The 288,358-nt window shown below is 43.6% G+C and overlaps 2 protein-coding genes across 4 annotated transcripts in view; both read right to left on the bottom strand.

Annotated features, from left to right (window-relative positions):
• Window positions 1–80,320, bottom strand: part of GRB14 (growth factor receptor bound protein 14) — a 93,392-nt gene extending 13,072 nt beyond the window's left edge. Inside the window, exons 1-11 of the mRNA XM_066577417.1 lie at window positions 80,258–80,320; window positions 61,170–61,326; window positions 57,715–57,836; window positions 42,750–42,824; window positions 40,984–41,121; window positions 35,685–35,795; window positions 33,478–33,573; window positions 19,630–19,707; window positions 15,016–15,132; window positions 14,573–14,642; window positions 10,966–11,053 (exon numbers count right to left, since the gene is read on the bottom strand). Coding sequence (XP_066433514.1) covers window positions 10,966–11,053; window positions 14,573–14,642; window positions 15,016–15,132; window positions 19,630–19,707; window positions 33,478–33,573; window positions 35,685–35,795; window positions 40,984–41,121; window positions 42,750–42,824; window positions 57,715–57,836; window positions 61,170–61,326; window positions 80,258–80,320 — 1,115 coding nt within the window. The remainder of the gene's footprint in view (window positions 1–10,965; window positions 11,054–14,572; window positions 14,643–15,015; window positions 15,133–19,629; window positions 19,708–33,477; window positions 33,574–35,684; window positions 35,796–40,983; window positions 41,122–42,749; window positions 42,825–57,714; window positions 57,837–61,169; window positions 61,327–80,257) is intronic.
• A 44,489-nt stretch (window positions 80,321–124,809) lies between these two features.
• COBLL1 (cordon-bleu WH2 repeat protein like 1) lies at window positions 124,810–250,447 on the bottom strand. Of its 3 annotated transcripts, none has more exons than XM_066575927.1 (15): window positions 250,269–250,447; window positions 247,334–247,446; window positions 159,128–159,313; window positions 157,902–158,109; window positions 155,239–155,467; window positions 153,669–153,707; window positions 153,409–153,497; window positions 150,190–150,429; window positions 147,457–147,622; window positions 145,061–145,123; window positions 137,451–137,721; window positions 133,887–133,948; window positions 130,801–132,482; window positions 128,962–129,117; window positions 124,810–126,650 (listed from the first exon to the last, which is right to left on the bottom strand). In XM_066575927.1, the coding sequence occupies exons 2-15, from the start codon at window positions 247,393–247,395 to the stop codon at window positions 126,564–126,566; spliced, it is 3,540 nt and encodes a 1,179-aa protein (XP_066432024.1). In that variant the 5' UTR covers window positions 247,396–247,446; window positions 250,269–250,447; the 3' UTR covers window positions 124,810–126,563. The 3 variants fall into 3 exon arrangements, with proteins under 3 accessions (XP_066432024.1, XP_066432023.1, XP_066432025.1); XM_066575926.1 differs by lacking the exon at window positions 250,269–250,447 and adding an exon at window positions 250,084–250,257; XM_066575928.1 differs by lacking the exon at window positions 250,269–250,447 and adding an exon at window positions 250,084–250,257 and having other exon boundaries at window positions 137,451–137,700.
• Window positions 250,448–288,358: the final 37,911 nt, after the last annotated feature.

Genomic DNA, 288,358 nt, shown 5'->3' with positions numbered 1-288,358 from the left:
GGTGCAAACCAGAGGCGGTGAACGGCCTTCGGCCCTCCTTGTGGGGTGCTTAGCCATCATATGTCTGCGCATGCTGGTGGTGGTGGCTCCCCGGCTGATCTTGGCGCGACAAAGGTTGCACACCACTGTTCGTCGGTCGTCTGCACTCTCAGTGAAAAACTGCCAGACCTTTGAGCACCTCGGCCTCTGCAGGGTGGCATGGCGCGAGGGGGTGCTTTGGGAAACAGTTGGTGGATTATTCGGTCTGGCCCTGCCTCTACCCCTGGCCACCGCACTGGCTCTTGCAACCTGCCCTGCTGCTGCACTTGCCTCCCCCTCTGAAGACCTGTCCTCAGTAGGCATAGCAAACCAGGTGGGGTCAGTCACCTCATCGTCGTGCTGCTCTTCCTCCGAATCCTCTGTGCACTCCTCCCTCGGACTTACTCCAATTACTACTACCTGAGTGATAGACAACTGTGTCTCATCGTCATCGTCCTCCTCACCCACTGAAAGCTCTTGAGACAGTTGCCGGAAGTCCCCAGCCTCATCCCCCGGACCCCGGGAACTTTCCAAAGGTTGGGCATCGTTCACGAAAACTCCTCCGGTGGGAGAGGAACCATTGCTGCCCATTCTGGGCAGGGGCACGAGAACAGTTCCTGGGAGTCTGCCTGCTCCTCAGAATGTGTCATTGTAATGGAGTGAGGAGGCTGGGAGGAAGGAGGAGCAGCAGCCAGAGGATTCAGAGTTGCAGCAGTGGACAGCGTAGAAGTCTGGGTGGTCGATAGATTGCTGGATGCACTTTCTGCCATCCATGACAGGACCTGCTCACACTGCTCATTTTCTAATAAAGGTCTACCGTGTGGACCCATTAATTGTGAGATGAATGTGGGGACGCCAAAAACGTGCCTCTCTCCTAATCCCGCAGCAGTCGGCTGCGATACACCTGGATCAGGAGCTCGGCCTGTGCCCACACCCTGACTTGGGCCTCCGCGTCCTCGCTCGCGTCCACGTCCTCTAGGCCTACCCCTACCCCTCAGAATGCTGTATTACCAGTAGTGCAGAAACAGAACGCTGTAATTAAATATGCCGCTTGTTGGCCTGTGGTTGGAGGCTGACTTCGCTTACGGAACGCACAGCAGAGCCAGGAAAGAATTTTGCGCAAGCCTGCTGTAACACTTAGCTGGCTGCGTATTAATTAGGACTACTACGCCCAGCAGAGACGCAGTACACTGAGGACGGTCACAGGCAGCCCAAATAGATTTTTTTTCCCCAAATTTTTTGGAAAAAGCCCACTGCCTATATAGACAGTATATCTCTTTCACCTTTTTCACTGTCCCTGCCTCAGCACTACTGGCCCTATACTATGTAAAATTACTGCAGACTGTTTCCCTCTGGACAGGATGACAGCGGAGATGTAACGGGCAACGCAGAGCCAGGAAAGAATTTTGCGCAAGCCTGCTGTAACACTTTGCTGGGGGTAGTTGTCCTAATTAATATGCAGCCAGCTGAGACGCAGTACACTGAGGACGGTCACAAGCAGCCCAAATAGATTTTTTTTTCCAAACTTTTTTTGGAAAAAGCCCACTGCCTATATAGACAGTATATCTCTTTCACCTTTTTCACTGTCCCTGCCTCACCACTACTGGCCCTATACTATGTAAAATTACTGCAGACTGAGGACGCAATGCTCTGCATGGCCGATATACAAAAAAAAAATGTGCAACACTGCTTAAAGCAGCCTCAACAGTACTGCACACGGTCAGATGTGGCCCTAAGAAGGACCGTTGGGGTTCTTGAAGCCTAAAATCAATCCTAACACTCTCCCTATAGCAGCTCTGGCATCAGCAGCACTTTCCCTGATCTCTGTCAGAATGCATCTGTGGCGAGCCGCGGGAGGGGCCGATTTATATACTCGGGTGACACCTGATCTCGCCAGCCACTCACTGCAGGGGGGTGGTATAGGGCTTTAACGTCGCAGGGGGAAGTTGTAATGCCTTCCCTGTCTTTCTATTGGCCAGAAAAGCGCGCTAACGTCTCAGAGATGGAAGTGAAAGTAACTCGAACATCGCGTGGTGCTCGTCTCTAGTAACGAGCATCTCGAACACGCTAATACTCGGACGAGTACGTTCGCTCATCTCTAATCATCACTTATCTAAGATCGGTGTGTAGAATACTCCTCTTTGATGAATGTGCCCCAAAATATGTAAAAGGGGTTAATTACACAATCAACTTTTACTACCCATCAACTGCTGGGACCCCACTGATCATGCGAAACAGGGTTCTGTGTTCCCCTATCCTTCTCAGTATACCCCTCGCAGTGAGAAGGAGATAGTCTAGCGCTTGTACTTAGTCATCACCAGCAGTCCCATTGAAATGAATGGAGTGGCAATAGTTCTTTAAAGTTTCTCATCAGAGTAAGAGGTAGAGTGAGTAAGGGAAAATAACACAAATAATACATTTGTCATGATTTGGTGGTCCAAACTTTCAATGCTTATCCTGCGTATTAATTATAAGAGTCAATTGTGAAATAACCAGCTTGAATCAGAAGCTGATCATCTGGTTTGTGATCCTGATCCTTTAAGCACTTCTTTCTTGGTGGGTAAGTTGATTATCCATTGTGCCAACTGGTGTCCATCAAAAATACCATATTAGTCAAAACTAATTGAAAAGTAAAATAGCCATACTAGCTTGTCAAAAGGGAAAAAGGACTACTCAAACCCTACAACACTTATGTACAAGAACATTGTTGGGAGCGAATGGCAACCCTGCTATATAGTCCCATCCTGAAGTACTATTGTAGTGACATTTTTCCTAGTTTAGAGATTTATGATAGGTTAGTGCTATCCTGAATGAGAAATCAGAGTACTTATTTCCATCTGTCTCAACGGTGATGCAATGTACATGTACAGTCACTTATAATTTTGGTATTAGCTATCCATGGAGATTATTCTCAGTATCATGGGGGTCTAGGTGATAGAACATGCCATTCTGCCATAAAAAACTAAATTTAAATTTTTGGAAGCGATTACTGGCCTATGTGGAGAGAACTATAGGCCCATACATGTGAATTCATTAGAAAAATAACTGCGACATGCTCCCCTGAATAGTGTTTAAAGGTTTGTTCTCCATTAGAAGCATAACTTCTACTTGAAGAATATGACACATGGAATTTGTCTTTTCCATGTAGGTAAAGCCTTAGAGAGGTTTTGCAACCTACATGCTTATTTAATTCAAAGATGGACACTTCCTATTGCTGCATTACTTCTGCGCTTGTCTAACACAGTTGGCGCAATCCTTAGCACGTCTTCTGGTCCGATCTGCAAATCTGATCAATACTCCAGCCAGGAATTACAAGCCATAGACAGGACTGATAGATTGCTAAGGCCTCCCTCACACAGGGCGTTTCATACAGCGTTTAGCGCTGCCTTTTTAGCCCAGCGCTAAACGCTGTACAAGGCTCCCATTCATTTCAATGGGGCTGCTCACACAGGGCTGAAAACGCAGCGCCTTCCATCGCTGCGCTTTGACAGCGATGCATGTTCTATTTTGGGGCGTTTTCAGCCCTGCATCGCCTATTGAAATGAATGAGCAGCGGGGGCGGAGCTTGCCGATGAGAGAGTGAGTCGCACGAGTGGCGGGCTCCGGCGGCAAATAAAGATAAAAAGCGTACCGACAGCATATTTCAGCAAGCAGAGAGCCCATGGGATGCAGGAGAGCCCACAGCACCTCGGGCCGCCTGCCTGAGCCAGAAAGAGGAAGACTGGAGCACTTTTTGCGGCCACAGACAGACGTGGCTGGAAGCCGTGGAAGATCAAAGATGGCGCCGGCGGAAAGAAGAGAGCGGGAGAATGGCAGCACGCGCTGCGAGGAGACGCCGGGAGTGCCGATCCCCGAGGAGAAGAGACAAGGGCACAGTCTGTCCCTGCAGATGGCCGCAGTCGGCGGCAGCAGAGAGGCAAGGAGAAAGCCGTTCGGAAGTAAAGAGCAGCGGAGTGGCGGTCCACACAGCACAAAAATGCAGGACGACATGAGCTGCAGCAGGGGCTCAGCGGAGGAAGTGTCCCAGGAGCCTGCAGCAGCAGAGGCAGAGAGGCAGTCTCAGGCAACATACAGAGGCGGCCAGTCGCACACTAGATCCCCAGCCTGGTCAGATAATGGAGAAGAATGGGACTGGAGAGCACATCTACACTCCCTACCCACCAAGAGAGATCTAGACAGCTCTCTACACAAGCTAGAACTGTCACACAAAAAAGATATGACAGCGTTACAAAAAGATATCGCTAATGTGGGCCAGCGCCTAACAGAGGTGGAAGACGTTCAGGAAAAGCTATTAGACACAGTGGAAGCTCACAGAAAAGTGATTGAAACGCAGTCATCACAAATATCAGAACTGTTTCTCCACCTGGACGATCTGGAGAATCGCCACAGGAGGAATAATCTCCGCATAAGAGGCCTAGAGGAGAGCGTAGAACATAACCAGTTGGGAGCAATGGCCCAGAAATTTTACAATAACCTACTACAAAGAGCTTTAGACGAACCAATTGAAATTGACAGAATCCACCGTACGCTGGGCCCAAGGCCTGCAGACCCTGCGAGGCCACGTGACGTGGTCTGCAGAGTTCACTTCTTTCAAGAAAAAGAACTGATCATGCGCAGAGCTAGAGAGGCGGGAAAGCTGTCATACAAGGGATCCCCTATTCTCATCTTCCAAGATTTATCACGTCGCACGTTACAGCTCAGACGAGCCCTAAAACCACTACTGGAGGCGCTAAAATAAAAAGAAATTCAGTACCAATGGGGGTATCCCTTTCAACTCCAGGCGCGAAAAGGAAATAGAAGAACTTCTTTCAGGACCCTAGGGGACTTGCTGGGATTCCTGGGTGCCTTTGAACTCCCAATGATAGCGCTCCCAGACTGGCCACAACGAGAGGGGGTGTTCGCACCAGCCATAGGATCCGCATGGAAGAGGGTCGAGAGACGAGCCAAGCGTTGACCCCAAGTCTAACACCTTGTGTTTATATAACGCTGTTGCACGCACGTAATGCATATATGCCTGTTGTGTTCTTCACTTATTTCTTTTCCCAGGTTTAACCGAGTGATGTGTTCTCTGCAGACAAAAGACAAAGTTGGTAAAGTTTAGCTTAGTTGATAACTACTGTAGTTCCGCCGGAGCCGCCAGGAGATGTAATCTCGCCTCCAGATCTACTTACCCCCCAGTAGGGTACGCAGCCAGTACGCTGCATCGAAAATCTTTTCAAAGTAGAATCGTATAATGGTAGGAGGCTTTAAGCCTCACGTTTTTCTTTTAGTCTCTTTCTCTCTTCTTTCTCTTTCTTCCCCCCCCCACCTCCTTACCTGCTCCTCCGTTTCCCTGCCCCATTGGGGCTCAAGAGTTGGGACCCCTTACGCGCACCTGTACTCAAGAGACCATGGTTAAGGTTACTACATGTACCTACAATGTCAAGGGGATGAACGCCCCTGAAAAAAGAAACCAGGTCCTTTACCACCTTCACAAGAAGGGGATCATGGTGGCCATGCTGCAAGAGACCCACTTCAAAGCAGATAACATCCCGCGCCTCTCATCTAGATTCTATACTACATGGGTTCACAGCCCACACCCCACAAAGAAAGCAGGAGGGGTCTCGGTAGCATTGCACAGGTCTTTACAGCATGTAATCATGGATCGTTTGGTGGATCCTCTCGGTAGATATATCTTTTTAAAGCTGGAAGTTATGGGCTCAGTACTGTCATTCGCTAACATCTATTTCCCCAATCAAAACCAGGTCGCCTTCGGGGTGAAGATTCTACGTAAGCTGGCTGACTTTGCTGACGGCACAAGTGTGATCCTGGGAGGCGATCTCAATATGGTGATGGACCCGGAGGTGGATTCGTCGGCGGGTAAGTCCCCTATCTCACACACTGCACGCCGCACATTGAAGAGGGAGCTGGAGAGACTGCAGCTAGTGGACATGTGGAGAATCTTGCATCGGGGTGTCAGGGACTATAGCTTTCATTCAGCGGTACACAACAGTTACAGCCATATAGACCACCTATTTATTTCACATAGGCTATTAGATTACAACCCTGCCTGCTCTATAGGCCCATTTTTGTGGTCTGACCACGCCCCAATATACAGAGAACTCACTGACATGGGCAGGCCCCCCAAAATAAATCAGTGGAGACTAAATGAGAACCTCCTTAATGATACCCTATGCACTAGCGACATCAAAAAAGCTATCGCGACATTTGAAGAAACACACAGGGAGGACCCAACTAGCCCTCCCCCCCATTAAATGGGAGGCTCTCAAGTGCATATTGAGAGGGATCTGTATCTCCCATGGGGCTCGTCTCAAAAAAGACAGGTCAGCAAAACTGAATAGACTCCTAGCTGAGCTACATTCCAAAGAGCAAACAAACAAGGGTCACCCGACAGAAACGACAAAAGCAGAAATCTCTACAATACGCCACCAAATATTGACAATCCTAGACCAGAGGTCATTGGGATATAGAGACAGAATTCGAAAATGTGCATTCGAATACGGTGATAAATGTGGGAGGTGGCTGTTCAGGGCCCTTCACGCCAGAACTCCTTTGACTCATATCCCTAAAATCCAGAAACAAAGCGGGGGCATAGCCCACTCGACCTCCGAGATATTGGAGGTGTTCCACAGTTATTACAAAAAGCTATATGACATTGAGCCTAGCACCACTTCAGCACGAGAGGGAGAGGGGGGGGGGATAGAGGAGTACCTCGACAGCAATGCCCCAGGCCCAGTGGACCCAGAGGAGTCAGCCAATATGGAGGAGGATTTCTCAAGCCAGGAACTAACGGAGCTGATCAAGGAACTCAAAGCAGGCAAAAGCCCGGGACCTGATGGGTTTACCTCCAAGTTTTATAAACTCTCTAGTGAGGAATTGGCGCCCGTACTTCTTAAGGCCTTTAATGCAATAAACAGAGGCTGCCCCTTCCCACCCCAGGCACTTCAAGCACACCTGGTAGTACTGCCCAAGCCGGGGAGGGATCCTACAACTTGTGGAAATTATAGACCCATTTCGCTCTTAAACGTAGATATTAAACTATACACAAAATTAATTGCGACCCGGCTACAGCCCCATATACCAAAATTAATACATAAAGACCAGGTGGGGTTTGTGCCGGGGAGAGAGGGAAGGGACAACATAATAAAATCTATGTCGCTGATGTCCTCTGCGCAGAATGCGGGTTCCCCGCTCTGCCTCACGGCAGTAGACGCGGAGAAGGCTTTTGATAGAGTGGGGTGGGGGTTCCTGGAAGCCACGCTGCGGAGGGTGGGGCTGGGGCCCCGCATGAGGAACAGGATCATGGCGCTCTACAACAACCCCACGGCCAGGGTGAGGGTAAATGGGACACTATCTGACAATATACCCATAAAAAACCGAATGAGACAGGGCTGCCCACTGTCGCCCTTTTGGTACATCCTAACAATGGAATCCCTGGCAAACGCCATAAGGAGAAACGACTCGATTAGGGGCATAAGGGTGGGACAAACAGACTACAAACTCTCCCTGTTCGCAGATGACCTCCTTATTTATCTGTCCTGCCCAAGCGTCGGCATCCCAGTTTGGCTACGGGAGTTCGGTAAATTCAGCGTAGCAAGCAACTTTAAAATTAATCTACAGAAAACAGAAATATTGAATGTATCCCTCCCACAGCATGAGATGCGGACCCTAAAGGGACAGTTTCCATTCAAATGGCAGGATAAATCCATTAAATACCTAGGGGTTCAGCTACCGGCGGACCCAGTGGACACATTTGAACTAAATTTCAAACCCTTCCTAGCCAACCTAGAAAGAGACCTAAACAATTGGAACCCACTTTTCTTGTCCTGGGTGGGAAGAATCAACTCAGTTAAAATGGACTCCCTCCCAAGGTTTTTATATGTATGCCAGGCCTTCCCCGTTAAGCTACCTAGGCCCTACCTGAGGCACATCCGCTCCCTAATAACAAAATTCGTCTGGCGAGGCCGCAGACCAGACCAAAATATAACATGCTTGCCAGAACTAAGGAGAAGGGAGGCTTGGGCTTACCGGACTTCTCCTTGTATTACAAGGCTAACATTGCCAGCTGTGTGCTGAATCTCCTCAAGCACCGGGAGTCTAAGCTTTGGGTCAAGATTGAACATGATCTTGACCTGGGGTTGACTCAGGGCGTGTTCTGGATCCCAGGGGGCCTGGTCAGAGACTCCCCTAGATTGTCCCCTCTGCAGAGGCAGCTGGTGGAGGCGTGGTCGGGCATCCTGAGGGGATGCCCGCTGGTCATGGTCCCGGGACCTCTCACCCCACTAATAGCAAATCCCCAATTTAAAGCCTTCGAGCAGCGGAGATCCCTGCTGATTGCCCCCGCGAATAAAACACCGCGTCTGAGAGATGTGATGGGACGGTCGGGACTGAAGCCCCTGACGGAACTTTTTATAGAGAGTCATGTACCCCCAGGGGCCTGGATGGAATACCTCCAGCTGAGGGGGTTCGCTGGATTCCCTGACACCCGGATCAAACCTGGCTGGAGATCTTAGCCCCTTCGAAAAAATAAGCATGTCTGCTGGCTCTCCTGGCCACTTGATCTCACTGCTTTACAAGATGCTGCTGGAGTGGGAGATGGGGGACACGCCGCCGGGATATATCGCGGCTTGGGAAAAAGAACTGGGTAAAGGCTTCCCCCCGGAGGCTTGGGAGAAGTCGTTTGCTCTAACTCACAAGGGGTCGGTCTCCTCCAGACTACAGGAACTAAACTTCAAGATTGTGTCACACTGGTACAGGACCCCAGAGAGATTGCATAGAATGTCCCTCCAGGCTTCACCCACATGCTGGAGATGCCCGGATGTAAGAGGCAGCATGTCGCACATTTGGTGGGAATGCCCGCCAATAGCAGCATTGTGGGAAGACGTATCAGGGTTGCACAATAATCTATGCAGGAGGGAGGAGCGCCTCACACTTGAGATAGCAGTACTATCCATGTATCCGAGATCCGTCTCAACCACCAAAAAGGGACTGCTTCGCTTTTTCGTGCAGGCAGTAAAGCAAGTCATCCAAAGGTTCTGGTGGTCTCCTGCCCACCCCTCCAGGAGTCAATGGGTCGAGGCGGTCAACGAGCTGGCAAGGTTTGAGGAAATGAGGGCTGACGAAGACATGACCACCGAAAAGTTTTATGAAATTTGGAGGCCATGGCTAGATTTCAGGGCATCCCCCAGGGCTGCGGAATGGATAGCACACAGTCTGGTATCGCCTTAGTTATGCAACCAACCCCGCAAAACATGCTAAGAGAGATACCAGAGACCAACACACCTGAAACGACCCAATACTGGCTCCTGGATAGGTCAGCGCATTACAGGTAAATTTCAACCTACGGAAACGATACCACGCTCGACGAGGCATACTGGCGACCCAGCTCTCACCCTTGTCCTTCTCCCCTCTCCCCACACCTTCCCCCTCTTCCTATTCTCTGCTGTAGTTAAACTCTAACTTTTGTATCTCTTCTCTTTTCCTTCTCCTAAGTTTTAGTGTTAATTATCTGGTTAGACTAACAGGTTTAGTTTAGGTATACTTTAGGGTAACAAAATATTGACAGCAGGACTCCAGAGATAAAAAAAGATGGATGAGAGAAGTAGATATGGCATGTCATGTTGTGAATAATCTGATGTCCGCTGTAAAGCAATCAGATACATTATTTGTATGTAACAAGTATTGCCCCAATAAAAACTTTTTGAACGAAATGAATGGGCAGCGGTTTTGGCACTGCTGAAAACGCGGCAACACTTGGTGCTGCGTTTTTGGCAGCGTTAACCGCTCGCCGATTTTTGGGGTGAGGGCTTGTAATAGAAGCCCTACCCTGAAAAATCTGCCCCAGCTGGCTAGAGAAAAAAAGGAAAATAATACTCACCTAGCTGCTGCAGTCCGGGTCGCGGCCGCTGGTCTCTGCCGCTCATCCGGGCTTCCCCTGCACTCACAAGTCTATTGCTGGAGGCCAGGTTTGAGAACCCCGCCTCCGGCCATAGAGTGCTGTGATTGGTTGTCGGTACGCTCGATGCCCAAATCACAGCCCTTCATTGACTGTCTCAGCCAATCAGCACCGGCAAGCTCTGATGGACTTGACATCAGCAGGTAGGTACAAAAAAGCCTATTGCTAAAAGTTTTATCCCTCCTTGTCATGTTTAAACAGACAGGGTTTTAAAAAAAAGGTCCTAGAATACCCCCTTAAAGGGGTTGCTAGCTCTGGACAATCAATTTTTAGGGTGGTTGTACATGGGCAGATAGTCGCCTAAGAACTTGCTCCAAAGAGCAATTATAGGAGACTGTTGTCCCATGTAGACATTGAACCCAACTGAACAAGTGAGCAAGAATCTCTCACGGGTCAGAGTCACTTGGCTTTTAGCCCAAAATATTTTTTAACCTAAAAATGAAGATTTTACAAGTCAGCCCTTATAAAAAGGTTGTTGTTCATCTATGAACAATGGCTTGTTTACTCTGAATGAAGGCAGTTGAATGGCTGGAAGAGATCTATCTCTGGCACTCTCCTCCTCCACCTTCATTGAAAACACATGAGTGATAATCATTGAGCTGGCTGTTGGGTGCTTAAGCGCCCAATAGTTGTCTTATGTAGAAGGGTTTTTTTTTTACAATAAGCTGATCATAAAGTGCTCCTCTGCTGGGACCTTCAGTGATCACACGTAATTTGTGGGAAACCTTAAAGCAATTCAATTTGCCCACAGTGCCACTACAGGTGAAATTAAGTATTGCACAATGCTCATTTTATACAATAGATTGTCTGTGTTTTGCAGGACATGACAGGTTCTCAGGAGCGAGAGATGGTTTTATTACCTGCTCTTCACTCTGAAAAGATGAAGATCCTGAACTGGGGACACCTCTCCCTCTCTATTAACTCTTACATAATAGGGTATATGAGACGGGGCACCTCCCATTATCTCATCATCTATGTATAAAGTAACTTACCCATTTACAAGTCCTTGCTGATGTATCAGTTTCTGTGCTTCATCTCTTGATATTTTATGGTGGAACCAGGGTTGTGACATATGGACCGCTGGATATCATAATGAGTGATGCAATAAAAAAATATATCGTAGTAAGCAACAAGCAGATAATCAGGCAATAAAGTAACTTCCCAGATTGGTAGCCAAACATTATATGGCATGCAGCAATCACACAGTAGTCTAATCTAATTAATGAAAGGAAGTATATAAATCAGATGTTGGTATATTGTTTGAATCATGATGAGCAATGAGATTTGCATCTTTTTCCTAAAGTTCATTAATCAGATGAAATAAATCCAATCTCCTCTCTTTCTAAGAACCCGTATTAATTTCTATTTAAAGGGAACTTGTCACCAGGTTCATGCTGTCCGAACCATGAGCAACAGGAACCCAGGACAGGCATGTACATCTGAGACGGACACCTCTTTGATGTCTATTTTACAAGATCTCCATTTCTTCCCGCTTTATTTGAAGTATGGAATAACGTAGTTGACTGCAGTATTCTGTCCAAATAAAGGGGAAACAAATGGAAACCTTGTAAAACAAACACTACTCACGCCAGCGTATCACACACACATGGTTCAGAGCGGGGATATGTATGAAAACGCTGTCCATACATAATATATTGCATATGGACAGCGTATCAGGGCTCATGCTGTGTGGTACGTAGAGAAAAAGAGTATGTTGCGATTCGCAGTGTCTACACGCCATTGTGCATGGATCAATGAAATTCCATAGACTTTCATTGACTTATTCACCATGTATCATGCATTCGTGCAACACACACGTAATATGTCGTGGACATGAGCCCTTATATATACATGGGTACACTGTACATACCTATCGTGTGCCCGTGGTTCGAGCAGCAAGAACTTGGTAAGCGATTCTCTTTAATCATTTACTGTGATCGAAAATATTATATAACTACTTGTATTCATTGCAAAAGTGATATGTGAGCTCTTAAAATTTACACTGTGGTATGCATATAGTATAGTTTCACATTTAAAAATTTAAAAATATATATATTTTCATCTTAACCCATTAATAACCAGCCACTTTTCAGTTTTCACTGTCCAATGGAGCTAGCTAGGTATTGCTGTAAGGGAACAAGGGAAGAAGTGATGTGCCGACTCCACTCCCATTGAAATCAATGGGTGAACAGCTGGCTCTTCCCCTTCCTTCTCTCCTGGTCAGGACTGGATGTGACATTCTCATCAGTAGAGGAACAGGAAGTCTCAGATTTTGATGGGAGTGCAGCTGGCACATGTACTTCCTGTGCTGGCAGCTAATGACAATGTTTGGCCTGCTGCATGGACAGTGGGCTGGATGATCAGCTGATGGACAGTGGAACCCGAGTGGTGGACCGCCGTCCATTAACTACTGATAGCTATCCACAGAACAGGTCATCAGTAAAAACAAACAAAAAAAAAGGGGCAGACAACCCATTTAACCTGTTAGTGACCAAGCCTGTTTGCACCTTAATGACCAGGCCGACTTTTGGAAATCTGACATGTGTCACTTTAACATAGAATAACTCCGTAAAGGTTTTGCATAGCCAAGTGAGTCAGATGTTTTTTTTGACACATATTGCACTTCATTTAGGTGGTAAAAATAGACCAATGGAATTTGTGCATATTTATTAAAAGCGCCAAACTTGGAAAACTTTTGAAAAACATTTGTCATTTTTTTCACATTTTCAACTGCAATATCTGAAATACTGTACAAATTTTGAGGAGAGAAATATTTCCATCCGTTTACTTTATTCTGGAAAATTTCAGGTTTTTTTTAACCATGTAGGAGACATACAAATGTAATATTGATTATTATTAGCATTTTGAGGAACATTTTGTTTTCCTACACCAAGCCAAGATTGCAAAGGCTTGAATAGGTGTCAGAATAATAGATACCCCAGTAATGACCCCATTTTAAAAAATACACATATTACTGTATTCACTGAGGAGGGTCAGGAGTATTTTGACCTTACACTTTCAGGAATTAATGCAATATAGGAGAAAAAATATAAATTTTTTATTTTTGCAAATATGTCATTTTAAAGACAGTATTTTTTTTAATCGCTCACATGAAAATTAGGATTTGCACCCCAAAATGGATACCGCTGTTTGTCCTGTGTGCCCACTTGTAGAGCCCTTGAGCGGCCAAAACGAGAGACCCCCAGAAATGACCCCATTTTGAAAACTAGACCCTTAATGAGTTCATCTAGGTGTGTAATGTATATTCTGACCCCACAGTTTTTGAATAAATGTAAGCAAAGCAGAAGGAAAAAAATTACGATTTTCTATTTTTGACAATTGTGTCATCTTAAAAACACTTTTTTTGTACAGCACACATATGAATCAAGACTTTTACCCCAAAATGGATCCCCCTGTTTGTCCCGTGTTCAGAAACATATTTATTGTAGCCCTAATCTTATGTCTGTCTGCACAACGGGCCCACACTGAAAGGAGCATTATATTTCAACTATTTTTTTACTTTTACGTTTCACCATTATCCATTGGATACTGGCGATCACGTGATCCTCGGTCACTGCTCCAGGCTCTCGGCTGCCTTTAGTAGCCAGGAGATTTTAAATTTCCCGGGTCTTCCCCTGCTCCTGCGCTTGGGTCCGCAATGTTTGGAATGGGCGCATGTGCCAAAGCTGGGGAAAGGTCTGCGGATAAGGATCCCATCAGGGGACATCACCACAGGCCTTAGGTACACAATTTCACCTCCCCTCACAGTTTGTATCCATGACGGGAGGTGAAACTTTAGCTTATTTTTACTTTTACGTGATCGCCGTAATCCAATGGATAACAGCGATCACGTGACCAAGAACAACGTACTGCGGCCCCCAGTGAGATCTACAGGCTCTCAGCTACGTTTAGGAACCAAAAGCAGGGAGATTTTAAATTGCCCCAGCAATCTGTTAATTTTTTGATCGTGCGTCCACCATTTTGGCGTCGTAAATGTCCGCGAATAAATCTGGGGGCCTTAGGTACGTAATTTAATCTCCCTTCATGGATATGATCTGTAAGGGGAGATGAAACAAACTTTTTTCTTACTTTACATGATCAGTGATCATGTGACCAGGAATCGCATATTGCGGATCCTGGTGATATCTCTCTGCTCTTGGCTACACATGATAGCCAGAAGCCAGAGAGATTATAAATTTCCCAGGCGGCGATCCCTTCTAGGCACACGCTTGACATATGACGCCTGGTGCGCATGCAAGGTAGCCGGCGTCAGGTCAGAGAGGGACCAGAATGCCGTGGGACATTGCAGAGGATGGAGGCGAGTATTAAAAGCTCCCCTCATGGGTACCGGCAATGACGTGATTGTGGGGGCTTCCCGCGGCCCCCTATGACAACTCCAGGTTGTCGGCTACCTCTGGCAGCTGACAGCATAGAGCTGTCATGTCAATAGCCTGTGTGGCTTTAATACCCAGAGCGATGGTGTTTTTACGGCTCTGGGGATTTAAGTCCACTAAAGCGGGACGTAAAAACTCTATGGGATGGTCACTAAGGAGTTAAATGAATTAATTTAATGAGTAACACAGTGGGGTTTTAGCATACCTATGTTCAGTTTTGAATTTTGAGAGGTTGTAGGGATGCCATGGGCACTGATCCGTCCACAGCTTTTCCTCTGTATAGAGCAGAAAAAACAGAATAATAGGAAATACAAATATAAAAGGATGTCTGGAAGAATATTAAATGTGTTAACAGTGCAATGTGCCACATGCATCATTCATGCCCACTTGTAAATCCATGTTTTTTTTTTCCTAAAACAGTACCACCCTTGTCCATAGGCTGTGCCTGGTACTGCACTCTAGCAATATTAATTTGAATTGAACAGCACCTTAAATAGAGGCATTTGTCCAAGGAGGATAATAGTTTACTAACATATTAGCTTATCATCTGGTAAATACATATAGGCAAAGCAGGAAATTTGCTCATCAGTAGCCTATACGAATATATAGTGGTTGCTGAAAACCCACTAGTAGTATCGATATACATACCCTCCACAACAGCCCTTCTTGTACAGCAATAGACAAGGCTTCCGTGGGATTTTCAATGACTCTGGTTTTATGGCCAGAGAAGTCCATTGCTACGAGAGAGTTCTCTGATATGCTTCTCTATAGATAGAGAAATATAGGTTAGTGGAGACATTCAGTCGTAACAACTTGGTAATCCAATACACCAATGAATAAACTCAATCTATACCTATCTAAAAGCAGAAGGCCCTCACTGACTGACTGACACCACTAATTCTCTAACTTCCCGACGTTGCACAAACCTAAAATTTGGCAGGAACATTCTTTAGGTCCTGAATAGGAAACGTAAAGGGGCACAACTTGATTATTTAATACTAAGTGAAAAAGTATTGGCACCCCTATGTAATGTAACTTCCCGGTGCCACACAAACATGACATTTGGCAAGACCATTCTTTAGGTCCTAAATAAGAAAAGTAAAGAGGTCCCAACCCAAGTTTTGGCACCCCTGTGTAATGTACCTAATCTAATCCTCTAACTTCCCGATGTCGTGCAAACATGAAATTTGGCATGACCATTCTTTAGGTCCTAAATAGGAAAAGTAAAAGGGGTCACACCTTAATTATTCAATGCTAAGTGCAAAAGTATTGGCACCCCTATGTAATGTAACTTCCCGGGGTCGTACAAACATGAAATTTGACCATTCTTTTGGTCCTAAATAGGAAAATAAAAGGGGTCACAACTCAGTTATTCAATGCGAAGTGCAAAAGTATTGGCACCCCTATGTAATGTGCCTAATCTAATTCTCTAACTTCCCGGTGTCATACAAACATGAAATTGGACACAACACTTCTTTAGGTCCTAAATAAGAAAATTAATGGTGTCACAACTTGATTATTCAATGCTAAGTGCAAAAGTTATGGCACCCCTGTGTAATGTACTTAATCTAATTCTCTAACTTCCAGATGTCGTGCAAACATGACATTTGGCACAACCATTGTTTGGGTCCTAAATAGGAAAAGTAAAGGGGTTTCAACTTGATTATTCAATGCCATGTGCAAAAATAAGTGCACCCCTATGTAATGTAACTTCCAGATGTAGTACAAGCATAAAATTTGGCACAAGTCCTCTTTAGGCCCTAAAATAGGAGAGTGGGAGGGGTGGCACATTCTGCAGAGGGACATCAGTACATGCATCCTGAGGAGAATCTAATGCTCCTCTATGTTTATACATATTTTTATCCTTGGTTACTCTAAAGTAACCTTGACTTCATAAAGTTTTCTGTGCAAACACGTAAACACCTGTATCAAATAAACTTGGGCGAGGCCGGGTATATTAGCTAGTAATAGAATATAACTGAAAATGCCAGACACACTTATGATGATAAGGTAGTAAGTACACCATTACGTAAAATAACCCCATCATTTAATCCATCACCACAAAGGAACCCATACTCTAGCTCTATATGCTTACAATTTTACACAGCTGCATCTAGAGGTAGAGAAGTACATAGAGAGGAGAATTGACAGGAAAAACTTTAGTAGCATGCTCCATCAAATGCCATATTATAGAAGTATTCTCCCCCAGAATCTAGGGGCACCATACAATGGTACACAGAGTGCTTATAGAATCGTATAGTATCCATTGTATGGGGCCAGGGTGCAAGTCAGGACCATTTCAAATGAAGACTGCCATTTGACTTTACTAGGTTAAGCTAATTGTATTAGAAGGCTAACAGATATACCCCGCTTCACCAGAGTTAATTTGGTGCAGGTGTTTTCATAAAATTGTCCGTGCCACCAACAGGTAGTCATAGTTACTTCAGGAGAACCAAGATATAAATATGTATACACATAAATGAGCATTAGATTCTCCTCAGACTGCATGTACCGATGTCCCTCTGCAGAATGTGCCACCCCTCCAATTCTCCTCACTTTTTACCCTTAAAAAGGTAATCCCCCCTTTTATTCAAATTAACTTCCAGACTGGAGGTTGCAGCCCCTTCTTAGCTGTAAAACATGCTCCATCCCTGCAGTCCATAGCCGCTCCCTTATATACTTTACAGCCTTTTAGTATATCCACACAGAGGTAAGCTAGATTCTCCTCAATATATACACGCAGAGGTCAGTTATATTCTCCTCAGTATACACACACACACACACACACACACACAGGTCAGTTATATTCTCCTCAGTATATACACACACACACACACACACACACACACACACACACACACACACGTCAGTCATATTCTCCTCAGTATATACACACACACAGGTCAGTCATATTCTCCTCAGTATACACACACACACACACACACACACACACACACACAGGTCAGTTATATTCTCCTCAGTGTACACACACACACACACACACACACACACACAGGTCAGTCATATTCTCCTCAGTATATACACACACACACACACACACACACACACACACACACACACACACACACAGGTCAGTCATATTCTCCTCAGTATATATATATATACACACACACACACACACACACACACACACACACAGGTCAGTCATATTCTCCTCAGTATACACACACACACACAGGTCAGTTATATTCTCCTCAGTGTACACACACACACACACACACACACAGGTCAGTCATATTCTCCTCAGTATATACACACACACACACACACACACACACACACACACACACACACACACACACAGGTCAGTCATATTCTCCTCAGTATATATATATATACACACACACACACACACACACACACACAGGTCAGTCATATTCTCCTCAGTATACACACACACACACACACAGAGGTCAGTTATATTCTCCTCAGTGTACACACACACACACACACACACACACAGGTCAGTTATATTCTCCTCAGTGTACACACACGTCAGTTATATTCTCCTCAGTATGTGTGTATACACACACACACACGTCAGTTATATTCTCCTCAGTATATACACATAGAGGTGAGGTAGATTCTTTTCAGTATATATACATAGAGGAGCATTAGATACTCCTCAGTATATACACGCAGAGTTTTTTGCGCTTAGAATTGAATATTGAAGTTGTGACACCTTTAATTTTCCTATTTAGGACGTAAGGAATGGTCATGGCAAATGTCACGTTTGTGAGGTACAAATGAGTGTTAATAGTTAGATTATAAAGAGGGTCACTTACTTTTGCGCTTCTAATTGAATAATAAAGTTGCGAACTCTTAACTTTTCCTATTTAGGACCTAAAGAATGGTCATGACAAATTCCGAGTTTGTACGACACCAGGAAGTTATAGAATTAGATTAAAGTACATTACATATGAAGTCACTTTTCTTTTGCCCTTAGAATTGAATAATAAAGTTGTGACCCTAAGCTGAGTGAGGGTCCAGGGCAAGAAAATATGACAGCTTGCCTCCAGAAACAGCACCGCATTTGTTCATGAGTTGTGTCTGTTATTGCACCTTGGCTCTCGCAATTCAATGGAGCTGAACTGCAATACCAGATACAACCCATAGTCAGGTGTGGCACTGTTTCTGGAAGACAGCAGCCATTTTTTTCTAATTCTGGACAAATCTTTTAATTTTTTAATCTGAGGCTCCAACACCAAAATATCCTGGTATGTAAATTACACCTAAACAGTCTGATAGGTGGAGCATCTTCTCCAGTGGACGGGCTCTCTCCCCCTTTTTTTCAGTCTGAACACACCGCTCCAAGATGCTGAGTATAATTTTGTCACTCTATTTTAGTTACTCTGTGTCTGCGCCACACCAGGGGATTTTGTGCATGACTCATGGCCATTGATGTCAAAAATAATATCACGAGCTTGTGCCAAACTACTAATACGGCGCAAGGAATGTCAGTCATGACTTGGATGGTCATGTTTAGGATAAAGAATGGGGAGTAAACTGATGGCTAGTGCTAAGTGATCCAAAACAGTAGAACCCTGGATTAGGTTGAACATTGCTAAAAGATCAGTTCAGCGCAAACCCAAACCTTGGTCAGTTGGCCCATCTTGGCCAAACCCACTAAAATTTCTTTTTCATGAACTTTGCCTTGAAAGCAGCTCAACATTACTTAGATAAACTCCAAGGTGACCTAACATTGTTATACAGGGCTTTTATGGCTCATACACCAATTTTAGGGGTATTGGCAAAGTTCTAGTTCAGTTTCAACTAATTTGGATCAAACCAAACTTTTTGTCCAAATTCAGGAAACTGGCCGAATTTAACTTTTGAAAAGTTTGCTCATCACCATTGAGGGCATATCCTAGTGAGGAGTTCATCACTTCTAAAGTAAACCTTAGTATAAACCATCAATGTTGGATCCGTTGGGGTGTAATCAGCAACATGAAGGGAACATGCTATGTACAAGGACAAGATGCTGCTCTTGAGTAAGCAAGGAAGAGACAGGTTTTGTTTTACCCTCTATTGTATATTACCATAGTAGTAAACTAGTTATGTTATTACTCTACATGGAGAACTATATGAGAAGTCACATTAAACACTTCAGCACTTATTTAGCACTCAAAATTATAAGGATTGTGCATTACTCCCATATGTGATCAACAATCAATAACTACATAATAGCGCAAGTAGAAAGTTGCAGACACTTTACATATTGCATTACATCAACACACATACCATCGCTGATAGATTGGGTCCGTTTACATCATTCTTTTGGTGAGGTCTGAGGTAATTTTGGTAAATCTGCTTCCCATGCTGAAAATGAACACAGATACCTTATTAGAAGGAATAAACTCTTCATCCAGTATACTGCAGTGCAAATATCTAGGTCAGTGTTCCCAACTCCAGTCCTAAAGGCACCCCAACGGGTCATGTTTTCAGGATATCCTACAGTGAGGACACTTGTAATTATTGCCAATGCCTCAGACATTGCTACATCACCTGTGTTCACACGAGCACCGTTTTAGCGCTCAAATGGCCGCGCTAAAAAAGAAAAAAACAAAGAAAACGCATCTCGTTCGTTCAAAAATCGCGGGAACGGACGATTTCCAGCTATTAAGTCTCGAGCTTAATTAGCTGTGTAATTGCCATTTCACATGATCGGGTGTGCATTGTATCCAGCTACCATAGGAAACTCCCATGCGTCAAGCACCAAAGTTAGGTCAGGTCCTATCTTTTCTTGCACCATGGACCTTAGATGCGAGCTTTGCAGTTGCATGTTCTATCTTTGATAGGTGCAAGTATTTTGCTAGTCTAAAATTCCTTCATCTGAGCGGTTCTATGGGAAACCATTGGTTCTATCACACGCCATCTTTTCACGCGTCTACTATGTGCTAAAATCACGCATGTGTAAACGAGGCCTAAAACTGAGGAAAGACTGAAAACATGACCTGTTTGGGTGCCTTGAGGACTGGAATTGGGAAACACTGGTCTGGTATATTAGAAGCTACTTAAAGGAACACCAAACATAGAAAATTCACACAAAAAAATTTTAAACATCCCAGAAATTCCTCCATTAATTTCCTGTATTGCACTGATTCTGGGAAATATATAAAAAGAATTGCCTCAGTGTCCCAGACAATTATTCATTTTCCTGTCCCCCCCCCCCCCCCCCCCCCGGCTGCAACAGGAGTCTCCCCCTACTGTCCTGCCTGCAGTAAGGCACAAAGATGGTTAAGTAAAGCCCCTTGACTATTTATTCCACACCCAATCAGCTGTTCAGCAACTCAAAATTGAAAAGATTAAAAGGAAATTGGCCCGTATGTCTCTTGCAGGATTTCTGCAAGACTCTTTATTTTAAGGAACCTGCAGAAGTGGCTGCACATTGAAAAACAGTGGAGGCAAGAAGAGAACATGTTTACTGTTTAGGTTTAATTAACGATCCTTTAAATGTGTCCAATGTCATAGTTGTCCCCGAGACTGATTGTTTAGACCACACACACTTTAGCAAGCTCATTGAAGCATGTATGACACACTGACACCCTCCTGTATAGAGTTTATATACCCACACTTCGTACAGTTGATATTTTGTGTTCTTCAGTTACATATTAAAGGAATGTCATTCAGCTGACTGTGGGGTCTGACAAATGGAATTCCAGAGGAGGCAGTACTGTGCCAAGTACAACTATGTCAAGAGCTGGAAAACTATTTAAATGACCATCAATCCCACAGATCAGGTCAAGATAATAAAGCTTGATCTAAAATTCCAGAGTCGGAGGATGACCGGGTCTAGAATTCTGAAGGAAAGGTTAGTGGAATATTAATTTGTTAATGCAAAGCCAAGTTAATCCCCTATGTGATGTTAAAGACTACAGAGAACCGCATATAATAGCGATTTGATTTTTAAAGAAACTGGGTCCAAACACTACATATGCTCTGAAGCAGACTGAACGATTGGGTAACCTACCAGTTACTGAAGGTCCTTAGGGTTGGAACCAGTGGTGGAGCTGGTTCACAGTTTATGTTTATTGTAATAGTACTGCATTAAAATACCCTGGTAATGGAAAATTAGCTTTTGGGGACCCATATACTTCCTGCAAGAGCCTTGTGTGGCCCAGAGTGTTAAGGCAACAGAAATGCAGTCCTAAGCTCTCGCTTACGACCTGAAGTTTATGGTTTCCATCCCCACATGGTTCAGGTAGCCGTCTCAAGGTTCATTCAGCCTTTCATCCTTCCAAGATCAATAAAAGGAGTACCTATATTGCTGGGGGCTAAAGATTACTAGGGAAGGCAATGGCAAACCACCCCTCAAAAACAGTTGGCCAAGAAAACGTCACGATGTGACATCACCCGAGGAGTCAGTCACAACTTTACCTTTACCCTTCCTGCTAGTGCCCAGGATTCAGGATGTATGCCTTACCACCCGTACTATGGTTTATTTAGTTGTTTCTGCCTTGTGTTTGCCTGTTTCCCCCATTTTTGCTCTCTGTGCATCAGGCCGCTGCAAACGGGGTCGCCCAAAACATATATGTTGTTACTGGTTGCTTGGAAACAGGGTTAGCATAAAAGGATGTCCAATGTCTGTGTGGGCCTAAGGAAAGCCCAACGCAGATAGAGGGGCAGTGTTCCAATGCTGAGTGCTGGACCATTGTGCAACTATGCAGTGTCAGACTGGGGGGCCCACTGTACAGCTACATGCAAATATTACCCCTATTTTCCCAGCAATATTACCCCAAATATGATCCCTGCTTTCAAATTCCTGGACACTGCATTCTCCATTCATATCAATAGAAAGGCGGCTACGTTTGTGTGAGGCCCAGTTTCCATGGAAGTATATGGGGACCACAGCAGGTGAGAATTGGTGGAGCCCCATTCACTCAATTGGTGAGGTTTGGGGAGAACTGTTTTACACTCACCAGGCGCCCCGTTCCTGCACTGTGTCCCCCTGATGTCAGCGTTCGCCAGCAGCATGACTCATTTTGGTCCGCTCTGTTTGCACACTCTCCCATTCATCTCTATGGAAGAGTGCATGCACAGAGCGGACTTAAGAGTCATGATGCTGGGATGCACAAACTTCAGTGGGATGCAGTGCAGGGGATCTGACACACTGCGAGTATAAAACATCGCTCAGACACCCTGTTCTCTGACCTTTCAGCCCCATAACTTAATTTATGGGGCTCAAAGTTCACAACAGGTTCCCTTTAAGAAGGTTCTTTGGGTTTCAGCTATCTATAGTTTCCTATGGAGGGTGAAGGGATGACAGGAACCTGAAAATCAATGTATTTTTAAATTACCTAACAGGAGAGGGGTTGCACATACTTTTTTCAGTAGGAGCTGCTGCCTGACCTTTGCTTCAGACTGTATCTTTCTTGGGGGCCTCTCAGCCTGCAGCCTAATATACGCTCCCTTTGTACCAGGCTCAAGGCAGTAGCAAAAAGCTTTATGAGGTTTGTTGACGGGGAACAACGTCAAGAAGGCAGAAAGGGAGAGTACTGGTTGGTCTGTCAGTGCACCTGAATGTCATCTCAGCCAATGCATCTATAGAAATAGATAAGCTACCCAGTTTATTATATGTATAGATAGGCAGCATACATCATCTCAGCCAATCTGTATGTAGTGCAGGTGGGAGAGGGGGCTGGGGGCCTACTCTTGCTCAGGGCCCTCCAGGGGATTCCTCTGTTCCCTTGTGGGTCAGTCCGAGCTTTCTACTATGGGAACAGCATGAAGAAGGTGATAAAAGAAAAAAGTAACAAGAGTAAAACTAACCCTAAACTGTTCTTCAATTATATAAATAAGTAATAAGATTCCCACTGAAAGTGTTAGCCATTTAATAAATTTTGTAGGAAAAATTACTGGGTGAGGAGAAGAAAGTAAATCTCTAATATAGTTTTTTCTCCAGTGTATTCACAGAGCAAAAGGAAATGTCAGATGAGATGCGAAGTGATAAAGTAAACTCTCTACTAAATGTCACCAGATATAAGCCCCATTTTGACAGGACGAGCTATCGAGCAAACGATGCATGACAATGCGTCCCAGTGATGCTCACATCTGTGCTGTTATACAGGAGTGAGTATTGCTGGCATCACTGAAAGCCCTGCCGGAATGGAGGCGAGGAGGTCGGGGAGAGCTCACCCCTGCCTGCCTCCATTCACTTTAAACAGACAGTCATTCGGAAGTGAATGATTGTTTACACTGAACAGCTCATTGTTCAGTTTTCTGCATGCAGAAAGTATCAGACTAAACAACTCTGGTTTAGTCACTGCATGCATTTACATAGGACGACTTTCATTCAAATTCCCGTGGGAATTTGAATAATTCTGAATGATAATTGTCCCGTGTAAATGACATAACCCAAAAAGAAGCACAGAGCCACCTTAAAAAGATTAAAATATACAAAAATCGCTGATTCCTGATGGCATACACCCATGGGTTCTAAGGGAATTAAGTAATGTGACAGACAGACCATTGTTTCTTATATTTAAGGTCAGAAAGTGAACCTGGAAGCTACAGGCCAGTAAAGGCCCATTTACACAGAGCAATGATCGCTTTAAAAAAAAAAAAAAAAAAAAACACGCTAAAAAGGCGATTGTTTTAGCGATAATCATTGCGTCTAAATGTGCGCCCATCGTGCACTGCTAGCTGATCGTTAAATTCAGGCCAACCCAAAAATCATCTTTCACTCTTATCAGCAGTTCTTAATGGGTAGTGCCAATAGCATTGTTTCCCATTGGAGAACAAAGGAACTAAATGCAGATAATAGCCCTCGGGCTATTAACTGCTTTCAGCTAAGGCTTCATTTGCACACTTAAAGGGGTTGTCCCGCGGCAGCAAGTGGGGTTATACACTTCTGTATGGCCATATTAATTGCATTTATCCATGCCTGTAAGCGCTGCGGAATAAGTTGGCGCTATACAAATAAAGATTATTATTATTATTATTATTACTTTGTAATGTACATCGTGCATTAAATATGAGCCATACAGAAGTTATTCACTTACCTGCTCCGTTGCTGGCGTCCCCGTCTCCATGGCGCCATCTAATTTCTGTGTCTTCTGGCTGCTTTAGATGCGCTTGCCCAGTGCGGTCTTCTGCCTGGTGAATGGGGCCGCTCGCGCCGGAGAGCTGGTCTGCTCGTCGTCATCGTAGCTCCGCCTCCGTCACGTGGTGCCGATCAGCCAATGAGGTGGCTGTATTGGCAGTGGAATGCAAGAGAGGAGAAGAAAATCCACGGTGCACCATGGGAGAAGACCCGGGGTGCACCGTGGGAGAAGACCCGCGGCGCCATCTTTAAAAGAAGAAAAGAAGAAGCTGCAGGATGGGGATGCAGGTAAGCGGAATGTTATTTTTAAAAATTAACAAATGCATATTTTTTAACAGGGCATAATGCAGGGGTCTATTGAAAAAAAAAAAATTCGATTTCGCCACGGGACAACCCCTTTAATTGCTCTTAAGTAGCTGAGTAGCTACTTAAAAGTTTATGCAAAATGATCGCTCAAAGCTGTCACTCAAACTGTCGTTTGAGCGATCTTTGAGCGATTATCGGGCCATGTAAATGGGCCTTAAGTCTTACTTCTATTATGGGTAAAATGTTGGAAGGGTTTCTAAGCGATGCTATCCTGGAGAACCTCAAGGAAAAGAGCTGTAGAATTCCATATCGTCATGGGTTTATGAGGGGGTCACTCCTGTCAAACCAATAGGATCAGCTTCTATGAGGAGGTAAGTTTTAGACTGGACTGTAAAAAGTCATTGGATCTTGTGTATCTGGACTTTTCTAAAGTGTTTGATACTGTGCTGCATAAAAGGTTGGTATATAAAATGAGAATGCTTGGTCTAGGCGAGGATGTGTGTAAGGGGGTAAGTAACTGGTCAGAGATAGAAAGCAGAGGAGGGTTATTAATGGTATATACTCTGATTGGGTCATCGTTATTAGTGTGGCACCACAGGGGTTGGTTTAGGGCACTATTCTTTTTAATATACTTATTAATGACCTGGCAGAAGGATTGCACAGTAAAATAGCACTATATGCAGAAGATACAAAAACTATGTAAAGATATTAACACAAGAGAGGATGCAAGGATATTGAAAGAGAATCTGGATAAGTTGGGGGCTTGGGCAGACTAATGACAAATGGGGTTTAACACTGATAGATGTAAGGTTCTGCACAGGGGCAGAGAAAATACATGTCACCATTACACACTAAATGGGAAAACACTGGGAAACACAGACATGGAAAAGGACTTGGTGTAAACTTAACTGGAGCAACCAGTGTCATGCAGCTGCTGCCAAAGCAAATCGGATCATGGGGTGCATCAAAAGATGTCTAGTTGGCCATCGCTGTCTATTGCATGACAATAGCTACTATTTGTCTTTTATGTTGTCTGTCTTAGTCTTGCCTTCCTTCTAAACCCCTCCAGGGGGTTGGCTGGATTTGTGCCTAAAAGCTTTTCCCTTCTACAGATATTATGGATGATCTGACATGTGTTAGTTACAACGCCAAAAGGTCTGAATGTTCCACAGAACAGGAGCCAGATACTCTAGCACTTCCACAAGAAGAGAGTGATGGTGGCCATGTTCAAGGAAACTCACTTTAGAACAGTGTCCCTTTCTGATCTTCTGGATACTATCCAACCTGGTTTCATGGCCCCCAACCCTCCAAAAAATTGGAGGTGTGTCAATATCCCTAGACAAAGAGTTCAGACACCAGGTCCTAGATTCTAAACTGGATCTAGATGGGCACTATGTTTTCCTGTAAATTGACACAGCTGGGTCTATCATAACATTGGCTAATGTCTATCTGCCTAACCAGGAACAGGTTAGTAATTATAAAGAAAATACCCAAAAATCAGAAATACCAAAACATGTCATTGCCGAAGGCTGAGGCATCACATCTGAACAGCCAGTTCCCCTTCCGTTGGAGACATTCTGCAATAAAATACTTAGGAATACAACTACCCGCAGAGGTCTCTCAGGCATTCAAATTAAACTTTATCCCATTTGCCTCTGACCTAGAGAGATACCTATTTCATAAATGGAAATCCCTACTCCTCTCCTCGAGTGGAAGGATCAATATCTTCAAGATGGATTCTTTACCCAAGTTCCTCTCTCTGTCAGCTGATCCCACTGAAATTGCTGAGTTCCTATTTAAAGAAACTGCGCTCCCTAATCATGCCATTTGTGTGGAGAGGGAGGAAACCTCGATGCGCTTCTCCCTCTCCACACAAGGGAGGAGGGACTGGGTCTACCCGACCTTTCCCTCTACTTTAAAGACAGTATTGCCAATTGTATACTGGATATTCTTAAGAGGGAGAGCTTGAAACTGTGGTGGGAGGCAGAACATACATTAGTGCCGGGGTCCCTGCGGGGTGCGGTCTGAATTCCGCCCAGGTACTTAAGCTCTGTTCCCAACATATCACCTTTTCTTGAACAACTTCTTAGAGCCTGGGCGGAGTTTGCGCCGTCCAACGGCCTTGTGTCAGTACCTGGTCCCATTACCACCCTGGTCTCTAATCTGCAATTTGAGGCCTCCATGCGAGGACCCCGTCTTGGGACTGCCAATCACACCAATCACTAGCCTCTAGGACGTAATGACTCTTTCGGGCCAGAGATCACGGGGAAGGGGAAGCTTCATCCCGGTTTGTGGTTACAATACTTTCAATTGAGGGGTTTTGTTAGGTCCCTGACCCCCCCGGCTATACAAGTTGCTGCTGACTCGGGAGATGGAGACCCAGACGCCTGCATATGTGGCCACTTGGGAGACATAGCTTGGTTGGAGCCTCCCATAGGAGGACTGGGAGAGGGCCTGTGACCTGTGTCACAAGCTTTCATCTGCTTGCAAATTACAGGACCTAAATTTAAAAATTCTATCTCGGTGGTATAGGACCCTACCAATTACACAGAATTTTCCCTCTTACGTCGCCCACATGTTAGAGATGTAATAATGACAGGGGGGACATGTCCCACATTTGGTGGAGCTGTCCTACAGTTGCTACCCTGTGGAGGGAAGTGATAGAGGTCCATAACACTATCTGCTGGACACAGGAGAAATTAGTAGTAGAAATGGCCCTGCTCTCAGGTCTTCCCAGGCTCTCTCAAAAACATTTAAAACAGTATACGGCATTTCTTCATCCTAGCAACCAGAAGAATCATTCCCAGATTGTGGCTGTCCATCTCCCCTCTGTCAAGGGTGTTGTGGGTCGAGGACCTCAATGAACTTATGTGCTTTTACGAAATGAAGGCAGAGGAGAGTGAAGAGTTCTATAAAATATGGCTGATTTGGATCTCTTTCCGCTCCTCAGAGAGATCCAAAACCTGGGTAGATACGAGACAGATATAGAGAGTAAACCCGGTGATTCCGGCCGCTGCTCGGCATAGGTGCCACTCTCCTAGGGGACATATCCTGCAGGTCCAGTCCAGTCCAGTCCCGCCCCGCCCCTCCCCCACCCCTGCACTACCTTCCCTCCACTCCCCCCGACCGGTTGTACTCTTGTATAGTGGTCTTGTCTTTGGTGTCTGTTGTGTCTAACTATCTCACTTTTTACAAGCTGTTCTTTTTTCTTGTTTTATTTGTTGCTGTATTTTGTAATGCCATGATAAGCTTTCATTGAGCTCCAAGAGCTTAAGATTTTTCTTTGTGTAACATATACGAGCTCACACAACATATTTGTAATATTGAAACGTAAATAAAAATCTTTTGAACTAAAAATAAAAGATGTCTAGAGGCACATGACGGGAACATTGTTCTTCCTCTTTATAAGTCACTGATCAGACCACACATGGAATATTGTGTACAATTTTGGGCACCGGAATTTAAGAAGGACATATCCAGAGATTATTTTGATTCCCAGATTGAAGTGAGTAAGGAATTTTTTTAAGTTAAATGAAGAAAATTGTCTTTTACCTCATTGTTTTGTTTTTTTTTGCCTTCCTCCTGATCAACATTAGGGGTATTATAGGCCGAACTATATGGATATGTCTTTTTTTCAGCCTAACATACTGTCATACTATGCTACAAAATGCGTCTGTGACTGTATGCACAGTCAGAGAGACCTGCCATAACTGTTGTAGCAATAACAGGCTTGATTTAGCCTGTGCAAGTGTAAGAAGAAAGCCAGGTTTAGATTTGTGCTGTAATGAACTCCGTTATGATTCCTATAGTTATGTAATCAGGATGATATAAGGGTGACCTCTACTATAAATCATACATTACTGCACTTTGTGTATTTCTCTATGGAATGTTGAATGTGACTTCCCATTGACTGCAGAGGTCAGGTCAGAAATCTGGAGGACTTGAGATCATAGAGAGCTACAAGCTGGAGAGCAATCCAGTGGTCCTGAGCCTTAAAGGAGATGTCCCGAGGCAGCAAGTGGGGTTATACACTTCTGTATGGCCATAATAATGCACTTTGTAATATACATTGTGCATTAATTATGAGCCATACAGAAGTTATAAAAAGTTTTATACTTACCTGCTCCGTTGCTAGCGTCCTCGTCTCCATGGTGCCGACTAATTTTCGGCCTCCGATGGCCAAATTAGCCGCGCTTGCGCAGTCCGGGTCTTCTGTAGTCTTCTATGGAGCCGCTCGTGCCAGAGAGCGGCTCCGTGTAGCTCCGCCCCGTCACGTGCCGATTCCAGCCAATCAGGAGGCTGGAATCGGCAGTGGACCGCACAGAAGAGCTGCGGTCCACGAAGGCAGAGGATCCCGGCGGCCATCTTCAGCAGGTGAGTATGAAGACGCCGGACCGCCGGGATTCAGGTAAGCGCTGTGCGGGTGGTTTTTTTAACCCCTGCATCGGGGTTGTCTCGCGCCGAACGGGGGGGGGGGGTTTAAAAAAAAAAAAACCCGTTTCGGCGCGGGACATCTCCTTTAAGAAAAACTGATTGCAGAGAGAGCTGTCAAAAGGAGTGAGAAGTTGGCTTGGGGAGCCATGAAAGATATGTCTTGGAGAATCTGTGCCTGGTTAGGCAGGGACAGTAGTACAAGGAAGGATGCAGCAGGTGTTTGAGAAGCACAGCTTCATAACGCACCAGAACCGATGACGCAGAGAAAACAAAGGATTCACGTCATAGTGCAGCTCTGTGAATCAGCGTAACCCCAACAGACCTCTAAAGACGTGTGTCCTACATTACAGGACCAAACACACTGGAGATATGCAAGTGAGATAGGCCCTCAAGAGAAGGCCTGACGTGTGCACACAGGTAGTGATTTAAACGCAGATCTGCCAGTTAAAATAAGAGAGCTCGAGCCAAAACCAGAGTAACACATTCATTCTCCAGTTCTGGACAGGTTATTGGATAACATTTGCATTGCTTTTTGACTGTGTGCAGGTACCCACTATTGGTGGGTTAAAACATTGGGTTGTACTACCACAGTTGAAGCGTGTTGCTGATCTTTGTGTTTTATAAAACATTGTTACAATACCCCACTCGAGTTAAAGTAAAGCATACTCTTAGTTACAGTCAGTTAGGCTGTCTAACATTTCCAAATAATCGCATATTGCATACCTCTATTAATGCACCCCAAGGCTTTATTTGCTTTTGCAGCAGCTACCGGACAATTATTGCTCCAGTTAAGTCTACAGTCCACTAGTACCCCCAGGTCTTTTTCCATATCACTTTTCCCTAGCAGTACCCCATTTAGTGTATATTGGAGACATCCGTTTCTCCTGCCCATGTGCATAACCTTACATTTATCAATATTGAACTTGACTTGCCATTTTTCTATCCAAATTCTTATAATATCTAGGTCATTTTGCAGACTACATTGTCCACCGTTGTATTAATTACCTTGTATAATTTCATATCATCCGCGAATATTGACATTTTACTGTGCAGTTCCTCTATCAGGTCATTGATAAATATATTGAACAGAAAGGGGCCTAGTACTGAGCCCTGTCGCCCCCCACAAGCAACAGTGACCCAATCAGAGTACGAACCATTTATTACCATCCTTTGCCTTCGATCTTCAAGCCAGTTCTTTACCCAACTACCCATGTTTTCTTCCAGACCGAGCTGCCTCATTTTATATATTAACCTATTATGTGGCATGGGGTCAAATGCTTTACAAAAATCCAGGTACACAAGATCAATAGACTCTCCCAGGTCTAGCCTAAAACTTACTTCGTTATAGAAGCTGATCAAATTGATCTGACATGATCGCCCCTCATGAACCCATGCTGAAGAGGAGTTATACCATTGTTTTCCTTGAGGTATTCCAGGATGGCATCTCTCAGAAACCCCTCGAATATATTTTTCCAATTATTGAAGTGGGACTTACGGGCCTGTAGTTACCAGGCTCCCTTCTTGACCCCTTTTGTATATTGGTACCACATTGGCAATACGCCAATCCAGTGGTACAACCCCCGTCTAAATAGAGTCCCTAAATATAAAAATAGCGGTCTGTCTATCACGTTACCAAGTTCCCCCAGAACCAATGGGTGTATTCCATCTGGGTCTGGCGATTTGTCAATTTTAATTTTTTTAACCGACTCTGCACTTCCTCCTGAGTTAGGCAGGTGATACTTTGCATGGGGGTTCCTTTTAGCCCCCTGCATCTTGCGTGAGATTTCTTTTTCCTTTGTGAATGCAATTGAGAAAAAACTATTTAATAGATTTGCCTTCCCCCCCTCATCATCTTCTATGATTTCTCCTGCATTATTTGTTAAAAGGCCAATGCTGTCAGTACAAATGCTTTTACTGTTTGTATAATTGAAGAATAGTTTAGGGTTATTTTTGCCCTTTGGCAATTAGTCTCTCTGCCTCCTCCTTGACATATTTAGTTTTTTTTTACATATATGTTTTTAGCGCTTCTTCACTGGCTTCTTGTTTTAATAATTTAAAACACCTTTTTTTCCACTTATAGCCCCCCTTACAGTCTTGTCAAGCCCCATTGGTTTCCTACTTGTAGTTCTTTTATTTTTAAAGGGTATTAACTGCTCACATGAGATAATTAGGATGTTTTTAAACCATTTGTGATCTGTGCTGTTATTTTTGAGGATGTTGCCCCAATTAATGTTACCGATAGCCGTTTTAAGCCGATCAAATTTTGTTTTACTAAAGTTTAGTTTTTTGTCATTTCCTGATCAGGTTTTCTTGTTGAAGAACAGCTGGAAATTAATGCTCACCCTTGCGAGAGTCACAGGTTTCATATTCCCATATTATATCTCACATAATAATTACTTAATTGCGGTTTGACACCTCTTCTATTTGCCTTATTAATAAGTTTTCAGTTTTTTCTTTTATTTTTGGTGGCATATAGAAAACACCTATCAGGATTTTATTAGTTTTCTATCCCTGTACTTCTACCCACAGAGATTGCACACACAGGCACAGCTGCTGGTATAATAAAAAGCTAGCCACTCAGCTCCACGGACCTGCCAAAGGCAGGGCATCCTAACAGTTGCTTCAGACTGCAACCCAGTCCCGGAACCAAGCAGCACAAGCTGGCTGAGCATAGTATCCCAGCATCCACTATGGTCTATCATCATATTAGAAGAGTGTAGATGGAATCAGCACAGGCATCTCTACTAAATACACTGTATCCTACACTCTTTAGTTGAGCAAAGCACTGGACAGAAGGAGGCGGTGTGATGTAGCGGAGCCCAAAAATGGTCAGTTCCCTAGAAACTGCCCCGGTCCCCTTCAAGGTGATTGGTGCATCTTTAGAAGTAGTGTTTTGTCAGAGCAAGCAATTGGCAGAGGGTAGCCTGAGCCTCCCATAGTGGCACAATCATCATAAGCTGAAAGTGCAAAACTGCATACCACTCTGCAAAGTGTCTCACATCAAGTAAGGCCACCACACAAACAACATAACTGGTGTTGTGCAAACTTTTGAGAAGTTCAATTTAGTTGGTTGGCCAAAAAGTGTGGTTCGGTCAAGATTACTTTGAACCAACCCAGAACCTCACCAATTCCCCTAAAAGTGGTGTCATAAATGTGGCTCGACGGTTAGCACTTTTAGGTTTAAAAGTTTCTACTCCTAGACTTAAACCTGACCAATGACAATATCTGCTTGGTCAGATTTAAACCTAGGACACCAGCACTGTAAGGAGGGATCAGTGTTCCCCTCTTGCATTGATGTGTGTTGCTCTGTTATCTTAATGTGTATTGGAAATGTGCCAGTATATTTGCTTATGCATGGTTGTTGCCAACTGGTGGACACCCTCAAATATGACTTTGTTAATTGTTATTTTTACCCTAAGGAAAATGGTGTGGCTAAAACATGGTTCTTCAGCACACAGCCATGTCCACCATTAACTACTGTCCAGGCCAAATTCCTTGAGACAGAGTGCATTATAAAAGGCATCCAGTGGTTGCAGGCACTTATAGTAATACTCCCACATCATTCTCAGCTCCAGAGCCTGCTCCTAGCCTGATGCCAAATCCTGTGCCCTCCTCAAACATCTCATTCTCGAACCAACCTAGGTCTCCTAATGCCCCCGGGGATGATTTACAGCACTGCAAGGCAACGGTTGTAACCCACTGGACTACCATGCTTCTTCTGCAGAGGAAGAGAAGTAGGAGGAGGAAGAGGCCAGAAGAGAAACGGTGGCTCAGTGATTAGCACTGTTGCTTTGCACCGCTGATGTCCTATGATGTCCTAGGTTAAAATCTGACCAAGGACAACATAGAGTTTGTATGTTCTTTTTGTGTTTGTTTCCTCTCCTCAGGGGAAGAAGGAGGAAGAAAGCAGAAGAGGAATGGTATCTCAGTTGCCTTGCAGCACTTGGGTCCTAGGTTCAAATTTGACCAAGCAGCATTGTCCTTGGTCGGATTTGAACCTAGGATGCTGCAAGAACCCCAGTGCTTTAAGAAGGAGGAGGAATTTCAGTGAGTTTAGCCAAGACTAATCACGCAAGGTTCACACTGAACATTTAGCAAAGTTCGACTCGAAACAGGGTTCAACTGTTTCAGTTCGCTCAACACTCAATCATGACATCAATTACCTCAGCGAACCAGTGGCCTGGTTCACTATCAATCAACCCTAAGACATACAACATAGTTCAAATGCCAGCTCAGCCCTATTGCATCTACAAGCCCAGCCCTGCTATAAATTTACAACTAGGTTGCATATTGTAAAAACACGTTACCTTATACAATCGTATTGCTGTCACCCAGCAGCTTTTAGTCTCTTCACTCTCCGCGCACAGCATTTTCATTTCCTTGGCTCCTCCTGTCTTGTTAGGCTAGAAGGCCACAGCACATTTTGATTAATGCATGCCTTGCAGGTAAAACCTGTTGAAATAAAAGTCACTAAAATCCTCCTATTTAAACAGCCAAGAGACAAATACACTTTTTTCTTTTAACAGAACTTTGTATTGTAACCACTTTTTCAATCTCCCTATTTAAATGGTTATTCCCATCTCTGACGTGTATTGTACAGCCACAGGATAGAGCAAATGTCTCATAAGTGGGAGTCCAAGTTCTGTGAGAGACAATCGGAGTCTTCTTACTTGATTGGCACTTTCTAGAACTTCACTTGAGCCAACGTGTGAGGCTACAGTACCTTCCCAATCAGTCTGCAGACAGGAGTAGCCACTGTCTGACGCATCACCTGTAGAGTCGTAGGTAGTTTTTTCCTTCAGCTAAGGCTACCTACACACAGGCAAGTGTAATATCGGGCCATGAAACTCGGCATAATATCATGCTCATGAACGTGCCATGTAGCCATAGTTGCGAGGCATTTTTCAAGCAAAAATGCATTGCATTAGTGAAGTTCTGATCTTCTCACACAAGTTTTACGTGGGATAGTGGATTGCAAGGGTTTTCCATTGATTTCAGTGGGAAATCTCGCATTGAACTAGCATGCACATCACACAGCATGCAAGGCGTTAAAAGCTCCCATTGAAATCAATGGGCAATGCATTCTGAGGAATATGAAAAGTTAGAACATGACACAATTATTTCCCGCACCACATTGCTCATGTATAGGACTCCATTCAAAAGAATGGGGTTCATATTTATGCAGCCTGAGGCAAAGGTTTAGTTAGTTTGCTGCTCTAACTGTGTAACTAAATATTTTAGTCAGGGCAAACGGATTTATTGGCACTTACTGTTGGCAGCCAGTACCGAGGGTACCATCTCCGGTAGTCCTCCCCTCACTATGCACCTTGTTCATCAACAAAAATAAATATGCTTGTTCTCAGGACTCCTAGCATAGCTAGATAAAACCCTAATGCACTGTGTTGCATTTTGTAACTGGGTATTAGTGTATCTTGACGCCACCGGAAGATTGGGTGGTGACAAGATAGAGGGGTTTTGACAGGCCGGCCACGCCCCCTCTCAGGTCCTGCAACTCACTACAAAGTGATAGAGGCGTAACCTGTGCTCCAGTGGTTTACCCCTTGGCACACTGGCTTCTTATTCTCTTTCGGCAGCCTCCCTGCAGTGGACAGCTGGGGTGGAGGAACGGATTCCCCGGCGGCCTCCCGGCACTGGCCAGCGGCGAAGGAAGAGCGGCTTCACCGGTGGCCTCCCTGCACTCGGGTGCGACGCAGGACCTGATTTGCATAACCACATCCCTTTATTTCACGAGTCAGGGAATTAGAGGGACCAGTTATGGGACCCCTCCTATCAGACAATTGTGACATATGCCTTGGATATGGCTGAGATAGGTAAACCCTTTTAAAGCATATGCACATGCTTGCACTATTTATTTTCTGCCTTGTACCTTCCAATGTATCTAAAATAAACAAAAGAACGAAGCAATTTTGTGAATTGTCCTTATTAAAAAGTATCCCGTTATTTAGCATAAATTGCAACTTTGTGCCCGAGGGTGATGCAGCTGATCTGCCATGGTTCAGACTACAAACCTGCCCTGTGTGTAGCCATGCTCTGCAGTAATGAGTTATCGCCCTCCCTCTGTCCCTTACTTCTTCCTGACCTCCCTGAGCATCTGTAATCAGCTGGTTAGTATTATTCACACAAAGCAGATTATATGTCCATAAGACGACTTCTGAACTTTATTTTCTCACAGAAATCACAACTTATAGAAGCATGCCCATGTGAGAGGACAGCATACAAGCTAGCACTATGAGAGAAGGGAAGGGAATCACCCACTGAGCTCTGAACTTGAAGCTGCACATTCAGACATGTCAGAGATACCAGGACTTGAAAATAAAAGTAGAAACAAAAGCTCAACTGGAGCTTTTCTAAGTACATAAAACACATTAAAAAGTATTTATATGCGCACCTTTGGAAAAAATCTCTCATACATAACAGCTAAACAAACAACTGACCAAAACAGATATGTAATGAAGAATATTATTAACGTAATAGTACAAGAATGATAATGTACCTTTAGGCAGAATCCATAGTTTGTCGGCGCTCCATATGTCTTTTTTGCAGGCAGTAACATATATATATTACTTTGGCTTAAGTCACTGAAGAACTGCAGGTGTCTGGGGTCCTAAACAGAAAGAAAGCTCAGCTTAATAGTTTAATATTTTTGTGATATCAAATCTGAGAATTTTTGCTTTTTGTTATTTTGGATAGATTTATTAATTACGTACAAGAACTGAATAGTGCAAGGTACTACAGATTTAGTTAGCACCTGGTATAGGAAGGCAATTTGCAGATCCCCTAAAAATAAACTCATCATAGGCTGTCCCTTTCTAGCACTCACCAGTTAGATGTCCCTCTGGTCTAGAGTAGCCATTCCAGTCCCTGCTGCTTCGGTTGTGGCAGTTCCTGCAGAGGTTACGTGCGGTTCATGATTCAGATGAACACTATAGCCAATCACTGACCTCACTGACCACATGCTATTCACGCACACAGAAGAAACATCCAGGATCGAAGTAATGGTAATCAGAGCAGCTGCACCTGACCAGCAGGACATCTAAACAGTGAGTAACGAATACACTGGGGAAATTGTCAACTCACCCAGCCTTGTTCATCCACCCCACTGAGTGCACGGAAGCAAATAGCTACTGCTAGTGAACATAAAGAAAAATAGAAGTTCTTCAGCATCTCTAGCAGAATAAAACAATTTCTTTATTTCAGTAAAAACATGAATACAAACACACTATGAGAATTTTAAATGCCTACATGTTTCAAGCACTTATCCATGACTGGGAGCTTCTGCTTGAAACATGTAGTCATTCAAAATACTCATGCTGGGTGGTTTTTTTTACATGTTTTTACTGGAATACTGAAATAAATTATTCATACCACCTGAATTGCTGGAAATTGTATATTTTTCTTCGGTGAGTAATGGATAGTTTTTAATTTTTTTCAATTCCTTGCCCTTAGTAACTTTTTTGAAAGACTCAGAAAATGCTTTTAAGAAATTATTCAGCACAGTATTTGGGACACGTTTAGATTTTTTTTAAAATGCGGATATTTGCTAGAAGTGTAAACGTGCATCCAAAATAGAAAAACAGCCTATCGCAATGATGTGAAGCCTCTTGACGTTTCTAAATCTTGCATTACTTTCATCCATCTCCTATGCAGAAAACTGCATGTGGATGAAAACTTGGATGTAACTATAGAGCTTAATGTATGAGATGAGATTCTTTGGTCTCCATTTCACATGTTTTCCATCCCGGTCAGTCTTTTTAGCAAACTATATAGCACAGGGTTTGAATGGTAAAAAAAAAAATTTTTTTTACCTTGTTCATGTACCACTACGCTCCGCAGCGACGAGCATAGTTGCGCATACACCCATGTGAAGAAGCCCTGAAGGGAACCTATTATCACACTTAAGCTCTATAAACTACATTAGACAGAAATACCACTTTGTGTGTATTCATCTTAAGGGTGGCTTAACACGGATGTATTTGCGTGCGCAATACACAGAGAATAGAACCCATTGATTTTGATGGGTTGGTTCTCATTTCCTTGTTCTTTGTGCATGATTCTCGTGCAAGTGGAAAATAAAATAATATTTGTGTGTGCATTTGCACACCAAAAGTCCCCAAAGAAATCTGTGGGAGGTAAGCAAATGCACACTCAATATGCGTGCAAATTCGCAATACTCTGCGCAATTCTGTGAAAAAAAACAACATCTGGATCTCATTAGGCTAAATAGCCTCTTAAGTCAGGGAATGCCAATGTCCCATGCACGAACAACTCTGCCATGTGTGCGCAAAAAGTACAGTAAAATGTGCCGATACGCACTCAAAAAGACTAGTTCACAGCGCAAATGCATTGCGCTGAGGCGTGCGCACACGCTCATGTGAAGGAGCCCCAATAGTGTTCCTTGCTTGCCTAATGAAATACTGTAGAGTGATGGATACCCCTACAATTATGACCGCACTATGCTTAATGTTGCCTCAGGGATGCATTTTACGGATCATCTGGGCACAATCACTAGGACCGACATCAGGCAGCCTAAAAAAAATAGACAAATTCCAAAATTCTTTGATTTTCAGCCCATTCCTTTCTGTACTTTCACACACACAACCCTAGGCAGACATACAGAAGCTGTGTAACCACATACATAATGTATAACTCACTTATGCATATCTGCATGTAAGTAAATAAATGGATTATTAGTTGAAATAACTGAGTTTTCCTGAATGCACAATTGTGAATTTCCATCAGTGCTGGAAGAAACAATGCTGGCTGACTCCTACATAACCCCGACTCCATGGATTATTAAACAGGCAATAAGCATTGTTTTCTGCCAAGTTTGGATGGTAATAGGGCAAAACCTCCCTTGCAGTATTATGTATTCATGTTAAAGTTTTACTAATAAAGTTTGTGGTCGTGTTTTACTCAACTTTTACCCTTTCAGACAAAGATAGCAAACAAAAGATCAATAGGTGTCTTCTATTTTGTGTAGCATATGGAAGCTACCGTGCCTGTATGTACAGGGGAATAAAAATGTACATTTTTTACATAGAGTATTTATGATAGATATTTATGTGACTGCCATATCAAAGCATCATACAGTTGTGACTAGAGGAGATGCTGAGTGGATACTTTACTTAAAAATTTAAGGCTATGGATACCTTTGAGGAGCAATTTGTTTCCCACTAAAATGCATGTATTTTGGTCTAGGGATCATCTTTGCAATTGGGTTATATTTAAAAAATGTGCACCATTTGCTTTCTGCAGCTTCTACATATCACTGTACAAAGAAACTGCAGTCTAAGGCCACTTTCACACGGGCGACAAAAATCGTGTGATTTTCTCATGATGCGACAGGGCTACGAATGGCATGTATGTGAAGCCCATGCTTTCCTACGGGTTCCTTCACATTAGCGATGTTTTGTAGGCTGCTACAGTGCAAGAAAAAAAATCACTGCATGCTGAATACAGACGCGATTTGCGCCGTTTTGTAGCTGATGTTACCCTATGGAGCCTTCCTTTGTGTTGCAATGCATAAAAAGCGAAAGGCGGTTTTCATACACTGCGGTTCAACTTTTACAGTGGTAAGTCCTACTGTTTCCCCTAAAATAAGCCCTTTCTGCATTAAAAAAAAAACCAAAAAAAAACAATGCATTACCTAACAGGCACTGTTCGCTCCACCACACTTCTCCGACAATCGGCGGCACTTATTTGTAGTCTTCAGCCAGCACTTTCTGGTCAGGGGGTTCAAAAATCCTGCCTCCAGGAAGCGATGGCTCTGATTGGTTCTCGAGTGCTGCGGCTCAGCCAATCACTGCAGCGCTCAGTGAACTAATCGAAGCCATCACATTGAATGGCTGTGACTGGTTCATCAAGCACTGCAGTGATTGATTGCTGAGCAATGGCGATCGAGAACCAATCACAGCCAGTGCTTCCTGGAGGCGGGATTTTTGAACCCCCTGACCCCCTGAAGCACTGGCTGAAGACTATAAACAAGTGATGCAGATTGCTGGAGGAGAAGCATGGTGAAGCGGACAACTCCTGTTAGGTAATGTATTGTTTAGTAAAAGGCAGCTAGGCTTATTTTGGGGTTAGGGCTTATATTTCAAACAGTTCAATACTCCATGTATTGCTCACGCAAATATGCTTGTTTGAAGGGGCCTGTTTCCTGGACAACCCTTAGGCTTTGTTTGCACTTTGTGCTTGTAGCACATTTCTACGTGATTTCGCAATGCTTTTGGTGGGTGTGTTAACTGCACATCAAAAACGCTGCTGAAAGCAGCACGTATTTTACCCTGAAATGCCGCAGATTTGTGAAGTGGTTTTCAGTCAGTCAAACAACTTCTATAGGTGAAGCACATGATTACAACATGCTTCACCTATAGAAGCCGAATGGTTGAAAAAGGTAGCACAAGGAGTAAAAACATGGAGGTTTTCAGCAGCATTTTTGATATGCAACTAATAGGTGCATGAAAAGCATTGTGGAAACACGTAGCAATGTACTTAGGGCTTTGACAGATGAACATATGCGCAAATACGCTCACCACAACGCAGCATATTTGTGCATGAACAAGGTTTGGAGAGGGCGATAACCAAGCTGTTATACGCGTGTCAGCGCACAGTACTGTAATTTTGCACTTGCAATGCCAGTTCACACGCGTGCATAATACTCCCTTTTGGTGGAATAGAATGGCCATTTAAAGCCCAATAAGGGCCAGCTGTCTTCTTTTCCGTGGTATCACACTCTTCTTCTTACCTTTTTGAACCTACCATAGACTTCTAAACACACACACACACACACACACAGGCATAAAAACATTTGTCTGTTTAAGCACTTAGGACGGCTTCAGACAAGTATATGCGCACATACGCTTGCCTCAGTGCAACATATTTGCGGTGTGAACTAGGTTGATTTGCGCACGTATTGGTGAATTGTACTTTTTTGTGCACACAGGGTCAGTTCACATCTGTGGGCACCTCCCACGCCCTAATTTAAAAGCCGAATAAGCCTAATGAGGTCCAGATGTGCTCTTTTACATGGAATTGCGCACCGTATTGCGCATGTTCTTGAGTTTTACGCGCAGATTTATGCACCTCCCCCAGACTTCTATTGGGGCCCGTGATGCACAAATATGCAGGAAGATACAGCAGGTCCTATTGTGTGTGCAAGAAATGCGTGCAGAGAAAAAGGAAGTGAGAACAAACCCATTGAAATGAATGGGTTCTATTTTCTGTGTTTTGTGCACGCAATTCTTGCATGTGCAAAAACGCACGCAAATACTACTTCCATCTGAAGCCGCCCTAAAAGTGTAACGTGAAACAGTACAGGTGAAACGCAGCCTCAAACATTCAGTAGGACAAAAGAAAACTTCAATTATCTAATGTTGAAATATTACAAGTTTAGATTTTTATTCTCCAGCTGGCTCAAGCGGGGTGTCTTCCTTCATTAAGGAGAGCACCCAAAAAGTGTGTGGAGACACCTAAGGGGCGAGTGGGTCAGGGATGGAATTGTCTACCCCCCCCAAGGAGAGCACCCAGAAGGGGAATGAAAAGACACCTGAAAAGTGAGTGAGGAGACTTGTGCGGCCATGCTAGCTCCTCTGGGTAATTTATTCAAATAAGGAAGATGGAGTGCCACTTATTGGATGGCAGCATTCCTTCAAATCAATGTCAGACCCTTTATACGGCTCTTTATAACAATGATTGGAAATAGGAAACCAAGCCAGAATACCATACACTGACAGCTGTTTTGGGATTTTTGCACCTCATCAGTGTGCGGTAGGTTCCTGGCTTGGCTGGTTTACCTTAGATGTTCCTTTGGTGGAAAAGTAGAGTCCAGAGCGTCGTAACACAAAAAAATGTTTCTTCCATGACTTCTTCCCTTTCTCTGACATGTACAAGTAGCTGTGCACTTCGGGATATGTGGTTGTACTAAGAAATATCTAGATGAAGAACAAGATGGACAAGCGATAGTACATATCCACAGGGTGGTTGAGAGAAAGAAAGATCAGCTCACATACCAGGCAATATAATGGAAAGAATCACATGAACCAATTGACTGAACTGAGAGGTGAGGTTTCAGGCACTTCACGGTCTAAACTAAATTGTGGTCACATGATAATGATACTATCTGTTACAATGTATTATGAGTCACACAGTACCTTCAGTAGAAAGAACAAAGTTTTTGACAGATTTTTAATGGATTTGAGTATAGAAATTTGAAGCAGTTTCATGACTTCTCAGAACCCAACACCAAATCAGCTTTTACTTCTTTCTCCGTTTGTTAGTCCTATCGGATGGCAATTTACATTGGGGGTCATATAATAACAAGGGCACAACTACCATAGAGTCAGCCAAGTGATAGCTACAGGGACATGGCTACTTTTTGCATAGCATGCACACACCATTACTGCAGAATGTAAAGCTCTATGTATTCACTAGGATGGATTACCAATAATATTATTATATGTGTGGGAAATGAAAAACAGATTATGATATTAAAAGAAGATGTGTACATGTTCTGTATAGAGGGAGAGCAAGAATGGCTTTACATGGGACAACTATTATCCGAATATTCACTCAATAGAGTGAATGTGACAGTTGCCCCATGTACCAACAACCGCCAATCTGGTGACAAACAAGAATTCATTCACTAGTCACTTCATTTCAGCTCACTTAAAAATAGTCACTGGGGGATTGATTGTCTGCTATAAACAGTTAATGGTTGCCTTTTAAGGTCTAGCTAACAACTTTGCAAGGAAGTGCGCATTTGTTCAATTTTCACCTTCCACCATAGACTAATTGGCTCCTGCCTTTTTTTGAACATTTTGCTCTACCACTCATCGATTCCCAAAAACACATAAATACATGGAGTGACCTTCTACTGAGCAGTCCCTGCTGGTCTTTGGAAGAACATTCGCTGCTATGGTCTCTGGATGGTTTTGGTCCTCAAAGATACATTCACTGCCTCACCAACTGTTCAGTCAAACTAGCGAAAGACCACAGCAGTGAGGGTTCACTCCACAACCGCTCACACATATTTTTATGTGTTCAGTGGATTTGGCAACCAATGAGTAACCATTGGGTTGAAATTCCAAATACACAAAGAACCTCCTGCCCCAACTAGTCGCCGAATTATACTTCCAACAATTTGTTCAACGATGGTAAAAATTGAACAAGTCAACACCAATTGCTCTATGTAAAAGCAAACAGTTTTTTGCTTGCTTTAACAACTATTTTGGGTCATTATTCCGTATGATAGTTGTCCCGTGAAAAGTCACCCTAAGTCCCTAGAATCATTTCCCTGGTTAGAGATATTTTTGAAAAGTTTACTGCAGGCAAAATCCTGAGTTGGAGATTTCAAGGAACCAGAAAGTAACCAGTGGTGTTATTAAAAAGGTGCTTCCCTGGCGCCACTCCTTAGTTTATATTTATGACTGTCAAATTATTTTGTTGTAGTCCAATAGTGTAATAACAACTGAAAATGAACAAAAAGAATGGCATTCTGCACGTGCCATAGTCTCACACTAAAGAAAAATATGGTATAGGTTCATCGGAGATCACTACTCACCTTTATTGTATCCAAAGACTTGGCCGTGCCATTAACTTCATTGGAATAAGATAGCATTAAATCTGGAAAATAGTCCTATTAATATGAAATCATTAAATACAAATATGGTCAAGGTTCAACAAGTACACACACACACACACACACACACACACACACACACACACACAATCTGTATTCACAAAAGTTGTAGGATAGCCCTAGCTGAAGTAATGCAATTCCATTGATACTTTGGATGATTGCACAACTAAGGTCATAGTGTAGCCTTATCCTTCATGCTCATCACAGCTACATTCTGGAAAGAGTCATAGAGATGCCATAGAGGTGTAGGAGATCTCTACTGTACGACCCATTTTATACAAAGCATGGTATAATCCATCTGACTCCCAACATTCAAAAGGTATTCTCCACTAAACATCTCTGAAGATACGGCACCCAAAGTAGCCCGTATGTCAGTACACTAGGCCGTACACAGCCATGTCTGTATGAGACTATTCATTTATCAAAGTGAGTGCAAAGAATCACAATGGCCTTACATATACAGTGATAACAAATCAAATGCCATCATCTCGAAAGTCGGAAATTGAATATCGCAGCAAGCATCTCATATTTCAATATTTGTTCCTATGATGGCCACAAGGGATGTTTTTTTGTCAGTGTTAAAATATCTAATCTTTTGCCTCCTCTATCCTCGTCCTTCACTTTGCTTTACCACCTTTCCTTGAATAATAACCTTTCTTCTCCTTGTTCTTGGAGGAACAGGTAATTGGGCATCATGCTATACTTTTTCTACAGAACTACTTTTGTACAAATCAGGTCACCTTTGCAGTAGAAAATTATTAGAAGCAAAATCTGCCAGTGCTTGAAAATATAAAGGTGCAGATGTGACAAACGTAACAAAAAAATATCACGATCTCCGCTAGACTCATATGTGAATGTAATGGGAACAAGCGATACGAAAATAGCAGGAAATACGTATGAACTTATGGCAGAAAATGAAGCTCTTTTGTGGGAAAAACTAAATGTGATGCCGTTCTTTTCCTTGTAGTAAGTAAATCACCGTTCTGGTCCATAAACCCTAACTTATAGAAGATGAGATGGCCAAGAATCAATAGAGCTAGACTATAAAACTGGACAAATAGGGATTTAGAGGTATACTCATAGCTGCAGTGTAGAGAGCGGACCCTTGGGATAAAGAGTGACTAAAGGACCCTGCCACTAAGTCTGAGAGCATGATCAGGAGACCGTGCTATACAGATCTTTGGGGAGAAGGACAGCTCTCCTCTCTTGATAGGGCTTGTAAGCCAAGGGCAGAGTCTGTGCATAAGCTTACCTATGCTAGGAAGTATCCACAGTTGCAACCTTGCATACTACGGCAAAGTTGGTGGAAACCGAGAAACTGATCGGACATGTCTGCTCAACCAACACGGTGAAATTTATTGTGTACAATGGATTCACCCAGAGACCAGAGATGAATTGAGCAGTCCTGTTTGTGTAAATCCCAGAGCCCGGGGCGTTTTAGTGAAGCGATTTCCGCTGCCCTGAGACAATATTCACTTCCTCTCAGACCCAGTGTACCACATGACCTCCCTCACCAATAGCAAACCAGTTCAACCCTTAACATTAATACCGTATTACCAAATTGTTGAATAGCAGATGGCATAATCATGCTACTTAATCTTTTACACATTGAGCACTAGCGACCTAATAAAGAGCATAAAACAAGTCAACAAATAGTGCATGGCTCAAAAAGTAACAAGATGAACACATCAAATGCATCACAAATCACACGTTTACCCAAAAGGCACCCCTCAGGGACGTTATCCCTCTACAGAAGCAAAGATATTGATTGTACTTAACTTTGGAGACAATTGGACCCTTGCCCTATATATGAAATGCCGTTATTCTGAGTTCTGTGTGTGATGCAAAGAGTGACGTAATTAATGGGAAAGGGGTCATCAGAAAATTATATATTTTGAGTTGTCTCGTAAAAAGATTCACTGAGGTTCATGTTTTTTGGGGAGTTCTTTTCGTAGAATGGCTATATTTATGCACCTAGCCATTACTTTTTTGAATTATTTAGGCTTCTAGTTTGCAAACTATGAATAAAAACAAATATACAATGAATGATCACTTCATCAGGTACACCTACTCAATAATGAATTGGTCCAACTTTTTGGGCAGTCGTGGCTTTCAAAACGTCATGGGACAGATTCCACAAGGTGGTAAACATCCTCCATACTTGACTCATACGTGCTAAGGCACCTCCGTCAGTTTTTGCACATTTTGTGGATAAGTGGAAGCCCTATCCAGCAGATCACAAACATGGTCTATGGGGTTACAGTCTGGTGAGCTTGGAGGCCAAGGCAGTGTGGATAATTTATTGTTGCATTCCTCCAACCACTCCCTAGTGATTTGATCTGAGCATTGTCCTGTTGCAAGATGACACAGTGGTCGGGGAAGATTTCCTGAAGATATGGATGCAGATGGTCAGCTAACATCCCAAGAGCATTCACCATTCAAGGAATGTGGTATGTTGACTAACAGTCCTAGGCCATGCAAGGAAAGACTCTCCAAACCATTTTGCAACCATTACTGGCCTGTTCAACCCAATGGTGCACCCATGGGATATGGCCTCAGGCTGTTTACATCAGACGCAGACCCGGCCATCCATATTGTTCAGCAGTAACAGGATTTGTCACTCCAGATGACCTATCATGTGTTCAAGATCCATTCACATCTGTCCTGGGCTCATGCAAGGCACTACTGGTGAGGACACTGAGTCATCAGGGGCACCCTTGTCTGTCTTCGGCTATTGAACGCAATGCAAGGAACACTGCATTGTCATTGTGTACTTTTGTCTAACTTTCCCACTCTTCTACTGCTGGATCAGTTGGTTCATTGAAACCATACCTCCAGGCACCAACAGGTCAAAGTCACTCATGTCACCACATTTACCCATAACTGACAAATATTGCCTTCAGAGAGGTCCACACATTATCCGAGAGCAGATCGTGGTGTGGTCATCAGCACCACATTACTGATCACAAGATGTCACGCACCAGCAGTTCCTAATGCAGTGATTCTTCAATGTATATACAAAACAACATACATAAAAAGTATATTAGGCATAATTGGAGCCAGCAGTACAACAAAGATAGGAGGAAGGAATGGGTTTTAAGGTGTCTGTCAAAAAAGCTCATTACGGAACTTTATTGTTTTATATAAAATTCTTACTAACATTCGAGTTACAGGGGAAATCAGCCTAAGGTGGCCTTACACCTTAGGCTCTATTCAGATCTTAGCTTCCATTCCGTTCAGGAGTCCCATAAGGATGTCCCTTTAAAATCCCGAAAACTGTATCACTGAACAAAACCTATCTTGGCCATTACAGAAGACTGCTCAAATAGAAACCAATAGGTCTCCATTTCGTCAGGTTTCCGTTAATTTACAGCATTTTATGAAGAAACAAAAGCTACTATCCTTTAGGGGACAACATTTTGGAAATGGATACATGCCAAGATGGCAACCTATTGGTCCCTGTTTTAGCAGGGGGTTTTTTTTTGTTTTTTTTTATATATAAATGGCAGAGATAGCTTCCATGCAGGACCTGTCCAGTGGTGCCGTTTTCGGATTTTAAACTGACAAACTAATGGGGCCCTGGGACATAGCCAAAAAAAAGATCTGAACTGAGCCTTAGATAGAGGTCAAGCATTTGGCCAACAGCTATTCCTCCTGACCCCTATACACATGCAAACTTGGCTTGGCTCAGCTTGGCTCAACGTGCATGGGTTCTCAATAGGGAGAAGGAAATTATCTACCTTAAGAGCAAGAATAGGCCATATCCAAATCCAACTTGCAAGATTTTTCTTTTACTCAACAAGTGCCCTCGGGGGGAGAGTTGGGACACCCCCATATACATGAGATAGTCCGTCTGAAATCAGCAGGTTCAACTAAATGTGTTTGACTACCTTTGGGCCTATGATAGATCTAGTAAGACCTAGCAGCAAATTTCAGCCATCAGCATGCCAGCAATGAAGTAATCAGTCCTGCACCAATAGTAGCGATAGAGGCAGCAAGACTGGCATTGCCTCTATTAATTTCAACATTTATAGAGCACTGCATATGAAACCAGAGAAGCCTACGTCTTCTCTCCTGGGTCCTTCAACAGTCTCTGAAGCAGTGCTTCTAACATTCAACTGCCCATAAAAAAAACCAAATATACTCACCTCCTGCTGTACGCTGCTTCCCCACTGTTGCTAACCACCACTCTAGTCCTGTGTTAACCCATGTGATCGCTGTCACCATAAGAAGCCCACATGACAGGCTCATGGGACGTCATCAGGCCTTTTGACATCAGCAGTTGGGTGCCACAGTGCTGAACCGCCGAAATGGTGGTCTGTCGCTGTATTGAGTAAATTTCTTTTATGTAGTTTTGGACACGGGGGCCCAAAGTTATATAAAAGTAAGTGTTGGAAAACTCCTTTAAAACAATAAAAGCAGCAGTACTTACCCATCCTCATCCCCAGCAATCCACTGTAGCCCAATTGTCTCCCAGTCTTTATTTTGGAACAGATACCACTTGACCATTGCAGCCAATCAGGTGCCATTCTCCTGGCATTCTCATGCCAGGAAAACAGTACCTGAGCACTGCAGCCTCTAATTGGCTGCAGCGGACAGGCAGTAGCTGTTCCAAAGCAAGCACCGAGAGGACTAAGGGGTTGCAGCACGGGAGTGCCGAAAGGTGAGGATTGGCAAGTACCGCTGGGTTTTATTATTTTAACAGATTTGGATCAAGTTTTTTAAAAAACAAAAAGCAGAACAAAACACACAGCTCATCAGCTGTACACATTCACCAGGCTCCTCCTCCTGGAGGACACCAGTTATATTTCTTTTCAGTAGGCATTTCTGGTTTTTGTGGTCTTTTTACTTTTCATGCTTGCGTGTACTTACCTGGGAAGTGAATCAGGAGACGACTCTGGTTCTTACATGTTCACTCAGCGCACTTTTAGAAGCGCTTCTATGTATATTATTTATATGGGAAATAGATTTGTTCCTATTGTTAATAACAATTCTTGTTATCTGCACTTTTGCAGGGTTTCAGTTTTGTTTTCTCTTTAATTACACCTTGTTGCATCCTAATGGATGGTTTAACCTCTTATTTTATGTCACCCATTAAACCAAATAATTTTTTTTGATGCAACTTTGTGTATTAAATTTCCCTTTTTTTTTTTTTTTATTTTTTTAGAACTCTGGTGCTTATTTACTTCCAACTCTCTTGGCATAGGATACAATGTAATTTTCTAGACATGTATCATCTATATCTAACTTGATATTTTGCCAGATGTTTGCTGTGTGACGGTGTGTGCGCGCTGGATGGCGAGACCGATTGGATGCTTGCTATCCAGTCTCAATTGCTTGCTCAGTGACCATGTGGGACGCTTTTTGGTCTGCATTAGCTCCAACCGCTAAGTGTCTGCAGTGCCATTTTCTTGTCATATGCTTATTTGGAGGGGTGGGAGTGTTTGTTTGCCCCTCTTTGAGAAAAAAAATGAAACACTCTTCAGGGTGCCTCCTGGTTCCATTGGCGGGTACTATCCTTGCATATGGCTTTGATACTGTTTGATTATACGCTGTTATCTTGCTGTACGGTTAGCTTTAACATATGCATGTGATTAATTAGAGTCTCTGGGAATTGCACTGGGAGTTATGCATATGAATACCGAGACCTGTTATGCATTTTAATCCCTTATCCATTGGTTTTTATATAGTCGCCTTGTGGCGTTTGCGTCATGTTTTATATGTATATCTTTAATAAAGTGATTGTTTGGCTTCAAACTCCTTTTGCTTTTTTTTGTGTTAATACTTAGTGCTGGAGCAGCCTTATACTATGGGGGCATTGGTATATAATGGTGAACATACCCAGCCCCTTTACATCAAAATCCTGCATCCTGCCATGGTCAGATAAAATTGCTTAGTGATTTGTATATTGTCGGGTACTGTATTCCATCTAGTTATTGTATGCTTGTTTCCACCTACATCATATCGCTCTGAAGCTAGCAGAGGAAAACAAATCTTAGAAATGTTTCTAAGACCCAACAGGGAGAGAGCCAGTGATGGCAACAGGGTGATGGCTGCACCAGTGGCTGGGGGGAGTCGCAGGAGGTCAGCCTGGGGGAGCAGAAAGCCTCCTCTGAGTGTCTCCCAGTATTTGGTCAAAACCTGGTCATTGCTACCAATGTGGCCCGGCGGGACTTCCAAGAGGCCAGGGAAAGCCTGCAGCCACCCCCACTGTCATCCCCTGAAGCTTGCATAGTTATTGCATGCTTGTTTCCACCTACATCATATCATTGGTTGCTACATACAGCAAATATCATCCCTGTTTTCCAATTAGGGAGATTCAGGTTTGCTCCACATTCCTGATGTGGGTGGCTCTCATCAGGGCGAGTGCTACACTATTAGGTAGGGTGTCATTGCATTAGTAGATTTGGGTCAGATTTCTCATTCCTCCATGTTTTGATTTTCTTATCCTTATTTTCATTTTCCACATTAATTGTGTGTATATCCATTCTTTTAAGGATAACTAATTGCATGCGATCCGGACCAGGTGTTTCACATCTAATGCGGGCATAACACCCGGTACGGGCTTCCACTGTTAAGATGAAGATCTGCCATTGCACATGACCGACTTTTTATATACACTACTTAACAACGACCATAAGGACCCAAACTGGCACATCAATTTTTCAACAACCCAAAGAGTAAAGTAAATAAATTGATGGCACTAATCTTATGCCTTTATTCTTGCATTATTAAACAAAATTCAGCACCAGCAAGAAGTCTAGTGTTCTCAATGGCCCATATGGCTACATGATGCTTATAGCTGAAAGTTGCTGCTAAGTCTCATCTGTCTGTGGCAACCTTGATTCTTTTTCGACTACACTTTCGCATAAGGAAATATACAGAAAATGTACTGTACAGGCCATTAACTCTTATAATGTGATGTCATGACTCCACTTTAAATAGCTTGTCTTATAAAACATTACTGCTTTCTTATACTGGAGCACTTGACGGGATTATACAGCATCTATGTGAATAATAACTTTTGTGGGTTATACGAGGACACGTCTCCGGCTGTCTATTTATTCTAAGATAACAGATATGAAATGTCATCAATTGTAACAATCTCCATTTCTGACCAACAATTATACTCATACATAGCATTGTTGGTTGTTTGCAATCAGGATAAAGGGGGAAAAAAAAAAACACACACACACTTTTGCGCTCCGTCAAACTATGTCAATACATGTGGGGGTCTTACTTGTTAGGGGGTGCCTGGACTCCTGGCACCCCTCATATCCAAAGAAGCAGAAAATCCAGTAGAGAAAGGCGTATTCCTGCTGCAGGGCTCAGTATATGGTGGACCCCTCCTCTATATGTGCTATACCTGCTGCAGGTATAGCACATATAGAGGAGGGGTCCACCATATACTGAGCCCTGCAGCAGGAATACGCCTTTCTCTACTGGATTTTCTGCTTCTTTGGATATGAGGGGTGCCAGGAGTCCAGGCACCCCCTAACAAGTAAGACCCCCACATGTATTGACATAGTTTGACGGAGCGCAAAAGTGTGTTTTTTCCTTTTTATCCTGATTGCATATTCTTTCCTCCTTAAACGTGTTTGTTTGGAGTCGCCTTCTGCTGCTTTCCCTCAGGGATGTCCTAGGACCGTTAACTTCTATCTCATCAAACTTTGACTTGAGAGGCTCACGTGGACCAACAAACTGACCGGTGCCTAGTACGTAGGACCGGTTCAGTTGCGGTGAGTCCCCCCTTACACCAGTTCCGTTTTCCACTGTATTTCCACATACTATTGGAGCGCCACTTCTGACCCATATTGTTGGTTGTTTACTTGTGTCTTTCTTGTCAATAATTCCAATGTAGCAGAGCTGAATTTGTAATTTAGCTGGTTGCTTAATGCACCTTGAAAGCTTCAGTGTTTTGGATAAAGCCAGATAACACAAGGTAATGTAACAGCATAAAGCCAGAAAGGCTCTCCTACATACTCCTTGTTTCTGGCTCAAACGCATTCCCAGCACTGATCAGCAGGACACTCTCATGAACACACAAAAGCTCAACTTCCCCTTCTGCCTCCTCTTACAGATGCTGTGCAGTATAACCATGCCCCCTTAATACTACACAGCTATCTCTTCATACATATTCTCTGAGTAGCTGTTGTCCATTCCCCCTCACTTCCAATAAGAGCAAAAAGTTCACCCAGCATTAATTACAGCCCTCTGTAATAGTAGCTTTCTATGCTCTTCATCTTCCTGATCTCCTCCACTATCCCCCAGCACTGTCATACAGCCCTCTGTAATAGCTCAGTGGAAAGGCAGTAAATGCACCTTCACTAAAGGGCAGCAGGCTAGGGAAGGAGCTGTCAGTTTACCCAGACTGACAAAATTTGCTAAAATATCAGTCCTCCAGTCTGATTGTTTGCAGTCCCTCGGAAAACAATACAATCAGAATTTTTTAATAAAAACTAATTACAAAAAGTCTTCATTTCCAAAAAACATTGATTAAAGAATAATGCAAAGGTGTATATGGTATTCCAAGAACATAACCCCTATTTATGTGTCCTATTAAGGCATATGAAAATCATACAGCCGATCCCTTGCTGGCCATCCATTTCTATGAACCAGAACATTTGGGTGAACTTCAAGCCATCATTGTATTACAGAAAAACCCATTCATGTGAATGGCCCTCCAGTAATATTACATTTCCAATGCCTGGCGAACCGGCAAAATCAGCTGTTTGCTGAGGTGCCAGAAGTGGTATTGGGATAATTAGCTATTCACTCCAAGTGCTACGTTCTGAATAGTGAACAGGAGTCTGACTCTATGCAGTAAATGCTCCCCAATTCTTCCCATCTGCTCTTGAATAACAATTCTAGCAGCTTTCCAGAAGACCTCTAGAGCCATCACTCAAGAGCAGAGGGAAGGCTGCTGCAGAGAGTCCAGAGACCTCACAATTAGGGAACACCCAGTGGACACTTGGCATGGTGGCGCAAGACAGTTAAAAATAAATGTTAAACACTTATGTAACTACAAGTAGAAAGCACATCCCAAACCGGTGACTGCAATCTATATATAAGACGATGAGTCAAACTGAGGCTTAATTGTGTAGCATGGCTGATATGCTCAGTGAAGGACAAGGGCTGCGCTATGCAATTAGTATAGTGTGCTTTAAGGCACTATGCAGTCTGTGCTGCCAATGTAGCATGCCATGCTCAAGAAAAGTATTCAGTGGAATTAGGAATAATAGTTATGATGTAACAGTCTCTGCGATTTTGAATGCACAAAATACTCAGGGCAAGCCAACGTGGAGGTCCCTTCACTTTCTCTGCTTGAGCTACTCAACACTCCTCTTCACTATTGTATATTCGAGGACATACCGTGATTTCACAAGACTTTAGTTTGAAAGTTGTTAACCCCTTAATGCCACAGGATGTACGTTTATGTCCTGGCAGTTAACACAGCAGGAGATAAACTTATGTCCTGTAGATGGCACAAGTTTAAAAATGTCCTTGACTGACAGCTGGCTTCTTGCTGCAATCTCGGGGATCTGAGAAAACACCAATCCCCACTGTTAACCCCTTACCTGATGCAATCAATGCAGATTGTGGCATGTAAATGGTTCACAGAAGCAGCGCACCCCCTCTGAGACTTCAACAGCCCTACACTATGCAATCGCAGAGGACCATTGGGTTTCCATAGCAAACATATGCCAGACACTACTCTCCAAGCATACCGTGGCTCGTGATGCCTTTTGTGAGCAATAATGCATTGCTGTACAGGGACATTAAAAAAAAAAAAAGCAAAAGAAAATTTAAATAGTCATAAAAAAAGACACAAAAAAAGCCTTTTTGCGCACTTTACCCTTTGTGTATGAACAAAAAAAGTTAAAAAAATAAATAAAATTATTTGGTATCAGCTTACCTATGATAACATGTTCAATTAATTGAATACACTAATTTTTTCTGCATGGCAAAAAAACGTATATTAAAAAAAAAAAAAAAAAAAAATGCTTATTTTGTTCAATTTTACCTGTCCGAAAAACGTAAAACAAGCAATCAAAAAAAAAAAAGCTGTATCTACCCCATAATGGTACCAATGAAAAGCTACAGCTCATCAAGCATAAAACAAGTCCTAACAGAGCTCTGTCTATTGAAAAATAAAAAAGTTATGAGACTTTGAATGCAAGGATTCCAAAATGTAAAAAAGGGGTTTTACTGTGATAAAACCTAAGGAAAATTTAGTTTTGTCGTACCACCCCACAGAAAGAAAATACAACATTTAACACTGTAAAAAAAAAAAAAAATAAATGCAAACAAATGAAAACATTTTTTTCTCCCTGCAGGAAATGAATAAAAAAGTTTTTAGCTATCTATCTATCCTCACTGACTCGCCACTAATTCCTGATGTCGTACAAACATGAAATTTGGCCCGAACATTCTTTAGGTCCTAAATATGACTTAAAGTAAAGGAATAGTATAGGAAAAGTAAAGGGGTCACAACTCAAAAATTCAATGCTAATTGCAAAAGTATTGGCATCCCTATGTAAATGTAACTAATCTAATTCTCTAACAGTCCGGTGTCTTACAAACATGACATTTGGCAGGAGCATTCTTTAGGTCCTAATGAGAAGAGTAATGGGGGTCACAACTCAATCATTTAATGCTAATTGCAAAAGTAAGTTCACCCCTTTGTAATGCAACTTCATGATGTCTTACAAGTGTGAAATTTGGCCTGAACATTCTTTGGATCCTAAATGAGGAGAATGGGAGTGGTGGCACATTCTGCAGAGGGACATTGGTACATGCAGCCTGAAGAGAATCTAATGCTCCCCTATGTGAATACATATTTTATTCCTTGGTTCCTCTAAAGTAACCTTGACTTCATAAAATTTTCCGTACGAACAACACAAAAAACACCTCTATCAAATTAACTGGGGTGAAGCCAGACATATCAGCTAGTATATCTACCATAAAATGGTACCAAAAAAATTGACAGTTTGCCATGCAAAAAACAAGCCCTCATACGGCCATGTTGGTGGAAAAAGAAAAAAGTTATGGCTTTTGAAAAGTGGAGATGAAAATCCCATAAAAATTGGTAAAAAAATAAATTCTGCCATTTGTTTTCTAGGTTTTATTTTTACGGTATTCAGTGTGCAAAATAAATAATGTGATAATATAAGTCTCTGGGTCAGCAAAATTCCGGTGACAAGTTTATATATTCTTGTAGATTAAAAAAAAACTTTAAAGAAATAAAAAAAAAGATTTGCTTTTGTGTTGCCACATTCACAGAGCTATAGCATTTTTATTTTTCCATCGACGGAGCTCTAAAAGGGCTTGTTTTTTGCTCGATGAACTCTAATTTTCATCTATCGAATTTTTGGGAACATACAACATTTTGATTCCATTTTCTTCTAGAGACTAGATTAACAAAATCTGCAATTCAAACATGTTTTTTTTAATTTTAATAGCATCATTTGTTGATCCCTATGACATTTTGATCACTTTCTATTTCATTTTTTTGTAAGGCGAGCTAGGCAAAATTAGCTATTTTCGCCATGTTTTTTGTATGTTTTTTTCATGGTATGCACTGTGCGGGTTAAATAATCTACAAACTTTTTTCTTTGGGTCATGATAAACGTAGCAACATCACATATTTAATTTTTATTTTAACATAGTAAAGGGGGATAGGTGGGATTTTGATGTTTTTATACTTTAATTTTACATTTTTGCCCCACTAGATGACTTAAAGGGGTTGTCCGGCCACACAGGGTAAAAATTTTTATAATGCTGCTGCTTCCCTTTCAGTAAGGATAGTAACACACAGCATACAGGGGCTCAAACCGGCCGGCAGATCAGCTGCAATGTCAGTTTCTTACCTTAGAATCTGATCATCACTGCAGCTTTCAAAGATGGCGCCTCTGTGCTGCCTTCTCACATGCTCTGCACTCTCCCTCTTCTGTGTGCGCGCTCCCGATGGCAGTAAGAGACATGAAAAGGCAGGATTTCATGGCCTCCCTCAGCTCACTTCCTAGCCCCGCCCACAACACGCCCACCTCTATTGAACTGCTCTACAGTCTCTCCCCGCCCAGGCCCCGCCCCCTGCTGCATACTATACTCAGAGGGGTTGTAGCCAGGGGACACTTATACACTCATGGTTCACGATAAAATCCTGGCATGAGTGTATAGTGAATGGAGAGGGGCTGGGGAGAGCCGAGAGAGAACTCTCCTGCAGCCTCCCACTGTAAGGCTACCTACTGCCCCCCCCCTGCTAAAGTGAAACAAAACATTTCCCCACACACATATGCCCTCATAGTGCCCCTCCCCCTTACAATGACCCCCCCCCCCCCCACACACACACACACACACACACACACACACACACACACACACACACACACACTTCTGTCAGCCGGGTCCACACACACACACACACACACACACACACACACACACACACACACACACACACACACACACCACTGCACCCCCCCCCCCCTTGCACACATCCATCCATCGATCTCTCCCTCCCCCCCCCCACCCCCCTTCCCCCGGGACTTCTGACAGCCAGGTCTCCAGACACCACGAACACACACACACACACACACACACACACACACACACACATCACTGCACCCCCCCCCCCTTGCACACATCCATCCATCCATCTACCTCCCTCCTCCTTCCCCCCCCCCCCCCCCCCCCCCGCGATAGCCCGCCCCTCCACTCATTCTTACCTTGGAGATGAAGAGCCAGCAGCCACGCCTCCCCTGCAGGCAGAACTGAGCTTCCCAGCGGCTGAAGTTCTTCTGCACATGCGCAGAGCTGTGCTGGAGAAGCGTGTCCCCATCGTCCCGACAAGAAGAGGACAAGAGACTTGTCGGAACCCATGGCAACCAAGGAGCAACACGGGGGGGGGGGGCATCCCAAAAGGTAAGTGAATAACTTCTGTTTGCCTAATTTACAATGCACAATGTATATTACAAAGTGCATTGTAATGGGCAAACAGAAGTAATGAGACCTAATGCTTATGGCCGGACAACCCCTTTAATTATCACCGTATTTTATCATTCTTCTAATACACTACTATACTTCAATATAGCAATGTACTAGACAGACTACGAAGTTCAGCCAGCCAGAGGCTGAGTCTCATAGGTCACCGTAGCTGGCAGACCTGGAAGCTATATTCAAGCCTCCGGATGCCATAGCAATCCATTGGGACCCTGTGATTTACATCATGGGTGACAGAGGAAGCCCCTTTCCCTTTGTCAGCCTTTTGCATGCCGTGGCTGCACTAACTGTGGAACATAAAGGGTAAAACACCAGGGATCTGAGCTTTCTTCGGTCCCCAGTGTTGAAGCAAGTGCCTTGTTGTCATCCTACAGCTGAGCACCCACTCTCCATAGCACCAGAGACCCACACCAGGCTTCTCATGCAACCGCCATTAAAAGATGGTGCTGCAGAATAAAGCCCCTTAACAACTGCCGTCAAAAGACACATAGGCAGTGGTGAAGAGATTAAAATCAGGATTTTGTCACTTTCTGAAACCTCACTAGATGATTGATGAAAAGAAGTACATTTCATAACATAGACTTGTGTGTTTGATTAAGATAATTATCTTTGCACCACTTGTGTGGATGTGGATGATGTGAGGCATTAGGTTTGTTGTAGATGCTATGGTGATGAGTGAAATATACATTACGTAACTACATACTATACTCATGAGTGCAGAGTTGTTTTGTTAACAAGCTGCACCTCAACAAGCTAAGACAATGTGTATATATACACTGTATATATGATTTGGACTATCAACATAGGTATTTTTTTTTAACTGATTTGGATGTCACTCATATAGCACCGTCAGCAGATTGGAGGATTCACAACTGCTGTCGAACTCCCTTTAAAGGGGTCAACTACAAACATTTTTCTCATGCAGTTCCTAAACAATAGGTTGATTGCTTAGGTCCAGCTACTACCGTATGCTCAAGTGCTTCAAAAAAAAGTCAATGGGCAAGTATGTAAAACATGGTTGTCCAGAGTCTTCCGCAGTCTTGTACAGAAGCTTTCAGGTCTGGTTAGTAGGGGGTAACCCAAATCTAGATAGAGAGACTTCCCTTTTTCACATCCATATTCCCTAAGAGACTACTTGAACAGGTGTTGTCTTGAGTAGTGATTCTTTTAATGCCAGGCTACCATTCTTTAGTAAACTACTATTGAGCAACTAGAGAAGCGGAGATTCTTTTGACCAACCACAGCCATCTTCATAATCTGTCTCTTTTGTCTACGAAACCTTGGAAAACTCAAAAAACAGAGAAATAACTTTTGTTTAAAAAAAAGTGAAAGGAAATCCACGGCTAGTGTTAAGCGAACCATGCGCAGTGGCTCACTAGCAGCCATCTGTGTCAAAAATGCAATCATGAGCATGCACCGATCCACTAGTGTGGCACAGGAGATGTCAAATCGAGATTTGGGGGGGAGGGGGGGTCGTGTTTAGGATAAAAAATGGGGAGGGAACTGATGGCTAATGCTAAGTGAACCAAAACAGCGTTCTACTGGTTCGCTCAACACTAGTCCTGAATGTTGGTGCAAAACACTGTTTAAAGATACAAAAAAGCCGTGTATAACACTCAGAATTCTACAGGATTTTTAGGGCTCTTAGACAGTGTTAGACATACTTTTTAAGGGTTTTTGGTGAACTTTTGGTTCACTTTAAATTAATTTGGACCAAACCAGACTTTTTGCAAAGGTTCAGAGAACCAGCCAAACCAAACTTCTCAAAAGTTCACTCATCCCTATCCATGGCTAATGTGATAAAAGCACTTTAATATGTAGGTATTACATATCATTGAGATATTAGACATGCATATCATCAAGTCACTGCCAGTGAGTCTCCTACCTCTGGATTTTTGAAAAAATCATATTTTGCATAGTATTTCCTGAAGCAAAATTTGCAATCTTCCTCCATGTCCCAGTTTGACTGCACATCAATCACCAGCTCATGATCTTCTATAATTCTTTCTGTAAGTACATAATATTGCATCATGCTATTTGTAATGCTATCTGATTGCATTTATCATTAGATTATGTATGATCTTTTGTGATCAGGAAGGAACTTTTCCCTTTAATTAGGAAAATTGGCTTCTACCTCACTGTTTTTTTTTTGCCTTCCTCTGGATCAAAATTGGGGAGGGAGTAATAGGCTGAAGTGAATGAACATATGTACTTTTTCAGCCTTACATACTATGTTACTAGGATAGAAAAAAAAAAAAAATTACCAAATCAGATTCAGGCATGTTTCAAGAGCCATATAGCTGGGGGTCAGGTAACTGAGACCTCCACCAGTGCTTATTATGTCTTGATTTTTGTTCTAATTATGGCTTTTGTGAATGCCCAAGTTAGTTCAGCTCATTAAAAGATGAATAATTGATACTCATTAATGCATGAACATCCAAGTAGTCTTATTAACAAACAAGTACTGGACACATTGGGTATTCCTGTAGTTAAGGCATGTTCCCATATTACAAATTCATGGCACATCTATAGTGGGAGTCCAATGACCTTCCTTCATCAATTGAACCCAGATGCATTTGAGGGGAATTAAATGATAAAAACGGCTGCACATGTACTCAGCTTCTTCCATTTACAGGGGTTTTCTGGGCAATTTGTACTGATGACCTATCCTCAGGATGGGTCATCAATAGTTCATCTGCTGGAGTCCTCTAATCAGAACCTTGATTGATCAGCATGTTTGGGCACCTGTGGTAACTAGCAAATGACAGGGTACAGAGCAGAAACCGATTACTCGGACCCCTGTGTAGTAGCCAGCGCCGGTCTTACAGTGTGACTTGGCTGGTAGTCTGGAATTTCCATCTGTCCATTTGTTTTGTCTGTTTGGTTATTGCCCAGTCAGTCAATCACCTTTCCATCTGAGAAGCAGGGGTTCTTTTGGATGCAAAAGAGAAGTATTACAGTGTTGCTTCACTGCAGAGGTTCCTGGTGTTGGCTGTTGGGAATAACTCATGTTCCTCCTCTTCTCTGCTGAATCATCCCTTGAAGTGCACATTCTGATTGGTTGTCAGGGAGGTGGTGGCCGTAGTTGGCCAATCACCAATAACGTGATGCTATATAATCTAACCGCGTCCTGTCATGGGCACTGGTCATTTGGTTTATGTCAGCAGTATGCATGCATTCCTTCCAGAGCTGTGTTTCTGGTTCTTGTTCAGTCTGTCTGGATCCAGTTATGTCTGTCATGTTGCTGCTGTATGCATTCTCTGCTGTGCTCAGCCAGTTCGTCTTTTTGCGCGTTTGTGCTTCTATGACGTATCCACCTAGTCGAATGATTGTCAGGTGCCCAGTTCTCGTTCTGTTTGTCCTACCTGTTCATTGGTGGGCAGACGCCCAAGCCTCATTCTTTTTGTTACCCTCTGTCCCTTGGTAGACAGATGTCATCAATCCTTAAGGTGAACACCTAGAAGGTGAGTGAGGAGACTTATAAGGCCATTCATGCTCCTCTGGCAGATATATGCAAATAAGGAAGATGGAACAATACCTCTGCAGCGTCACCTATTGGATGGCAGCATTCCTGCAAATCAATGTCCGACCCTTTATACAGCTCTTTGTAACAATGATTGGGAATTGAAAACCAAGCCAGAATCCATACACAGACAGCTGTTTTGGGGCGTTTGCCCCTCATCAGTGTGCAGTTGGATTCTGGCTTGGTTAGTGAGATCTATAAGCAGGAATGCTGCCATCCAATAGGTGGCCTGAAGAGGTATTGTTCCATCTTCCTTATTTGCATGTATCTCCCAGAGGAGCATGAATAGATTTTGAAAGTCTCCTAACTCCCTCTCTAGGTGCTCTACTTAAGGAGTGATGATACCCCTCCAGAGTCACATCATAGGCCTCTCACTAACCAAGCCAGAATCCTATTTCTCCTTAGGGCTCATTCGCACATGCATTTCCCATGTGCAACACGTGGTGAATGGAGGCAATGAAATCGATGGACTTTCACTTTTCCATTCACAGTTCTGTTGGAACTGCGAGGGGAGATCCGTATAAAACGCAGGAGAAATAAATTGCAGCATGCTCTATTTCTCCATGTTTTATACGAAGCCCTTGAAGTTCTGCGTATTGAAACGCTGCCTCTTCACAATGCCTATGAGTGGACATCATTTAATATGGAGCCCCGCTCTGCACAAAAAAAAAAAAAAAAAGCCACATCATATCCGTGATGTCATAGTCCCAGGCATGCGCAGCGCCTACTGCAGCCCCTATGTGATCTCTGACGGGTCTTCTGCTGGCAGAGCCTAGGGGCTGCGAAGAGAACACTGCAAGACTTAACGATTAATAAGATTTTACTGGTTTTTAGTGTTTTACCTGCATTCCTATGCATAAAAATATCTAACCATGGTCAGGAGCCCAGCCAGAAGAACATTGGGAGGACAAGTGCCCTAGGTTTTAAGTACCAGGAAAAGGAAAAAATCTTTGCATTGGCCAGAGTCCTTAGATTTAGAGCTAGGAGCATCAAATTGAGTATTTGTCCTAAGTGAGAGAAGGCCATGACTCTGAACAGGGCAATGGAACTGACAACAAGTGTTATATTTAGGTTGGATGTGAATGCAGTTGTGTTAAAGGGGTTGTCCAGGTACAAATCAACTTTTTTAAAATTAGAGCCCAATCGATTAAAACAATACTTACCTGTCTTTAGTCACTGCAATGCAGCGTGGCAGCTCCACGATTCTCCCGATCTCCATTGACAGTAGAAGTCATGTGATCACTACCTGCCAATCAGATGCTGCAGCGTCACCGTTCAGAACTCCTGGCATCATGGCACCCAGGATGTGAGTGCTGATGCCAGGAGAATGGGTGGTAACGCTGCAACCTCTGATTTGCAGTCAGCAGTAACCTGACTTCCATTGTCCACAGAGACCAAGAAAATCGCATGGCTGCAAGGCTGGATAGCAGGGGCTAAAAACAGGTAAGTATTGTTTATTTTATTATCTTAGTCGATTTGGCTCCAATTTTAAATTCATCCATTAATTGTAATAGCACAGAGGGGGCTCAACTATTGACGACCCATTCTTAGAATAGGTCATCAATATGAGATTGGTGAGGGAAAAGGAGCAACTCGAGGTACCTCCACTGATCTTCTGTTTGGAGCAGCCACAGCACTGGGGTAAGTCCTACGGCCTTTTAATGGGCATTTGACGTCACTTCCATTGGATTATGTTCAGCTCAATTCTATTCAAGTCCCATCTTTAGGATAGGTTATCAATATCTGAGACCCAGAAATGTTATTTAACACATAATTCTATATTGCATTACCATTGTTATAGGAATAGGACCACTAACCTAGACACAATGTGGGCAGCTGCTCAAACAATGTCCAGTTCTGGTCATCTATATAGTGGTTCTTTTGAATCAGAAGTTGGCACACATTCACAGCTGTGATATCATTTGGCACTTCCAGGGCTCTGCTGGTCCCATCTTCACTGAAGACTTTAATCACCTGCAATTATATCACTGATGTATATCAATGATGCTTTACACATGTGAATACTTTCTGGGTATGCAGTCAAAACAATTCATTCTGATTATCCTACTACAAGTAATAACATCTTAACCATCAGATACATGGAATAAGAATGAGGTCTGTTTTACCAGTTAAGTTCAAACCAAACCCAAAGTTCACCAAACCCCTAAAAAGGTGTACAACACTGTCTAAAAGCCATGAGAGCCCTGTAGAACACTCGTATAGTGTTATATACCAGTGTTCGAGACTAGCGTTGAGTGAACCGAACCAGTAGAAGCCTAGAACTTTGCCACAAAATGGGGTTCTACTCAGGGGCGTAGCTGAAGGCTCATGGGCCCAGGTGCAAAAGGTTATCTTGCCCCCCCCCCCCCCCAACTTCTTTTAACCCCTTAACGCAGAGGCGTAACTTGAAGCTCCTGGGCCCCAATGCAAAACCTGTAACAGGGCCCCCAACTAGAATGCTTTATTCATAGTACTGGGCTCCCCATATGGAGAAGAGAGGCCTTATGGGCCTCCTAAGTCTCCTGGGCCTGGGTGCAACCGCATCCCCTATAGTTACACCAGTGCTTCTACTTGTTTGGTTTGCTCAACACTAGTCAAGATCATAAATCATATTAGTGCCAGACTCACTTTTATTCTGCAGTTGCCTAATTTTGGATGTCTTTGGGCCAACAAGTGTATTAATCTGTCACATTACAGGTTGATACAGTTAATATACTTTAGATTTATGCTGTTAGCAGCATCACCTACCCAGCAACATGTCTGCATAGAATTACTCACCAGTGGCGCTCACCTTCATTGTTTTCACAAGCACAGCTAAGTCGCTATGCCTTGTGTAAACAATGAAAGGGATTCGCGCCATAGTCTTTTCAATGTGCTAATTGCCAAGGTCCCAGGGGTCAGACTCCCACGGATCAAACATTGATGACCTATTCTAAGATGACCTATTTCTGTTTTTATGTAAATAAAGCTTAATCACTATATAAATGAAAAGTTATGCAACTTTCTAATATAGTCATTGTTTGAGTTCATAACCCTATTCAAGATTGTTCTTTGTCAAGACTATGTTTAATGACAGTGAATGAGAACGCCATTGTTTACATTCACAGACTGCAAACCTGGTACATAGATAGTCCTGCTCTGGGCTGAGAAGTGGATACAATTGTATCTCTGTGAGCTAAATACACCCGCAGCAGCTGAACACATCTCTCTGCTACAATGTATCAGAGTCTAGGGTGTTTAGCTCACAGAGCATTGTCTAGTCTGGATTAAATTGGATTGAGTTCTCAGTTGAGAGCAGGACTATGTACAGGGTTTGTAGCCTCTAATGTAAATAGGAATGTTCTTGGGGTGCAATTACACGTAGCGATTAGCGGTCAAACAATTATCGCTGCATCGTTCGAATTTGAATGATAAAATGATAAAACACTGTGCAACAAATTTTTAAAAAAGGTTTGTAACTGAAAGCAGTTCATATGTTTCTGTAAAATTAAAACCTGCTGATTACACTAATAAAACTGTATAATAACAGTAAGTCTCATTTTCAAGTTACTTAACCCCTTAGTGACCACACATTATTTTTGTTTTAAAAAAGCGTAACTCCTTTATTTATCCATCGATGTAGCTGTATGAGGACTCGCTTTTTGCGGGACGAGTTGTATTTTTTAATGGTAGTATTTAATGTACTGAAAAGCTTTTAAAAAGTTGTAAGTGTAGTAGAATAAAAAAAAAAAAATTCTGCCATTTTTCGGTACGTCTTGTCTCTACGGCGCACAAACGGCAACAAAAATGACTTGATACTAGAGATGAGCGAACGTGCTCGGCCACGTCCCTTTTTCGCCTGAATACCGCGATTTTCGAGTACTTCCGTACTCGGGCGAAAAAATTCGGGGGTCGCCATGGCGGCGCGGGGGGGTTGCAGCGGGGAGTGGGGGGGGGGGGGGAGAGGGAGAGAGAGATGGCCCCCCCTGTTCCCCGCTGCTACCCCCCACGCCGCCACGCCTCTCCCCGCCCCCCGGCGCACCCGAGTACTTTTCACCCGAGTAGTGAAGTATTCGGAAATCGCGGTATTCGGGCGAAAAAGGGGCGTGGCCGAGCACGTTCGCTCATCTCTACTTGATACATTATTCTATGGGTCAATACAATTACTACAATATCAAACTTACGTGGTTTTTTTTTTGCTGAACTACTTTTTTTTTCAAAAACATTTAATTTTTTAAAATCAATTTCTGCTGCCATCTTCTTTGCACAATAACTTTTTTATTTTTCCATCCACATAGTTGTGCGTGGGCTTATTTCTTGTGAGACGTCCTGTAGTTTGGGTTATACCATTTGGGAATACATACGACTTTTTGATCACTTTTTATTGCATCTTTTTTGGAGACAGAATGACACCCCCCCCCCCCCCCCCCCAAAAAAAAGGACCTTTCTGGTGTTCTTAATTTTTTTTTTCGGATGACATTCACCATGCAGGGTAAATAATGCTCTACTTTGATAGATTGGACTTTTACAGATGCTACGATACGAAACATGTATTTTTGGTTTAGGACTTTGATTCTTTTATTTAGTCTAGCCAATGACCTGTAAAAAACACATTTCATTACAATGTTGAACACAAAAGAATGAAAATCCTAGAATAAAAATACACGTTTGGTATCGCTTCTGTTGTGTTAAGCATTAATTTAAAGTTTGCTGAAAGTGTGTATTCAATGAGTTAGGCTTCATTCACACGAGCGTATATCGGCCACGCTTTCACACCCGGCCGATATACACTGCCCATCTGATGCATTGGTTTACTATGCATCAGTTCAGATGGGCATATACCCATGGCATAAAAGCGCCCAGCCAGCCAAATAGTGCATATGGTGTACATTCCTGGCTGGTGTAAAAGCGCCTGGCCGAAAAGATAATTCAGGAACTATCTTCCTGGCCGGAATATGGCGACAGCTCCCATAGACTGCCCTTGCTGAGAGTCGGCAATGGGGCAGAAAGGGGAGGCAGTTTAAAACTGTATCCCCCCCCCGACAGCAATCCAGGCTCAGCATATATGCGCTGGACCCCGGCCATCTGAACGGGTACACAAACAGCAGATTTCTTCGGCCGTTTACGCAATTTTCAGTTGCGCTGTGGCTACACGCATGTGAATGAGTCCTTAAGTATTAGGTTACTTTTTTGCAACATCTGTCTGTTTCCAAACTGTCCCATAGAAATATGGTTTTGCTCAGCAAGGATGCATAGCATTTCAGTACAGGAGAGAAATAAATGGCTGTCAAACACATCTGGTATGTATATGTACCAAAGGGTAAAGGATTGCATAGGTTAAAATTAAAAGCAGTTTTCAGGGCATTTACTATGTGGATGGGTCATCAATAGTTGACAATAGGGGATCTGCCACTCAGAATCCCCAATGATCAACTAATGCTTGAGCATTGATTTAAATGGGGGCAAAGACTTCTATTCCCAATGAGGATACTTTCTGTGTACCGGAGCCAGATGTTCGCATGGGGGGGTTGGAGCCGAAAGTGTAATAGTCTTAACTTCCATTGAAATCAATGGGAGTGAAGCCTTTCTATTACACTTCCAGCTCCGACCCCAATGCAGACATCAGGCTCAGCTGCACAGCCAGCAGGCCCAAGGATTAGAGGATTGGTGGGGATCTTGATCAGACCCCCCCCCCCCCCCCCCCGCTGATCAAGTATCAATGCCCTCTCTAGCTGATTGGTCACTAGTAAATGCATAGAAAACATCTTTACAAAGGTTCCTATAAGAGCAAGCAGAAGTTTTGAGAAGTATGAGGAATTGATACAAACAAAAAAAGTTAGAATATATAACTCTTTAGTATACAAAGAATCATTTTCATTTGCCAACGCTAGAATAACCTTTTAATGACATAATTAGGCTGTTTCCAGATATTCTCCATCAATTTTAATGGAGAGTGACCAATGATGTATGTATGCATGCATGCATGTATGCATGTATGGTCTCTTTGTCAAGGAAGGGGGAAGTGACACTCTTGGACTTGAAGCAAGGTGGTGGGCTCCTATCAGTTAGACCCCAAACCAATTCTATTGTATCAATGTGCTATAAATGTTGCAAATTGCCAATCGCCTTAAAGATCCATAGAGGAACTTTTGGTGGCTACATTACTATGTTGCACATGCCCAGTAATCCAGTTCACACTGACCCTGTACATTTGTATTAGTATAATTAATTCCTCAAGGCTTTTATTGAGATCCCATCCTACATATGCAGACCATTTACTACTCAGAAAGTGTGTACAGTTGTCATCAACGTCTTCTATTCTCTGACCTTCACATTCTCATTTCTCAACCCCTGTCATTGCCATGGATTTCCCTGAAAACATCACAATGCAGCCCTTGTTTTGTCCTAGTTCCGGGTGACATGTATCAAGCAGGGAATCGTATAATTAGTCATACTCAACACACAGTACAAGCTTTTTATCACTAAAGGTCTTTTTAACATCTTGTTCTATCTATTTTCTTCTTTTGTTTTGTTTAACTTTGATGATTAGAAATTTCTGTACTAAACTTTTGTGTTTTCTCTTTGTTTGTTTTTCCTCAGTTTAGACTGTTAAGTGAAGTCAACCATATTATTACGCTATTTGAGGAAGATAGTGCACCTAGATATGTAGCACTAAAAGTGAAACACCCACGTATATAAATGGCCATGTATCCGATAATTCTTGTATGGGTAGGCAACTAAAAGGAAAGTAAAATTAACATAGATTTTTTTCATCATGGAAGTAAAATGATCCTATTCTGATCAGACTTCAAGTGCTTTTACAAAAGGACAGCCAACACAATGACTACCACTAAAGTGCTTTCACACAGGAGTGATAGTTGTTCAGTGAATAGAGGAAAAAGGCATTGGGAGATCTCTTCCGGCCGCCCTCCTCCATTCACTATGAACAGGTAGTCCTTTAGAGATGACTGATATTAAGCTTCATACTGCCCAAAGTTTTAAGCAGTACCCAATGTATCCAGCAGCATGGGTATTGGGGTCTCAGTAGTCAGACTTGCTCTATTCCACTGATCCCAGTGACAGCGCCTCTTAGGTGATGTATTTCTTTTTTTTATGCAACTAGGGCTTAGTTTAGGGCTTTCACACTAGGATTTCCTACTGTAAAAGTTGCATTGCACCACATGAAAACTGCGTTTTCTTACGATGCGATGCAACAGAAATGCTCCATAATGAAACATGGGGTACAAAAAAAAAAAAAGTTAACTGCCATTCCCTGCAGGACTTTCCTTTTTCCTCCAATCACTGGCCTCTACTAACCCCACTGTCCCCCAGCCAATCCCACAGCTGCTGTCATCTGACAGGATGGCCAATGATAACAAGGGCAGCTGACAGCCACTGGGGAAACGACAGAACCTATGTAACGTTTCCTTCTCCAATTAACAAAATCCTAATATTCTAGACACAAATTTAAAGATACATACATATATTAAAATGTCATTAAATAAAACCTTTTTTGTAGTGCCCACTCTGGGCCACTACATTAGTGATCGACTAGAGCAGTCTACATAGAATAGAGGGGTCTCCAAAAAAATGGTACCCTTATAAAAGATGTTGGATTTTGCCTCTCAGGACAGAAGGGTCTTGCGTTTGCTTTCCCCTTCACTCTCTCATCATGACCCTTAAGACATTTACCAATCGCCTTGCTTTCAAGCAATTCACTCCTCTGCGGAGGGAAGTCCTGCACTAGTTCCAGCCACCCAGTTGAAAAACGAGGTAGAATTAAACATCACTGGACATCTCTATTCATGGGCCTTATGGTAGCTGCATGATTTGCCTTTATGGCTTGATCATGAAGATAACTGACTGCTCAATTACAGCCACACAGTCCTTTCTATACCTGCCATGCTCATTTCATCTCAATGTTATGGTCAGGCAAGGAAAAGGAAACTGATTTTGTTTAAGGGATAACACAGGACCCTGCAGAGATGTGTAGTCCACTAGACACCAGTTATGCAACATAAACGTCTTCATTGCCATAGACCATCAAGGATATTCAATACCTAAATCCACTAGGAATGTTGGCACTGAGCCTTTCAGTAACCCAGACCAGTGATGAGAAAACTTTTGAAAAGTTTAGTTTGGCTGATCCATCGAATTTCAGCAAAAAGTTTGGTTCAGTCTAAATTAGTTCAAACTGACCTGGAACTTCCCCAATATTTTCTAGCACTGCCAAAACCCAAAAAGCCCTTTATAAGACTCTTATGTCAGCTAGGAGTGCATCTAAGTACTTTTGAGGGTTTTTTTAAGACAAAGCTGAGGAAGAAAAAAAAAAAAAAAGAATACAAAAAGAAAAGAAAGAAGAGAAAAAGTACAAAAAAAGCAGAAAGAAAAAGGAGGCAAAAAAAAAAAATACTGAACAATTTTTTTCTTCTAGTTTTTCTTCTTCTACTCACTTTTCCTCCTCCTCCTTTTTTTCTTCTTAGAATTATTACTTTTAGCATGCCTGGCTGAAACAAACTGCTTCGGATTTAGCAAGCTTCGACCCAAAGCAGAGTTTGGTTCACTCAACACTACCCTAGACCACAAAAAGATTTTTTTTTATTTTGAAGCCCTTTTGTCCTCAGAGCATTCAGAGAGTGGGCATTAACACCTTTTCTATCATAGAAAACCATGGATTTTGGCATTGATCCCTTCACTATTCTAGACTACCAGTATTGTTACCATTATCCCCTTATCTGATAGTTTTCTTGTACCACCGAACAGAACTTGAAGCTCCTTGGCCCCAATAGAAAATCTGTAACAGGGCTCCCCCAACTATAATGCTTTATTCATAGTACTGGGCTCTCTATATGGAGAGGAGATGCTTTATGGGCCCTCTAAGGCTCCTTGGCCCGAGTGCAACCGCATCCCCTATAGTTACGCCCCTGTCACCAAATCTTGAGTGACATATGCTGAGTGTATAGATATATAGTTCTCTATAATTGGATTTTCATGTCAAAAACTGTTTAAGTTTATGCTCAAGTAAAAAATCTACAACAGTGACGTTAATTGTGATGTGGATTTTGGCGCAGATTTTCTGCTATGGAAAATCAACACCACATCCGCACCAAGTCTGCTACATATGAACTCAGCCTAATAGCTGTCATAGAAGTCCTGCAAGTCCTGCCCACACCAAGTGACTGACATCTCTACATGAATCCAACCTCATACAGGAAAAAGTGTTAATCACTGTGTGGGTGGGACAGAACTACATTACTTCTTTATGAGTCTTGCCTGCTTTAAATAGCATTTTGCTTCAAAGTACAGAGTCAAATCATAGAAAACTATATATTCTTCAGCTCAGCATGTCCCCTTCTATCCAATGAGAACCTCAGATAGGATAGCAAAGGAGACCTAATTGAGTTGCTTTAAATTCCCCTTGATCATAGATGTTACCATTGAATCATTCACTTCCATAGCCTATTAGGAAAGTAGGAACTCAAGCTGACCTTTTGCACCAGGGTCTATGAATGAAAAAATTGTATTTCTCAGGCATGAATTAGCCAAATTGGATAGGAAGAGCCCTGTAACTCTTGGAAGCCCATGACGTTTAGGGTCCCTTTAATTTAATTATAGGAATTTGCAGCATACTAGAAGTAGATAATTGATAATGAGTCTAGACTTTGATTGGTTGCAACTGACAAGATACAGTATACCTTGCCAATTCTTTTTTTTGGCAACCCAAGGCTGTATTTATATGGGCAAGAAACTCATGCAAGTTCTGTCCAATGTGATATGGACAGAACTTCCATGGGAAAAGAACTCATTATTTTCAATGGGCGTATACACATGGGTAATTTTTCTTTCGGACAGAGAATCCAAGGTAGAAAAATTACAGCATGTCCTACTTTTGGGTGATTCTTGTTCAAGAATCACCCATTATTTCCTATGGGTCTGTGAAAAAAAATGTTATCTATCGGAACATGCAATTTTTTCACACATCCAAAAAGCGTATCTACAATGATGTGTTGTGGTTTTTACACCAAAACACATTAGTCGCTGAAAAATTGCAGAAAAAGCGAGTGCGCTATAGGTCCGATTTTCTCAGACCTATATCACACTCACTCATGAAAATACATATCTCTTCTCTTGACTTAACCCTTTCCAATTCACTGTCTGACATCTTCCTACATTCTGTTTGAAGCTTGTACAGCTCCAATGTCAGAAGACGTCCAATAGGGTATTCTTACTGTCTATTGCCAGCCACTCCGCTGTCAGAGCCTCCCTGGCGCGCACACACTGGCTTTAGCCAGCAGGTGGCACTGTTGTATAACAGCAAAAAGAGAAAGCCTTGTAGGAAACTCTGAATATAAAATTGGATTGGAAAGGGTTAAGGTAACTCCACACAAGGAGATTATCACCCAAATAATCGCTGGAGACGGCAATTTTCTGCGATAGATGGCCCATGTGCACACAAACGCCAACAGGCCACTGAGTGAGAAAACACTCACTCAAAGTTGTTTGGTTTTTATCTCACCTAAAAACCGAGCGTCTATCGTCAGCTTGTATATACTCCAGTTGTTCATTTTTGTCTGTTCACAGTGAATGGAGTTGGCCGGCCAGAAGAGATCTCTGGTGCACTCCATTCAATGAAAAACTATCGCACCTGTATGAAAGCACAGAAGCGATAGTCGCTAGGACAACAGTCGAGCACTTATGCACCCGACAGTTGTCCCATTTGAAGGTGCCTTTACTGTATTGAAGGTTTGAAAATTAGCTCTTGTTGTAGGAAGAATAAAAACTGTCTTTCCAGTGCCATGTATTGGAGGTAACTATCCCATAAGTTAATGTGTAACCTTGTAATAGCCTTTGCAACATGACTAAGTATGTAAGCCAAACCACAGTCTTCTCCATAAAGAAACAAAGACCCATTTTCAGACACATAGTTCACAGTTCTTGCCTCTCCAATGTAAAGAAGGGTATTGATTGGCTGGGTGAGAGGCCTTTGAAATGGGGGTATAGTTTCTCCTGTGGAGTGCGCCAAGTTGGTATAGGGGAGTCTTATAGGTCTTGCAATGCCTTCTGGGAAAAAGGTATGCAAACAAGTTCTATTAAATAAGAGTCATAAGATTTTTTTTTTGTACATGCGTTTTATACGAAAGGGTATATCCCATGAAGCCAAGTTATACCCTATCCACTGTCCTTGGTGATCAGGATGGGTGCAACTGCAGGGACTCACTCCAGTCTTTAAAATTGAATATCTTGAAGTGTGAGCAACAGTTAGTTACACATGCACACAACTGCCTCATTCATTTTAATAGGACCACCAGAGATAGTCAGGTTTTGAAATCTCCAGCAGTTCCATTGAAGTTAATGCACATTTGTGACCACTGCTGTCCACACTTCAGGACATGCAATAGCCCCCTTTTAGAGATAGTTGGGGTTCCAATTGGTTAGACCCCCACTAATCAGCAAGTTTTCCCCTATGCAGCTTTCCCAAATGAATGGGAAAGCTGCACACTGGACTATATACTTTCATTAAGCTACATATGGGTGAATGGAGTGCAAAACAAATGTGAGAGCAACTAGGTACCTGTTCAGTAAGGTTCTCTTGGATGTTGCGGATGAGCCCGCATGCTTTGATCAAAATATGCACCAAGAACCTTTAATTTTATTTATTGCGTTTTATTCAGATATTAAATGTATATGAGTGCTGAGGAATGTGTTCTTTTACTGCTATACCAACCTGGACCACTGCAGTGGGAATTAAGTTTACTTTCTATCAGCACTGCACTAGTTAACCCTGCTCAATGCTCTAAGCACAGCTGCAGCTTAAATAGCAATCATTTTTCTATTTAAGGGAGCTGCGAATCCTCCCTTTTTGCCTCAGTATCGATGTGTGTTTGTCTCAGACACTTAACATATCTAGGTCTTCTCAGGACTGTTTTGTCTGTTTCACACAGTTCCTGCATCTGTTTATTCTGTATGTGCTTTTGCCTGTGTGCATTTGTCTACTTCCTTCCAGTCTGTGCATCGTTCCCATCCTTATAGTAAGTCAGTCCTGTTCTGTGTTTCCTGTGTTCAGCTTTTCATCCCTGTGTCCTGTCAGGGATAGTTAGCCCCTAGGTTCCAGTGTGGGGCCATTCTTATCAGGATGCCTACCCTGCTTTTAGACAGGGATCTTTCTATGTTCCTGATTTGCTAGTTGCAAGATTCTCCATCTGAGTTTGCCTTGCAATGGGAGTCAGCTGCCAGCCATACCAGGTCTGGTCCAAAAGCCAGGCTGGTTGGTTAGCACAGTGGTTACATGTTTAAGAGTCCCTAACACGCGTGTGCTGTATACCTGTGTGATACGCAGTTCAGGTCACATTGGCATGTAAGATTTGTGTAATACGAGAGTGCAAAAAAAAAAAAACAAAAAACAGCATAGCATGTTCTCTTTTACCGCGTATATACGCGAGGTAGAGGCCATTGTTCTTTATGGTGTGTATATAGGCAAACCCATACGCAAGGGCACAGGAAATTTAAAAAAAAAAAAAAAAAACAGGTGGACTGTACATTACAGCGTGCGTGAGATATGCTGTCATTCGCAGTACAATTTCGCCACCATACACCGGGTCGCTACTGTGTGACCCACGCAGCATTTTATGTTTATGACCATGTGAGCCCAGCCTAAAGCTAGTAGGATTACCTACACAGTATGATCTAATTACTATATTCCACATTTTTGATGTACTGTATATATTCCATTATGTTCCGTGAATTGTCATTCATATACCAAATGTTATTCCCCATGCTATACCTACTGTTCTGTGTATTAATCTGCATGCTATAATGTACAGTATGTGCTGCATATCTTGTACCCTACCTTCTCTACTGCTGCAATGTGGGCATCTTCCAAGTGATCAATGCAGCCATAAAACACTCTTGGGGGTTGGAGGCAGGCTGAACTGGATGGACATTTGTCTTTTTTTTTAGCCTAGCCTACTATGTTTGCATGCGCCAGGAGATCAGGAACCAGTGCATGCGCAGTTCATCTGTCCCAATTTTTTGGGCAGATTCAGTAGTTTTAATTGTGCATGTGCTGGTTCAGAGTATGCATGAGTGTTTGATGGCTGCATTGATGATGTGTAGGAAGTCTCCATGTCCCAGCAGCAGAGAGAGGTGGTACGCACGACTGCAGACACAGTATGGCCAGCCTACTATAGATAGTCCGGCCCACCCACTAGACTCCTTGGCAGTAATTTATTTGCATCACTGAAAGCATTCACATTTTAACCCTTTCCAAGCCATTGTCTGAAGTCTTCCAACATTCTGATTGAAGCCTGTACAGCTCCGATGTGTGAAGATGTCCGGCAGGGTATTCTTACTGTATATTACTAGCTGCTCTGTTCTCGGGAGCCTTTCCGGCTTGTCATATACTGCAGTACTGGCTTTAGACAGCAGTTTGTAAAATGGCAGAAAGAGAAAGCCCCCTAGGAAACCCTGAATCCAAAATTGGATTCCAAAGGGTTAAAAGGTATGTTTTACCCAGGAAGTCTAACTTTTTAAATGTACATTAAATCATTGTTTAATTGGTGTAGGTGGTGCAATATGAATTGGTGTAGGTGGTGCAATATGAATTGGTGTAGGTGGTGCAATATGAATTGGTGTAGGTGGTGCAATATTAATTGGGGTAGGTGGTGCAATATTAATTGGGGTAGGTGGTGCAATATTAATTGGGGTAGGTGGTGCAATATTAATTGGGGTAGGTGGTGCAATATTAATTGGGGTAGGTGGTGCAATATTAATTGGGGTAGGTGGTGCAATATTAATTGGGGTAGGTGGTGCAATATTAATTGGGGTAGGTGGTGCAATATTAATTGGGGTAGGTGGTGCAATATTAATTGGGGTAGGTGGTGCAATATTAATTGGGGTAGGTGGTGCAATATTAATTGGGGTAGGTGGTGCAATATTAATTGGGGTAGGTGGTGCAATATTAATTGGGGTAGGTGGTGCAATATTAATTGGGGTAGGTGGTGCAATATTAATTGGGTAGGTGGTGTAATATTAATTGGGTAGGTGGTGTAATATTAATTGGGTAGGTGGTGTAATATTAATTGGGTAGGTGGTGTAATATTAATTGGGTAGGTGGTGTAATATTAATTGGGTAGGTGGTATAATAGCCGTAGAATGATGACAGGCTCCCTTTAAGAGCCCTGGAGGTTAGTTTCTATTACCATGTAGCAGTCTCGTTGATAGGTTTCATAGTTACAGTACATACTGTAGAGGCTCCTGTGTTTGCTTAGATAAGAATATAATACAATTTATATTTGCTGTTGTCACTTTATTACAGACCAGACTGCAGACTGTTTGCAAGCTACGCAGTCTCATTTTAGCTTCCGTATTGCGAGCAGAACATCTGAACCACTTGTAGTTCTCGTGAACCAAACATACATCAGCTATCTACCTATAGATCCTAGTTCAGTTCAGTAGAACGGTGGCCGGTGTGGGTATCGTGACCATAATATGGACCTTAAATTGTGGCCCTATTACAACGGTCATCCTAACACCATCCCATCACTGCAACCAGAAATACAATTTTCTTAAGGGTTTGAAAATGTAAGACCTAACCTATCTTTGGTGTGTGCTGTGCAGGAGTTTCCATAGACTCCTAAGGAGGCAGGACAAAAATGGAGGGGGAGGGAGTTTAGCTGTGAACCACGCTCGGAAAAGATTTCAGCTCACCTTAGTTAGACATTTACTTGCCAATGCAAGCCATGGGGAAGGGTGTAAGACGCAAGTGTGTGAGTGGTTGTTCTATTCGCCAGAAAGCCGCACAGTGAGAATAGTTTTTGGCATTTTATCCGTCAGGTGTTTTGATGGCTGCCTATGATGCTCCCGTTTGTTTGCATGTGTAAACGTTGCTTTCCCCACGCAAAACGTTCTTTCGCAAGAATGTTTAAAGTATGTTTAACTATGCACGCAGCTTTGCCTGTATGGGCATCCACTATAAACACCTTCATTGTATAGCGGTTTAAGTATGGCAGACCTTTAAAGGAGATGTCCCGCGCCGAAACGGGTTTTTTTTTTTTTAAACCCCCCCCCCGTTCGGCGCGAGACAACCCCGATGCAGGGGTTAAAAAAACCACCCGCACAGCGCTTACCTGAATCCCGGCGGTCCGGTGACTTCAATACTTACCGCTGAAGATGGCCGCCGGGATCTTCTACCTTCGTGGACCGCAGCTCTTCTGTGCGGTCCACTGCCGATTCCAGCCTCCTGATTGGCTGGAATCGGCACGTGACGGGGCGGAGCTACACGGAGCCGCTCTCTGGCACGAGCGGCTCCATAGAAGAAAGCAGAAGACCCGGACTGCGCAAGCGCGGCTAATTTGGCCATCGGAGGGCGAAAATTAGTCGGCACCATGGAGACGAGGACGCCAGCAACGGAGCAGGTAAGTATAAAACTTTTTATAACTTCTGTATGGCTCATAATTAATGCACAATGTACATTACAAAGTGCATTATTATGGCCATACAGAAGTGTATAGACCCACTTGCTGCCTCGGGACATCTCCTTTAAATTTTGTGCTTTTGCACAAGGCCCATTATCCTGAAATTTTTCACCTAAATATACCTTTTTGCAAATATGGAGAAGACTGTGCTGATAGCTGCGCCTCTTTCCTTGTGTGAATGTGCGATTTTTGCATGAATAAAGCTCGGCCCTTCTGCATGACAAATTCCTCCGTTCATGCGATTTCCCCACCCCTCATGCGCCTATTCTGCGCTAAAACCACACTCATGTGAACGAAGCCTTACTGTGAATTGCCACACTTTTGTATTGACGTTTTTGGCCTCTACAAGTAAAACTAGTTGAGCAGTTAACAATATTCCAGCGTAAGGTCCGTTGAACATACCAGTAAATGATTATAAGGTGATGATAAATCCCGGTCGGAATCAGTCGTGTTGTTACAAATAAGTAATGCACACATGCGGCCCACGCAAATAGGAAATGAAAAAAGAAATCTAACAAAACCAAGAAGCCGAGTGCCTATAAGTCCCAAGAACGCGACAGTTTTGGTTCTAATTGGACACGGAGAGGTGATAAGTTTCATACATTGCATTAGTTTCCAGAGAGAATGACCATATATAAGAGGCCTTGACAGAACCAACCCGTTTTCATTGTGAGTGACGGTCCAATTGGAGATATAAGCCAAACTTTTAGGAAATCGGATTAGTCAATGACTTAAATAACCTTTTAGGTGTAGGGAGGGAACAGCAACCTATACGATTGTAATATACTAAAGGCAAAGGATGGCTTCAGAAGAGCGTGTTTGTGCGTGCACATGCGCACACAAAAACACGCGTCTATTACAAGCAATGCATTCCCTATGGTGTGTTCACATGTCCGTGTTTTGCAGCTGTGCGCCTGCAAAGATAGGGCATGCGTACACAATAGGGAATGTACACATAGTCTTCAATGGAGCCGCGGCTGCTACCGGCGGCTCCATTAAAGACAATGGTTTGCCGGCACACCGTAATTGTTTTTCTGGGAAGGGCTTTAAATATAAGCCCTTCCCAGAAAAACAACAATTTTAGTGTATTAAAAAAAAAAGAAAAAAAGAAAAAAAAAATTACCTGCCCGCCGCTGCCGTGTCCCCGTCAGGATGAAGAATTTCCTGCTGCACCTGCCACATCTGTGACAGATGCAGCAAAGGAATTCATCCTCCCTGCAGGGAATAAAGAATTCCCTACCACAGCTGTCACAGATGACAGCTGCGGCAGCAGATTAAGCTGCTGGCATCCAGTAATTGTTTTTCAGGGAAGGGCTTTAAATATAAGCTCTTCCCTGAAAAACAAGAAAAAAATGGTGATAAAAATTAAAAAAAAAAATACTCACCTTTCTTCAGCTGCCAGGGCTCAGCCGCATCCAGCCGGCTCTTCTCCTGTACTGCTCTGAGGAGTATTCAGCAGGCGGGTATTTAAAAATCGCCGTCTGCTGAATGAGCTGCCTCCTGAGCACTGTGACCAATCAGAGGCAGCTCTCCGCTATTAAATGACCGCTGAGAGCTGCCTCTGATTGGTCTTTGCGCTCAGCCAATCAGAGGCAGCACTCACCCATTCATGAAGATGTGGCAGGTGCAGGAGGGAATTCTTTATTTCCCGCGGGGATGAAGGAAACAGCTGCCGCATGCGGCAGATGTGTTCTTCATATCACGGGGATTTAGAATTCCTTTGCTGCATCTGTTACAGATGTAGCAGGTGCAGCAGGGAATTCTTTTTCCACGCAGGGATGAAGGAAACATCTGCCGCATGCGGCAGATGTGTTCTTCAACCTCGCGGGGACACGGCAGCGGCGGAGAGGTAAGTTGTTTTTTTTTTACACTAAAATTGTTATATTTAAAGCCCTTCCCTGAACAATTACGGGGTGCCGGCAGACCATTGCCCTTGAAGGCAATGCACGGACCTTCATAAATGCATGTTTTTGCGTGTACATAGGTGCGCACCTATGTACGCACAAAAACACGCTCGTGTGAAGCCACCCTAAGGGGATGAATATATGGTCAAGACCGGCCACAGAAGTCATCGAATAGGCCTAATGAGAAACAAGAGATAGGAAAGGGCAAATCTGACTCTACACCTTCAAAGTGGGGGAATCCTGCCTAAAAGTGGGGCGATCGTCCCAATGAGGACAGTCCCACACAGGAACCTAGAATAAACCTGAGTTGCCCTGAATAGAAATAGGGAAAGGGGCCAGGAACACCAGACTGGGTCAGAGCAGCTTTAGACATATTTCAGACACAGACGTCCGCACACCTACGGATGGAGAGGGATTCAGACATGAACCAATAAGGACTTAGTTCACATGGGCCAGACATCTACAGACAGAAGAGATTCAGACTAAACTGAACAGAAACGCATGAATGCAGTCGACAAACCAGATGGACAGACCAAGACCGAAAGTCACAAAGATCTTCACAGTATGCATCCTGTCACCCGGGTTCAGTTAACTGAAGGAGATGCAGTGCAGCACCCGAGGGGAGGGACACGGCCTAGGATACAGCTGGGCAGAGTTTGGGGCCTTGTCATGGTGGCTCTACCATCACCCACCCGGAAGGTAACCGTTAATAAACGGGCAATCCAATAATGAATTATGTCACGCGTGATGCCACCGTTTCTTCTGCCGTGGGGGAATTACTGGATGGCGGAGTAAACTCACCCTTGCGCAGCCTCTGTGGGGGAATTCCTGGTTGTAGGTATAGGAAATAGAAGTCGTCAAGGCAGCATCCATTAAAATTGCTTCTTTATTCAAATATAAAGCATCATAGGTGAGGCATGCAGCCACGTATCGACCCTATGTCTGGGTCTTTCTCAAGTTGAGAAAGACCCAGACATAGGGTCGATACGTGGCTGCTTGCCTCACCTGTGATGCTTTATATTTGAATAAAGAAGCAATTTTAATGGATGCTGCCTTGACGACTTCTATTTCCTATACCTACAACTAATGGTGGACCCTTGGAGTTGGGTTCCGGTTCTGAGCTTTGCATAATACCTTGCACCAGTGGTGTTTTCGGATTGGAGTGCTGCTGTTACCCTTCTCTTTTTGGGGAATTCCTGGTTGTGGGAGTAAATACACACACACACACACACACACCATCTGGAAACGGACAGGCGACTGGTTGCTTTACTTGAAGTAGCTGGATTACAACTTTGAAATGCACGCCAGCAGGAAAACAAGAGGAGGGATACCCGGTTTTACTGCCTCATGTGCCCATCCCAACCAGGCCTCTTTAATTACCCCCGTCTTCGGACATACCACACAGTTTATATTATTACTTTTACCTAAGATTTAGGGAATGCCAAAAAGGGCAGGGGTGGGAGAAATATTTTAAGGTAGTTAATTTTTTTTTGCCGCACAAGCAAGCAATGGGGCCTGGAATTCATTCAGTTGTGCCCTGAAATCCAATGGGTGTTCCCTCCATTATAGGCCTAGCCATGTATCCAGTAAGTATATTGGGGCTACAATGGGTATGTTTCTAAACACGGGACAAACAGGGGGATCCACTTTGGGGTGAAAGTCATCATTCATATGTGTGCTGTACAAAAAAAACAACCTGTTTTTAAATTAACACAAAAGCCAAAAAAATGAAAATCGTATTTTTTCCCCCCTTCTGCTTTGCTTAGATTCATTCAAAAACTGTGGAGTCAAAATACACAGTACACCCCTAGATGAATTCGTTAAGGGGTCTAGTTTTCAAAATGAGGTCATTTATGGAGGTTCTCTATCATTTTGGCCGCTCAAGGGCTCTACAAGTGTGCTATGGGACCTAAAACACCTTTAAGCAAAATGTCTGTTCTGAAAGCCACTGGCTGCTCCTTTTGGTTTTGGCTCCGTTGTGCATACAGACATGGGATTGGGGCCACAACGGGTATAATCTGAACACAGAACAAACAGGGGTATCCATTTCGGGGTGTAAATCTTCATTTTTATGCACTATTGAAAAAAAAAAAAAAACCTGTCTTTAAAATGACATATTTGCAAAAATATGAAATTTTACTTTTTTCTCCTCTAAATTGCATTAACTTTTGAAACAAAACTGTGGGGTCAAAATACGCATGCCACCCCTCAGTGAATACATTAAGGGGTGTTGTTTTTAGAATGGGGTCATTTGTGGAAGTATCTATCATTCTGACACCTACGAGCCTTTGCAATCTTGGCTTGGTGTAGGAAAACAAAATATTCCTCAAAATGTTAATAATGTTAAATTTGTACGTCTCCTAAATGGTTAAAAAAAAACTACAGTTTTTCCAATGTGCTTCCAGAATAAAATTTGTATAGTATGTTTGCGCATATTTGAGATATTGCAAATGTGAAAAAAAGGACTTTTTTTTTTTTTAATTTTCCCAATTTTTGCACTTTTAATAAATATACACAAATTCTATCGGTCTATTTTTACTATCTAAATGAAGTACAATATGTGGAGAAAAAACGATGTTAGACTCACTTGGAGATGCAAAACTTTAACGGAGTTATTCTATGTCAAAGTGACTCATGTCAGATTTCCAAAATTTGGCTTGGTCATTAGGGCGCAAACAGGAGTGGTCACTAAGGGGTTAATGTTGTCATTTTTCATTGCAGAGTTTTAGGACAAGTTTTCTGCCTTTGAAAAATCACAGAAGTTCCATTAATGCAGAAGTCTGAGACATAAAGAATGGTAATAGACCACTTTTAGGCAAGCGTATTGTAACTCCATATATAGAGCTAATATATAGCGCCACATGTCCTTATTTTTCACGGTCGTTTAAAAAAAACAAAAAACGCACAATTACTTATCTTTTCTATTGCTATGCTTTTCTCTTGGGCAAATATGGATCAGTCTTTGTCCAGAAGAAAATAAAATATATGGATGCAAATACGTATTACATATAGCTGTAATGTCATCTGTAATACATCCGCTATACAGATCCGTATTACAATACGTCTGAAACTGTCCATAGCATGACGATTTGTAACAAAGCTAAGGTTATTGCTTTGCCCAGCCATGTAATGGTAACCCTAAAGTAATGCAGTCGGATTATTTGAATCCCTGTTGAAGTCTACAGATAACACATTAGATAGGTTTGTACTATACAACAAACTCAACTCTGCTACATCTACAAAGTAGTTTGAATTCTTATTAAACAGCGCAGTAAATGTGCCTGTAATCCCATGTATGACCACAGATAACATTTAGTTATAACAATTGTTCAAAGTGACAAACTCAGCTCTGCTATATCTGTACTGAATCCCGTAACGGTAAAATAGTGCAGAAAGTATATACAGTCTAACAATATAGTTAAATACTTAAAGTACAACTAAACGAGCACAGTAAGCAAAAAAAAAAAAAATGACTTTAGATACTTTTTGTTAAATCATTGACAGAACTTATCATAAAGTTAAAACAGGCTAAATACCGAGCCATCTTACCCTTTTCTGGAGCACCAGGGGGGTGATGGCAGGCAGCGTCACTCTCCTTGCATACAGACTCATGTTTGCGCTTCATAAAGTAGTTTACACTGGCAGTAATAGTCCAGGATGTGCGGTCACGTCAGCTACAGCACTAACACTCCACAACTAAACTTGTCTAATCCTAACTCTACTCAAAGCCAATTAAAAGGAACTGTGGGAGAGCTCCAACGCTCGGCCAATCACAGGCGGCTCCCAGCTCCTCTTTTGTCCTTGGAAGCACATTCTGATACTTTTGTTTATAATACTTAAGCAAAGCAGATGACATTCATTGCAAATCTGTAAAGTCAAAGCCTCCATTGTCAGAAGGAGAAAGTTCTGCTCAAACATCAAGAGTCAATGGCAGGACTGTTAACCCTCCATGTATTAGAAGAGTTAAATGTCACGTATGCATCACACATTGCCGGATAACTTCAAGACGTTAACTGCACATATATGCTGCTTGGTCTCATACAAGACCGGCATCAGCATCTGCCAGAGCTGGGCATGTCCCAGGAACTATTGCCCTTTGGGTACTAACTGCCTCCTGAGTATACTACTCGTCAAGCTATGCAGGTGGTACTAGACTGATTCTGATGCACACAGCAAAACAGATAGCAGTGTAACAGGTGCGGGGTGAGCAGTGTAACAGGTGCTAGGTATGCAGTGTAACAGGTGCTAGGTATGCAGTGTAACAGGTGCGGGGTGAGCAGTGTAAGCCTGGGTTCACACAGTGCGGATTGCCGTTGCATATCCGCACTGAGGCAAAACCGCTGCGTTTGCAGTGCAATGCAGCACAAATGAGATTTGCCAAAAAGCTGTTCTCACAGTGCAGATTTTTTCCGCACAGCCGCAGTGCGCAAAATCAACTGCAGCGCGTTTTTCAAAGATGCAGCATATTCACTCTACGGTCTTTTCCACAGCGCTTTTTTTTCCATAAACCTCTATGGACGTAGCCAAATCCACACCAAATACGTGGCAAATACGTGGAAAAAAGTAAAAAAGCGCTGCAGAAAAAAACGCTTGCGGATTTTTCCGCAGAAAAATCCGCAAGCCCAAATTAACCATTGAAGCGGTTTTGACGCGGAAGCAGTTCTTCTGCGGCAAAATCACAACGGAAAAACCGCGGCAAAACCGCCCTGTGTGAACCCAGCGTAACAGGTGCTAGGTATGCAGTGTAACAGGTGTGGGGGTATGTTGTGTGCAATGTAACAGGTGCAGGGTATGCAGTGTAACAGGTGCAGGGTATGCAGTGTAACAGGTGTGGGGTAAGCAGTGTGCATTGTAACAGGTGCAGGGGTATGTATTGTAACAGGTGCAGTATATACCTCTATTTATGGAAAGGCTTTACACAAGCTCAGTTAAACAAGTGTCTGACAAAGAAAGCTATGCAATAACATACGATAGTATTATTTGTACACAATGGAAAGGTTTACTAACGATCAATTACCGTATATACCGGCGTATAAGACGACTTTTGAACCCCGAAAAATCTGCTCTGCAGTCGGGGGTCGTCTTATGCGCCGGTAATACAAAAAAAAAAGTGTAAAAAAAAAAAATTTTATTACTCACCTCCCACGGCGTCCTGTCACGCTCCGGCAGGATGTCGCTCGCTCCGGCAGGCTGTCGCTCGCTCCTCGTCCCCGCCGCAGCATAGCTTTCTGAATGCGGGGCTTGAAATCCCCGCTTCCAGAAAGCTAATACACACGCCGGCAGCCATAACAGCATTGAATGGCTGTGATTGGCTAAAGCACACGTGGCTTCAGCCAATCACACTATTCAATGACATCATTGAATGGCTGTGATTGGCTGAAGGCGCACGTGTTAGCAATCACACCCATTCAATGATGTCATTGAATAGTGTGATTGGCTGAAGCCACGTGTGCTTTAGCCAATCACAGCCATTCCATGATGTCATGGCTGCCGGCGTGTGTATTAGCTTTCTGGAAGCGGGGATTTCAAGCCCCGCATTCAGAAAGCTATGCTGCGGCGGGGACGAGGAGCGAGCGACAGCCTGCCGGAGCGAGCGACATCCTGCCGGAGCGCGACAGGACGCCGGGGGAGGTGAGTAATAAAATTTTTTTTTTTTTCTCCACTGAATACCGGCGTATAAGGTGACAGTTGGGGGGTCGTCTTATACGCCCCGTCGCCTTATACGCCGGTATATACGGTAATGCTATAACGAGATAAACTTAATGCTATGTGCACACTTGGAATATCACAGTCAATTTATGGTTTTTACTGGCCAGGGGTGAGTATCTCCACAGAAACTATTTGGACATGAGAGCGCCCTCCTACTGTATCTTATGGCCCTTTTACACAAGACGATGTCACTGCTAGTTGTTGGCGCTCATGCAGAATGTTTAGACAGGCAGAGAATCGCTAACTTATTGTTCAGCGCTTCACATTCTATGTGATACACTGAGCGGGGAGCGTCCAGACGAAGCGAGAAGTAAGAGAACCAGCGATGATTTTTTATGCAGGCTGAAACAGAGCGACAAATGAAAAGTAAACAAATAGTGCGCAATGTTTTTGCGTTTAGACGTAACGATTATTGCGCATTTTCGTTCGTTGGAACAAATTTTATGTGACAATCGTTACGTGTAAATGGGCCATTAGTCTTTCTGAATCTAAGGGCTTATTCAGACGACCGTATATCGGCTGGGTATTCACACCGGCCGATATACGGCGTCTCTCTCTGCAGGGGGAGGAGGCTGGAAGAGTTGGGAGCAGTGCTCTGAGCTCCCGCCCCCTCTACCTCCTCTCCACCCCCTCTCCGCCCCTCTGTACTATTTGCAATGAAAGGAGGTGGGACAGGGGCAGGGCTAAGTTCTGGGAATTAGCTCTGCCCCCGTCCTGCCTCCCCTCATTGCAAAAAGTGCAGAGGGGCAGAGAGGGGGTGGAGAGTTGGTGGAGAGGGCAGCTCAGAGCACTGCTCCTGGCTCTTCCAGCTTCCACCCCCTGCAGAGAGGGACGCCGTATATCGGCCGGCGTGAATACGCGGCTGATATACGGTCGTCTGAATAAGCCCTTAAGCAAATAATGAAATCTGACGGCCAGCTGCACTGTGACCTTTGGATTCTCGTCGGGTCCAGGGTGATGTCAGCGCCTCACTCTGGACCACATGATGCATCGGGCGATGCATGTGCTGTACCATTCAGTGCTGGACCCTGAAGGAGTAACATCTCCCTCTGGTGTCAGCGCTGATAGGCTGCCTGGGTTGCCATTTAACGCAGTCAACTTATCAGTGCAAGGCTGGGCTCACATGACTGGGTTGGATTCCGTATGTGGGAGCCCCACAGTGGATTCTGGCTGTAAGCCGGTCGGTGACCCTGCGTCCGGCAATTAATTGTATTGTGCATGACCGCAGAGGATCACAGGCAGTCATGTGCAGTACAGAGGTTCTTTGTTTTTATTTCCCACACTATTGTTTAAAAAGAAAATAAAAAATCTTGCTATTTGTATAGCATCAACTTATTCTGGTAATTTATTTATTACCCCACACCAAGCTGGGTACTAATTTTACTGACCTCAGGATGGAAAGCTAAGTCAACCTTCAGCCTGCTACCTGAACCAATCAGGGATTGAACCTGCAACCTTCAGGTCGTAAGTGAGAGCTTAGGACTGCATACTGCTGACCTAACTCTCTGTGCCACACATGTATGTATTTGTGTATGGTCTGCGAGTATATCCATGGCACAATGGGCTCTATGGTTGCGGATTCTGCAGTAAAATAGAGAGTGCTGTGACTTTTCTTCTGCTCGAGGAATACACAACTCGTATCCACGGGTGTAAAGGAAAATTTGAAACTACATGCCTTATGATGACTGCGTATTTCTGTGGATCTCCAGTGCAGGCGCAATTCAAATCCAGTCATGTAAGACCTGCCTTAGCTGTATAGTATATAGACCCTTAGTTCTAAGGGTGCCATTTACACTGCTAATTAGCCAGCCACAGTGTGTCAGAGGTTCTCTTCTAGTCTCAGTGTGTTTAGTGGTAGTTAGGGTGCATTCACACGAGCGTATATCGGCTCGGTTTTCACGCCGCCGAGCCGATATACGTTGTCCTCGTGTGCAGAGGGGGGAGGATGGAAGAGCCAGAAGCAGGAACTGAGGCTCCCGCCCCCTCTCTGCCTCCTCTCCGCCCCTCAGCACTATTTGCAATGAGAGGAGGCAGGACGGGGGCGGGGCTAAGTTCCGGAAACCGAGCCGATATACGCTCGTGTGAATGCACCCTTAGACAGTCAGTACAATACGCTGATATAGTAATCACTATTGATTGAAGAACTGATTAGAGCAGTACCTTTGGGAAGGCTGTACACTGGTGAGCCCAATTCAATCATTTAGAGATGACATGGGACAGTGGTACACCCGATTGTGCATACTTCAAAACTCAGTTGTTCAAATAGTTGCTGCCAATCTCTGTGTCACTGCTGTCATCTTTCTTCCCATTAAAACCTTAATTTTTGCTGTCAGTGACAGCAGTCAGGCACCTAAAGTCTCCTTTGGCACCAGCTGAATCGTTCCTGGACTTGGAATGTATCTGTTGGCAAACGCTACTTCACTCGCCTGAGTCTCAGGTGCAAAAGTCCAGCTGCAGCTCAGCACTGCTGTAGCTCACACTAGTCTGTCTTTCTACCACCCAGGAACATGGCCTCTCTTTTATACCCAGTGCTTCAGCCAATCAGTGTGCAGCTCAGGTCCTGTCAGTCCATAACACCCAAAAAAAACAGAGTGAACAAAGTCATGTGACCTCTCTGAGGGTCCTCGCAGGAATAAAAATTATGTAAAATAGATTAGATAGATCTATAGATGGATAGTACCGACTCCCTGTCAAAACATGCTATGGGCATTATTTGCTACAAAATCCGAAGGCGGACACCCGCTCCAGATTCCACAATGCAAATCCACTTGTGTGCAGGTGGCCATTAAGGATAAAGATGGTGACTAGAGATGAGCGAACGTACTCGTCCGAGCTTGATGCTCGGGCGAATATTAGGGTGTTCGGGATGCTCGTTACTCTTAACGAGCACCACGCGGTGTTCGGGTTACTTTCACTTTCATCTCTGAGACGTTAGCGCGCTTTTCTGGCCAATTGAAAGACAGGGAAGGCATTACAACTTCCCCCTGTGACGTTCAAGCCCTATACCACCCCCCTGCTGTGAGTGGCTGGGGAGATCAGATCAGAGTTAGCTGAGGGAAAGTGCTGTTGTGTTGGAGCTGCTGTAGGGAGAGTGTTAGGAGTGAGAGTAGGCTTCAAGAACCCCAACGGTCCTTCTTAGGGCCACATCTATCCGTGTGCAGTACTGTGGAGGCTGCTGTTAGCAGTGTTGCACAATTTTTTTTTTCAAAATCGGCTGTGCAGAGCATTGCGCCCTGCAGTAATACTACAGGGACAGAAGTGGTGGTTAGGCAGGGAGAGTGTTAGGAGTGAGTGTAGGCTTCAAGAACCCCAACGGTCCTTCTTAGGGCCACATTTAACCGTGTGCAGTACTGTGCAGGCTGCTGTTAGCTGTGTTGCATATTTTTTTTTTTTTCAAAATCGGCTGTGCAGAGCATGGCGCCCTGCAGTAATACTACAGGGACAGAATTGTGTAGGCAGGGCCAGAAGACATATATTATTGATTGAATATAGTCAGTCGGCCTTTTCTTTAAAAAAAAAGGGAAAAATTCAATTTGGCCTGCCTCTGACAGTCCTCAGCGTTCTGGGTACGTGTGCGGTGGGTGGAGAACGTAAAGAAATCATACGCAGCCAGCTACGTTTAACAGCAGGCTTGCACCAATTTATATCCTGGCTGGGAAAAATCACTGCTCTGCTGCACTTCATATAACACTGCAGTTCTGTGGAACACATTTCTTATCTGATTGAATATAGTCAGTGGGCCTTCCCTTTAAAAAAAAAAGGGAAAAATTCTATTTGGCCTGCCTCTGACAGTCCTCAGCGTTCTGGGTACGTGTGTGGTGGGTGGAGAACGTAAAGAAATCATACGCAGCCAGCTACGTTTAACAGCAGGCTTGCGCCAATTTATTTCCTGGCTGGGAAAAATCACTGCTCTGCTGCACTTCATATAACACTGCAGTTCTGTGGAACACATTTCTTATCTGATTGAATATAGTCAGTCGGCCTTCCCTTTAAAAAAAAAAGGGAAAAATTCTATTTGGCCTGCCTCTGACAGTCCTCAGCGTTCTGGGTACGTGTGTGGTGGGTGGAGAACGTAAAGAAATCATACGCAGCCAGCTACGTTTAACAGCAGGCTTGCGCCAATTTATTTCCTGGCTGGGAAAAATCACTGCTCTGCTGCACTTCATATAACACTGCAGTTCTGTGGAACACATTTCTTATCTGATTGAATATAGTCAGTGGGCCTTCCCTTTAAAAAAAAAGGGAAACATTCTATTTGGCCTGCCTCTGACAGTCCTCAGCGTTCTGGGTACGTGTGCGGTGGGTGGAGAACGTAAAGAAATCATACGCAGCCAGCTACGTTTAACAGCAGGCTTGCGCCAATTTATTTCCTGGCTGGGAAAAATCACTGCTCTGCTGCACTTCATATAACACTGCAGTTCTGTGGAACACATTTCTTATCTGATTGAATATAGTCAGTGGGCCTTCCCTTTAAAAAAAAAAGGGAAACATTCTATTTGGCCTGCCTCTGACAGTCCTCAGCGTTCTGGGTACGTGTGCGGTGGGTGGAGAACGTAAAGAAATCATACGCAGCCAGCTACGTTTAACAGCAGGCTTGCGCCAATTTATTTCCTGCCTGGGAAAAATCACTGCTCTGCTGCACTTCATATAACACTGCAGTTCTGTGGAACACATTTCTTATCTGATTGAATATAGTCAGTGGGCCTTCCCTTTTAAAAAAAAAAGGGAAAAATTCTATTTGGCCTGCCTCTGACAGTCCTCAGCGTTCTGGGTACGTGTGTGGTGGGTGGAGAACGTAAAGAAATCATACGCAGCCAGCTACGTTTAACATCAGGCTTGCGCCAATTTATTTCCTGCCTGGGAAAAATCACCGCTCTGCTGCACTTCATATAACACTGCAGTTCTGTGGAACACATTTCTTATCTGATTGAATATAGTCAGTGGGCCTTCCCTTTAAAAAAAAAAAAGGGAAAAATTCTATTTGGCCTGCCTCTGACAGTCCTCAGCGTTCTGGGTACGTGTGCGGTGGGTGGAGAACGTAAAGAAATCATACGCAGCCAGCTACGTTTAACAGCAGGCTTGCGCCAATTTATTTCCTGCCTGGGAAAAATCACCGCTCTGCTGCACTTCATATAACACTGCAGTTCTGTGGAACACATTTCTTATCTGATTGAATATAGTCAGTGGGCCTTCCCTTTAAAAAAAAAAGGGAAAAATTCTATTTGGCCTGCCTCTGACAGTCCTCAGCGTTCTGGGTACGTGTGGTGGGTGGAGAACGTAAAGAAATCATACGCAGCCAGCTACGTTTAACAGCAGGCTTGCGCCAATTTATTTCCTGGCTGGGAAAAATCACTGCTCTGCTGCACTTCATATAACACTGCAGTTCTGTGGAACACATTTCTAATCTTATCTGATTGAATATAGTCAGTGGGCCTTCCCTTTAAAAAAAAAAGGGAAGCATTCTATTTGGCCTGCAGGCTTGCGCCAATTTATTTCCTGGCTGGGAAATCACTGGTAATACAGCATGCTGAGGGGTAGGGGTAGGCCTACAGGACGTGGACGTGGCCGAGGAAGCGTAGGCCCAAGTGAGGGTGTGGGCACAGGCCGAGCTCCTGATCAAGGTGTATCGCAGCCGACTGCTGCGTGATTAGGAGAGAGGCACGTTTCTGGCGTCCCCACATTCATCGCCCAATTAATGGGTCCACGCGGGAGACCTTTATTAGAAAATGAGCAGTGTGAGCAGGTCCTGTCGTGGATGGCAGAAAGTGCTTCGAGCAAGCTATCATCCACCCACAGTTCGGCGCCGTCCAGTGCTGCAAATCCGAATCCTCTGGCTGCTGCTCCTCCTTCCTCCCAGCCTCCTCACTCCACTACAATGACACATGCTCAGGAGCGGGAAGACTCCCAGGAACTGTTCTCGGGCCCCTGCTCAGATTGGGCAGCAGTGGTTCCTCTCCCACCAGAGGAGTTTATCGTCACTGATGCCCAACCATTGGAAAGTTCCCGGGGTCCGGGGGATGAGGCTGGGGACTTCCGGCAACTGTCTCAAGACCTTTCAGTGGGTGAGGACAATGACGATGAGACACAGTTGTCTTGCAGTGAGGTAGTAGTAAGGGCAGTAAGTCCGAGGGAGGAGCGCACAGAGGATTCGGAGGAAGAGCAGCAGGACGATGAGGTGACTGACCCCACCTGGTGTGCAACGCCTACTGAGGACAGGTCTTCAGAGGGGGAGGCAAGGGCAGCAGCAGGGCAGGTTGCAAGAGGCAGTGCGGTGTCCAGGGGTAGAGGCAGGGCCAGACCGAATAATCCACCAACTGTTTCCCAAAGCGCACCCTCGCGCCATGCCACCCTGCAGAGGCCGAGGTGCTCTAAGGTCTGGCAGTTTTTCACAGAGACACCTGACGACGGACGAACAGTGGTGTGCAACCTTTGTCGCGCCAAGATCAGCCGGGGAGCCACCACCAACAGCCTCACCACCACCAGCATGTGCAGACATATGATGGCCAAGCACCCCACAAGGTGGGACGAAGGCCGTTCACCGCCTCCGGTTTGCACCGCTGCCTCTCCCCCTGTGCCCCAACCTGCCACTGAGATCCAACCCCCCTCTCAGGACACTGGCACTACCGTCTCCTGGCCTGCACCCACACCCTCACCTCCGCTGTCCTCGGCCCCATCCACCAATGTCTCGCACCGCACCGTCCAGCCGTCGCTAGCGCAAGTGTTGGAGAGCAAGCGCAAGTACGGCGCCACGCACCCGCACGCTCAAGCGTTAACCGTCCACATAGCCAAATTTATCAGCCTTGAGATGCTGCCGTATAGGGTTGTGGAGTCCTTCAAAAGTATGATGGCGGCGGCGGCCCCGCGCTACTCAGTTCCCAGTCGCCACTACTTTTCCCGATGTGCCATCCCAGCCCTGCACGACCACGTCTCCCGCAACATTGTACGCGCCCTCACCAATGCGGTTAGTGGCAAGGTCCACTTAACAACGGACACGTGGACAAGCACAGGCGGGCAGGGCCACTACATCTCCCTGACGGCACATTGGGTGAATTTAGTGGAGGCTGGGACAGAGTCAGAGCCTGGGACCACTCACGTCCTACCCACCCCCAGAATTGCGGGCCCCAGCTCGGTGGTGGTATGTTCGGCGGTGTATGCTTCCTCCACTAAAGCACCCTCCTCCTCCTCCTCCTCAACCTCTGTCTCGCAATCTAGATGTGTCAGCAGCAGCAGGACGTCGCCAGCAGTCGGTGTCGCGCGGCGTGGTAGCACAGCGGTGGGCAAGCGTCAGCAGGCCGTGCTGAAACTACTCAGCTTAGGAGATAGGAGGCACATGGCCCACGAACTGCTGCGGGGTCTAACAGAGCAGACCGACCGTTGGCTTGCGCCGCTGAGCCTCCAACCGGGCATGGTCGTGTGTGACAACGGCCGTAACCTGGTGGCGGCTCTGCAGCTCAGCAGCCTCACGCACGTGCCATGCCTGGCCCACGTCTTTAATTTGGTGGTTCAGCGCTTTCTGAAAAGCTACCCACGCTTGTCAGACCTGCTCGTAAAGGTGCGCCGGCTCTGCGCACATTTCCGCAAGTCCCACACGGACGCTGCCACCCTGCGGACACTGCAACATCGGTTTAATCTGCCAGTGCACCGACTGCTGTACGACGTGCCCACACGGTGGAACTCTACGCTCCACATGTTGGCCAGGCTCTATGAGCAGCGTAGAGCTATAGTGGAATACCAACTCCAACATGGGCGGCGCAGTGGGAGTCAGCCTCCTCAATTATTTACAGAAGAGTGGGCCTGGTTGGCAGACATCTGCCAGGTCCTTGGAAAGTTTGAGGAGTCTACCCAGGTGGTGAGCGGCGATGCTGCAATCATTAGCGTCACCATTCCTCTGCTATGCCTCTTGAGAAGTTCCCTGCAAAGCATAAAGGCAAATGCTTTGCGCTCGGAAACGGAGGCGGGGGAAGACAGTATGTCGCTGGATAGTCAGAGCACCCTCCTGTCTATATCTCAGCGCGTTGAGGAGGAGGAGGAGCATGAGGAGGATGAGGAGGAGGGGGAAGAGACAGCTTGGCCCACTGCTGATGGTACCCATGCTGCTTGCCTGTCATCCTTTCAGCGTGTATGGCCTGAGGAGGAGGAGGCGGAGGAGGAGGAGGAGGAGGATCCTGAAAGTGATCTTCCTAGTGAAGACAGCCATGTGTTGCGTACAGGTACCCTGGCACACATGGTTGACTTCATGTTAGGATGCCTTTCTCGTGACCCTCGTGTTGCACGCATTCTGGCCACTACGGATTACTGGGTGTACACACTGCTCGACCCACGGTATAAGGAGAACCTTTCCACTCTCATTCCCGAAGAGGAAAGGGGTTCGAGAGTGTTGCTATACCACAGGACATAAATTTTTTATGAGGTACATTAGTACTGTTGCTACACCAATTTTTTTGGGCCCTCACCTACAGTGTAATCATTGTCATTTCTATGTTCTTCGCCTGCACTCATGGTACAGAAAGGTGTGTGGGGTTGGCCTACACTTTTGCTACATAAATGTAACTGGGGCCTTGTCTATACTGCAGCTACTGAAATGTGAAAGAGACTGTTATCTCCCTAAACTGCTGCAATGGGAATTGTTACTGGGGCTTGTCTTGAGTGCTACTATTACTGAAATGGAACTAAGACTGCGCTCCTCCTATACTGCTGCTTCGGAATTGTTACTGGGGCTTGTCTTGAGTGCTACTATTACTGAAATGGAACTAAGACTGCACTCCTCCTATACTGCTGCTTCGGAATTGTTACTGGGGCTTGTCTTGAGTGCTACTATTACTGAAATGGAACTAAGACTGCGCTCCTCCTATACTGCTACTTCGGAATTGTTACTGGGGCCTGTCTTGAGTGCTACTATTACTGAAATGGAACTAAGACTGCGCTCCTCCTATACTGCTGCTTCGGAAGTGTTACTGGGGCCTGTCTTGAGTGCTACTATTACTGAAATGGAACTAAGACTGCGCTCCTCCTATACTGCTGCTTCGGAAGTGTTACTGGGGCTTGTCTTGAGTGCTACTATTACTGAAATGGAACTAAGACTGCGCTCCCCCTATACTGCTGCTAGTGATATGTTAGTGGGGCCTGTCCCTAATACTACCGCTGAAATGTTAATAATTCTGGGCTCTGCCTATACCGCAGCTAATGGTATGTCACTGGGGTGTGGAAACAGAGGCTTCACAAAGACATGATGGTGGCGAGGCCATTTCCCACCAACGCTGTTACTGTTAAGGTGCATATAACCACGGACATGTGGAGAGGACACATAGTGCCTCCAAAACATCCCCCTCCTCCTCCAACAATGAAAACATTCTTGGCAAATACCTTTGCATTGGTCCGTCTGGTGGCAGTCCAAGAATTTCACCTTTAACGACACTACAAGAGAACACCACCACCATCCCCCCGCCACAGCCCACTTAATCATGGCCACATTCCGAAAACCAACTACATAAAACCGTGCTACTAGGTCTGCAGTCACCACCACATTACCACCAACGAGGTTACTGTTAAGGTACATATTACCAGTCTGACTGGGGCATGCAGTGTGGGCCAAAGCCCACCTGTATTGTATCTGACGTTAGCTCTGCTGAGTAGGGCACTGCAATGGGATATATTTATGTACCACCGGTGGGTTCCAGGGAGCCACCCATGCTGTAGGTGCACACGGAGTTTAACCTACATCTGTCCACTTGTAAAGAACCCCAGTCAGACTGGGGCATGCAGTGTGGGCCGAAGCCCACCTGCATTAACCACGACATTACCTCAGCTGTGATGGGCACTGCAATGGGATATATTTATGTACCGCCGGTGGCTTCCTGGCACCCACCCATGCTGTCGGTCCACAGAGAGTTGTAACTGCATGTGTCCACTTCTAAAGAACCCCAGTCAGACTGGGGCATGCAGTGTGGGCCGAAGCCCACCTGCATTAACCACGACATTACCTCAGCTGTGATGGGCAATGCAATGGGATACATTTATGTACAGCGGGTGGGTTCCAGGGAGCCACCCATGCTGTGGGTGCACACGGAATTCCCATTGCGGAGTTGTACCTGCCTGTGACTATTTATAAAAAAACGCGGTCTGACTGGGGCGTGCAGACACCTTGACAGAATGAATAGTGTGTGGCACATAGGTTCCCCATTGCTATGCCCACGTGTGCAGCTCCAGATGGAGGTGGCACAGGATTGGATTTCTCATTGCTTCTGTACAGCATTGTGGACTATTGGCCCGCCCCTTTTATGGGGGGGTCGCTGCCTAGCCATGCCAACCCTCTGCAGTGTGTGCCTGCTTTTCCTGTGGCAGACGCACTTATAAATAGACATGAGGGTGGCGTGGCATGAGGGCAGCTGAAGGCTGGGCAGGGACAGTTTGGTGTGCGCTGTGGACACTGGGTCGTGGGGGGGGGGGATTTGGCAGCATGTAACCCAGGAGAAGTGGCAGCGGAGTGTCATGCAGGCAGTGATTGTGCTTTGTTGGAGGTAGTGTGGTGCTTAGCTAAGGTATGCCATGCTAATGAGGGCTTTTCAGAAGTAAAAGTTGTTGGGAGGGGGGGGGCACCCACTCTTGCCGCTATTGTGGCTTAATAGTGGGACCTGTGAACTTGAGATGCAGTTCAACATGTAGCCCCTCGCCTGCCCTATCCGTTGCTGTGTCGTTCCCATCAATTTCTTGAATTGCCCAGATTTTCACACATGAAAACCTTAGCGAGCATCGGCGAAATACAAAAATGCTCGGGTCGCCCATTGACTTCAATGGGGTTCGTTACTCGAAACGAACCCTCGAGCATCGCGGAAAGTTCGTCCCGAGTAACGAGCACCCGAGCATTTTGGTGCTCGCTCATCTCTAATGGTGACTGATTCCTTTTAATATGTCATTTGGGAACAATGGTCAGGTAGAATATGTTGTTGCCCAAAAAGTGGTGGAGTTGAATTATGAACAATAACTAGTGGAAAAATAGACTTCTGACACAGGCACAACCCAAAAAGGTAAACTTGCAGCTTTATACACACACTTGTACAAGACTAGAGATGAGCGAGCGTAGTCACCAAGGCAAACTACTCGAGCGAGTATTGCCTTTTGCGATTACCTGCCCACTCGTCTCAAAAGATTCGGGTGCCGGCGGGAGTGAGCAGGGGGGAGGGGGAGATCTCCCCCCGTTCCTCCCTGCTCTCCCCCGCCGGCACCCAAATCTTTTGAGACAAGCGGGCAGGTAATCGCAAAAGGCAATACTCGCTCGAGTATTTGCCTTTAGCGAGTACGCTCGCTCATCTCTATTCAAGACATATTTTATGGTACACATTTATATAATGCTTGTCCCCATTGAGGCACACAGTCTAAGCTCACACATTAGTATGCCTTTGGAGTGTGGGGGGAAACCAGGGTAAATGGAGGAAACACATGCAAACACAGGGAGAACATACAACATTCATACCACTAAGCCACCATGTTGCCCCATACTTAGAGGAATATAAGCCATTGAGGGTTACACTCATTTGGAATATAGAGTATTCATGAATAACATCAGCAATAGTTTTGGTTTTCTTCAAATGTGTGCAGTCAAGAGAAGTGCTGTAACTGTGTGATTTCATAGAAAATATCATTAGGCTCTTTAACCCTTTCCAATCCAATTTGTATCCTGGTTTTCCTAGGGGGCTTACTCTTTTTTTGCCGTTATACAACGGCGCTGTCTGCTGGCTAAAGCCAGTACTGCATGAGGTGGCACATTGGATAGGCTCTAACAGCAGAGAGGCTGGCAATATACAGTAAAAGAACCCCAACAGACGTCTTCCAACATCAGAGCTGTACAGCCTTAAATCATAATGTCTTAAGACGTCAGACAGGGGATTGGAAAAGGTTAATCCCTTAATGCTATGGTGCGTAAGTTTACACCCTAGCAGCCCGGTACTTAAGGCAACAGGATGTAAACTTATGTTCTGTGCATGGCTGAGCCCATGGCATCTGCAGGGAGGGCTGGCTGTGAATGACTGTTATGTTAACCCCTTACATGCCACGATCTATGTTGATCCCAGCATATAAAGGGTTCACAGCAGGAGCATGTTCCCTCTGTGATGTCCTCCGCACACTGTGATGTCATTGCAGAGGGCCAATGGGTTGGTATCAAAACTGGACCCCATTGCCTGCCTTCTGGATCTGCAATTACCATAGTGATCATACAAATTCCCAACACAGATGTGAACCCACTTTCAGTTTACCATACAAGTAATCTTATCTTTTCTAGTTTTCTGACAATTTTATTCTATTCTGACCAGAAGATATACACATGTGAAGATGTATATACTAGAGATGAGCGAGAACACTCGTATAAGGCTGCTACTCGATCGAGTAGTAGTCTTATAGAGTAACTGTGTACTCGCCTGAGCAGCATGCGGAGGGGAGCAGGAGGGAGCGGGGGGGGGGGGGGGGGAGTGAGAGAAATCTCTCTCTCCTTTCCACCCCACCCCACCCTGCTGGCCCCCGTCGCCCCTCCGCATGCTGCTGGGGCGAGTACACAGTTACTCGATAAGACTGCTACTCGTAGCAGCCTTAAACGAGCGTGCTCGCTCATCTCTAGTATATACACATGTGGCTCCTGGTTGAACAAAGATGACCGCACTGATTCTTTGACTACCTGATGTACATTGGGCATTGGTATGTATCATTGGTCTAAGGCACTATACTTTGCTTTGATTGGCTAGTGCTGCTCACATGAGCAGACAGACACCTTAAACTACAAGGAACTAAACACCACATTTTCTGGAAGATGAAGAATATGCCCAATGTTTTTAAAAGATCTTGTCAAAGTTTAGATGATCAGAATATGAATCAATTCCATACAACCTTGTTTTTATCCCTGAAGAAAGGCTTGTGCTCCGAATACTTGGAGTGATGTATTGTACTTCCACTACCCACCTACAAGAAACCTGGAACTTAGTATAGTAGAAGAAAGCATCAATAACATAGCATTGCAACAATAGGAAGCAATCTAGGGTGGAACTCAAGTTGGGCGTTCCTCCTTAGAGATGTGTTGATGGGAAGTGAATCCTTCAGCTATAACAGTTTTATAAAAGGAGCTTTTATCATCAGACGATTGTATCACTGAACAATTGGTGCTTTCTTACAAAGATGTGATATTGACTTTCCTGACTTCTTACAGCAGAACAAATCTGAAAGTCTAAAGTATTTGATGTGGAGATCTTATTTTTACATCTTTCTACTCATATTGAGAGTTGATTGATTTGATAACACATTTAAGGATATTCGCTTTCTTCTTTGACCATTACCTATTTATGGTTGTGGGCCCACTAGGGAATATAACTGAGGTCCACCCTCTATACAAAACATATACCTGCCCACTTTTAATTGCATCATAGTCTTTGTTGTTACTATTGCATACAAAGGACATGTCATCAGGAAGGTTAATTAGGTGGTGATTGGCTTGAAAATGAGCTCCAAAAGGGGTTGTCATCTGGTGGACTTTTGGGTCCCTGCTGTACTATGGGCCCATTGTTGTATAAGAGTCTATGCCCACCAAAGATAGAATCATCTGATATTCCGAAGGGCCAGTCTCATCCAAGTTATAGAGTATTCCTTCTCAAATCAAGAGAAAGTATTGTAGTTAGAGATGAGTGAGTATACTCGCTAAGGCACTTTACTCGAGCGAGTAATGTGCCTTAGCCGAGTATCTCCCCGCTCACCTCTAAAGATTTGGGGGCCGCCGTGGGTGACAGGTGAGTTGCGGCGGGGAGCAGGGGGGAGTGGGGGGGGGAGAGAGAGATCTCCTCTCCGTTCCTCTCCGCTCTCGCCCGCCGCCCCCCGCTGGCCCCCGAATCTTTAGAGGCGAGCGGGGAGATACTCAGCTAAGGCACTACTTGCTCGAGTAAAGTGCCTTAGTGAGTATACTCGCTCATCTCTAATTGTAGTACCTTATTCTGAGGAGGTCAGAGATATACATTCTCCATGAGAACAAGCCAACTATATTTTCCTTCACATTCTGAGAAAATTGACATAATTTGCTCATTGAATTATCTAGAAAGTAAAAATTTGTTAATTCAACAGTAATGACTTAATTTATATCCTGTAATCTCAGATATGCATGCAGAATAAAAGGTGCTGCACTTTAAAATGGTTTACTTTAGGGTAAAAGTCAATGAGTAAGGAGCTACCCTGAAGGGTTTAAACGTCGCTATGGCAATGGACTGAGAGATACGTCAAAAATGACACCAAAAATACCACATACCACATGCCAGAAATTGTGCCAAATTGTGAGATAATGAGACTGACCATGCCTCAAAAAAAGTTTCTAATAAACTGGACTCCTGCTATAACAAGGGGAACTTTTGCTGTGCCACAGGGAGAGTGCAGAGTGTGGGGATAGTCTCCAGAGGTGCTCTAGAGCTCTGCAGATTCACAGTGCCAGAGTTTGCAGCGAGCACATAGGCAGTGAAATGACTGTTTAAAGAGCTCTGGCTGTTCTGGCTGAGACAATGCTGGGATCCAGTGACAGGAGCTACAAGGAGGCAGAGAGAAAGCAGAAAAGCGCTGTAGAGCAAGCGATCAGGACCAAGAAGAACATTGGGGAATTCAATAGTAACAACTTGTAAGTGAGGCTGGCCTCAATAAAATAGCTAGGTGTGAACTTCACTGGGAAGCAAATAGTTGGCAAGAAAGTTTGCTGCACATAGAGACAGATAAATAATGACTGTTACAATATCTGGGCTTGAGAATGCAGATGTAGACTGACATATTTATACTGTAACTTGAGCCTGAAAACCCAGAGGCATGTGAAGGGATTTGGCCAGAGGCATATGAAGGGATTTGCATTGCAGAATCTGCGGTTGGCGTCTGCACCATGGATCAAATACTGTTCGTTACATGCTATGTAAAAGTGCTTTTTCCCACACACTCGTGGAATCAAATCACGATTTCCGCAAGCTGAGAAAAAATCGCAGAATGCTCTATTTTCATGTGGATCCCACACAGACGGCTTCCATTGAAGTCAATGAAAGTCGTTTGACCCGCACCCTTTTCGCAATTGACATTGCAGAAAGCTTGCAGATTCTGCATCATCGCCTAGTGACAAGCGGGAGAAAAACAAATCTGTACTGCGCATGTCCAACAGTGAGCCGTCCGGACCATCCATAATACAGATGATGACAATATGCGCGGACGCTGGCCGCAGACATGGCCGGATTCCGCTGCAGGCTTCTGAGTGTGGAATCCGACCCATTCGTGTGCCGTAAACCTTAAAGGAGTTTTCCCATGACTTAAAATTGTTTCACAACCACTCTATCCTGCCTGATTGCTGCTGACTAGGACATGTGACTGCTGCAGCCAATCACTGACCACAGCAGTGAGCTTTTATAGCCAGTGATTGGTTCCAGCAATCATATGTCCTAGTCAGCAGCAGCCAGGAAGTACAGACCAACTGTGGAGCAATTATAAGCAATAGGAAAGCCCTTTTAATTTCTGCTACAGATTTGCAATATCATGGGAAGCGCAGCGTGGAACCTTTTATAGACAAGCTGCGTATCACGTTCTATCATCTATATTTTCATTCTACAGGACTGATCTTCAAATTGTATTATTGATACTGTTTTGCCTATGTTGTTCCTTATTGCGAACAAAGAAAAATGTTAGTCCTAGAATTCAGTTAGCCGTAGCTAGCGGTAGGAGAATCTACAGTTAGGCCTGATGCCCACGGGGAAAATCAGGCGCGCCGCGGATTCTTCATGCAGAATCCCGCAGCGGGTCCCTCCTTTCCCACGGACATGAGGGTAAAAAGTAAGCAACACTTACCTGTCTGGACGCTGCGGATCTGCCCTCTGTCGCAGACGGATCTTCTTAATTCGGCCCGGTGGATGTGCTCGGCACGCCGGAGAACAGGAATTCAGCTGCGGGTGTGCTGCTGATCCGGATGGCTTCAATAGAAGCCTGCGGGAGCCGTCCCCGCGGGAGACCCGCACTAAAATGGAGCATGCTGTGGGTGTTTTCCCGCACAAGCAATCCGCGCCTCAAGGGAAAATGACATCCGCAGGAATTTAATTACCTGCGGGTGTCCAATGCAATCCTATGGGGCGCGAATCACGCATGCGGGTGACCCGCTGCGGATGTGTCCTCGTGGACATGAGGCCTTAAACTGCTTACTTGTTAGTATAACATTAGCAAACTTTCATTTCTTTGTTTGTAAATAAATATTGGATTGCTTAGTAAGGGTGGTTTCACATCCGCCGCAAGGATTCCGCTTTCCTGTTCCATTCGGGGTGCAGGAAAGGGGAATCCTCATGGCCGACCGGTTGCTTCTATTGACAGAACCAAAAAGCACTGGACAGACGCCATTGACTATAATGGGGTCCACCTAATTTCCACCCAGCTGCCCGGCTTTTGGATGGAAGAAAAAGCGCTGCATGCAGCACTTTTCCTTCTGGTATTTTCAGCTGGATCTATGATGGAACCTCCAGCCAGCCGCAGGTGTGACAACTACCTAACTCCTTCTGCTGCATCGTATCCTGAATCTGCTTCATGATACCACCTACCTGTGACAGATGCTCACATTGTACCACTGTCATATGCATGAAGCCTGTATTGTGACACATAGAGTCTACTGTGTGTGCTGTTATCTAAGGACTCCATAAGGCATCTTATTGTCTCATAGATACAATACTTCTAAGCTGTAATACCTCCGTAATACCACAAGCATAGTTACATAGTATGTTAGGCTGAATGAAGACAATGTCCTTCTAGTTCAGCCTGTTTCAACCCCTAGTTGATCCAGTGGAAGGCAAAAACCCCAAGAGGTAGAAGCCAATTAGCCTATTTGGTGGAAAATTTCTTCCCGACTCCGTAATGGCAATCAGAGTAATCCCTGGATCAACCTTTGATAGTTCCTACCTGACTGTAAGACCCGGAACTACAAACCCGCTGGTCACCTGCGGTGGATCATGCCACTTTTTCAAAATAAACTCTGATGCATACAGAAGTACCAGAGGGTCTATATCATAAAACTTTTTGTCATTTTGCAGCTATAATTACATTTCCCATGAGAAATTCACTTGAGAATTTTCTCTGAAAAGAGCAAACAAAAAGAAAGTCAACACATTCACTACATAGCAGTAGATAAGCTGCAAAAGATGGTACATGTACAGTACTGGTTCTTCCCCTCACCAAGTAGTCAGATATGTATGAACATAATATACCTTGTGAGATGCATCTTCTGCTTTTACATTATGTTGGAAGGGTGTAAACTCTATCTATTTTATTAATGTCCAAGAAGTAGCAGACAGGTCAGACAGAATTTCATAGATCTGCAAGTCATTCCAGATGAACTTCAACTTTAAGCCCTCCAGCTGTGTGCAAGAACTACAATACCTGACAGGATGCAAGATGTAGCTTTGCAATAGCTGGAGGGCCACAGGTTGGAGACCACTGTTTTCATGCACATGTTCACATGTGCATTAGATCTGTCAGAATTTGTGGCCGTGGCCACTAGCTTACCTCCCCTGGCGGTTGCAGCACATGTCCTGCTCCTGCTCCCAGTAGACATCCTGCTCTGGCATTCTCTCTCTCTGCAGGCCAGAGAGTGTGCACACATGGGCGGTGTTATTGTATCTTGATGCCACCGGAAGCTAGGGGTTTGACAGAAGGAACGCCCCTATCAGACCCCCAGCTCCCGATTGGTGGATTTCTGAAGGCTACTAGCAGCAGCGTAGGCATGGATGTTTGCCTAGCCTGGAGGGTTAGGTTGAGGCTTCGTCTTCCTGTAAGGCTTACATTATAGGGAAAATAAACCCTCACCCTAACCCTCCAAGCCAAGTAAAATGAAATGCAAAATGAAATGCAGACTCTGCTGCTAAGACCTCTCCTGCAGCTGCCGCTGCCAGCGGGTCTCGTACTGCCACAGCCACTTCCTCCAGCGTCCGCTGCCACTGGCTCTGGTCCTGCCACCGGCGCTCCCTGTTCTTGTGTCACCGGCACTGTATGTGCTGGTGCTAGGGCCGCAGCCCCTTCTCGGGCCGCGTCTCCTCCTACTGCTGCTCCCTCTGCTCCGGCCCCCACCCCAGCCTCTTGTGATGCCACTGATGCTGCATCTCCACCTCCCCAGCCTCTCTTGATGCCGATGCCTCTCCTAAGGCCACACACGTCCCCAGCCAATCACAAGCTGGGGGCGTAACTGCATGTCAAACTCCTGCATTATGTCACCACCCCTAACTTCCGGTGGCGACATAATACAAGAATACCCACATGGCTATGCTCTTAAAGGACCAACACACACAAGAACACTGGATCTAAGTGCAATGCTTCTGAGAAGATCTAATTAGAGAAGATTTATGGTTTCCCCAGACCTAATAGATTCTCCAAAGGCTTTATATTTAGTGTAGTCACTGGTGTTCAATTTATTGAAAAGTATTATGGTCACAATTCTGGGACACATTTTTAAAAAGTGCTATTTTGATAACAAGGCATTATTTGAAAAACTGGCACAATTTGCTCATAAAATTAGCTAAACTACAAATTGTTGCACTGACATGTGTAGATTTGTCACATGTACATCCGGTCATACTCCAGTGGCCATGCTACAAACTCTTACATACTAGCATGTCTGGAAAACTTTGTGACATTTTTCAATCAGTGACCTCCGCTGACATGGCCGTCTTCAGATAAGGAACAAGATGGATGTAACAGCGAGCTTTAGTAGCTTCTGAGGGATATGTCAAACCAAAAAGGCTGTTGGGGCATCATGAAATTTGGGCTTTGATACTATGTTCAGATTTCAGAGATGAACTGGTGATAGATGGATCCCCGTCTGTCAACTATTGATGTCCTATCCTGGTATTATTGACCATCCATGTCAGGTGATGATATCTATAACACTGATAGGTTTGTTAACTTCCCTGCTGATTCTATATATGAGCAATTTTTCAGTAACCACATAGACATTATTTTAATGTGTAGAGTCAGCTTTAGCATTGTAGATGTTATTTTATTTTTCAATAAAGTTATGTGATAAGTCAATAGGAGTTGTTCTGAACTTCCATTATTTGTGGACACTCTTGGTAGTATTGGATTGAGGTTCCTTTGGCCCATCAGAGGGCCCATCTGCAGTTGCAAGAAAACATAAGTGGTTCCTTTTGAAATTACCTAGATTTATGCATTGATTACTAATAAAATATGATTTAAGTGTTACCTAAGTCACAATTCTAGACAAACACAATCTAAGTAACAACACACAAACAGTGGTACTGTTCATGTGTTTTATTGAGCACATTGAGTGAATATGTACTAGAGATGAGCAAACTTTTCAAAATTTGGGTTTGGCCGATTCCCCGAATTTCATCAAAAGGTTTAGTCCAGATTATTTTGAACTGAAGCAGAAGTTTATAAAAGCTTCTAAAACTAGTATTGGGCAGTGGCGGTGGTTCTTTAATGGATGTAACTCAGTGGTTAGCACTGTTACCTTGCAATGCTGGAGTCCTAGGTTTAGATCTGACCAAGGACAACATCTGCCTGGAGTTTTCCAATTTCTGGTCAGATTTGAATCTAGGACCTCAGCACTGCAAGGCAACAGTGTTAATCCCTGAGCTACATCCATTAAACAACCACCACTATTCTCTTAGACAGTGTTCAATACTGGTTTTAGGGGACTTTATGAACTTCTAGTTCAGCAGAAACAAACCACCTGAGGTTTGCGCTCTTGACAAACTTAAATTTTTAGAAAAATTTGACCCAAATTCGGGTTCTACGGGTTTAGTTTGCTCATCTCTAATATGTACAGTCCATAGAGAAAAAGTAAGCGAACCTCTGTGTTAATAACATCTCCAAGAGATAATTGGCAGAAGGTGTTTCAATGATGGATAATGGAAGCATGGGTTTCACAGATGCTTTGCTCATTAAATAAATGCACACAAAGCCTGGTTCCTGAGAAATTTGTTCTTGTCAAGAAAGATTGCTTATTACGACTGCAAAATGTTCACTTACTTTCTCTTATAACTGCATACAGAGCAAGTACATGTCTACTTTTATAGAACTAATATGTTTGCTCTTGTTGTGCACACAGAAACTATCAACAATAAGGTCTAATAGGTTATCAGTAGACCATTCCATAAGAAACAGACTGTAGATGCAATTGATTGGCTCCGTAGTTTACTCTAAATTGGGTGTTTTCTGGTGGATCTTTGAAGACTATTTCTGTGTTAGTAGCAGAGTCCACAAGGAAATTCTTTGGTATCCTGACTCTTGCCATCTGTAATAGACCATGCAGCCTTCACCGTTGATGGGTTTGTTGATTGCCCTACTAGTTCTACATACGACCAGTTGTTCAGTAGCCACTAGAAGTTAATAGACTTTAGCATGTCTGGCCGGTTTAATGCCTGCCTCAGATGGCCAAGTCTGATACACCACAAACAATCCTGCAAGTATTTGCGTCACTAAGGACTAAATAGCCACTTCTCATTATAAACCATGCAAAGCAATATTTTTTTATGGGCTCTGATTGCTATTTGCTGTGTTTAATATCTACAAGTTTCTGGCGCCTCAGAAATGTAGAGGCCTATTAATTAGATAAACAAGTGCAACGCTGACTGAACTCGCATGAGGATTTACAAATTAATCATCATTTCATGTTCTCAGCTGAAGTTAAAGTCAAACATATCTGAAAGATAAACAGTGTCCAGCAAACATCTATTCATTTGTCAGTAAACTTGGAAATATTCTCTGTCATTTATCTACAATGAACATATCCAGTGCTTAAGATCTGATTTCTTTCCTTCCAGCCCAGCATTTATAAAACACTTTTAAATAATATTTGACGGCCGTTCAAAAACTACAAATGTTACAAAATAAATGCACATTTAGCAAATCGCTAATCTGTTTTCATCCTTGAAATGCTTAAAGTAAACTTGGCAGGAAATGTTCAGCCTCGTGCCAGTTAACAATGCGCGTTAATGATACTCATTTCTTTTCCATGTTCCAGGAACTGAAAAGTTAAAGAAAAGCAAAGATTACAAAAAGTTCTAAGAAGTCCTTGTAGCTGCATATAACTTTATAGACTTGAATGGAGGAAATTAAATTTGCTGTTTCTTCTGAATTTTCATGTGTGAAAATGACAGAAAATGTTATCAAATGAAATATTCATCAAAATTTGGTGCAATTATAGCATAATAGTATTTATCCCTTGGGAAGGTACACAGTTGGGTTTTTGTAACGGTGTTTGCTGTAGCCTGCGGGATTTATAGCCATGAGAAAAACTAAGTATGTCCTCTTTTAATTCTATGGTTTTACATATCAGTACATCATTTTAATAAAACTTAGATGGTCTTAAAATCAAATATTAAAAGAGTGTACAGGCTTTTTCTTGTACCACACTTTGACTCCTTTGCTGAATGATTTTGGTGTCATTTGATTTGTGACATCCTCACCACCACTGCAATGAAACAACTAGCAAAAAACAAAGCACCAGGCATAGATAACATACTGGCAGAGGCATTGCTGCCAGTACCAGTGAAAACCATCACAGCGATCTGCCAGGCAGTATAGGCATCCACACAATGGCCACAGGACTGGAAAAGATCTGTCTTCATCCCTCTACCAAAGAAAGGCAACTCCCAGAATTGCCCCAACTACTGAACAATAGCCCTCCTTCCACAGGCAAGCAAGATTCTTTTAGGATTACAGGAAAGACTAAGATGAGTAGTTGAAGCGGCACTCCCTAATGTGCAGGCAGGATTTCGGCGAGGACGTGGCACCCACGACCATATTGCACACCTGCGATGGACCAGCTTGAGAATACCAAAAGAATATCTACATGTGCTTCATTGACTACATCAAGGCCTTTGACTGCGTCGACCATGACAAGCTATGGTGCACCCTACAAGAGCTGGGCGTATCGGCATATCTAGTGAAGCTGATAAAATCACTTTGTACCAATCAAGATTTCACTGTGAGAACACAGTATGGGAACACAGATTGGTTTCGGATTGGCAAAGGCATCCGACAGGGCTGCATCCCCTCACCTTTCTTGTTTAACCTATATACGGACGTGATCATGCGTAAAATGGATCGAGATGACTTGGAAATCGGGGTGAAAATAGATGGAATAAACATCAACAATCTCCATTATGCGGATGACACAACTCTGCTTGCAGAAACAGAAGCAGGTCTGAAGCAGCTGATATGTAAGATTAAAACTGAAAGTGAAAAAATGGGCCTCTCTCTACATGAATTTAACCCTTTCCAATCCACTGTCTGACCTCTGAAGACATTATGATTTAAGGCTATATAGCTGCGATATTGGAAGACGGCCGTCGGGGTTCTCTTACTGTATATTGCCAGCCTCTCTGCTGTTGGAGCCAATCCAACGTGTCACCCCATGCAGTACTGGCTTTAGCCAACAGATAGCGCCATTGTATTACGGCAGAAAAAGAGTAAGCCCCCTAGGAAAACCAGGATACAAATTGGATTGGAAAGGGTTAAAAAGGACTAAAATTATGACAACTGCAGAAAATGAACAAATTCAAATCAAAAATGACAATGAGACCATAGAATGCGTGCGAGACTTCATCTTCGTTGGTTCGAAAATAGAACAGACTGGAGAATCTATGCCGGAGATAGAACGTAGGATAGCATTGGGGTGAAGCGCGATGCTAAACGTAGACAAAATCTGGAAAAGTAGGGATTTCGGTATAGCAACTAAACGCAGGATAGTGCAAACCACCATTAACACCCATAGCCATGTATAGATGTGAAAGCTGGACTGCGAAAAAAGCTGATAGAAGGAGGATTGATGCATTTGAGCTGTGGTGCTGGTGAAAGCTGCTGCGTATGTCTTGGATGGCGAGAGTAACAAACCGAGAAGTCCTGAATGGTATATGACCCGATATATCACTGGAGGGGAAGATGGCCGGAATCAGACACATGAATTTCAGCCCTGTAATGCGAGCAGAGTTGCTAGAAAAATCTAAAATGCTCGAACAGATCAGTGGCAAAAGAAGAGCTGGCCACCAAAGGACACGATGGCTGATACTGTCAAAGCTGATACTGGCATGGATATCACACAACTGAAAGAAGCAGTGCAAAACCGAAAAACATGGAGGGAGCTCGGCTTTAGAGTTGCCAACGGTCGTGGACGACTAAATGGCTAACAACAACATCGCTGTAAAATCATAAAATTTGAGTTTGATACATTGAGTGACCTGTCAGGCCAGGTCAAAGTTCCTATGTTAATTCTTGCGGAACTGTTGTGCTTCAGCCAACAGCACCGCTAAGGAGAGTGAGGGCTTCTTCACACTGGTGAGAGCGATATTGCCCTCGCAATCCACGTGGAAACCCCTGGATGTGAGGTGTTATCGCATGGAAACAGCCTTGCATCACTGCGGGTCTGAAGGAGTTCCCGGCACGCCTATGACAGCTGCAGCAGGGTATCGCAATGTTCTCCTATAGTTTTCAATGGGACCAGCGCCCATGGAACAGAAGAGTAAAGGAATAGCGCTACTGGCTGGAAGATCTAGCTTACTGAAGGACCCAGCACAGCAATATTTTACAAATGCATCTTTTTATTGTACTGCAGCTTAGCCATATTCATTTCAATGTGTTGAATTGCAGTACTAGGTTTAACCACATTCATTGAGGCATTGCTGTACCGGGTACCAAAGTGGAGGGACTCCTTCATTCTTCTGATCACTGGAGGTAACAGGATCATTATTGATGTCTTATCCCATTCTCAGAAATCTCCTTTAAAGTATACCTCTAGTCATCTTGCCAACAAAAGAAGTTTTGCAAGAGATGCTTCCAGTCATATGCTTGGCGAAGCAACAGCCGGTACGCTGTCACTTTAAAACTCCTGGGGGGGCGACTTGGTGGGCAGCAAACCTGGAAGGACACTTGAAAACTGTGTAATTGCTTTATTTTTAGATTCTAAGAAAAAATATTCAAAATATAAGGCAAACAGCTGATCTCTAGGGTAGACAAAGCTGCATCTAATGAATCCTTCTGAGCTTCTGTGCTATGTCTACTGGAAAAGACAAAGAAAAACCTCTGCTAGACAAAATAATTTTTTGAAATTGAATTTTTTTTGCATGAGAACATTGCAATGACACAATGAAGCTTCAGCCCCCATGCCATATTATATTCATGTGGGAAATAGAAAAAAGGAGATGTCTAGCACTGGAAATATCTTCATAAAATTATAAAGTTTAGGCCTCTTTCACATGGGCGACAGCGATATCGCCACGAGAAAATCACAGCGATATCGCAGCTGTGTTCTGTGCAATATCGCTGGGTTTTCTCGCAGCGATATCTCGATTTTTGTGGCGCTCTTTTGCCAGGATTTTGGGGGGAGCTTGAAATATAAGCCCTGCCCTGAAAATAACCCCTGGCTGCATTAAAAAAACAATACATTACCTAACAGGCACTGGTTCGGACTGGATCTCAAGCGCTGGCCGCAGCCAATCACTGTAGTGCTCGATGAACCAATCGTAGCCATTCAATGTGATGGCTGTGATTGGTTCATCGAGCGCTGCAGTTATTGGCTGAGCCACAGCGCTCGAGAACCAATAACAGCCCACGCTTCCTGGAGGTGGGGTTTTTGAAACCCCTGACCAGGAAGCGCTGGCTGGAGACTGCAGACAAGTGCCGGCGACCTGCTGAGAAGTGCGGCAGGGCAGACAGCACCTGTTAGGTAATGTATTGTTTGGTTTTTTTTTTTAATGGAGCTAGGGGTTATTTTAGGGGAAAGAGTAGGAGTTTCTACTGTAAAAGTTGCATCACACCGCATGAAAACCATGCTTTTGTGCGTTGCGATGCAACACAAAAAAAGGCTCCATAGGGAAACATGGGCTACAAAACATTGCAAATCGCGACAATATTCAGCATGCCAGGATTTTATTCTCGCAATATAGCAACCTACAAAACATCACTAATGTGAAAGAACCCGTTGGAAGCATGGGCTTCACATACATGTGATTTGTTCCGCTGTCACGTAGCTAGAAAATAATGTGATTTTGTCGCCAGTGTGAAAGTGATGTACCTAAAAACAACAGTGAAACACGACAGGAAATACCTACACATTTTGGACTGAAACAGTATGGTCCTTACTCAAGACTAAAAGCCATGTTTTAAAAGACTATCCCAGCCTCCTGGTAACTACAGTTAGGGCCAGAAATATTTGGACAGTGACACAAGTTTTGGTATTTTAGCTGTTTACAAAAACATGTTCAGAAATACAATTATATATATAATATGGGCTGAAAGTGCACACTCCCAGCTGCAATATGAGAGTTTCCACATCCAAATCGGAGAAAGGGTTTAGGAATCATAGCTCTGTAATGCATAGCCTCCTCTTTTTCAAGGGACCAAAAGTAATTGGACAATGGACTCTAAGGGCTGCAATTAACTCAGAAGGCGTCTCCCTCATTAACCTGTAATCAATTAAGTAGTTAAAAGGTCTGGGGTTGATTCCAGGTGTGTGGTTTTGGATTTGGAAGCTGTTGCTGTGACCAGACAACATGCGGTCAAAGGAACTCTCAACTGAGGTGAAGCAGAACATCCTGAGGCTGAAAAAAAAGAAAATATCCATCAGAGAGATAGCAGACATGCTTGGAGTAGCAAAATCAACAGTCGGGTACATTCTGAGAAAAAAGGAATTCACTGGTGAGCTTGGGAACTCAAAAAGGCCTGGGCGTCCACGGAAGACAACGGTGGTGGATGATCGCCGCATACTTTCTTTGGTGAAGAAGAACCCGTTCACAACATCAACTGAAGTCCAGAACACTCTCAGGGAAGTAGGTGTATCTGTCTCTAAGTCAACAGTAAAGAGAAGACTCCATGAAAGTAAATACAAAGGGTTCACATCTAGATGCAAACCATTCATCAATTCCAAAAATAGACAGGCCAGAGTTAAATTTGCCGAAAAACACCTCAAGAAGCCAGCCAAGTTCTGGAAAAGTATTCTATGGACAGATGAGACAAAGATCAACCTGTACCAGAATGATGGGAAGAAAAAAGTTTGGAGAAGAAAGGGAACGGCACATGATCCAAGGCACACCACATCCTCTGTAAAACATGGTGGAGGCAACGTGATGGCATGGGCATGCATGGCTTTCAATGGCACTGGGTCCCTTGTGTTTATTGATGACATAACAGCAGACAAGAGTAGCCGGATGAATTCTGAAGTGTACCGGGATATACTTTCAGCCCAGATTCAGCCAAATGCTGCAAAGTTGATCGGACGGCGCTTCACAGTACAGATGGACAATGACCCCAAGCATACAGCCAAAGCTACCCAGGAGTTCATGAGTGCAAAAAAGTGGAACATTCTGCAATGGCCAAGTCAATCACCAGATCTTAACCCAATTGAGCATGCATTTCACTTGCTCAAATCCAGACTTCCGACGGAAAGACCCACAAACAAGCAAGACCTGAAGGCTGCGGCTGTAAAGGCCTGGCAAAGCATTAAGAAGGAGGAAACCCAGCGTTTGGTGATGTCCATGGGTTCCAGACTTAAGGCAGTGATTGCCTCCAAAGGATTCGCAACAAAATATTGGAAAAAAAAAATTTTGTTTGGGTTATGTTTATTTGTCCAATTACTTTTGAGCTCCTAAAATGTGGAGTGTTTGTAAAGAAATGTGTACAATTCCTACATTTTCTATCAGATATTTTTGTTCAACCCTTTAAATTAAACGTTACAATCTGCACTTGAATTCTGTTGTAGAGGCTTCATTTCAAATCCAATGCGGTGGCATGCAGAGCCCAACTCGCGAAAATTGTGTTACTGTCCAAATATTTCTGGCCCTAACTGTACATAATTATCACCTATGAACATTTTTAGATGTACCAATAAACTTCATGATTCTATGAAGATACTTCCAGTACTGGACATCTTTTTTTCTATCTGCTATTACTGAAGCTGGAGCCGGCCTTCCCCTTTTTCCTCTGTACTGACGAGATACCATCCAGGTACAGATATGCATGGATGTGGGCGAGCTGGTTTCTACACTCTTCTCTATATCTTTATTTAGAAGTTTCTTGGTCGCCCCTGCTTGACAGATTTATACCAGCAGAAACTGGTATGAATTTTAACAAAAATGTACTCTAGCTTGTAACTGGCGTAGAATTCTTTCTCGATGTACCTAATGTATGGAAAGTTGTGTTCCTCTTCACACATGAGGCACATTGTGTGCCAGCAGTAATTATTTTAAGACTGGCATTTGAAATGACGGTTTTAATAAAGTTTCTCCATTATATATACCCCCTTGGGGTACACGTACCACAGGTTGGGAGCCCAGGCCCTAGAGGGTGTTGCTAAACTTTAGAGATGAGCGAGCATACTCGCTAAGGACAAATACTCGATTGAGCATTGTCTTTAGCGAGTACCTGCCCGCTCGGAAGAAAAGGTTCGGCTGCCAGCGCGGGTGAGAGGTGAGTTGCGGCAGTGAGCAGGGGGGAGCAGAGGGGGGAGAGGGAGAGAGAGATCTCCCCTCCGCTCCTCCCCGCTCTCCCCCGCCCACCGCCGGCAGCCGAACTTTTTCTTCCGAGCGGGCAGGTACTCGCTAAGGGCAATGCTCGATCGAGTAATTGCCCTTAGCGAGTATGCTCGCTCATCTCTACTAAACTTCTCTTTAGTGTGTATCACCTGTAGATGCTGCCATGTCACAGAAAATGTTTCTTTTGTTCCAAAGATGCATTTCTTTAACATTTCTATGTTACAGCAGAGAAAACTACCGGAGAGTCTAATGAAGACTTTGTTTACTTTACATCTTGCTTATTCTATGCAAAATATGGTAGAACATATTGTACAAACAAAATACTGTTTAATGTCCGTGGTAAATCCACTTTAAGCAGGCAAACATGTCGTAAGACTATCATGCTCTAAGAGATTCTTGTTAGAGAAAAGAAATGCTTTTCTAATCTTATCAGTTTCTTAAAGGGGTTCTGTCATTAAAAAAATTCTATACTTACCTATTTCTGCCATGGCAGTCTCCTTACCAGATCTTTTCCCCGGCGATCTTCTTCTGGCTCCCCCAGTCCCCTGGGTCACCTCACCGCAAGCCGGCCGGAATCTCTTCTTCCGGTGACAAAGAGTACATTACCAGAACTCTCCTTCCTGCAGGTCAATGTATGCTATGTCACTAGTGATGTAGTGTTTACTGCCTAGCAGGGAATCCCAATCTTCGGCGGCCTGCTTTAGTGCGCATGCGCTGGGTCTTGCTGCTAGTGTCCATATAGTATGTATAGCCACAAAACCTTGTGTCTGCGCACTAAAGTAGGCTGCCGAGGATCAGCATTCCCTGCTAGACAGTGAACACTATATCACTAGTGCTGTAGTGTACATTGACCTGCAGAAAGGAGAATGCCGACAATGTACACTACATAACAGGAAGAAGAGGATCAGACCGGCTTGCGGTGAGGTGGCCTGTGGGACCGGAGGAGCCAGGAGAAGATCGGTGAGGTGAAGATCTGGTAAGGAGACTGCCTGGGATGGAATAGGTAAGTATAGTTTTTTTTTTAATGACAGAACCCCCTTTAAGCTGTGTTTAGATGGAACAATTCATTCATAAAATCATTCACATGAGGAAAAGTGAACAATAATCACTCAGTTTAAATGGCAGCCAATGACCAAAGGATGAATGAGAATCATGAGGTTCTCGTTCGTCATTCAGTTTCAGCCTGCATAAAAATCGGCGCTAGCTAATTCACTTGTTGGGCAATTGTCATGGCTTACGAACTTGAAACACTGAACAAGAAGTGAATGAGAATTGCTGTTACATCATTCACACACGAACTGGTGAACTGCAGAATGTGAAACGAATTTTATACTCGCCGACAGGCGAACTCAGGCAAAACTGCAGAACTGTGAACTGGACTCCATACTCGTAGACAGACCTAAACCAATGACTGACAAGTGCTCAAAACACTCACCTGCATACCTGCACACATAGCCAGATGGAATAAGGTATTACTTCATATTTTAGCCAAGATACTTAAGCCCACTTCAAGGGTCCTCGTTGCCTCACCAGTTCCTACTCTAAGAAGATATCTTCCACATAAAACCTGCCCGCATGTGGGGCAATCGTCCCGACAAGGACAGCCCTGTGCTGGAACCTAGGGACCTACCTAGATAACAAACTGAACACAGCTCATACCAACACGCCAGGGATTTGCATACAACACAGCACACCATGCACGCTGAACAGGACTGTTCCCACCACACATCCGGCACATGCACCGACACATAGGAACATGACCTTGTTTACACTGAACAAACAGAGGAAAGCCCAGTAGCCTCTAGCATAGGAGCTGGTATATATGAGCAGTAGACCGATCAATCAACTCGCACTTGTGGGGGGCTGCGCTGCACTGGAACTTAACAATCATGGAGTCTAAACAGGCTGCCCAAGGGCAAACAAGCTGGTGATGATGTCACCAACTCGTTCGCATGGGCAAAAAAGAATTTTGAGATTCTCATTCTGTCTAAAATAGCCATTAGAATTCTTTTTAATAAAATGTGCAATTACAATAGGAGGTAAATGGACCTTCTTCCTTAGTTTTATGCACAGCCTCTCTACATAGACGATAATCATTCAAGTACATACATTTTTATTAGTATAGGCACAAAAGCTGGTAAAAGGGAGTGTAAAAGTGGTAACTGGGGGTTTTAGGTTTTAAATTAATTGTATGTTTTCCATAACAAACATTTTGCTTGACTGGTGCACACTTTTTTAAAAGGAGGATGGGCTTTTATTTTTTCATGTTTTTATTTTTTTAACACATTTCACTCTTGATTTTTTTGACAATGAGTGTAACTATAAAGTCACTAGAAGGAGTTGAATGATTCAAATGAAACTTCCTCTTTGTGATTATATGGTAAAGGGAAAAAAAAACGCAGGTTCTACTATACAGTTGGATACAGAAGCCCTGCAGCCAGTCGTACACACCAGAAGGAGAAATAAAGAAGCAGTGTTAGATCCCTTGTGATCTTACAAGCCGACCTGGATTTGGAGGTGTTAGCGAGGCTTCTAACTAGGAGCTCTCGCTAAACACCGGGTGAGTCCTATATATATATATATATATACAGTATATATATATATATATTTTTTTTTTTTTTTTTTTTTTTTTTTTCAGCAGTATTTTTGGCACTATACTTAACCACTCCTAGCTTCCATTGGTAACACCTCCCTGATGTTTATATGTTCTTTGTGATTATAACATTGATATAAGTGATTACAATATTGGAGCAAAAGGATAATTTATTGTGCAAAACTGACCCCTTAAGGGGAGGCTCTAGTACACTGTTGTACCGCCTCTAGTTTGGATACAAGAAGTGATATGGGGGGTATGGAGGCTCTAGTACCCTGTTGTACCGCCTCTAGCTTGGATGTGAGGTGTGATACGAGGGGCATGGAGGCTCTAGTACCCTGTTGTACCGCCTCTAGCTTGGATGTGAGATGTGATACGGAGGGCATGGAGGCTCTAGTACCCTGTTGTACCGCCTCTAGCTTGGATACAAGATGTGATACGGGGGGCATAGAGCCTCATGTACCCTGTTGTACTGCTTCTAGCTTGGATACAGGATGTGATACGGGCGGGCATGGAGGCATACAGGTTCTGTACTTTATCCTGTGGCGTATCGCTCCATATTTGCTGTAACTGAGCCTCTAGATCATCCAAACTCGTAGACTGTTGAAATTGGTTTCCCAGATGGTCCCAAACATGTTCTATTGGTGATAAATCTGGTAACCGGGCAGCCACGGAAGTGTGGCAATGTTGTGGAGGCATCCCTGTGACATCCTTGTTGTTTGTAGCCGTACATTAACCTGATGGAAAAAAAACTCCTATAAGCCCTGCCATGGGAGGCAACGCATGTGCCTGCAGGATGTCTGGGACATATCACTGAGCTGCCATTGTCTCTAGCATTTTTGCTGCAAAAAAAAAGCCAGAAAAACGACAATAAAAATGTGATAGTTGTAAGAAAACCAGCACGGAGGACATTCATAGAATATTTTACACCAGTGACTTTTTTGATGTATGTGCCATGTCCAGCACTTTTTAGGCTGTGTGGTTTGTCAGGAGGGGCATGGCCATCCAGACTAACATTTTCATGTATAATTTACAGCAGAAACTGGCATAAATTATACCTGAAATGAACTCTAGATTGGATCTCGCATACATTTCTGCATAGGAGCACAGAGGAGCTAAGATGCACCTAATACATAAAGAGCTATGCGCCTCTACCTGTATTAGGCATACTGTGCATCTGTGAAAATATTAAAAATGGCTTTTAAAAAAGTCTGTCTTCATAAATTTTCCCCCATGTGAAACCATACTTGAAATGGTTGTTCCACTTCTGGCTGTTTTGCTGCTGAAAGCAGCCAGCTCCATACATTGTGCAGTGACTCGGGTTGGTACTCGGCTGAGTACTAGTTCACTTCGAGAAGACTCAGCCTGCAGTACCAACCTGAGCCACTGCACAATGTACGGAGCGGTCTGCTTGCTGCAGCAAAACATCTAGAAGTCGGACAACCTCTTTAATGTTATTGGCTAACTACCCATTACTACGGTAGGACTATTCAGAGGAGTAACTCAGAGCTCTTGGCTTTTCATGCAAAATCTGTAAGGGCGCCTAAACTGTATTTTTCTAAAATTAGGAAGCAACTCACAAAAGGTATCTCCTGAGCAAATAAAACCAGGTCTCATAAAAATGGTGGGAAATATATATATTTATACAAGATACAGGAGCAATGATGTTGATCTGACCTAATAAACCATGTTAAACAGGCAGCTGCTAGAATAAAAGTTTCCAGCATAAAATTCAGTATTATCTTAACCTTCTTATTTTTATTGTATTCTCATCATTCTGACAACCTATAATAAAAAGGAGAAAGAACATTTTCAAAAACTGCGGCCCAGCTGGTCAATCTCCCTGTCGTTATCAAATTCATGCAGCTGCTGAAAAAAAAATCCCCAAGGCCTCAATGTACTTTCTCCAGTAATGTGTGTTCTTATAAGAAAAGTCATCAAATGAACCGCACAGGGTAATGTACACATAGAAATGACATATTGTCAGTGTGACTGCTTGGACCAGTCGCCGCACACTCTAAAAATCTGTATTAAAGTTCAATTATTACAACACTATAACATAATCCAATATCACAAGACATAATTTGAGCCGTTTCTACCGTAATTATTACACATGACTTTTAGACCAATGTGAGTATTTATTACTGCAATTTCATAGAACAGGAATACGAGTATACATCTTTCAGCTTCGATTTAAAAAGGTCGTATTCTGTGCACATTTTGAACATTATACATTGGGGTGAGATTTACGAAAATAAAGGTGGAAAAAAAATTGTAAGGAAAGAAGAAATGCCGTGCTCCAAATTTACGGATAACAAGATTTTATTCAGAGCTGGCCACTCTAATCTTTATTTTACTTTTTTGTGTAGATTTGCTTTAAAATAAAACAAAACATAAAACCGTTCCTTGCAGATTTCAAAAAGATCAACTTTTTGGCTGGTTCCACTCTCAACCTTGTTGCAGTACTTAATAATAAGAAAGGGACTAGTTCACAAAACCCATGGGTTTGGAAATGGGGACAACTAATTCCGAATTCCTCCTCTTCACCAGCCACTTACAGGCCTTAAAAAGTAAAATCATTTCAAAAACATTAGGTGTAGAAATACATGGACAACTTCCCTGTGGTGGTGGGAACCTTAGCTTATATTTGTTGGCATCTAACCCATTCTAACCCCTTAGGAAACAGAAATTGCATGCTGCAATATTGTGCACGTTACGCATGGCCGGCTTCCATTGAAGTCAATGGAAGCCATCCCTTCCGCGGGGCACGTCTGCAGCGCTCGCAGAAGACACTGGCCGGGCACGGGATCGAACTCCACTGCTGGAATCCCACAGGCAGGGTCTGTCCCGCCCGTGTGCAGGAGGCTTAATGCATCTTGCATAGAGATATGTTATAAACAAAGTTTAGTAATCTTGGGAAAACATGGCTGTCTGATCTTATTGGCTGAATTACGGCCTAAAACCATTAGAAACAGTCAGCTAGTATTTTTTAGTCATTGCATCTGCCATCTTGGTTGGCTGAAAATGAGACTTAGAACTGGTGGATCGGAGGGAGAGCAGAGAAGAATTATTGCAAATACTATATCCCTCACCACCATTGGTCCTGGGACAGAACTTTGTACCGAAACTGAAAGGTCACTTTAACCCCTTAAGGTCCACTTTTTAGGGATTTTACCCATGTGGTGGTTTTACTGCCCTATTTTTTTTTCCTTCAGCTACCAGCATTTTTTTTGCAGCATATTTTTTTCCATAACAGGCTATTTTTTAAAATATAATTTTCATTGACTTTTTTTTAGTTTTATTAGGGGTAAAAAGCAAAGAAAAAGATTTTTTTTAACCTTTATAGTTGTTTCTTTTTTATTAGTATATTTACACTAAAATAAAAAATGGGAATGGGTTCCCCATTTTGTTTTGGACATTTTGATATATTATATGCATGTTTTTTTATTACAGGGGGCATACGGCGACGGTTCTGGGTCATTTTCTTTTTTATGTTTTTTTTTTTTTACTTTATTCTGTAATTCTTTCTTACTTATTTATGTAACTATTTTTTTACCATCTATGTCCTCCATGACGTCATATAAGACCTCTGGGAGTCATTCACATGTTGTTTTTTTTATTTCACACTTTTCCACTGTAGCTGGGGCATTCATAGGAGCCGCATCCATAGGAGCCATAGTTACAGTAGTCACTGGCAGAGCTGATCAGGGTCTGCTAGGATCCTGTAGCTTTGCTATGCCAGAGAATCCTGCTGGTCATGTGATCACCAGTTTGTGTAGTGGAAGAAACAATTCCACTTTCACTTTTTAGTACATAGCACTCATTGAGCGCTGTGTATCTGGCTATCTCGCTTCTCTCTCCTCCTCCGGGTTCTCAGCTGTGACTAACAGCCAAGACCTTGACCTGCTCCTGCTTGATTGCAGGAACAGAGGCTTTAATTCCGCAATGTATTTCTGCGATCGAGCGGGATTAAAGGCCAGGACCAGGTGCCGTAAATTTACGGTGCTTGGTCCTTAAAGGGTTAATAGAGGTTAAGTCATATGCAATAAGAGTGAAGGGGCCATAGCACTAGGTGAAGTGCATTCTCCATCTCCACAGTCAATCCTAGGGATTTTGACAGTCCGGGCAGTCAGTCCCCATCAATCAATAAAGATCCTTTTATGCAGCCCTTCATCGGCCCTGTGATGGTTTCGCCGATTACTCAACCGACTATCAAATGCTCATTTGTCAGGTGATCACATCTTCTGTGGGGCACAAAAACCATCCTTGGCAATACATCATCTTGTGCAAACAGGGGATGTGCTGCAGATAATGACGATGCTTTGTGGGAGCAAAACGAACGATCGTTCATCCAAAACAGATTCTGAATTGGCCTGTGTGAAAGCCCAGTAGAGCAGTACCGATCCTGCTGATTGGCGTCGATCATTGCTGATCCATTAATATACAGGTTCACTAAGAGACAGCACATCCCTGTGATACTATAGGTCTAATTTAAGCATAGAACTAAACATCTGCAACTCGAACAAAAAGTCTAATCTTGTCAATTACTAGAATTTCACTCAATAAATCACTCAATAAATTAAATTACTGTTATTAGAATAAAAATATAACTCTTACAAAACAAATTGGCAAACAATGGACAATGTAAGTAACACATGGCGGAATAATGTGTTCTTTTCCTTGAGCTGTGATAAAGTTTTCTACTATCACCATGTAGGAGACGCTGTAACTGCCTTGAACTTTTCTCGCATGGTAAAAATAATAAAAGTTAATTTAACCTTGAGATAAATTTTACTCTACAGATTAAATTATTAAAGATAAACAACTCTAAATATGAAATGTCCTACCACTCACACTGTCAGTCTTCATTTCAACTATATTTTATGGTATTTGGAACCTCTTAAGGTCAATTCACACGGCCGTATTTTCGGCCCATGTACATGGACAGCACATTACCCCATTATAGCCTATGGAGCTTTTCACATAGCTGGTCCATACTAAAGAAGAATCATATTCACGAACAATAACAGGACATGCAACTTGCAGTCTTCATGCAGATCAGACAGCAGATGTAAACCTGCATATGGCCATGTGAATCTGGCTTTAGGGCAGATTTACAAAGCGGGGGTATTATTTTTTGTAGAAAAAAAATGGAAGAAAATTGTGTTATTTTTTGGACTTTCCCCATTGCAGATAAGCAATGACAGTGAATATGAACATACACTGATCAGTTACAACTTCAAACCCAACTAATATCATGTAGACCCCCCCCCCCTTGTTCTGCCAAAACTGTGCAGTCCTATCAAAGTTGGACTCCACAAGCCCCCTGAAGGTATCCTCTAGTATTTGGCACCAAGACAGTAGCAACACATCTTTCAAGTCCACTCCCCATGCCCAGCAATAAACCCATAAGTGCCTATGACACTGTCACAGGTTGTCTTTCCTTGGATTACATTTTGCAGGTACTAACGATTGCATACCAAGAACATCCGAAAAGACCTATCATTTTGGAGAGGCTCTGATCCAGTTGTCTAGCCATCATAATTTGGATCTTGTTGTTCCGTACAAGAGCAGATTTGATCACCTCCTTCGGGTACCCTTTCTCGATAAATCGATGTTTTAATATTTCAGACTGATGTTTAGAATTGCTCATCCGCAGTACAGTTCATCGTAATCATCCTGAACTGTCCATACGGAACCTTAACATTCCCTTTTTCACACTAGAGAAATCCAAATAACTATTGGAATCTACCAGTGTAGCTTTTCCATCCTCCTGGTGTCACTGAATATCCCCTCACTGCTGTAGCCAATCAGAGGCTGTCACATCACCACCCATTCTCCTGGCAACAGAGCTCACATCCTGGGTGCCATAAGGCCAGGAGTTGGAAATAGTAACCCTGCTACCTCTGATTGGCTGCAGTGGTCAGGGCAATATCCGGTGACATGCCCTTCCTCAATCATCACTTGGAGAAGTGTGTGGCTACAGTGTTGGATTGCAGCAGCAGAGGATGAGTAAATTCAGCTCCCTTTGTTATTTTGCTGTTGGACCTACAGGGGGAATGTCGTCTGGTAACCAGAGAACACCCTTAAATATAAAGGAAAATTACCTTTTGTAACTAATATACCCCAATCAATCTTGTCCAACTAAGTATATTGCAAAATAGTCATTGTAACAACTGTAGTTATTTCTTTTTAGGTTAGCTGCATACTAGTCATAATGCAAGTTGCACCTGAGGGATTTGGGTACAACTCGAATTGGACAGTTCACGGATACCCGTCCGTGTTCTGTCTGATATACATGGACTCAACACACTGGCATGCATTGGCATCTTCTACTTCTCATCTGTGAAAGACAGAAATTGGACATAATAAGTTTTTTTTCATGTGGACCTTCGATCTGTGTGAAAAAACATTCATGTGCCTCATAGATCTATAATAAGGCTGCACTCTTAACACGGACAGCACATGGCCTGAAATATGCTAGTGTGTCGCAAATCTTAGTGTTAATTAGCTAGCAATACTAGTCAACAAATTTTCACCATAATAAATCAGTATGAATCTGCAGGAAATTTCCCTCATGTGAACATGCCCTTAGGGAAAGACTCACTAAAGCCTGGTTTAGACACAAGGATCATCGCTCAAAAAAATCTTTTGAGCGACTTTTCTGCGATAATCGTTGCGTGCCTTTAGTGCAAGTTGAGCGATCACTTTGCGCTCCAAGAGGATGAAGCAGAAGACAAGTGGAGCAGCTTGTCTTCTGCATCCAGCTGTTCTCTGCTCGGAGCGCCCGGCTGTTAAACAGGTGAGCGCTCCGAGTGGGGGATGCAGAAGACAAGCTAAGCCGCTTGTCTTCTGCATCCAGCTGTTTTCTGGACAGCTGTGTTCTTCATGCTCCGCCTGTGTTCAGGGAGCGGGATACAGCTGAAACAATAGTATCAGCTGTATCCCACTGTGAATTCTTGATAAGGCTCATTGTTGTCTTTAAGCATGCTGAAAGATAACAATCAGCGATTCCTTAACGAAAACTGCACGATGTCAGTGCAGTTAGACAAAACGATTATCGCTCAAAAGACGACTTTGAGCGATTTTTGAGCGAAAATCATTGTGTCTAAATCAGCTTTTAGTCGTGATCTCAGAAAGGGCAGTGCGAGAATTAATGGAGGGTACCAGGAGGTGAAGGAAGCCTGATTTTCTTTGCAGAAGTGTTGCAGAAAGACAAGTATATTATTTTTTTTCTCATTTATTGCTTACAGACTTTAAAACTTGTCTATTTTCAGTAAACATAAGCCCACATCATGAGAATGCTTTGATCATTTAATATGTACAGCAGCATTGCCAATAAAATAATTTCAGAAGACGTACCAAAGTTTGACCGATTCTAAGCAGCCGCAGACTTTAGCACACTGTGGCTACTGTCTGCTGGCTCTAATTAGTCAGTCTGTATATAAGGTATTTACTAATTGTTGCCATTGTATCTGCTACAAAACCTATGTTCCCAGAATGTTGTATCATGAGTTTTCCAAGCAAACCCATGTTTACAGAACACCGGACCTAATTATAGCAATACAGACAAGATATCAAGTCAATGCCAATTTAATATAAACATTAAGTAAGCAAATTCCCAAGAGAATACAAAACCAACAAGTAACATAGCAACCGACAGGCAAGGGTTGCACTTTTCCACCAATTAGCTATTACACTTAGCCTTAATTATTGAGAAGTTTCCTTATAACGCACTGACCTAGAACCGATTTCTTTTCGTTGCACTTTAAGACCTAGTCTTGTATCAAGGGAGATGTAGTAGAGGCTTTGGTTACTTTTAAGTTGATGTTGAACTTCAGCAACCTGTCAGCTGTACAAGCCAATCAAAAAAGTATTATTTCTATCATAATCTATATATTCACGTGTCAATTCACAATAACAAAAAAACTGAAAATAAAATGTGGAAAACCGAAACCATGACAACTGGAAAGAAATAATACAGCAGAAATAATATAATACAATTTCATTGTATTTCCAGCTATCAACTTTCTGTTATTATGTCCGATTATTCCATTCCATTATCCAAAAGTGAAAACTAATGGGCACCAATGTAGCTCCCAGAGATTACGGTAGTGTTGGAGGTGCGGTGAAGGCCACTATGGCTTAAAAAGACAACAGTACAAAAAATCTAAATTAGGGTTCTTGTTACAGATTTTACATAGGGGCCTAGGAGCTCCAAGCTACATCTCTGTCCAAAGTCATAGTCCTACAGTGTTACTTCTATTGTGAGTAAAATGTTTGAAGGGTTTTTAAGAGATGCTATCCTGGAGGACCTCAAGGAAAATAGCTGTATACTTCCATATAAACATGGGTTTATAAGGGTCGCTCTTGTCCAACCAATCTGATCAGCTTCAAAATGTGGAGGTAAGTTCCAGACTGGATCAGGGAGAGTCATTGGATCTTGTGTATCTGGCCTTTTCCAAAGCGTTTGATACTATACCAAATAAAAGGTCAGTATATAAAATGAGAATCCTTGGTCTGGGCGAGAAGGTGTGTAAGTGGGTAAGTATCAGGGCTCAGTCACACGGCGCATCGGCACCTGTACACAGGCGCCGTACACCCATATGACTGAGCCCTCACTGCAGGAAGAAGATGGCCGTACTTCAAGACGGACATCTCTCTGCAGCGCTGAAGAAAGAACACATGACCGCCAATGGAGAAAGTCACATGTTCTTTCTCCCGGCGCTGCAGAGAGAGGTCCGTCTTGAGGTACGGCCGTCTTCCTCCTGCAGTAACACGGGCGCCGATGCACCTGTGTGACCGAGCCCTTACTCAGTGATAGAAAGAAGAAGGTGGTTATTAATGGTACATACTCTCATCGGGTCATTGTTACTAGTGGGGTACCACAGGGGTCAGTATTGGACCCTTTTCTATTTAATACATTTATTAGTGACCTGGTAGAAGGATTGCACAGTAAAATATCAATATTTGCAGATGATACAAAAACTATGTAAAGTAATTAACACAAGAAAGGACAGAATGTGGTTGCAAATGGATCTGGATAAGTTGGGGGCTTGGGTAGAAAAGTAGCAAATGAGGTTTAAACACTGATAAATGTAAGGTTATGCACATGAGCAGGGGAAACACAGGTCACCATTACACACTAGATGGTAAACCACTGGGCAAAAGTCACATGGAAAAGGACTTGATGATTTTAGTTAACTTAGTTGGAGCAACCAGTGTCTGGCAGCTGCTGCAAAGACAAACAGAATCACGGTGTGCATCAAAAGAGGTTTAGGGGCGAATGACGAGAACATTTCAAAACATTGATCCAGGGATTATTCTGACTGCCATTATGGACTAGGGGAGGAATTTTTCCCCCAAATGGCCTAACTGGCTTCTAACTCATTGGGGTTTGTTTGCCTTGAATCAACAAGGGGGGTGAAAACAGGCTAAACTGGATGGACATAGTAGTCTTTCAGCCTAACATACTATGTTACTACTATGTTACTATTCTTCCTCTTAAATAAATCAGTAGTCATACCACACATGGAATATTGTGTACAGTTTTGAGCACCGGTACTCAGGAACGACATATCAGAACTTGAGTAGATTCAAAGGCGGGCAACTAAAGTAATAAATGGAATGGGCGGTCTACAATACCCAGAGGGGTTATCAAAATTGTAATTTATTTTAGAAAAAATACGGTTGAGGTGTGACCTAATAACTATGTATAAATATATCAAGGGGCAATATAGAGATCTCATCCATCATCTATTTATACCCAGGACTGTGACTGTAACAAGGGGGCATTCTCTACGACCAAAGGAAAAAAGGTTTCTACGCCAACATACAAGGCAGTTCTTTACCGTAAGAGCAGTGAGACTATGGAACTCTTTGCCTGAGGAAGTGGTAATGGTGAACTCAATAAAAAAGTATAGGAGGGGCCTGGTTGTATTTCTTGAGTGCTACGCTATTACATGTTATAGTCAGTGATCACTTCAGAAGGATTGTACATCCAGGGAGTTATTATGATTGCAAGATTTTGAGTCAGGAAGTCTTCCTCTGGATTAACATTGGGGGAAATAGGCTGACCTAGATGGACATATGTCTTTTGTTTAGTCTAACATACTAGGTTACCATCTAAAATTAATGAAAATAAAATTCTATATGTATAATATGTTTGTGTTTTTATATACAATATATTTTTACACTATAAATGTAACATAGTATGTAAGGCTGAAAAAAGACATATGTCCATCCAGCTCAATTCAGCCTATTACAACACATGCATTCCCTATAGTGTGTTCACATGTCCGTGTTTTACAGACACGTGCCTGTAAAGATAGGACATGCGTGCACAATAGGGAATGCACGCATTGTCTTCAATGGAGCCACAATTGCTGCCGGTTATTATGCAGAAGCAGCTGTCTGTGATTGGCTGAACACCTCAGCCAATCGCAGGCAGCTCTTGCTGAATGAATGGCAGCATTGAGAGGATGCAGCTGAGCACCGGCAGCTGAAGGAAGGTGAGTATGTGGGGTTTATTATTTTGTACACTACTTTGCCTTGTTTTAAGGGAAGAGCTTATACTTAAAGCCCTTCCCTGAAAAACAATTACTGGGTGCCATAGACACACTAGGAGCAGCAGATAGGGTGCAATTGACGTAAGAACGTAGGACATACATGGATGCCTTGTGGATATATTGTCAATCAGTGCATACAGCTATCCCCATCTCCGTGTCCTTGTGTGGATTGGGCAGTGAAGGTGCGTGTTTTTATGAAGCTATGTCATTGGTGAGGGGTATGTCCGTTTGTACTATTTATTGGGGTATTTGTCTGTGTATTGCGATGACTTGACAAAGACCACAGATGTGTGGTTGAAACGCTGTCTGTCTTTTATGGAAGCAAATAAAATGTAATTACTTTTTCACAAGAGAAGGATCTCTGAGAAGTTACTTTTTGAAGATTGCACCCCATCTGCTGCTCCTAGTGTGTCTAAGATATCATATGGTGAAGTTTTGGATGGCGGGTCCACATCCTGTGAGGAGCATGCACTATTAGGCTCTGTGGCGAGTTTCCCCCTGTATCTGCATCGGGGTAATTTGAGTGAATATTGGATAAGCAATAACTGGGTGCCGGCAGCTAGATCCGCTACTGCAGCCGTCGTCTGTACGTAGGAAATTCTATATTCCCCGCAAGGATTTGGAATTCCTTTGCTGCATCTCCCACAAATGTGGCAGGTGCAGCAGGAAATTATTTTTCCCTGTGGGGCTGAAGAAAACATCTGCTGCGGATGTGTTATTCATCCCCCCGGGGGACATGGCAGCGGTGGACAGGGAGGTATAATATATATATATATATATATATATATATATATATATATATATATTTTTTTTTTTTTTTTTTTTAACACTAAAATGTTTGTTTTTCAGGGAAGAGTTTATAGTTAAAGCTCTTCCCTGAAAAATAATTAAGGGGTGCGGGCAGACCGTTGCCTTCAATGGAGTCGCAGGCTGCAGCTGCGGCTCCAGTGAAGTCAATGCGCACTTGCATGCATGCGTGTTTTTGCGCGTACAGGGGTGCACACCTATGTACGCACAAGCTCATGTGAAGCCACCGTGACTCCAATCTAGCAATAATCCCTGAATCAACAACACTTTTGAAGTTATTAATGATTATAACACGTAATATTGTATCGCCCATGAAAGGCAGCCAGGTCCCTCTTTATCAAGTTTTCCAGAATCGCATCCTCAGGTAGAGAGTTCCATATTTTCACAGCTTTTTTTTTACTGTAAGAGCAAAGTCGGTGTGGAAACCTCTTTTCCTCTAGAAGTAGAGGATGCCCCCTTGTTAAGTAAAGCATATAAATCAGCTAGTTTTACTCATTACCCCTAAAACCTAACCCAGATACTTCCGCTTTGCTGTATAACAAAATTATTAAATAAAAAAAATAAATAAACAGAATAGTTATAACATTACAAACTCTTCACAACTGATACAATATACCATGCAACAAAAGAACTTAGTTGCAGCAAACATGTTTTTAATTAACAGCTTTCTTAGATTGACACAGAACTGCGACATTTCTCAAAACAAAATTAAGAAAAGAATTGCAAAAGTCATTTAGTGAAGGAATGATAGAAATAGTGCATTCAGTTTAACAAACAAAAAAGCCAAGTGTGAGAATAACTACAAACAAACATTTAAAGTACAAGAAAATTTTTGATAATTATATTAAGTGAAAAAAGAAGAAAAAATATTAAATGTGGCATATTTGTTAAGAACAAGAAATAAAATCTAACACATACAACTAAAACCTTTTATTTGGCAGTGGAAGATACAGTGTGAATTTCTGTATGTTGATGGTTGACGGTAATACAAAAGTAGTCAACATTTTTTTAAAGCTCATGTTCTCGTTAAGCAGCTTCTCCGCCTATGTTTATTTGTAGAAAAATCTGATTAATAATGCAGAATAAGACTAATTCTGCCAAGCTGCTTCTCTCTTCTCAAATCTGGGCTTCAGTTTAAAAGGAGTTGACCGGAATGAGAAATTCTGGATGCTTTCTTCCAAAAACAGCACAACGTTTGTCCGCAGGACGTGTCCTATTGTAATTCAGACCTTTTCACTTCTATCGAACTGAGCTGCAATACAAGGTACAACTCATAGACCAGTATGGTGCTGCTTCTGAAAGAAAATAGCCAAGTCTTTCTAATCCTGTACAGTCCTTTTAAGAAGACAATAGACATGAGATGTTGACCAAATACTCATCCCACCAATAGCTACTTCTACTAACTCCACCATAAACAAATTCCCTCGGCCCAGCCAAGTGTACATATTTATTAGCTGCTATCATAGACCTTTGGTAGTGGCTTATTTCCTGAGGGAACAAACTGGGCATTTTAAAAATCAAACAGTCTGATCACTCCATCCCCCAACATCTGCCATTGGAAGATAGTCAGGAGGCCTCTCTACACATTAGATCATCATCTGATTCTGCCAATATGGGAGCAATTACCAAACTTATCTACATGGGCAACTCTGGACATTTGAAACTGCCCGATTGCTAAGGTTATATAACTTATGTGTTACATAAGTTATATAACTTTTTACACAGGTCAATTCTTGGCACAATGTAACGAGCCTCGATCATCAAAGCATGTCAATTAGTGTTTGTTTATATTTCTTTTACCTGGCCTGAGAATCATCACATGGGGGTGGGTGGGGAACAATTGTTACTAATATTGTTCGTCCTCCTCCAGCAAACAGTTTTGTGCTTGCTAAATAGTAATGATCAGCCAGCATAAAAAACATGTAAAGAGGGCCTCAACATCTTCAGTCTTTAATGTAGGGTTGTCAGGTCGGATGTCCATAGCAACTAGTCTGTCTCAGGTTATTCAGCTCAAAGCTAGAATGGTAGGTCAAATAGACTTGATAGTTTTGCTTTTTAATATCTTCCTGCCAAATACATCAGATTTTTCAAACAAATTTAGGTGAAGAACCTTCCAACAATTGTCAAATAATAACACATATAAAAAAAGAAGCAGTACACTTATAGTCAAGGTAACCGATACAGTAATATTGAAATCAGAATTTAAGTCAACACTGCTAATAGCAGATTTATTTAAATTATTTCTAGGAGAATGAGGCAATATTGGCAGTTCTATACAGTAAATTTAAGAAATCAACATTGCTTAAGATTCATTACATCATAGTTAAACAACAAAAAAGAGGTTGCAGCATATAAATTTACAAAATAGAAAATAAAAGAATGTTCCTTTAAATCTCTAAGGTTTTGGGTTATATTTTAATTAGAACATAAAAGTCTACAGTTATAGAAAATGGCAGGCCACAAACTTAAGTTAATTACAAAATCCCCCAAAAATATATTTTCTTTTCTTAAACTTTCCTATGAAAGTTACAAAGATATTGCATAATTTTTTAATATATTAATATATACTTTAATTTATCTCACAACACTTTTACACATAGAACTACAGTATTAACCAGGTATGTGATAGCTGATGCAAATGTAAAAAATGCTGATCTTTGGCACAATAGCTAGTCTTCGGGTAGTGTTTCTGAGAAAACCGGATGACCAATTCGTGATTTTCCATTAATAGCAATCGTATTTGAGCGGATCGTAATCTGGAACAACATGAAGAAAAAGATTTAAAAGTTTACTAAATTAGATCTTAGATCTAAGTTGAAAAAACGTGTTGTGGAAATGGATACCCAATATTTGTAGAATCGATGTGGAGGTCTAGATACTATTTTGTCATTTAATGCTTTGAAATTTTATCATAGCAAGTTATTAAAGAGACACTTAACATAAAAATAAGAGAGAACACAGGTCTTTCTCTCAAGCAGCTAAAATAGTTTTGTGTAGATCTGGAAGGGGAATCAATTTTAAGGGAAGTTTAATGTACATTTTTTGTGGTAGGTTTTGTGGCAATCTTCCATTCATTTTCTGAGCCCAAATCAGAATTGGATCCAGCAGAAAGGAGGAGTCCTTCCTTTCCTTTTTAATTCACGCCCCAGCTTTGGCTCAAACAACTGTATGAAAAACTGCCACAAACACCTGTGTGTGAAACGCTAACCCCTATCTTTCAGTGAGGACCATGTTTGGCCTCTACAGCAGAAAGAGCAATAGAGTGGTCTAAGTATTTTTTTCCCCTCTTTTTCTATGACTTGAACATGTGATTTCACAATTGCTGAGATAATACACTGCAGTCTGTTTTGTATCTCTTACCTATCTCTTATACCAACAGCCACTGCTATGTCTCCAGCTGCCATGAAAGCCCATCGGCCCTCCATAAATCAACAAAGGCCAATGAGGTGACAGAGATAGCTCCCTCCTTTTGTTAACGATTTACATGCCACAGACTGCATTCACCACTGTAGTCAAGGATTAACTGCCATGATCAGAGTTGCAGCATGACCCCGGCTGCCAGTTACAGCTGACTGCAGATGGGTTGGGTTCAGCTCCTGAGCCCACACCATCAATTTGCTGTAAGTATGCAGCATTTAGCATTAAAGCCCTCATGTCTATGATGTAACTATACATCTTGGGGTGGGAAGGTCATAGTGCTACGTTGAGACATATAGTAAGAACATATCTGTCAACAACGTCTTGACAGTTTCCAGGTTTCAAGATGAGATTAGTTTCTGTACTGGATAGTAAAACTACATACATAAAAAGGCAAACACTAAATATAAAAGTATATCAAATACAAGTCAATGAAGGGATTCCCTTAAACACTTCAATAGAATTGTCCAATCCCATTAAATATTTCAAGCAACAACCTGCAGGGGCGTAAAATAAGTAAAGGCATGTCGAAAGAACATGCAACCACCAGCCACAGTGGTGGCAACAGTGATGTCAACACTTCACTGCTGTAGAAGGTAGAACAGAGACCAGACAACCATCAACATGGGAGCAGGGGATCGAAAAGGTAAGCGTTTGTTATTTTATGCCACTGTAAGAGTTTCCCTTTTAAAAAGGGATTGGGCAACCTCTTTAAATTATACTAAAATAACATTGTCTAAAGTTATAATTTATTATATAAAGTTACATATGTATTCTATAGGTTATTAACTTCTCTTATCTAACCTACCAGATGCAGCGCAGCAGCGTTTTTCATTTTACAAAGCTCTTTATGATGTGTCACCTACTGCTTTACACAAAAATACTAGATATGGTAGAAAAATGATGATGCTGCAAAAAGTTAAATGACATCTGTCCATGTATATACCAAAAGGGTCTCCCTATATAAACGAATGCTCCCCCGAGTTCACATACTAAAATGTTAAATAAAATAGTTTGTAATTTAGAGTTTAAAAAAGTTAGCAGGTCAGTCCTACAATTGCATACAGTAAGAGACGCTCGTGTCAAGAGACAAGCCACATACCTTCCCAATGTGTTGGGTTAGTAAACAAGCATAAAAAATGGTTCAGAAATGTGAAAAGTCAAATTCCATCAAGCATAGGTAATGTAAAGTTCATATTTAATTAAAAAGCACTGAGGATTAGGTGTGACATTTAAATACGTCTCTGCTCACAAGACCTGCAGAACATTGGGCTTGACATTAGTGGAAGGCAATGCCAGACCAAAGTGAACTATTTTTCATTTAAAGGTATAAAAAAAAATCAGTGGGGGTGATTTATCAAGCCGCTGACAGATTTATGCAGCCTAATTGGTCATATGTCCCTGTGACTTCTATGGGAACATATTGCTAATTGTGACATTAACCCTCTATCACCCAGCAAAAGAAACTGGACTCAACGTTAAAGGAGAATCGATCTTAACTTATGTCCAAGTAAGTTTAGGACTTTTAGTGGTTTAAAATATCAGAACTGTTCCTGTTCTTACTTTGGAAAATCAGGGAATTAAAGTTCAAAAAAAACTTTAATCTCTTGCATGAAAACTCGAAACTGGTGCATTTTCTAACAAACTCACCCTTTTCAGGTTGGCAGCCGCCTGTCCGGAACGTATGGCAGCCAGGATATCCTGGCGGAGTTGTTCTGGATCAGAACTTTGAAAAGATACTGTGGACTTTTTTTCAAGAACGGGAGGAGGACTATACACACTGTGTTTTAGTTCAGGGGTTAGTGTCTACAAAACAAAAGTACTTAAAAGTGACAACATTCTCAGGGTTAAATACATTACAAAGTTGATATAAGTCACACAAGTCTTGGATTCAATACAATGATTAATCTCAACACACGTTAAAGAGTATCTTCCAATTTCATACCACACCAAACCCTTCACAGCTTCACCTATACTATAACTTTATACAAACCTAGAAATTTGGGATCATGATGGTTATCGGTGGGCTGCAACAATCTCCTAGGTGAATGTGAGAACTGCCTAGGCTATCTACACATTGTAAATGCAGGGCAGCCAAAAAGAAAAGCTATCCATAAGCATGCGTCTTAAAGCACACCTCTACTGAGAAATAAAAACTTCACCGGGCTCTTAGATCCCGACGTGCAGTATCTTTTTGAAGAAATACTCATTCTTCCCTATGGGAGCAGGAGGACAAAAAAAAATTGCATCGTGCTTGCATGCCCATGCGAGTTTTATGTGAGTGCGATGCGTTTTTGCTCCCATAGGGAATAATATGCATTTTTCATGCATGTGAAAATTGCGAGTGCAATGCGATTATCTCACAAAACATATTGCACTCGCATAAAAATGTGGGGTTTGCAAGTGCGATATTGGTCCGAGTTCCTCAGACTAATATTGAACTTACTTGTGTACTCTAAAGCTTAGATGTTTATGCTGCAGATTGTTCCTAATTCACTAACAGTAAGTAATTATCTTCCATTTTACAGATATGATGAAGCTGCGGCCCGGTCATGGTCACTCTGTCTACAAACCTGCTAGCTCATATTACACATTCCCCTCTACCCTTCATTCTTCCTCCCACTGCAGAGATTGCCTGCTTGAAATCAGTACAGGTTGGTATTAAAAGCTGCACAAGTTAAATTGTGTAACTTACGAACACTTAATTATTTAATGGAAATTACCCTTTAATTACAATTAGCATTAATAAAGCTGATCAATTAAATACACTCCGTTAATAAGACAGTTTAATATTATCACATGTACATCACCATGTTAAGGATTCACTCGTTTTATTTTTTTCTTCTCATGGCATAAATAATAGTTAAAGGTATTAGGAATGGGCTCACCTCCATACCCCCCCCCCCCAAGTACATTATTTAGTTTAGGTAACCAATTCACAGTTTGTCGATTCAGGATCTATGTTATACCATTTCAGTTTAGTGATTCTATAAGAATGAAGATACTTAAGTTTTGTACTGTGCTTGAAGTGTCTTATGAGCTACTTGACTTTCTGCAGTTCTAATAAACTTGATAAATTTGGTTCTCTGCCGGATTTCAGACACCTATAAATTTATATAAAGAGGATCTGACCCCCAACAGCTCCCTGATGCCTTGAACAAAGGAAACATGGCACTTGAATATATGGACAGACCACTCTAGCTTTGATCAGCCTCTCATTGATATTTACTATGTAGCCTAAACTGCTTGATTTCCAAGGTTCAACAACCATGCTTGGGTAGAGGGCCGTGACCCCTACGTTCAGGACACTAGCGTAGGTTTTCAACTTATAGACCCATACTAATGTCACTCTCTGATATACCTAGGTAATGCATATAAAATAAAAGCTCTGTAAATCCATATAATTTACCTTTAAAGTAAAATTACTAATTTTCATAAAAACAATACTTTAAGATTTACACTAGTGTCTACATTTTAGATAGACATTACCTTATCTTCAATCTGCTCCTGTGGAATGGCTGAGAATACTAAAGAATCCTTTTTGTTTTCACTCGGAGATGTAACTGGAGACCAACCAATAGGGGCATAAGTAGGAGATTTGGTGGGTGAGGAGCCAGAACTGAACGACTGAGACCGTTTAACCATAGATATTGCAGAAGATGAAAAAGAACTGGAAGAGAGTGAACTTAGAAATGGTCTCGGTGTGACAAAGTTGCTTAATTTTGGAAGAGTTAATGGAGGGTTTTGACTAGTAGGACAGATCGAAGATTGTACAGTTTTTCTAGAAGTTATTTCAGGTTTCCATTCATTCTCCACTATCGGAGATAGCTTCTCAGCAGAAGAGACCTCAGGCACTGCACTTCTGGTTTCCAAAATGGTTTTCTCCAACATCAAAACATCAGGCCTTTTTGCGTTACATGACTCAACCGCTTGGAGCTGGGAAGTCAGTTCGTTTGACAATTCTTTCTCTTTAGCATCTTTTTCAGCAGAAGCTTGTGAAACATTATTATGGTTTCCAACTTCTGAGTGTATTTCCGAAATGGTTTCAAGACCACCATTTTTAATTTCACTATGTGTTTCTGGTAAAGGTGGTTTGTCTTCTGGTAATTTCTCCTCCAACTTAGAAGGATAATTTAGTACAGCAGAAGGAAGTGTTCTAATGCTTACCTGTGAAGCCTCATTTCCTAAGTCTTTAATTTTAACAATATGGTTGGAAGGATTAGGAGCGGTTTTTGCCTTGGCAATAGCAGATGTCACATATGTGCTTGAAGCTCTCTTTTGCATCTGCAGGTAGAAAGAACTTGGACCTTTCACTGGGCTTATGGGTTTTGGCTTTGGTTTGACCTCAGGAGGAGGTGCTTTATTAGGGGCAGAGGATGAACTTCTTGAAAGTGCAAAATGTTCTTTCCGACTGTGGTCGGCAGTAGTTTTAGAAACCATGCTCAGTGTGTTGACGTTTGATCCTTGTGGTGATAAACTCCCATTGTTCATCACTGATGGTGGCTCACCTTTTGCAGGAGCCTGGCCGTAATAAGGGGCAATATTGCTATTCCCTGCTTCTTGTGAACCTTCTTGATCTGTATCTAATCTTTGGGGTATAATTTTGTAAGTAGTCATTCCAACCTTGGGGAGATAGTCTCTTGTGATCTCATTGGAAGGCTTAGGCTTGGGATCAGATTGTTGTCGATATAAGTGAAATGTTTTTGATTGGGAACTTTCAACAATGTTCTCCTGGACACCAACAGTCTGAGTTTCAACACTTTCTCTCACATTGCTACAAAGTTCATGTTTATTTAGCCGTTCAGTGAGTTGTGCCGAATTGCTTCCATGAGCATTGAGTTCATGTTGGACTTTGTCCACCAACATATTACCCTGAGAATGTGTGATTTCCTTGTCCATAATTATCTCCACATCACTGTCAAAATTGACTGTCTGAACAGCAGAATCCTGCATTTTTCCCTTTTCACTAATGGACTGTTTCAGTTCTGTATCCACATTGCTCTCTGTCAGATTAATACAGCCACTGTCTTCAGTAACAAAATCTGTACTTTCAGTAGGCTTTGCACATGGCAGAGTCTGAGAGGCCTGTTCTGCTACTACTACTTTATTTTCAAATAGTTGCGGGTTCTCCAGTTCACTGGTTGGGGTTGATGTCCTATTTTTACTTTCACCTAAAGAAATAAAAGGTAAGAAAGATTTAAATATACATGATCCAGACTCTTTACAATCTTGCACAGAATTTTAAATGGGTTGTCCATAAGAAGGGTCCCCTATGAAAAACTGATCCAAGTAATATTCGACTGCTGGGAATCTATGTAGTTACCTGGAAGAAAGTGTTCAATTCTTCTACAATTTGGCTTTCTATCTCAGTTTCATTTTTGGAGCAGAGAGTTAGAATGAAAACTGAATTAAATGGATCCATTTTTACAATTATTGATTTTAATGAGGTTCTTAAAAACGAAAAGCTTTACCGTTTGATTCAGTTCTGTTAGATTTCCATTTTCAAAAAGATCAAATCGGTCAGCCTGCGGCAGTATTTGTTTCCGTAAGAAATCAGAAACCTAACAGAATAGAGGCAAAACGAAAGCTTTCCAATTTTAAAAAACAAATTTGTATCAAATGGTGATAAAAACAAATCAGTTTAATTCCGTCTCTCTGCTCCAAACTCGGAACAGAGAGAGCCGGAAAGCCAAAATGGAGATGAAACACTAGTATGAATCCACCCTTACTGAATATGTCACATTTTGCCACTAGGTCATAATACTGTAACATCCTTTATATCATCTCTTATACTACAACTTGTCTTAATATGCTGTGCTGTTGGGGCTTTTAGCACCTATTGTACTTAATAGAGGGAACAACAAAGGTGTCAAATAAAGCTCTCGAGTCACGCATATCATACACAATGAAAAACGTTTGGTACCGCGTCAGCCAGTAGAGCAAAATGTGATTGTTCTCAGCAAGAGAAACCAAGTAATCTTGTAGATATGATACCTTTAAAGGCTAACAAAAATACATAGCGAGCTTTCAAACTGCTCAGGGTTCCTCCTCAGACTTCTATTTCGGATCTATTTCATTATACCCGAGGAAGAACCATGAGAGTTTCGAAAGCTCACTATAATTTTTGTTAGCCATTAAAAGGTATTATATCTACCAGATTACTTGGTTTCTCTTGCTGGGAACCATCACATTTTATCATACACAACACACGGAAAATACATCCTGGAATGTTTACACAACTAACATCTAAAACGTGAAGACCAGGACCTTAATAACAACTTCAGTCTTTACATTTTATAGGATACTATTGCTAGATGCTGTTAGTCTTGGATTACAGAAAAAGAACCAAAATGGGAATTATGGAAGCTACATCTCTGGTAGTATGGTTAATCAAAGTGGTCCACAAATGAAAATATCCAGAGTTACTCTACAATCAAGATCACGTGTAATCTGATTAACGATGGACACCAAATCCAACTCTGTTAACCAGATGACACAAGGTCAGAGCTGAGAATTTCTGCTCTACCACACCTAGGGTGTGATCACATATACTACAATCTGTTCTATATACTCACCAATCTTATCATATTCCAGTGTTGTGCTTTCAGTTACAGCTTTTTTTATAAAGACATTTGACCTATGAGATATTGAAATATTAGTAATGAGACAAACAAAGCATAAAAATATTTTAAGACAGTATTAACAACTCACAGAAAAAGGGAAGACCACTTCATATTCTCATAAAACTTTGATAGCTATTTCTCCCGAATGCCCCATGAATGCTGAGTAAGGCAAAGCATTCATAGATTTTCAATGGCAACAGTGGAGATGGCAGCAGCCAGAATTGCTGGCAACTTATCCGCAGGATGGTCAAAAGACTTGGGCATTGAAATTCAATGTGCCCAATCCTTCTTTTCCCCAACATCATCTGTCAGGAAAAAATTGGAAGGCCCTAAACACATGCAAGAGTTGATCGATCCCAGCAAAATCAGTGTGTTCGGATGACTAAAGTCTAAGGTGTATAGAGGCTCTTACAACTCTGGAAGAGTAGACTATTCTCTTGTATGGGGCAGGGAGGCACTTAGCCTGAGAAGTTGTGTCGTCTGGTAACTTAGCTTTTGTTTTATGTATATAGAAAGAACTGATGTCTTTCAGTACAGTCAGTGTGCACATCTCATGGCTTCACAGTAGGGTTTCTTTAGGGTGTGGACTATATATGAAAAGGAATATGCAACGGAAAATTTGGTGTGGCATACTTTGCAACCCTTACACAAGTTCCCTCAAAAGTAAAAAGTATGTTGTAAAAAGGAACTGGTTATCAAATCTAAACTAAGTTACGTTGCTTATAGTTTAGGTGACATGGAGTCTGGGGAGTCTTTTTTCATACTCTATAGGCTCCCCTTTTCTGTGATGTCCCCCGGCAAAGTCAACATGTGCACAGTAAGCTTGACTCTTTTCAGAAGGCTGTGCACAAGCATTTCCATAGAGATGAATGAGAGAGTGCACACACAGCCTTCTGAAATTAGTCCAGCTTTCTGTGCACATGTTGACTTTGCCGGGGGACACTGCTGGAAAAGAAGACCGGGTGAGTATGTCATCTTAGGCTAGTAGAACAATTCTGGTCTCCTTCTGTGGCACGATTACAATGAACTCTAGGTATAGCAAGTAGCCAGCGGACCACATAGCAAGACATAAGGTTCACTCCACCCCAAGTCAGATTAGAACATCAAGGGCTTATGGTTATTTTGATCTCCACTTTGTCCTTGTATCTTTTCCTGATTTCTCCATTATCTAACTAGACAAAATCAACACCTTTTCCTGCCACGGGTAGCAACAAATGCCAACTTAGAACACCATTCACACCAGTTTTTTCCCCACTGCCCTAGTTTCTGGGGCAAAGGGGAGTAGCAGAGCCACCGCCATTTATGTGCCCAAAGCCTGCCACGGACTCTGGGGTCACTGCACAAACCTTCCAATAAAGCGGACAAGATGTGAGAAGATAAATCGGACTTCTCTTTTTATTGTGTGAGACAGCAGTAAAATGTGCTTCAAGGCAATAGCCCTAATACTAGGTTATTTACTATGGGATGGGGAAGGATACAAAAAAAAATGGGAAAATGGGGTTATAGCAGAGCGTACATTTGTCCCCATAATCATATTGTCATCATCCAAGAAACGGACATGTTTTTATTCCAAAAAAGGGATGAAAGCATAACCTTTAACGGACCCATAGTGGGTTAAACATAATCAAATAATGCATGTTTCTCTGTGCGTTTCTGTAGTGGCATAGCTTACTACACTTTTCTATCCCACAAAAAAAGGATAGAAACGTATACTGGAAAATATTTGGAGATGTATGTTTATAGGTTTCCATACACATTTGAGATGAAAATGCCTTAAAGGCCTCCTTCACACGGGTGACATGGCATCGCCGCGAGAAAATCACAGTGGTATTGCTAGCTGATCCGTGCGATATCCCTGCGTCTTCTTGCGGCAATACCGCGATTTTGTAGCATTACAAAGTCGCATGACTTTGTAGCATCACATGCAAGGATTTTAGGGGGAGGCTTAAAATATAAGCCAATCCCTGAAAATAAGCCGTAGCTGAAGAAGAAAAAATAAATAAACATACATCGCCTCTCCTGCGCTATAAGCCCGGCCGCATCTTCTCCCCGGGTCCCGGCACCGATCATCATCTTCTCTTCTAACCGGGGGATTTAAAAATCCCCGCCTCCTGGAAGCGCTGGCTGCGATTGGCTGATGCTTAGCCAATCACAGCCAGCATTCGATGAATGGCTGTGATTGAACCAAATTCTTAGCCAATCACAGCCAGCGCTTCCAGGAGGCGGGCATTTTTGAATCCCCGGCCAGAAGAGAAGTTGATCAGTGCTGGGGACCCGGGAAAAAGATGCAGTCGGGCTGACAGAGCGGGAAAGGTGATGTATGTGTATTTTTAGTTTTTATTTTAGTTTTTATTAGGGCTTAAGTTATTGCATTGCACCTCATGAAAATCACGTTTTCGTGCGATGCGATGCAACAGAGAGGAAGGCTCCATAGGGAAACATGGGCTACAAAACCTCACGTGTCTTGGGCATATCGCCGGACCCGCAAGGTTTTTGTGTTGGGTTGTTGCATGCAACAAAACATCGCATGTGTGAAGGAGCCAATAGGAAAGCATGGGATTCTCATACATGTGATTTGTAGCAACGCTACAAAATCGCGCGACTTTGTCGCCCGTGTGAAGGAGGCCAAAGGGGAAAAAAAAGTGATGAACTTTAAAACTTTAAGAACAAATGTTTCCTATGAAAAACTTAAACATTTTTCATACCAAACATGGATCAAAACAAATGAAAACAAAGCGCGTACAATTTATGAACGTAAACGTATGCTTAAAAACGCATTTATTTTTTTTTATGCACATTTTTTGCATTCGTAAAATGTATGTTAAAGTGCCAGTGAGGCCAGGCATTAATAGAGGCAATTCCTCTGTTGAGCATTCTCAGCTCTTCGATAGAGGTTACAAAGCTCATTTTTTGGGACCTGTCTACGTAGACAGCAGAATGATATAAGTGGGTATTGTGTAATGCATAGTTTCCCCTGTGGTGGTGCTGCAGGGAAATACAACACGAGTTTCCCCACAGATTACAGCTGATCACTGGGGGTACCAGCAAGGGAAAAAATTTTGAACAGCTTATTATCACAGGACTCTTCTAACAAGAATGGAATTTCAAACCAAAGAACCCCTATAAGAATGCAAAGTTGGCCATAGAAGGTAAAGTTTCTTATTCAAACCTTTAAGACAATCATTTTCTTACAGAACAGCATAGTTCTCCAATAGAAGAAATCTCCAAATATAGTGTAATTATCCATTTCTGATAGCAGTTAATTGTTGATGGGAAAGATGATGAAAACCAATAACCTCTACAGGATCAGTGTTTCCAGCCTCAATAAGACTATGTGGGCCTAGAGGATGCATTACAGCACAACTAGGCAGGTTGTGGGTAGCATAACGGTGGTTATATTAGATGACACGTAACTTTTCTGATGTAACTTTTTTCATTTTTCATCGTTTTGTGCTTTTTTTATACTGATTTTGTCATATAATATACTATTCTACGAGGGGCTTGTGATATACTTACATTCCATCTGCAGTTACATTATCCTGTGTAATCTTGGAAATATTCTCGACATCAAAAAGCGAAGAAGAATTGTGCATGTCAGAAGCCGCGCTCTTATCCGCAGCTGCAGTTTTGGCATCCGAATGTTCGTCGGTAGAAGATAAACTCATTTCTTCCTTGGCAGAAGCACTGACATTTTCCTTAGAGATGGAATCAGCGTCTTCCTTGTGAGAGACGCTCAATTCCTCTTTCTCCTCAATCTCTTGCAGCTCTGTTCCGGAGATCAAATACACTGTAATCAATAACAAATAATAGCTACAATGACATCCATTTGTAAAAAGGCACATTTTAGTCTTACTTTTGCAGTCCATTACATTTTCATCATACTGTAGAATTTGGTGAACACTGTATACACTTGCCAAATCTTATTCACTGAGGTTTGCAACATAGAGCATTGCAAAGACGTTACCAGTGATGTGGGATCAAAGCTCAAAAATATATAAGGCCACATGGAACAATTTTTAGGGGTCGGAAAGCCCCTTTAATCAGCCAATGTATGGTGCAGAGAATGCAGTCCTAAACTCTCGCTAATGACCTGAAGGTTGCGGGGTTAATCCCCACTGGGTCAGGTAGCCGGCTCAAGGTTGACTCGGCCTTCCATCCTTCCAAGGTCAGTAAAATCAGTACCCAGCTTCATGGGCAGTAATAATAATCTTTATTTGTATAGCGCCAACATATTCCGCAGCGCTTACATAGACAGGGGGAATACAGAAAGACAAAAGTACAAACATTACAGAACCACGGTTACATAGTAATCAATTGATGGAAACAATAGGGGTGAGGGTCCTGCTCCAACGAGCTTACATACTACAAGTAATGGGGTGATACAGAAGGTAAAATGGCTGGAGATGTGCACAGTATGGTGAGGTGGAGAGTGAGGGATGCTATATACAGACAATGGTCAGACATTTAGCTATGCGACAGCAGGATCAGTATGACTACAGGTATCCTTTGGTAGTGCGTTCCAGAGGACTGGTGCTGCTCTGGAGAAGTCTTGGAGGCGGGAGTGAGAAGTTCGAATTAGAGGGGTGTGCAGTCTAGTTTCGTTTGCCGAGCGGAGAGCCTGGGCTGGGTGATGGATTAAGATGAGGGAGGCGATATAGGGGGCGCTGTGGAGGGCTTTGTGGATTAAGGTAGTAAGTTTAAATTGAATTCTGTATTTAACAGGCAGCCAGTGCAGTGACCGGCACAGGGCAGAGGTGTCAGAGTAGCGGCTGGACAGGAAGATGAGCCTGGCTGCCACATTCAGGATGGATTGGAGAGGGTAGAGTCTGGTGCAGGGAAGGCCGATCAGCAACGAGTTGCAATAATCGAGCCGTGAGTGGATGAGGGCAACAATAAGCGTTTTCAGCGTGTCTATGGTGAGAAAAGAGCGGATTCTTGCGATGTTCTTGAGGTGCAGCTGACATGTTCGAGCCACAGATTGGATGTAGGGGGTAAATGATAGATCGGAGTCTAATATGACCTCAAGGCAGCGGGCATGCTGTTTGGGAGTTATAGTGGCGCCACACACTGATATGGAGATGTCAGGATGAGGTCGGTTAGTGGAAGGAAGAAACACCAGTAAGTCAGTTTTAGAGAGGTTTAGTTTTAGGTAGAGAGAGGACATAGTGTTAGAGACAGCGGACAGACAGTTAGTGATGTTTTGGAGGAAAGGTGCAGAGATATCACGGGAAAAGGTGTATAGCTGGGTGTCATCAGCATAGAGGTGGTATTGGAGGCCAAAACTCCTGATGGTTTGTCCAACAGGGGCTGTGTAGATATAAAAAAGGAGGGGGCCAAGGACCGAGCCTTGGGGGACCCCAACAGCAAGGGGAAGAGGAGGAGAGTTAGAGCCAGCAAAGCAGACACTGAAAGAGCGGTCAGATAGGTAGGAGGAGAACCAGGAGAGGGCAGTGTCCTTTAGGCCGATGGAGCGAAGCATACTGAGGAGGAGTTTGTGGTCGACAGTGTCAAATGCTGCGGAGAGGTCGAGGAGGATCAGTAGGGAGTAATCACCCCTCGATTTGGCTGTCAGTAGGTCGTTTTATACCCTTGTAAGGGCAGTTTCTGTCGAGTGTTGGGGTCAGAAGCCAGACCGTAGGGGGTCGAGGAGAGAGTTCTTTGATAGATAGCTTACAAGGCGGGAGTAAACCAGCCGTTCTAGTAGTTTGGAGATGAAGGGGAGGTTTGAGATGGGTGGGTAATTGGCAAAGTCAGTCGCGTCAAGAGTCGGCTTCTCTAGCAGTGGAGATATGATGGCGTGTTTGAAAGAAGAGGGAAAGATGCCAGAGGTCAGAGAGAGGTTGAATAGAGTGGTGAGATGGGAGATGACCACTGGGGAGAGGGATCGGAGGAGGTGTGAGGGTAATAAATAAATTACCTGAAAGTGCTGCGGAATACGTTGGCGCTAGACAAATAACAAGTCCCTTTCCCCCCTAGAGGTCTATAGAAAGTAGAGATGAGCGAACGTACTCGGATAGGCACTACTCGTCCAAGTAGTGTGCCTTATCCGAGTACCGCTGTGTTCGTGCTGAAAGATTCGGGGCGCTCCGCTGCTGACAGGTGAGTCGCAGCGGGGAGCGGGGCAGAGCGGCCGGGAGAGAAGGAGAGAAAGATCTCCCCTCCGTTCCTCCCCGCTCTCCCCTGCAGCTCCCCGCTCCGCAGCGCGTCCCGAATCTTTCAGCACGAGTACAGCGGTACTCGGATAAGGCACATTACTCGGACGAGTAGTGCCTATCCGAGTACGTTCGCTCATCTCTAATAGAAAGCTAAATAGGCAGACATCTAGAAAGTGTGCTGTACATCGCCCCAGCGCAGGAGGCTGACCATTCTATCCACAGTGCTTTCAAAAGGGATGTGCAATTGTCGATTGGCAGCTTCTCTCTAAGTCCAAAAACAAAGTTCTTAAACACTAAGTAGACCTTCACAACCAAATTTTTTTAATTGCCTAAATGCATATATAATTTAAAAAAAATAAAATAAGAGCAACTTTGCAAATGATCTTGATCAAAATTCCCACTTGCTTTGCCTCTAAAGCTTCACTGCAGATCTATGCATTTCCATCATAGCAGACAACAGTCTGATCCTAACGTTTTTCAGTCTTTTTCATTTATGGGAAATCAAATAAGATGCTCATCTGCACAGTGAAAGGTATAACCAGGAGAAAGAGGAAGATTGTGGTCCTGCTATATTAGGAATACTGTGTTCAGCTCTGGACACCACGCCTACAGAAAGAGATTGAGGAAATAGAAGATGTCCAAAGGCGAGCTACAAAAATGGTGGAAGAACAAAACTTATCAGGAAAGGGGATTTTGTCATCAACTCTCACAAACCCTCCCCAATTTGCAATTAAGTGACTAACAGGGAGTCCAGGAATGCATTACTTCTTTGAATATGAACCAACATCCCCCTCTGATCAGTGTGAGATGTGCCTCCAGTCATCTAGAAATCAGGAGAAAAGGGCGAGGGGGGGCATGATGGAAACCTTTATATGTGTTACAGGAGAAAAGAAGGGGGGGGGGCCCATGATGGAAGCCTTTATAGGTATTACAGGAGAAGAGAAGGAGCGGAGGCATGATGGAAGCCTTTATATATGTTACAGGGGGAGAGAAGGCAGAGGGGGACATGGTGAAAACGGTTCTATATGTTACAGGTGGCGAGAAGGGAGAGGGGGACATGATGAAAACCTTTATATGTGTTACAGGGGGAGAGAAGGAAAAGGAGGACATGATGGAAACATTTATATAGGTTACATAGAGCAAGAAGAGATAGGGGGACATGATGGAAACCTTTATATGTTACAGGAGGACATGATGGACACCTTTATATATGTTACAGGAGGAGAGAAGGGAGATGGGGACATGATGGAAACCTTTATGTGTGTTACAGGAGGAGAGAAGGGAGAGGAGGGACATAATGGAAACCTTTATATATGTTACAGGACGAGAGAAGGGAGAGGGGGGACATGATGAAAACCTTTATATATGTTACAGGAGGAGAGAAGAGGGAGGGGGACATGATGGAAACCTTTATATATGTTACAGGAGGAGAGAAGGGAGAGGAGGACATGATGGAAACCTTTATACATGTTACAGGAGGAGAGAAGGGAGAGGGGGGACATGATGGAAACCTTTATATATGTTACAGGAGGAGAGAAGAGAGAGGGGGACATGATTGAAACCTATATATATGTTACAGGAGGAGAGAAGGGAGAGGAGGGACATGATGGAAACCTTTATATATGTTACAAGAGAAGAGAGAGGGGGACATGATTGAAACCTATATATATGTTACAGGAGGAGAGAAGAGAGAGGGGGACATGATTGAAACCTATATATATCTTACAGAAGGGAAGAAGGGAGAGGGGGACATGATGGAAACCTTTATATATGTTACAGGAGGAGACGAGGGAGAGGAGGGACATGATGGAAACCTTTATATATGTTACAAGAGGAGAGAAGGGAGAGGGGGGCATGATAGAAACCTTTATGTGTGTTACAGGAGGAGAGAAGGGAGAGGAGGGACATAATGGAAACCTTTATATATGTTACAGGACGAGAGAAGGGAGAGGGGGGACATGATGGAAACCTTTATATATGTTACAGGAGGAGAGAAGGGAGAGGAGGACATGATGGAAACCTTTATACATGTTAAAGGAGGAAAGAAGGGAGAGGGGGGACATGATGGAAACCTTTATATATGTTACAGGAGGAGAGAAGAGAGAGGGGGACATGATTGAAACCTATATATATGTTACAGAAGGGAAGAAGGGAGAGGGGGACATGATGGAAACCTTTATACAGATAGTCCCCTACTTGCGAACATTCGACTTACGAATTTCGCAAGATGCAAATAATCTGTCCTGCACAGTATGATGTAATGCTATGGCATTACATCATACTGTGCAGGGACCGGGCAGGCTTCTATCAAGCCTGATAGAAGCCTGTCCGGTCAGATCACGGGACACTGTGCATTTGCTAGGCAGCCGGGGGCCTTCTAAAAAGCCCTAGGGCTGTCTATGCAGAGCGCCTATCAAGACTTGCGCTTGATGGGCACTCTGCATAGGCAGCCCTGGGGCCTTTCAGGAGGTCCCTGGCTGCCTAGCAACCACACAGCGTCCCGCGATCTCATCGTGGGACGCTGTACGGGCCCCCTAAACGTCGGGTGCAGGCTGTTTCTTACAGCGGGCACCCGGTGGCAGCAGTTCCGACGAGCCGCGCCACTCATCAGAACTGTTAACACTTTAAATACCGCTGTCAGAGCGGTATTTAAAGTGTTAACGGTTCTGACAAGCGGCGCGGCTCGTCAGAACTGCTGCCGCCAGGTGCCCGCTGAAAGAACAGCCGCACCCGACGTTGTATGGAGCGGGATCCACCCGCGATCCTGCTCCATACAACCATTTGTTCGGACTTGCAAACAGGTTCCTGGAACGGAACCTGTTCGCAAGTAGGGGACTATCTGTATATGTTACAGGAGGAGAGAAAAGAGAGGGGGACATGATTGAAATATATATATATTACAGGACGAAAGAAGGGAAGATAGAAGAGAAAGGAGGACATGATGAAAACATATATGTTAGAGAAAGAAGGGAGAGGGGGACATGATGGGAACCTTTATATAGGTTACAAGAGGAGAGAAGGGAAAGGAGGACATGGTGAAAACCTTTATATATGTTACAGGAGGAGAGAGATGGACATGATGGAGGTCTGGAGGGGCACTAGATCTTCTTATTGAGAGAACAGCAATGGTAGAATCTTCTACACTATTCTACCAAAAGTAATTAGACACCTGAGCAAGAATCAAAAGTAGTATTTATTTCCGTATATTAATACCTAGTGGAGATCCTTTGGGCTTGGGGACATTGAATACTCTCTGTGGCATACTTTCTACTAACATCAGCTGAAGTGTATTAGACATTTCCCTCCTTTCATCCTGCAAACATCTAGTGAGTTCTCCCGAGGAATTTGCATTGGCCCATCTACAGTGGTGCAAGGAGTGTCGTTATTGTACAGTTGAGCAATCGAAGAGCATTCTATGGAGTGATGATTTACACTACTCCTTCTTCAAGTCAAATGGACATATCTGGGTGTAGAGGTACCTGGAGAACTCGTTTTGCCTTATTGTGTTGTATGAATGTTTTATGTGGCATGGTCTCAGTTCGTGGGATGTAGTGACAAAAACCATGAACACGGCAGTGTACCTGACATCCTAGACAATAATGTGCTGCTGACCATGTGACAATACTCTGAGAATGGTCAGCAGTACGTCCAACAACAAAACGCACCTCGTCACAAATCCAATATCGTTTTACTATAGTTGGAGGAAGTGGAGTCCCGGCCTGAACCCAACTCAACATCATTGGGACAAACTGGAACGTAGGGTCAGGAACTCTGAAAAGCGTCCATTTTCTTAGTGAGAAGTTACCAGATATTTTCAGGATGAACAAAAGAAAATAGCATCTGAATTATAGCAGACATTAGTAGAAAGTATGCTGTGGAGAGTATCCAATGTCATTAGGGTCAAAGGGGCCCCACTAAGTATTAACATATCTAAATACTAATTTTGATTCTTGCTTAGGTGTCCTTTTGGTAGGATGGTGTTCACCATGCAATGCTTACCTGCGAGACATAAAATGTAACTAACTTCCCATAGATGGCACTATGTTGCCATATTCTACTTACATGGGCAATAAATGAATGCATGCAAAAAAAAGTTTTTGAAAAAAAGTTTTTTTTTCTTCATTATACTTTTACTTTTAAACTTATACATAAAAAAACATCTTCAGCTCTATGTGAAGTTTGCCTAATGCTCCAACCACAGCACAATGTACATTTCCCTCTTAAAAAATAAATATGGTAATTTAAATGCATTTCCTGTAGATTCCAGGAGGTGTCACTAAAGGACTGTTTAAAGCAAAGAACTAAAAAGTTGAAGCCGTATTACCAATGTGTTAGAATTCAGTATTGTATCAGCGTACAAGTTGATAAAAAGTTTGTGAAAGGTTTACCTAAATTATATTAGGACCTACTTAAATAGATTATAGCTAAATATTTAAACGGTCACCTACGTTTAGCCCTCTCTATTAGCTAGCTTATGGGCTGAATATAGGTGACCTGTGGAGTCCAGGGATGTAAGTGTTAAAGCTACCTCCACCTTCATTCCCCCAGTATCAGCGCTGGAAGCCAGTGCTCAAGGTGTTGAGCGTCATTGCCTAGTAGTTCCCCCGTTATAAAATTAGCCCAGGTGGACTACTTAGTAGCACCGCGCGGCGGCTTCCAGAGCAGACACTGGGATAAAGACGGGTAAGGTAAGTATAACATTTGCATCCTCAGACTCAGTGCTTCACCTACTTTTAGCCCATAAGCTTAGCTTATAGTGCTATAAGTAGGCGACAGAGTCTCTTTAAGCACAAGATTAAGAAGCCTAAAGCATAATGTTGCAACCTGACTAATGCTCCCTCTAGTGGTCAGCAAATCCTCTGTCATAAAAAATGCAGAAGAGGATAGGAACATCCGATGCAAACACAGTATAATGGGTCTAAAATTACAAAAAGTCTATTTTTAGTACAAGAGAAAGAAAAGACTTTATACCTCCTGGGGACGTCTTGTGAAGATATTGGTCATCATAAGAAGCATTCTCGTGGTTTATTTCTTCTGAAACCATGAAATAAAAAAAAAAAATAATGCAATGACATTAGTGCCGATTGACAATCATCTGTATAGTCAGGTAGCAGGAAACACACCTCATGTCTCATCGGGCTGCTGTTCTATTTATTATGATGCTCCTTCTACTCAAATCGGCCACGGTGTAGAAGCACCGGCGGCCACTACAGCTTCTGCTCCCACCCTTGTGTATCCTGGCACTGACAGGTAACCCCCACCGATCAACTACTGCTGACTTATCACATGGAAAATCTCTTAAAAGGGGTTGTCCCGCGGCTAAATCAAAAATTTTTTTTTTTAAACATACCCCCACATTGTGCAGAGTTAAAAAGCATCCCTTTGTTATTTAAAAAAAATAAAAATTTGCTTACCTGGATCCCCGTTCTGCAGCTTCTTCCTTTCTTCTTTCAAAGATGGCGCCGCTGGTCTTCTCCCACGGTGCACAGCGGGTCTTCTCCCATGGTGCACCGTGGATTTTCTTCTCCAGTCTTGCGTTCCACTGCAGATTACAGCCACCTCATTGGCTGATCGGCATCACGTGACGGAGGCGGAGCTACGATGACGCGGAGAAGAGGGAGGAGCCAGGACGCCGCTCGTAAGCCCGGACACTGCCAGCAGAGGATTCTTATCTGCGCAAGCGCCGACTGTTGCGGCGACCAGAGAAGAAGGCTTCAGTCATCGCCATGGAGACGGGGACGCCAGCGCCGGAGGGGGTAAGTGTATAACTTCTGTATGGCTCATATTTAATGCACGATGTATATTACAAAGTGCATTAATATGGCCATACAGAAGTGTATAACCCCACTTGCTTTCACGGGACAACCCCTTTAATTCTACAGCCAACCCAATCCACTAGTGAGAGTAGTAAGGCTGTCGGGTAATTGGCACGCATATATTGAAAATGAGGAGCAAAAGTAAAAGGTCCTTTACACACGCCAACGATTGGCTATGAACATTTGTCTGAATCATTGCCGTGTCTGAAGCCAACAAATAAGCAAATGCTCTTTTGTTGGGTGATTGCATAAACACACCCTAAAAGACATTTTAAATAAACCCCAATATCATTTGTCAGCACTTGTAATGTGGCGCACATTGCCCTACAAGTGCTTTAACTCTTGCCGATTTTCTGTCGGGCTGATTGGCACTTGATTAGGTTCTTTTACATGGGACAATCCACACTAAAGTATGATCAATGATCGCTCTGACATATACAGTTCTATTATTGTCAGCAGCACATCTGTACAGAGAGGGGTGCTGCCAACAGCAGACGATTCTTGGTGCCACATAAAAGATGCAGTCATCCGACCAATAAAGCTGTGCTTGTTTATCGTCCCGCAGCTGGCACCTTCACATAGGGCAATATTCGGGTGAATGAACCTCCAGACGAATGTCAGTTCCCGATCATCTGCTTGTGTAAAAGACCCTTAAAGAGTAACTGCACCTTTTACAAACTTTTGATATGTCAGAGGGCCATGCCAAAAGTTTGATTAGTGGGGGTCGCAGTGCTAAGACTTTAGCTGATAAGAGGCGGCTACAGCGTTCACCCGAGCTCTGTGCCGCTTCAGCTGTATTTTTTGCTTGCCGGCTTCACTTTGCCACTAAAAATGGACGCATAGAGGTCTATAGACAAATATGCATCCGTCTTCAGCTGCCAAGAGGAGCCAACAGGAAGCGAAGACCGCTGCAAGGGCACATAGCTTGGTTGAGCACTGCAGCTGCCTCCGTTTCAGTAATCAACAGGACTTCCACTGATCAAAACTTTTGACACATCACTCAGACATGTCAAAAGTTTGTAAAAGGTGCAGTTACTCTTTTAGCCTGGGTTCACACAGGGTGGATTTGCTGCGGATTGCCGTTGCATATCCACACTGCGGCAAAACTGCTGCATTTGCAGTGCAATGCAGCACAAATGAGTTTTGCAAAAAAAGCTGTTCTCACAGGGCGGATTTTTTCCGCACAGCCGCAGTCCGGAAATGCAACTGCGGCGCGGTTTTCAAAGATGCAGCATGTCCATTCTTCTGTCTTTTCCACAGCGTTTTTTGTCCATAGACCTCTATGGACGCAGCAAAATCCACGGCAAAAAGTAAAAACCGCTTGCGGATTTTTCCGCAAGAAAATCCGCAGGATAATCTCTAGCCAAAACTAACCTTTGAAGCGGTTTTGCCGCAGAAGCATTTCTTCTGCGGCAAAACCGCAACGGAAAAACCGCAGCAAATCCGCCCTGTGTAAACCCAGCCTTAGTGGGAGCCTGAAATTCTGCTTTAAGAATGTAAAAATCACCACTGTTCACGATGTCATATTGGGATCCAAGCAAAGAATATTACCGATGGTGTTACTGTTCTCGTCATTGATCTCTAGGGTATTTTTCGGAGGCGGCGATGGTGGCAGCGGGGCTTTCCTCTTTGTCCTCCTTAGAGAAGAGTTAGAGAAGGATGATGTCCCGCTGAGCTGGAAAGAGCCGGTTCTAGACCTGTCAAACTCAGCAAATGACTGGAAAGAAGCATAACGAATCGAGTTAATGTGGGTGAATTGGCATAATGTCATATTTCAACATGTTCACTAGATGCTACATACATGTTTAACAAGGTTTTCCCAGTCTCAAATATTGATGACCTATCCTTAGGGCAGTTCAATAATTTCAGATCATCAGTGTCCAACTCTCAGAACCCATGACAATCAACTGTTTAAAGGGTTTGTGCCATTTGGGTGAGTGCTGCGGCCTCTTCATTGTATACCATGCACTGCTCTGTATACCATACAGCGGTGGTGCCTGGTGTGGCAGCCCAGTGCTGTTCACCTGAATGGGACTGCAGATGAGCTATGTGACCGATGAATGCGATGTCACGGGCCCGAAGAATACTAGAGTGCCACGGTCTTTTCAAACAGCTGATTGGTGGGGTGCTTGAAGTTTAACAGATTCCATATTGATGACCTAAGGATAGGCTATTATTCTTCAAGTCCTGAGTGGCTGAGCCCCCACTTACGTCTTTGGACTCGCCTGATTGGACAGGTGCTGTATTCAGACACAGTACGAATGCAAAGGTGGACACACATGTACGCAGCGCTCTCCATTCACTTCTGTGGGATTAACGGAAACATCCCATGCTTAACAGTTTTTAGAACTCCCATAGAACAGAATAGAAGGAGTTGCACACATACAAGCCCATTTCTGCATTTACTTTCTGGATGCCATGGCCACCATAGCAGATTGAAAGGAGGACACCTGTTTTCAACATAGGTGCTGGTCCCAGAGGTAGAACCCAGATCTATCAGAGATGTAAGGTATATCCCATGGATATACCCTATTAAATGGTATGTCTAACCTTGCAACAATTTTTTAAGCAATGTTTAAAACAGTCCTGAAGGTTGTATGAAGCACCTATGCAAACGTATGTGTCTCCATGGTTACAGATTACTGTGTGTAAACAAGTCACAGACAGAGGACAGATCAATTTAAAAATCCCTGCCAGCCACCAAACTTACTGGTATACCAATACAAGGACAGGCATAGGCATCATACTCCACAGCATGCCCAAGGGCAGACTGCGATATGGAGGAGCATTGCGCAGGTGACATATACTGATGAACAGCTACTTACATGCCTACAACACATTGGAGGAGGGGCAGCTTAGTATTACACTTGCACATAGATGAGGCATGGAAAGTATACCATACCAACTGATACTTGTAATGAACCGTGCAGGCTTACAGCCGATTAATGATGCCAAATACTATTCAGCCTGGTGGGCCATTCTGAACCTCACAAATGAACCACACTGGCACTGCCAGCCCAGACTCCCCCAGTATTTAAAGCAAAACTGCTTACTGCAGAAAAAGACTACCAAAAAATACAAGGTATCGGTTAATATTTTGGCCAAAATCCGCAAGCTCACAACCCACGTCAAGGGTCCTCGTTATCTTGTGAGTCCCTACACTAATGTTACAAAAAAGGGACATATCAATTCAAAAGGTATACAAAAAGGTGCCAGTCTATTCTTGCCCTTGTATGAGTATACCAGTAATATGGTTGCCTTCTATGACTTTTTGAATTGATATGTAATTTTTCTGTGATTTCCTTGTGACGTTAGTGTAGGGACTTGCAAGATAATGATGACCCTTGCATATTTTGACCAAAATATTAACTAATAACTCGTTACTTTTCGGCATCTTTGGCAATAAACAGTCTGGCTTTAAATACTTGAGGAGCCCTGGGTATTAGTACCGGTGGGGTTCACGTTCTAGCTGCAGGCCACCCACTTGGTTGAATCATACGGGGCATTATTAATAGGCTGTAAGCCTGCATGGTGCACTACACACATCAGTTGGTCTACCACTAGAGATGAGCGAACGTACTCGGATAAGCACTACTCGTCCGAGTAATGTGCTTTATCCGAGTATCTCGCCGCTCGTCCTGAAAGATTCGGGGCGCTCCGCTGCTGACAGGTGAGTCGCAGCGGGGAGCGGGGCAGAGCGGGCGGGAGAGAAGGAGAGAAAGATCTCCCCTCCGTATCTCCCCGCTCTCCCCTGCAGCTCCCCGCTCCGCAGCGCGTCCCGAATCTTTCAGGATGAGCGGGGAGGTACTCGGATAAAGCACATTACTCGGACGAGTAGTGCTTATCCGAGTACGTTCGCTCATCTCTATCTACCACCCTTTGCATGCCTTATCTATGTGCAAGTATAATATTAAGTAGCCACTTCCCCCAATATGTGGTCGGTAAGTGAGTGGTTGTTTAACTGTATTTTGCACCTTTGCAATGCTCCTCCATATAGTAATCTGCTTATCTGCATAATGAAGTATGTGGTTCTACACCTGCCTTTGTATTTTGTATCAGTATACCAGTAAATAGGGACACCTTTGTGATTTTAGACTACTGTGTGTAGTCTGATCCTGCAGTCATGCATTACTCGGCTCTTTTTAATTGCCTATAAGCAGCCAAAGCCATGAATAGGTGCTAAATAAAGGATTATTATAGCATGAAATGCTGAAAGGCAAAAAGTGCATTAGACTGCATGAACATATAAATTAAAGCCCGTAAATAGTAATAGTAATGACATGCCTTGTCTGATTCATCAACACTGACAGATTTCATGACACAAGACGAGGTTCGGATCTGCCCCCGGTGTATTTCATTGGAGGCGTTGTGGGGCGGGTGCATGGGCGGCAGTGGAGCTCTGCGTTTCTTTGGTACATCAGAAGGCAGTGTGTTGGAGTCATAAGACTTGGTGACCGTATTCGCCCTCATCACATGTTGTGGTCTTGGCTTATTGAGCAATGGAGTGGCTGGTGCACTTGAGGTCTGGACAGAGGATGGAAGTACAAGTGGATTAGTAACATAAGAGATAGGAGGGTTTAGAAAATTTCACTTTCCTGAATGACAAACCCAAATCTGTCCATCCGTTCCCTCTAAATACAAATATACTGACTAAAAAAAACCTTGAGTAAAGAAGAATAAATTATGACAAAAATATATATATTTTAATATGCAATAATCAGACTAATTGGTTAGCAGTGTTAATATCAAAAAATATTCATTAAAGTTTTTCTAAGTCAAACGTGAGGCCTACAATGGCGGAACCTGATGTTCAGAAGAAAGAAGTCATTTCACTTCTAAAAGCAACTTGTTTTTCTAACCCCTTCCCCCTTTGTGATGTTCCTGTATGTCACAGAGGTGTAGCCTAGCCCGCTACATACCGGGTGGGTTCTAGCTGTTTTTGACAGCTGACATCTGCCGCAAACAGTTCCAGCCAGAGCTAGCACCGATTATGGCTGTTTGATAGCTCACTTGCAAAGTCAATCCTCAACACAGCATATAGACTGTCAGCCAGTGGGGGCCCCACTCCAACTCACTATCCTACCTCCACCCCCAAGATGCGATCACGGGGGTTTCCAAGTTTGCCATGGCAGCTCTGAGCTTAGTGAAGGTTCCAAGAGCTGCCATTTATTTTACAATATTAAGTTCTGCCTGTGGTATGGCTTAATATGTGAACGTGAAAAATACAATATACTGCAATACTGAAGTAATCAAACAATTGTAAGGTCTCATCCCTGAAGGGGACAAAAAAAATAGTGCAAAATGTACGTTGAATAAAATGTAGAAAAAAAAACAAAAAAAAAACTTTTCCTATCTTTTCCACAAAACAATATCAAAAAGCAAGTGCCATTGTCGTATATGAAAAAGCCCAAGCTATCACAAGTATTGCATTATTTATCTCACAAAGTGAATGCTTTAGAAAAAAAATTGAATTGTCTGACTGACAGTAAACATCTTACATGCAGCATTCTTTGCCTAAAAAAAAAAAAAACACTGCATAAAAAAAACAAAGAAAAAGGTGCCTTTTTTTTGGGGGGGGGGAGGGGGACTGTGCATGACACCAGCCTGTGAATAATTTCATGTAATTTTTTTTGTATTTTCCGTTTTCTTTAAAGGGTTCATTTTTTTCTGCAGGTTCTTGATACAGTCTTTTGAGCCAATGCCAAAAGTAGATCCAGGGTTGTTAATCTGATTTTTTTCTTGACAGGTTATCCAAAAATCACGGACAGCCTACTTTTTTTTTTTTTTTTAAATAAACAAATTCGAAAACCCTAATCAATTAAGAAAATGATAAAGGACACTTGTATGCAGCTCAGAATACTGATAGGAACACATTATTAGCATAGCTTCAATAAAATCATGGAAGCATCAATTTTATTTTTTATGGACACTGGAAAAAAGTGTCCTATTTTTACATACTGCCCACAAATATTATGATTGGTTGGCAACTGAGAGGATCCAGCAGGAAGGGAAGTAGAAGTCCTTTCCTTAGATTTTCCATCCCTTTCATATGTATGTCTGGCTTTGGCTTAAAAAATATCATGAAAAACTGCCACAAAACTGCAGATTTTTCCAAACAAAACCGCAGTGTGTGAAGCCACTGTAAGAGGCCCCCTGCAGGGTTAAGAGGATGTCAAGGGGTTCCTGCAGCAGAGGGAATATAGAAGTAGGAAAGGGGGAAAAAAGGATGGAGTGGAGCAACCCTGGTGTCAAAAAGCCTGAAGTGAGGAACCTGTGATTAGGTAGCATGGATAAAATAAAGACAACGTTTTTCTTAGGAAGGTGCAGCCCACCAAGAAATGTTCTATCCATAAGGTGAATGTGTAGAATTGCTGGCAAAGAATAAAAAACAAAAAAATATATATAATTTTTTTTGGAGGGGTGACTATGGCGCCACCTTCAGACAAAAGACGACTGTCATATGTATTTGCCAAAAGAAGAAGTATTAGTTTATTAGTAATACCAGCTTGTAAACATGTTTCGAGGTAGGTGAACCTCTTCCTCAGTACTTGCTCAAGATACGCTACATGATTCCATTTAAGAACGTGAATAGGATAGGAATTAATAGATGGAAAGTGGTACATGGTTTAGGTATGAAGCAGAAAGTAGTAAAATTTTTGAGAAACTGGAAGAAGTGAAAAATAATATTTTATTATTTTTCACTTCTTCCCATTTCCCTTAAATTTTTTCTACTTCCTGCTTTTCTGCCCAATGAGAAAAAGTAAGTCGGAGCCATCCTCAACCTGGCTTCTGTAAAGCACATGTCAAGGGTTTCGTAAGTGAGGTCGGTCCTCAGTAAAAACTACTCGTGTGCACATGAACAGAGACAGATGGGGACTATGCAGGCCTGCTAGTCCCATTACACCAGTTTGAAGGACACTAGTAAAGTTTGTGCTCGAACACTTAGGAAAAAGACTGGGATTTTACTGTATATGAGCCAAAGACTTTTGGACACTTTGAGTGCTTGTATTTCTGCTAGTTGCAAGTAAATTCTTGGACAAAACTCTGTTTAACTTTGGACTGTGTGTGGCAAACCACAGTCACCGAATTGGTACTTATTGTTGAAGTATCCTTTGTTGGTTGAAGTATGTTAATGATATTGTGATCACTAACTGTAAACAGCTGGATGTATATACGAATTGTTATTGCTAGTTAGCTGTAGTCAGGACTGTGTAACAGAGTCGTTAAAGTTAACTAACATTTGCAAATATTCTCTAACATTTCTTTACAGTAATAAAAATTCATGTTTTTGTAAGTTCGGTGTCCACCTCATATCCTGGTAACTGTGTCGCCTACCACCCATAACGCCACTACCCTCAGAACTTGTGCAGTGACCTACAGCTTTGAAAATGGAAGAGGAATAATATAATCTTCCTGCAGCCTCTCATATTTAGTGAGTTAATGTGGGAGGCGGAGCAAAATACCAATTGAGAACATCCAATATGATTTTCCTAGAACTATTACCTGGTCTCGTTTCTTTTTCGTACTTCTGCGGAAAAAGTTGAAGAACCTCTTTTCATCGTTGGGTTTTATTTCCAAGTTCTGACAAGACTCTGTAAAATATACACAGACAATATAGAATATATTTAGGTTAAACATCTTGGAGCAGACCCCAACCGCAGTATATGCAGCATGTAAATAGTGATGTACGGAGATGAAAGTCAATTTGTACATACACAATCTTGAATTAAAACGAAAATTAAGTCTGGATCCGGAGTACTTGCCTTGTAATGGCGATGGTCTGATCTCTGTTGGAGATGTAGCTAAAATGAATTAAAATAATAGTTATGTTTCAGAAATTATTGGATCACCAGTAATAGTTGTTTGTATTTTACAAATTCTAGCATTTTTATGTAAATTTTCCCAGAAGTCTTCGAGCTGTGTTTTGTTTCTGCAATTAAGGGGTCAGTTTCCATTAAATAATGGTGAGACACCTCGTGACCGGGTTTGAAGTGTTTTTCTGTCAACGGAGCCATGGATGTGGTCGCATGGTACATACAAGTCAATCGAAGCCGCTGGGCTCTAGACTCTGCATACACTGCCCAAGTTAAACACATGGCCCACATGGAAATTCATCTCGCCATTCTTAAAGCATCCCATCCAATCTGTCACAGGGTTCTGTGCTGATAAATTGTCTTTGGACATGTTTACCCGGCAAAATCCATGTCGGAAAGCCTTGGATTTCTACTACAGATTTGCATTTACAGACAGTGTGCATCTGCATGTGGATTAGCACTCAATCCTATACAGAATCCACATCAATTTCAGATGTGCTGACGCAGCCTTTGAGTTCCAGAAGCAAATTGCATAAGGCTGATAGAGCTCTATCAATACTTTTAAATTTCCTTAAAAGGGATTTTCTGCCCTTCTTTTAACTGATGACCTATTGCTCTGGATAAGTCATCAGTAGTTGATGGATGGGGGTCGACCACTCGGGATCCCAATCCATCAGCTGATCGTCTGGTCCGCTGTCACTGCAGCAGGCCGGATGTTGTGATCAGTGGACAGTAGAGGAAGTAAGAGCACTGGCTTCACTCCCATTGAAATCAGTGGGAGCGCCACACTGCTATTCTGCTTCCTGCCCAAGACAGGATGCTAGTAACAGGAAGTGGAATAGCAGTGCGGCGCTCCCACGGATTTCAATGGGATTGAAGCCACTGCTCCTACTTTATCTCCTGTCTACTGATGGCGATGTATGGCCCACTGTACTGGACAGCAGATCAGATGATCAGTTGATGGGTGGGGATCTTGAATGGTGGACCCACTGTCCATCAACTACTGATGACCTATCCAGAGGATAGGCCATTAGTTGAAAAAGGTAAGAAATACCCCTTAAACAAAGGTTTAAGAAATGGGTACTGCAGTTCACAGACAGCAGGGAGGTAGACAGGGTGTGCAGAGATAGCAGATGCACCTGGACCCTGGTGCCTGAGAGGCCCAAATGACTCTGTACCACATATGAAGACAGTATTATAATACATACCATGTAGATCATGAGGTTATTATTATAGGCAACGTTCAAAGAGGGGCACAGCTTTTTTGCTACTGAATGACGAGAACATGTGCAGTACTCTTCTCTCCAGCAAAAGAAAGGTTGGTCAGTTGACACATGGATCATGAAAAGGGTATAGAAGCACGTACGGCAAAAACCCAACACCATTTTATCGTTGTTTTGAAGTCCTTTTCATTTTATGGATGGTGTGCACTGTGGGGCTCAGGAATAGACTGCTATTTTCCTTCCCCGTTAACAAAGGCTTCCTCCATTTATAATAAACCCATGAAGACAGTTTTTACCTTTGCTTTGATCCATTGCATACAGCTCCCGTAAGCCAAGCTCGTTAAGGGACTTCGTTATATCGAGATGCTTTTGGGACTGATAATCTTGAAGCAATATCGTAGACCGAGGATCAAATTCACACTTATTACAAATGGAAGGAATGAGATCTAGAAGTGCGAGAAAAGGGCTGACTCTCATGACGGTCTTCTGTGTTCTTCGGTAGTTAATGACCACTCTGACAGTTTGCTGAAAGGAAACAAAGAAAAGTTATTCAGCAGTCTTTGTAATTCCAGAAGCACAAAGCTCAAATTTATCCAATAGCTGGAGGAAGTCTCTTTAGAAGTTAATTATCATTTGTGAGATGCTCTAACACTGGTAGTTGTTTCCCACTAGTACAAAGTAACAGCCCCAACTAATCCAATATCGCAAATCTGAAAAATACTATTTGGGAAACTAATAAACTACAAAAGCAGCAGTCAATGCAGGCAGCAGCTGCATCAGCAAAAAAAAAAAAACTTTACAATAAAATTGGACTGCCTTATCTCACTTCTATTTGATCTGCATGCTATACAACTGAATGGTCACTTTATTAGAGACCCCCATCTAGTATTGCATTGGACTTCTTTGGTCTTCAGAACTGCAGGAAATCGTTGCGGCATAGATTCCTCTAGGTGTCGAAATTGTTCTGCAGGAACATTGCTCCATGTGGACAGAATAGCCTCTTGCAGTTGCCACAGACCAGATGGAGGTAGTGATATGTTGTAAAGGGCTGACAGGAAGGGGTTATCGACTCATGCCACTTGTCCTAAATTCTGACCCTGCCATCAGCATGGTGCAACAAGAATCTGCATTCATTTGACCAGGTGATGGTTTTTCCCTGCTCAGTGATCCAATTTTTGTGCTCTTTTGACCTCCATAGTTTTGCCTTTCTGCTTCTCTAGGACACAATGGTGCTGGAACTGGTCGTCTGGTCTTATAACCCATCTGTGCTAAGGAAAGACAAGTTTTGTGTTTAGACAGACTATTCAACTGCAGTTGGCTAGTCTGTGCACCCTTTGCTTGTTAGAATGGTTCCTGACATCCTCCTTTGACCCCTTGCATTGTTGACTTTTTTTCATCTACAGGATCTCCTTTCACTGGATTTTTTCTCATGATCACACCATTCTCAGTATATTCTACACACGGTTACATGAGAAACCCCCACAAGCTTGGCAGTGTATGAAATGCTGACCCCGGCTAGTCTAGCACCGATCACCAGGGCTCATTGGAAGTCACTCAATTTTCCATTCTAATGTGGATTCACACTGAAAATGATCCACGGAGAAGTTCTACACCTGATTTTATGTTGCATTCAGGGGTCACGGGTCAAGTTTCCATAAAGGGAAGCTCCAATCCTAAAAGGGCCACAGCCTCAATATAGTGACCATTCATTGTATATGCAACCAAATACTGCATGTAGTATAGCAAATCATATACAAATGTTTCATGTGTGACATCTTTAAAGAGGTTTATACATCTGTGAGTGTTTTCACACACAAGTACTGACTTTCTCTCACATTACTGCACTAACATTTAATTTCCTCAACAGGGTATTCCATGATTAACCATTGATGACCTATCCTCAGGATAGGTCATTAATAGTTGATCAATGGAAATTCGCTCTCTGGGGTCCTCACTGATCAGATGATTGTTTGTCCTGCTGATAGCGCAGCAGGCCAGACGCCGGAAGTGCAATTGGCTTCCCTCTTATTGTAATCAACGGGAGAACTGCCTCCTATTATTACACTTCGGGCTCTTCATTTCGGTCAAGGCTAGAGATGAGCGAGCGTACTCGGTAAGGACAGATACTCGAGCGAGTATCGTCCTTACCGAGTACCTGCCTGCTCGCCCGCAAAGATTCAGGTGCTGGCGGGGGTGAGCGCTGTGTTGCAGGAGTGACTAGGAGGGAGCGGGGGATCTTTGCGGGCGAGCAGGCAGGTACTCGGTAAGGACGATACTCGCTCGAGTATCTGTCCTTACTGACTACGCTCGCTCATCTCTAGTCAAGGCCAAATGTCCGGCTCTGACCAAAATAAAAAGCCAGAAATGTAACAGGAGGCAGAGCTCCCACTGATTTCAATAAGAGTGAAGATGGCAATTACACTTCTGCAGCTGACAACATCTAGCCCGCTACACTGTCAGCGGGCTGAACGATCAGCTGATCTGTGGGGATCCTGGGAAGCGGGCCTCCGTTGATCAACTATTAAATGACCTATCGTGAGGATAGGTTATCAATAGTTAAAGTCATGAAATACCCCTTTAAAGAAACAAGTGTAACAGTCTAGATCGTATCCCAGTGCGGTCAGGAAATGTACTTCAGATGGCCAATTATTTTAACAGGATTCAGTCTGCAAAAGTTGTTCTTTACCCTAAATTACTATCTCCATTAAAGACTCCCTTTAACTTGGGTATTCTGGTGTGGTCAATATCCCTGACTACAAGGAATGACTGCAGATTTCTGCACTTTATGTCTGAAATATGCAAAGTAAGCAAAACACAGACTATTTGTAGCCTATTTATTCAGCATTTTCCTAGCCACATAAATCAGTAAACCACATGACGTTTGTGCCTACGGCTTGCCCCATGATCATGTGACTGTTGGAAAACACCACATGCAGACACCGGCAGACTGAGCGCTCACCTCCGGCACTGCTGGACCAGGCTTTTTGTTTTTCTCATCCAGATTTTTGGACTTGAGGACGACTCTCTCCACTTCCAGAAGTCCGATGGGCGTGTTGGGTTTATACTTGAGCTGCGTCTTATCGACTGAGATTAGGTCTATTGTGTAGGTGGATGGGTTTAGATGGTACTGTCCACAGAGGAATACGAGCAGGTCCATCATGGGTTTACTGTACAAGGAAGAGAGAAAATACTATGACAGACCAATATACATAGGTTTAAACAATACACGACTAAATAAAAGACTTTCTATAGTACTTTGAATGATTTGAATGTCCCACCAAGAGAATGCATCTCCTATCCACATGATAGAATATAACTAGATGATCAGTGGGAATCCGAACACCGGAGACTTGCTGAACAGAAGAACGGGGGTCCTGAACACAAAGGTCCCCGTAAGAACAAAAGGATGGTCACATATGCCCACCACCACTTCATTTATTTCAAAGGGACTGCTGAAGGTAGAGTACAAGAGGTCGGCTATCTCTGGCAGAGTTTATCTTTGCATTAGGGTGCGTACACATGGGTGATTAGATGGGTGTGATGAATCTGACCATAAAAAAAGAATAAATTTACCAATTTTAATACATCTGCGGCTCTCCAAGTTTTGAGAAACTACAATTCAGAGCACGCCATGACAATCTGTGGTTATGAGGGAATGCTGGGATTTGTCGTTTCAAAAGACTTAAAATGGTCACAGGATGGAGACCACCACAATACATAAATAGCCTTTGGGACATTTTATCTTGAAACGGTTTGACCCATTATACACCATCCTACCAAAACTAGTTGGAAACCAAGGCAAAAATAAAAAAAATAATATTTATTTACACCTGCCCCCACTGCTGTTGGGGAGCCATTGCATATGTTAATACATAGTGAAAAGCATACAATAGAGAATATCGAATGTCATTTGGGCCAAAGGAGGCCGCACTAACATCCAACTCCTTTTAGAAAACTCTCCGGACGTTTTCAGGATGGATGTAGGGAAATACCAGCTGAAGTGTATCCAAAGTTAGTAGAAAGTATGCCACAGAGAGTAGCTGAGGTCATTAGGACTAAGAGGAGCCCCACTAAGTATTAACATATGGAAATAAATACTACTTTTGATTCTTATTCAACTGACCAATTACTTTTTGTAGGCTAGTGCAGTTCTGATCACGAAAAACCCCACAGACAGATACTTACCTGCCATGAACGACAGTTGTTGCGAGTCGGTCCCCAGGAAGGACGACCTTTAGTTCAATGTCTCGATCGATATTTTCTTTTTGGTCCATGTTATACTGTACCGCGTCTCCTGAATCAAATGATGGTAAGCTGTCCGAGTACCTGGCTTCCCCAGGCGGCAGAGGAGCCTTGCCTTTGGCCCTTTTCCTGAAATTACAAAAATGAAGTATAAATATTAGACAAATCCTATTCCAGACATACAGCATTAAAACATGAAGCGCGATCACATATATACTGCACAGGCTGAAATTCCTGCCATGTACTGAAGAAACCTAATAAGGACAACAGTCACCTGAAATCCAAGACAGCAACATAGTTTGGTCAGAAGCGCAGATTGCCACATGAAAAAGCTCGGCTCCGTAGTGTCACAATAGCTTCAAACTAACGAGGGGGTTACCGAAAATATCATCATGTTAGGAGTTTTTATTTAAGCAATGTCCTAAAATACTCAGCAAAATAGCTTCTACTCAGAGATGCGCCCAGCAGTCATCCCAGTGATGTGCTTTTACCCCGGGCGATCATCGATCAGTGAATGGAGGCAGAGCAACGGAGACCATTCCAGCCTGACTGCCCGCCTCCATTCATTCAAAGGCGAACCACTGCCTGTTTACACACACGTCAATCTTTGTTTGATTTTTATGCCTGCACGATATGAACAACAAACGATAGGTAAATGAATTAATGTTTAGCTCATGCAGTCACTTACACTGAGCAATTATCAGATTCCCGTGATCTGAATGATAATTAATTATCCCACATAAAAGGGTCCTAAAGAGGATGTCAGCTTTGGACAATACCATTTTGCAGGGGGGAAAAAAAGGCACCCAGTAATAATCTGTCCAGCCACTCAGAGCTTACCAATCATTTGTTATCTGTGGGAAAAGTCTGCAATGATTGCCCAGTCTCCCTACAGCACTCCCAGAGGGAAAATTAGGTATTACACAGTTTCTATTGAAATCAGTGATCTGTCTGTGTAATGCACTGACATGTCTGGTCCTCTTTGTAGGCACTCTCCCATCTGGCTAATAAATAACTGTCTTATTTGGGGGACTCCCTCTTTATTAACGATTTCCTAATAGGGCATTAGAATATTGCTTTGCTAAACCAGACAATGCCTATAAAGACAAGCATGAAAATAACAGGCACCTGTATATTCAATGAACAGCAAACACTGTAAAATCTGGTGAAAAACTTCAATTCCACTTTCAGAACCCAGAATGCCAAATAAGGGAGGAGGAAGAATAACATTGTACCTTATTTTAAAATGCCCTTTGGCTTGGGTCCACGCGTTAGTAATTTGCGTGCAGTAGAATGACTTGTTAGTTGATGTTTAGGTCATGCTTAATGAAGGGAAGAAAATGGGGAAAAGTAAAAGCCACCAGGTGATTTGGATTAGTTCCAACCAAGATGATGCGCTTCAAGTAAAACGATCAGAATCAGTGAGCTGCTTTAAAGCAGACGTTCTCTGATGATGCAAAGGGATTAGAAGCAAAGGGAAAACCACCCTTTATGTAAGTAATTACTACACAGTATATTCCTCTCCCCTGCTGGAAGAGAATATACATTCTTTCCCCCTTGTGCACTACATTTCAGGATATGTTGGCTCAGAGACAAGTTAAAGGGGTTATCCCAAAATCTAAAGTTATCCCCTATCCATAGGGCAGGGAATAACTTCATGAGTGCTGGGGGTCTCACTGCTGAGCCCCCCCATCAATGCCAAAAACAAGGGTCTTGTGTCTCCCATTCTCCTAATAGCCTAGGACAGCAAACTACACCGGTTCTGCAATTCAGGAGCTGCAGAAACAGCGTGAGTCAGGCTGCATCCATCAGACTTTTATGGCATATCCTATAGATATGCTATACAAGATTCTTAGGTGAGAATACCCCTTTAACCAAACCAACTATATCTAGCAAAAATCTCTAGAACCTAAAGAGAACATTATTAATGGGCAACAAAATAATTTTGGGTCATCCAAGGAACGTCTATATTCCTGAAATGTCTAGAGGACTCCAAGAGTATGAGCAGTCTCCCCTTTTTTGAACAGTAGGACATAAACCAGAATCAATGGTGGTTCAATGATGGCAGCAGAGACTGATTTTGCCTGCACAGCTATGTGCGTACTTATCAGTACATACCAGTTACTGTGTAGGCAGCTACGGTACCATCAATGAATCACCATAAACATTAGGACCACTCCAAATGATAGAAGGGGCACTTGACAGTCACTGTTACCAGAGTCCTGCGACAAGAGCTTCAGGTTGGGAGCGTTTTGAGGGAGTCTAGATTTTAAGCAACAGCACATAAATAACAACCTAGAAAAATTGTAAGGCAGAAAAAGACCATCTAGTCTGCCCTTACATTATAAGTATATATACTTATAGCAGGCAGCTTAAATTCATTTATTATTACTTTTCCAACCTTTGCTTGAAGTTTGTTCCAAGCATCTACCATGTGTTCAGGCAAAAAAATATTTACTGACATTGATATTTTTCCGCTCAACTAATCTCAGCTTGTGCCCCTAGTGTTTAGCTTCCTAATAAAAACACTTCCCTCCTGAACCTTATTGCTACCTTTAACATATATAAAGGTTTCCATCATGTCTCCCTCTCTTTTCTTTCCTCCAGACTATACAGATTAAAATTCTTTATGTATTTCCCGATAAATTCTATTCTTGAGAGCTTCCACCATTTTATAGCCCATCTTTGGACTCCTATTTTATCAATATCTTTGAGGTTTCCAGATCTGAACACAGTATTCCAGATGTGGTTTGACCAGAGCTCTCTACACCGGAATCACAATCTCCCCCTTTCGACTGGTTATACCTCTGGCTTTGCAGCTGAGCATCCTACTTGCTTTCTTTGCTGCCTGACTGCACTAACGACTCTCTTTGAAAACTGTAAGAAACCAGAGCCCCTTAGTCAATCTCTTCTGAAGTCCTGGATAACACAGAACAGCCGATACAATACTCATTCTGATGATTGCCTCTCCCCAAGTGTATTATTTTCCATTCGGAAACAATGAACTGCAGTTTCCATTGTTTTGAATATTTATCCAGTAAGGCTAAATTGTTCTCCATGTTCAACACACCACTAAATCTGACAGTGTTTTGCACATTATTTCCCTGGAGCAGGTAATGTCATTTTTTGGTCGAAAAATCTCTCTATAGTCAGCGTCCAAAACACCACAGCACGGCTTATGACAACCATTGTAGGGATCTATACAGGGCTCATTTTACTTAATGCTAAAAATACGACCGTATTCCATATACACTCATTAGCAAAAAAGAATAATGAACCCAGATAAAAGGTCAGATTGCTTGCAGCAAAACTCGTTCTACGGTTATGTCCCAGGCAGATATATAAATGATTACACTTGTCTTCTGATTAGACACTGGGTCTTGCACCAGGGGCCATAAAAGTGCTTTCTCCGTTGACCTATAAAAAGGTTCTCAGAGGCTACTTTTGTCTAGTGGACCTCTTGGTGAGAGATCGTTGACTGCTAGACATGTCTCTATGACGCATCCAAAGAAATTTTGCAGTGTTAACAGACATTGAAAGCGGCGCATCACTGAAATGAGAGAAGTTGGATGATCCTTTTCAACAACTTGCTCGCCATCTAGACCGTTCTGACCAAGATGTTAGGAGGTATTGGTAGCAGTGTTTACATGAGAGCATGCACACATGACGAACAACCTCCGGATGACCGATACGGACCACTAGTAGAGAGGTTCGTTTGATCTGTTGAGCAAGAGTAGATCCAATAGTTTCATTGTCTGCCATCCAGACACAGAACTCTAACTCTGCCCACACTATTTCCATAGCAGAAGGAAATTTGGTGTCACAGCGCCTATTATGTTTCCTGACATTATCAATCCAACACTGTCACCTTCGTTTGCAGTGGTATCGTTAATGAGAAACTACAGTGCTACAGACTGGAACTGTGTCGTCTTTAGTGAGAAATCCAGGTTCTGTTTGGAAGTCGATGCCAGTCATGTTTCAGTATGGGTGAGCGCTTCAATCCTGCCTTTGCTATGATGTTCTGGGAAGCCATTGCATGACAGTTGGTCACCACTGGTAGTGATCGAGGGACGATAACAGTTCAGCGATATGTTCAGGACATCCTGCAGCCAAATGTGTTCCTCTCATGGCGGCTTCCAAAAGACATTCTCCGGCAGGATAATGCTCAGCCGCACACTCAGCAAGGGTGTCACAGGAATGCTTCCACAACATTATCATTGTCTTCTGTGGTATTCCAGTCACCAGATTTGTCGCCAATAGAACATGTATGGGACCATCTGGGGTGCCAACTTTGACAGTCTACAAGTTTACACAATAGACACTTCCTTGGCCTGCCCGGTCGACAGATTTATCGCTTACCATGCATTTATGAAACCCATTGGGATGCCAGTTTCAGCAGCCTACGAGTGTGCAGGATCTAGAGGTCCAGCTGCAACATCTGTGAGCAAATGTGCTGTAGGATAACAAATTGAGCCGGTATGCCTCCATTTCCGACAGTATCCCATCATACGTCCAGGCTAGAGGCGGCCCAACAGGGTACTAGAGCCTCCTTTGTATTGTATAGGTTTTCCCAATAAAGTTATCCTTATAAAGTTTCATTCGACCCCAACAACTCCTTTTTTAGTGAGGACTTGGCACAGAATAAACCTTCTATAAACTTGATCGGTGACAGACATCTTTTGCATGAATAGATAAGTGGTGTTACCTGGGCACTGCTTAGCTTTATAATCTTCAAGTTCTGGCATCAGAATCTTATGTCTATACAATTTTAGCTTCATAGACCAAGGATTTTAATGAATGCTGCTGTATCTGAGGCCATAAAAGCATAAGGACTATAATACTGATTATTTGCCATAAGTCATTGAAACATTACAAGGCCTGCAGAGGAAGGTGACTGCTTAATATCTATTACTGCAGGCCTGTACCAGGTTACCCAAACAATGGCTTCTATACACGTGAATGTAAATAGCAAGATTGTCGTCACGTAAAAACAACACTCAAAGAGGAAGAAAAAAAAAGGGCCTTCCATTATTTAGTAAGTCATGGAATAATACTGCACAGTGTTCCTGACACCTTGTAAAGCCACAATACACCTTCGGGCAATTGGCAGGATCTGAAATCCGGTTTCTTTGACTTGATCCCCAATAGTCCTGCTTGATTTCCTTCCTGAAAACAAGAGTCTTCTTTTGTATTAAAGCTACCTTACACATTAATTTTAGCAGAGCTCAAATCCACGTCTACGACCATTCAGGTTTATAGCCTAATGGTTATATCAATATACGTTCGTTTGTTGTAAAAAAAAAAAAAAAAGCCGCAAACTCAGATGTAATAACTTGCAACCTAATCTGAAATAAATTCTTGTAAGCCTCTTGTAGCAGCTGATTTTAAAGGACACATTTTTTCTGGCATAGTAATGGTTAAGGGGATGATCCTTCTAGACTCACAGGAGAAGGCAAGGGAATGCAAGAAGGTGAGTGAGGAGACTTCTAAGGCCATTATGCTTCTCTGGGTAATATGCAAATAAGTATAACCTGTTCCACTCATTGATCACCCTGTTAAAACTTTTTTTTCTAATATCTAATGTGTGTCTCCTACCTTTCAGTTTCATCCCATTGCTTCTAGTCTTCCTTGTACAAATGAGAATAGGGGTGATCCCTCTGCACTGTGAAAGCCCTTCAGATATTTGTAGACAGCTATTAAAGGGGTTGTCCCGTGGCAGCAAGTGGGTCTATACACTTCTGTATGGCCATATTAATGCACTTTGTAATGTACATTGTGCATTAATTATGAGCCATACAGAAGTTATCAAAAGTTTTATACTTACCTGCTCTGTTGCTGGCATCCTCGTCTCCATGGTGCCGACTAATTTTCGGCCTCCGATGGCCAAATTAGCCGCGCTTGCGCAGTCCGGGTCTTCTGCTGTCTTTAATGGGGCCGCTTGTGCAGAATGCCGGCTCCGTGTAGCTCCGCCCCGTCACGTGCCGATTCCAGCCAATCAGGAGGCTGGAATCGGCAATGGACCGCACAGAAGAGCTGCGGTCCACGGAGGGAGCAGACCCCGGCGGCCATCTTCAGCAGGTGAGTATGAAGATGCCGGACCGCCGGGATTCAGGCAAGCACTCTCCGGTTTGTTTTTTTAACCCCTGCATCGGGGTTGTCTCACGCCGAACGGGGGGGGGGGGGGGTTAAAAAAAAAAAAAAACTATTTCGGCGCGGGACAACCCCTTTAAGTCTCCTCTCAGCCTTCCTTTTTGCAAGCTAAACATTCCCAGATCCTTTAACCGTTCCTCATAGGACATGATTTGCAGACTGTTCACCATCGTTTCAGTTTGTCTGTCTTTTTTAAAGTGGGGTGCCCAGAACAGGACACAGTATTCCAGATGAGGTCTGACTAAGGAAGAGTAGAGGGGATAATGACCTCACGTGATCTAGACTCTATGCTTCTCTTAATACATCCCAGAATTGTGTTTGACTTTTCTGCTGCTGCATTACATTGTCGACACATGTTCAGTCTGTGATCTATTAGTATACAGATGGTCCCCTATTGTGAACAGGTTCCGTTCCAGGAACCTGTTCGCAAGTCCGAGCAAATGTTTGTATGGAGCAGGATCGCAGGTAGATCCCGCTCCATACAATATCGGGTGCAGGCTGTTCTTACAGCAGACACCCGGCGGCAGCAGTTCTGACGAGCCTTGCCGCTTATCAGAACTGTTAACAGTTCAGATGAGCAGCGTGGCTCGTCGGAACTGCTGCCGCCAGGTGATGGCAGTAAAAAACAGCCGGCACCAGACGTTCAAGGGGCCCGGCTTGATAGGCGCTCTGCATAGGCAGCCCTTGGGCCTTTCAGAAGGCCCCAGGCTGCCTAGCAACCGCACAGTATCCCGCGATCTGACCAGACAGGGTTCTATCAGGCTTGATAGAAGCCTGTCCGGTGTCTGCACAGTATGATGTAATGCCATAGCACTGCATCATACTGTGCAAGACAGATAGTCCCCGACTTGCGAGCGTTCGATATACGAACTTCGCAAGATACGAACAATCTGTATTTAAATTGGGGTGCCCAGAACTGGACACAGTATTCCAGATAAAGTCTGACAAAGGAAGTAGAGGGGAATAATTATATCATGTGATCTAGACTCTATTCTTCTCTTAATACATCCCAGAACTGTCTTTGCCTATTTTGTTGACGCTTCAAAAGAAGCAATGTCCAAATTCCAGCTTGGAGATACTTTGACCCCTATCACCAAGTCCCCCATGGCATAAAGTAACAAATGAGCAATTACTCACCTCTCCCTGCTCCCATGTACATCCTCCATTGCCAACTCCAGCTCTGATGTCCCGTTAACCTGCTGTAGCAGTCAATGACAGCACTCAGCCACAATTGCTAAGCACTGCTATTGGCTGCTGCAGCTTGTTTGTAGACGGGTTTTGCATGCAGTGACATTACAGGGAGATCGGAACCAGCAGTGGAGAACAAATGGAGTAGCGGGGAGAAGTGAGTAACTGCTGATTTGTTATTTTATACCATGGGGGACCTGGAGACTGGGGTTTCCCTTAACTCAGACAATTCCTTTAACAATAGATGAAACTTTACTAAATGTGCTAGTAACCCCTTTTCTACCAAGGATTGAGTGATCGAGGGAAAACATCCAATAAAGGGGATCCAGTAGATGTAAAGAACTCATCGATGAGGGTGGTCAGAAAGAGTTCTTATGAACAAGTGGTGGAAAGTCAAAAACAAGGCAGCCGAATACAATGCTGATGCCCCAACTAAAGTGTTCAAACACACAAGTTGCAGTTGTATATTATGGATGGGCTATAACAGCAGACAACCAGTTTTAATGCCATTGTTGTCTACAAAAAACAGAAAGGCAAGACTCCATCAGGCAAAAATGCACAAAAACTGGATCACGAAGCAGTGGAAAAACATTGGCTGGTCCGATGGATCCCGATTTCTGTTGCAACATGCTGGTGGGTGGGTCAAAATTTGGCAGCATGAATCGAACGCTTCTTGTCAGATATCAACAACACAGAATGCTGGAGGTAGAGCAAAGAGGAGTTCACACCCAGCAGAATTCCTATGGAGCTTCTACTGTGGCATACAAGCCAAAATTCGACAGCAATGTACAGTACAAAAGTGAATGAGATTTTAACAAACTCCATTCACTTACAGAAGATGCAAACCATACCGGAGGATAGTCATGCTACAGATTCTGAAATCCACAGCATGTTCTATTTGATGTGGAAATGCTGTCGATTTTCACTGTGGAATACATTCACTTCAATGAAACAAGTAAATTCCACAATATGTAATCTTACCCTAAAAGTATGGGGGGGGGGGGTATCTTCTTGACACACCCTTGGTCCTCTGTGAACCGACACAAAGCCAAATTGCTGTGGTTCTGAAGGTCAAAGTAGGTCCAACACACTACTACATGGGGTGGTACAAACTTCTAATGACAATTTGCTATAGGTTGCTAGGGAAGTGCTGTCTAACAACCCAATTAAATAAGATGCAGTTGTAAACTGGGTAACCAAACTCTCTAAAATGACTCAAAGCTGAATTGGTACATTGCAGAACATAACACTCCCAAGCTCAGACTGCGAAGTAGTAGGAATCTTCTAAATATAGTAGGTACTGGTAGAGAAACACTATAAAATATCCCGCTGAGGTAGAGCCGGCTGTGCTGGATTGTCTGTGGGTTTCTGGAAATAAGGGAGATTTCCTGGACGCGGCAGAGCAGGCGGATTCTCTGAAAAAGGCTGCCGGCCGCCAGCCGCTCCCAGATGCTATAATATAGTGTGATGAAGCTTCCGACTACAGCCCGGTGCAGATTAGCCGGACTTGGGATTTAAAACAGGAACATGTTATAACAATGCAAAAAGTAAAGTCAATAGCAGGAAATACTGTTACTACCGCATCACCTCTTACTGGCAAGGGGGCAAATAATAACTAATTACAGATTGTTTGTCTGAAAATTCTACTCAAATTCAGAATCAAAAAACGGATTCTGAAATAGTGAGATGATGGTGACAGTTAATCGACTCTCCGGTCCCGGACAAATAAAGATAGCAGCACCAGCTTCTCTAACTATATTAGTATGCATCAGTAGTCTAAGACACTACATGCTGCTCTGACTGGACAGCATTGCTAATGTGGTCAGCACTGCTCATGCGGGCAGCATTGGCCAATCAAAGCAGGTATAGTGTCTGAGACCAACGATACATACGAATATACAGTGTGCATCAGGTAGTAAGAGAAGCTAATGCAGCCATCTTTGTGTGTCAAAGCCCAGAGCGTCACTTTAAAAATATATGTTGAAATGCATCTTGGACACCACGGATTCAATGAGGACACCTTTGCACTGCTACAATCTGTATATTGACTTCTCTCATCATACTGCATCCACTAAAGGCCCTTTTAGACACTAAATACCCGCCATGACCGAACAATAGAGATGAGCGAGCATACTCGTCCGAGCTTGATACTCGTTCGAGTATTAGGGTGTTCGAGATGCTCGTTACTCATAACGAGTACCACGTGATGTTCGAGTTACTTTCACTTTCTTCCCTGAGAAATTTGCGCGCTTTTCTGGCCAATAGAAAGACAGGGAAGGCATTACAACTTCCCCCTGCAACGTTCAAGCCCTATACCACCCCCCTGCAGTGAGTGGCTGGCGAGATTAGGTGTCACCCGAGTATTGAAATCTGCCCCTCCCGCGGCTCGCCACAGATGCATTCTGAGATTAGTTCAGGGAAAGTGGTATTGTGTTGGAGCTGCTATAGGGAGAGTGTTAGGAGTATTTTAGGTTTCAAGAACCCCAACGGTCCTTCTTAAGGCCATAAATCTTCTCTATATGCGCCCAATGGGGCCGGCGGCAGCAGCGCCGACCCCACTGAGAACATATAGAAGACAAATCCTTCTTCTCTGCCACAGCTGTAACAGCTGTGGCAGAGAAGAACGATGTTTGCCCATTGAATTCAATGGAGCCAGCAATACAGCAGGTTCCACTGAAAGCAATGGTCTGCCGGCGTGCGCGGGGATGAATTGTCGGGAAGGGGTTAAATATATAAGCCGTTCCCTGCAATTCATCCAGAAATGTGTTACAATAAAAATATATACCGGCGTATAAGGCGACGGGGCGTATAAGACGACCCCCCAACTGTCACCTTATACGCCGGCAATACAGTGGAGCAAAGAATAAAAATCATTACTTACTTCTTCTGACGTTCTGCGGCGCTCCTGCAGGCTGTTGCTCCCTCCTGGTTCCCGGCAGAGCATTGATTTCTCTACGAAGGGCTTTAAATCCCCGCCTCCAGAAACACACGTGCTTTCAGCCAATCCCAGCCAATGACAATGATGTCATTGAATGGCTGTAATTGGCTGTGTTTCTGGAGGCGGGGATTTCAAGCCATGCGTCCAGAAAGCAATACTCTGCCGTGGACCAGGAGGGAGCAACAGCCTGCAGGAGCGCCGCAGAACGTCAGAAGAAGTGAGTAATGATTTTTATTCTTTGCTCCACTGTATTCCCGGCGTATAAGGTGACAGTTGGGGGGGGTCGTCTTATACGCCCTGTCGCCTTATACGCCGATATATATTTTTATTGTAACACATTTCTGGATGAATTGCAGGGAACGGCTTATATATTTAACCCCTTCCCGACAATTCATCCCGCGATCGCCGGCAGCCCATTGCTTTCAGTGGAACCTGCTGTATTGCTGGCTCCATTGAATTCAATGGGCAAACATCGTTCTTCTCTGCCACAGCTGTTACAGCTATGGCAGAGGAGAACGATCTTTACGCTGACAGTGGGGGGGGGGGCCCACTCTTGCCGCTATTGTGGCTTAATAGTGGGACCTGGGAACTTGAGATGCAGCCCACCATGTAGCCCCTCGCCTGCCCTATCCGTTGCTGTGTCGTTCCCATCACTTTGTTGAATTGCCCAGATGTTCACAAACGAAAACCTTAGCGAGCATCGGCGATATACAAAAATGCTCGGGTCGCCCATTGACTTCAATGGGGTTCGTTACTCGAAACGAACCCTCGAGCATTGCGAAAATTTCGTCCCGAGTAACGAGCACCCGAGCATTTTGGTGCTCGCTCATCTCTACCGAACAACGAATAATAATCGTTTGCTTTTTGCTCCTCGTTCATTTTATGCAGCATACAAATCATCATTGGCTCGTTCACTTATCGTTTGGTTTAAAGAGCAATCGTTCAGTCCTTCTCATTCCCTTATATAGCAAATGGGAAAGATTGAACGATTCTCAAAGATTTCCCATTGGAAAGAGCCAATGATGTATCTGCCTGTCGAAACAGGCTGCACAAGCGAACGAGCCACCGATGACGTCACTCACTCGTTCAAACAATGAATTGGCTCGTCTAAAAGGATCCTTAGACTTCAAACATAAATGTCAAAGTACACACAGCTCCCACGCCGCCAAGGTATTCAAGATTGAGAACAAAGGGATTCTGTAATTAGATTCATGCTACCTGAACCACAGGCAGCATAAACCAGAGGCAGAGAAGCCTATTGCCCCCGCGAGTGTGGGTGCTGTATTCTTAAACACTTTCAGAATTAGTGCACTTTGAAATTTGACTCGGCGCTGAACTCCGAGTCACGGGGGTTGGGCCGCACTGCCGCTCCCCGCCTACTGCGTAAAGGCTGACAGCTCTGTCCCTATACACAAGCAGGGAGAGGAGCTCTCAGTCTTTTTGCAGCTGGCGGGGAGAGGCAGTGCGGCCCACCACGTGACTTAGAGCTGCCGGTGGTCCAAGATGCAACAAATGTAATAAGAGGCTTGTTTCTTATTATATTTGGTGCATCTTACTCCAGTGTAATTTATCTAAGACCAATGTCTAAGATACCGGTCTAGGATTAATGTGCCCCATAGTTTTTTTAGAAAAATATTAAATTTTTAATGCCCCTTTTTACCAAATGTTAGCTGCGGATCAATACAAAATTATGGAATAAATGACTACAGACGCCGCTTTTGTGTTGCTTTGTTTCCTAATTTGTCGTGTATTTTCTTTTCTAAATCATAGCATGCCAAAAGTTTGGCGTATTTTTTATTTTTGCGTAGACTTCTCCATAAGACATGAAAAAGCTAGGGAAAAAAAACGTACACATTAATAAAAAAAGATGTTTTTTTAAACATGCATTTTTTTTGGTGAAAAAGGGCCCCCAAAAACTTTTGTGAGGAAGTCTTCACATTTTACTCTTTTAAACGCATGCATTACCTCTTCGTGATTTAAAAGGCTATTTAGCGTAATGGAGTCCACGTGTCCTATTCCCCGCGGTTTTGTGATGTATTTTGCTCATAACGTTGCATATCACAGGCACATTTGTGCATCACCCATTGTTTTCAATGGAACTTTTTGGTGCGCAAACACACAAAATAGAGCGTGTTCTATTTTTTAAGTGTGCGAGAAATATTAACGCAAAAAAAGGGAATGTGAACGATGCCACTTTCATACGGACTACAGAATTTTCTTGCGATGCAACAATGCTAAAGATCACATGTATGTGATGCCAATACTTTCCTATGGGTTTCCTCATATTAGCAAATTTTGCAGACTGCTACATTGCGAGAAAATAAATCGTGGCATGCTCCATACAGCTGTGATTTGCAATTTTTTGTAGCCCGTGTTTCTCTATGGAGCCTTCCTTTGTGTTGCATCACACAAAATCATAGTTTTCATGCAATGCAACTTTAACAGTAGGTGGTCCTACTGTTCCCTCTAAAATAAGCCCTAGCTGCATTTAAAAAACCCAAAACAATACAATATCTGATAGACGCTGTCCGCTCCACCACAATTCTCCTCCGGATGCACCGCCACATTTGTTTGCAGTCTTCAACTGCCGCTTTCTGGTCAGGGGGGGGTTCATAAATCCCGTCTCCAGGTAGCAGTGTCTCTGATTGGTTCCTTGAGCACTGCATTGATTGGCTGAGCCACGGTACTCTAGAACCAATCCGAGCCATTCAATGCGAACACAGCTGCGATATCAGTTTAAAGAACCTGAATTGAGTACGTCCGCTTAGCGCCCTAGAGTTGTTATAATACCAAGACAGACTTAAATTAAAAAAACAACCTCATCCCATGTTTCCAGCCCGTCTCGCCCGGCACTTCTAGACGATCTTCAGGCATTTTAAATCCCATGTTGTACCAGTTATAGGGCTGGTAAAAGTAAGAAATACAGATTTTGCAAAAAAATTCTATGTAGAATTTGGATTGAAAACATCTGTTGATCTGGCTCGCCCTTTGTACAGATGTTTAAATGGCGCCCATTTCGCCTTATAAAGAAATTGAAAATGTTTTGCTTTCCAGACAAATCGCAGACTAAATGCGACATTGCAAGTCACATGGCACCACGGCGCACGAACGCTGTATAATAAAGAAGTAAAAGCTTTGCGTTTGCCAACTTGCTGTGTTCTCAGGATTTCCCTCGTGTATTGATCTTAATTTATTCCATACAGCAGACTTGCGGAACAGCTTGTTAAAACGCCGCCGCCTGCTATTAATTTGCCTTATATGTATCAGAATCAAAGTTTCCAAAAATGTAAAAATAGTAACAACATGGTGACCCATGGAAACAAAAATGCATCTTTCACGTATGTCCACATCGCGGAGGCTTGAAGTTACATGATTGCGAGCCAATTCATGTAATTTTTAGTGCATATTGTGGGTATTTAACTCTTTACAAGAGGAAATTTGTATTTAAAAAGCACAACTGCCGTTTTTACAGCTGGAACAGCCAAGTGATTCTTTATGGAAGCGGTTCTGGGAACAATTACTATTACTGGCACTATTACAGAGGTCGTTCGGGACTTGTACAATCTTTCCTCCCTATAGGTTATCAAACAGTTGATCAGCAGGGGTCTGACGTTTGAGATGATCACCGATCAGCTCTTCTTTGAGTCTCTGCCAGTGTGAATAGAGCTGCAACCAAACAGCGCTGTCCATATTGCAGTGGACCGAATTAGTACTGCAGGCACAGCTCCGATTGACTTCAACGGGAGTTGTCTGCAGTACCAACCTGGGGCTGTGGCAGTGGTGACATCACTATTTGCTTTTAGTGCTGTCCACCATGACAGTGGGCTTTAGAAACTGCTGATTGGCAGGAATTTCCGCTACATGTGAACACACTCTTAAATTCACTTAGCAAGTTAAAAGAAGCAGGGTATAGCAGGATCAGACTACACAGGGTTTGTTTGTAGTCTGTAACCATGGAGACATGTAGTCATTTTATTAGACCTTCATCTTGTAGTACCTTGGACCTCCTTTGGCCTTCAGAATCTCAACAAGTCATTGTGACAGATTCCACTAGGTGTTGTTGGGTTGTGCCAAGAAGATATTCCCCAAACCATAACTTCACCTCCACCAGCCTGAACTGGCAGGAAGGGTTTATCAATTCATGCCGCTTGTACAAAATTCTGCCCCTCCCATCAGCAGGGTGCAACAGAAATCTGGATTCATCTGACCAGGCAATTTTCCACTGTACAGTGATCCAATTTTTGTGCTTTTTTACCACTTCAGTCTCACCTTTCTGTTTCTTGGAGACACTAATGGTATTCAAACTGGTATTCATCCATGCAATGAACGACGAGTTGTGCATTTGGACACATTAGTTGGAGCACCAGTGTTGTAGTTGCTTACAATTTGCTTGACTGTGCAGCACCTGTTTATCAAAGTTATAAGTACTAAGATTACAAGTTATCCTCTATCTCACTGCTGAGACCCCACTGATCAGTCATTTCGGTGGTCCCCCTTTCGCTGGATGTTTTTCCTTGATAACCCCATTTTCAGTATTCTCTGCATAATAAAACCCCACAAGGTTGGCAGTTTTTTGAACTCCTAGCCTCAGCTAGTCTAGCTCCGATGACCAGGACTCATCCAAAGTCACTCAGATGGGTTGATTTTCTCATTTCTATTCTGATTCACATTGAAAGTAAGCCATGGAGAACTTGTCACTTGATTTTATACAAACACTCTGGGGTCAGGGGTCTAAATTTCATACAACAAACCTCCAATCATGAAAGGGTCGTGGGTCTCTAAGAACTTGACTATTCAGTGTAGGTCCATATGGAAGATGTGGACGAAAAAAAATAGAGTAGAGTATTTTTATATTTTTGTGTATGATCAAAAAACATTGAAGATATATTTGGTTCAGCCTAAGGGCGCCCACCCACTGGCGTTTGCGATTTTCGTGCGTGAAAAACAGCGTTTTCGCGGCGTTTTTCCCGCGTTTTTCGCCACGTTTTCGCGGCTTTTCCATTAATTTCCATTGACTTTCATGGGTGCATTAGGAGAAAAATAAGGACACATATGCAACTGACAGTTCCTATGTTAAAAATCGCAACGCAACGCAAAAAAAAACCCCAGTGGACAGGAGTACATTCAATTCTAATTGCTCTTGAGAAAAAATGCAAAACGCAAAGAAAAATAAATAAATAAATAAAAAAATCGCCAGTGGGTGGGCGCCCTAAGACTTGACATGATCACTCGAGTCACAACTTCAATGCTTTCCTTGGGGAAAATCATCACAAAAACTGTATTTCAAAGCACTATGATACTGCAATTTTGCAACCACTTCCATACACCATCACGTAGTCCTAGTCTTATAAAACACGTGCAACATTTTCTACTTCACAAAACGTAATACCTAGAAAGGCCATAGTGTCACATACCAAAAAGCCACAGTTCATTTAAGAAGTGTTGACACACATCCGTCATACCAATGTGTGTTCCAAATTCTCATGTCCATGAACCAATTAATATACTACGGCACAAGTGCAATAACATTTTTGTCATTTACGGACATGAAAAAAAAAATGTATATATTTTTAATTAATTATTTTTTCTAACATGTTCTTTTGCTATACTTAATGGACAGGACATCCAAGAGCAGAGAGTGGGTGTGACAAAAAAAAAAGCGTAAGAGAAATCACATGCCCGCATTACCCTCTGACATCCTGCTGTTTCACCACTGTCACATGTAAAAACGCATGATTCTATTCCAAGTGGAGTCTGCTTCAGAGGCTTGTATAACTCGTTCAGTACTAGAAGCATTTGAACAGCTCAGCTTTCAATATCCCGTCCTATGGGAACCAGACAAGATTGCAGCAACCCTGTCTTGCCAAGTAAAAGGACAAAAAAAAAAAAAGTTTCGCTTTTTTAACAAGAAGAAAAAAAAGCTCCGTAAATCCCTATCTGAGCACTACGGTGAAGTTGGGAGTTACAGGGGGAAAAAAATAAAAAAATTAAAATGATCAAGAATGTCAAAAGTTTCACTAGAGACCGATTGTCTTTAATGAACGACTGGGGAACACAGTAGACAAACATGAAAGGAACCTTCCCCGAGATTGTGTAATCCTGGTAAAAGTTCATACTGGAAGAAAAACATAACTTTTTGATTCTAATACGACTCCCTGATTATTTTTGGAAACTTTTGTTTAGTAACTTTGGGCGTCCTCTGCATCCCCGCTACTGTTATTTGAAGTTATTTTTAGATGGGACGTAAAAAAAAACTCTAGATAGGCAATGTTGACAAAACGTTCCCGCACTGTCACCCGTGGGCATTGCAGCACAGACATAGGATTCGGTGTGTGAAGCTGACCTAGGAGTACAGAAAAACCGGAAAGCACAAGCAGCGATGATGGGCCCACTAGCGTATTTGGGTCCGTATGTTGTTGTCCGTGTTAATTCACAGACAGCATATGGACCCATTATAGCATATAGGGCTTTGCACACTGCTGTTTTTTTTTTTCATTCTGACTGATAAGCCCCGTAAAAAAAACTTATTGCATATCGTATTGTTGTCCGTAGCTCGGACAGGAATTAGGATATGCAAATACATATCAATGTGTGGGCCGTCTCTGGATCGGACAAACCTGCATTTCCCATTATTTGCCCCGGTGAAGTCAAACATAACTATAGTCCATAAAACGTCAAAAGAAGGGAAATTTCGCAAGAAGGAAGTGGGGGGTGGGAGGGGTGGCACAAAGATTCACAATGCACTAATGCTTACCAGCAGTTACCCCCTAAAATTGCCACCTACAATACGGCTTGTAATATTTTAATGTAGCAGAAAGACCTTTGAGTCGCCAGGAGTACAAACTCGGGGCTCCATATAAAAATTCAGCCCCCAGGGAGAAGAAATTGAACTGTGCCCCAGCAAAAACCTTTACCAGAGCCCTTCACCTACTAGGAGCCATTTCTGATACCGGTCTCTTTTGGCAAAGGAGCATTTGGGTCCTCATGCACCTGGGGCCAGTTGTTACGCCACGTATAGCTATACCCTGTGCTCAAGTACTGGAGTCAGGGACCACAGGGGAAGGTCACCCCGTTTCCTCTGGGTTGTAACAAAACTGACATCACCTGGGCCTTCTTTCTTTTTTGTTCACTTGATAAACGGATGACACATGGAAGCGACCCAAACGTAAAAAAAAAATAAAACGAATATGCAGCAAAAATACACCAAAAACTCTCATACACTCGCAGTGAAAATGATGCGTTTTTCACAGACCATTACACACACACACACACACACACACACACACACACACACACGATAAGCACGCTGTTGCAGTCTACAAAGCTATAACCATACTGCCTTGGGGCTCACTGACACGGGCGTATTGTCATTGCGTGTTATGACTGTATTTTTCAAGACACAGGTCCGTGTGTTGTCCGAGAACCACGTGCTTTGGATGTCCTATTCTCGCCTGTGATCAGGTGAAAAATGACGTTTTTTTTACATTTCGTTTTGCTCGTACTGTGGGTCAGTGTAAGAAAGACGAAAAAAATTGCGTGTCTAAAAAGCCCCATTAATGCCAATGGGTCCGTGTATTGTCCATGTGCAGCCCTTTGAAAACCTAGCTTCACACGGACATATACGCAATTGTGTATGCCTTAGCACAATTTTGTTGTGCTACAAATGCAGCTTTTTTGTGCATGTCGGTGTACATTACCGCACTTTTTCTGCCAGCAGGGCATGTCTTTAGATACACGAATTTGTCTAATGAGTTCCAGATGTGTTCTTTTTCCAACAGAATTACGCAGTATTCCACTCATCTCATTGCATTTTGCGTGCGCAATTGTGCACCCCCCATTGACTTCTATAAGGACCTTTGCTGCACAAATATGCAGAAAAATAGAACATACTCTATTATTTTTTTGCAAGACCAAATATGCGCACGCCAAAATATGGATATGTGACCAAACCTACTGACATCAATGGGTTCTATACTCGGCATACTGTGCACGAATATACGTCCGTGTGAAGCTAGCCTAAATACATGAATGTGTAAATAACCCTTATACATAATATAGCCCCCTGATATGTAGTTAATAAAATACACATATGTATATTATACCCACACATACCATACGCTACGGTTCCACGCTACAAGGGCTTATCTAGGTCATTGCACATACAGTTGAATGCCAACTACCTCCACACTATGTACACCCCATATAAGAACAGTATCGTCGATGTGCCTCCAGTATCCGCCCTTGGAGGGGTCCCCCGTACGACATGGTCTGAGGACATCCAGTCTACTTGCAAATCATCTTTATTTATAAAGTCATAGAAAACAATATGCAAACCGGCCTGTAAGGGGTCACTTACCTCTAACATAGCAGACCCCAGACCTTGCCCCTCATCGGACAGCAGGCAATGCTCTCTACGCTGCGGCCTGTAAGGGGTCTCTTCCCTCCAACATAGCAGACCCCAGACCTTGCCCCTCATCGGACGGCAGGCAGTGCTCTGTACACTATGGCCTATAAGGGGTCTCTTACCTCCAACATAGCAGACCCCAGACCTTGCCCCTCATTGGACGGCAGGCAGTGCTCTCTACGCTAGGGCCTATAAGGGGTCTCTTACCTCCAATATAGCAGATCCCAGTCCTTGCCCCTGATCGGACAGCAGGCAGTGCCCTCTACACTGCGGCCTGTAAGGGTCTCTTACCTCCAACATAGCAGCCCCCAGATCTTGCCCTTCATTGGTTAGCAGGCAGTGCTCTCTACGCTGTAACCCAAAAGGGGTCTCTTACCTCCAACATAGCAGACCCCAGACCTTGCCCCTCATCGTACGGCAGGCTGTGCTCTCTACGCTGCGGCCTGTTCCTCAGATCTGCCAGAAGGACTAATCCTCCTCGCCGAGCTCCCGGCTTCTTAAGAAGCTTTAGTGCTTCCTTCTACGCACTTGTCAGGTTTTCTCATGGCTGGAGTTCAGTCATGCAAACCGGACGACTGTTATCAAGATTTGTAGATTTTATATCCCGGGAGATCAACGTGAGCGTCGCGGCTGAACGCCACATTAACGGACATTATAGATTGCGGAGTCCAGTTCTGAAATACGCACCAAAATATGATATCTTGCATATTTTTTCACACAGTCTCTCAATGAATCCACTGAAATCAATGGGTTCTATTCACTGCGTAACACGCCCGTGCGAATGAGCCCTTAGGCCGCCTTCACACACAGCAGAAATACTGGGGATTTTCCACTGGTGGAATCGCTGTGGAAATTCTCAGCATTACGGACGGCGTTATACCAGCGTCTGCGCACTTGCTCGCTCAGCATAGCGTTTTTTGCAGAATGAACTATGCGATCAAAATGTTTAATTAGTCCAATAATGCGTTCTTTTCCCAGCACAATTACGCAGTGCTTCACGCATTTCCTAGCGTACATTGCACGCATTTGCACATCTCCATTCATTTCTATGGCGACATCTGGTGCGCAAATCTAGATGCAGATGTGGTTACTGCGGGTATGTGCTGTAGGTTTTCTGCTGCAGAAAGCGCGCAGCCAATACACGTATAAAGGCGCCCTTGAAGTACGCTCACACGTAACGCAGATGCTGTTGATTTTCCGCAGCAGAAAAATGAGTTAGCATTTCTGCATCAAAAACAGTTTGCGCAATTTGACTAGGAATCAATTCCATAACCGTAGCGGATATTAGTAGCTACAGCGCCCCCCTCACCTCGCAAAACTTCACGCTATCAGAGCACCCCAGACCACTTCCACATCACCTGATCAGAGGCGCAGCGCTCACTAGAGTCTGCGGGGTGCGCTTACAGCGTGAAGTATTGCGAGGAGAGGCGAACGCTGTAGCTGCTGAAATAATGGATTTTGACGCGGAAATGCTGTGGATTTTGCAGCAGGAAATCCGCAGCCTTTTCGCTACTTGCAAATGTAGCTTTTAGGGCTTCTTCACACAAATGTATTTGCACCGCGTCTGCGCAGTAAATAGAACCCATAGATTTAAATGAGTTTATTCACACATTACGTAAAAAATATGTTCGTGTGAAAAAACCCACTGGGCCTGCGTAAATAGGCACAAAATACGCAGGAAGCCGGCGTATTTATACATGTAAATCAATGTGATTTTGTGCGAGTTTTTTTGCGTGCACAAATACGCATTGTATTTAGAACACAGAGACAGGCCAGAGCGGGTGAACGCAATTTTCGTTCACGTAAATACTATTAGTAATGGACCCAATATTACATACTGAAATTGCTATTTTTCCCTAACTTAATATCTTCCAAAAAGAGGAGCCGAAAACACACGGCGGTCGGGTTTTGTCACCTATTGTGTCACTTGTCCGCTCTGCCTCCACCATATTGCCACTTTGCAGGGTCCCAGCTATTCCGTATATATACAGGTTCTCTGCCTAACGGCGCTCGCATATGTCCTGCGCCGGACATAAAAACAAATCGTGGGTGAAGCGAGACTAGAGAATAATAACACTCTCCACAGACGGCGAGGAGCGCCAAAACGTAAATGTGTCCGCAACACAGACCATGCAATGCAAGCAGCTGACCCAGCGCATCCCAGAAAGTGACCCCACAGCGGGCGGTCCGTACACTGCGAGCCATGTGCTCAATATCCGTGCAAGAAGAAATATGAGAATCTACATCATGTGACCGTACGCCATTCATGTCCTCATACATCATGTGACCGTGCGCCATTCATGTCCAGCACATTACCAGCAAGAACAAAAGCTCATGTTGCATCGCCCTCTGTAGCCGGCAGGCAGCCCCGTCCCTTCTGCTCTGCATCACTGCTGCAGGAAGAGTCATGTGACACCCATGCATGATCACATGACTGCTACCCCTAGAGGCCGAGGTCGGCTTCACATGGGTGTAAGTGTAAGTAGTGATGGCGTTGCTTTTGCGCGTATTTAACTGTATTTTTTCTGTCTGCCTCCCCTGCATATTTGCGTAAGCAAAAAACCCACACAAGCAAGCTGTCATTGATTTCAATGGGCAATTAAGTTTATTTAGTTTAATGTGTCCTATTTTCACGCTCAATGCGCACAAAAATGCTACTTTTTTATGCGCAACCAAAAAAAAAAAAAAAGCGCACATGTGATTGCACCCAACAAAATTAATGGGTTCTATTCACTACATAAAGTTTGCTAATTAGAGATGAGCGAACCTACTCGGCCACGCCCCTTTTTCGCCCGAGCGCCGCGATTTTCGAGTACTTCACTACTCGGGCGAAAAGATTCGGGGGGCGCCGTGGGTGAGTGGGGGGTTGCAGCGGGGAGTGGGGGGGGGAGAGAGAGGGCTCCCCCCTGTTTCCCGCTGCTAACCCCCGCTCCGCCACGCCTCGCCCCGGCGCCCCCCGAATCTTTTCACCCGAGTACGGAAGTACTCGAAAATCGCGGTGCTCGATTGAGTAATTACTCGAAACGAGTATATTTGCTCATCTCTATTGCTAATGCGATTCTGTGAATAAGCCCCAACATAAGCGTGTTTTGCGCACACATTTCGTTCACGCAAAAAATATGCAGTATGCTCTCTTTTCCTGCACATTTGCATACAAAAATAGCACATCTTTAACTAATTAACTTAATTGACCATTTCAGTGAACGAGAGCATGCTTGCACAAAAAGTACAACACATGTATATGTGCACGCAAATGCACAACACCCATTGCGTCTATATGAGGCACAACTGCGCTCATAAATGAGGCTGGTGTCACGCCAGCGTAGGCGTATTTTGACGCGCATGAGCGCTGCACGTTATAAGAATGAACAATGCTTTTTTGCATGCGCATCGGCGTATTTTACTTTAATTTTTGTGCCCACAAATCACGTTTATTTATGTGCGGCGAACAAAGGCGCAACAATTAAAATGGCTAATTAGTCCCAAATGTGTTATTTTTCCAATGGAATTACGCAGAGTTCCACGCATCTCCTTCCGTATTGCAGGCGCATTTGCACACCTCCAATTGACTTCTATGGGGATCCTCAATGCCCAAATACTTGGAAAATATAGCATCTTCTATTATTTTTTGCGGACGCAAAATATGGAAATGTGAATTAACCCACTGAAACCAATGGATTCTATTCTCTGCTCACAAATATGCCCGTGTGAATAAGCGTGAGGCTGTAAAAGCAAGTTCGGAGAGTTCCAACAGCAGCAAATAAGATGCCAGTTCTCTTGTTTCTAGCGCAGTAAGAGTCGGTTCACGCATAACGGAATTGTTGACATTTTGCAGCGCTTCTTTAAAAATTCCGCAGCAGAAAATCTGCACCAAATTATACAGATTTCAAAGCTGATTTCTTGTGGATTTTCCTGCAGGTTATGAAAACAAAAAATATCCATGCTTCTGAAATCACCGCTAACGGATTTTGCTTAGCAAAATCCACAGTTGCGTTTTGTTGCAGGCTTTTACTTTCCAATTGATCTCAATGGGGAAAATCCGCAACAAATCCGCGACCAATCATCTGCGGCAAAAGTTGAAATGTTGCAGATTGAAAATCCGCACCGCTGGTCAATTTCCACATTTCATTTTCTGCTGCAGGTGGATGAGATTTGTGAAAAGAATGCTATGCCAGAGTGAGAACTGCAAGTGTCAGCATGCTCTCAGCTACCAATTATCGCCCCTCCTTTTTTTCATTATAGCCTAAAAACAAATCAAGCAGCTAGAAGGAGTTATTGTAACATTAATATAAGTTAGTAATTACAATATCAGAGTAAGGCCGCCTGCAGACGGGCGGAAATTCTGCGTCGGGATTTCCCGCGGAATTTCCACCCCTGGAAGCTGCCATAGGATTGCGTTAACAAATGCAATCCTAGGCAGACTGCCGCGACAAAAAAATCGTGGCATGCTTTATTTCTGTGCAGGGCTCGCCCCACACAGAAACGTCACTCCCCGGCCACCGGCTCCGCTCTGCGCGTGCATCGGCAGCCAGCACATGAAAGAGTCGGGGCCGCGGGAGCAGGTGAGTACATGCTGCTCTCTGCAGGGGCTCGGGACGGGTCCCGCTACGAGAATTCTCACAGCCGGATCCGACCCGGCCGCCTGCAGGCGGCCTAAAAGGATCATTTACTATGGAAAACTGAACCCTTGAAAGGAGGCTCTAGTACCCTGTTGTACTGCCTCTAGCTTGGATACAAGATGTGATACTGGTAGGCATGGAGGCTCTAGTACCCTGTTGTACTGCCTCTAGCGTGGATACAAGATGTAAAACGGATGGGGATGAAGGCTCTAGTACCCTGTTGTACCGCCTCTAGCTTGGATACAAGATGTCATGTGGGTAGGCATGGAGGCTCTAGTCCCCCTTTGTACCGCCTCTAGCTTGGATACAAGATGTGATATGGGGGCATGGAATCTCTAGCACCCTGTTAGTCTCCCTTTAGCTTGGATACAAGATGTGATGTGGGCAGGCATGGAGGCATAAAGGTTCTGTATTGTATCCTATGACATATTGCCCCACATTTGCTGCGACTGAGCCTCTAGATCGTGCAAACTCATAGGCTGTCAAAGTTCACATCCCAGAGGGTCCCATACCTGTTCTATTGGTAATACATCTTGCAACTGGGCAGGCCACAGAAGTGCAACAATGTTGTGGAGGTATTCCTATGACACCTTTATTGTGTGCGGCCGAGCATTATCCTTCTTGAAATATGTCTTGGAAGCCGCCATGAGAGGAACACATGTGGCTGCAGGATGTCCTGAACATATCGCTGAGCTGTCATTGTCCCTCGAACCTCTACTAGGGGTGACCGACTGTCATATGCAATGACCCCAGAGACCATCACATGAGCATTGGGGGCAGTGTGTTGCTCTAGAGCAAAGGCAGGATTGAGGCGCTCACCTCCAGGCATCCAGACAAGAACATTACTGTTGTCAGTGCCCAAACTAAAACTGCATTCGTTGCTGAAAACAACCCGATACCACTATGTAGTAGGCTAGTATCATCATTCATGACCCCACTGCAAATGGAGGCAAAGGTGAGTGGGTGTCAAAGTCAGTACATGTAATGTGCACCGTGAGACCAAATGTCCTTCAGCTAAGCACCTGGAAATGAGTATGACAGACACAGGGGACTATAACGATGGTTGCACCTGTCTCTGAACGGCGGACAATGAAAAAGTTGAAGCTGCTTGTGCTTGTCGGACAATCCTCTCTACTCGCGGTCTTTCGAGGGTGTCTGGTGCCTATCTGTCTTGTGTGTATGCCTTCACGCATCCACTGGTCTCCACACTTCCCAAGAGTTTGGTCAGAATTGCGCATGTGGTGGGCAAAGTCATCGATATGACCATCCAGCCTCTCACATTCCAATAATGCACCTTCTCCCAAACTCTCAACTGGGCAAAATCTCTTGGATTGCGTTGTATTGGCATGTCTAGTGGTCAGCAAGCTCTACACAAGCGGCAAAAGAGGTTACTAGACACAGGTGGACTCTGAGAGCCTTTTATAGGCTAACAGTGGAATCACTTTTAGGGCCTCAGGTGACAAGACTGTTCATCTAATGACGCCACAACTCTAATCATTTGCATATCTGCCTAAGGGCTCCTTCCCATGGGCTTTTTTTTGTATCAGTTTTTTGTGAGCCAAAACCAGGAGTGGAACTTACAGAGAGAAAGTATGACAAAAAGTTTTGCATTTCTTCAGTATTTTGGACCCGCTTCTGGTTTTGGCTTGCAAAAACTGATACAAAAAAAGCCCATATGAAGGAGCCCTGAGAAACCACAACTCCTTCTAGATGCTGGATTTTTTTTCATACAAAGAGTGTATATAATAAAGAGTGACTTTGGCCATAATAATGTGTCAAATGAGAAGGTAATGTAAGTTGCACTGCAATAAAAGTATTCGGATAAAGTTGGCAATTGTTGTGTGGCTGCCCACTTCTATGGAAGCAAGACTGTCAGGTGACTGTTATAAAACATACCAAAGTCGCAATAACAACAGTTATCTCGTGGACATGCAATAAAAGTTTTGCATTGAAAAATTCCTCTCCACTACTTAATTTACCGGTGGCAACACTTACAATATCGGTACAGCCAGTATTTACACTAGTACAGGTGCCGGTTAAGTATAATTTAGCAAAGGCAGACACTCCGTGCAGTCAGGTTACTTCCTATGTCGATTGGATACTCCTCTTGTGCCTGATCACCCTGGACTGTAGAGGTTCCAAATGGAAATTCCACAGTATTTCCACCCCACGTAGACATATTTTTCATTATCATCATCCAACTTCATTCCCACCAACCAACAAAAATAAGTCTATTACTCATTTTCATTCCCTACACCTTTCATCATTCATCGTTACCTTTAAACCCCCCAGACTGCAGAAAAAGAGAAAAGTGACCACACTTGCTTGGCTATTCCCATAGCTGGTAGTGTTATGGTTCGCTGACTGTGTTGGATTGGGACCGGAGTGAAATTACAGTGTGAGCCAAGACCCACGTGATCCACATTCCAGTGCATACTTGGTGTCATTTCAGTGCTAGACCCCAAAATGATCACTTCTCTGTAGTTGTATGGGTGAATTGGTCAACTGGGAGGCGTTGTGTCCCAGCTTGCCAATCATCACCTTCCTGTGCACATTTATTCTGGCTCCTCCTCATAGAGGACACCAGTTATACTTCTTGTCTTTAGATGTTTCTGGCCACACTAGCAGCTCATGTCCTGCTCCATTGCTAGATCAGTTTGTTTAGTAATTTGTATATTCTGGGGTGTTTTGACATCTTTATCCTGATCATTGTTGCTATTGTACCCCATCTAGTTATTGCATGCTTGTTTCCACCTATATCATATCCTGAATTTATCATATGTAGCAAACATCATTCCTGTTGTCCAACAGGGTCACATGAGGTTCCTAATGTGGGGTCGCCCTCATCAAGGCAAGTGCTCCGCTTTGAGGTAGGGTCTCATTGCATTAGTAGACTAGAGTCAGATTTCCTGTTTCCTGAAATTTTAGTTATGTTTTTCATATTTGTGTTCCCTGCATTAATACATTGTGTGTATAGCCGTCCTCTTAAGGACAACAAATGACATTTGATCTGTCTGGACAAGGTGTTTCACATCTAGCTTATGTGCTTATATTTCATGAGACACAAAGCCCATAGTCTCCTCCGTATCTCACCAAACTCTATATAATAGCTTTTAATCCAGTCCTAAAAAGTGACTTTGACCTCCCATTACAGTATAATCAAATTCCATCTTCAGCACAATCACATTTTACTAGCTTAAAGCCAATTACAACGTCAAGCAAATAGAAGTCGCTGAATTACTGTACAACAGATCTATAAAACCTGCAGGCTCCGGCAATAGATGACGTTATTCAGATGTTGGTATTGTCTGGAGGAGCCAAGTCCATAAGTATTGTATATTAGAAAATGAAAAGACAAAGAAAGTCATTTAGAAAAGCTGAAGCAGCCAACGTTGTGGCATAGATGTGGTACAATGTATGGCGTCATACTTATAAAATGTTCAGGTCCAGGCAGCATTTTTTCCCTCTTCACGCTGGGCTACCAGTTCTCCTGGTTGGCACGACCAACACTGGCCCAAATGAATACCTCAATTATAAAGCACATGTGGTCTTTTTTGACATTGTTGACCGCCTGATGACAAGTCCAACATGGAGAACATTGTACTTATCGCAAAAGGAAAGTTGATCCAAAAACATAATATATCAAAACAAACCCAAATAGTCCCGCTAACCTTCACTATAGCACTCAGTAGTCTGTCCCATGGGACCCTTAGAACTTGCACTAAAGCATAGTTGGGCCATCACAAAGATCTATGTAACTCAACAGCACTTATGTGGCATTTTTTGATTTACTTATCTCCATTCTTCCTCTGATGAGTCTTTTGACAATATGCCTAGGGGCGAATCATTTGGGCAATTACTGCAGTTGAGAGATATTCTGTAAATCCAGGCGGTTGTTCGCCTATCCATTCACGCAAATGAGGGATTCCATATGAGTGTGGGAGAAAACATTGTAAAATGTTCTATTGTATGTTACATTATGCAGGTGTTTTCAAGAAGGCACCATACAGTGGCACACAGAGTATTGTAGCTATGGGTCCGTAATGCATGTGTTCCCCTACAGGATTAACCTTCACTGGTATTAGTAGAAGAGAAAGCCACACAGCTACTGTAACCCCAAAACCCCTGTTGATAGGTGATAAGTTGTAAACCTGCAAATATCTTTTTGATTGACCTTCGTTCCTGTTCATATCCATAAAATTATACATTTCATATCATAAAAGGATTCCTAATAAGTTCAAGAGAATACTTCACTATCTGGCAGCTCGTAGAGCTGTTGAGTGGCGGAATAGGAATGTCATGATTAATTTCTTTAGGAATGTGAATTATTTATAAAAATCACTTGTGAATACTAGCTGCTATATGACAGAAAGCGCTCATGATACACAATGTATGAAACTTACATATAATATATTCTTGCATTCTTCTATGTTTAGCAGGCTACACAAAAAATCCTATCATCCACCTGTAGGACCAATTTTTGTAGATTTCTCCAGTCCATTTGAAATGACAAATGAAGAAACTTTCCAAATAGACTTCATCAAAAAAAAAATTCTTACCGTTTTTTGTATCAAGCTCCTTCGCAGACTTATGTGTCTCCTTGGTAGCAGACAACAAACAAGTCCTGTGTAGTCTGATCCTGCAGTCAAATTTGTTCCTACTTTTTACTAAGGCCTCATGTCCACGGGGAAAAGAAGAATTAAAATCCGCAGCGGATCACCCGCACGCGGATCCGCGCCCCATAGGAATGCATTGACCACCCGCGGGTAGATAAATACCCGCGGATGGTCAATAAAAGTGAATTAAAAAATTTCTGGAGCATGAAAAAAAAATGGACATGCTCCATTTAGGTGCGGGTCTCCCGCGGGGACGGCTCCCACGGGCTTCTATTGAAGCCTATGGAAGCCATCCGAATCCACAGGAGCCTGAATTAGACTCACCTGCTCCGGGCGATGCAGATCTTCCTTCCTTCGTGGCAGGATCTTCTTTCTTCGGCCCGGCGGATGTGTCCAGCACATGCGTGCGGCACGCAGCCGGAGTGCCGAGCACATCCGCCGGGCGCGAAAGAAGATCTGGCCGCGAAGAAGGGAAGACCTAAACGGTCCGCAGCAGGTGAGTTTATTCGTATTTTGATGCCTCATATCCGCGGGGCAGGAGGGACCCGCTACAGAGGAGAATCCGTAGCGGGCCTGATTTTTTCCCTGTGGACATGAGGCCTAAAATACATTTGGTATTAATGTGAGATCAGACTACTCAGGCTTTGTTTGTAGTCTGTAACCATAGCGATGAATAGATTTGCATAGCAGCTATAGACAGAAAGTGGAAGGAAATGTTTAATGGAGATTATAAGAAAAGTTACTTAATTTTTTTTCATTTTTAGATGCAGTAAAGAAATACAAAAAATAGCAGCAAAGATATAAATATCCTTTTATGATCTAAGATCTAACCATTTTGAGCGTGTTTTATTTATTAGAGAACGATCTCCGGTAACTGATCAGTGTCCACTGGGAAGACCTCTCACTTTGCAGCCACAATGTTTTCATTTCTAGAGCCATAAAACACTTACGTTACATGTCTGTGTAGACTCCAGTCTTAAATCTGTGATGAACCCACTGTGACCACTATCTGCCAAAACCGTACAATGACTCCAGTGACACGGTTTTCAATATCCGGCACCAAAGTGAGGTATTATGTTTTCTTTGGAGTTTAAAGCATTTTTTGCACAACTACTGGCAAAAAGAACATAACATACTCTACTGATTATACAAGATGCGGATGGTCTACGTCATCTCAACATGTTCTGATGGCCACTTTTGGCATTCTGTAGACCTTTGATAGTGAATAGTGCCAATTTAGCAGAAGGAGGGCCTGAGTAATCTCAGTCGGACAGGTTGCAATGGATATGCTGCCTGACATACCATCTATACTGTAGTTGTAGGTGCATCGTTTCAGTTGGTTAAACCAATGCCAGACCAGGAAACCCCTTCTTAAAAGACAGTACATTTGGTCCGGCTGCTGAAATCTGTACTGATCAGCTTTCATTGCCAGAGGAAGAACACATTTTCCCTGAAGCAGACTTGTTTTAATAAAGCATAGGGCAACCTGCACACGGACGGGTTGGATTCCGCATGTGGGATCCCACAGCAGAGTCCGACCCTGTGCCCGGCTGGTGACCCCCGCGTTCCTGTCCGCAGTCTTCTTTATCTGTACTGCAGATGTGCCGGCTGTCACTAGGCAATGACGCGCCTCCCGCAACCTTTTCGCACTGATGATTGCCAAAGGGCTGCAGGTCGGACGGCTTCCATTGACTTCAATGGAAGACGTCTGCACAGAATTATCTTCAAAATAGAGGATGCTGCGATCTTTCTCCTGCGAGCAGAAAATCGTAATTGATTTCAGCTTGTGGTAGGAAAAAACACCTTTGCATAGCATACTATGGGCAGTTTTTATGGTTGTACCAAGACCTCCAGAGTGGGAACCACGCTTTCTATTACTTTAACTTATAGAGAAGCCTGAATGCTGGTCTATAAGCTCTGAAGAGGCAGCCCCTTTAAGGACATGTCCTTCAAATTCTATGGCTATAGAGTTATTCCTGACTTCTAGTGTCAAACTAGCCTAAGCCTGCTTTGGGTCAAACTTTGCAAAAAGTTTGGAGCAAACCTCAAGCAGTTTGTCTTGGCCAAAAGAGGCAATCGTCTTCAGGAAGAGGAGAAAGAAGAAGGAGGGGGAAGGGGAAGCATGGTGGCTCAGTGGTTAGCACTGTTGACTTGCAGCACTAGCATCTTATTTTTGTAGTGGCCTGGAAATAGGAACTACATGGCACTGCTTAGTTATAGGGACCAGTAATATAATAACCAGCTCCAGGGTTTAATATAAGTCAGTTTACACAAGGGATGCAGGTAACCTAGCAACCAGTTAGGACGCTTTTTATCCAGCTGCACAAGATAGAAAAAATGCATAGAGACTCAGATGAGGCAGGTAACCTAGCAACCAGATAGATTGTGATTGGCTGCAGACAAACTGGTCAGGTGACAGAGATGATAAATAGCCGGACAAGGGCCACACCAGAGGGAGTGAGACGCACCAGGCAAAGCAAGTGCCAGAGAATAGAGGCAAAACCGGTTTAAGCAATAAGTAAAGAGAGTAAAGAGTAAACGATGCCCATTACTTGTCCCTGTGTGTCCTGGCTCTCATGCTCCTGCACGGGAGCTGGTAGTCCTGGCTCCTTAGAGAGTGGTTGGCGGGGTGGCTAAATGAGATTTCTCTCCTCTCGCTCCCCCGCCCGTCTCCACTGACATAACACAATGGCCGTTCAACACTGAACAAGGAGCGATCAGCTCATTGTCCATCGTTTATGCAGCATAAACGATGGACAATGAGCTGAACGATGAGCGTTCAGTGTAAATAGCAGTCGTTCAGTACTGAACTGCCGCTGTGTTAGGTCAATGGGGAGGGGCAAGGGAGTGCGGGGAGAGAAATCTCCTGCAGCCGCCCCGCTGAGAGCTAACAATACTAGCTCCCGTGCGGGTGCACGGGAGCTAGTATGTGTGGGGATGAGTGTCAGGCTTTGTTTGCCCGACACTCGTCCCATCTAAAAGGGCCTTTATTCCACACCCCACCACTCACAACTACAAATTGTGCCCAAGGGCACTGGTGCCCGAGCAAAACAAATTACAATTAATTGCCAGCCACAAATAATAATAAAATTAGCACTCACCATAGCGCTTTGTGGCGTCACAACATTTGCAAATCTGACCAAGAACAACATCTGCATGAAGTTTGTATATTCTCCCTGTGCTTGTGTGGGTTTTCTCTCAGACTCAAAAAACATACTAACAAGTGAATATAGATTGTGAGTCCTGATGTGGACAGAAAATATTCTGCGCTCAGTTGCATGCAAATACCCATATGCTTCTGTGAACGGGGCCTTACGCCGGCTTCACATGGGCATAAGCGTATTTATGCGATGAGCATCATATTTTTGTGCACGTATGTGCGTATTCTACTGTGTTTTTTGTGCGTGCATGACCTACGTATTTGTGCCCCAAAAAAACAAGTAAATGGCCACGACTGAAATGCGCGCGCAAGAACGCACATGTGACCGAACCCATTGAAATCAATGGGCTCAGTTCACTGCGTATTGCGTGTGCAAATTTTGCATGCATAATATGCAGCACAAATGCATTAGTGTGAATAAGCCCTTAAAATAGAGATTTGTCCCCTGAAATACCTGAAAGTTAACTACAGCCTCCTAACCAAAACTAAAGCAATTCACATGCATGTGATTGGATGCTACTTACTCCGGTCTTAACAGATCTGATCCTGGGATACGTGTACAAGAGTCTAGAATAACCAGTTCTTTTGATTGCAGTAAATCGGTTAATCTTTCTGTTGCAATTATCATTATGGGTTTTGTTATGTATCTACACATTTAGATCAGCAAAGCGTTCTGGGGAGGACGATGCTAATCTGAGACGGGTGCTCACAGGCCTGTCACAACAGGAACATCTGATAACTCTTGTAAAACATGCACGAATATGAATGTTAAGAGGTAATACACAGTAGCACATACATGCAGATAAACATGATTCTGCCAAAAGTAGTTGGACACCAAAGCAAGAATGAAAGTAGTATTTATTTGCATATGTTAATACTAATTGGGAGTTCGTTTGGCCCTAATGACATTGGATACTCTCCATGGCATACTTTCTACTAACGCCTGATACACTTAAGATAGTATTTCCCTCCATTCATCCTGCAAATGTCTGGTGAGTTTTCTCAAAAAAGGTGGATGCAGCATATTTCCTCACCCCATGTTCCAGTCTCCATGCCAGAGATGTTCAATAGGATTCAGGTCTGGATTCTGTGCAGCCAGTCCAAACATTGAACATGCATATCCTCAAACCAATGTAAAACAGCATTGGATTAGTGACAAGGCACGTTGTCTTGTTGGACGTACTGCTGACCATTCCCAGAGTATTACCACTTTGTCAGCAGCACATTATTGTCTTGGATGTCCAGGTACACCGCCGTGTTCATGGTTCTCGTCCCTACAACCAAAGGACCAATATAATGCCACATAAAACATCCCAAGACCATAAGAGAACCTACGCCATACTTAACTTTGGAACAACACACTCAGGTAAAAAACATTCCCCAGACATCCTCCACACCCAGGATTGTCCTTCTGATCCGAAAATGGAATAGTGTAATTTGTCACTCCATAGAACTTTCCAAAAGAGGCCCCACTAAGTAACACGTGGAAATAAATACTACTTTTGATTCTTGCTCAAGTGTCCAATTACTTTGGTGGGATACTATAGTGCACCATAGACAAACACGGTCAGAAAAAAAATCATATCAAGGTGATCCTATTAGTAAAATCCTGAGTTAATAGAAGAGAATCGCTAGTTTAGGGTCCTCATTTATCAACTAGAGTGGAGAGTGACTACCAAGATGACTTGGCACATTCAAGCATGGCATGGAGAACCCACTGATTTCAACTGTATAATGCTTCATTTCTCCAGTAGCTCTGCGAGAGAATTGAACACTAACCGATCAGGATTGCAACTGATGATTTGTATTACAATATCTAACATGGATGAGTCTAAAATTGAGGTTTTTAGATGTAACAAAAGTAAGTATGTCCTCCATCAAAGCATGAACCATGACTCCAGCCAACAGTCAAGCAGGTGGAGGATCAGTTCACGTTTGGGGGTGTATAACATCTGGAGTTGATGATTAACTTCTAACTGAAGGCATAAATGCTGCCAATGCAAATCTAATACATCATGCAATACCCTCTGGTAAGCTGGAGACTGAAATAAAAGGCAAAAGGTGAAATTGTGAAATCCTGAAAATCTGATATGATATTTACTTGTTGAGGCCATAGTCCATGTGTATAACAATGCAAAGCAGCAGGATTTCTTTTCTTTCTCCATCAGTCTTGCAATTAGTAAGGCCATAGTCTGCACCCATGTAGCTGCATTACGATATTGCGCGGTATGGCATGGGATCGCATAACATTGCATGTGTGCAAGCTATATCATGATATTACATATACTACTGTGCATTCTATTATTATGTGTATTGTATCTTATACACATCGGGTAGCATAGAGCACCAACCTAAAACCATACAGTTCCTTGGACCGATGACAGGAGGCCATCTGGAGTGATGAGTCCTATTTCGTTTTAAACCTTAAGGATGGCCAGGTCTGCACCTGGCATAAACAACATGAAGCTGTGTCCCATTAGTGGGGCTCAACAGGCTGGTGGTGGCAGTGTCATGGTCTGGGGGGCATTTTCCTGGCATGACCAAGGACCGTTAGTCATCATAGCACAATCTTTGAATAGTGAACACTACATGGACCTGTTAACTGACCATCTGCACAAACATCTTCAGGCAGTTTTCCCCACAATGTCATCTTTCGACAGGACAATGCTCCGTGTCTAATAGACTCATAGACTGGTAGAGTTGGAAGGGTCATCGGGTCCAACCCCCTGCTTGGTGGATTCACTAAATCATCCCAGACAGATATTTGTCCCGCCTTTGTTTGAAGGCTTCCATTGAAGGAGAACTCACCACCTCCTGTGGTAACTGTTACGGCACTCTGCCCCCCGAGCGCCAAGTGGGGTGCCCTGAACTTTCCGCACCCCACTGTCCCTGCCTACTTGCCTCGGCCCTGGCTAACCCCAGGCGGACAACTGGGTGGCGGTCCCTGCTCTAGCTAAGGACCTGGCAACTACCTAGATGGAACTAACTAACGGGGGACAGAGTGCCGACAGAAGAGGCAGGTGGAACGGACCAACAGAACTTACAAGGCAGAGCAAGGCTGGAGATGGAGCTCACAGGCAAACTGGAAGGACACTGACTAGCAACTAGAGCAGACTGAGACAGACCTGACTAGAGGCTAACAGAACCAACAGGAACAAGACTGAGCAATAGGTAACTAGAAGGAGCTGACAGACAACTAGGGACTGGCTGAGGGTGACTGCAGACAGACTGACTAGATGCAAGCAGAACCAATAACTGGCAGTGAGCTCAAATCACTGCCAGTCTTTTAACCACAAGGCTCCGCCCAGGGGCGAAGAGTGGGAGGAGGCAACTCCACCCACTGCTGTATAAGAAGGATGGAGGAGTGCGGGCGGCTCCCTACGGGTGGACACGCCCACGCCACCACCCACCGGCCGCCCCAAGCCGCTGGGAGAGCCCCGACACAGAGCTCCAGGCCGCCGAAGCGACGTGCGCCGACCGCGGGACCCCGTGCCGCCCTGCATGGTAACAGTAACCTGTTCCACTCAAAGATCACCCTCGCTGTCAGAATGTTTTTTCTAACATCTAATTTGTGTCTCCTCCCTTTCAGTTTCATCCCATTGCTTCTAGTCTTGTACAAATGAGAATAGGGCTGATCCCTCTGCACTGTGACAGCCCTTCAGATATTTGTAGACAGCTATTAAGTCTCCTCTCAGCCTTCTTTTTTGCAAGCTAGACATTCCTAGATCCTTTAACAGTTCTTCATAGGACATGATCTGCAGACCGCTCACCATCTTAGTGTCATCGATCTCAGATCACCAGGGAGTGGATGGAGGAATATGACAATGAACACTCGACACTGCCTTGGCCCTCAAACTCACCGGACTATAGCCCCATTGAACATGTTTGGAATATGCTAGAGAAGGCTTTGAGATCTGCTCCTATATATCCACCAAATTAGCACCAAAAAAAAAATAGAGCTGCGGGCATGAGTTAAGTATGAAGGATGTTTGGCACTAGTGTTGAGCGATCATTGAAATAATCTGGTTGGGAGAGACCAACCCAATTTTAAGAAATAATTGTGAATCTGGACTGCTAATTTCAACTTCCATTAAAATCAATCGGAGTAAAAATCAGGTTCTCTAATTGGGTCTCCTTGAACAATAGTGGAGGTAATGGTGGGGGTGCCTTTCAGAAGGCCCCAGGCTGCCTAGCAACCGCACAGTGTCCCGTGATCTGACCGGACAGGCTTCTATCAGGCTTGATAGAAGTTTGTCCAGTGCCTGCACAGTATGATGTAATGCCATAGCATTACATCATACTGTGCAGGGCAGATTGTTCGTAACTTGCGAAGTTCATAAATCGAACATTCGCAAGTTGAGAACTATCTGTACAGGGGGATGTTTTGCCCTGTAACTGGCTGCTATGGATGCTGCTCCTATAGATGCCCCAGTTACAGTGGAAAAGTGTGAATGTTCCCCAGAGGTCTTTACGCTGTCAGGGGGGACGTAGATGTTAAAAAATTACAGAATAAAATAAAAAAATGTATATAAAAAAAATAAAACAACTGACTGCCAACACCAACCGAAATTGTCTCCATATGCAACCTGTAATCCAAGACTATATAAATTATATATCAAAACATTAGAAACAAAATGAGGAACCCATTCCTGTACTTCTTTTAGAATAAATACATTAATTTAAAAAATAAACAACTAGAAATGTGAAAAAAATCTTTTTTTTTAGCTTTTTACTCTTAATAAAACAAAAAAAACTAAAAAAAGGCCATAGATGTGCAAACCCACGTACAGAATGCAAACATGTTCATACTCATTTTATCAAATATTAGGCAACACTCAATATAAATCTGCTATCACATAGCTGGAATTCTACAGAGCAGCTGCTAATAGATGACGTCATGGGGCCAGGTTTATCCTGGATTTCTATATAAAAGTTTTCAATACAACGGTGGCTTTATAAAGTCAGTATAAATATGGGCAAAGGGTGTTTTTTTCCTTTTCCAGCACAGCTAACTATTACTCATTGCCGGTTGTGATTTATTTTAGTAGTCGAGATGACACCAACGTCTTATTATAGACTTTCAGGAGTGCCGTTAAGACAGGGTGTTCCACTGAAGGCAGTCATTTAGATGGGAGACACTTCCTCGATGGTGACAAGAACACGGATGGGTAAAAGCTATTGACAGAGTAGTCTGCCAAATTCTGAACTGTTTAGCACATGTCAACTTTAATAATTATTATTCATGGGAGAGGGCTGCTGAGTATTCACATGTTTAGTGCTGCAGTACTTCTGGTTAATGCATTAACGCGGGTTTAATGCTTCATCCCGGCCAAACCTGAAACTGCATTCTTTGTAAAAACAATCAAGCACTCAGAAGAAATTGTCGTTTGCAGCAAAACTCGGCAGCAGTTACATCTCAGGCAGATATGCAAGTGATTAGCCTTCTAGCGTGATTAGATGAACGCTCTTGCCACCTGAGGTCCTAAAAGTGGTTCCCCCCATGGCCTATAAAAAGGCTACTTCACAATGGCTACTTGTGTGTAGTAGACCTCTTCTTCCGCTTATGTAGAGTGTGTTGACCACTAGATGCCTCTACGACACAATCAAAGAGATTCCATACACAGCAAGGATGTCACAGGAATGCCTCCACAACATTGCCACACTTTCGTGACCTGCCCGGCTGCCAGATTTATCGCCAACAGAACTTGTATGGGACTATCTGGGACGCCAACTTCGACAGTCTATGAGTTTGCACGATCTAGTGGCTCAGTTGCAGCAAATGTGGAGAGATATGTTGTAGGATATCATATGCAACCTGTATTCCTCCATGTCTGCCCGTATCACATCTTGTATCCAAGCTAGAGCCAGTACAATAGGGTACTAGAGCCTCCATGCCAGCTTGTATCACATCTTGTATTCAAGCTAGAGGTGGTACAGCAGGGTACTAGAGCCTCCATACTCGCCCATATCACATCTTGTATCCAAGCTAGAGCCAGTACAACAGGGTACTAGAGCCTCCATGCCAGCCCATATCACATCTTGTATCCAAGCTAGAGGCGGTACCGCAGGGTACTAGAGCCTCCATGCTCGCCCATATCACACCTTGTATCTAAGCTAGAGGTGGTACAACAGAGTACTAGAGCCTCCATGCCTGCCCCCATCACATCTTGTATCCAAGCTTGAGGCGGTACCACAGCCTCCATGCCTGACCATATGACATCTTGTATCCAAGCTAGAGGTGGTACAACAGGGTACTAGAGCCTCCAAACCCCTGCATATCACATCTTGTATCCAAGCTAGAGGTGGTACAACAGGGTACTAGAGCCTCCATGCCAGCCTGTATCACATCTAGTATCCAAACTAGAGGCGGTACAACAGGGTACTAGAGCCTCCATGTCCCTTGTATCACATCTTGTGTCCAAGCTAGATGCGGTACAACAGGGTACTAGAGCTTCCATGCCAGTCCGTATCACATCTTGCATCCAAACTAGAGGCGGTACAACAGGGTACTAGAGCCTCCATGTCCCTTGTATCACATCTTGTATCCAAGCTAGAGGCGGTACAGCAGGGTCCTAGAGCCTCCATGCCCTCCCGTATTACATCTTGTATCCAAACTAGAGGCAGTACAACAGGGTACTAGAGCCTTCATGCCCACCCGTATTACATCTTGTATCCAAACTAGAGGCAGTACAATAGGGTACTAGAGCCTTACTTCACAAATTATATCTTTGCTCTGATATTGAAATCACTTACTTATATCAACTTTACAATGACACATTGAAAATTTTATTTAATTCTGACAGCTTCTAGGGAAGGGATTGTTTTTGACAATGCCTGTATTTACAACATGTAATTGCAATGTGACTTTGTGCATGAGACTGTTGTCATTGCCTTCTGAATTAGTAAATCCTTCTTCACCAGATCCTTGCTGCCTTATGCATCTGTTAAAGCATGATCCCTATATGGAACGCTCCATGTATCACCATGTGACTGTCTCATTTGACATCATAGAAGTTATTATCACACAGCGTTACAGATCCATAAAATGGGAAAGCACAACAACACATTTTGCTATGCTTTGTTGTAAAACTTGCAGGAAGCTGCTGATTGATGATGCTTCCAGAAATCAGAAATGTTTCATCCTGTAAATGTCTGGCGAGTTCTTTCAAGATGGACACTTCATATTTCCTGACCTAATGTTCCAGTTCATCCCAATGTTCAGTAGGATTCAGGTCAGGACTCTTGTGCAGTCATTCCAATCGTGGAAAATTCATATCCTCAAACCAACATAAAACAGCGTTGGATTTGTAACAAGGCAGTTTGCCTTGTTGGAAGTATTACTGGCCATTCCCAGAGTATTACCACATTGTCAGCAGCACATTATTGTCTAGGATGTCAAAGTACACCTTCATGTTCATGGTTCTTGCCACTACAACAACTACCAGACCAAGACCATGCCACGAAAAACATCTCCAGCACATAACGGAACCTTAACTGTTGAAAGTCTTCTGGAGAAGACTCTGGTTTTGGCTTAAATTCCCAGTCATGTTACAAGGCCTTTTAAAAGTCAGGACAATGACTTGTAGGAAATAATGCCTCTGTGGTGGTATAATGCCACCACAGAGGCTTTATACCATTTCCCATTTGCATACCAAACTTGACCTATAAAATACTGAGGCATTCTGAAAATTGGAGTCAGAAAATTTTGTTACAGACTCCAATTTCTCACAATACTAGTAATTATTAGGAAATTAGAGCACCGGAGTTTCTGGTGGTGCAAACAGCTCTGCTACATGTGCGTCACGCACACAGCTCTAGTACATGTGCAACACACACACAGCTCTGATACATGTACATCACATACAGGGATCACAACCAGCACAACAAATTCCTGCACACACTGATCACACCCTGGTCATGTGACCCCGGACTCCTCCCACACAAATGACGAATGACATGACGGTGACATCCTCATAGGTGCTGTAAGCACACGGCTTCTGTCCGGCTCTGCAGATTTTTAATAAAGTGAAGGATCTGTGATAATGTCACCATCATGTGATCAGGGGCAGAGCATGTAACTTACTCACGGAAACAGAGCCCAGGTGACTGATCACATAATGGCGAAATCATCAGAGGTCCTGTAAGCACATGGCTGCTGTCAGGCTATGCATGTTTTATGACCTATGATGATGTCACTGTCGTGTGATCAGGGGCGGAACATGTAGCTCTCACACAGTCACTCACAGACAGGTGGTCATTAGTATTTTGACTAATTCAATGCAATATCATGACAAAACCCCTGACCAACAGCAACTTAGGTCACATCAAAACCTCTGGGTGGCCTCACAAAAACATATATAGCATATACATCTCCTGACCGAGTGTCCCAAAATGTTGGTCATCTCCCACCAAACATCTTGATATATTGAGCCAATAGGAAAGTTAAAGAAGAACCCATCTGTAAACCAAAGAATAACTAATAAAGCATTAAAGAAATAACAATTTATAGTAAAGATACAGAATGAAAGCAATAAAAAAAATATAAATGGTATTTAGTATCACCAATAAGTTTTCTGAAATTATTTGATTAGATACATTTTCCCAAACTCCAGGGAGGTCTTTCTCAGCTGCGGGTGTGCCTGACTGCAACATTACGGATATTATAATACAAAAACACGTAATACACAGGCCACAAATATATAAACTGCTGGCATTTAAGAGATGTGAAGTTCATCCAATGTCTTACAGCAGCACAATGCATTCTTTGTCAGCAGTGATCTGGGGGTTGTTTAAAGATGTCCTTTTATGTGATTGCACAATTTTTTCCGAGCAACATTAAGTTAAATTCTTATTCATGTAGGGAGAAAAAGTTAAACCCGAGTCAGCGGTAATAAAAAGGAAGGTTTCTATTATCTGTGAATGTTCTAACATCTAACGAGGAAAACTGGAAACATAGTAAACAGAGATGGCAGGGGATGGAAATACAGAAAAATTAGAAACAGGAGCAGTGATAGACACTGAATGGCCACGTTATTAGAGACGGATGCCCTTGTACCATTGGGGTAAACATTGTAGTCCAAAGGGAGCCCTATCTGATCCAGTTCGGTGATATCGTCAGATGAAACCCTACTCTGATGGACATAACTCTCCTTGTTGGGGTCAAAATTTGATCACAATGTGATCTAAGTATCTCACATATATAAATATAGCAGTGATGCATAAGTATTTATGTATTTTGTTGGCATACGTCTAAGCACTTACAGCGTGCTTGTACACCTTGGCTATACGTTCAAACGAGGCATGGTCCTTGGTGCTAGAACGGCCAGGGCCAAGATGTCAAAACAAGCCAACTTTGTAGGGTTTTATTATACAACATTATGGAGAATATGGAGAGAATGGTGTGATCTTGGAAAAACATTGGTAAAAGGTGATCCCGTGGACGTAAACAACCCGTCAACGAAAGAGGTCAGAGGATGATGTAAAGAATCGTTCTTCAAAACAGGCGGTGGGCAGTCAAGCAAATTGCAGCCAAATACAATGATGGTGCGCCAACTATTGTGTCCGAACATACAACTCATCATTCCTTGGCACGGATGGCCTAGAACAGGAGATAACTGGTTCCATTGCCATTGCTGTCAAACAGATAGGCAAGATTCCAGTGGGCAAAAGATTACAAAAATTGGATCACTAAGTAGTGGAAAAGCATGACCTGGTCAGATGAATCAAGATTTCTGTTGTGTCGTGCTGATGGGACGGTCGGAATTTGAGAGAAGCAGCACGAATCAATGAACCTTTCCTGTCAGCAGTCCAGAACATGTCAGGACCTCCATCTAATTTGGTACAAATGCAAGACGCTTCCTGTCCACATGGACCAATATTCCTGTAGAACTATTTCAACACCTAGTGGAATATATGCCAGGATGAATTGCAGCAATTCCGAAGGTCAAAGGAAGTCCAATGGAATACTAGATGGGGGGGGGGGGGGCTCTAATAAAGTGGTCATTAAGTGTATGGCACATAATAGGAAAGCCATATAGACCAATGCAATGCATATGTAAGCAGCTTTTACAGGGGAATTGTTTCACAAAAATCTACTAGTCGTTTAGTGGCCCAGAGTTAATGGGGCCACTCCATAAGTATGAATGTGTTTTGTCTTGTGCAAGTGTATGGTCAGTGTCTTATATGTAAGTGTATTTAATGTGTATTGGACCTCTGCAGTGCTGAACGGGTTAACGTCTGGGTTACGTCTGAAAAATGTATCTTGTTGTATGTCACGTAACCATGTTATATATATGTGTTTTGCAAGGTGTGTGCAAGACAGAGAGGGAGAGACAGAGAGAGAGGGAGAGAGAGCTAAGCTGAGCAGAGCTAGGTCAGTCTAAACTGGAGTCTTGGGAAGAGAGAGCCTCCTAGTAAATAAAAGAAACTGTGCCTCGTCCTACAAGCGTCCCCAACATGGAAGATGCTGAGCAATGGCTTAATATCTGCCCTGTGAGCAAATCACCCAATCTTCCTCTGTGCTAAAATGAAGAACTGAGAGAGAGTGAGAGGAACCTCCAGGCAGCACTGAGTATGACTTCTAAACGTGAGTGCAGGGGCGTAAATATAGAGGATGCAGGGGATGCGGTTGCACCCGGGCCCAGGAACCATAGGGGGCCCATAAGGCCTCTCTTCTCCATATAGGGAGCCCAGTACTATGAATAAAGCATTATAGTTGGGGGCCCTGTTACAGATTTTGCATTAGGGCCCAGAAGCTTTAAGTTACGCCTCTGCGTGAGTGTGTACCAACAGAGATCTAGAGAGAGAGAGAGAGAGAGAGAGAGAGTGGCGGGGAACAGAACCCCACAGATAACTGGAACTGTGGACTCTTCTGCCATCCTGTGAATCCTCCCTGTCACACCACTATTCTGTCTACACCGGTGTCCAGTTGGTTGATGTAAAGTTTTGTGGACTGTAAAAAATGTATTTAAGTGAACGAGCTCAACTGACCGTTTCTGGTTTTGTCAGAAAGTTATCCCTGTGTGTGGACTATTTATCTCCAACTTCTGGATTCACTGCAGAGGGCGGAACGGTGACGTCACGAGTGACAAAGGACTTCAAAAGTAAACCATGGATTGGGTTTTCCCCGTGAAACTCCCCCAGCAGTAACTTGGTTGGGTCGCATGCTACCCTCAGGGGAGGAGATGGTAGAGCCCCATGACAAGGCCTTATTTACCCCACTATCTCCTCGGCTGTGGGCCCGCTCCTTGGATGCTGCAGTGGCAGCAGTAGTATTTCCCTGCACTTTCTTTTACAGACTGCAGGCTGTCCTTTACATCAATGTGCACTCCCAGATACATGCTGTTGTAAAAATTAAGGCTATATTCTCCTTGTTTGCAGCATTAATACTTTATGTTCTTGCATTGCTAACTACAGCTGCATTCCTTCCTTTAACCATAGGAGTATAGGCCGCATGCATTTTACTGTTCTTGTTGGCAGAAGTTGATATATCCAAGTCAATATACTTACTGTATATCACAAAACCATAAAAATTCCCACCCCTGTAGAAAATAATAATTTACTGTGCAATCTGACACTTCTAATCATCACCCGCCCTGAAGGATTTCAGCCTCTATTGCACACATATTTCTTCACTGCTATAAGCCCAGACTGCAGATGAAGCACACCCAGAAATTGTTTAAACTGGCCGTCAATGTCCGCTGAGGTCAAAAATGACAACACAAATAAAGGCAATAAAACACTGGCAGGGCAGTCAAATATTTCTGAATTCCACCCATTCAAGACTGCTATGATAAGGTCATGTAACCATTCCTTAGTGGGTGCTAGTAGGGGCTCGTTCACACAGGCCACGTGCTGCACACGTAATTTCTGATTTCAGTGGGTTTGTTCACATGAGCATATTTATTCACGTGATATTTGATCGTGTGAAATAATACATGACATGTTCTATTTTGGTGCATAATACGCACCGCAATAGGCCATTGAAGTGACTGGGCCGGTGCAAATCAATGGACACTTTCTGTGTATTTTTTTGCTATGCTGTAGCGTATTTTATTATGTGATTCCATAGTTTTTTGTGATATACCAATAGGGCCAAAAGGATAGTCTGTTGGGTGGGGGAAGCACTAAGACTGGCTTCACACAGGTGTATTTGCATGTTCAATATGCAGAGAATAGAACCCATTGATTCCAATGGGTTCGTTCATATTTCTATATTTTGCATGCACATTTCGGTCACACAAAAAGAATATAGAACAGGCTCTATTTTTCTGCACATTTGCGCACCAAAGGTCCCCAGAAAAGTTGATATGGGGTATGCAAATGCACGCGCAATATGCGAGGAGATGCGTGAAACACTGTGTAATTGCACAGAAAAAAGAACACACCTGGAACTCATTAAGACCATTAAAAGCATCTATAAAAACGCAGCATTTCATATGCAGCGTTTTATACATGCAGAGCTGCGTTTGTATACGCTTGCCTGTGTTTTTACTGCATATTTTTACGCAGGCAAGCAAGCTGATGACACCACAACTTTTTAGTAGCATAGTAACCTGCATATAAAACACGGTAAAACACAGTATTATGTGTGCAATGGCATATTTATAGCGTTTTTTATGCACCCCATTCTTTCAATGGGTGATTCAGTGCGTGAAATATGCACTGAAACGCCAAAAATAGGACATGCTGCATGTGAATTTGCGTGCGTAAAATGCGCAGTACAAAGACACTTCTGTGAGAGGCCCCATTGAAATGCATTGAGCCTTATTGCTGAGTATTGTGCGAATAACACACCTAATATGCGGTAAAGAAACACATGTGTGAGAGTGGCCTAAGACTAATTAGCTATTTCAATTGGTGCAACTTTGTTTGCCGGGCGCAAAAAGTACCGTAAAATACGCCGCTGCACGTGCAAAAAACCATCTTTCATTCTGCCAAAATGCAACGCTCAGGACTACAGAAACGGTTTACAGCAGCTTGAGTTCTGTAGATGGACCTCTCACAAGGCCATCAGAATGTCCATCAGTGGATGCTAACAGTTGCTTTGTGGTGTGCCCGGCACTCGTCCCTGTGTGTCCTCGCTCCTGTGCTGTTGCACTGGAGCTAGTATCGCTGACTCGCTTACAGAGCGGCCAGCAGGGAGATGGGGTGACTGCAGGAGATTTCTCTCCTCGCACTCCCTCGCCCTTCTCCATTGACTTAACATAGCGGCCGTTCAATACTGAACAGCTGCTATTTACACTGAACGATCAGCGATCAGTTCAACGTCCATCGTTTATGCAGCATAAATGATGGACGATGAGCAGATTGCTCATCGTTCAGTGTAAATAGCAGCCGATCAGTATTGAACGGCCGCTATGCTATGTCAATGGAGAGGGGCGGGGGATTGAGAGGAGAGAAACCTCTTCCAGTCGCCCCGTGTGAGCCAGCGATACTAGCTCCCGTGCAGCAGCATGGGAGCTAGTATGCGGGAGGACAATTGTCGGGCATCGTGTGCCCAACATTTGTCTCTTTGAAAAGGGCCTTTACACGGGAAAATAATTTACTCATGCTAATGACCACTGACTGACAATGAGCATGTTGGTCAGCACTCGTTACCTTCGTGTAAAATGGGCAGATATCTGCATTAATTGTTAATACAATTGTTCGTCCCCATACAGCTGTTATTGATCAACTGTACACAGTCCATGAACAAGCCCTTGCTGAGTCAACGCTGATCGTTGGTCCCCTTACATGGCCTGACTACCAGGGGAATGGGCATTTGGAGGAACACCCAGGCCCAATAATCAGGCCATGCAAAAGAAATCTACATAATCTGATACAGCACAGAACAGAGGTAATTTCAGAAGATAAAGGAGCAGAGCTAAATTAGGAAATTCCTCTCATAGCAGCAGATGTGTTCATACTTCGGGTTTCTTCTCTACCCTTTTAATCCATAGAATCATAGTATAGTAGAGTTGGAAGGGACCTCCAGTGCCATTGGGTGCAACTCCCAGCTCAATGCAGGATAGTTACTTCCTTAAAACTGTCTGTTAATCCAGAGTATCTCAAAATACGGTACATCCGGCCTCATTGATTACAGATTAGTTTAACTGTAACTTTGAAAGCTTCCATATTTTTTTATCTCTGCAAAGAATATTTGCGTGTCATTTCCACCTTAAGAACTTTAGGAATGTGCAAGAAAATGGACAGATACCCAACCGAATGTTTCCATAACAATGTTATCTCTCGTACCAGGGATGGTAATTTGTAATATACCAGTTTGTGACACTGACCTCGTCTCTCAATGCAGCTGAGCAACCCTAACACCAAAACAGAACGCACTGATCGGTGGACAATAGTCATTCTCAGTCTATATCTGTACAATATCTCTATTGCACGCAGTCACCCGATACCGTAAATACTTTAATTGTACGTCATGAAAGTTTTAGATTTTCTTCTGTCCTAGAAGAACTGGAGCACTCTGGTAATCATTGGTAAGTAGGTTTGCCATCCTGCTGATATGTGACATACTGGCCCAGTAGTTGCTATAAGATTTTCACTGGCCCCTGTGGCTGTTGAGTCCTCTCTGTAGCACATTATGTTCAGTCTTACTGGAATCTGAGGAGGAAAGTCACTCACTAGACAGCTTGACTAACTTCAACACCACCAGGGTTGCTGATAAAGGAGTTCTCCACTAATAAATTATTGATGGTTATCTTTAGGATAGACCATCAATAGTAGATTGGCAGGCATCTCCCGCCCAGAACCTCCGTTGATCAGCTGTTTGCCAAGCTGCTGCACCTGTGCACTGAACTGATTTCTGCAGGAAGCAGACATCTCCGTTCTCTCTGCAGTGGCCAGATTTGGTATTACAGACAAAGTTCCCATTGAAGTGAATGGAAACTTTGTCTGTAATATCTATCTGGGCTACTGCAGTGGAAACAGAGTTGTTTGTATCCTGCAGAAATCCGCTCAGTGCACAAGCACACCAGCCGAGCGAACAGTTGATCATCAGGGTTCCTGGGTGACAGACACCTGCCATTCTACTATTGATAACCTATCCTAAGGATAGGTCATCTCAATTGTTTATAAGTGGACTAGCCCTTTAACTGCTTACTGCCCTAGATCACCAGAGAGCTAATGTATATCTGATTTTTGGCCATAAGATACTCAAATTTATTAAGATGTCTGCCCCTCTTAAGAAAATTGATGCACCCTTCTCCAGCCCAATGGTATATCAAGACAAGCATAGGAAATACCTATTTCGATATATCAGGGTCTAACTTTGCACTGTCTAAATAACAAGATTAGTAAATCTGCCCAAATGTTTAATAATTAAAGCAGTATCTGACTAAATTTAGACCCACGTGCAAATGCAGAAGAAAATACAACACAAAACATAAGTAAGATGGGACCTCTTATTGTGCTGGTTGACATCAACGGTGTCTGCAACCTTAGGAAAAATAAGCCCTGATTCCTCTTTACAACCTGTTTTCTTCCTTTTTTGGTAAGATTACTTTGTCTACACTGCAAACATAGCAATGAATGAAGTGGACTGCTCCAGCAAGCTGCCTCCCAGCCATGCAGCCAGAGACCTCCACTTTTACACACTATCAGTTCTTCGTGAATTGGAATGAGAATGAGGAGTGTAAAAAAGAGTATCAAGTAAGAGAGTCTTTTTTATTCATTTATTTACAGTACTTTCCTTTCCTTTGTGTTGCCACCTGCCCTAATGCCACCGATCGTACAATGCCTAGTAGTGATGTAATGATGACAGTGTTATGACACTGACCATAGATCTGTAACAGAGGGGTTTGTTGTAAAGTGGTTTTCCGGGGCTCATCTAGATTTTGGAAAACCTCTTTAAAGATGACCTGGGGATCTTTTTTTAAGAACTCTGCATTATATGCTTCCTCTGTTATTCCTTCTCGAAATTTATGAGTACATTGAAAACTTATTGTACGAGTTGGGAGTATGTCCCTACACAATCTGATACTGTCCAATCAGTTCTGCTAGTATCAGACTTTGTATGGACATACCCTGTTTACAATCAGAATGGTAACACCCAGTTGTTAATATATTAAGTGGGCCACAGAGTAGTCACTATAACTAAATGTGGACAAAGAGGGGGCACTATTACCAAGTGGGGCCACAGAGGAGTCTTATAACTATGTGAGGTCACAGATGGGGCACTATTACTATGAGGGGGTTACTGAGAGGGGAACTAGAGATAACGGAAGAATGGAGAATCTGTGCAGAGATGAGTTGAGGCTGAAAGCAGCCTTCATGGTGGTCTGGGCCAAGATAGAAGCAAAAAACTAAAATAGACGTCACCAATCAGGAATAACACCACCTTTGATCACTGGAAGTAACTACACTGTAATCACTATCACTGTGTGCAGCTGGTATCTATTATTTAGAGGTAGACTCTTACTGTGAGGGGGTCACTGAGGGGTGCTATTATTCTGAATGGAGTCATTGAGGGACACTATTATTGTAAGGGGATACAAAGGGTGTGCCCTAATGTAAAAAAAATGCTATGCCAGCCACTAAAATCTGCCTCTGCTTTCATTGTTCAAAAGTTGGGAGGTATGAATCTACACAATAATACTTCTCAAAGTCTGAAATTCCATTGGAGTTAAAGTTATCTCATTGCAGTGATGCGGAGAACAAGTGAGTGCCAACCTCAGCTGCAGGGAACTGCACCAACAAGTTTTACTGCTATTTAATCCAATTCTTCTGTAGAAGGACACATGCCGCGCAAATAAAGTATGACAATCCTCAGTGTAATACTTATATTTGCAGAAAGTGCAATGTCAATAATCCACGTTCTACTAGAACAATTCAGAAGAATAACAAACATCCCGAAATCCGGCAAGAAAGCTACAATACACCGCTGTAATAAAATGTGTTTTTAATGTCGTCAGCATATTACTGTACATAGAAAATCAGATGATGAATACATTTGATGTGGCAGGATCCGACGTGACAACATTTGCACAGATCATGTGCGCCCTGTGACATTTGGTAGCTATTATGTAATAGAGCAGGGCCGGATTATGAAAGTGTTGAATATCATAGGAAACCCAAACCTCAACTAATCTCAAGAAATGCTTCAGAAGTATTTGGATAAAGGTAAATGAACTCAACTCAAAGGGCGCAATGGAAATTTACAGATTTCACAACTTTTTGACCAAGAATTGGATTACCATGGACAAAAAAAAAGATCAAATTCTAAAGGGAGCAATAAATTTGCCCATTGGCTTTTGACTGGGAGTCTGTGGTGATGAGCTATCCTCGGGATAGGTCATCAACAGATAATTGTCTGGTCTGCTGTCACTGCAATGAGACGCTCTCAACAGGCTCAGAGATGGATGTGTCATAAATTGCTTCACTTCTATTGAAATCCATGGGAGCGCTGCCTCCTATTACACTTCCTCATCCGACATCTGCCGGAAGTGTAATAGGATACTTCAGCTCCCATTGATTTCAATAGGAGTGAAACTCTCTATTATTCTTCAGCCTCCGACCCCGGTGATGACATCCAGCCAATGCTGCACTGATAGCGGGCTGGGTGATCAGCTGATCGCCGGTGATCCTGAATGGCTGGTCCTCGGCAATTATCCACTGATTAACTATCCTGAAGATAAGTCATCAATAAAATTTGTCCCTTAATTTTATCACAATCTTTGTCATGATTGCACACACAAGAAATATAATGAAAAAGTTCTAATATTTTATTTGTGAATCAACCCATCAGAAATAAACTCTGGTAGCAAGTGACTGTTTCAAAGTCACCTTTAAATGAGGTTGCTTTCTGCATGACCTTTAGGAACCATTATTGTGTTGGAGCCTGTGCCAACTGAGAAGCCTCTGGTGGGACAGTCTGACCATATGTTCTTTGTGTTGTAGAAATAAAGCTTAAACTTTTTTTTCCGCATCACAAACACAAAACTGTTAAAAGTCATAATGGCCCAAGTTTCCAGAACTGTTTGCACCATTTTTAAAAAGCTGCCCAACATGTCAATGGCATTAAGAATGTCATTGATGTATCTCACCTGTTCTCTATGCAAAAATGTTGCTCAAAAACACCCAGAGGGCTTTTAATTTATAAATAACCAACCAATACAATTTCAATTAAAGCAACCATGACCGTAGAGGCACTTTCTGCATGACAATTTCAATACTGTATGGGAGAAAGTCCAAATCAGCCTCATAGAAAGTTTCATTCTTCGAAGTGACATATGAAGAATTTTAATTACACACCGTGCAGGGAACTACAGGGAAACAATGAAATTAAAAATAATCTTTATTAACAAACTGTCAACTGGTTAATTTCAGCGAGAGTGGTAGCTAATGAATTTCACATATCTCTCCTACATACCACTGCAGGGAATGTGACTTAATAGGATCTCACAGCAAGATTGGAATGTTCTACCACTGGAAACATTACTGGCTCCAACCCTCTACAACTTGAAGCACAGGTGACTTAACCATTTACCATCCACTGCAGATCCGTGTCTCCATCTCCCAACCGTTTTGTCCATCTGTGAAAATTTTTGACTACAATAAACAAAGCCAAAATAGTAGAGGGGTCACATATTGTGGCAACGCTACTAAAATGGTAATAACTGTAGCCTATTTATCATGTACAATAGGTTTAGCCTGACATACGGTAAAATGTAGGCAAACTGGCTCATGTAAGCCAAACCAAAGACTCCTCAAAAAGGAAGAGAGACTTTTCTGTAGACAGCTGTTTCGGGGGGTCTTGTCCTTCATTGTTTCTGGTTGGCTGGATGAGATGCTTAATATGTAGCTCACATGAGAGGGCTACTGGTTTTCATTGAAGAGACCCAGCTGGTTTATAGAAACTTACTTCAGACAAAGTTACAAAAAGAAATTGCTATGAGCCAGAGCTGCTAAGTAAGAGCATCTCCCAGTCTGGTGGAACATGTTAGTTCAGGTATTAAAGGGGTTTTCCAGGCAATCAGCGATTTGGGCACTGAGAAAACACAGAGTGCATAGCGGAAGTTCCTATTTGTTTGTAACGTTAGTTATGGAGCTAGGGTATTGGTCCAAAGTGCTGTGGACAAGAAGGGACAAGGAGACCATTTATAGACAACACTCCCCTTTGACTAAAAGGATCGGGACTTCCGTTTTGCATTGTTGTTGAGGAGTGAACGGAGTATAGCTGTGAGAAAAGGTTCTGCACAATGTTGCGCACTCAGTTTAGGTTATGCTTTGTGTGAGAAGAGTGCAGCTGGTGATTGCTGTGTCCTTTGATCTGGGATCTATTTTGGAGTACCCCGGAAAAAGCCCAACATACTCTTTGGAGGAAGTGTTCCAGCTCCTGTGAGAACAAACCGCTGCCGCGAGCATTCTTTTGAATATAGTTCTATTCGAAAACATCATGAAGTGAATGTCAGATAGCAACATCATGATAGTGAACTACATATAACAGAAGGTCTGGTATTTTGTATCCACTATGTGTGGGAGTGTACGCCAAGCAGCCACCCCCCTCATTATCAAGAGGCAGTGTGAGTGGGTGTTATTATCAGTGTCCCGCACAGGTGTTATTGGCTCCTCCATTTGGTAGTCAGCTACCTGCATGGTGAGAGGAGGATGCATCTATATGCACTCCTCACTTAGTAAGTAACGGCCATTTTCTGTGATTGTCAGGTAGCAGGGTAGGCCTTGTGATTGCACCTCTGCCCAGAGGATTCCATTCCTTGTGAACCCTGGTTTCGGTCAACTACAAAACCCTAGAAGCGGAGACAGCCACACTACATCCCGAGTGCTCCTTGATCATAGACTGCCAAGAATCTTCCCTGACTCAAAACCCCTTTTCTAGACCCGATACTACAAATCAGTTGATCACTTTAGCAACTTCCTTTAGAGAAAAAGTTGTCTTCATCAGGCACCCCTATTTATAACATATGTAAGTCAACAGAACAACTTATAGAACTTTTAAAAAATCACTGCCGCTCTACCCAAAGGTCCACGTCAAGAACCAACGTTAATACAATCTACATTGAAATCTTAAAACCCTCCTGTAAGTCCAGAGCTATTGAACTTGAACTTATAGAACCCCTTTTTAAATTCCGGTTGAATCAGACTAAGTGTTTGCCATCAATAAAACAAAAATCGCTCGTCCTACACATCCCTTTTGTGAAATAGGAGCAGCTGTCTTAGGGTAAATATTCCCTTTTCCTATAAAACACCACAGGAGGAATAAAGCTCAGAACAGCACATCTGGTAGACAGCACTTTATTATCTTTCTATCTATTTATTGCATCAGTTTGTAATTTCCTTTGCTTGTATTAATGATAACTGACCATATGCGCTTCATATCACACACTTTATTATAGCGCCCCCCTTTCCCAAATGATAGAGGCCTAAGGATACAAAAACAAATTTCATTGCAGACCAAAGCAGGTACTTTTAACTATTTTTAGAGAAGGTAAAATCTTTTTGGCCTGGAGCCCAGTACAACGAGAGTCTGAAAATGGACAAGCAATAAATCTGATTTACTCACCTATAGAAAACGTAGAACAAAAGTATATAACCATAAAAGAATGGAAGCCGTTATGGTTTTCCCAGGCTTGAGGCCGCATACAATTAAGTCTATACCTAGTGAGTATAATAATGTATTCCATCTACAGCTCAGCAAATAAACCTCATTGTTCTATTGTTGACGCTCAAATCCGATGTCAGGGTGACTGCTGGAAAATGCTGTTGACAAGCTGGAAGCAAAGACAAAGAGGCGGGCTATTATATATTAGAAGTCAGTTGAACCAACGCACTGGTCGACCCCGCGCAGCTGTCACTAGTATGGATGTATATAGGACAGGCGAGTGCTCATTATTATCCCATCACAATGCCCTACACAACACTCAGGCTGCAATCATTCACATCATGACAAGGGGCTGAACACACATATACAGTTAATTTTTAAGAGTGGTTTCGTTACCTGGAGAGATATAAAGAGTCTTCAGGTGAAATCAATTACATGCAAAATTCATATTATAATGCTAAAAGCTAGCAATACTTGGAAGAAATGTAAAGACTGCCTTGGCAAGGGCAGAATGAACCCAGGACAGGTATGTACAGTGCACCCAAGAGTTGTATGTCCAAGGGTGCAATAAAAGCTTGCATGAAAATAGAACCCATTCCTTGCAATGGGTCTACTTACATGGGCGATTCTTCTGTCATAGTGATACTGCATGACGGAAAAATCACAGCATATTCTATATTTGTGCAAGTCTGGCATGAAAATAGAACATGCAGATGTGCGGTCTCCCGCATAGCACCTGCATACAGTGTCTGTGCCCTGTGTGATGTACTCACACAATACGCAGAGAATTGAACCCCCCCCCCCCCCGATTTCAAGGGGTGTGTTCACATGCGCCGATTATTCCTGCACATTTCGGATACGTGAAAAAGATACGCAGCATGCCCTATTTTCCTGTGTATTTGTGCACCATAGAAGTCAATATGGATGCGCAAATCCGCACTCAATACGCTAGGAGATGCGTGTAACGCTGTGCAATTGCGCAGGAAAAAGAACACATTTGGAACTCATTAGACTTGTTAGCCATTTTAATCGGTGTGTCTCTGCTTGAACATGCCTTGCGGGCGCAAAACGTACAGTACAGTACGCCGATCCGCACGCTATAAAGCATCGTTCATTCAGCAAACGCTATGCTCATGCACATTCAAATATGCTTGCGCTCGTGTTAAGTGGCCTTAGGCTGTGTTCACATCTGCGTTTCGTTTTCAGTTTTCTTGCTACATCCTAAGAGCCAAAGAACTGAAGACGATCGATTCAGTAAGATCCCAAATGAATTCAATGGGACTTTTTTTTTTCAGTTTGCTTCAGTTCCGTCTGACTTCTAGTTTTTGGTTGGAAAAAAAAAAAGAGATTGACCTGCGGGGATTTTTTTCCATAAAGAAAAAAAAAAGGAAACTGGACAGAATGAACCTTTTACTTTTTTTTTTACATTGTACTCTATGGGGGACGGACATGAAAGGTATTCCATCTGTGTTCCGTTCAAAGGATCAATTTATGACAAGTGTAAAGACACAGTCGTAAAACAGCTACATTTCAATCAAGAAAAAAAATAGAATCCATTTCTGGCAGCATGAACCTGGTGACGGGTTCCCTTCAATAAAATTACTGCACAATATTGTAAAAAAATGAATAATATTTTTGCATCCCTGACTACAAGTACTGACCCAACCAGAAGATCATATTTAATTACAGAGGCATAACATGAAGGTCCTTGGCTCAAATGCAAAATTAGTAGCAGTGCCCCCACTCTCCCTCCCATGTCCCCCTTCTACAGTACCTCTGCACCCACTTTAGCTACAACCCTGCTTAAAGGGACCCTCCAGTCTTGGACAAACAAATATTGCCGCACCAATTCTCTGACTACCAGATGCACACTGTACAATAGTAGGCCTCATTAGTCCAAGATGATACATAGTGTTCTGACTGGCCAGTACTGCTCACATGGGCAGCACTGGCCAATCAGAGCAACATGTAGTGACTTAGACTACCGACATATACTAATACACAGTGTCCATCAGGTAGTCAGGGAATCACTGTGGCCATCTTTGTTTGCCCAGGACTTGTGGGTCCCTTTAAGTAGGTAAATTGATAATATATTTACTTTTATAATCGTTGCTCCTGTGCTGCTAGTCATCATTTCCACCACAATCATCAAACCAAGGTGTCATATCACCGACGTCTTTTAAAAATTAAGTAGTACTTAAAATAACAAAAAAAAGCACAAAAAATTCAGATACTTTAAAGTAATTTTTGGGAGGTCAAAACCCCATTTAGGACCATTATCATTCAAGTTAAACAGATTTTCCAACAGTAAATTATGTATTCTATGAGCAGGGAATGGAGAGTGAAATAAAAAAATAAGGTGTACTCACCACTCAGATTGCCCAAATACAAAGCTAAAATGAGCCTCTAAATGTGGTGGGTCTTAGCCAAGGCCAGTCGTAAGCTGGCCCAACCAATGCTACACCCCCATTATGGTTTTACCATACAGTTCCAAAATAATTTAGTCCTACCTCAACAATACCTCACAATCCATGTAGACTGGAGTAAAAAAAAAAGGAGGTGGAGCAACCCCGTAACGGTATATATAGACTAGATTTTGTCTCGATGAAGATCCATATCCAGAGATTCGCATGGAGATGTCGCCAACCATAGTTGTGCCTGTAAAAATTCTCTTCTAGCTAACTTGTTTCAAATAAGTCTTTTTGGAGGGCTGCACCACAATCCAGTAGTTCTATCTACATCTCTACCACAATCCATGTAACGGCGATTGAAGTTGCACCTGCCTTTCCATATACTCAGGCACCAAGTATGAGATTAGCAGTGCAAGCTCCTAGTGCCTAGGCCATCAGGGTCCCACTTCCCTATGACCAGACCTAGTCTTTGTCAAAAGGGCAAGTCTTAGACTTTAGACTGGTCTCACACGACCGGATAGGAACTGGAGATTCCGCGAGCATTTGATTGTGGTAATACGCAGATCAAGCAAATGCATTGGATTACACAATTCCGCTATCATTATTGGGTTGGAATTGCGTAACCCGCTCACGGAAAATAGAACGCAACATATTCTATTTTACCGCAGATATCTGCGACATAGAGCCCATTGTTCTCTATGGTCGCGGATATACCCACAGCCCATACGCAACTACATTAAACTAAAAAAAAAATAGGTGTACCAAACATGACATCCGTAGGCAGGGTCACTGGCAGGTTCATAGCTGGAATCCGCTGCATTCCTCCACAAGCGGATTTCGCCTACGGCTGTGTGAGTCTGGCCTTAGCTTGATTTTGACTGCAGACAGAGTTGCAAAGTGCATAAGTCTCTTCCCATTTCCCAAACTTGCTTCACATGCACTAGCACTGGAGGACAGGGAAGGAGTGTAACAGGAATATGCACTGCTCACAAAACATGTGATATGAGATAGAATGAAGTCAACCAGGAGGATGATATCATGGTAGGTGTTGTAAATATATTTTTCACTCTTTAACTATGAAACAAGCTGCTCCTAAATTGAAATACGGGCCTACCATGGCAGAATTATTGCCTGGACCCAGTTAGCACCTGTTCTCAATTGAAGGCATCTCTGAGATGTTGGCAACCATACTTGGCCACGCTCTGGGAAATGGCTTTACGTAAGGCTGTACTGATTTCCTTTATTGGTTTCAGTCTTCTGCCAGAAAGGCTCAGGAAAAGGTGAAAAATGAGAGTGAATGAAGTATAAATCTGTAAGGCATTCTAGATGATGTTATAACAGTCTTGTGTAACTGATGGAAGAATCCTGAGAGCAATCATCGAACCAATGAGGAAGCATGTATTAGTGTACACGTGATAAAGTACACTAGCATATCTGTGTTTGGCAGTTTCAGAAAATGTCTACCCCGCTTTTTGGGTCTACAGGTATCAGGTTGGAGGGTTGTATATCAGGATTTAGCAGGGCTTCTGAAGCTTTTTCTATTCTGACTATCATATGGAGTCGGGAAGAAATTTTTTTCCTCCAAAGGAGCTCAATTGGCTCGTTCTTTTTATTGCCTTCCTCTGGACCAATGGGGGGGGGGGGGTGGCTTGAAAGAGGTTGAACTAGATGGACACTGTCTTCATACAGCCTAACATACTATATTGCTATGTTATGGACAACACATTCCACTCCCTGCCTCCATGCCCTTTTTGCCTTCCTCTGGATCAACATGGGTGGAGGGGGGTGAGGGAGGATGGAAACAGGCTGGGCTGGATGGACAATTGTCTTTTTTGACATAGCATACTACTGTATGTTACTATGCCTTTACAAGAGGATACACTGCAGCTGTCCATTGGAGGAATATGTTAGGAGACCCTCCAGTTGCTTACCTCCGATGCAGGCTCAAAATGAGATTGTTGGTAAATTATCCATTGTTGTAGCCAGAGATTGTCAGTGCAGCAACAGAGATCACCCTTATCAAAACTGTCTCTCATCCAAACCTCGTCAACAAGTAATAGGCGCCTCACCAGTGAAGCCTGCCTCACAATTTAAAGGAAATGTGTTATCAGAAAATAACATTAACACTAGAAGGATCTATCATTCACTATAGGTGATAGTCACTGCTCACCTCCTCCTCTTTGCTGCACAAAGACCTCTATACTTGCATTTTATCAGCAGCCTTACACACAAATGAACTAAAGGAAGTAGTCCTTGATATTCATGGGCTGTAGTTAACCCCACCCACCACACCATCCAGCCAATAATTGACAGCTATATGTCTATGCACAGTAACAGGCAGACAGCTGTCAATCAATTGCTGGAGGGTGCATTGGGTGGGGTTAGCTACAGGCCATGAATATCAAGGACTACTTCTGGTAGTTCCCTATATATGGCTGCTACTAATAAAATGCAAGTTTCTCTACAACTACTGCACAAATACATACAGTGGACATATCACTGCTGCACTCAGAAAGGACTGCAAGAAGAAGGTGACAAATTCCCTTTAGGAATCACTGACTCAGACCAACCATTAGATATAGTAGATGAAACTACCAATTGTTCTATTTTCAGAGGAACGGCCCTAATTTCCTTAGTCTGGAAGATAACGTCATTCTGTAAAAATGGAGGCAAATCTTGGAAAACGTGATGTTGTTTTTAAAGGGAACCTCTCACCACAGAACAGCACCATAAACTAAGTGATGGTGTTGCTCGAGGAGATAAGCCGGGATGCATTTTTTATACTTACCTGCTCCCCAGTTCCTATGGGCTCCTTCACATGGGTGTATGTGAAATTGTACACACCTCAGCGCAACATATTTGCACCATGAACAAGTTTTTTTTTCGCTCATCTGCGCGCTTTACTGTTGTGTTTGTGCCCACAGGCCAAGTACATTTGCACGGGGCAGACAACACGCTGCGATTTAAATGGCTATCTAGTCTAATCAGTTTCAGATGTGTTCTTTTTCCAGCGGAATTGTGCAGCATATTGCACATCTCCTTGCGTATTGCGTGCTCATACGCACATCCCCTCTAGACTTCTGTGGGGACTCTTGGTGTTCGAATGCGCACAAAAGTGGAGCACATTGTCTTATTTTTGCTTACATGAAATGAGTTTTCTGCGTATTGTGCGTGTAAAATTTACACGTGCAAATATGCCCATGTGAACGGTCCCTAAGTCTGTGATCGCTAAGAAAATCTGCCTCTTTTCAGACCAGTGTGCACGCACTCTCCCATAGACTCGTATGGAGGAGCACCTGCACAGTCTGAAAAGAGGCAGATTTCCAGATCCAGCATTGACTTCACCAGTGGACAGCGCAGGAACTGGGGAGCAGGCGAGTAAAAAAACTACACCCCTAACTTCCCATCACTTCCATGAACAGTGCCGTAACTTAGTTTATGGTGCTCTTCGGTGGTGACAGGTTTACTTTACAAGAATGAGAATAATATTGAATAAAGTGGTAATAATAAGAATTCGAGTGACATATATAGAAACTATACTTAGTCAATATAGAGAGTACGCAGCATAAGTTTATGAGTTCATTGTGTCTGATTATAATGTTCTGTATTTGGAGGAGATAATTGCCAGGTGAGGGACAATGCATACAGAACTTCCATACTAAGTTTGGCTGCAATACTATAATAATTACAGTATCTGTAACTTCACTAGAGAAGGAGGCTTGTAAGCTGCCGCACAGCTATGTATTTATGTAGGAGCCCATGAAAAATTACACAATTAAGGATAACTTAACCATTTATCTTCTGTCATGTCACATAGATATGCCAGATTATAACACTGAGAGGCTCCATGAGCGGAAAGAAGGCAGTAGATAAACCACAGACTCCTACATTTCCCGTAAGGTATTTGCATAACTCTTTAGTACATTGCTTTTCTGAAATTTAGGATTCTCCAGGAACCTGATTAAGGCCGCCTGCAGACGGGCGGGTCGGATCCGGCGGCGAGAATTCTCGCCGCGGGACCCGACCCCAGCGCCTGCAGGGAGGAGCGCGTACTCACCCGCGCCTGGCGGCCCTGGCTCTTTGCATGCGCAGACCGGAGCTGGCGGCTGGGTGAGTGAGACCCAGTGACACCGCACAGAAGTAGGACATGCCGCGGTTTGTTTGCCGCACGACATTTCGCGCGGCCAAACCGCGGCCGTCTGCATAGGAGTGCGTATTGTAATGCACTCCTATGCAGGCTTTCATTGGCGGAAATCCCGCGGATAATCCCGCCGCGGGATTCCCGCCCGTGTGCAGGCGGCCTAATTTATAGTTTTAGTTTTGTTTGTTTCTTTTTTTTATGTATAATAGATAAGAAATTGTTCTACATTATTATGGTTACTGTATGAACACAGCGAGTTGCCGTTTCTAGGGTATAAAATGGACAGGTTCTCTTTAAATAGACGGCTGCATTTAGGTAATTAGTGACATTAAACATTAAAGCACAAAAAATGACTACAGGAAAGAAGAAAAAAACCTCTTTTTGTAGTTTTGTGCATGCCAAGGAAGTATTAGTCAACTTTCCGGACAGCTCTCTCTTCTGTGATTCAGTGCGGTTAAAGGGGTTGTCCCGAGGCAGCAAGTGGGTCTGTACACTTCTGCATGGCCATAATAATGCACTTTGTAATGTACATTGTGCATTAATTATGAGCCATGCAGAAGTTATAAAAAGTTTTATACTTACCTGTTCCGTTGCTGGCGTCCTCGTCTCCATGGTGCCGACTAATTTTCGCCCTCCGATGGCCAAATTAGCCGCGCTTGCGCAGTCCGGGTCTTCTGCAGTCTTCTATGGGGCTCCGTGTAGCTCCGTGTAGCTCCGCCCCGTCACGTGCCGATTCCAGCCAATCAGGAGGCTGGAATCGGCAGTGGACCGCACAGAAGAGCTGCGGTCCACGGAGGAAGAGGCCATCTTCAGCGGTGAGTAGAGAAGTCACCGGAGCGCGGGGATTCAGGTAAGCGCTCCGGTGAGCTTTCTTTACCTCCCTGCATCGGGGTTGTCTCGCGCCGAACGGGGGGGGGGTTGAAAAAAAAAAAAACCCGTTTCGGCGCGGGACAACCCCTTTAAGTGACATGTCTGAGAGTTTCCACAGATGAATACACTTTACATTGTGGCATTGATGTACCGCTACTGAAACTCATCTGTATCTGAGAACAGGGGCTGCAGAAGATATGCCGGAATCCTCGTTAAAGGGGTTGTCCCGCGAAAGCAAGTGGGGTTATATACTTCTGTATGGCCATATGAATGCACTTTGTAATGTACATCGTGCATTAATTATGAGCCATACAGAAGTTATTCACTTACCTGCTCCGTTGCTAGTGTCCTCGTCTCCATGGTGCCGTCTAATTTCAGCGTCTAATCGCCCGATTAGACGTGCTTGCGCAGTCCGGTCTTCTCCCTGGTGAATGAGGCCGCTCGTGCCGGAGAGCTGGTCCTCGTAGCTCCGCCCTATCACGTGTGCTGATTCCAGCCAATCAGGAGGCTGGAATCGGCAATGGACCGCACAGAGCCCACGGTGCACCATGGGAGAAGACCCGTGGTGCATCGTGGGTGAAGATACCGGTGGCCATCTTGCTAAGGTAAGGAAGAAGTCGCCGCAGCGCGGGGATTCGGGTAAGTACTAAACGTTTAGTTTTTTTAACACATGCATTGGGTTTGTCTCGCGCCGAACGGGGGGGCTATTGAAAAAAAAAACAAAAAACGTTTCGGCGCGGGACAACCCCTTTAAGTATTTATATATATTGTAGCAGGGGTGTAAGTATAGGGGGTGCGCAGGGTGCGGTCACACATGGGCCCAGGAGCCCTAAGAGGCCCATAAAGTCTCTCTTTCCCATATTGCAAACCAATACTATCAATGAAGCTTTATAGTTGGGGCCCAGTTCCAGATTTTGCATAGGGGTCCAGCAGCTTCAAGTTACGCTTCTGTATAGTAGTATTATTCAGACAGTACTTAAAGAGGTATTCCAGCCAACACTGATCACCTATCCACTGGACTTTGTCAGAGAGCCCTTTTAAGGAAGTTGTGTCAACTTTAACATTTATTACTTATTGACAGGATAGGGGATAAGTGTCTGATTGTTGGATATCTGTCCCCTTGTAACCTGACCAAGAAGTGGCTGCCGTGTACCCTTGAGGGAATGGACGAGTCATCGAGCTTGTGTGCTGCTCCTCCATTCAGATAGCTGAGTGCTTATACTTGGCTATCTCCAACAGTCCCACTGAAATGAATGGGGACCCCAGCGAAGTGAATGGAGTCTGAATTAATTTGGGGGTCTGGATCAAATTTGGACCTAGACGAATTGAAACAATCTCTGTTGTGCGGATGACACAACTCTGCTTGCAGAAACAGAAGCAGGTGTGAAGCAGCTGATATGGAAGATTAAAACTAAAAGGAAAGAAAACAGACCTGTCCCGGAATTTAAAGAAGACTAAAATTATGACAACAGCAAAAAAATGGCCAAATTCAAATCAAAATCGGCAATGGGGTCATAGAATGTGTGCGAGACTTCATCTTCCTTGACTCAAAAATGGACCAGGCTGGAGAATCTATGCTAGAGATAAAACATAGGATAGCATTGGGGCAAAGTGTGATGCTAAACATGAACAAAATCTGGAAAAGTAGGGAAATTGGTATAGCAACTAAACGCAGGATAGTGCAAAACACCATTAACCCCATAGCCATGTATGAATGTGAAAGCTGGACTGCGAAAAAAGCTGATAGAAGGAGGATTGATGCATTTGAGCTGTGGTGCTGCGAAAGCTGCTGCGTATGCCCTGGATGGCGAGAGTAACAAACAGAGAAGTCCTGAATCATATAAAACGCAATATATCACTGGAGGACAAGATGGCCGGACTCAGACTCACGGATTTTGGCCATGTAATGCAAGCAGAGTCGCTAGAAAATTCTATAATGCTTGGACAGATCAGTGGCAAAAGAAAAGCCGTCCGCCAAAGGACACGATGGCTGATATTGTCAGAGCTGATACTGGCATGGATATCACACAACTGAAAGAAGCAGTGCAAAACCGAAAAACATGAAGGGAGCTCACCTGTAGGGTCACCGAGGGGCGTGAACGACTAAACGGCTAACAACAACAACAAATTTAGAGAATGTGGTCTGAATTAATTTTGGGGTCCTCTCTTGTAAATTAAATTTGAGGTTTGGTCTGGAGTTTGGATTAATTTTATGCCATGTTGCTGATAGCACTGTAACTTCCTCGTTTCTGGTGCTGGTCTGGGGTGATGTCATAATATTAGCCCCAGAGCATGTGATGAGCCAGGCGGTGCATGCACAATGTCATTTAGCACTGGATATTAAGGGATTAACATTTCCTTTTGGTTGCAGCACTAATAGGCTGGCTGGATTGTCTCTGTGCCCCATTAGGCTATAAATTTCAATGTGAGAGTATTTAAACCTTTGTATGACGGATGTCTGTTACACTTTCTGTTTTGGCCAGTTCTGTGCTCGGTGGACCTGTGCTCGGCAGTTCTGTATTTAGAAGTTTAGCACTCAGTACTCTGCGGTTTGGCGTTCTGTGGTTGGTGTTTCCTGTTCATCTTGGAGTGGGACTCAGCTTCTCTACCACAGTGGGGTCGCCCTTTTCAGAGCAAGTGCTCCACTTGAATGGCCGATCTGGTTTGAGCAGTTCAGGATATTCCTTATCGCCACTCACCTTTATCACGGTTTCTTGTATTAGTCCATTCTAGTTACCTGCATTTAACCATTGATAACCCGTTTATCCGTCCTCCATTATGGCCCCGTATTTATTTCTGGCATTATTTGTCTTCAGTTGCTCTGACTAGTCTAATCATACGTGACATTTTACAGTCTGATCTGTAGGGGGTCACCATTTATTTGAGATCTGGATTAATTTAAGGGTCTGGCGTCTGAATTACTTTTTGAGTCCTTAATATTTTGGACTTTGGAATGAGGTATATGTTAATTTTAGAGTCACAAATTTGCATAAATTCAAATGAAAAAAAAACTACATTAGTATTGCGCAATAGCAGAATTGCCACAGAAGCTTTCCAAAATCCTAATTGTTCTTTAGCAATTTAGAAGCAATTATTCCCATTTTTTAGGAATTGGACAACTCACTTCAAGAGAAGCAAAAAGTCAATCTATATGTCCTTTTAAATATAACAGGTAACAAATGAGGACATTCAGATTCGCTTGTGATAACTTGCTGTAATTTCGCGTCACATGCTGCAGTTAATTACCGTATCCTGTTATCGCTGGTGTCAGACGCTCTGCTCGCCACTACAACTTGACTTTCAAGTCTTTATCTTTGAGTAAAAATAACATTCTATCAGCACAACAGCAAGAAACTCTGATCTACCGCGTCACGCTAGTTTTATCAGACTGATAGGCAACAGTACTATTTCAAGAGACCAAGGTCTAAATGTTTAAGTTTCGATCTCCTCGCCTGGATATTTTTGAGTTTATGGAGAGAAAAAACTGATTTCAATAATCAAATCTGATACTTTTAGGGCACTTTTCCACAGTCTTTTGCTGATGCCAAAAATGTGAATCAATCGCCATCAATTCCATGTAATGATTTTTACTTTATAGTTTTTTTCTTAGCACTGAAATCAATGGGTTATGCCCTGCTGATGTAGTGAGCCATGGAAAGTGGGAATTTTGGGACCGGTCTTTGGAGGACAACCTAGGGTCACACAGTCTCTTTAGCTAAATTCATCAAAGGCTTTTAACGAGCAAAGTGGCCATATATAACTCAGGCCTAGGCTCTGGTCACACACCGGTTCAGTCGGTTTCCGGGTAAGGAAATATGCCTGACTGCTCAGGATGCTGTAAAGGGCCTGAGGGAAGGTTACATAATCCAAACGCAAAGCCATTTCAACAACAATAGAATTGGATTTATTTGGAACAATGGTAGTAACAATAGAGTGTTTGGCAATTCTCCAGTTTGCATGAGTAGATCCAACTAGGACAGGAACAGAGGAGACGGTCCACTGACTACACGACAATTTTAGAAAGTTCATGTTAGCCAGGTATCACCACTCACTCCGGTTGACAATCCTCACAGTCTAGTTTGCGCCTAAAATTTGCTCCTCAGTTCCCGCCCTTAAAGGTATAATTGCCAAACAGGCTCTTATATAGAAATTTTAACATACCATTACGTAAACTCCCCCATTACTCTGACACTGGCATTATGGCTTCTGCTGTTCCTTAAGTAGCCATGACAAGTATGATGGATCCATTTTCAAATGGACCTTAATAGATCCTGAAAGATCTCACAGACTTATTATGAGCTCCACTGGTTTCCCATTGACTACACCATACTTGCTATCAAAATCACGGACAGTCTAATGGAATGGAATATTTCCTTCAATTTAGGTCAGTTTAAAACAAAAATACGCTACATACAATCTCTAAGCGTGAACACAACCTTATCATTTTATTGTTGCAACTAAAAATACAACCGCCAACACACAATAAGAAAGAAAAACAAAAATGTCCTACCTTACTATCTTTAGAATGGACTCCGTTCTGCTGTGTAGTTTTAGGCCAGCTTCACATGAGTGTATTATGGGATCATTTATGTATCCGTAATACAGGGTGTGTCTTGGTCTGACCACGGGTATCCCGGGGCATCATTAATTTCTACAGGTCAGGAGCACAATTTTTGGGTTGGGGCACTTGTCCGTATTATGGAGGCATAAATGAGCCCTTAATACACTCGTGTGAAAGTACCGAAAGCTCATACAGATGCAAACACACCCGGCTTCATGTCAGTGATAGACACTGCTTGGGAAAATGAGTGAGAGACCTATACGTCAGTAGAAAGACAGGCTCGCCCTTGGGTGGATGTGCTGTATGCACTATAGGCTGGGTGAGGCTAAAAGGTAACGTAAAATATTAAGAGAACACACTATATTAGTAAATTAATTTCATATATGCAAACAAGCTACTCATCCGAGAAGAAGTTTTAGCCCCTCCTTAAAGGGGTTTTCCCATAACTTAAAATTGCTTCACAACCACTGTGCCCTTCCTGGCTGTTGCTGACCAGGACATGTGACTGCTGCAGCCAATCACTGGCCAGAGCAGTGAACCCCTAGTCTGTGATAGGCCGCAGCAGTCACATGTCTTGGTCAACAACAACCAAGAAGGACATAGAGAATGTGAAGCAATTTTAAGTTGCGGGAAAACCCTTTTTATGATGCATTTTATACTTTCTGGAACACATGTACATGTTGGCTGCAAAAGATTGCCTTTTTAGCTCATCATGTTTATTTAGATAGTATATAATTGGTCCACCTAAGTGACATCTGGTGGACCAGTAATAAAAAAATATACCTGCTATATACCAACATTTTGGAAGTGTAAAGGGGGTGTCTTGTATTCATCCAACTTCATCAAAATCCTGTTTATTGGTATCATGTATAATTGCATCATGCTGCATTTCCCGAGGAAGGGCTAAAAAGGGGCTTAACATTAAACACTGCTGTCAGCGGCCATTTTGGAAGCTTAAAGGAATTGTCCAGGAATGCTGTGTAAACCTGTGGTAGGACAAAAGAATATATGTGTAGACCAGAGGGAAAAGGGGGCATGGCCAGGCTTGTGGGTACAGTTCAGTAGTGTACAGTGTTAGGGTTTACCCCTGGTCCCACTGCCTCCAGTCTATACATGCATTCTTCCATCCTCGGACAGGTTCTATCTGTTCCATTAGAGACAAGAGATCTCCAAAAGCAGAAAACCACTCAAAAAATGGCTCTCGATGTGGAGAACTGCTGACTTCTGTACATGCCATGGATGCCCATAGATCTCAACGGACAGCTTCACAATTTATATACCGGTAGTACTGTTTCAGGGAATGCAGTAAGTTGCACAAGGATTCCCCTAAAACAGCTACTTATGAGGGGTTCTGCTCAATGAAAAGGGGTTGTGCAAAGGGAACTAGCCCTTTAAAAGTTATGATTATGTCACTTTCCAAACATTGGAATAAATGTTGAAGTAGATCAAGTAGCTGGGAGGGTCATGGGAAATGAATTTGGCGTTTTGCCCAAATGAATCACCGACAATGAAAAAAGCGGATGCTGCGTGACACAACTTTACCAAAGTGCAAGTAGCTTTATAGCAAAATAGGAATGCAACAGGCTCCATAATCCTCAATAGCAATCTCAGCGCACAAATCCCATTCTCTGGATGACATCGCTACTTGTTAAAATGAAACATACAATGCAGAAAAGAAGAATTGTGTGAGGTGCAGTATACAGCCAGAATAGTCACTGCAATAAGACAATACATATCAATACATCCTCCATTAATGGGGTTTTTGGAACTGTCAAAAGCAGAAAGAAAGTGTCAATTATTAGGCAAGGGGAGGGCTTGGAGAAGGCTGAAACCAGGACCAGTCTGAGCTAAGAAGAATGCCCATGGGAGGGTCTAGCGCTCATTTGCATATGTTGTACAGGGCAGAAAAACTGAGATGTCTCCATGACGATAGCTCTAGCAAAAGAAATAACAGACTGATACTTCCTTCTGACCACATCAACATTTTTGCAAAAAAGCATATGTGTGTGACTAAACACCCTAAAGGAACTTTATATATTAAATGGGTTCTCCACGACTTTTACTATTGATGACCTATCCTCATGATAGGTCATCAAAAATTCATTGGTGGGAGTCCACTGTTTGGGATCCCCACCAAACAGCTGTTCCCCAGGCTCGCTGTCAGTACAGACAGTGCTGGAAGTAGAGAGTGCGTCCATATTGCAGCGAATCGGTTTGGTACTGCATGCACAACTCCCATTGAATTCAGTGGGATCGGTGCCTGTAGTACCAAATCGGGCCACTGCAATAAGGGCAGCAGTATCTGCTTCCAGCACTGTCTGTACTGACAGCGAGCCTGGGGACCAGCTGATTGGCAGGGATACCAAATAGTGGACTCCCACCGATGAATTATTATTGATGGGGATTATACCTTAAATGGGGAAAATTGGCTTCCACCTCATTGTGGTTTTTTTTTGCCTTCGTCTGGATCAACATTGGGGGCTAATAGGCTAAACTGGATGGACATCAATAGTAAAAGTCGTGGAGATCCCCTTTAGTATACAAAGTATCTTTGACAGCGCTATCTGTTTTCAGAGCTGTCCACTCTAACAGCGAATCTGGGGATCTACTAATTAGTGGGGATCCCAAGCGGCAGACCCCTGACGATCAACTATTGATGACCTGAGGATACAATAGGTCATAAATAGTAAAAGTCCTGGAGAACCCCTTTAAACACATGATCTCAGACACTATAAATAAAAGTTTCCTACCTGAGAGCTATTCTCCGAGAACACAGTTACTGGCATTAGAGTATTTGTTTACATAGGCTTAGCAAAAACTAGGAGAAAACTACAAGTGCACACATAGGATTCCTTGCATACTGTACATTCCTCCTGAGTGAATAGGGACCATATATAGTCACAGGTAATATACTGCAAGGTGTGCACACATACAGAGCTCTCTTCAGTAAACTTTGTCCTACACAGGGGAAGAAGCTGTTGCCAGATGCTTGTTGCTGAGACTTGTTCCCAGTATTACAAAAGACATACAACTTGTCTCAGGCTTCACTCCCCAACTTCTGCCATCAAAGGACTGTTGGGAGTTTCTCCCCCAAAAATTGTTACTTTTGTCCATAAGTTGTGTTTTGTATAGCAGTTCAGCCCCATTCACTTGAATGAGCTTGAGTTACATTATCAGACATGGATAAAAGTGTCATCAGTTCTGCAAAGAAAAGCAGCCCTGTCTCTATAAACTCATACAACCCTTTACAGTTTAACCGAATGCCTGAATGGCTGCTGCGCATATTCTTGGTTAACATCTGTTTGCATCGCAAGAAGTATTAAAGGGGTTGTCCAGTAGTAAATTATGGATGGCCTGTCCAGGGCCAGCTCCAGGTTTATGCGGGCCCTTGGGCGATAAAATCTCTAGGCCCTTTTACACACAAAAATGACTTTTGAGCAATCGTTTTGCATAAACTACTAATTGGTACTAATGCCAATTAGTAGCTTATTAATGCGTGTGAGCCACTGGGAGTTTTATTCAGAGAACAACGGGTGATCTGTTCTCTGAAGACATTCCCTTTGTTCTGCCTCGGGGCTGACAGCTGAGACAATGTTATCAGCGCTCCTCGCGGAGAACACAGCATGAGTTCCCTGCTATCAGCTATTTTGATGGACAATGGATTTTATGCTGAACATAAAATCATCGTTCGGCAAAAAAGTGAAAGATGGCCACATTTACATGCAACAATTATCGCTCAAAAGATGGCTTTTGAGCAATAATTGTTGTGTGTAAACTGTCCTTCAGCGCACACCTTTGCAGTGTGTTGCGACATATGTGGCAGTAAATCTGCAACGGCTCATACAGTGATTATAATGCTAGATACCAGCTATACACAGGTGCTTTGCAGACCATAAAAGTGATTTAAGTACCGTTATATCCAGTGATCACAGTCGATTTCCCCTCTGACTGGAGTCGTCCACTACTGTATCTATAACCTTATTAAATATTTTATATTTTATTATAAAAGTTCTGTCTGATTGCAATATGAAAGGAACTCATTCATTTGGATTTATACGCATAAGCAATTTTTCTCCCGGACGGCTAATCCAAGTCTGAAAAATCACAGCATGTCCTATTTTTCGGCAATTCTTGGTCAAGAATCGCCCATTATTGTCTGAAAAAAACAGCACTCCCATGCCATTCAGTTTAGATGCGAGTGTGATGCATTTTTCAAGCATTTTACTATTGGAACCACATGAGATTTTTTCCACGCTTGTGAAAAACACACAATAAGAACGTGCAAGAATTATGTGCTTAAATATAATGCAAAGTGTGCCAGTTGACCTTATTTGCATATATTACCCAGAGGAGCATGCATGGCCTTATAAGTCACCTCACTCACCTCCTAAGTGTCTCCACACCTTCTAGGTGGTCTCCTTAAGGAAAGATGACACCCATCTTGTCCCACATCACAGGCCTCTCACTAGCTAAGCCAGAAACCTACTGCACACTGATGAGGGTCACACACACTGAAACAGCTGTCTGTGTATGGATTCTTGCCTGGTTTACTATTCCCAATCATTGTTCTAAAAACTTGTTTAAAGAGTTGTACATTGATTTGAAGGAATGCTGCCATCAAATAGGTGGCGCTGCAGAGGTATTGTTCCATCTTCTCTTTTTTGCATATTTGACCTTAAAACACATTGTGTTGTGCACACAGGTAAATTGCAGGCGCAACAGTCAGTATTTCACTGACCTACACCACACTCGCCCATGTAAATACAGCCCAATTCACACTAGTCAACATGCGATTTTCACAGCGAAACATAGTGTTTTTGATTAAAAATCACGTTGCTTCAGTGAAATTGGGCGAGGCGTTGCGAGGGATAGAAGATAGAACATGCTGTATTTTTTTTCCTCGTATCGCACAAAAATTGCATGAGAATATGTTTGTGTGAATCACCCTTACAATTGGGACTCAAACCAGCGAATTATAGAATTCTCAGTGACTGAGGCTGTGTGTCAGGAATGCTATCTTTTCTCCTTAGAGAGAGCACCTAGAAGGTGAGTGAGAAGACTTATAAGGCCACTCATGCTCCTCTGGGTAATATGCAAATAAGGGAGATAGAACAATACCTCTGCAGCGCCACCTATGGGAAGGCAGATTCCTGCAAGTCAATGGTAGACTCTTTATACAAGCCTTGAAATAATGACTGGGATACTACACATTACAAGCCCTATTGTCGTGTGAGACGAGACGAAGAATAGGACATGCAGTGATTTTTAAGACTCGTACCAGATGAAAATTCCTAGTTTGCATCTACCCATTCCAATGAATGGGCTCTTTTCCCATACGAATTCTGTCCATATCGCAATCAGATGGAACTCGCTTGGGAATATCGCCCATGTAAATAAGCCCTAATGCTGGAAGATCCTCGCTGTATTTGAGGTGCTCTTCTAAGCAAATATTTCTTGTTCTCAGACAATGCACAGAAGAGCAGGTTCCTACATGCTCCAAGGAAATGCCTTTCTAGCATTACATCAAAGATCAGTGTCTCTACACCCTCCATGCTCAAACAAATTACACAGCTCAGTTTTTGTTTTGCATAATTTTGTTACCTGCCGTATTGTTATGTTCGATGGGACCTTTTTAGGAGGTCTGAAGGGCTTCTAAAAAGTTACACCAAGTATTAGCCTAACCAACAAAGTGCAAATGCTGCTGTAGTCTTATAATGTACGCTGAGTTATAGGGGTCGCCCCATCAGGGCGGTGTTTCCTGCTTGAGGAATCCCTCTATTTGAAGAAGAGAGAAATCACTAGAAAGAGTGGATCTCACTATATAACATACAGGCAAACCATGCAGATGCAAGAGTATGCTTAGCGACAGTTTCCTGGCTGGTCCCATTCCCTTTGCTATTGGGTACCGAGAACTTTTGCAAGATTTCCATCTACTGTGTAAGGGCGGACTCACACGGGCATGTTTGCATGCACAATACAAAGAGACTAAAACCCAGCATGCTCTATTTTTGTGTGTATTTGCGCACACAAAGGCCGCATAGAAGTCTATGGGAGGTGCACAAATGCGCGCTCAATACCTGCGCAATTGTGCAATATAATGTGCAATTTTGCATTAAAAAGAACATATCTGGAACTAATTAGGCTAAACAGCCTCTTAAATTGGGATGTGGCTATGTCAGGCACCCATGTGAAATGGCCCTGCAAGAGCAAAAAGTACAGTAATATGCACAAAAATGTGCGCAAGGGTGTGTAATTCACAGAGCAGTTATACAAGCCTTTTTGCGCATATGCCTGTGTGAGTCAACCCTAAGGCGCAATTCAATGGCCATATTTTGGGGGACCATGTGCTGTGTGTGTATTCAATGATCACTACACTGCCCCATTACAGCCTGTGATATTTGCTATAGGGCCCCTTCACATCTATGTACAATAATGCCCCAGGGGACTCAGCACAACCATGTCTTACATAACCTCCCATTCATGCTGCGTTGCATAAATCATTCTGCAAGTCCTCACACACAAAGAGAATATTTCACTATTGACTTTGGGAATCTCTTATTTGCCAAAGTCTTACCCAACTGCCCCCCTCCTATTTTTCCTTGCGGGCATGATCTGGCCCATGAATTCTCTCTGTGCTGAGACCTGCAATATTTAACCAAGGGCAACTAAATCCCTTATACAGAGAATGGGGCAGTTCAGGACACTATTCCAGGAAAGAAATAAGGATGTCAGAATCTGAAGCAAGCTAGGAAACACTGACAGTGGGCCAACGTCATCATCGGTAGTCGGGGTTGGAATTGTAATAGCCGGCTTCATTCTCATTGAAATCAATGGGAGCGATGCCTCCTATTACACCTCCGGACCTGACCGCAATGAGGAACCAGAAGTGTAATAGGAGGCATACCCCCCTATTACAACGAGAGTGAAGCCAGCTATTACACTTCATGCCCTGACCACTGATGACAATGTCCGATCAGCGGAGATCCTAAGCGGTGGATCCTCACCAATGATTCATGGCCTATCCTGAGAATAGGTCATCAATGCAAGAGTGACCATTGAAGTATACCCACTTAAAATGGGACAGAACCTTTTGTTCTTTAGACTGCTGTAGGTGCTACAAATTAAGGACCAGAGTGTTTTGGTCTTAAAGGACCAGACACTTTTTAGTAATTTTATACTGGTGGTGGTTTTATGACCCTATTTTTCTTGTGTTGTCAATTTGTTTTGCAGCATTTTTTGCTGTGACACATAGGGCTGTTTTTAATGCCTTTTTTCACTTGCAGTTTTTTGCTTTTCTGTTTTTTAAGGGTAATATGTACAGAGAGTTAAAAAATAATTTATAATAATTACACTAAAATAAAACCAGGCATGGGTTTCCCATCTTATTTATTACGGAACGGATATAGTGACAGTTAGGTTGGTGTGAAGGGGACATTGTTTTTTTCAATATATTTGTATTGTGTTCTGTAGTTTTTTAAACTTATTTTTGTAATTTTTTTACATCTATATGCCATATGACATCATATAAGACCTTCATAACATCATGTTTTTTCTTATTTCATGGTTTTCCACTGTAACTGGGACATCCATAGGAGCCCCTGTTACAGGCGAAAACATTCCCATAGTGTCATAGTAGTCAGACCCGGCAGACCTGGGCTGGGGTCTGCTAAGACTCAGAAGCTCAGCCATGCCGGGAGTCGCTAGCCATCATATGATCACCGGGGCTCCCTGCCGCTTCCCCTATTCTCTGCGCAATACTTATTGAGTGCTACATCAGTTAGAAAAGAGATGGCAAGAAGAGGTTATAAACTGCTTCCGTCTTCTCCTCCGAGTCCTTGGCTTCCTCAGACAGCTGATCACCTGACCGACTCCTGCTAGATTGCAGGACATAGTGCTGGAACAGGGCATCCGCTTAATATGAAACACCGCAACATGGACCCCCATAGCCTCCCCTTTGAGTCCCATTAAGTAGCTTATGGGGCTCAAAAGTGATGGCAGGTTACGTTTTAAGGGGTTGTCCAGGTAAAAGTTCAGTTTTAGCATTAGAGTCAAATGAGTGGAAACAATAAAACAAAGGGTATTTACCTGTCGTCATCCCTGGTGATTCTCCCAGTATCTGTTGACAGTGGAAATCAGATGACCACTGCCTGTCTATCAGAGGCCGCCACATCACTGTTCCAAGATCCTGGCATCATCCCACCCAGTATGAGAGCGTTAATGTAAGTAGGATGGGTGGCGATACTGCGGCCTCTGATTGGCAGGCATCAGTCACCTGATTTCTGCTCTCAACAGACACCAAGAGAGTCGCAAGGCTGCAGCGTTGAAGACAGGTAAGTACCCTAATGTTTTATTGTTGCATTTTTAACTAGGCAACCCCTTAAATGTCTATAAATGACTGACTTTAAAAATTATACAATAAAATCATCAACTATGCAATTACGGGTGGTTTCACATCTGCATTGGAGCCTCCGATAGAAGGTTCTGCCACAGATCTGGCACAAAATACCAGGCAGCTGAGTAGAAAACGAACTTACTCTATTATAGTCAATGGGGTCTGTTCGGTGCTATTCGGGTTCTGTCCTATGATGGAGCCAACGCTCCCCGAATGGCGCAGAAAGGCGGGATCCCTGAGCAGGTGTGAAACCACCCTAATTCTGTTCATAAAAAGTGTGACAAAATAACATCAATGTGAACAAAAACTTAAAAATATGGTTTTTAACCTTTTCATTAAGTGGAATTTCTGCAATTTGAGACACGATTTACTGTATTGCACGGCACAATTGGAAACAAGGGCCGTCAGAGTCCACCGAGGTAGAATAAGAAATATTTCAAAGTCCATGCCTTTGTTTGCTATGTTCAGGTCGTTTGAAATCAAACACAGTGAAAAGAACTCATTCTTTCCTGACATGGCAACATTTCAAGAAAAGCTTAGATTACACTTCAAACTGATTTGGAATCTTGAAACTTTTAGCTCTCAAGGACCTTGCAGACATCAGGATCCCATAGTCGGCCCGGACATCATACAGACATTACATACGAGTCAAGGAGGCCCTGCCAAACATCCTCCAAAATTCAGCAGCCATATATCTGATATATTAAAAACCCCTCTCGCCCCAGTAACATATGTAAGACGTCAAATATATCCAAAATGATTACTGGCGGCAACAGAAACATATCAATCTCTGCTGGTCCAGCCCTTGGATTTGTGTAGTTTGTATGTGATAGCCTCAAGCCGGCGCCAAAAAATGCACAGTACTAAATTTCTCTTCATCAAATATGTGCAAAGCTCAGCCAGGCTTGCCAACTGGCACATAAAAAAATCCTGGGTTAAAACTGATGCTGAACTCATAGATTCAATATCTGACATATTTGTTTAACTTATGTCTGCTATTTTCCCATCTTCTGCCAGACGTGACCTCAAAAACTCAAATATGTGTGAAACAACTATACAAGCGGGAAGGCTGAAGACCTATAGGGCTGTTATGTGTGTAGTCTGCCATTGTTGAACGCGTGGGTTCTTGCCCATTCTGTTTACTAAGCAGGCTAGATGTTTTCAAAGCAAGTAGGTCATTGACTCCAATGGGGAGCAGATGCCTAGTGGACAGGACTGTTGAAGAAACTTGCTAAGAGGCTTTAGAGAATTCATGGGGGATGTTCAAGATGTGTGATCTGTGTGTGCTAGATATTTGCTACCCATAGGGGTCAATGACTTCTCACCAGGGACATTTTTGATCTGATGGATCTCCGATGAGGCCTGGAAAAATGGGTGAGCAGTAAGAACTCCTATCATTAGGGTAACTATAGGGGATGCAGTAGCACCCAGGCCCAGGAGCCTTAGGGGCCCATAAGGCCTATCTCCTCCATATAGGGAGCCCAGTACTATGAATAAAGAACTATAGTTGGGGGCCCTGTTACAGGTTTTGCATTGGGGCCCAGAAGCTTCAACTTAAGCCTCAGCGCATTGACATATATTATATGCCATATATGCCAAATGATGTGGTTGCATAAATATGCACATCCGTAGGCCGGTCTTACATGACCAGGTTTGAATTGCGGAATCCACGATCATCCCCCGCATGGATGATCCACGGTATTTCGCACATTCAAACAATAGAACATTCGCATGTCTGCTCACATAAGCAGAGAGCTATTGCAATTTAGCTTGCGGAAATAAAACCGCAACATGTTCTATTTTAGTGATCTTTGGGACAGTCAATAACTCCCTCCACCTTGACTAAAGCCCCAGTTACAGCAGCAAAAAATAGCTCCAAAGCATAATGCTGCCCCCACCATCTTCACTGGGTGTATGGGGTTTTCTTGGTGATGCACAGTGTTGGCTTTACGCCAAACATACCTTCTCGAATTATGGCCAAATAGTTCAACCTGTTCTTCCACAGACATTTGGCAGACTTGATGTAGGTTTTGGCAAGACATAGCTGGGCTCGGATGTTTTTCTTTGTTAGAAAAGGCTTCCATCTTGCCCCTCTCCCCCACAGCCCAGACATATGAAGAACACGGGAGATGGTTGTCACATGCATTATACAACCAGTACTTGCCAGAAACTCCTGCAGCTCCTTTAATCTTGCTGTCAGCCTCTTAGGAGCCTCCAGGACTAATTTTCTTCTGATCATTTCATCATTTTTTTTAGGAACGTTCAGTTCTTGGTAATGTCACTGTTGTGCCAAATTTAATCCACTTCTTGATGACCGTCATCACTGTGTTCCCTAGTATATGTAATGGACATTTTTGTTCCCCTTCTCCTGACTGATCCCTTTCAACAATCCGGTCCCTTTGATGTGTTGTAGCTCTTCACGGCTTTTGCTGAAAGATGCAACTGAAAAAATGTCCGCAAAATCCTCTTGGAAGAGCTGAACTTTATATTAGGTAAATGAGTATCCCTGTAAATAATGGCAGCGGAGTACTGATTACTATTTATCATCAGTTTAAGGGCTTATTCACACGTCCGTATATCGGCTGGGATGGGCAGGGTGGAGCTAAGTTCCGCCCCCTCCCATTCAAATAGTGGCGAGAGGCGGAGAAGGGGTGAGAGCTCAATGCACTGCTCCTGGCCCGGCCCGCCCCCCCCTCCTCCTCTGTAGAAAGGGACACCGTATATCGGCCAGGCGTGAAAACCCAGCCGATATACGGACGTGTGAATAAGCCCTAAATGTGATTGGCTGATTCTGAACACAACCACGTCCCCAAATATAAGAGGGTGTTCACACTTATGCAACCGCATTACTTTAGTTTTGTTATTTTTATACCCTAAAAGATTACAGATTGTTTTTCAGTGGAATTCTACAGATAACGTGGAAGGTGGAAATACATCTGAAATCATTCACCTTTGTTAGATTTTTTAAGATGATAAAAACTTGGCATTTTACCGGGGGGTGTAGACTTTATGTCCACTGTCTATGCAAACGAGCACATGACTGCACACTACATACACATTATCGCACCTATATACAACTGAGTACATACTGCATATCATAGACCAGTGAGCATATTACCGCACAATATACAAATAAGCACCTAATACACAGGTGAGCACAATACTACACAACAGACACAAATGGATACACGAAGAACAAGTGATAATATTACAGCAGACTATACACACAAGTACACCATGGCACACTATGTGCAAGTGAGCACTTGGCAGTGCTCTACACAGAAGTGACCACACTACCACACAGTATACACAAGTGAGCAAATTACCAGATACTATACAAAAAGTAGCACATTACCACATACTATTCGCCAAACACTGCAGTATATGCAGATGAGCACATAACTGCATATTATATATAAGTGAGTATAGTAATGCACATTATACACTAGTGAGTACAATACTGTACATTATACACTAGTGAGCACAGTACTGTATATATAATACACAAGCGAGTACAGTACTGTATATATAATACACAAGTGAGTACAGTACTGTATATATTATACACAAGTGAGCACTGTACTGTATATATAATACACTAGTGAGTACAATACTGTACATTATACACTAGTGAGCACAGTACTGTATATATAATACACAAGCGAGTACAGTACTGTATATATAATACACAAGTGAGTACAGTACTGTATATTCTACACTAGTGAGTACAGTACTGTATATTATACACTAGTGAGTACAGTACTGTACATTATACACTAGTGAGCACAGTACTGTATATATAATACACAAGCGAGTACAGTACTGTATATATAATACACAAGTGAGTACAGTACTGTATATTCTACACTAGTGTTTTTACAGGTACTGCACACAAATTAGCATATTATTGTACACTATACAAAAAAGCACATTACTACGCTAATCTGCTACTTTATTAGAGACCCCCATCTTGTAGTACGTTGGACCTCCTTCAAGCTTTAGAACCACAGCAATTCATTTGGCTACCAGGTGTTGAAATTCTTCTGCAGAAATATTCAACCCAGAGTATACCAAGAAGACATTCCGCACACCATTACAGCACCTCCACCAGCCTGAACTGTCAGCACCTGACAGGAAGGGGTCATCAATTCATGCAGCTTGTGCCAAATTCTGACCCTCCCATCAGCACGGTGCAACAGAAATCTGGATCAATCAGACCAGACCATGTTCTTCCACTGCTCAGTGATCCAATTTTTGGTTCTTTTCCACAATAGAGTTTTGCTTCCTGTTTGTCTTGGCGTTGGATTTGGATGTCTGCAGTTGTAGCCCATCCATGCGAAGGGACGACACGTTGTGCACTCTGACACCTTAGTGGATTAGTTAGCAAGTTGTTCATATCCACGGGACCCCCTTATGCTGGATGTTTTTCCTTGATCACACTATTCTATGTACAAAGAACCCCCACAAGGTTGGCAGGGTATGAAATCCTGGCCATAGTTAGTCTAGAACTGATGACCAGCTATTGCTGGAAGTCACTCAGATCACTCGATCTTTCCCATCTGATAAGTTTGCCCACTGAAACTGATCCATAGAAAACTTATCACTTGGTTTTATGCTGCACTCTGGGGTCTAATTTCCATATAGGAAAGCTCCAATCATGAAAGGGCTGTTACTAATAAAGAGGCCAGTCAGTGTATATAGCTGTGTATACCACCAAAGAAAAATACATTTCAGTAATAGTTGAGTATACAGGATGGAGAAGGTTGTAGAAGCACATTGTAAAATCACAACCCAAAACACATTTGCATACTCAAAGTAGTCCAAAGAGCATTCACATATCAGCAGTCAGGAAGGAGGACAGAAGAGCTATAAAGACTGCACATAGTCCACATTGTAACTGCAGTTGCTCTTCAATGCAAACACTAACAAGTAGATTACACAAGAGGATCTCTGCGTTTTGATATATTTTGTTGGCAACATCAAGACATTCCTAAGAAAATAAATCAGAGGTGCGAAAAGAAGAAGTATGTTCATGGAATAGAGACGTGTATCTGCAAGGCAAGTTAGTACTGCAAATTAGACTACTGACCCATTAACACTGAGCAATCCCAAAGTTGTGATATTCTTTGGGACCCCTCTTTGTATATATGTAAAGCGCTACCCAAAAGGGTTAAAGTGTTGTTATGGTAATGCACAGTAAAATGCACCAAAAAATTGTGCCAAAATATGAGCCAAATTTGGGCGCAGCAGTAGTGAGCATGCTCTCTAATAAAGAACCAATGGACCTGAGATCTAAAAAGGAACTTTTGCTGCACCATAAAGAGAGGGCAGAGCGTCTGGCAGTGGACAGGAGGTACTGACTGAGTACCATTAAGAAGAGGAGCGTTAGCCTGAGGAAGGGACTACTAGCAATTGAGAAGAACTGCTGGCTGAAATAACCCGGTGATCAGGGGACTGCTGACCAAGACAGTAGCTGTGTAGAGGTTAGAGAAAAGAGTTAGACTGTGCAATGAGAGAACCGGACTGAAACAAGTGAAAGCCATTACCTGTGCTACCAGGATGAACAGGGAGGAAATTGGAGAATTTCTTCGGCAAAGACTTGTAAGTGAGGCCGGTCTCAGTTAGGATGCTAGGTGTGCACACTGATAGGAACAATTCGTTGGCAGGCCTGCTATCAAGGGATAGTATTACAGACACTGATATTGTGCAAGTTTCTCGAATCTGGATCATGGACTGTGGTATTTAAAGAGACATCGTACGTGTACACGGCAACCAGCTTTTCTAAAAGACTGCTTGAGATGGCTAAAGTAAAGTTGCACATTGTATTGCATCATCTACATTTCTTTGATATGGTCCTGTTAATTATGATGTGTAACTTAATATTGTCCAGGACGTGTTACCATTATTACGTATTTTGCATAGAATATTGTTATTCCTACATTTTAGTTAGCAGTAGATAGGGCCTAGGAGCTTGAAAGTACAAGTTCAATTGTTTAACCATCAATATCCTTTTATTTGCTGTTGTTTCTGCATTTGCAAATAAATACTGTTTATCTTGATTACTCCACCTGCTGCATCACATCCTGAAGCCTACATCGCACCACCACCACCTGCGACATATAGAAAAATCATTTTATGTAACTTCCATGTAGTAATGTTCCAATTTTTAAGTGTGCCAGGTCAATTTACAGCTCACGCATATGGCCGGCCGTATTTGGTTCTGTGCAAGGTGTGAGATAAGTACAATCATGGATATCACAGTCACAACTTGTTACAATGTAGAAACCATTCTGTAACTGCTAATCTTTATAATACAGAGTTGGAGAACAGACATAGACATATATGATAGCAGAATTGTAATTTTGTTTTGTATTGCAGGATCCCTTTGATGATAAACACTTTACTTCTTATCTATCATCTATGATTACTCATCACACAAGGCAATTATCATTTAAAATGCTCATTATAATTCAGGCTAGAATCATAATTGCGCCATATAAATGAACCCGAAGGCTACAGGACTGTATTTACCATTGAAGCAGCATGACAACCATGAGAGGGTTTTTGGAAGGTTGCAAAACCAACAAAGGAATTTACCAAGACTGTCAGCTGATTAGGCAGAAAAACTAGTGGGATAAATATGCATGTTATTTAAAGGGAACCTGTCACATTGTAGATGCAGAGTGATATGTGGGCAGCATGTTATAGAACAGGAGGACCTGAACAGATCGAGAAATAGTTCTCTGGTAAAAATGTCAGTATAACTTGTAGCTTATTCCTTCAAATCCCTGTTCTTTCTTAGGAGTCCAGTGGGCGGTCCTAATCAGTGATTGACAGCTATTTCTGTATGGCAGTGCATATAGAAATAATGGTCAATCTTTAAGCAGGGCCGCCCACTGGACTCGTAAACATAGAAAAAGTAGGGATTTAAAGGAATAAACTACAAGTTATACTGAAACGTCTCCCAGAAAACTATTTCTCCTCCTGTTCTATAACATTACCCACTCCTAGGACTGTTTGCACAGTACAACATGGCACATTCCATTTAATAGGAAAGGTGGGGGAAAGAATAAGAAATTGCTAGGGAAACAAAAATCTATCCGGGCATATCGATGTTGTAGAAAGGGCCCTAGTGACCCACATTAGACCTTTAGTAGGATTTTCCCGAAATCTTATGTCTATAGGTAGCCTTAGCTGCAGAATATCTTGTAGGTAAGTCTAAAAGAACTCTAAGAAATGTTCTAGAAAATAGATGCTAAGAGGTTGTCTAAGTGGGAAATCGCCATTAAAGGCTTGTCGACATGGCAAAGCCATGGGTGGACCAGGTACGAAGACACAAAGACTCCCTACATATCCAGACTTATCACAAGGCATTCTGAGGCACTGCATGCCTCTGTTATACACAAGCAATAGAGCATACCACAATTCTTAAGTAAAAATTGCGTGCTTCTGTATACAATTGGAGGCACACAGAGGTATAGCTTTATAATATGGCTTTAGATATAAGGTTAAATTTTGGTCATACATGTGAAATGAAAGTTGACCAAACGTCTCCTACTATTATTGGTCAAAATGCATCCACCGGGTTGATCAGCTGATCAGCCTAAATTCTGTCCCCAGTAAACAGTTAACGTTTCTTGGGAAAAGCTGTGGCTAGCCAGGTATTTTACTGCTGCTGTGAAGGAGATGTAGCATTACATGGTGACCAACAGATGAATGGCTATCCAAGTAATACAAGGAGAGCTCAAGTTTGCCATAATGGGAGCCTCTGATACACAGTCCTAGATTGGAAATCACTAGCCTAATAAAAATAGCTAGACTCCTGAGCATGCATCAGTATTGGAATTTATTTCCCTATGTCCCTACTAAGTGGGGCTCCTTTGACCCTAATGACATTGGATACTCTTCATTGCATACTTTCTACTACCGTCTAAAACACTTCAGCTGGCATTTCTCTCCATGTATCCTGAAAACATCTGGCAAGTTCTCTCAAAATGCAATGGCTTGTCTACAATGGTGCAAGGAGCATTGTCATTGGAAAGTTGAGCAATGGAAGAAGGCTCTATGGAGTGATGAATCACACTACTCCGTCTTCACATAAATGGACATACCTGGGTGTGGAGGATGTCTGGGGAACACCTTTTTCCTGAGTGTGTTGTGCCAACAGTTAAGTACGGCAGAAGTTCCGTTATGGTCTAGAGATGTTTTGGCCTGGTCTCTGTCTGTTGGTTGTAGTGGCAAGAACCATGAACACGTAAGTGTGCCTTGACATCCTAGATAATAATGTGCTGCTGACAATGTGGCAATACTCTGGAAATGGTCAACCATACTTCCAACAAGATAACGCGCCTTGTCACACATCCAACGCTTGTTTATATTGATTTGAGGATGTGGATGCTCCATGATTAGACTAGCCTGCACAGAGTTCCGACCTGAACCTACTGAACATCTTTGGGACAAATAGGAATGTCAGGTCAGAAATTTTGAACAGCGTCCATCTTTATTGAGAGATTTTAACAGATGTTTGCAGGATGAATAGAGGGAAACACCAGCTGCAGTGTATCAGACTTTAGTAGAACGTATGCCACGGAGAGTATTCAATGTCATTAGGGCAAAATATTACCATATGGAAATAAATACTATTTTGTTTCTTGCTCAGGTATCCAACTACTTTTGGTAGGATCATGTATGATGGTTTAAACAATTTCACGATTAAACGTCCCAAAGGCTATTTAGGTAGTGCAGTGGTCTTCATCATGTGACCGTTCAACTTTTTTTTTTAAACTACAACTCCCAGAATTCCCTGATAGCCAGAGGCTTTTATGGCGTGAACTGAACTGTAGTTTCTCAAAACTTGGGAGAGACGCAGGTTGGAGACCATTGATGTATTGAAAATAGTAATTTAACCTTTTTAGTGGGCAGATTCATTGCACCTAACTTCTCGCCCATGAGTAATGCAAAGATGACCTAATTGTTGGAAACAGCTGTAATTAATTAGTCAGCTTCTGTAGCCAGGTTAGCGGTCTGTAAGGTGCTAGGATAGTGTATTTTCTGACATGTTAGAATATAGTATTGATGGAGTTCCATGTCATTGGAGTCCCACAAAACTCTACAGAGTTTATTGGCTCTATGGCTTTGAGCTTGGCAATTTTAACATCTCTGAAACTGTGGTCTTAAATTCCACTAACAGTAATGTCCATGCACAAGTTTACCATAGTCATCATAAGAAGGCCAATCCCCATTACATTGAAGACAGAATGATTAAAAAACTATACAGTATCAAACCAATAGTGAAAAAATAATATCATCTGGTAATTGCCACATGTACACTGAGGAAAATGAGCCTTAAAAATGGAGGAACTTGAAGAACGAATATGTGGACTTTCCTGAAAGACTTCTGCTTTTTCTAGGAAGGCATCGCACACTTTACTCTCTATGAATATTCATGTCGAATTTGCACATTTTTTACACTAAACAGAGAGCACATTTTCTCCACATAGTTATTGATGTGACAGCTATCATGCTATGCCAAACCCAACTGAAATATAATCCTCAGACTTGTATTTAAGGATTACCAACGCAAAGACATACTTTTTATATACAAGGCATTAATTCACTGTCCGGTCTTAGCATGAACAATGTGATGTTATATTTTCAAAACCACCCAAACTGTACAGAATATCTATAGAATAGACCCAAGATGTTCAGCTGACAGCTATCACCCCAAAACTATTGCCCCAAACGCACTTTTCTGCTCTTTTTCTTAAGATCTTGCTCAATTTAATCCTCCCATGCCAAAGTAATTGAGCTCCACATCATTCAGCCCAAATAGCCTTCTTTTTATGTAGTTAAGTTCTAGATGTCCAACTATATTGATTTTTAGGCTGGGTTCACACAGGGCGGATTTGCCGCGGTTTTGCCGCAGCAGATCCGCCCGTGGCAAAACCGCCCGCGGCCGCTAATCTCGGGATTAGCCAGCCATGTGGATGAGATTTCTCAGAAATCTCGTCCACACGGGACGGCTAATCCGCTGCGGTAAATCCGGTTGAAAGCGCGGCTGCGGCCGCTGCGGCTGCGGCCGCTGCGGCTGCCGCAGCCGCGGTTTCCAAAGATTGAGCATGTCTGTTTACCTTTTCTTTTTTGTTTATTTACGTCGCGGCCGCGCTCTCCGCTATGAAAAAGCATGCGGCCGAGCCGCTTCAAAGCTGCCGCAGCTTAAACCGCGGCGGTTCTCCCGGCGGAAATCTTGCGGTTTTTGCTGTGGCCAAATCGCGAGATTTCCAACGGGAATCCGCCCTGTGTGAACCCACCCTTAATGAAACCAAAGTAGGATGAGAAGCCAGCTTCTTCCTCCATCGAAGATTTCACCATTGAACTATACTTTTTAAGACTAATTATGGTACGTCAAGGTGAAGGCTAGACTGAGCTTGACTGATTTCTGATGGATGAATAAACATTCAGGATTGTAGAAATACAAATATGACTCCATTCACATCATGTTTTTGTCTCCCTCCAAGGCTCCCATTAGGGTGTCCATTTAAATTCCCAAAAAAGGAATCCATGGACAGAGCCTGAATGGAACCTATCTCAGCCATTATAAAAAAAAACTGATGAAATGGAGACCAATTGCAAGATTCCGTTCATTTATGGCCTTCTGTGCCAGCAAGAAAAGCATGGTGGACTGCCCTATTCTTTCCAGCATCGAATGCCAGAAATGAATGGAAACCTGCTGAAACAAAGAGCCTATGGGTCTCCATTTCAGCATTTTTCTCTAATGGCCAAGATCAGTTCCATTCAGATTCTGTCCAGAGAATTACGTTTTGGGGAATTTATATGGACTCCCTGACAGCACCCCTGGACGGAGACAAAATGTGATGTGAATGGAACCCAAGTCTGGCTCACCATGATGCAAAAGAGTGAATGCAATTAAAATAGTTCCAAACTTTATTCAGAAGTCCGTAACATTCATCATTTTGGAAAGGCTTGCATTTCAGGCATTTGACGATGGCGGATGAATTTTAAGGTGACCCTACAGATTCATAACAAAATTCTGTTGAAGTACCAGAGCAAAGGGATATATTGCTTGCAGTTCTTCTCTGCTATCCCAGGTCACATTTTTGCCATCCAAGAGGACCAACACAATCTTCTGACTGCCTAATGCTCACAATGCATAGGCAGAGTTAGGCTACCAATGCACTATATCTGCACTCTGATTGGTCAGAGCTGCTCACATGATCAGCAGTGCCCAAACAGACAGCAGTGCACAGTGTACATTAGGTAGATAGAAAACTACCTAATTTCAGTCCATAAATAATGCACTGTTTTTAGTGCATGTTTATGTGCGCGTTGCATGGATTTTGATGCATATGCGTATTTTTTATGTTTGTATTGCATTCGTATTCACTGTTTTTGACGTCTGCAAAAAAAGAGCAAGAAGGCTCAATTGATGTCCATTTTTTCCACTGTCTCCTGGTATCATGGGTGAAAAATGCAATAAATACACATGCACCTGCGTATTTACTGTGTCCTTACATGATTCCATAAACCTTAATAGGTGATTGGGGACTCTAAATACGGATGAAAATAAGACATGCATCATTTATTTTACGCAAACAATTGGTCGGCGTAAAAAATGTTCATCTGAATACACCAATGCAAAGAATGATGTTGAATGCTGTCCATGATATGTCTGTAATACAATACAGACAGAAAATATTCCCGTGTGAATGGGTTCTTACTTTTGAAACTTTGCAGTGCTGCGCCTGAGATGAGTCCACTGAAGCTCATGCATATTCATATATTCACACTCCTTCCTGCAGATGCTAATGGACAGGTCCCTTTGTATAGTATTTTTATCATCCTACATAACTAAGCTGCCCTTAATCATAGTAACCGACACCAGATCATGTTACAGAACTAAATGTTATCATGGATGTATGTCGACAGAGGTAACTAGCATTCTCTACCTACAAAATCTTGCCAGGCAACACCTGAGGAACATAGAGGACACCCCAATGACCAAGTGACAAGGGACTTTACCCCATCAGAACAGAAATAGATGACAACGGCCAGTATCAGATAGCTACATCCCCTCCAGAAACTCAAGACGATTGGAGAAAAAAGTTGAATTAGCCATATAAAAGCTGTCAAAGATCAGGAGCGCAGTCAGGTTCTCACAAAACATTTTTAGCAGACCTAGGCGAGAGATGAATGAGGTTGGTGATGAAATGAGTTACTTGCTGCCATACATGTAGCCTATGGAGAACGCTTACTATAAAGAGACTCTGTCACCTACTTTTAGCCCTATAAGCTATGTCTATGGACTGAAGGTATGTGACCCGCTGAGTCCGGGGATGTACGTTCGATGCTTACCTCCCCTGTCTTTTCCCCAGTTACCATACTGAATGCATTGAGCTGCATGCCAAGTAGTCTGCCCATTCTAATTTGATAATGGGAGGTCTACTTAGTGCCCTGCACCGGCGACTCGGACACTTGACACTAGGAGAAAGGAGGTAAGTCAACTCAACAGGTCACCAACTTTCAGCACATAAACCTAGCTTGTAAGGCTAAACGTAGCTGATAGATTCCCTTTAAACATATTTCATTACCTTCTAAGCACAGTAAATTCACAAACCAACCAGACGTTGCAGGCCACAGAAATCCATCTGCAGCTCCTGTCAGATGGGATGTATATTTTCCACCACTGTGCAACAGCAAAACCACAAGAAAGGAGACTTCAACGCAAAACCAGATGCGAACATCTAGTAGTTGGATACAAGATCGAAGGAAGGGGGGCCAAGATGTAATATGTTCTCATATGGTTAATCTTGGATAATTACAGCCAAAATGTGTACACTTAACAGAGGAATTCTGGGTAAACTAAAAAATAATACTCAGCCTTATAGGGAAATTCGGTGGTCATGATGGAAACGTGATTGAAAGTCAATGTAAAGTATTCCTTGTCGTGGGAACGTTTACCCTTGGCGTGGGTCATAGTCAGGGTCTAGAGATTCAGACCTTTAGGCCTTGTTCCGACAGTCATGTTTTTGGTCTGTGCACTGTCCATGTATTTCACGAACAGCACCTATGGGGAATATTTGCACATCAAAGAGTCCCATAGAAGTATATGGGAGTTGTGCAAATGCATGCAGAATATGCAACGGGATCTGTGAAACGCTGCGCAAAAACGTGGGGAAAAACACCACGTTAGGGTAAATAGCCTTTTAAATCAGGGTGTGTTGTGTGTGCATGTGAGCATGCCCTGTGTGTGTAAAAATGTACAGAATTAGGCCTTTCTCACACACACCATTTAATGTAATGCTAAATGCTATAAAACACCTCCATTGATTTCAGTGCGGCTTCTCAGATGGGCATTTGAACGCGGCATTTCAAATGCCTAATTTTCAAATGCTGTCGGCTCTATTTTAGTGCGTTTCGGCGCTTTTTAACATACCTCACCACCTATTGTGATGATGGGGTGCATTTTAACAAATGAAGTGTATGAGAGTAGCTTTATGTGCAGTCATGCGTGCAAATCAACCTCACTGCGAAAACACGTTGCACTGAGGTGATCATATTTGCACATACCTCGTCTGAAGCCGCCATGAGACTGAAAAAAGTTGCATTATAGACCAAATTCTAGACGCATGAACTTTCATAAAGCTCCCCCATGTGTCTACGGTCTCAATCTTTACGTGTGTTTGATGCAAATATCAGATCTCCCAGAAGATGTTGGCCATGTTCCTCCCTGCAGGTGTGTAATTTAAGAACTCACTTCCAGGTAAGGAGTCGTATTTGCACATCGCAGAGGTAACAATCCAGAAATCACAAGATGCAGACAATGACCTTTACCCAACGCAGTGGACGCCTCCAGACATGGCGGGAAGTACTTCATTATAGATCTTTAGTAACCCAACACCAATCTCAGAGATAAGACTCACTACAAGTGCTGTGCATACAGCTAATCAGCGGCCACACGTCTCCGTCCTGAAAGAAGGGCAGCAGACCACGGGCATGACAGAGCCACCGCCAGATGTCTCCTGGCATCAATGCACATTACCCAACCACTGCAAAGTGCTGAATTTGGGGATCATTTCTGGCGGGACAGGGTGCACAGCCAATAGTCCGCTGCAGAGATCATGAGTGATCACCACGGACGTATCCCATCCACGGAGCAATGCCACCCTACAGATATTGTGCAGCCAAGGAAAGAGTCTTAGGACGGCTCACAGGAGCGTACTTGCACACGTTTTTGTGAGTGCAAAGTTGATGCGCACAGAGAATAGAACCCACAAGTAATGAGAGCAAGCCCATGAAAATCAATGGGTTCTATTCTCTGAATATTGCGCGTGCAAATAAGCATGCAAACACGCCGGTGTGAGTCCACCCTGATAGAGGATATTGCCACCATATATCATCAGTAATTGATCAATATCTGCCTCCATATTTGCCACTATCGGATTTAAGTAGTGATCCATATTTGCCTAGAAAATAATTACAATGAATGCAAATATGGAGGTGAAAACAGACAAAAATAGAGCATGCTGCGTTTTTGAAACACTGCCATGAAAAATAATACAATGTAAATGGATACATAGATTTAGATTAACTCCGTATTACATACTGCAACAAAACACGCAACAGAAACGGAGTAAAAATACGCTAGTCTGAAAGCGGCCTTGGATTTTCCTCTAGGTATAGACAGGAATGTTCCCATTCAAAGACAGCAAACAGAGATCTTGCCAATGATAGTAAACTGGAATACTCAGCATATTAGAACGTTTTTTTACCCCTGTATAGCACAATGTATGTCAGTAAGCCGCAGTACTGCATGCTCTGGGTTGTTTCACCCCATTTAGGCCGGCTTCACAAGAGCATATGCGCATTTGCGTGCGGCTGAGTGTAGCGTTTATATGGAGTTACCTATGCTTTTTTACGCGAGCATCAGTGTATTTTAATGTACTAATTGTGCCCACAAAGCATGTTCATTTGCGCATGCGGCAAACAAAGACGCACCGATTAAAATGGCTAACTAGTAGAGATGAGCGAACGTACTCGGATAAGCACTACTCGTCCGAGTAATGTGCTTTATCCGAGTACCTCCCCGCTCGTGCTGAAAGATTCGGGACGCGCTGCGGAGCGGGGAGCTGCAGGGGAGAGCGGGGAGGAACGGAGGGGAGATCTTTCTCTCCTTCTCTCCCGCCCGCTCTGCCCCGCTCCCCGCTGCGACTCACCTGTCAGCAGCGGAGCGCACCGAATCTTTCAAGACGAGTACAGCGGTACTCGGATAAGGCACATTACTCGGACGAGTAGTGCTTATCCGAGTACGTTCGCTCATCTCTACTAACTAGTCTTAACCCTTTCCAATCCAATTTGTATTCTGGTTTTCCTAGGGGGCTTACTCTTTTTGCTGTTATACAATGGCGCTATATGCTGGCTAAAGCCAGTACTGCATGAGATGACACATTGGATAGGCTCTGACAGCAGAGAGGCTGGCAATATACAGTAAGAGAACCCCAACGGACGTCTTCCAACATCTGAGCTGTACAGTCTTAAATTATAATGTCTTTAGAGGTCAGACAGTGGATTGGAGAGGGTTAATGGGTTCCAGATATGTTCTTTTTCCAGCTGAATTACGCAGTGCTTCACGCATCTCCTTGCATACTGCACGCATTTCCCCCCCTTCCTACCCAGCGCCTCCATTGACTTCTATGGGGACCTTTGCTGCACAAAAAAGCAGAAAAATAAAGCATGATCTATTTTTTTTCCATGCGCAAAATGTGCAAACTTGAACAAACCCATTGCAATCAATACGTTCTATTCTCTGCGTATTGAACTCGCAAATATGCGTGCAAATACGCCCGTGTGACACCGACGTTATATAAAGGTTCAGGCGTCTTTAAGGTTTTGGATGAAGAAGCGTTTTTTGTATTTCCAGCAGAATCAGAAGACCGGGTTGAAGTGTAATATTACGGCAGCGGCCGGGGGTCTGCGCCGACATCTTTTGCCTACTCTTCCATGTATACCTCGCTGTTATGAGCGACTCTTCATGAGTTAAAGCTTGCACAACAAGGTCAGGAGTCCACAGTCTGATTTACATGTCACAGATCGCAGGGATTTGTTTGCCAGCACTTTCCTCTTACCCTGAAGGTGGCAGGGATGCGTCCTGACTGGAGTTTTCAGACCAAGATCCCGAATCGTCCATTCCCCTGCAGTGTCCCTCGGGTGCTCAGCAGAGTCGTCCTTATTTCAGCAGCTGCAGAAGAAATGAACAGGATGAGTGGCAACCTCAAGTCACCCGCACGTTACAATGTTACCCCTCCTAATCCTGATACCCCCATCTCCTTCAACACGCCACCCCAATCTCATCATATTATCCTCCACATATAACACATTCTTCATGTCCCGCCTTCTTATTAAGACACCCCATCATATTACCCCTTCATGTCTTCCTGCAATCACCATATCTGCCCTTTTGATAGCGCTGCCTTCTTATACTAACTTTCATTTTGTCACCCCTGTCATTGTTTCATCTTCTGCGCCCTATTAAGCATACTGTCCTTCTCATGATAACAGCCACAAATAATTGTAACCTCAATCCTATTATATTAATACCTCCTCCTTATTATTTCACCCCTCTTCACCATAGTACTCTCTCATTGTCATAATACCCCTCCTTGTCATATCACACCCTCCATATGATGTCACACCGTCCATAGATCACCCCCTCTGTATGACATCACTCCATCCTTTTCATTTCGCCTATTCCTTATCATGCCACTCCATTCATATTACTGCATGTTACCCTTTCTTATCATGCTTTCCCCCCTCCCACACACACATGGCTTTTTATATCACCCCTCCTTATATCACCGCCTTTGTATAATATTACTCCATCCTTTTCATTTTGCCCCCTCTTTGTCATGTCAGCTCAATCATATTATGCTACCCTTCTTCATCATGTTACTTCCCCATGCTTCCCATATAACCCCCACTTTGTCATATGACTCCTCTGTAAGACATCACCCCATGCTTTTCATTTCACCCCTACTTGTCATGTCACTTTACCCTTCATCATGTCCCACCCTCCTTATAATATCACCCCTCAGTATGACGTTACCCCATGACCATCTGTATGACATCTCTCCATCCTTTTCATTTTGCACCTTCCTTATCATGTTACTCCATGTATATTACCCTTCTTCTTCATTTTACTCCCCACCCCTGTGCTTTCAATATCACCCCGCTTATCATATCACCCCTCTGTATGACATCATCCCATCATTTTCATTTGCCCCTTCCTTCTCATATCACTCGATTCACACTATGTTATCCTTCTTCATCATGTTATCCCCATGCTTTTTGTATCACCCAACTTTATCATGTCAGCCCCTCCTTATTTATATCACCCCCTCTGTATGACGTCACTCTATCCTTTTCATTTTGCCCCCTCTTTATCATGTCAGTCCATTCATACTACTTCATGGTACCCTTCATCATCATGTTATCCCCTCATTTTCTCATCCCATTTTATCAAATCACCCCCTTATCATATCAACCCTAAGCATATAATCATTTCGTTATCATATCAGTCCTCCACATCATGTACCCCTTTATCTCCATGTCACCCCATCACATCCTGTACCCCCTCATCTTTATGTCATCCGCTCCTTATCAAATCAACCCTAAGTATGTACCCCCTCATCTCCTGCCCGTCCGCCACATATTCCTGTTACCCGCTCCTCATCATTCACATCAATACTAATCAAATGACCATTTCTTCAGCATGTACCCCCCTCAACTCCATGTCACCCCTCCACATCATGTCACCATCCACCCGATACACTTCATGTCATCCTCTTTCACACTAAAATCCACAACATTTATCTTTTTGCCAGCAGCCAGTGTTGTGATACTGACTCATGCAGCAGACGGTGCTGACATTATGCACATGTCTATAGGCAAGTCTGGAAAAATTCCACTATCACATGCAAAATCAGAAGCCTGCTCTTGGCAACCAAGGGACCTTTCACACGGGACTGAATATGCCGTGCTACAATTCCGCGCCACAATCTGTACTGCTAACTGCGGATTTTGAGACAGTTTTTTGGGCAGCATTCTGGTATTTTCAATTCTGATCAAAATTTGCACATTAGCAGTGTAGATCCTGGGGCTGATTATTCCACCGGGGAGTAGATTCTGCAACATTGTTGTGGAATATTCCATCCTGTGTGAAAGTTACCAAAAACTGTCAAACTCAAACTTTCTACTAGTTCCCAGTACATGGACGGTATGGGAAACACATACACAGCACTATCCAAATAAATGCTAACCATGTGATCTGAACGATTATCCGGCTGAAGTACTGGCATGCTGGCACTTGTAGTGCCGGAGGCATGCTTTAACATGTGACAACCCTTTTGTTACAACAGCTGGGACCTGTAGTTCTAGAATGACCATATGTTATATAGAGAGGGTACATTAACAGTTAATCAATGACATTCTAGCGTCTAATGTTAAACCCAAACCACGTTCTCAGTACTTGCAAGAACTATATGGGAAAACCCTGTACAAAATAATCTACATCATGATGAAGAAGGGGTTAAACTTGATCTCTGCGGTAATTGAGTTGTCACTTATTATTTACTAACAAGGAGGTCAAATAGTGAAGTGTATAAAAACAGCACAACATTGTAGCAACAGCAAGGAGTCACAACAAAGCTGTTACATCGTTGACTACAGGGCATGCAAATAATGAGCTAAAACTATGCCAAGCTGCCCAAACTTTCCTGTACTTTTCACAACTTCTAACTTGATAGTCCTCCTACACTTGGCCATTCACATTGTGCCACAAGTAACAGAAGTTGCCAGGATGTAAGATGTCAGCACTTACCTTATCACTTTCCATGTGATCCCTCTATCCAGCACTACCCAGCTCTGCCTCCTGCCCAACAACCATATGGCTTAACCCTCTGCCAGTCAGGGCAGCGCTGCCAGCGGGGCACCTACAGTCCAGCCCTTACTGCACCACACCTAGAGCAACTTTCTCCAAGGGGGAAAAGGAAACTTGAGACCAACCTTGTCGTGAGTGCTCCCTGGGAACAGAGGCAGCCTGTGTTCTGCGGTGCCAGCCTGTGTGCCCCCGCCCTCTGGAGGTTATTAACTCTCTGTGCTGCTGGCAGCTTAACATTCAAGTTGAGTCTTGTTCATTCTCCACGTTCCTCTTCTCTCCCGCACATTCCCTGCCGGTCGGAGGAGAAAAGCGTCTTGTGTTCTGTTCCTGCTCTGCAGCTGCGAGGGAGGTGCAAAGTCCAACGGAGGCTGAATGCAACACCTGGGAGGACACAGCGGCGTACACACTGTAAGCACTGCACACTGTACACACTGCACGCATAGACCATGCAGGAGAGGACACAGCGGTATACACACTGCACACACAGACCAGGAGAGGACACATCGGTATACACACTGCACACACAGACCAGGAGAGGACACATCGGTATACACACTGCACACACAGACCAGGAGAGGACACATCGGTATACACACTGCACACACAGACCAGGAGAGGACACATCGGTATACACACTGCACACACAGACCAGGAGAGGACACATCGGTATACACACTGCACACACGGACTTGGAGAGGACACATCGGTATACACACTGCACACACAGACCAGGAGAGGACACATCGGTATACACACTGCACACACAGACTTGGAGAGGACACATCGGTATACACACTGCACACACAGACCAAGAGAGGACACAGCGGCGTACACACTGCACACATAGACCATGCAGAAGAGGACACAGCGCTCTGCACACTGTACACATAGACCATGCAGGAGAGGACACAGCGCTGTACACACTGCACACACAGACCAGGAGAGGACACATCGGTATACACACTGCACACACAGACCAAGAGAGGACACAGCGGTGTACACACTGCACACTGTACACATAGACCATGCAGGAGAGGACACAGCGCTGTACACACTGCACACACAGACCAGCAGAGGACACAGCGGCGTACACACTGTACACACTGCTCACTGTACACACTGCACACACAGACCAGGAGAGGACACAGCGGCTTACACACTGCTCACTGTACACACTGCACAGACAGACCAGGAGAGGACACAGCGGTGTACACACTGCTCACTGTACACACTGCACTCACAGACCAGGAGAGGAAACAGCGGCGTACACACTGCTCACTGTACGCACAGCACACACAGACCAGGAGAGGACTCAGCGGCGTACATACTATGCACTGCACACACAGACCAGGAGAGGACTCAGCAGCGTACATACTACGCACTGCACACACAGACCATGCAGGAGAGGACACAGCAGCGGCGTACACACTGCACATAGACCATGCAGGAGAGGACACATCCGTCTGCACACATAGAGCATGCAGGAGAGAACACTGTGGCGTACACACTGTACACACAGACCATACAGGAGAGGACACATTGGTGTACACACTGCAGACTGTACACACTGCACACATAGACCATGCAGGAGAGGACACAGTGGTGTGCACACTGCACACAGACCATGCAGGAGAGGAAACAGCGGCGTACACACTGCACACAGACCATGCGGGAGAGGACACATCGGTCGGCACACTGCACATAGACCATGCAGGAGAGGACACAGTGGCGTACACACTGCACACACTGACAATGCAGGAGAGAACACAGTGGCGTTTTTTGCACACACAGACCATGCAGGAGAGGACACATCGGTGTACACACTGCACATAGACCATGCAGGAGAGCACACAGTGGCGTACACACTGTACACTATACACATAGACAATGCAGCAGAGGACACAGCGGAGTACACACTGCACACACAGACCATGCACGAGAGGTTACAGCGGTACACACTACACACTGCCCACAAAGACTATGCAGGAGACGACACATCGGTCAGCACACTGTACACACTGCACACACAGACCATGCAGGAGAGGATACAGCAGCGTGCACACAGCACACACAGACCATGCAGGAGAGGACACAGCGGAATACACACTACACACTGTACACACAGCCTATGCATAAGAGCTGTGCAGTGTGTAGAACACGTGTTCAGGAGTGTTGTGCAGTGTATATAAGAGCTGTGCAGTGTGTGAGATATATGCAGTATGTATAACAGAGGTGAAGTGTGTAGAATTGTGATCTGTGATGTGTGTGAAGTGTATATAAGGGCTGTGCAGTTAGTATAACAGGTGAGCAGTGTGGTGATCTATCCAGTGTGCGAGAGTTGTGCAGTATACACTATGTTGACAAAAGTATTGGGACATCCACCAATCCTGTGCTGTCAAGAGAAGGTAATATGCAAATTAGATGGACTGGGGCTATTGGATATATTAAAATTCACCCTCAATGCCAATGGATACAGAGACATTCTGGACAATGTGGCATTAGCTACCCAGTGGCAATAATTTGATGCAGCTTCATGTCTCTACCAACATGACTGAGCAGCATGCCATACAGCACACAGTGTTGAGGCTTGTTTGAGGAGCCGAACAGCTCCAGACTTCCTTGGCCAGCTCAAAGTCCAGATCTCAATCCCATCAAGTGTCTTTGGGACGAACTAGAACACAGTATCTGTGCACACCCAACACGCCCATCATCACCTGCATAAGTAACTGACACATTTTTTGAGAAATGGAGTCAAATCTCTCCACACATCTATCGGAATTTGGTGAAAAGCATGTGAAGGAGGGTTACTGCAGTCATCGAGGCCAAAGATGGCCCCACACTGTATTGAAAATTTCTTCACCTTCTATGTGTGTTCCAATACTTTTGTCAACATAATGTATAAGATCTGTGTCGTGATCTGTGCAGTGTGAGAGATGTGCAGTGTATATAAAAGTTGTGCAGTGTGTATATATTAGTGCTGTGCAGTGTGTGACATCTACGCAGTGTGACAGGTGTGCAGTGTGTAGCAGAGCTGTGATGTGATCTGTGCAATGTATATAAGGGCTGTGCAGTGTGTAAGATCTATGCAGTATGTATAACAGGTGTGCAGTGTGTGACATCTATGCAGTGTGACAGGTCTGCAGTGTGTAAGAGAACTGTGCAGTGTGTATATATTAGTGCTGTGCAGTGTGTGACATCTATGCAGTGTGACAGGTCTGCAGTGTGTAAGAGAACTGTGCAGTGTGTATATATTAGTGCTGTGCAGTGTGTGACATCTATGCAGTGTGGCAGGTGTGCAGTGTGTAAGAGAAGTGTGCAGTCTGTAGGAGAGCTGTGTATAAGAGCTTTGCTGTGTGCTCTAGAGCTGTGTAGTGTGTGAGATCTATGCACTGTGTATACCAGCGAGCGTAGTTGCGTATACACCCATGTGATTTTGCCTTTAGGCTCGGTGCCCAGTTGTGTGAAAAATAAAATGTCCCTGTTACGTCTACAAAAAAATGGATGTTTTTTCCTACGTGCGCAGCCCTGTCCAGCCTCCGTATTCGGTCAGTATTTGGTCCAGCAAAAAAAAAAACTGACTCGAGCCCGATTCTTTTTTCCACTTCTTTAAATAAATAAATAAATCGGACAGCACACGGACTGCACACAGATGGCATCCGTGCACTTTTTTTCTCTCTCCACATTGACTTGAATGGGTGAGTCTGGTCTGTAAGGCTAATTTCATACGGGTGCGTGTGATATCGGGCTGCTAAACTCGGCCTGATATCACGTTCGCCAACATGCGATGTCCGTGCCGATGTGAAGCGTTTTAGTCTCCCAACGCATAAACGATTTTCTCTTCCATGTGAAAGCAGCCTAAAAGGGATCAGAATAGTGCATTTTTTCACGCAGCCCGTGTCTGTCCATAGAATTACATAGGTCCGCACGCTGCCATTGCGTAGTCCGTTTTTTTTAATGGACAACACACACGGATGAGAAAAACTCAAGTGAGTCGGAAACCTAAAGTCAGTGAACTTTCCAAGTTGGAGATGAAGACTCGGCTGTAGAACCTAGGAGTCCTCCCAGAATTCCTGCCTCTCCATAGAGGAGCCTCCGGCTGAAGGACTGTCAGTGTCGCTGCACAAGCCGATGAATTGGGGGTCTGTTTAATATCCAAACCGTGAATGTGTTTTTAGGAAAAAGAGAAAGTCTGTTCCTGTTTACAAGCCCCACAGTGCGAGCGTGTCCCTGCAGTCCCTGCTACACGAAAGTCTGCATACCTGCGAATGCCGCTCATTCCAAGGTGGATTTTCCAGAATAAAAAAAAAAAAAAAAGCAATATATAGTCATAATTATACACGATAAATGGATGTTACATTATTACTAGTCAGCTAAAAAATCAGAAACATAATAGAATGGAAGCAAACTGACAACAAAGCCATTTTTTTTTCTTTTTTGAGACGCCATTGAAAGTAATGAAGAAAATCGGAAGCAGTAAATTCAATTTTACTGCTTCAGAAATGGAACGGAGACGTGGAAGTGTGACGGAATGACCTAATTCGGGTGTGAATACAGCCTTAGGGCTTATTCAGACGACTGTATTTACACAGGTATTTCGGCGCATAAAAGAAACGCACCTAAAACGCGACCATGCAAAGCATTGGATTTCGATGACTTAATTCTGTATCTCTTATATGGAGCTTGACAAAATAGGTCTTGCCCTATTATTTGCTGTGTTACGCAGCAAGCTCCATAGACTTCTATGGCAGCTGGAAACAAGGAAGGGAGTTACTTGGCATACAACGCTGGGAAAAAAAGGGTTGCTGCCCTACTGGAGGTTCAGAGATAGGAAAGGGGAACTATTACCACTAGAGCTATTGAGGGGGCACTATCAACAACAGCCACTGGAATAGAAAAGGAAGAAAAAAAAATGCTGTGATAAGCCACGCCCTTTTTTTAAACCATGGCTGGTATTTTTTCATGATAAAGGTAGCAACCCTGGTCAAAACAGCAAGTGAGACACTAAAATATAACATTTATTAGGTATGTATTAAAATAGATAAAAGAGAAAAAAACAAATGCACAGTGTGTGGAGGTAAAAATAAGTATATCAATAAATAAATATATATAAAAACAAACATCCTGGAATTACAAACACAGACAGAGCTTTCCAGATCCAGAGGGATAATAATGGGTGATATGGATCAGGTGCAGCAGAGCCAGATTGGGTGAATCATTGGCAACTTCAATCTGTCCAATGGAGAACTACTAAAGTGCTACTTCCTAGCACACGGTACCTGCCCTGAGAAGGATGACCCTGTCCAGAGTCTATGCCTTATGATAGCTAAATACACCCTGTTGTAGACTTAATTTCTGCCCTGATGTGTTTTGTTCACCGGTATATGGAATCATTAAGGAACACCAAAAGTCACTATACAGAAAAACATAAATAGTGCCCAGGTATATGAGACAGATGGCATGGGCACAATTGCTGGAGACCTAACCAAATATGTGCACAAAGTGTTGGGCAAAAGAAGATCACTGCTAAAGTGTCGGCTACTTACCCTAAACTACTATATCACGCGTCACGCACAAATGCCAACATGCTGGATGCTCAAAGGAAGGGGCATCCCACTTGCTGCTACAGTATACAATAGGATCCTTATTTAATGGGGATTTTAGAACTTTAATATTGAGTAATCCCTTAATATTTGATTGATTGGAGTCCAAGATAACATCAAAATCCGGGCTGAGATTGAGTTGCATTAATAGGCACAGCCACCACTATATGTATGGCACTGTGCCTGTGTAAAAGAAGAATGCTGGAGCACCAGAGCCGGTTCATTATTCCTACTGGTGGAGACCTAAGAGTCAGACCCAACAATCATTAAAGGGGTATTCCAGAGACTGGAAAGCTTTTCAAGTTTTAACTTATTCACTGGATGGGTGAATACTGATATATCAGTGGGAATCAACCGCCAGAACCCCCACCGATCCCGATAACAGAGGTCTATTTGGTTTCCAAGTAAAAGCAATGAAGGGTGCATAGGTGCTCCACAACTCCATTCAATTTAAAGAGAGTGCGGGAGATTGACGAACTCAAAGGAGGAAGCAAAGTGCTGGGCAATCTCTGGCGCTCTCACTAAAATGAGTGGAGCAGCAGTGGAACTGTGTGACCTCCATTCCATCCCTTGGGGACCAAACAGTCCCCCATTCTTGGGTTCGGTGGAGGTCCCAGCTGTTGTACCGCCACTGATGTATCACTTTTCACCCATCCAGCGGATAGATGAAAACGTGAAAAAAACTTTTGTCTCTAGAAAATCCCTCTAAGTTCTTGAAATGTTTCAGTCCGTAATACAATTTCTCCTCCTATCTTGCCGAACATAACAAGTTCCAAGTTAAAACTCGCCATTTCCAACCATGACTATTTGTTAGCTTATAAAAAATTATCAGAGGCCCTCTTGGTGTCCAGGGATGCCAAACATTTACAAGATCTATTGTATTAAACAAATCCAACATAGGAAAGATACAAAGAGAGAGTGCAACGCGTTTCGAAGATTTCATTCTCCTTTCTCAAGCACAGGATCACTACAGGTGATATCTTAGACCAGATTAATATAGAAACATATCCTTGATTTGGCGGCAATGTGGGGCAAGGTGAACAATTTTTTGCGCCCAGTATGGGCGTGTGCTCCAACGAAAAAACTTCAAATCCAAGTGCGTGTTACAACGACGAGGAATAGCATGCCACCATTAGTAATGCACGTCCCCCGGCATGCGGTTCAGCGTTGGATTATCGTATGGCACCAAAAACTGGAAGTGGAATAATGTTCTGTGCTATAATTCACATGAAAGCATTAACTATGTGGAGAAATGTTTATAATATAATATGAACGTATAAAGTATAGATCAGTGTACCTTATGGTCCTTTTAAATGAGGCCCGACAGTGTGTCCCAGTAGCACTTATTCCTCTGCTGTTACACAGGAGCGAGTATCGCTGGCATCACTCACAGCGCTGCTGGAATGGAGGCGGAGCAGCCGGGGAGCGTTCTTCCCCCACCTGCCTCCATCCACTGTAAGCGACAGTCATTGCATGCATTTATATGGGACAATTATTGTTTAAATTCTCGCACGAGCGGAAGAATCTGATTGATAATCGGCCGTGTAAAAAGGCGGCTTCAGACAGCTACATGCGAAACCACGCTCACCACTACGGAGTGTATTAGCGCATGCACCGGTCAAAATTCTTTTTCTTTTTACCATTCAAATTTCGCATTTTTGTGTGTGGTTAAAAAAAATGCAGGAAGATAGTTTTTCTTCGTGCGAGAAAGCTAGAGCAAGTCCCGCTAGTCAAAACAAAACCATTGAAATCAGGAGTTTCGCTTTGTCACGTTCTGCGGCTGTTATTTCCACGGCTGCAAATAGTGACAAAGTCACAGGCATGTATTTAAGTCCAAAGGGCCATAAAAGAGCATGTATAAAAGGTTGTGTAAAAAGATAGGATATCAGTAGAGATGAGCGAGCACCAAAATGCTCGGGTGCTCGTTACTCGGGATGAAATTTTCGCGATGCTCGAGGGTTCGTTTCGAGTAACGAACCCCATTGAAGTCAATGGGCGACTCGAGCATTTTTGTATATCGCCGATGCTCGCTAAGGTTTTCATGTGTGAAAATCTGGGCAATTCAAGAAAGTGATGGGAACGACACAGCAACGGATAGGGCAGGCGAGGGGCTACATGTTGGGCTGCATCTCAAGTTCACAGGTCCCACTATTAAGCCACAATAGCGGCAAGAGTGGGCCACCCCCTCCCAACAACTTTTACTTCTGAAAAGCCCTCATTAGCAATGCATACCTTAGCTAAGCACCACACTACCTCCAACAAAGCACAATCACTGCCTGCATGACACTCCGCTGCCACTTCTCCTGGGTTACATGCTGCCCACCCCCCCCCCCCCACACACACACGACGCAGTGTCCACAGCGCACACCAAAGTGTCCCTGCGCAGCCTTCAGCTGCACTCATGCCACACCACCCTCATGTCTATTTATAAGTGCGTCTGCCATGAGGAGGAACCGCAGGCACACACTGCAGAGGGTTGGCACGGCTAGGCAGCGACCCTCTTTAAAAGGGGCGGGGCGATAGCCCACAATGCTGTACAGAAGCAATGAGAAATATAATCCTGTGCCACCGCCATCAGGAGCTGCACACGTGGGCATAGCAATGGGGAACCTATGTGCCACACACTATTCATTCTGTCAAGGTGTCTGCATGCCCCAGTCAGACCGCGGTTTTTTATAAATAGTCACAGGCAGGTACAACTCCGCAATGGGAATTCCGTGTGCACACACAGCATGGGTGGCTCCCTGGAACCCACCGACTGTACATAAATGTATCCCATTGCAGTGCCCATCACAGCTGAGGTAACGTCTGATTAAATGCAGGTGGCCTTCGGCCCACACTGCATGCCCCAGTCAGACTGGGGTTCTTTAGAAGTGGACACATGCAGTTACAACTCCGTGTGGACCAACAGCATGGGTGGGTGCCAGGAAGCCACCGGCGGTACATAAATATATCCCATTGCATTGCCCATCACAGCTGAGGTAATGTCATGTTTAATGCAGGTGGGCTTCGGCCCACACTGCATGCCCCAGTCAGAGTGGGGTTCTTTAGAAGTGGACACATGCAGTTACAACTCCCTGTGGACCCACAGCATGGGTGGCTCCCTGGAGCCCACCGACTGTACATAAATGTATCCCATTGCAGTGCCCAGCACAGCTGAGGTAACGTCCGATTAAATGCAGGTGGGCTTCGGCTCACACTGCATGCCCCAGTCAGACTGGGGTTCTTTAGAAGTGGACACATGCAGTTACAACTCCCTGTGGACCCACAGCATGGGTGGCTCCCTGGAACCCACCGGCGGTACATAAATACATCTCATTGCAGTGCCCAGCACAGCTGATGTAACGTCAGTTTTAATGCAGGTGGGCAAAAAATTTATTGGATTACACTGTAGGCGAGGGCCCCAAAAAATTGGTGTACCAACAGTACTAATATACGTCAGAAAAATTGCCCATGCCCAACCAAGAGGGCAGATGAAACCCATTAATCGCTTTGGTTAATGTGGCCTAATTTGTAACTAGGCCTGGAGGCAGCCCAGTTAAAATAAAAATTGGTTCAGGTGCAAGTTTCAACGCTTTAATGAGCATTGAAATGTATAAAAATTGTTTACAAAAATTATATGACTGAGCCTTGTGGGCCTAAGAAAAATTGCCCGTTCAGCGTGATTACGTCTGGTTTCAGGAGGAGGAGCAGGAGGAGGAGGATGAATATTATACACAGATTGATGAAGCTAAAAGGTCCACGTTTTTGATGGTGATAGAGAACAATGCTTCCATCCGTGGGTGCAGCCGACGTATTGTTTAGGTATCGCTGCTGTCCGCTGGTGGAGAAGAGAAGTCTGGGGAAATCCAGGCTTTGTTCATCTTGATGAGTGTAAGCCTGTCGGCACTGTCCGTTGACAGGCGGGTACGCTTATCTGTGATGATTCCCCCAGCCGCACTAAACACCCTCTCTGACAAGACGCTAGCCACAGGACAAGCAAGCACCTCCAGGGCATACAGCGCGAGTTCAGGCCACGTGTCCAGCTTCGACACCCAGTAGTTGTAGGGGGCAGAGGCGTCACGGAGGACGGTCGTGCGATCGGCTACGTACTCCCTCACCATCCTTTTACAGTGTTCCCGTCGACTCAGCCTTGACTGGGGAGCGGTGACACAGTCTTGCTGGGGAGCCAGAAAGCTGTCAAAGGCCTTAGAGAGTGTTCCCCTGCCTGTGCTGTACATGCTGCCTGATCTCTGCGCCTCCCCTGCTACCTGGCCCTCGGAACTGCGCCTTCGGCCACTAGCGCTGTCGGATGGGAATTTTACCATCAGTTTGTCCGCCAGGGTCCTGTGGTATAGCATCACTCTCAAACCCCTTTCCTATTCGGGTATGAGAGTGGAAAGGTTCTCCTTATACCGAGGGTCGAGCAGTGTGTACACCCAGTAATCCGTAGTGGCCAGAATGCGTGTAACGCGAGGGTCACGAGAAAGGCATCCTAACATGAAGTCAGCCATGTGTGCCAGGGTACCTGTACGCAACACATGGCTGTCCTCACTAGGAAGATCACTTTCAGGATCCTCCTCCTCCTCCTCCTCCTCAGGCCATACACGCTGAAAGGATGACAGGCAAGCAGCATGGGTACCCTCAGCAGTGGGCCAAGCTGTCTCTTCCCCCTCCTCCTCATGCTCCTCCTCCTCCTCAACGCGCTGAGATATAGACAGGAGGGTGCTCTGACTATCCAGCGACATACTGTCTTCCCCCGCCTCTGTATCCGAGCGCAAAGCGTCTGCCTTTATGCTTTGCAGGGAACTTCTCAAGAGGCATAGCAGAGGAATGGTGACGCTAATGATTGCAGCATCGCCGCTCACCATCTGGGTAGACTCCTCAAAGTTTCCAAGGACCTGGCAGATGTCTGCCAACCAGGCCCACTCTTCTGTAAAGAATTGAGGAGGCTGACTCCCACTGCGCCGCCCATGTTGGAGTTGGTATTCCACTATAGCTTTACGCTGCTCATAGAGCCTGGCCAACATGAGGAGCGTAGAGTTCCACTGTGTGGGCACGTCGCACAGCAGTCGGTGCACTGGCAGATGAAACCGATGTTGCAGGGTGCGCAGGGTGGCAGCGTCCGTGTGGGACTTGCGGAAATGTGCGCAGAGCCGGCGCACCTTTCCGAGCAGGTCTGACAAACGTGGGTAGCTTTTCAGAAAGCGCTGAACCACCAAATTAAAGACGTGGGCCAGGCATGGCACGTGCGTGAGGCTGCCGAGCTGCAGAGCCGCCACCAGGTTACGGCCGTTGTCACACACGACCATGCCCGGTTGGAGGCTCAGCGGCGCAAGCCAGCGGTCGGTCTGCTCTGTCAGACCCTGCAGCAGTTCGTGGGCCGTGTGCCTCTTCTCTCCTAAGCTGAGTAGTTTCAGCACGGCCTGCTGACGCTTGCCCACCGCTGTGCTGCCACAACGCGCGACACCGACTGCTGGCGACGTGCTGCTGCTGACACATCTTGATTGCGAGACAGAGGTTGCGTAGGAGGAGGAGGAGGAGGAGGGTGGTTGAGTGGAGGAAGCATACACCGCCGCAGATACCACCACCGAGCTGGGGCCCGCAATTCTGGGGGTGGGTAGGACGTGAGCGGTCCCAGGCTCTGACTCTGTCCCAGCCTCCACTAAATTCACCCAATGTGCCGTCAGGGAGATATAGTGGCCCTGCCCGCCTGTGCTTGTCCACGTGTCCGTTGTTTAGTGGACTTTGCCAGTAACCGCGTTGGTGAGGGCGCGTACAATGTTGCGGGAGACGTGGTCGTGCCGGGCTGGGACGGCACATCGGGAAAAGTAGTGGCGACTGGGAACTGAGTAGCGCGTGGCCGCCGCCGCCATCATACCTTTGAAAGCCTCCGTTTCCACAACCCTCTACGGCAGCATCTCCAGGCTGATAAATTTGGCTATGTGCACGTTTAACGCTTGAGCGTGCGGGTGCGTGGCGGCGTACTTGCGCTTGCGCTCCAACACTTGCGCTAGCGACGGCTGGACGGTGCGCTGAGAGACATTGGTGGATGGGGCCGAGCACAGCGGAGGTGAGGGTGTGGGTGCAGGCCAGGAGACGGTAGTGCCTGTGTCCTGAGAGGGGGGTTGGATCTCAGTGGCAGGTTGGGGCACAGGGGGAGAGGCAGCGGTACAAACCGCAGGCGGTGAACGGCCTTCGTCTCACCTTGTGGGGTGCTTGTCCATCATATGTCTGCGCACGTTGGTGGTGGTGAGGCTGGTGGTGGTGGCTCCCCGGCTGATCTTGGCGCGACAAAGGTTGCACACCACTGTTCGTCGGTCGTCTGCACTCTCAGTGAAAAACTGCCAGACCTTTGAGCACCTTGGCCTCTGCAGGGTGGCATGGCGCGAGGGGGTGCTTTGGGAAACAGTTGGTGGATTATTCGGTCTGGCCCTGCCTCTACCCCTGGCCACCGCACTGCCTCTTCCAACCTGCCCTGCTGCTGCACTTGCCTCCCCCTCTGAAGACCTGTCCTCAGTAGGCGTAGCAAACCAGGTGGGGTCAGTCACCTCATCGTCCTGCTGCTCTTCCTCCGAATCCTCTGTGCGCTCCTCCCTCGGACTTACTCCAATTACTACTACCTGAGTGATAGACAACTGTGTCTCATCGTCATCGTCCTCCTCACCCACTGAAAGCTCTTGAGACAGTTGCCGGAAGACCCCAGCCTCATCCCCCGGACCCCGGGAACTTTCCAAAGGTTGGGCATCGGTCACGACAAACTCCTCCAGTGGGAGAGGATTCGGAACCATTGCTGCCCATTCTGGGCAGGGGCCCGAGAACAGTTCCTGGGAGTCTGCCTGCTCCTCAGAATGTGTCATTGTAATGGAGTGAGGAGGCTGGGAGGAAGGAGGAGCAGCAACCAGAGGATTCAGAGTTGCAGCAGTGGACGGCGCAGAATTCTGGGTGGTCGATAGATTGCTGGATGCACTTTCTGCCATCCACGACAGGACCTGCTCACACTGCTCATTTTCTAATAAAGGTCTACCGCGTTGACCCATTAATTGTGAGATGAATGTTGGGACGCCAGAAACGTGCCTCTCTCCTAATCCCGCAGCAGTCGGCTGCGATACACCTGGATCAGGAGCTCGGCCTGTGCCCACACCCTGACTTGGGCCTCCGCGTCCTCGCCCGCGTCCACGTCCTCTAGGCCTACCCCTACCCCTCAGCATGCTGTATTACCAGTAGTGCAGAAACAGAACGCTGTAATTAAATGTGCCGCTTATTGGTCTGTGGTTGGAGGCTGACTTCCCTTACGGAACGCGCAGCAGAGCCAGGAAACAATTTGGCGCACGCCTATAGTGAGACGTAGGTGCGTATGACTGAGCTAGTGGAATTCACAGCGCAGAAGCAGTCAAGTGGCCAAAGGCCAAAGTATTTTGCTTCTATTTTTTTAAAATGCTGAGCTGATACAGCAAACAGATACTGTAGGCAGCGTATAATATTATGTATACTCTTTCCCTCTGGCGGGATGACGGCGATCATGTAACAGAGACAGCAGATCCAGGAAACAATTTTGCGCAAGCCTGCTGTAACGCTTAGCTGCGTATTAATTAGGACTTCTACCCCCAGCAGACAGAGACTGTAGGCAGCGTATAATATTATGTATACTCTTTCCCTCTGGCGGGATGACAGCGCTGAAGTAACAGAGATAGCAGATCCAGGAAACAATTTTGCGCAAGCCAGCTGTAACGCTTAGCTGTGTATTAATTAGGACTACTACCCCCAGCAGATAGATACTGTAGGCAGCGTATAATATTATGTATACTCTTTCCCTCTGGCGGGATGACAGCGCTGATGTAACAGAGACAGCAGATCTAGGAAACAATTTTGCGCAAGCCTGCTGTAACGCTTAGCTGCGTATTAATTAGGACTACAACCCCCAGCAGATAGATACTGTAGGCAGCATATAATATTATGTATACTCTTTCCCTCTGGCGGGATGACGGTGATCATGTAACAGAGACAGCAGATCCAGGAAACAATTTTGCGCAAGCCTGCTGTAATGCTTAGCTGCATATTAATTAGGACTACTACCCCCAGCAGACACGCAGTAAACTGAAGATGGTCACAGGCAGCCCAAATATAGTATTTTTCCCCAATTTTTTGGCAAAAGCCCACTGCCTATATAGCCTGAATATCTCTTTCCCTGCCTCACCAGTACTGGCCCTATACTCTGTACAATGACTGCAGACTGCGGACGCAATGCTCTGCACGCCCGATATACAAAACAAAAATGGTGCAACACTGCTAAAAGCAGCCTCAACAGTACTGCACACGGTCAGATGTGGCCCTAAGAAGGACTGTTGGGGTTCTTGAAGCCTAAAATAACTCCTAACGCTCTCCCTATAGCAGCTCCGGCATCAGCAGCACTTTCCCTGATCTCTGTCAGAATGCATCTGTGGCGAGCCGCGGGAGGGGCCGATTTTTATACTCGGGTGACACCTGATCTCGCCAGCCACTCACTGCAGGGGGGTGGTATAGGGCTTGAACGTCGCAGGGGGAAGTTGTAATGCCTTCCCTGTCTTTCTATTGGCCAGAAAAGCGCGCTAACTTCTCAGAGATGAAAGTGAAAGTAACTCGAACATCGCGTGGTACTCGTCACGAGTAACGAGCATCTCGAACACGCTAATACTCGAACGAGTATCAAGCTCGGACGAGTACGTTCGCTCATCTCTAGATATCAGTAATAAAACAAAAACATAAAAATATATAAAAACTCAATGTGAGATAAACAGAGAAATAAATGAATAAAATAATAACAAATCGGGACCCTCACACAATAGGAGAGTAAAAAATAAAATATACAATGAAATCTAAAATTTATATATAAAAATAAAATTCCGTGAGAGCATCTGAGACTATTGCTGATGCTTTGTATGATGCTTAGGGCTCTTTCACACAAGCGTATATCGGCTGCATTTCCACTGCAAGACGATATACGCAACCATCTGATGCATTGGTTTCCAGTGCATCAGTTCAGATGGGCGTATGCCCGATGTATAAAAATGGCCAGCTGGCAAAGATAGCGCATACGATGCGCATTCCGGTTGTCCATTTTTTACACTGGCAGAAAAGATAGTTCTAGAACTATACTGTCTTAGGCCAGAATACGGCGGCGGCTGCCATAGACTCCTGTGGGAGCCAGAGAAGGGAGGTGGGAGAGAATTTAGCAGCATGACTGCTAAATTCCCTCCCCTTTCTCTCCCCCTCTCCGCCCCTTTTTGGCTGTTTTACAATGGGATGGGGTAGGAGCTAGTGTGCTGAAGTCCCCCCCCCCCCCCTTGCTGGGGCTGTGTGAATGAAGCATTAAGGCCAGGCTCGTTCTTATTTACATGTGTATTATACACAATAAATATTGGCAGATGGGAGTGGATCAATGAAAGCCAATGTACTTTTATTAACTCCATTCACCGTGTATTATGTCTATGTACATTGCGCAGATAATATGTAATAAAATTACGCCTGTGTGAGTTCATTCGTAGGGCTTATGTACATAGGCGTTGGCGTTTTTACATGTGCACAAAGCTAACGGGTGTACAAAGCTAACTTTTGTGCGCCCGTTCAGACGGCCCTGGCCTGGCACATATACGCCAGGCCCCCAATGCCATTGCACAGGGGGAGACAGTGTTTCCCTCCCGCTCGCTGGCTGTCAGCTGGACAGGGCTGGAGCTAGTGTGTTAAGTTCCTACCCCCTCTCTACCCCTTATCGGCAGCCGGCAATGGGAGGGGGTGGGCAGGAGCTTAGCAACTAGCCCCGCCCCCTCCCATTGCAAACAGACAGCAGGGGGCAGAGAGGAGGAGAGAAGGTGAAGGGAGTTCAGCAGTCCCAATGCTAAACTCCCTTCCATCTTCCTTTTCCGGTAGCTGTTATAGGCTCCCATAGGAGTCTATGGCAGCCACCAATGTATTCCCGCCAGGAATATAGTTCCCGGACTATCTTTCCTGGCCGGCATAAAAGTGTCCAGCGCTAAATTGGCCTGCTGGGCTCTTTTACACCACACAAGGGCGCATGCGGTAATAAGAGAATATTAGCGCATGAACTGGGGTTTCAAACTTTCGGCTAGTCCATGGAAGTTTGAACAAAACTGTTGGAAGTTAAGTCCTGTCCTATTTTTCTCGCATGTAAAAAAACTGCATGTGAGAAAGATAGGGCAAGTTCTATCTTTTCCCATGCGTAGTATAAATGCATGAGAATCTCAATAGTGAAAACCAAACCATTGAAATCAATGGTTTTGTTTCATTTCGTGAAAATCACAGACGCTCAACGGGACGTTAACACACGCATGTGTTTAAGCCCTCATGGAGATATGGACAGACGAGGTGTGGTCAGGGAGGAATATGTGAGAATATAAATAAAATGTGTCTGTATGATTACAATACGAAAAAAATAAAAATTAATACATAAATATATAAGCTTACATTACATTCACTTCCCTTGAAAAGAGAACATGCTTACACCATGTCTCTGCAGTGTGCTGAGTGTTCTGTTGATATGTCTGCTGCTTAGTAACAAATTCTTTCCTAAGTACAAGCCACTTCTACAACCCTACTGTGATATTTAGTAATGGTGACTAAACTCTACTACTCGTACTGTACCTCTGTTGGCTTGCCGGTATTGGGATGGTTGTGGACCTGTATGCCCCCCCACCACCACCACACACACACTCACTCACTCACACACACACCATTCTCTCCTGCCTTTGTCTCTTCTCTGTTAAATCATTTTGCATATTTTTCAATAAAAAGTGATTACAAAATATTGACAGACATCTATAATACTGAAGTCCAGGAAAACCCTCCAGTTGTACCGTAAGTTGTTCATCTGGATGAAGTAGAGCTGGATGATTGTGATGCCTTCTTGTTTCCCAGATCGCCTTCATTCTTTGTATCTAATGGTCTTCACATCTGGTTACTTCGTCACATTTCTGTAAACAGGTTTCCTTCACCTTCAGTTTCTTGTCACTTTTGTATATGCAGCTTATTTACAGTTTTTGTATAGTTTTGTCTTTATCAATCAGCATGTAGAGATGAGGTTAGCGAGCGCTGAGGACTCCTCTCCCTCATGACCTTCCTCTTGTTGATGAACAGTGCTGATTAGCAGCATTTCTTCATGTGATTGCATTGCTTTCAGTCATGTAGATGCCATCTCCGCAGCCTCCACCCTAAACGGATTTGGGCAGATTTACTAATTTGTACTAGTAGTTACTAATAAATGCCAGCTGATATTTCTTCCATTCTATCATCTTTTTCTATGGATATTTTATAGGAAATGTATCACCTGTATTTTTCTTATTGAAACCAGATAGTAATATTCTTTTTTTCTAACCTGTTTTTATTTTAGTATTGTATTTTTTTCCATTCTTTTCCCCCAAACATGACTTCTCAGATGCCATCTTGCCTGATCGGCTGCTCCGTGAACAGACTTGTTTTACATCAGCCATATAGACCATAAAAAAACTGTAGATGAACGCTTAACAGTTAGGCTTGGTAGTTCAATAGTTCATTTTCAGTCAGGATTCTCACGCGTTAAAACTATGTGCAAGAAAAAATAAGATTTGCTCTATCTTTCTCACACATAGATAGATAGATAGATAGATAGATAGATAGATAGATAGATAGATAGATAGATAGATAGGAGATAGATAGATATGAGATGGATAGATAGATATGAGATAGATAGATAGATAGATAGATAGGAGATAGATATGAGATAGACAGGAGATAGATAGATAGGAGATAGATATGAGATAGATAGATAGATAGATAGATAGATAGATAGATAGATAGATAGATAGATAGATAGATAAAGAGATAGATAGATAGATAGATAGATAGATAGATAGATAGATAGATAGATATGAGATAGATAGATATGAGATGGATAGATAGATATGAGATAGATAGATAGATATGAGATAGATAGATAGATAGATAGATAGATAGATAGATAGATAGATATGAGATAGATAGATATGAGATAGTTAGATAGATAGATATGAGATAGATAAATAGATAGATATTAGATAGATAGATTAGATAGCAAGATAGATAGATAGGAGATAGATGGATAGATAGATAGATAGATATGAGATAGTTAGATAGATAGTTAGATATGAGATAGATAAATAGATAGATATTAGATAGATAGATAGATTAGATAGCAAGATAGATAGATAGGAGATAGATAGTATGAGATAGATAAATAGATAGATAGGGGATAGATAGATATGAGATAGATAGATAGAGGAAGTCTTATTTTTTCTCGCCTGTACAATTAACAATGTTGCTGAGCATGATATCAGGCCAAGTTTCTTGAGCCAATATCACACTAGTCTGTGTGCAGCCTAAGGACTCTTTCACACAAGTGTAGGCGTTTTTATGTGTTCTCAACGGCGTCCTAAATTTGCACGAAAGGACGTTTTTCCATCAGTGTAATTAGCATTTTCTCACCCATTCACACGACCATGAGCATGGTTTTAGTGAAAAAACACGTTGCACCCCAAGAAGGCCTCACTCGGCTTCAATCCTCTGAATGACTTCTAATGCCTACTTAGAGGCATCTGTAAGCTTTTCGCAGCATTCGATGCTGCAAAAATGCCTGTTTTTTCCTACTGTCACCAACTGAGTGTCGTTATCATCTCTTTTGTTGTACTAAGGCAGATGGAACAACCTGGCAGATGGTAACAAAATAGCAGATAAGCTGACAGAGGAAGGGGACCTTCAGATGCAACCTGAGGGAAACCAATAACTGGCAGTGAATGCACCTCACTGCCAGCCTTATAAACAGAAGCCTCCGCCCAGGGGTGGAGAGAGGGAGGCGCTAATTCCCTGCAGGATCCATTACACAGAAGCTCATGCACGGATCAGCAATCACAGGCGCGCGCACCGCACTGACCAGCCACCCGCACCCCCAACAGCCGGATAACAAGCCAGGGGGACGCGTCCCGACCACGGGACCCAGCACCCGGCCACCGCTGCATGGTAACAATAAGTCTCCTCCATGTGAACTGCATGACCAACAAGAATAGAGGGGAGTCGGTTGCCGTTGTGAAGTAATACAGCTTTCAAACTAAGCTTGGAGGAGTCTATGAATAGCCTCCATTCAGTTGGATCATGGTTCAAATCCAAACGTTTCATCAAACGATTAATGCTGCAGCAAACAACCAGATTGTTTTTGTTCTCAAAAAAGGAAGCCGATCCCTCTGACATTCTCTGTACTCTGAGATCCTGACATCACGTTGGAGAAGATTCCATTGCTGCAGTCTTTACCCTAGAAGTTCCGCCTTCTCCTTTGACAAGTCAAGGTCTAGCATGAGATCACTCAATTCTGCTTGACTCGGTCTGTGCAGTGTATCATCTTTTACCTCAAAGTCAGGATCATGGGATGTGGAAGGTTTGTTGGGTTCTTCTTTTTCCACACTTTCTTCATTTTCTACTTCAAGCTCATAATGTTGGGGTGGAGTAGGAACTGGTAAATTATCTGAATGTGGAATAGGTCGAATAGTAGGTGGAAGATTCAGGTATTGAACTGTTTTCTTCATTGACAATCCTGCCTTTATAGGCGGAGTCAAGCAGAAATAGCAGTCATCTGTATGGTTTGTAGGCTCCCGCCAAACCCTAGGCACAGCGAAAGCCATAGATCGTTTTTTATTTTTCAGCCATTCTGGCAGTTTAACTGAACAAGAGTTGTAACATATATGTGGAGCCCATGACTTATCCTGGTCCCCTACCTTCATACCAAAATAATAATGATAGGCGTCAGATTGCGTTTCTGTGCTGAAAATCTTATTTTACCAGAGATGTACCAAAACTTATTCACTAAATTTACACATTTTTGTGGCATTTTGATATAGCAAATTTTACACTTCGAAGGCGCTCCAAAACCAGAAATTCTGAAAAAAAGAGAAAAAGAAACAATATGAAACTCAGTCATAGCAACGTTTATTATGTTTATAACCTACAAACATATGGAGAACGCTGTGTTATGTCAGTTGAGAGGTGTGACAACACCCCCCAAAAAAATATTCCCACAAAATAAAAATGTAAACTCTAACAAATGACATGTCACTGTATCTCCAAAGCAAGAGCTAATCGGTCATTTTTATGGTAATTTTTGAATTCAGCAGATGGAAATACATAAGAATACGAAACAAAATCATCGTTGTATAAGACGACTTTTGAGGCCAGCAAAATCTTTGCAAAAGCCAGGGGTCGTCTTATACGGCGAGTACTAAAACTTCCTGCACTAAAAGCTGCAGTAGAATCTGCGGTCGGCGTACGGCAGAACTTACCATGCTGTAAGGGGCCGGCTCGGGCACGAGAATGACAGTCAGCCCCCCCTGATGTTGCCGCGGAGGACTTCTGCTGACTTGTGTGCGCCGGCAGCCTCCTCATCCCCGCCCCTCGCCTGTAGTCTCAGCGCTTGACAGCTGGACTCTCCGCTCTGTGGGGCCCCGCTGAGAGCGAAAACATCGCGGCAAGGAAGCGCAGGCGATGCGGACTGAATGGTAAGTCTCCCCGGGGTCTTTGTGGAACTTCCGATGGGCGGGACGGGCGGGACGCTATCACAGGTTGCTGGGTGACAGGAGTGGAGGGACCGCATATTAGCAGTTTCTGCTTAGGTTAAGCAGCGCTGCTGATTAGAGCCACCTGATTGGTGCACACTGTGCAGTCACGTGGTGCCGAAGAGCCAATCAGGTGGCTCTAATCAGCAGCGCTGCTTAACCTAAGCAGAAAGTGCTATGGTAATATGCGGAGGGACCCATGGTGCTCCTGGTGACCCGCGGCGCTATAAGGTACCGTATTTGGACCCATACTGTATTTGGTTGCATAGCAATATGGCAATAGTCTTAGAGACAGGGAGGGCTGGGCAGGCAGGGAGCTGACCAATCCAAGCAGGCTTTGTATACAACAACCAGCCAATCGCCGGTAAGGTACCGTACATCGCTTGCTGTGATTGGCTGGTTGTTGTATACCACATACAGCACCACTATCTGTACCTGTTTATTCAGCATAGCACCATTATCCAGTACGTACATACAGTACAGTATACGGTACACATATACGGTACACATGTCCAACAGTCAAAACCCTGTCATGGCTCCACCAGCAAGAAGAAAGAAGTATGAAGCCAGTTTCAAACTTAAAGTTGTAAAGTTTGCCATGGAACATAATAACTGCGCTGCTGCCAGACAATATGGAGTAACAGAGAAGATGGTTCGGGACTGGAAAGCAAATGAAAAAGCATTAATGAGTATGCCAAGGGGTAAGTGTGCATTAAGAAGAGGCACCCCACATTGGCCAGAACTTGAAAACCATGTAGCAGACATGGTGAATGAGCATCGCCAAAACGGTTTTGTAGTGACCCGAAATAAAATACATTTGTTTGCACTTCAGTGGGCCAAATCTAACCCAGATCACAGCAACAGATTTAAAGGAGATGTCTCGAGGAAGCAGTTAAATTTGTTTTTTGCCCAGTCCCCCCCATTAAGTACACATTACTAAGCCCCCCTGTAAATGACATTTCTAGCTGGTTCGTACTTACCGTTCCAGCGTTTCAGCAACTTATAAAAGTTTCCTCAAGATGGCCGCCGACTCTTTCCCCGTCGCTCGCTGCAGCCCGACGTGCGCGCTCCCGAGACGCCGCCAGCTGTGTCTCCATGGCAACCGGACGCATCGCAGCCGCCGACCAGACGCCCCGCAGCCGCCGACCAGACGCCCACCGCCAGGCAGCAGGTAACCGGCGCTAGCCCCCGGCTCCCCAGCGCTAGACCCTCAGCCCAGGTGAAGGCCCCGGAGCCCAGCGCTAGGTTCTGGAGCCCAGCGCTAGTTCCCCCAGCCTAGCGGCAGCCCCCCCCCCCGGCCTAGCGACAGCCCCCCCATCGCAGCGGCAGCCCCCCCCGGCCTAGCGACAGCCCCCCCATCGCAGCCCCCCCCCGGCCTAGCGACAGCCCCCCCATCGCAGCGACAGCCCCCCCGGCCTAGCGCTAGTTCCCCCATCACAGCGGCAGCCCCCCCCGGCGCAGCGACAGCCCCCCCGGCGCAGCGGCAGCCCCCCCCCCCGGCGCAGCGACAGCCCCCCCGGCGCAGCGGCAGCCCCCCCGGCGCAGCGACAGCCCCCCCGGCGCAGCGGCAGCCCCCCCCCCCGGCGCAGCGACAGCCCCCCCCCGACAAATCACTTACCTGGGAGGCTTCTCGGGGCTGCTGGGCTGGGCTGGGCTTCTCTGCTGGGCAGCTCCAGTTTCTGCACCTTCCTCTAACAGAGGAAGGTACAGAATGGCCGCTGCAGCGCGCTCCCGAGCAGTGACAGCTCGTCTGCGCATGCGCAGAAGAGCTGTAGCGGGGAGCACACTGAAGCGGCTCGTGCTGAATGGAGAAGACCGGACTGCGCAAGCGCGTCTAAAAAAGCAAGCTGCCAGCGAATTTAGACGGAACCATGGAGACGGGGACGCTAGCAACGGAGCAGGTAAGTGGAATAACTTCTGTATGGCTCATATTTAATGCACAATGTACATTACAAAGTGCATTAATATGGCCATACGGAAGTGTATAACCCCACTTGGTTTCGCGAGACCACCCCTTTAAGGCCACTGCATCCTGGTGTACTAGATTCATGGGAAGGCATAATCTGGTACTGAGGCAAAAGACGAAAATTGCGCAAAAATTACCTCCAGAGCTTGATAGCAAAGTAAATAGTTTCCATCAATACGTAATAAAGCAGCGCATTAAACATGGCTATGCGTTAAGTAATATTGGAAATATGGATGAAACTCCAATGAATTTTGATATGGTTGGAAATACAACTGTCCATCAAAAAGGTGAAAAAACAATTTTAATTAAAACAACAGGCCATGAGAAGTCCAGTTTTACAGTGGTACTAGGATGCACAGCTGATGGCGCCAAACTGAGACCAATGATTATTTAAAAAAAAAAAAACAATGCCAAAACTCAAGTTCCCTGTTGGTTGTTTTGTACATGTGCATGAAAAAGGCTGGATGGATGAAGAAGGGGTACAGCTATGGCTTGATAATGTATGGAGCAGGCGACCAGGTGGACTTATTCAAAAACGTAGTCTACTGGTGTGGGATATGTTCAGGGCTCATTTAACTCCCAGCACCAAGCAAAGGCTTGCAAGACTAAACACAGATATGGCAGTTATTCCTGCAGGATTGACATCATTGGTACAGCCACTGGATGTGTGCCTAAACAAGCCATCTAAAGATCGCATTCGAGAACAGTGGAATGAATGGATGGTTAGCGGCGAAAAATCATTCACAAAAGGAGGAAACATGCGTGCGCCACAGTTGGATGTTTTGTGCGAGTTTGTCATAAAAGCCTGGAATGATATTGATGCAGAATCAGTAATCAAGTCTTTCAAGAAGTGTGGCATATCAAATTCATTAGATGGTATGGAGGACAACTACTTGTGGCAAGATGAAGATGAAGCCGAAGCTGAGACCACACCATCTGATACGGAATTCGATCCATACGACGACTGCCTCACAAATGTATCACAAGATGTCATTGATGTACTTATGGTATCAGATGACGAACAGGAGGATTTTGAAGGGTTTTAAAGGGAAACTCACGGCAGCAAAACCTGCAAAAATACCATACCTTGCAGTTATGGTGGGCGTTGCCAGGCACTTTCTATTCTTTGTTATCATCAGTTCCAGTTTGGTTGACAGGTTAGAAAACAAACAGCATGGCGGCTCCCATGGGTTTACTGTCCTATCCTTCCTTTCAGCTTTAGAGTGATTTATGAAAAGTTTACGTTAATCCACTTGCACTGTTTTATGTTTACCGTACATGTTTGATGACAAACAGCCTTATGTTTATAAGTGACAGTTTTCCTGCTAAGTACCTGCATGTCATAAGCATTTGAATTAAAATTACCACATTGAAATCAAATTTGATGTTTTTTGGTGCGCCTGGAAAGAGGGGTAGTCTTATACGGCGAGTATATCTCAAACTCTGGATTTTAACTGCAAAAGTTGGGGGTCGTCTTATACACCCAGTCGTCTTATACGCCGGTATATACGGTAAATTTTTGATTGATCATCATTCCATCTAAGAGCAACTTTCGGCCTCATTCACACAACCATATACATTTTTAAGTCCACCCGTACGCGCCGTAAAATCGCATGAATGAATAATTGTCGCAATTGAGTCCCACGGATTTTTAGCCGCTCACATGGGCGTCTGCTGCGTATCGTAAAAAATACCGCTGCAGCGCGGAAATCCCTTGGTCGGAAGAAATCCTCGGAATGACTATTAATACTTAATATTCTTCTTATCTGTACTGCAAATGCGCAGGCGGGCGTGCCGCTGCACATACGCAGTTCGGATAAGGTTGCACCATCGCTAGGCAATGACGCGGATCACGTGACCTTTCCGAAATGATGATTGCAGAAGTGCTGCTGGTCGGACGGCTTCCGTATTCCTTCAAATAGAGCGTGCTGCGATTTGTTTCCTCCGCGAGTGGAAAATCGCAATTCGTTTACACTCGTGGGCAAGAAAAAAACGCTTTTCCATAGCATAAAGAAAGGATGGCAGCATAAACGGTGCTATTTCAAAAGGGCATTCCTTTATTCCTCCAAACAGTTACAACGTTTTATATATTGAGCTTTTCCATAGCATGTTATGGACGGTATTTGCAATGCAAATACGTTCGTGTGCAGCCGGCCTTACTATGAAACGCTGGTGAGACCGTCACAGCCACAACATTAACAACTGCTATGATAATGAGGATTTATCTCCCAAGGTCATCCAACTCCAATAAATCTTTCCCACGTGTTGCATAACTTATTACACAGAAGCACCACGAGGTCGGACGGCGTTCTCGCTACACAATGGCTGCGCACAATAAATATATTGTGCAATGAATGAAATGCCGGCCTCAAGCTCTCTCCAGTTGTTGCAAAACTACGACTCCCATCGTGGGTGGCAAGTCCAGCTGAGCAGTCTAGTTCTGCAACAGCCATTAGCACTGCATAGCCCTAGCAATGTAAAAGGGGTCCAGGACATTATTTAAGGGGCTTGTACACTTTTCTGTGTGTAAGGGGACCTTCAGATGACCATATTTGCGGGTATAAAATTTGTCAGCGCAATACACAAAGAATAGAACCCACTGATTTGAAAGGATTTATTCACACTTCTATATTTCTCCCATTTAAAAAAGAAAATAGGACCTGCTCTATTTTCCTGCGTATTCGTGTACAGGCTTCTATGGGCCCATTAAGGTCTATGGAAGGTGTGCAAAATGCAGAAACATGCTCAATACACTGAGAAATTCCATGAAAAACAGAACTAAAGATGAGCGAGCATGCTCAGATAAGGCAGTTATTCGAGCGAGCATCGCTCTTCTGGAGTAACTGCATTCTCGTCCGAGCAGGCTGGGGGGGGGGGGGGGACGGAGGGTAGCGGGGGGGGGGAAAGGGAGAGAGATCTCTCTCCCTCTCCCCCACCCACCCCCCCGAGCCTGCTCGGATGAGAATGCAGTTACTCAAGAAGAGCGATGCTCGCTCGAGTAACTGCATTATCTGAGCGCGCTCGCTCATCTCTAATCTGGACTTCATTAGGCTATATAGCCCTTTAAATCTGGACAGGTGGCGAAGGTAAAAATGCATTTGATCGTGTGAAAGAGGCCTTAGGTTGGCTTCACATGGGTGTGTTTGTGCGTGTAAAATTTGCATGAGCAATACACAGAGAATAGAACCCATTGATTTCAATAGGGTTGCTCTCATTTCCTTTATTTGCGTGCGCACACGCCAAAAAGTAGGGCCTGCACACAAAGGGTCCCCACAGAAGTCTATAGGAAGTGCGCAATTCCATGAAAAAATGAACCCTTCTGGACCTCATTAAGCTAACTGCCTTTTTAATCCGGATGTGTTTGTTTGCTATGCACAAAAAAGCGTGCCCTGCATGTGCAACAAGTACATTAAAATGCGCCAATACGCATGCAAATCTACCTCATTCATAGCGCAAATACGTTACAATCAAGTGTGGGCATTTACGCATACGCTTGCCTGTATGAAGCCGCCCTAATTAATGGTGGACACGTGTTGACAAGTCCATTTTAGGGTGGTTCCAGACCGCCATATGTGCAACTATGCTTGCCGCTATAAAGCATAGTTGCACATTAACAGGGTTTCTTTTTTCTTCGGCCTTTCAAACTTTGCGCCATAGCACAGGAGTTTAAAAAAACAGAGGGAAGATAGGTCCTGCCTGATCTTTCCTGCTCGTAGGTCTTTTCCTATCTTCCTACATGTGGGGTAGATAGGGCAAGTCCTTTCTCTTCTCGTCCGCACTAGTTACAATCGAGAATCCTGATAGATAAAACAAATCCATGAAATCGGTGGTTTAGTTTTGTCCCATTATGCGTCCGGGATTATCGCGGCCGCATAACAGGGCTAAAACACATCCATCTGTTTGAGCCCTCCATGCCCTTACCTGTGCAGTACTAGGCGGAGGAGCTGACGACTCCTGGTCGGGCTCCTCTCAGGTGAGTCTACGTAGTTTTTGTGCCGCGGACAAAGTGATAGTGTTACCGGTTAATTAGAGGAGTGAATGTCATACGGTACGGGGATTACTGCCATGCTCAGATCTTACTGGTAATTCCTTTGAAGGCCATAATAGAGCTTTGTAGGAAGGTTTGTAGAACACTTTCCTTTGTTTCATAGCTGGTAAGGTCTATATCCTTGTTGAGGGCATTTAATGCTTTAATCTCCGCAGGTTTCGTGCGCTCGGATAATATTTCTGGTTGTAGAGAGTTTGCGCTTCTAAAGTTTCAAAGGATATTGAAGTATATTAATGAGATAGGGAATTAATGGCGGCCGCTCGTGCTGCGACGTTCTGGGTAATATTGGGTATCAGGCCTGATATTACAGGGTGTTCAGCTTCAGAACCACCATTACAGACCAGGTGCACATGGACATATTTCCGGGCTATGTGAACTCATCAGACTAATTAGTCAATGGTTGGGGGCATCGGTGCTTATTTTTTGGCGTGTGCCAATGCACATGCCTTGCGTGTGGGAAAATATATGCCAATGTGCATGCAAAAAAACACAAATATGCGGCTTGCTTAAATACGCTTACTCTCGTGTAAAGTCAGTCTAGGGGCACACGGTTGTAACTGTGAGTTGCACCAAAGTGACTCAGGCCAAAAATGGGTTCTATTCACTGAGTGTTGCACGTGCAAATACACACACAAATACGCCCCTTTGAGGCGGCATAAGGCCAGTTTCACTCGCGCAAGATTTGTCCATTGCGAGGCAAGAATATGAACCCCATTCTTTTGCCCCAAAAATGCCTCACATCGCCATTAACACGCACGTTGGTGAGCGCGATATTGTGCCGAGAAGTAAGTGTAGGTAGCCTAAGTCAAAGAGAACAAGCCGTCTATATCATTATCACATTTTCATTATGAAGCATATTGATAAGGCCATATTTACATGATTGAGTGTGATGTAGGTAATCGAAAATCTGACCTACATTGCACTTGACTTTTCTGTGATTGCAATGTGTTTCAGCAGTATAAGTTGCATCGCTCTATGTACGCGCACTGTGAAAAATTGGTGATTCTTGGACAAGAATAACCCCAAAAATAGCACATGCTGCGACCTTTCAATCTCAGACTCTTAGTCCAAGAGAACAATCGCTCATGTGAATTAACCCATTAAAATTAATGCATCCTTCGCACAATTGGATAGAACTCGCATGTCAAAAAATCGTTTGTGTGAATACATCCTCAAGGTGCATTCACACGAGCGCATTAACAGCTTGTTTTTATGCCTGACCATATATACACGACCATCTGAGGCATTGTTTTCCAATGTATTCCAAAGTATCAACTTGGTTGTAAGGAAATGTCTTTTTAACGGCAGCTTCAGACAGCCGTAGGCGCAACTATGCTCTCAAGTACGGAGCATGGTTGTTCCTGAATGAGGGAAATTTGTTCCCCTTCGCCAAGTGTTCAAACTGCTCACCAGAGTTCAGGAGTTTGAAAAAAACCGCGGGAAGATAGGTGTTCACTACATGGACGTAGTATTAACGGCCAGAAAAAAAAGAGCTAGTGAAAATGAAACCATTGAAATCAGTGGTTTGGTTTTGTCCTATTATGCGGACAGGATTATAACGGCGGTATAAGGGGAGAAAAACGCATTCATCTGAAAGCGGCCCAAAGTGGCTGGGTCATCCATGCAATCCCTGTCCATCTGCCATAGGCCTCTAACACATTTGCTGTGTGTCCCAGTTGTGCCTAAAAGGCTCGCATCAGACACCTATCCGTGTGCTGTCTGATATGCAGACAGCCTGCACATTGACATACATTTGCATGTCCTTATTCTCGTCCATGATGCAGACAAGAGTGGGACATGATGAGTTTTTTTACGTAGACCACCGGTACATAGTGTACATAGGCTATAATGGATTCATGTGCTGTCTGTGAATTAATACACACAACACATTGGGCCAAACACACTAATGTGCTGGAGGCATTAAAAGAGCATAAGGAAGACCAGTGCCAAATTATAGGGAGGGTACATTGGGCACAATCCCTGGGTATCCATCACCTTGTGGATCTACCACCCACACTTCTTGAGAGGAACGTTTGCTATTGGGCTCAGCATTTTCTGGTTTTATCACTGGCAGTCACTAGTTATATGGGTAAAACACTGCTCTCCACTCCTAATGGCTATTTCTCGTTGTTTGCACTGTCCAGAAGTTCTTCTATTGAAACTGCAGAGCACAGTGATAGTGATGGCCGCTCCAGTAGCTTGTGCGCATGCAGCCCCGAGGTCCTGGCCACCGAATGAAGAGGAGCAGGGGAGTACCAAGTGTGCGAGCACCGTCTGCCTCTGCTTCCAATGGAGACAAGCTGTAAACAAAAAGTGTGGACAAAGAAGAACATCCGCAGAACTCAGCATTTTTTGAAATAATAATCTCATGGGTGACTGTATGATTTTGACTTTTTAAACACATTGAAAAGGGATTTCCGAGATGGGAATACCTCTTTAGGTCACTTTTGCCCTAGACCACCAGAAAAAAAGGGGCATTGCTCTAATGAAATATTAACCCAAACTTCTACCCTATTGAATCAGAAAAGAAGGACTCCCTGCCGTAGACCAACGGGAAAGTTTTAATCAATCCATAGTATATTTTTGTCTTCTGCCTTTGACCTAGGTGAATGCTGGAGCCTGGTGTAGTGTCTCCAACCTCGGCTCTCCAGCAGTTGTAAAACTACTTCTTTGTTATTTTAGTTCATGGGAAAGGCATTTTACAGTTAAACTATATCTCGGACAACCCCTTTAAGGATCAGGATGAGCTCCTCCTGGAAGACTCCAGTACTTTTGTCTAATAATATAGATTTTAATTACAATATTTACACCATTTACAAATAAATAAATAAATCAATAGTAAAAAAAAAATAAATACAATAAACTTTTTTACACTGTCCACACTACTTACAAATAAAGGCTAAAAATAAACATAACTCTAAAAATAGATGATGATGAAATAATAAATATACTAAATACAAATATATGAATATAAATACATAATAAAATAAAGATCTAACAAAAAAGTATGACTATATAAGTAAAAGAGCACGGCATGACAGCTGTAGGTGGTGCATGGTGACAGTGGCTGAAGGCTAATAGCAGTTCATGGTGACTTCGGCATTTGGGACTGGCGGGGGGGCACTTAGTGATGACTTGGTGACGGCAGATGGTATTAGGCCGGTTGTAGATGTAGTGTCTGATAGTGGTTGTTCATTGTTACGTTCTTCATGGATCACAATTACACTCATCAGTGTGAATAAGGCCTGAGGGTGCGTTCACACATAGCTGATTTACTGCGGATTTTGGTGCAGATATGCAGTAGATTTAACCCCTTCAATTTGAATTCAATTGAAAGAGTGAAATCTGCTGCAGATCAGCACCAACCTCTGCAGTAAATCAGCTATGTGTGAACGCACGCTAAAGAAATTTTACTGGCTATTTACTACACATTTTTATGCCCCACTTACATGTTTTGTTTTTTTGTAGGTAAAAAGGCCAGAAAACCATAATAAAACCAATTCTTGGTATCTGGTTCTCTTATTTTCTCCCTTAGATCTAATAGATTTGAATTACATATTGCTAAAAAAATGTATCAGAACATCACTAAAAATTCCTGGGGCTGGGTTATAATGGCTCATAGCATGAGTGGCCTGGAGCTTCCCTAAGGGGCTGCTCCCACAAGGGCTGTCCTAGCACTGGTCCGCTCCCTATATCCTTACAGTTTGTTGTTCTGGGTTAGAAAAACAAGACTGCTTTCTTCCAAACACACCGCTACTCTTGTTCGTTGTTTGTGTCTGGTATTGCAGCTCAGTTTTCATTCACTTCAATGGAGCTGAGATGCAATACCATACACAGCCTTATGAACAAGAGTAGCGCTGTGTTTGGAAGAAAGCAGCCATGTTTTTCTAACCCTGGACAGCCTCATTAACTGGAGGCGAGTGCTATACTTTAAGATGTTTGAGCCAGATGAGATACTGTAAATGGTACAAAATTCCGCACATCTCTGTTTATTATTCCACATCCATTAGCCTATATTAGCTAACTGAATGCAATGATGTTTCTAGGATGCAGAGGGTCCACATTGCTTGCTTTACCATTACAGCCTCTCCACCAAGTGTTCGGTCTTCTGCTTTTGTACCGCTGTAAATATTTTAAAAAATATTTTTGTTTTGTCAAACATTTGGATCCATAGGAAGGGAAAGTGTCACAAGGTCATGTCTTTTGCACAACTTGGAATACTGGTTTAGAAGAGCTCTGTGGAGACCAAGGCTACTGTTATACTGACATGTCAAAAGCCATGGGGAAGGAACTAAAATTTATGTAGAACCCCCTCTAGCTCGGAGAAGTAGAGCAACACAAAGTGGTATCAATTCCACAAGTGGACAGAAGGCATCTGGGATTAGCCATGCTGTCTGGATAACCACCCACAGCTCCATGGTATTCGTAGGTGCAGGATCTCAGGTGCCAATAGACCTCTGTATCACATATCAAAAATATTTAACTGGGCTTATGTTGGGTGAATGTTCTGGTCACGCATTCGTAGAAACTCACCAATTCTGGAAAACGTGGGTCTAATGACACTGTGCATTATCCTGTTGGAATATCCCATTATTGTGGACATACATGAAGGCCATGAAGAGCTGCAAATGACCACCAAGTAGGAAAATGTAATGGGCATCAGTCAATGATGGGTTTAAGTAGACCAGTGCACCCAATCCCATACCACACCAGTATGGAACCACCACCAGCCTGGACAATGTGTTGTTGACAGTAAAGGTCCATGGCTTCATAGGGTCTGTGCCTCACGTTAACCCAACCATCATCCCGAAATGATTGATACTGTGATTCAATGAACCATGCAACATTTTGCCAGTCGTCTATGGTCCAGTTAGCCAGCTCACAAGCCCATGAGAGGCTCTGAGTCTGGTGTCATGGTATGAACAAAAGCACTCTGATGGGTCTTCTGGTCCCACATTGTATGGAAGCTAACAAAAAAGCTGTAGCACATATGTGTGGGGCCTCCTGCATTGAACGTGGAGTCACTTATATGTTTGTACAGACAATTCTAGCCAGACACCATCAAACACAATCATTAAGCACCTGTGAGCGACCGCAGCGCTGCCCACTGTGGATAGTAGGGTCTTCTATTACATTTTTCCAGTAGACACATAACACTATGGATCAAGGAATGTTGAAGCCCACACAACTTCAGAAATGAAATATCCCATCCGAGTGGCACCACTATCAGGCCTTGTTCTAACTCCAATAATTTACATTGCCTTGCCATGAGCACGCTGGCCAATGTTCAACCTCACTCACAAGATAACTTCTTACAACTTATACAGGCGTGTGTGTTCGCAAGCCATTACCTGAATTAATGCTACCTCCTAATCAATTTACATACTGCTATCCCAAGACTTTTGGCACGTCACTGTATATTACTTTTCACATTGATTTGAAGGACAACCCTAGATGGGAAAAGTTTTTGGACTCGAAACACCTAATGATTGCTTCATGAAGCTTGGCTCCAGCAACCTGCTCATGATCACATGGACAGAATGTGATTAAGCACGGGCCTTAAAATAACAATCAAAGTTCTTAAACCACCCAGCTAATTTCTACGTATAGTCAATTTTGCAACACATTCTACCGACTGTCGTAACTAAAACGTAGGTTGTGGCTTGGCAGGTTTGTGTAGAGTTAAAACTCAACATCTATCTCCATAATTATTTCACATTATTCCAATAAGCCGGTACGACACAACGTTGGGCAGCTGTAATAAGTATATGAATATATTTATGGTATGTTCACTTAGACATAAAAAAAAAATTCTGGTTGGAGCATTTATATATTTAATTGCCCTCAAGTATGAAACATGAAAATTATATTTTTTTGGACAAAGTTATGTTCCGCGTAATTACCATATAAAACCAGTCAGCAGATTCCGACACGTGAAAAGTTCCTAGAGCACAATAAAAGATGCTAACTTGCCATGCTCGTGGCTGTTATACTACGTTACTAAACTTTTATATCAGGCCTGCTGTTCAAGTGTCTGCCGGGATCTCTCAGAGCATTCCAGCCTTTGGGTAGGGCTCCATACAACAAGCAGATGCTTGCTAGGACCTATATGCAGCTGTACGCTGTCTGAGATGCTTATAATCATTACAGATTGTGCATTCCAGCCTTACAAGTGGAAGCTTTTAGTTCTATGTGGTCAGTTTTGGGCGCTATTCTTTATAATATATTTATTAATAACCTGGTAGAAGGATTGCACAATAGAATATCAGTATTTGGAAATGATACAAAACTATGTAAAGTAATTAACACGAGAGGACAGAATGCTGTTGCAAGAGGATCTGGATAATTTGGGGCAGAAAAGTGGCAAATGAGGTTTAACACTGATGAATGTAAGCTTCTGCACATGAGCAGGAAACACATGTCACCATTACACACTAAATGAGAAACCATTGGGGAACACTGAAATGGAAAAGGACTTGGGGATTTTAGTTAACTATAAGCTTAAAGGGGGTCTGTCACTAAAAAAGAAAAATGCTATACTTATCTATTCCTCCCTCATCAGTCTACTTACCAGATCTTCACCTCCCTTATCTTCTCCTGTCTCCTGCAGTCCAGGGGGTCACTTCACCTCCAGCTGCCTGATTCTTCTCCTTCCTGTGAGGTTACGTACATTTGGTTGGCAGTCTTCCAATGTACGTTATGTCACAGCTCACAGGCCAGCAGGAGGACTGCCTATCTTCTTCAGAAATTGCTCATGTGAGCTGTCTCTGAAATAGATTACAATTCCTTCCTAGGCAGTGAAGCTACAGCACAGGGACCAGACCTTCACTGACCCAGCCGGAAGGAATTTGTGATAAGCAGCCCTCATAACAAGCTGGTCCCAGCCTGCAGTGAGCTGACCTGGGGCACTGGAGAAGCTCAACCAGGAGAAGATGTGATAAGGAGACAGACAGGGAAGGAATAGGTAAGTTTAGATATTTTTTTTTTAATGACAAAACCCTTCTAACTGGAGTAACCAGTGTCAGGCAGCTGCTGCCAAGGCAAATAGGATCATGGGGTGCATCAAAAGAGGTCTAGGGGCGCATGGCGAGAACATTGTTCTTCCTCTTTACAAGTCACTGTTCAGACCACACATGGAATATTGTGGACAGTTTTTAGCACCGGTACTCAAGGAGATATCAGAGCTTGAACGGGTATAAAGGTAGGCAACTAAAGTAATAAATGTAATTGGCGGACTACAATACCCAGAGAGGTATCAAAATTGGGTTTTTTTAGTTTAGAAAAAAGACAGCTGAGAGACGACCTAATAACTATGTGTATATATGTATATATATGTGTGTATATATATATATATATATATATATATATATATATATATATATATCTCAGGGACAGTACAGAGATCTCTCCCATGATCTGTTTATACCCAGGACTGTTACTGTATCAAGGAGGTGCTCTCTATGTCTAGAGGAAAGAAGGTTTCTACGCCAACATAGAAGGGGGTTCTTTACTGTAAGAGCAGTGAGACTATGGAACTCTCTGCCTGAGGACGTGGTGAATGCGAACCTGATAAAAGAGTACAAGAGGGGACTGGACACCTTTCTTAAAATAATATTACATGTAATAGTCACTAATTACTTCAGAAAGGTCGGTGATCCGGGGATTATTCTGATTACTAGATTGGAGTGGGAAAGGAATTTTTTTTCCATCTAAAATGGAGAAAATTGACTTTTATCACAGTGGGGTTTGTTGCCTTCTTCTGGATCAACATTGCAGGATAATAGGCTGAACTAGGTGGACATATGTCTTTTTTCACTATGCTACTATGACCAAATGTCTATAAAGTGATTGTCACAAAGATTACAGATACTACATCTTCTCAGCTCATGTATACTTCTGGGCTTTAACTTTATGGCCCTTTCAGAGTTTTGCAGCAATCAGCTGTTTCCATGATAATCTATGTCTTCTGATGCCCCTATAAATATGGTCAAATGTGCATGCATTTTCAATAGTGAGAGGGATATCATGGGCAGCCTTAGCTTGGTTCTGTGGCTGTACTCATGTTATGAGCTTGGTTCTGGTGCAGTATTTATTCACTGAACTGTTCCAGTGTGGGTATGCTTCTATCTTCCTGCTTTATTCACAAGCAGACTGCCTATCAGTACAATATATATTGTTCTTTTCTTATGACGGGGAAGGCTGGGTGTTATCCAACCTACAGCCAGTGCTGAGGGGCATAAACCACAGATAGACACCACTAATGGGGTTTTATTTCCCTTTAGAACAAAAGGATTGGACATGTCAAAATCCAACTGCTCAATCCTTCTTTTCCCTGACATGTGCCATCAGGGGATCATCAGGGCATCTCCATACAGATGGTCAGCTGGTCCTGCCGAAATGGGCAGCTTCATTTGACATTCCTCTACAGTGTATGGACATCTTTAGGCACAGCTTAATAGGCATGTATATACAGTATGACAGTCCCTGGGGTTTATGTCAGGCCCCTGGCTGCTATATTTCAGTTGGCCCATATGATTAGAAGACGCTTGCCTTTCGTTACATTCATTAAAGGGGTTGTCCCGCGCTGAAACGGGTTTTTTTTTTCAACCCCCCCCCCCCGGTCGGCACGAGACAACCCCGATGCAGGGACCTAAAGAAAGCTTACCGGAGCGCTTACCTGAATCCCCGCGCTCCGGTGACTTCTATACTTACCGGTGAAGATGGCCGCCGGGATCCTCTTCCTCCGTGGACCGCAGCTCTTCTGTGCGGTCCATTGCCGATTCCAGCCTCCTGATTGGCTGGAATCGGCACGTGACGGGGCGGAGCTACACGGAGCCGGCATTCTGCACGAGCGGCTCCATTGAAGAGAGCAGAAGACCCGGACTGCGCAAGCGCAGCTAATTTGGCCATCGGAGGGCGAAAATTAGTCGGCTCCATGGGAACGAGGACGCCAGCAACGGAGCAGGTAAGTATAAAACTTTTTATAACTTCTGTATGGCTCATAATTAATGCACAATGTACATTACAAAGTGCATTAATATGGCCATACAGAAGTGTATAGACCCACTTGCTGCCACGGGACAACCCCTTTAAATGCAGCATTTGCTATTGAATCCTCTCACGGACGCAGAAGGTTCAACCTTTGTGCTGCAGCCAGTTCAGCAGATGTCAGAAAAGGGTTAAGTGAGGGGCACCAACATGGTGGTAGGCTTTAACTTAGTAAACTGTATGGCTTAAACCAGAGGAGTAACTTGAAGCTCTTGGGACCCATTGCAAAATCTGTTGCAGGACCCTTTGCCTACCATGTGCTGTTTATAATACTGGTGTCTTCTTAAGTGATAGAGGGGCCTTTAGGCCCCCTAAGGCTCCAGGTAGCAACTGCCACCTCTGCATCCCCTATAGTATGCCCCTGGCCTAAACTGTATTCATTACGAAGTCTGAAATATACTGGAAATCTCTGGAGTTTTATTAGTTTCAAGTTCCATTTCAACATAAAAGAGTTAATAGGTTAATAGGGTGAGCATCAAAACCTTCAAACTTTGTAATATGAACATAATCTAATTTTATCCCCGAAAGGAAAGGGCAGAGTTTATTTACATTGCTGAGCCCGTTCTTGTGGCTCTATAGACACTCTGCTTACATAGAAATCAAAGTACAGTAAGCCGCTAATCCTCAGTCCCATGGAAGTAGCAAAGTAAATAAACCATGTCCCCCTCTCGCCACTTGAAAATAATTATTTTTGTGTCGCTGCGTTCAAAGAACTGTAACATTTTTACTTTTCCATCCTCAGAGAGGTGTAAATACTTGTTTTTCCGTTGGTGTCATTTTGTGACTTTTTGTTCACTTTTTATTGAGCTGTTTTTGGGAGCTGGAATGAACAAAATTAGCATTTTGGCAGCTTGCAGGATAAATAAGGCCCTCATTTTTTGTAATAATCATTATAGATATAGTGAAACTAATTATGTACAGTTTTTTTTCCTTTATTATGTCTTCTACAAAAATAAAGTATTTTGTAACTGAAAAGAGCGACTTTTAGTCTTACTTCTTTGTTAAAGGGGTTGTCCCGCGCCGAAACGGGTTTTTTTTTTTTTCAACCCCCCCCCCCCATTCGGCGCGAGACAACCCCGATGCAGGGGTTAAACAAGAAAACCGGACAGCGCTTACCTGAATCCCCGCGCTCCGGTGACTTCTTACTTACCTGCTGAAGATGGCCGCCGGGATCTTCTCCCTCGGTGGACCGCAGGGCTTCTGTGCGGTCCATTGCCGATTCCAGCCTCCTGATTGGCTGGAATCGGCACGTGACGGGGCGGAGCTACAAGGAGCCGCTCTCCGGCACGAGCGGCCCCATTGAGAAAAGAAGAAGACCCGGACTGCGCAAGCGCGTCTAATCTGGCGATTAGACGCTGAAAATTAGACGGCTCCATGGAAACGAGGACGCTAGCAACGGAGCAGGTAAGTGAAAAATTTCTGATAACTTCTGTATGGCTCATAATTAATGCACAATGTACATTACAAAGTGCATTAATATGGCCATACAGAAGTGTATAGACCCACTTTGTTTCGCGGGACAACCCCTTTAATGATTTTTTTTTCAAACACTTTTTCTGACATTTTTAGCCTTTTTTTAAGTCCTAGTAGGCTAATTGAATATACAGCAATCTAATCCCTCATAAAATATATTGTAATACTTTAGTATTGCAGCATATCATTGTCAGGCAGACGGATGAGGATCTGCCTTGCCACATACCAGCTTGACTTTGAGCTATCTGAAAAGGCAGCATCTGGAGAACCGCAGTTTTCACACCTAACCCCTCCAAGTGGGATACCAGCTTTGCTGCAGCATCCCCAAACCCTTACCCATACAGAGAGTCCTGGCAAGGTGTCTGCTGATGCTGCACTGGGCCAAGGCATGGTATCGGCAGGTCTGAACAAGTGTATAGTGGAAAGATAGGAGTGAGTCAGGGCTGGCACCTGAAGTGCATAAACCAGGTCAAGGCTGTGGGTCACAATGGTAGAAGACCAATTGCTTAGGCATCCTCTATGGGAGAGGATACCTAATATAGCAGATGACCTCTGGTGACTGGTAAAGGACGGGAACAGGGAGCATGCACTGGCCCTTTACGAGGAGGGTCTGGAGTGCGTGCAAGCCCTATGGGCAGAGGTTTGGTAGTGAGCAGAGACAGAGGAGGACCATGCATCATGTGAAGGGCAATGACGTCCGTCCACAAGCCCAATACCGGGTGAGCATCGACGCTGCTTGATAACAATTATGGCTATTAGTCTAGCTTTGACAGGCAGGCTCTTAGGCCATCCCTACATGGTAGGTCTGGAGATCAGTCCTGCTTGGTTGCATTGCCACCATGTTTTAGTCTATATTCATGGTCAAACGAAGACCTCTTGGATCCCTGGCTGCCATAGCAATGTATCAACGCCAGACAATTGTTTTGTTGAGGGGGCAGTGGGATGACAGAAGAAGCCCCCACCCTTTATTAACATTATAAACTATTGTATGCTTCTCCACATGAAAGGCTATCAGTAGTGAGATCAGTGGGGGTCCACTGTGCAGGACCCACTTTAATGAGTGTTTGCATTTATGCACTGAGCTGATTTCCGCATGAAGCAGACAGCTCTGTTCCCACTGCAGTGGACAGGCTTGGTGTTACAGGCAAAGTTCATGGTATTTTGCCTGTAATACCAACCCTGCTCACTTCAGTAAGAACAGAGCTGTCTGCTTCCTACAGATCTGCTAAGTGCATGAGTGTACTGATCCAGCGCACAGCTGATCGACAAGGATCCTGGATGGTGGACCCTTGCTAATCTACTATTGATGGACCATCCTGAATAAAGGCCATCAATAATTTGCAACTGAAAAACCCCTTTAAATGCTGAAGTCAACATTGATGTGGCATTTAGGGGGTTATACAGCTAGAATTAGAGTTATCACTGATACTGGCTATTAGAGTGAGGGGCCATCTATATAGTACAGCTGGCACTCAAAAGTGGTGGAACAGGCAAA

The sequence above is a fragment of the Eleutherodactylus coqui genome, chromosome 8 (assembly GCF_035609145.1).
Source record: "Eleutherodactylus coqui strain aEleCoq1 chromosome 8, aEleCoq1.hap1, whole genome shotgun sequence".
Lineage (NCBI taxonomy): Eukaryota > Metazoa > Chordata > Amphibia > Anura > Eleutherodactylidae > Eleutherodactylus > Eleutherodactylus coqui.
Note: the sequence above shows the minus strand (reverse complement) of the source record. Positions and strands in the feature narration are given on the sequence as shown.

Bases quoted from the DNA above. Each gene is read 5' to 3' on its own strand.
- COBLL1 (XM_066575927.1), bottom strand. From the start codon at position 247,395: ATGGACGATTCGGGATCTTGGTCTGAAAACTCCAGTCAGGACGCATCC. The intron at 153,498-153,668 runs GCAAGTACTCCG...TATATTTTACAG, and splicing joins CAGACCATCGCCATTACAAG to AGTCTTGTCAGAACTTGGAA. The intron at 133,949-137,450 runs GTAAGTATATCA...AATATCTCATAG, and splicing joins AATGTAACTGCAGATGGAAT to GTCAAATGTCTTTATAAAAA.